We start from the raw sequence: 288358 nt of genomic DNA on the forward strand, positions 1-288358 counted from the left end.
CCTGCAGCAGAATGAGATGGCAGAAGACTGAGGTGGTAGAATGTCCTTTACCACTTCAGGATGTAGGTGAGGGATTGAATATTTCTACATTTTCTTGGCATAATCATTCCCTCTTAAGCGGAAAGCTACCACGGTATGCCTTTGTCTTCCTTCCAACTGTTCTCCTTTAGCATTCCCCAAGCCCACTCCTCAGCACCAAGAATGGGACAATACACAAGCCTCCCAGGTATATACATCTAGGAGAGAGCAGGGGGAAAATGAGTGTGGGGGTTAAAAGGCAACAGCTGGCTTGAAATAATTTATTATGTCAAAAAGAAAGCTGCTGTCAGAGTCCCGGTATATGTGTGCATGTGAATATTATGCATAGATAGAAATAATGGATCACAGGAGAAAAGTCGGAGAGCTAAAAAGTTTTGTAATGTGAAAAAGGTAAGTCATGAGAGATACGATCATAGCTCAGAAACATCTTCAAGGTAACATTTGAAAGGAAAGAAGAAAAATTATGCAGACTCTCTGAGGAGGAAGCAACAAGGAGCAATGGCTTTGAAGCCAAGGAAGGAAAGGTTTCGGCTAAACACGAACACAGAGCTAAGAATAATGAGAAGACTGAAATAGGTTCTGAGGTAGCAGAGGCACCATTAAAGCAAATATCAACAAATGCAGCCTCGTTAACTAGACGCTAATGGGAATGACGGAATGAATAGTCTCATAAAATTCAGGAGCTCTTGACAGTCCTCCCGCATCTCACTTATGGATATATCTTTACTGCAGTGCAGTGGTTACTTAACTTGAGCCATCGTAGGAGAAGATCGGTGGGGCATTCTCATACAAAAAGTATAGAGCTAACAAATCTGCCTCCCAGCAGTTTCTCAGTAAATCCACACACACACACACACACGCCCCCAGTTGCAGGTGGCATAGATTCAGTAGCATGTGTGACTGATAAAACCTCCCATGCTTTTAACTCCCTCTCCCACAGCATGAAATGTGAGAGGCTTTGGATTCCCTTGTAAACCTCAGGTGCTCCCTCAAATGGACCTAAGCAGCTGAAGGACATGAGGGGACAGATCAATCCAAGCCTCAGGGCCAAGCTACACATGACGAATGACACTTGAACAGCAAGTGTATTTCTCCCTGTTCACTTGCCCTCCACTCAATCCACTTGCCGTTCAAGTGTCATTCGTCACGTGTAGCTTGGCCCTCAGTTGCCGTTTGTGCTGGGGAGGTATGGAGTTAAAATGCCTTTAACCCGTTTCTTAGCTTGTGTATCAATTTGGCAGAACCAGCACTGCTAGCCCTTCAACCCTTACTGCGCTGAAAATGTGGCCCAGGTTTTTAAAAATGGCTTTATCTGAATAATCCTTATTACAGTTCTGTAAATTAGGAAAGTATTATTGTCTTATTACAGATTTTGGGAAAGAGTGCTGAGGCTGAGAAAACAATACCTTGTCTTTGGCTACCTGGTAAGGTAACATTTGACTCAATTCATACTGTTTAAAAAAGACAGGCAGACAATGAGTCACACTCAAGTTTCCATTCTGCTAAAGTGGATCCTGGCTGTATCACAAGGACCCAGCACTAAGGAGACTTCTGGCAGAATGCTTCTTGCATCCAGAGGAGAAGTTCATCATTAGCAGAAACCACTTTGAAACCATTTTCTCAGCACTGTGGGCTTGGGAGTGTTGGACTACTGAAGTATATTATGCATTACTGTGCAATGCTTGTTAGTGACCACAGATTGGAGTAACTCTTCATAAGATTGCATTCTGAATATATCATGATTACAAGTTATTTGTTGCTTGAAGAACAGCTGTTACTTTGTCGTTGCTTTATGTGCTGACCGCACAATTACTTGGTACTACCAAGCAGGTAGTTATGTCCCAACCTGGGCTTTCCCACTTCCTTCCTCCTTGGTCTCATTTATCCTCTCTCCCAGGGCCAGATCTAGGGTTGCTGGCGCCCAGGGCAACCCAAGACCGGCCACGTGTGCTCCCGGCGCTGCATGATGACGTCCGTGACATCATCACGCACTGTGGAGCATGCTCCACCCCACGCGGCAAGCCGGCTGCCCTGGCAAACCGCGGAGCTGGCAGCGGCAGCGCGGGTGACTGGGAGGCCGCCCGTGTCATTCGCCTGCCCAGCTGAGGGGGCGGCTGGCTTGCCGCGGGCCCCCTGTCCTGCGGGGCAGGTGAATGGCGCAGGCGGCCTCCAAGCTACCCATGCTGCCGCCACCAGCTTCGCAGCGCACTGGGACAGCCAGCTTGCTGCGCGGGTGGCACACTGATGGGGCGACAGGCTTGCCATGCGCCCCCTGCTCCCGCGGCAGGCAAATGTCACGGGCGGGTTCCCACTGCCCTTTGCTCAGCCGCCCGTGCGCTCCCAGGGGCTGGCAGCTGCACCCGGCGCCCTCTCTTTAATGACACCGGGGACAGACTATCCTCCTTGCCCCCCCCCCGTCGATCCGGCCCTGCCCTCTCCTCAGCTTTGCAGCAAGCTTATAGTTTGTGAGTTCCACCCACCGCACCCTGCTCCTTGTCAGATTTGTAACTTCAAAGACTTAGCAACAGAGCTTGGGAAGGCCCTTTATGATGTTTCCTCACCGTTAAACAGCAGAAATGGCACTAGAGGAATTCCAAAAAAATAACTAACTAGTTAATTTTTTTCTGAGGGGAAAGGTCAGAGGAAATCAGGGGTTGAAAATTTCTGAGGTAATTCAACACAGATAGACATCTGAGGTAAGATCAGAACATGTACAGACTTCAGTTCTTATGCTGTTCACAGACACTTAAAACTTATACTTTGAGGTTTTGATTCCCCTTCCCCCCCCCCCAAGCACTCTAGTATAATTTTTTTTAGTATTCTATTTCTCTTCTGAGGTTAGGAAAACTGGTACGCACTTTCTAGTACCCTTCTCTTTGTACACCAGTGCTTTCCTTCAGTCATTACCTGAATCTGAAGGTCTCCATAGGCAGTCTCTAACCAGATCCAACCAGGGATCTCTTCTCTCTCCAGAGTTACCTCCCTGTTTAACTGGATAGGGAAAATCTCCACTCCTTAGAAGATCTATCCCCTTTCTTTGGCCCATTTGGGAGTCTGAACCTACTACCCAACCTTCCTTGCCAACTTTTCCCCAGTTCTCCTATCAGTGTTAAAAATGCTCTCTGTTCGGACTCTGTCACCCAACTCTTCAAACGCTAGGACTGAAAACAGATCCTCCACATTCAAGCTCATGCTACCCAATCAGATCCCTTGGAGTCACCCGCCACTCAAAGTTCTCTGAGTCTGTGAGGAATTAACCCTTAACAGTCCTGCAGCAGTGTGTGTATAGCCCTTCCAGGCTTTTTAAAATGTGTAATCCATCACACCCTCCAAATACTGAATATTCACAGAGATGACAAGATGTCCACTGCCTTTATTTTTAAACAAAAAGTTTAAAATGAAAATGTTTTTAAAATACGCTTCTCATCTGAGCTGATATAGAATTAGAGGAACCTACACTTCAATGCAGCCTTAACAGCATTTCTTAGGAGTAAGCCAAGATATATCTGAGTATGATTTTGAGCATACCTGCTTAGGGTTTTTTTTAAAAAAACAACCTTCATTTATACTCTGCCTTTCTCTCCAATGGGGACTTAAAGCTGCTTGCATCATTCCCTGCTACTCCTTCTGCTCCCCCACCCTGTGAATAGTGTTGCCAGGTGCCCACTGGTGGCGGGCGGGCAATCTCATGGCAATTTGCCCCTCTGCCTGCCATTTGCCAGTGATCAGTGGAGGAGACAAGCATCCCAGTGATCACCTGCCCTCTGCCACCTCTGTGGTTCAGCATAATGATACCTTCCAGAAAGTGATGTCATTGCCCGGGGGGGGGCACACCAGATTCCTTAAGAATCAGCACAAAATACAGTGTTCTGTGAGTGGCATCATCGTGGTGGGGTGCAGAGGTGGGTCAGGCTAAGAGTATGTGACAGGCTCAAGGTTATCCAGCGAGCTTCCATGGCAGAGCAAGCAATCAAACCTGGCTCACCCAGATCCTAGTCTGCCACTCTAGCCACTACATCACACTGGCTTTCTTTTTCAGTGACATATTTTTGCCTTAATGTCTTGGTCATTAACAACAACAAGCTCTTTGTTTGCTGTTGTAGATCAGGTAATTATTAAATTTCAACTTTGTAATAATTTTTGAGTCCCGTTTCCTTTTTCAACACAGGCCCCCAAAGTTAGCAACTTAGCCCTTCAGCCTTTGGAAAGAAATCTTCCTTGACTTCATACATTTTTGTGTACCTTTAAATCAGTATCTCCAAAGATTTATTTATATATAGGTAAGCTGTTCATTGACTCTGTTTTAGAGCTGCCACCCAGACAGAATTTTACTGACCTGAACCAGAATTTGATCCTTCTAGCAGGGTGCCAGAACAGCAAGATATGAAGCCAGAAAAACCAAAGTGACTTCTATTTTCATTGCTATTATCTTGACTTTCAATGGTGCCTTTTGGAGAGAGAATTGCAGCTTTCAGAAGGGGAAACACTCTTTGCATGTTCAAAGGCATACTGTCCTTCTTTTAATAAAAAGATACTTACTTTGAAAAGTCACTCTGTATCTTTTTTCTTAGACATTTTTAAAAAGCCTAACAGCCACTGCATGCTCAAGGGTAGATATACTGTGTGTGTTTTACCCTCAGCAGATATAAAGCTTTTCAAGCCAAGCAACACGCCAGAAATAATTGCAAGCCAATGCAGCAAGATGCTATCCAAGTTTACACATTGTTTTGTACTCTGCTACTGAATGCTGCACAACTCTGGGTTCTTCTAACCCTCCTTGTCAATCAAAAGATAAAGGGTAGTTGGGTAAATGAGATAAAGGGCAGTTTGGTCAACAAAGGTTTCTCTCCTCAGTCCTAAGAAGTGAAGAAAATTTCCTCAACCTTCTAAGAAGCAAATCCCCAAAGACAAAGATCCGAGCCTTACCACAAGTCAACGCATTAACTACAAAGGTCAGCATCATTAAATGAAATAAACAAACCAATCATAAAAGACAGCGTTGCCCAGGAGGTCAAGAATCCTTGTAAATGCCTGCTTGGACCTTTTCCTGCCCTCCTTCACTCTTGTTTATGGGGTTTCAGTGTGTTGTATCAAACACATACAGATAGAAGATTATAACTTTGTAATGACAAGTGTTTGTATGTACACACAAAAACACACATACATCAGAGAAGATACACTTGGTGTTGCAAATCTGAGTTGTCTAAGCACCCTCTTCCAACACCTGTGTATATAGACAGCTATATAAATAGGCTCTTGCTGCAAAAATATATGGACAAATTATGGGAATGGGACCTATTTGTATAGCCATTTCTGCATGCAAGTTCATGTGAAAGGTTCTGGGTGAAGTGGAGATGGCATGTAAGCCTACAGCTCAATCCTGCTGTTCACCAGGGCTTTTTTTTCAGCGGGACTGCGGGGGAACGGAGTTCTGGCACCTCTTGAAAATGGTAACATGGCCAATGGCCCCGCCCCCTGATCTCCAGACAGAGGGGAGTTTAGATTGCCCTCTGTGCCGCTGGAGGGGGCGGGGAGGGCGGAATACAAATATGATATAAATAAAATAAAAATAAATAAATAAAACAGTCGTAGGCTGCCTTTCCACCCAAATAGTGTCCCCAAGGTAGCAAACACCAAACATTAAAAAATTTTAAAATTAAAAACGTTGAAAATGAAGTATACTGTATGTACAGTAATTCAATAGAAACATAGGCCATTTCCACACAGCCGGTTGTTCTCACCCTTTGCCCACTTTTGTGTGAGTTGCTGAGTTGCTCTGAAAACTCTGCCTCCACACACACTCCCTCAAAGCACTTACTTTGTATACTGATACTTTGTATCAGTATCAGCCCAGCACTTACTGGGCTGATACTGATCATACCTGTATGAGATGCATTTCCAAACACACATCATAGTCACACCTTGCTCTTTTAGAGGTACACTGAGGAAATAAACACATTGGCACTGTTCCTATGGATACTTTGTGCTTTGAGGTCACAGATAGCCTCCACAGTTCTTAGAAGAAGCAATTTGAGAGGGGCGGTTGGGCACTTTCGTCATCATCGCTCGCCTCCCTTTCAATTTTTTTTTTGGCCTGTACATGCATGATTACATGCTGAGAGCATCAAGGGAGGAGCGAGGCTGTGATCAGGCGATTCCTCAGAGCACTTTAACCATTAGCATACCCAGGAATGAAGAAGAAGCGCTCTGTCAGCCCATGGCAAAAGTAAAGACCAGGGAAAGTGCGGTCCCAGAAAAGGTGCACTTCCAACCCCTGGAAACCAAGCAGCCTGCAAGTGTTTTGCAAATGAAGATGTCTGCAATTGTGGGTAAAAGCCACCAGCATTCTGTGAGTGGTCCGTCCCTATAAGGATGTGTGAAAACGGCCATGGCACACATAACACCAAAATCCAGGGAGGAAGTCAATAATTGTTATTGGGGATATGCCAAATAGAACAAAAATGTCTTCACTTTCTGGCAGCAGACAATAGAAGAGGCAGATGACTCCCTGGCGGGAACGTTCCAATGGCCCTTTCTCAGGTTGCTATACATCTAGCTTCTGAAGATCACTGGAGTGGATGGTAGATTCATATGGGAGAAGGCAGTCCTTAAGGTATGCTGGCCCCAAGCTTTATAGGGCTTTAAAGGTCAACAAAACCAGCACCTTGTGTTGGGCCCAGAAGCAAACTGAGAGTCAGTGTAGATGGAGCAAGACTGGGCTGATACTGATCATACCTGTATGAGATGCATTTCCAAACACACATCATAGTCACACCTTGCTCTTTTAGAGGTACACTGAAGGAAATAAACACATTGGCACTGTTCCTATGGATAAAAACATACAAAATAGTATTTTCTCTGAAGTCTGTATGTAACAAGGCATTTTTTAAAAGTCTAAAATAACTTTGCAGTAATTGGACTCTAGATATGTATTAGTTTTACATATCACCCCCCCCAATATAACGAACAGTTAAAGTTATCATTTTACTTTTACTAATAACCAATATTGATTTCATTTAGCTTTTCATTTAAATTTATTTCCCAGTTTTACCTAATATTCAATCTCAACATAAGTGTTTTTCAAACAAGCCATAATTATCTGGAGCAAATGGGCTATAACTGCATTTACAGAAGAAAGAAATGAATTTTCTTTTTATTACTAACATGATAGTTGCTTTTTTGATGATTTTCCATCTCATCTATCAGGGTTTGGAGGAGAACAGCTTCTCTCAAGCATTTCCAGTAACGTTGCTGGCTGTTCCCTGGGTGTCATTTCTGCAGAGAACAAATGCACTTGACTAAATTGTGTGAACTTTCAAACTACAGGTTTAAAGAAAGTACTGGGGGCAAAGTTCTATGAAGACCCAACATAACAAAAACTCCTTACTAACCGATACATTAAAAATGAGAATATAAGTGGGATGCCATTGATTCGGCTGTAAGTCTTGCTCAGCATCCAGAACTATACATTATATGGGTTGGATCCAGCCAACTATTTCATCTAATCTAACCCAATTCTCCTATTTACTACAGCTTCTGCCAATGCATGTCTCATCATCCCCACCATAACTTTTTTTGGTGGTCAAACAATAATCACCCCTCCCTTGTTCAAAGATAGAAATGCTGGTTGGATCCAACCCAATATATTTATATGGTTTAACTCTAAGTTAGGTTTATCTCTAAGGGGAACTGGCCTGATCTTCTAGATATAACTTGCAGACCTCACACAAATTATTTCAGGCAGACATCCACTCACAATTCTAAAAAAAAAAAAAAGGAGAAACAAGGACATAGCCCCTCTGCTAGCTCCTGCCCCTTTCTTGTAAACCTAAAAAACAACAACCCTTTCATTTGTGGAGATATGAGGAAAAGCATGGCTTTCACCAAGAGCTAAACCTGCTTCCTCCCTTCCAGTATTCTAATCAGTTACTCTTTGTGCATCTGATGAAGAAAGCTGTGGTTCTCGAAAGCTTATACCTCGATAAAGTCGGTTAGTCTTAAAGGTGCTACTGGACTTTTTACTATTTTGCAACTACAGACTAACATGGCTAACTCCTCTGGATCTAATCAGTTACTAAATCTGTTCTCTCCCCACACACCCCAATCATGAAACTCAAAGTGATATGTGCAGATTTCACATTTCTCCCATTCAGGCACTAACCAAACCCAGAATAAAAGCCTAGTTATAAAAACTATTTCCCTTATAATAGCTACATGGTAAAACAATCATAAAAAGCCTCTCATGGAGTAAAATTGCTAGCTAGAAAATAAGCCTTGCCTGACATGTCCTAATGTGAAACTTTACCTTATGATGACATGTTCACAAAACTGACTGGGCATCTGTTGAAGGAGGCAAAGACAATATGCTATTCTTTTTTTCCATCTCAGTGCATTCAAAATATGTTTTTCTAATGAATACATGGGAAAATGCAAAAATGGCAAAACAACACAAATTGAAAAGGGGGGAAGGGGAATCTGCGATGGAGACATAATCCAAGTCTTCAGCCGAAGTCCCTTCAGTTCACAATAACGGGATCAAAATCGTAATTTTTTTTCATAATTACAACGAAGTCCAAAGGTTCATGATAACAATTGAAAATCTTTATCAGTCCAGCAACAGATGGCTGATAAGGCAGTTTTGGCTGACCTGTCCAATGAAGTCACTGACTTCTAGAATTTTAATTGGCTTTTCCAGAAACTCTGTAATTGGATATTGGATAACATTAGCATTTTTAATATCCGCTGGATTCAAAATAGCTTTTTGCTGGTTTATATTCCTATACAAACTCTGTTATGACAAGCTGAGTTATAGCTGTGGCTGATATAATCAATGGAAACTGTTTCAGAGAATTTATTTTGCTTCCACGTGGAACCAAAGCTTGGCATGTAGTATTCCAATACATTACTAATTTCTAAAGGCTACCCAAAGACGTATTCACCCCCGTTTCTCACAGAATTCAAAGCATAAACAACAATGAATGTCAGTTTTAATGTGTAAACCCACTAAGGAAGATTACATTCCAAAATATGGCAACGTACTTTACCCTGCATTTGAAAACCTTTAGACAACAGTGACTGACAGTATGTACTATACACAGTAGTCTAGTCCATAGTCCCTTTCCCTTTACCAAAGCATCTTTCTGAAATATTTCATTACAGCTTAGCATTATTGTAAAAAGCCTTCCTGAATAATTCAGCTTTGTGTAATTTGTGGAAATCCGGGAGAGTAGCAGGCTTCCTGACCTTGATGGGTAGGGTGCCAAGGCGGCAGCCATAACAGAGAAACTGTGTGTACAGGCAGTTGTTGATTTTGTTCATTTGAAGAGTGGCACATGCAGAAGGTCCTGCTCAGGTGATTGAAGCTGTTGTGATGGGAGCATAGGGAGGAGGCAGTCCAGCAGATATAATGGACCCATCCCATGGAGGGCTTTGTATGTGATGTCCAGTGCCTTGAACTGAGCCAGTAACTGATGGGTAGCCAATGGAGTGACTGCAGAATGGAAGTGATATGCATGCTCCACCCAGTTCCTGACCAGAACCAAGCTGTGGTGTTGTGCACCAGCTGGACTCTCCAAGTTGACTTCAAAGGGAGTCTTATATGGAGTGCATTGCAGTAGGCTTGCCCTGTCCTTTATTATTATGCTCCTCTGATCAAAGCCTTGAGCAAAGCAATAGAATTATAAAATAAAATACACAACAGTAGGTTAGTCTTGATGTTACTGTGGTATGAATCCAGGTGGTCACATCAGCCATGTCAAGGCACAGGACCATTTTACAGGTTAGGCTGAGTTGGAAGACAGTGGTTTTTTAACATTTGCATTAACTTGTTTCACCAACAACAATGCTTGATCCAATATAACTCCTAGTCTTCTAAATGTCAGTGGGGGGCAACTGAACCCCATCAAAAGTGAAGCACAATGTCTCTGCTTTCCCAAGCAGCATCACTTCGGTCTTGTGTGGATTCAGTTTCAATTTGTTCCCTTTGACCAAAGCAGTCAGGCAGTGGCTGAAGACTTCTACCACATCATCAGGAGATTTAGATGGAGAGCTACAGAGCTGAGCATCTACATACTGATGTCAACCAATTCCAAAGGAATGAATGATTTCTCCTAAAGATTTTATATAAAAGCTGAATAACATGAGGGATAAGAATGCACCCTGTGGAACCCTACAAGATAATCCCCACACTAAAATTAGTTGATCTTCCAAAGCAGCCCTTTGAATCCAATCCATGAGGAATGATTCGAACTAGTTCAAGGCACATCCTGATACCTACGTCTGCCTCCAGATGCCTCAACAAAATAGCATGATCTTCTGTACAGTATCAAAGACTGCAGATAGATCTAGTAGGAGCAACAAAGAAGCATGTCCTCTGTCTGCATTCATGGGTGGCCCATTTTAAACCTTTTGTGGGGTACTGGAGCCATATTCACCCTTGCCTTGAGTACGCAGTGGTACGGTTCGGATCAAATCTCCACCCCTCAAACAAGACCTTCCCTCAAGGGCTCAGTGCAGAAAACTGAGTCCAAGATGTGACCTTTTTTGAGTTTGGTGTAAGCAAAAGTTTCTGAATCCAATCAATCGCATTTCAAATCCTGTCACAACAAATCTACCCCAATAGAACTAGCAACAAAGCAAGTATTCAGCTCAGCCCAAAGTCTTCTCAAACACAAAAGGGGATCTTAGAGACAGGGCCCTAGGACCAAAATGGAAATGGAGCCGCGTCCTTGAGGAGTGATGTGGTACAGGTGGTTGGTGACTTATTTGAACATGTACTCTGTAGGAAACTAGAATTAAATGTCTATAATGAATCTGCCAGAGGAACTAGACACATACTTTTGCTAATAATAAGCAATATTATTTGCGGGGGTTGCTGTGATCTTATGGAGTCTTCATAGTGCCACCCTCATACATTGCTGTTTGCATTTTTAGGCATTAATCTGCTATAGTAAACAAACTACTTAACACAATCTTGTAAATAAATATTCACAAGATTATCTCCCACCTGATCCGCTTGCCCACTCTCCTCCTTTCTCTGATAATATTCAGTGCTGCTTCACCCACTTGCACACACATTTTTTTTCTTATGGCAGAAAGTTCAGATTTTGAGCATCCATAGCAATGTGGTATGTTTCCCAATGACCAAGGCAACTGACACTCATACAGTGAAATCCTAAGAAGTGTTATTCCAGTCTAAGCCCATTGAAATCAACGGGCTTAGATGTTACCCAATGAGGAGGTCTCCTTGCGAGTTGGGGGAATTAGCGTGCACAGAGAAGCAGCGAGAGGCAGGTATCTTGCGAGATCTCCACCTATGTATATGAGGATTGTCTTGGCTAGAAAACTCATTAAAGGGGCAGATGTTTCAAACAAAAGGGGGGGTTATTGTTAATAATAAAGATCAACAGCATTCAAAGACACACACAACACACACTCAGAGCTAACTAGAAAGTAGTGGTGAAAACTGGATAGAGTTTGGGGGATTGGGTGATAGTTACCATCCAGAAGAGGGCATCAAGGAGACAGCGTTGAGCAACCAGAGCATCAATGCGGAAGAGCTCGGATGGAGGTCCGAGGGTGGATGCTGGATCCGAGAGCATGCACATAACTATGGCGGAGGGGTAGTCCAATTATACTGTGCAATGTACCCTGGGGCAAGATTTCGTCTTAACTTAATGGTTGTCCCTGGGGTGGGACAAAGGACTGGAAAGCTGTCTCCTAAGACCCACTGTCTTAGGCTCTTTGCACATCTCTGGGTCATAGGGGCTGAAAGCTGACTTTGCCTGACACCTCACATGCTGGCCAGGATCTGGCTTCCATATTTCTGCCTGCTTGGGCAGTATTTTGTGTTTGAAACACATGCAGAAAAGGGGCTTATGGCACAGCCATATTCATAAGCCTTCATAATATTGTGAGGGCAAGTCTGACCGCTAACATAGACTGGAGTAACTCTTCTTAGGATTGCAGTGTTACTATTTACTCTCTCTTCACCAAAAGGTGTATAAAAAGTTGCTATAATTTTGCATTGTGATTACCTGCATGGAAGCTTAAAAAGACAGGACACATCCAGGTGCAACTCACTAATGTTGACAGGAAAAGGAGGTAAGCAAAGGAGATGAGGACAACAGGGCTGTTGGTAGTGTTACTTGCTCCATGGGTGCAGGCCAGTGGCAAACTGCATGATAGCTAATAGCCTATGACGTTCCTGATTTTTCAGTAGAGTTAACCACATGTACAGAGAAGCACGCAGGCCTTCATTTTTGTTATGACGTAATCCAGACAAATATGACATGCTATAAGGAGGCCTCTGGGCGAAGTTAATGACTGAGTTGTTTCATTCCACCATTTGGGAACTGGATTGTGGATTTCAATAGCTGATTTGGATTTAGTTCGATGATACCTCCACTGCTCTTGGACTAAAAATTATATTTCTTTGCCATTTTTTTAAAAAAGATTTTGCTTATGGATAAAATGGTGCATGGATTACAGAGTTTTGGACCACCTGCTGTACTATACACATAACTTTCCCCTGAGATCTCCGTATTAGACAGTGGCTGTATTCAACCAACTGCCAATGCAATTTGCATGAATTTCCCGTATTCCCCTTCCTTCAGATCGTAAAGCTCCAAGAAGAGAGAGGAAGGGCAATTTTGCATGATTCTAGCTCCTCACTCCACCCGTTTCCCATAGCTTTTGGTCTATGAGGGGTCCTCCAGACATTATTTTTCCAGCAGTCAAAAGGGACTGCTGGGCAGGAGGGTTCCACATCTGCAATGGCTGAATATAGAATGCTCACCTATATCCCTATTCAGGTAGGTATTTCTATAGCAAAACGCCTTCTCATCTTCCAACCCGTTCACAAAATAACCTGTTCCATCCTAGTTATAGAGTAGCATGGATAGATCAGAACAGCACCCCCTCCCTCAAAAAGCAAACACTGTACCATTTATGTATCTTATCATTACCCATGATGCAATAAAAACTTTACTTTTGGGGAAGATTCTGAAATAAAGTATTTTATTGTCTCACAAACACAAGCTGGAAAACAAAAAGCGCAATTCTTGAGGAAGAAAAATTAAAATGTTTTGCTTTTAAAAAAGCCTTATGAATAAAACTTTACAGCTAAAAACAGAATAAAAACTCCACACTAAAAAAAGCAATCAAAAGTAAACATGATCTTGATAACCAACAAGCAGACTTTGCTCATTCATTTGCAAGAATCTCAGGTCTCCATAGGCTGCCATCAACGGCATTATTAACTAAACCAAGACTCCACTGCTTTTGCAGCCACCGCTTATTTCCTTATGTCTTCTGTCTCTTCCAGCTCCCTTTCCTGATGTTCTCTTTCCCACCTCATTTCTTTAAGCTCTTGCCTATACTTCCGTTCAATGAACCGCTTCTGATGGGCCATCTGAGGAAAGTTATCTGAGACAAGAAGAAACATGGTGCGTATTAAACAAAGGCCAGTCAGGGATATAAAAAAAATGATCAAGGTCTTCTTTTATTACAAAAGAAAGGAGGAAAAGCATTTAACAATTATCACATGTGCCTTTCTTCCAGAGAGCTTCGTGCACGTTGTCTTAAGATCAGGGCTTTTTTTCAGCGGGAACGCGGTGGAACAGAGTTCCGGCACCTCTTAAAAATGGTCACATGGCCGGTGGCCCCGCCCCCTGATCTCCAGACAGAGGGGAGTTTAGATTGCCCTCCGCGAAGGGCAATCTAAACTCCCCTCTGTCTGGAGATCAGGGGGCGGGGCCACCGGCCATGTGACCATTTTCGCCAAGGGCAATTTAAACTTTAAAAAACTCCCCCCTTGTTCCAGCTGACCCAAAGTGACATCATTGTGCGGTCTTGAGTTCCACCACCTCTTTTCCCAGAAAAAAGCCCTGTCTCAGATGATTCCATTTTATCCTCTCAGCCACTCTCTAAGGCAGGTCACACAGAGAAAGATTTGCCCCAAAGTCCATGGCTGACCAAGGATCTCCTACACTACCATATTTACCCATGTACTGTAAATGATTTTATTGATGTTTTATTCCGTTCTGCGGTACCTTCTATTGGTGTCTTTTTAATTGCTGGTCATTGACCGTGAAAAATAAACTATCACTACCATATTTAAACAAATAATCAAAGATATCCTTTTACACACTTTTGGAAGGTTTCCATATTAGTTTCTAGTCAGCATGCTTCTTTTCTATGCTTGACACACCTGCTACTTCATCCTAAGAGGTGCTGTGCCAGAACGTTCACAAGAGGATATTTCATCAGTTATTCTTTTTGAGATGAAGATGTTATGCTGACCTTACAGTGACATTATGCCAACAATTCAGAATAATAGATAGTCCAAGAATTTAAAGTCAGTGGGTAAGATATTATAAAAGGCTCCCACTTAACATATGAATAATGGTGGGACAAACCAGAAAATACTACTTATTATTTGAAGACTGACCAAGAACAAGTAATGGTATTTGAAAAAACGCTTAAATGCAAATTGCCACCTAATAAGCTGATCTGGTTAAAAATATTGGCCCAAATCCAACTGGAATCAGTTGTGCTGAAGTCCTACTGAAATAAATCGAGCTTGTTAACCATGACTATCTCGTTCCACTGATTTCAATAAGGCATATGCATAACTACCCTCATTTTGACTTGCATTTTCTTTGTATCTTCATCAGCATTCCTTATAAGGGGGAGCTGACTGGCGTTTCTTTTAAATTTATATACTGAGATCCTCCTTTGGAGATACATCAGCTTATAGTAACAGAGATAATCTTTTCACTGGTACTTGGATTCTTTGGAGCACTGCTGGCAGAAGACTTAAAAAAAAACCTTTAACCTACTCTAAGTATTACTGGAGAATTGGAAATCTTTATTCCCAGTTTGATTAACAGTGCAACCCTAAACACAGTTACACCTATCTAAACCCATGGTCTTCAATGGACTCAGAAGGCTGTAACTCTGTTTAGAATTGCATTGTAAGTACCTTATTCAATAACAGTATTTGAGGTTTAGCAATGGAGTAAATGGTTGCTAATAACTACATTGACTGGCTGGAAACAAATGACCATAATTTTGTTTTTCATTTTTAAAGAAAAGAAGCAACAGGTCTTTGAGCCTGGCTGTTCACAGCCCTCCGATGCGCTACATGAAGTACTTGTTCAGCAATTTGAGACCTTACCACTGAATGTTTCAGTGGGAAGAGGGAGGTCAATATCCTCATGGAAAATTTGTGAAGTATTATATAACAGTGAACAACATTGGGAAGGTCTCGGTTGAAAAGCTATCATTTTTCATCAAGGACAAGAGGGGCTCCATCTGGAGCTAATCAAGATAATCTTCCCCATTACCACCATAATGGGCATTTTAAAAAACCTGTTAGGCTCTTAAACACCAACACACACACACAATCTAGAAGCCAAAGACAGTTAATATGGGCTCAGCAAAAGTGGTGCAAAATAAGGTATACAAACACATCAACAACCATGGCGATGCCAGGTGTAAGGTCACTGCTGAAAGCATTGCCTCTGTTGGATTTGGTGCCAGAAGACAAATTGCTATTTGTGATTGACTCTCTAGTGCTGACACAGAAGCAGCTGGTGTCCTTGGGAGAACGAGGCTCTAGGGTATGGCAGGGGAAACACAGCTGAAGCAAGAAGCAGATCAGGACGTTTGAGCAGAGGGCTCAGCCACTTCCAACTCAGGGTCAACTAAAAAAATCCACGAGTCTTTGAAGGAAGAGTGAGATGGGGCTGGGCGTCACCTTGGCTGCTCTCCTGCTCTTTGAAGAGAGGCTTCCGACAGATAACTAAAAATTCACTCCAACTACGGCATTTCTGTGGGGCTTCTCAACCATTTATATCCAAGAGTACCTTCCCCTTGCGGAGGATGAAGTGCAGTGAAAGAAAACTCTCAGAAACTTCCCCTTTGTGTCCCCTCCCACCCCCAAATTATCCAAAAGTTGCTGAGAGTCTTCATAATGTCTGATTTGTCCATCACAATTCTAACGAACAGAACAGAACCTCTGACAGTTCTAAGAGTAATGTTTGCACCTGGTTGGCCAAACATTATTTTAAAAAAACCCTTTCTTTGGCTATTTTGTGCTGTTTTCCAACTTGTGTCTTAGAACTCGTGCGTACAAAATGTCAGATAATGAAAGAAAGAGTCTAGCTGAAGAGAAGTGGAATTTAGTATCAGACCTCTCCCAGCATCTCTTTTAATTCACTGTTGTGAAAGACAAGGGAAGAAAAACCCTAAATAATCATCTGGAGGAAATTACTGAATAATAGGATCTAGGTATTGTTTATGAAAATAAATAAAATTTATTTTCAATACATTTGACAGTGAGTGAGCAACCTCCGTTTATGCTCCATGTTCACACAACTAAGGAAATAATGCAAATCAGAAAAAGTACAAAACGGACAGAGGAACACACATTTTAAAATATATATGCTTACAAAGAATATCAGAATTTCATCCCTTTAAAGACAGGGTCTTAAGATAACTGACTGACTGGCTGATGTAAGCAGATGATCTCAACCCTGAAAGATAATGCAAAGCTGCCGCTGCCAAAGACTTCAATGAGATGGAGAGTTATCTGAGGTTGCGACACAAAGATTTAAGTTCCTGTTTGGCAGCGGCTGGTAGGTTTTGCAATCAATCCTGCAAGGTGAGCTCTCTGGCCTCCCCTCTAACAAAGCGTCGACTTTATTTTAATCACCATGCCTCGATCATGAATGTCAGTGGGATGACTCGTGTGCCTGAATTTAAGCACAGGCTTAAGTGCTTTGCTGGACCAAGGCCAGAGAGCTTGGCACCTTGCTTGACCAGCGCACTGACAACAGAGCCTGAAATATTGTGAACGTTTCTGAGGGATTATGATGATAAAGAGAGAAAGTTAGATGCAAAAGGAACACCGTTAGTTGAAACGAAAACTTCCTCTCAAAGATACATATAAACTCACCTTTGCACTCCACAGAGGGCAACATGTAGCAAAAAGATGGAGGCTATGCACGTATCCCCTGCCTTCCTACAGAAATGTACACAGTCGTATGTACGCAACTCTTACATGCCCCAAATGGCATATTTTGCACACTCTAGTTCTGTGGTGCACAGATTGTACTGTTCAGTTGTACAAACACTGGGGCACTTGGCAATACAATATCCGACAACTAGACTCCAGGCTTGGGTGCTGGGGTATGCACGTCAGGGTGACTGGATGTGGCCCTCTCACCATGCATAGCTCTAGATTGTCGGCAGAACCAGGGGGCGGAGGAGAGACAGGAACTTCTTTGCAGTCTTGTAATACCTGTTCACATACAGTTTCCTCTACACATTTCCAGTGTAATGCACACTCCATTTTGTCTAAGGAGGGTGTAATATTCAAACAGCTGGATTATTTGGAGTTCACATAAAAAAGCACAGCTAATGACTTATAGGTGCCCCTGTCAAGCAGGGCATTCACTACATACCGAGGACAGCCTGTCTTTTTAATATCTGGTTATAACAGGAGGGAGGTATATCCTGTATGTGTTTTGTTTCACATGGCACTACTTATGAACATCTGCATTTTGATAGGACGCTCTTGCCATTTGGGACTTAATTCTAAAATCTGTTGGTCCTTTATATTTAAAAGGTCTACCAATCAAATAAGTCAACTGGGAAATTCTACATGTGTTTATATGTGGAATCTCCCCACTTCGGTAACAAATAATTTCCTGTTAAGTTTTACATGGTAAGACTAGGGAAATTCAGTGGCAATATTAATGTCAGATCTCTGGTTCCCTTTTACATTCGACCTGCAGTCATGGAGAGAGGAAACTACTGAACCAAGGAAATTTCTGAACAATACAGCGATCAAGACAAAGGCTGAAAGCACATTCCACTGAACCTAGTAAGCATTTGCTCCAGAGTAAGCATGCAAAAGAATGTGCTGGAAAACTGTATGACTGTTCTTCTCCCACACATAACAGAATGCAAAAAAAGTATGTGTTTCATCAAAACAATTCTCAGTTCAAAAGGTTCTGGGAGAAGCAAGCAGGCTATATTAATTCTGGCGCTAATGACCATTTATTCATTTTATCACTACTTTTCTCTCTTGTTCTCACATCCATACGCATTGCCTCCCATGCCTCCCCCGCTCCAACAGAATAAAATAAAATAATTTATAATGGTTTCCAAGAAACTCTCTTACATTTTTCCAGGGCATCCATTGCTGCACACATCTCTGCTTGTTGAATGCTGTGTGAGAGAAAGAAAATAAATAACATAGCAAATGTATTTATGGGGCAAACTACAGCTTCCCAGAAGCAAGTGATCTGATTGCTCTATTGAGACCAATTCTTCAAATAATCATTGGTCAGTTGTTCCCATTAAAAAAACCTCTCTTTCTCTCTCTCTCTCACTCACACACACACACTCTCTCATCTTCCACAGAATTGTTTTAAAAGTTAGTACTATTAATAATCTAAGAAGCTCCCTTTTATAACTCTGAGAATCATTTTCCTGAAAAAAAGAAGGAACTCTACAGCTCTAAAAAATGGATGGCAATATTATACCACACCTTTCTCCTAATATTTTATTAAGGTCTATTTTTAACCTTATTCTTCAAATCAATGTAGGCAGCAGGAACAAAAATGTGGTCAATGAAAAGTGAGAAACCCTTTAAATATACAGTTGGCACTTCCAATGTGTAGAGCTCTGTAGAAAGCTCTTCTCATTTATCTTTGCTATGAAGTTGATTATTATTTGTCCACTGAATGGAAACACAGTTTGGAAGAGAACGATTTTCTAAGGTCGCTCAATAATGCCACAGTTGAACTAGAATTTGAACCCAGAACCGACCCATCTCCAATTCCAGCCATGGAGTTACACTGATTCTATAATGTCTTATAACTTTTCAGCAAACACATTTATCAACTTTAACCTTCTACTACATGCTAACCTTCTAATACATGCTAGCAGTCTCCGTCAAAGAATGTTTAGTGCCCTAACCAAACTACAATTCCCAGGATCCTTGATGAGAGCCACAAGAGTCAAACAGAAACCTATAAAGCTCAATTTTTACATTGCCACAGTATCACAGAAGCTGCTTCTCTGCAGTCTATGCTACCTCAGAAATATGCACATGGAGGAACGATAAGGGAAGAGTGAATGGCATACTCCCTAGGCTACAGGGAAGTGGCTTCCCTGTCCCTGCTGTAATGCACAAAGCAAGCATGCAGTGTGGAAAGATGTTCTCTTTTACTACTCTTTATCCATTCAGAATAAAAACGGCTGGTAAAGGAAAGCTAAGAAAGAACTCTCGTGTCTGCACACACTGACCACTAGAAGCTTCTGCAATGACCTTCCCAGACTCGGTTGATCAACATACTGAGGTTTCTTTAAAAAAAGGTCAAACCAATATGAGAACAAGAACCTCCTTAGAGAATCTATACCTTTTGCAAGAGAAGAATGGTAGGAAATGTCTCTTCTCATTCAAATGTCCGTGCACCTCTACCCCACTTCCTTTGGGCTTCATTTACTAGTCTCATTATTATATACACTCGCTATATATATACATCATTATATACACTATTATATACACTAGTCTCATTATTATATATATTATATACACTCGCCAGTGGGGGGCACTGAAGCCCCTTCCCCATTATCAAGAACACTCTGATGGGTGCAAAGAGAGCAAAAAGGAACATTTAACTGTGGACCAGATTATGTGAGCTTCAGTGTGCGCCCCAGACAGCACACAAGGGCCAGTCTTCTTCCACATTCACAACGCACAGAGGTAAAGGGCAGGGCTCATTTCGAGGGGGAACGCGCAGGAACACAGTTCCGGTAGTTCCCCAAAGAGGTCACATGACAGGTGGCCCCACCCACCTGACTCTTGGCCATTTTGGGTGCATTTAGGCCTAGACTGGGGCCAAAACAGCCCGGATCGGGTCTCTGACGAATGGTGGATCATTCTCCTGCTTAACAGCAGCTCGATCCTGACCATTTTGGGCCCCTTTTTGGCCATTTTCAACCCCTTTTTGCCATTTTGGACCCAATTTCAGCCCGAAAGGCCAGGATTGGGTTCAAAACAGCCAGGATAGGTGATGTCAGGTGGTGTGGCATATGCAAATAGCTATGCCAACGACACATTTCTGGTGATGTCAAGGAGTGTGGCATATGTTAATGAATTGTGCTCTTTTTCTACGAAATGACCCCTGGTAAAGGGTATGGTTAAACACCTGCCTTTTGATCATAGGTGACTACCATCAGATGATGCCAACCTCAAATCTGAAGCTGTGCAGATTAGGCCCTGGCTTTTCAATGTGGTACCCCTTATATAATATGCAATTCTACAGCATTATAACAAGGTTCCTGGGACCTCTCCATGTGCAACCAGACTACTTGTCTTTTAGCTTCCATGTCACCGGTCTGGCCATGGCACTTGCTCATTCTTGGGAACAGAGGCCCAATATGTGCACCGATCAGCCCCACCTGAACTTCCACTGTAAGCATGTGTGAGGAGGAATTCTATCATTCAAGCTTTTCATCTGAAATTCTGTACAACTGTCTATGGTTCCTACATCCCTGTTTGGCCATCCTGGCCATATCTATATAATTCCCCCCACATTCCCAAATCCACCATACCTTGGCCCTTTACCACAGCCTATTCTTTCTCCTTTGAAATAAACAGCTACAGTGTATGTCCGGGCATGAGACGGTCCTACGGTCTGTAGCGTCCTAAATGACAAGAAAGACACAATAAAAGTACAAGCACATAATTCTGAGAACAGGCTTATCAAGGCTCCTTGACAGAAATGCTTCCATGTTTACAAAAAAATGTCACAGGCCTGCAGATGGATAGCTTTATGGATTATTTTACAAGATCTTGCCAATACATCATGGTTTAAAACAGTGAAGTATTTATGTGTGCTGGATGGCGAATTATATACATTTACACTTTTGGGCAAACTCCAGCCCTCTGGATAGAAATGTAAGAACAGCCATGAAAAAAAATGCTCTCAGTCTAAATGGCAAAGCCCAGAAATGGCTCTATCACAAACAGAAAGTTACCCAATCTGTCACTAACTAGGTGGCATTCCCTTTTGACTAAGAGTATGCTATAAATTTGCAGTCACTTTAAGAGGAGACAGTTCCTCAGACACAAAATAAATTTGTTTCTCTCTTCATACACTCCATCTCTACTGTCAAACTTGGTATTAGTTCTTACATACAATGTATTGTCAACAAAGTAAATTTTTTAAAATCCTTAATACCTTTAGGGTACAACTAAGTAGCTAGCCTGATTGCTGGAAATTTAAGTCAGTTGACAGAACCTTTTCCAAATTGCTAAAAAAATAGTTTCCTGTACAAGACAGCTGCAAGAGGGAAAAAAACTAACCAGTAGATAATTTGTGCACAAAGAGCAAATCTTTGAGCTACAGTATATAAATACTATCATCATCCACACTCACTTTCTCTCTCTTCTAATGTTCCCACTCTAATGTGACCATGGACAAACTAGAATGATCTATAAATAGATTCCCCACTATTTTCTTTTAAAAACAACAACACTGAATTGCAACTGAGTGGGATGCAAGTTCCTTGGTTACCATTTTCATGAACAGAATTGTTCCCACCCCGCCATGCTGTTATTTACCCCATGGGGGGAAATATACAGGCACTATATGCTCTACTTGTTGGGTTTTCTCTGCAGAGCTAGTAATAGCCCGGAATTGGGGATTCAAAGTATAAAAATGATATTGGGGCTTCCTGTGAGTTGTGGTCCCAATATGAATGGGGGATCCATGCAGTACCTTTCCCATTCTGGAGGCCCTGAAAGGTAGATAGGCCTGCACTGGTCTGTACTGGTCTGTAAGGAACAAACTTTGCCAGTTCTTGTAAAGCCAACACGTTTTTTTCTAACTGCAGCAACTTTCTCATGTCCACATTTCCACTGATTTAGAACCAAACACAGCTCCTCAAAGTGAAAGACACGCCTCTGTTTAGGAAGCAGACACGAATTCTTGCTTTATACAAAGGGTAGATAATACTTAATCCAAGTTGTATGAAAGTAGAAACATAAAAATAAATGGTAAGAGTAGAGCTGACTGGAGAAATTTGGTCGCAAACTTTGAAGGGGTACTACACAGTAATAATTTAGTTTACACAAGAAAGAAGACTTGAGATCCTTACTTATACAGCGGGATGTCTGGTTCCTTCCCTTCCGTTCTCAGAGTTAAGCAGCATTGCTGCAACTGGGATTTAGGGTCATTCCAGTCCTGGTTTAAGATGAATTCCTAAAATGACACAAAAATATAGCTTCAAAATTAGAAAAGGAGGCAGAGATGGGAAACAGAAATCTACTACAAGACTAAAACAGGGACTTCTTCACACATTTTGCTTTTTGGGTCAACTTAAGTGTATACACAATGATAGAACGTATGAATAGGGATAGAACAGGTGTTTGAAAATATGTGCATCATACAGATATACTTCCCAAAGATCTAGGCTTTGCTGGGGCTTTCTGTAGAGCGCACATATGATGGAAAACCCAAGCGTGTTAAATGTATAATGAAACGGCCCATACTCTTACCTTCAGTCGTGGAAAAAAGCACACATTCATGAAGGTGTGGACATACTCTAAATCCTTATCTATGTACAGAGCAGCAATAAAGGCTGAAAGAAAGCAAAGTGCCAGTCACTATGTTTGCAGGTATAATTCAAGGTGCTTGTTTTGAGAGTGATACGCCTTGAACGTTTGGGACCAGCATATTGAAAGGACTTCATTACTCCATATAAAGCCTCTTGCCTGTTTAGGTCATCGCATCGTTTCCTGCAGGAGGTCTATTCCTTCATATTCTTTTTTTAAAAAAATAATTCATTGGAAAAATTGTATTGTGAAAAACTCACTACAGGTGACAGAATTCCAATATCAAGTTGCATAAAAATATATATCGCGTTATACAAATCTTAATCGTTATCAAAATGACCTCCTAAGTACATCTGCTATTTTGTCAAAGGTTATATAATCCCACAGGCACATGTACCATTCCTTTATCTCTGGTAACTGGGGGGGGGGGCTTCCAATGAGAGGCTATTACTTTTTTAGCTACCAATAGCAGCGTTGCCATTAAATTTTTCTGTACATTAGGGATGTCTGAATCCGGAAACTCATTCAACAATATTGATTGTATCGTGAATGGAATTTGAATGAATATTCATGACAACTTTGAAAGTGGCAAGCTTGCCTAATATTGTTTTGTATTACACTGGCAAGGACATTGTTATGGATTTTATCAACCAAAGAAACTTTAGGAAGAGGAAAAAAAATCCATGGAAATGTAAAGCATTGGGAAATTTCCCATTCCTTATCTCAGCCACTGAGTGCTGAACTCTACTGTTCCCTCAAGTGCACAGTTGGAGAGTTCACCCATGTTGAGCTCATGGTTACATCTTAATTTTATCTTGTGGGCTAGTGATAGCAGTACTGGGTTTGAATTTATATATTTGCGGGCCGTCTTCTTGGACCTAGGCTATTTACTATTTTTGATTTTTTAAAATCATTTTATATACTGTTGTATTTTGAAATAATTTCTGGAAGCTGCTTCAGTCAAAGAAAAAACAAGACGGAAATAATAACAATGATAAAAAAATCACCAATCGATCAATAAACAAATTCTCACTGGATGGGTAAAAATAAGTAATACTTCCAAAGACGTCTTAAATCACAGAGCACTCAAATTTTCCCACAGCAAATATCCCCCAAGTCAAGAAACAAAACGGTTGAGCCTCCACAGTTTAAAAAAAAAAGGAGAGAGCAGAAGGACAGATGGCCTGGCAAGTGGAGTTCTCACCATCTTGGGACCCAGGAATGACAGAACGAAGGAGAGAGGCAGTAAGGCCACGGAGGCCCACAGCATATAGAGAGGGCGCCTGAAAGACAGATTCCCAGAAAGCAAAAAAAAAAAAAAGCTAAAATACTGGGCTGCTTTAGAGATTGTCAAGCAACACAGACGACACAGCACTCAGCCCCTGGAATCAGATTTAATGGGCACTGTGGAAGGGATGTATTTGCTGTCAGTTTTTCAGCCCAATCGACATACAAAAATTGCATGGCGGCAGCTGGAGAGAGGAGCTGGCTTCTTCTAACAACTAACCATCCTCCTGCCACTGGAGAAAGCAGATCCTAAAAGCCCCATTTTCAGCTCGTTAACTTGGTAGCAAACTGACAGACTGAGAGCCACAAACTGATACTGTGGTGTGATTTTTGGTAATCTCATGCCAGCATTATATCTAGGTTCGAGTGCACTGCCAAGCTACGAACACTACTGTCACCATTTATCACAAGAATGGTTGGGGAAACAATCATGAACCAGAGAACCATGTCCATTTAAACCATTAATAAATGCATCTAATCCTAAAGAAAGAGGTGCAGAGAGATATTCTCAAGGACCACCTGTTTACTTCTGAATATATGAAGCTGTCCTGCACAGAGGGTCAGACCAATAATATATTTATTGTACTAAACCACTGGTCTAGTAAGAGGTCATTGAGAAACACATATATATTGTGGCTGGAATGACTCCCTGTTGACAGATATGGGGACCAAGTCGATGAGGTTTCTACATCCTGCGTCCATTAACAAACAAAGCATTTTGCAGAGGCAGAGACAGGTCTTGGACTTCTAAATCCAGTGGTTTAGCCAGCAGACTATAACTTCTTAGGAATAAATCACTGCAAAGTATACAGTCTCATTGCATACCATATAAATCACAATTGTTTGTGAACAACTTCCATTTACTAAAAGGATCTGGCAAGATACATGGGGTTTGCTCAGCTCACAAAATGTATTAAAATGCTTTGGATAGAGATTAACTTCCTTGGTGTGATATTTATTGCCATTTCACTTGGAATGGAACGACAATTATTTAAAAAATACCCCAAACCATCCTTATAAATTAAAAGTGATTCACACTGCTACGTGGGTTTCTTGTACCTTTGAAAACAATGCTATTTATGGAAATCCAAATTAATTATAATTCAAGTAAAATAGAAATACTTATTTTGCCTGTATTCCTTTAGGTCACAGAGGAATATCAGAGAACAGTTTATATGACTTGAGACAAGGTTTGTCCTCTTGTCACAGATTTTAAAGTTTGGCGGAGCCTGTCAGATCCGTAGACTAGTTCCATAGTATTATAATAATTTGCCCAATGGATTTTCTTCTTCCTTCTTCTGCATAAATTCTCTACTCCCATCCCAGTTACTTTATCTATAATTAAAGGGTTTGATACAGTGGATCATACCGTCTTACTGAGATATTTGGAGACAGATGCAGGTATAAGGGATGTGCTTTGAACTGGTTTAAATAATTCTTTATGGACTGGTCTCAAAGAGTTGCTATCAGAGCAGTTGTTATAAGAGCATGAATTGTCCTACAGGGTTCCACAGGGCACAGTCTTATCTTCCTTACTATTCAACTTCTACATAACGCTTTTAGAAGAAATTATTCGTCGTTTGTATGCTTGAGTATGCTGCCAATACCCAGTTCTGTATCTCCCTATCCAAATCTCCTAATAATGCCTGATCACTGTGATTGAATGGCCAAGAAAGAACAAACTGAAACTGAATCTTGATAAGACAGAAGTAATGCTAATTGAGATGGCAGAGTCCTTGAAGGACACTGTGCTTCCCACCTTCAATGGAGTTCAGCTGACCCTTGCTGACTTAGTTAAGAGCTTAGAAGTTATAGCAGATCTGGCCATCACAGCTGCAAAATGAAAAAAATGATTCCTTCAAGCTTGGATGATGACCTCCTAACTTAACTCAGTCCACCTAACCACCTGGATCCATGCCACAGTAAAATTGAGATTTGACTATAATAATGCACTCTACATGGGTCTGCCCATTAAGTCGACCCAGAGATACCAACTGGTACATAATGACACAGCTCAGTTATTATTATTAAGAGAAACAAGGGGATGCACATTACATCCATTCTGTAGTCACCCCACCGGCTGCCCATCAGCTACTGGGTTCAATTCAGGGTACTGACAATCAGATACAAAGCCCTGCATAGCCTTGGACCTTCATGTCTGCAAAAGACATAAAAATGAAACAAATGTACCAACCTTGAATCTAGTTAATGCTAAGCAGGGTTCCCACCTTAACAATCTTAACATGGTTTTCAGACCTGGGTTATAGTGGGAATTCTAGTTAGCTTTAAGGTTGATGTAGATCCCTTCACCATTATTAAGACCATCAGGAGAATTATGATTCTTTGTGATAATGAAGACTATGCACTTCAGGTTCCCAGTTCGAAAAAAAAAAACCAAACCGGACCCGATTCGTAAAGATTCGGTATTTCCAAATCAAGGCCAGTATGATGGCTCTGATTTGGAAATACCGAATCAAAGCTTCCCAAAGCGATTCAGTTCGCTTTGGGAAGCTTCAGGGCCTTTTTAAACGGCTCCCTCCCACCACCACCCCACTTACCTGGGACATCCTGGCGGCATTGGAAGCGGCAGCACAGGCAGCAGAGGTGCCGGCTGCGGCCTTCCCTGCCACCCTGCTGACTGCTGCGGCGGCAGAGGTGCTTCTCTGGCCTTCAGGCAAGGTAAGTGGGGTTGGGGTTGGGGGAAGGGGGGTTCAGGGGGGAGGTGGCGGTCTCACTTCGGTATGCTCTGAATCATTACAAAGCATACTGAAGCAATTCCGATAACCCAAACCCAAAGCGGCTTGCCTCTTCGGGTTTTGGGTTATTCCGAATCTTTCCCGAAGTGGGAAAACTGAATATTTCCCCGATGCACACCCCTAATCATAATTATCACTGATCAGTTGGCTTTTAAATGTTGACTAGATTAAATGTAAAGTATATTTGAATATTACGGGGAAGTCATAAAATAGATATTTTTAATGGAAATATAAAACATAAAATATAAAATTTAACAAAGGAAAAACAGGGTTGCACCTACCTGTAACCGCTGTTCATCAAATGTTCTTCTGTGCAGGCACACATGGGAACTGCACATGCACATGTCTGTGCATGCAGTTCCCATGTGGGACTGCATGGAAGACACTACGATGAACCTACTGTTCGATGTATTGTCGAAGGCTTTCACGGCCGGAGAACGATGGTTGTTGTGGGTTTTCCGGGCTGTATTGCCGTGGTCTTGGCATTGTAGTTCCTGACGTGTCGCCAGCAGCTGTGGCTGGCATCTTCAGAGGTGTAGCACCAAAAGACAGAGATCTCTCAGAGATCTCTGTCTTTTGGTGCTACACCTCTGAAGATGCCAGCCACAGCTGCTGGCGAAACGTCAGGAACTACAATGCCAAGGCCACGGCAATACAGCCCGGAAAACCCACAACAACCAACCTACTGTTCATTTTTAGAAAAAAAGGGTATCTTTAACATGCCAGAATCAAAACAAACAAGAAAAAGACATGAGGCGAACACGCAGCTACCAATTTGAATTTGTCCTCACTATTCAATAAACCCTTAGAAAATTAATCTAATTAGTTAGTATGGTGGGTGGGAAGGTGGCATGGTATAGCCCTATCTTGTCAGATCTCAAAAGCTAAGCAAGTTCAGTACTTGGATGGGAGACCACCAAGGAAGACTCTGCAGAGGAAGGCACTGGCAAACCACCTCTGAATCTCACTTGCCTTGAAAGTCCCAGAGAGGTCTCCATAAATCAGTTGTGACTTTACATGCACAGCTAGTATGATAAAGCAGATAGAGCATTAGACCTGATCTGAGAAGACTTTGAGTTCAGATCTACACTCAAGTTGTTAAGTTTTCTGGATAACAGCAGAGCCAGTCCCTATGCCTCAGGTTAATCTACCTCATAAGTTTGCTAAATAATTGGGACAATTTTCATATATGGCTGGAATGGGGATGGGTATACAAATGTGACAATTAACTTAAATAGTACTGCTGATTAAATCTGCATTACACATCAAACATGAACAAAAAGACTCCTACAATGAACAAATAAAGTTACCAACTTTATAAAATTCAAGGCTTTCATATCCTCAGCAGTACCCAGAGCCCTTGGACCTCTGGAACTAAAAGTCATAATTACAAGAGCTACTCTTTCATTTAATTAAAGTCTCATTTTAACCTCTTCCTCTTATTTTGACAAGCTATTTTTGCTTCCAATTCTTTTTAGAAGAAAAGGAAAGTAATTAAGATGATTAACACTCACATTCCAAGAGATCTGCTAGTGTCTTTGTTCGTAACGCCACAGGCCGCTTCGTCTTGTCATTTGTAATTGCGAACTCCTGCATGCCCAGTTCTTCTGCTACTTTGGCTTGAGTCCTGTTGTTGACCAGAGAGCTTCGTAATAACTGTCAACGCAAGGTATCACAGCAAATTAAACATACTGAGGACACTAAGGTGCAACATTATTTCTGCTCTGGGTGTGAATCATTTCTCTAACCCTTACTTAATAAAGGAAGCCATTGTTAGTCCAGGAGGAAGTGTGGGGAGTGGAGACCGGGAGAAGGTCATGTTGAGGGTCATGTGTTTTTGTTTGCTTCCTGACACAATACTACAACCTTTTTTTAAAAAAAATCCTCTTTGTATTCATACCGCATAGTCAGAGGGGGAGCCAAAGCTTGCTTTCCTGGAAGGGAGAGGGGGGCAGTGTCTTGACCACTGGTGAAAATATTTCTAATTAGCATAAACAATGAGAATAGCCCACAGTCAAAATGCTATTAACTAGACAACATGTGTGTGCAGCAACAGAGACCCAAAGTGGAAGACAGTGGAATTCTGAAATGAAGCCAAAATTAGAATTCATTGCTGAAGGTAGGTTTCCCAATGCAGAAGTGGACCCAAATGGAAGTGTTTCAGTAACCAGCCAATGGAGGGAGGAGCTTTCCACTTTCAATAGGTAGCCCCCAAATGGGAGAAACTGTATAAGGTAGTGATGAACAGCAGCGAGGCAGCTTTTACATGCTGAAAAGAAGCCCCAAATAAGGAAGAAACAAGCAGGGAACCCAAAAGACCTTATAGGGGGTATCTCATTTCCCCTCTCACACTATTTTCTCTTTCCTTTCTCAGAAAGCCCCCTAGTGGCTTTCCTTTTCTCCTTCTTATCCTCCAGCCAACCTACTTTTATCTGTTCCCCTTCCAGCTTTTCTTCCTTTCTTCCCTCTGGAAGTCTTTGAGAAGATTTGAGAAAACTATGGCCCAGTTGCATAGTGGGGAGCCTGCAAGGACTTGCCGTGGGGGCACCTCACTTTCTCCTGTGTCCCCCTTGCCACATTACTTCCTCTTCTCTTGGCAGCTTCCAAATCCTCACCTTTCCCGGCTTCGTTCTCTCCTGCCAACTAACCTACTTTTTATCTGCCCTCCCCATCTTCAGCAATATATTATTCCATTTATAACCCACTTTATCTCCCCCTTGGGAGTCCAAAGTGACTTAAAATATACTCCTATCCTTCATTTTATACTCATAGAATCATAGAGTTGGAAGGGGCCATACAGACCATCTAGTCCAACCCCCTGCCCAGTGCAGGATCAGCCTAAAGCATCTCTGACAAGTATTCATCCAGCCTCTTCTTGAAAACTGCCAGTGAGGGGGAGCTCACCACCTCCCTACTCACAACAACCCTGTTAGGTAGGTTAGGTTGACAGTGTGCAATTGGCCCACAGTTGGCCAATGACCTTTATGGCAAACTGGGGATTCAAACCTGGGTCTTCCGAATTCTAGTCTGAAACTCTATCTAATACACCCCCATTGACATTCGTGGAGTGGCAGATGCTGAACAGTAGCAAACAGGTGGCACTGGGTGAGTCATGCAAATTGTTTGGTTGCTGCTGGATCTGGCCCCAGTGAGTCCTCCCTCAAAGGCCAAAACAGCTCTGGAAATGGCCCTGTCCCCTCCTCCTGCCTTTTACTGACAAAAACCAAGGTTTGAAGATTGGCAATTTTGTTGTATTTGTCTAGCAGCGGCCACTGAGGGCATTTGTTTCTTAAAGCTATAGGCACTCCTATCATTTGGTGGTGATGGTGGTGGCGGTTAATCCTCAATGTATTTTCCACCCTGAAAACCTGGGTCATTTTTCAGGTTTGTAGAAAGATCTGTCTTGTGTGTTCATGGCTCCAGTCTCTGGATTTAAGTATCCACAGATTTAGCCACACTGGGAATATATTGATTCCTAAACCAGATACTTGGGGGGAGGGTTGTTTTCACTGCAGAAACTGTGAACCTATGAAAGAAATGGAAGAAATTCATGAAGGGGGGAGCTTTCCACCATGGAAATGGAGCCCCTAAGTGGGAAGAAATTCACTTGGAGGGGATCACCTTCCACCAAAAAAACAGAGCCTCAAAATGGGAAGAAATTCATACTATAAACTGATACACCTGGCAGGAGAGCTATAATATACTGAAATGGAACCCCAGATTAGGAATAAATCCATAAACAAGGCAGAGGGGATCTTTCCACTACAGGAATGGATCCCCCACAAGGGAAGAAATTAACTGGAGGGGAAAACTCTCCACCACAGAAGCGAAGATCCAAAATGGGAGGGGAATCCTTGATATGAAAGCAGCATAGGAAAGTTCAACCTACACCCTCCTTTGCTAAATCACAAATGCATGGCACATCATGCATGTGAGATGTTAACGCTATATGTGCAGCTGCCCAAATACTGAATAATGGCTCGGTGATCACACAGGGCCAAGCTACACATGACGAATGACACTTGAACGGCAAGTGGATTGAGTGGAGGGCAAGTGAACAGGAGAAATACACTTGCTGTGTCAAGTGTCATTCGTCATGTGTAGCTTGGCCCTCAGTCTGCTCATTCTGGGGAATATTCGTAACTAGTAATTATGATGTGAGTTGAATTAGCAGTTTGGGCATTCCAACAAGTGGTTTCTCTGTTGAGGACCCCCTATGTGTCTGCCTGAAAGCATCTTCTAAATTGATTCTAAATAGATTCTTGGGCATCTGCTAACTCAGCCCATGCACGTTGAATCTCAAGGTCATGATACCAGAACTGCACCCTGGAACATATCCTGCACTCCCTTGCCGCTATGCATTGCATTAGCAGGTGAAACTTGGGAATGGTTAACAAGTTGTCATTCAGGGAAGCTTGTCCACTCTTATTGACCTTCTCATTGAAGAACCATTGAGGAACTCCTGGAACATACTTAGTAAGTTGGATAGAGCACATAAGGTGTTTTCAAGGGCGCAGAAAACTGACAGAGCTATGACTCAGAAGCCAGGAACACTGTTGCCAGAGTGCTAACAAATATCATTAGTCAAGCCAGGAGGGAACCATGCTGTGCTTTCCTTTAATAAGGGTGTCACAAGCAGCAAGAGGAATCAATGCTGGCTGTTTGTTCCCTCACGCTACCACCAGCTACTGCCAGGATCATCTGCTGATAAGCACTGAAGTTCTCCACGTGATGTGGATGATGCACGCAGCAAACTGCTCTGTGCCTGATGCTCACAGAGGCTCTTTCTCCGATTTGCAGAGCACTGGGCTGTCCCACAGAGAGGTACGGGGAGAGAGTCTCCTCCTGATCATGCTTCTGCCAGACATGGTGGCTTTCAACGTGCGGGCTGTGCATCGCACCAGGCTTTTCTTAGGACTTATAACCTCCAGAGACCAAGGTAGGGTTGCAAGCTATGCACAATGTGTACAATCACCTTTAGGAAACTGGCTTAACTGGGAAGTGGTAGGAGAAAAATGAAAGGTGAGAAAGGCATCAGAAAGGGTGACAAGTATGGGAGACTGAAAGGCAAGCCGAGGACGACACCTCACAACTCCTGGTGAGGGGCTGGTACAGAAAGGGCTATGATAAGGATGAGAGGAAGTGCTTTCCTCTCTATTTTGACGCCAAGGGAGCAGGGCCTGACAGCAAACATGCACTTCTCTCCTGTTACCATGGAAGGTGAAGGATAAGAATCACACCCAGTTTCATCTCTGTTGGGTACTTAGTATACTATATTTTTACTAACATGGAGAGCTACTTAATACCAGATAAAAACGGATACTTTTAATGAGGAAAGTGTCTAAGTTACAACCCTCTCTAATTGTCAAAATTATGGTATCATGCTGTAGAATTATTAGTCTCATTCTGGGTCTACGCCTATTATTACAACTTTGGCCAATTTAATTCAAATAAACTTGATGACCTATAATCCATTCTCTGACACTGGGCAAAATGAGTTGGTCCCCAGTGCGCCCATTGTAACAGGACAGCAGTGTTAATTTAACAAAAAGATGCAGCCATCTGTGGCAACTGAGAATTAAGAACTGTGAGAAGTAAGATGTGCTTGACAGGAAGAGGGAGCCGAGTGCTTTAATTAACGGAAGCAACTTTCCAAAAGAATAAGCATGTAACTTATTGTCGGGACAAATTTTGTCGTGAATCAGTGGCTCAGAAAGCAGAACTTAGCAGCGGGTTGAAATTTGCATAGGACACGAAGGCTGGATGAATAGCCGAAGAGGTGAATTTTTTGCAAAAGATGGAAAGATACAGGCAGAGGCTTCAAGAGCACAACTATGCGGTGAATTGTAAAGGTAATGTGCGCCCGTGCAACATCAAAGCAACTTTTTAAGGGTATTTCTGTTTGATTAGATAAAAGAGAACGGAGAGAGGGGCAGGGCTGGTGATAAGAAATTTAACACAGATTATTAATTTGCTGACAAATGGAATGGAGACGTTAATCAAAATTATGCTAAACAGAAGGTGGTGGGCAGGAGGAGCTCGACATGAAAAGCGAAAGATGAAGTTTGATAAAATATAGTTTGCGTTAAATAAGAAAACTTCTTCAGTTACAGGAGGACGGTTTTGAATTTTTTTTAAAAAACTGGCACATACTTTCCCCTAAGCTGTTAAAAAGATCAAGAGAGAGTCAGAACAGGCGGGCCAGGGTAAGGATGTTCTCTGTAATCCCAAGAGGGGAAAAAAGGAAGACCCGACTGAATGGTCCAGAATGATCTGAAGCTGTAGTATTATTAAGCATATGGTGACCTGATTCATTCCAAGGAGAGGAGAGAAGGGGACCCATATAAGAGCTGGGAAATCGTAACCTTTTAAAAAAAGCAGCACTGGATAAAACTGCTTTTGGGAACCAACAAAACCTCCATGTTCACACTCGGTATCTGACAGGGCTTTTTTTCAAGGGGAACGTGGGGGAATGGAGTTCCGGCACCTCTTGAAAATACTTAGCGATAGTGCTTGAAAATAATATGATTTCAAAGAATCCCATGTGTTTCTTCCTCATTTTCCTCTTGAAAGTTCTGCCACCTCTGTTCCCAGAAAAAAAACCCTGGTATCTGCCAACATCAACCACCTCCACATGTCGGCAAATGAACATCCATTCGTTTTCAGGTGGAAAAGTTGAATCATTATCAGCATTTTGTTGTTGTTAAAAAAAAAACGAAAATGGTGCCAGTACTCCTCTATAAGGTTGCATTGATTTCCACCAATTCTCCCCTCCGGACTTGAACCACTCCCCACCCACGGTGCTGATACTTTCTACCAGTTAATGCCCCTATATAAAAAAGCCCTGATCGTTATAATTATTAAAGCTGAAGAGACGATATCCTGTCCAGGCTACGTGAATCAAAAACGTCCTTGGTTGTGGGTCAATTCTAAGCTTCAAATTAACTGAGCATTACTAAGAGCAAGAGACCATGGAGGTTGCTGATATTAATTAAAACCCGGCATAATTCACTCCTCGCTTCCACGGCATTTTGTTTCTCCTCACTGTGCTCCATTGCTAGAGGGGATGATGGATGGCACTCTCACCGTTAGGTGGCCTTCGTGATGATCAGGGAAATGTATGAATAAGTATTCTGTAGCCACCAGCTGCATTATGGAATCGCCCAGAAATTCCATCCTCTGATTATGGCCTCTGAAACGTGAAACAAGAAGACACAGCAATGAAGAAGGGGAATGTGCGGAAGATTACATGTTAAAAACAAGCTGCTGGGACATTTAAATGTCTATTTCTCTTATTTCTGTAAGCTAGGAGAAATAACACCTTTCTTGCTTTCAGAAGATAGCAGATCAAAAGGTATCTCTACACTACAAATTTAATCTTGCTCCCAAGGAATGCTGGGAATTTTACTTCTGTGATGGGACTCTAACCAAGAATTATAATCTCACAGAATGTGAAGGTTTCATTGCGTGAAGCAGTGAAAATGAAGCAGGTGTCATCTCTACAGGCCTTCGGGTCAGGGCTGAACGGATTTCATTCCGGAATGCCTGGAGACCGCAATCATTTGGGGGACTGCTGTCATTTGGTAGGATTCCCAGCAGTACGGGTTTTAGGGTTGTTTTAAGTAGCTCATGATTCGATTTCAGTTAAGTTATACAGTAAAAGCTCTGTTATTGTTATGCGGCACTCATGTGGAATGGAGGCTGTGGGTTAATCAAATCCACCAGATACTCAAGCTTTATTGCTTTGCCCCAACTCCTACTGAGAGGAATCTGCAGTGACTAAACCCCACCCCAAGGGGAATGCCTTGGCATTGGCCCCTAAGCTTTCCACGTCCCCCAAGCTGCCCAATGCAGCAGGCAAACAAGCAGTCCAGAAGCCCTTCAACAAAGCTGGCTCCTGATAGCTCGAGGAACGTTCAGGGCGACCAAGGCACTTGAGAATGACATCATCTGGCTAGCAAAAACTATGGTGTGAATGATAGGTAAGAAAATCCAGTGTATGGTGTTACACATGTGATGGCCATGCAAATCATGATTCTGCAGTCAGTAATCCTTACAACACTCCTATGGGGTAGGCCAGTATTTCTTTTCCCAGACTGCAGATCAGTGAGGCTAAGACATAACAAGATGGAATTTTCAGTGGGGGAGCAGCTCAAGCCCTTAAACACTGATGTTACAATATATTATAAGGCCACTTGTATTTTAATGACACATTTACAGAAATATTGATTTCTCACCTACATCTGCCTATTATGCCTACATCTGTCCACTGGTAATGTGAAAATGAAACAAGAGTTTATAGAACTAACTGGTTTCTTATGGCATAAGCCTTGGTGGCCAACTGCGCTATTTCAACAAATGTCAGATGATTCTTTGCAAAGTTCAAACATTGCATGTGGTGCTCTGCAACAAAACAGAAGCATAAAGGACATGCTCCCTGCCCCCAAGATGCTTGCTCACTATCGGAACATTCATTTTGGCTACATGGACGCTTCCAAGCCAGACAGGACAAAATGAACTTTTTTAAATGAGATGCAAGCACTGTGCCAATTAGCAGAGACAAAATTTGCATGTGACAAATTGCCACATAACCACTTGAGCGGAGTCTACCCTAAGGCAGTTATTGTTAAATCTGAATCGAAAAACAGGGGCCTGTTCAGAACCTAGCATATTTTAGATACTTTCGCAAATAATAAATGAAGATGATAGCATTGGCTCTCTGGCTCTATTACTCTGCAGTTCAGATTTCTGAGCCATTCAGGACTGCGAGAAGGGCATGGGCTTGCGTACTCCTCTCTTCTTACTCCCCTCACCACAAAATGGAATATGAGGGGTTGTGAAATCTTGAGAGGAAATCTCATTTACCCTGGTCCTCTTCTCTGCGTTCTCCATTTTCCTTCCTTCCCTGCCCTTTGAAGTCCTTACCTTCTGCTTTCCTTTCAGCCCTTCTTTTCCCCACTCTAGCCCTCATTTCTCTCCTCTTTTTGCTGTTTTCCTTTTCTCTCCCTCTCCACTCTCCCCATCTTCCTTATCTTTCTTGCCTGCCCATTCCGTCTCCCTGCCCATTCATTCTCCCTGACAACTCACCTCAAGTTTCAAAATGAAACTGCAGCAGCCATTTTGATCACATAGGTAATCACAGATATTAGTAAAATCAAAAAGAGTCCAGTAGCACCTTTAAGACTAACCGATTTTATTGTAGCATAAGCTTTCGAGAACCACAGTTCTCTTTGTCAGATGCACGGAGGGCAAGAAGAAACTGGTCAGATATATAGGTGGAGAGGGGAGGGAGGAGTAGATGCAAACAGTAGCTTCTGATATGGAGATCAGTTTGCTTCTGTTAAGGAAATCAGTTACCTCTGATAACGAGATAACTATTCATAGTCCCTATTCAGTCCCAGCTTGACAGAGTCAAATTTACATATGAATTCCAATTCACCAGCTTCCTGTTGGATTTTGTTTTTGAAAGGTTTCTGTTGAACTACAGTGACCTTTAAGTCTTTGATGGAATGTCCTGGTAGACTGAAGTGAAGATATTAGTGATGCTGACTGCAGGTGCATGAATGTTTTGTTTTAAATTACAATCTTGTGACCCAACCATCTTGTTTCCTGCAATTGCCTAGACAATCCAAATAAGCTGCCAACATCTTGTGAGTTCATACAAAATCTCTGCATTTCAGACTTTTACAAAAATTTTGGCCCTCCCTTTCTGTACCTGACTCCACTGTGGACCATGAATCTGGGAAATCCTGAGTTTATTTCAATGCAGGATCTCCCCTAAGGTGGGGTGAGAACATGAGAGCTAGAGATCTCACAGTGTATAGTTTGCCTGTTAGGAAGGTAACACATGACATTCCGCTTTTTAAAAAACTCACAACGTCAGATGGTTAAATCCAACAGTCCGTAAAGTGAAAGCTCTTGCCAGAAGTCGAACATGAGTAAAAATCACTCCAATAGCATCCTCAAACTCAGTCAATTTCTGGAGAACAGGAGAGGTCTCAATCAGCTGACGGTCCGTATTGGACTCTTGTAGCTGTAAATGAATATGAATGGACAGAAGCATTGACATGAATTTCAGAAGAAAGATTTGAAGCTTGGTTCAGGACATTATTGTGGCAAAATGAGACCAAACCCAGGAAAAGCGGTTTTTCAGAAGTTACTTCCTTGCCTTGAATTGGGCCTGAATCTTTTGAAAGAGATTGAAAAAGTGAGGAAAAACAGGACATCTTCCCTGAATGGCAGCCTTGGGGATCACAAGCCTCTTTCATATACCAACCATATGCAGCAATACTGTTTAACTTAGATAGTATTGTCTTGAAATTAATATTGTGAATGACTGGATATAGTAGCAGTTAGTATGGTATAAAAGTTAGGGCACCTAACTTGAGTTGGGCGAAGAACCAGGTTCAAGTCCCCCACTTTGGTCAGTCACCCCCCCCCATCCTAACTTACCTCACAGGGCTCTTGTGAGAATAAAAAGTGGAGAAGGAGAGAAAAATACATGTCGCCCAGATCTCATTGTGGGGAGGGTAACAGAAAAAAACAAAATATAATAAAATATTTTTTTAAAAATTGACGTAGCCAGAGCCTATATAATCCAAAATATTATGAATATACAATTATTTAAAGACAGTCCAGATTTTCCCCCCCTCCTGCAAAATGGCTTGTGTAAAATAATATAATTCTTATTTAAGAAGGCTTTATTTCATTTCATCATCAACTCTTGTGTCTATTCTCTTTCATTTAATATTTTCAAATCCAACTGCATCCCCTGGAAGCTATAAGGAACACACGCTAAAATACAGGAACTAGGATTCGCTCCTGTTCTTCCAAGAACCGTTTCAGCTTTGTTGAAAACCAGCCTTTCTAAGGATAGAAAAAAACAGAGTGCAGGGAGCATTTCATTCAGCTGTTTGACCTGACAGAACTGTTAGAGACAAAAAATAGTTTAAATATAAGGATAACCAATATGGCATAATGGTTAATGGGTAGGATTAGGAAGATCAGGGATAAAATTCCCAGTCCGGCATGAAGCTGTTGAGTGGTGCCATCCTATGCAGAGTAACACCCTTCTAAGCCCACTAACTTCACTAGATTTAGAAGGGTATAACTGCTTAGGATGGTACTTAAAGGCTGCAACTGAATGCACAAAAAATGTGACCGCTGTCTCCATGTACACTATCCTGAATCCACTGGGTAGGATATAAATCTTAGGAACGGAAGATGTCCATGAGCAGAAAACACCAGGGTTTCTTTTCCTGTGACATTAGCCACTATAATTGAAATCCAAACATACAAATCATTAATCTACCAACATTTCTGTCTACAAATTGTTTTCTGTCTCATCTAACCTTTTCATCTCGGTTATCTTAAAAGATCTTTACTTCATCTGTACTCCTGACAATCCATCTGATAGGAGGAGAAATGGCAAATAGGCTGTGGTCACAGGACGGTGGAATGAATCTGGGACTACACTGTGTGGAAACTCTACAATTTATAGACGAATACTAAATTGGCCCCATCTTAATTAAGGAGGGACACAAGGGTGGGAAGCAGGAGATAATACATGGAAGGGGAAATGGGTAGACAACTGTATTACTGCATCTTGAGAAAGTTGGCTAACAGGAATAATCTTCTTTGAACATCTTCCCCATTTCTATCTCAATTCAGTTTTATCCTCTCTGGGAGTCCCTAGGTCTACAACCAGATGGTAGTATAATGGAACAGCTCAGGAGGATGCTTTTATATAGGACTAAAATAGCAAACTATTTAAATGCTTATGAAAATATAACATTCCATAAATGCTTATGGAAATATAACAGTGCTTTTTTTAAATATATAAATTTTTATTAACAGTGCTTTTACTGCACTGTTTTCTACCTTTTGTAACTCCCTTTCTGCACGGTGGCATGTCACAGATTAGACAGTTTTGTGTTTGCATCGTTTTCTAATTCTGTCATCCCAGTCCTGTTGCATTGTTTAGTGGGTATCTTAGCTGTCTGACTTAACGGTTGTTTATATTTTGTAATCCACCTTGAGACTCAGTGAGAAAGCCAGGCTATAAATGAAGTAATTAAATAAATAAATAAAATTAGGCAACACAGTGTGTCTTAGACTCCTTTAATATGGAGGTACTATGACTGACATACGTTTACAGACTTTTGGTAGGATGACCCTGATATTTAAATACAAAGTATGAAAATATTACCTGAGATGGTAAAAGCCATCCCTTCTCGGGTGGAAAAGAACAAACCCAGCTCCTCTAATAAGACTAAAAGAAGTTCAAACTACGAGTTCCCTACTCCATCAAAATTCTAGGTTGATTTTATAAGCAACTCAGCTGGAATAAGACAGCGTCCTCTTGGCCTAAAGAATCAGGTCACAGTAGAGGGCCAGTCCTGCGGCAAAGTATGATTTAACAACAACAACTGTGCTTATATACCACTCTTCTAGGCAGATTAGTGCTCCCCTCAGAGTGGTGAACAAGGTTGGTGTTGTTATTATCCCCACAATATAGCTGGGGAGCTGGGACTGAGAAGTGTGGCTTACCTAAGGACACTTGCTGAGCTCATGGCAGTTCTTGGATTTGAACCAGCGGAGTGCTGATTCACAACCCAACCACTTAACTACTCTGTGCACTTCCTTAGTCTGGGCAATTGTTGCTGAAGAAGGCCATCAGATAATCACTTGTCCAACTACTTGATAGTTTGGGCTTATCTGTTGTTCAACTGAATTGCTGTTTGTCTGCACGCCTACTCTGTGATGTAAACCCACTCGTGAGCTTAACACCAGCAACAAAAGCCCACAAAGGCTAAGTGTCTGTTAAACGTTTTTAAGATGTCAACACAGCTGAACGCCAATAAATAGCATCCTTAGGAACAACAAGAAACTCTGAAATGTGTTAGCAAAACGGGAGATACTTACTTGGAGAGGGTGTAGAGGATAATTAAGCCATACTTCCCGCAGGTCCTGCAAACACCAAGAGACACTTTCAAAGCTCAAGGGAGCTGTTTAATAAATTCCACATTGCTAAATGAAATGTCATTCTGCAAAACACTTAAATGGTTTCAGATGCTGACTCTGCTCATTGCAAATTCAATAGTGCTCGCAAACTAATTTTTAAGAAGAGGGTATTCTCTGCTCAAACTGCCTTTAGTGCTTCCATTTAGCTCTAGTCAATTAGAAGGGTGAACATGCACAGCTCTTGAACTACACAGCGATTGCTTAAACTACCTCTACCAGAAAACAAGAAGAGCTATCCCAGCCATCAAGGAATCCTCTCCCTGCTTAGAAGAGCAATTCTGAACATGCATTCACCAAATGCAGGAACATCAGATGAATATGTTCTATGGGTATCACAGTGGTATGTACAAAAGAGAACTGTCTGACCATGTACGCGTGAGAGCTTTCTGAAGTGTCCAAATCGTAGCTCTGAGCTGTTGCAAAGCCCCTCAGTGTGAGGTACACAGCATGAAGCGCAAAGGTCAAAACAGAGGAAGAACTAGTTGCAGGAAAAGGTCTGAAATCAAGAGTCCCTCCCAAAGGGCAGGAAGATGATATGCAGAAGCAGCAGACAGCAAGGAAGATGGGAGGATGAGGAGGAAGCAGGGGCCTGGAAGACTGTCAGAGATATCTAAACAGAGATTATGGAGAGGCTAACGCCAATCTACACTTTAGGTAGTGTGGAGAAATGTATTTTATTTGTGGGTTTGTGCCTGACACCTCTCTCCTGGCAGAAGACAAGTGAGAAGGAGGAAGTCAGCTGTTTTCCAAGTACCAACCATCAAAATTTTGGGCTGGAGATAATGAAATGGTCAGCTCACACTTTGGCACCTAGATACGACAACTAGAAGTTGACCTGGAGGAGTGATGTGATAGATTGTATCTTCCTGGATATTTCAGAAAAGGATCTTTTGACCCACAAGAGGGTGGGGAAACAGAAGAGATTAATTCCCTTGGTGTTGAGGAAGAGGAGTCCGTTTTGGTGGGTCTGCTCTACCTGAGTACATCTGGAGGAAGGAGCTCTCACACCTTGATGGCCACCATCTCACACCTTGATGGCCACCATTGCCATGCAGATCAGACAAAGGGCTCACTCCTAGACAAAGTCTCCAAGGTAAGCTTTTACAACTCTGTGACTTCTAAATTAAATAGGCTGCCTTAGAACAAGATCAGCTAATGCATAGGGGAACTGCATGTTTTGCACCATTCTTTTGTATTCCTCAGTCAATCTATTCCTATGCAGACAGTGTGCATGTCCACAGTGCATGTACCTTCTACTTCTTTACTACTTTGAATTCTGGTAGTTGTTCTCCTTACTACATAGATCTCCACCATTCAAACAAACTATTTAAACTGGGCCCCAGAGGAAGGCAGGCAATCAGTTGCTAAATCACTATTTCCCCAGGAGTACCCAAGTGTGGTAAGCTGTCCCCATTGGTAACCAATCCCCGAGTAGCAGAAAATGCAGGCACTAAGCGGAGCCTTGGAACAACAATGCAGGAATGGAAGCTATGAGTATTATTGGCCCTCTAGATAAGCAATTCCTATAATGACCAGTTTGTGGCAGTGTACAAAAGAAGTGAGGGAAACCCCTCCAAGGGTCAGGTGGGGCAGGAAAGTGTCATATTGCCAGATGGAGACCTTGGTATTGTCACTTGATGCCTAGATGTCTTGGAGGACCAAATGGAGCAGGACTTGCTGGTCAGTAGGGCTTTTCTACCACCACAGGCAGCAAACACAAGTCTTGAAACTTTGGCCAGTACTTCACTGCAAAGTAAGGATGTGTGCTTAACCATTCCCTCCACCGATGCTGCCTCCAGGATGTCCAGTCCAAGCCCACTCTGGTCCCATACAGCAACACTCACATTTGGGGATGTCAGCTGTTGTGAAGTGGCAGTTTGTTACAGCTCTCTGACCTAACTAGGTATGTATCTGTTTCCTAAACCCTCTGGTGAAGGGCTCCATTCTAACCCCAGTCTCAGTCTGGCCAATAATTGTCCCTTCTGATCTTTCCATGATTAGTGGCTTACCGTGTCGTTTAGAATACTCATCGTACTTTTCTGTTACTTATGACCACCTCACTCTTATCTCCTTTTCCCCAGCCAACCCCAGATGAGTATTTGTCATGTTAATGTTGCTGAAGGGCTTGAGATAGGGAAGATGTGAAGGAAGGAAGGCGCAAGCATCCCCATGTGCTTGTGCACGCACACTCAGGGAATTAAGCATGCTCTTTATTATAATCACCAAGCCTTTTTGCTAGATAACAGCAATATGTTCTTAATAGGAAGAGGCCTTTCCCTTCAGTTTTGCTTCTAATAACTAGCTTTAATGAACAACTATTTATAAAGCAAAAAAGATGATGCAACACATGGGCGCACCACAAATAAAACCATACCTTGTCATTAAAGAGCAGGCGTCCAAACAGATGCTTGGCTTCTTCCAGACTTCCTTCCAAATAAACTGCCCCTGCGTGACAGAATTTGCCGGAAGAAAGACCTGCATTAATATCGAGGCATTTGAAGGGCAGTAAACATGATGCTGAAAACCAGTGAAGGCACTTCAGAAAAACGGGACTGAGTGTTCTGAAAGGGACGAGACGAGGAAAGAGCGATAGATGTGCTGTATTAAGTTAATGATGCTGTTAGAAAGGCTAACACAGGATGTCCAAGTTTGAGCCCATATCTGGATCCTCCAAAGATTTTAACACAGATATGTGTAGCTGGTCTTATGGAAATGAGCAGAAGGCTCCATAACAGCCCCTAAGCAACTTGTTCTACGGCTTCATGTTTGCATTTGGAAAACGTATCCTAACTTTAATATGTTTTGCTTTAATAAGCCTCTTTGATTCTTCCATACCCTTCAGGGAACCTAATAAACAATTATCATCCTCTTTTTTATGAAAGGCTTTTGAACGCCATTATCTTCCTGCTGAAAACTCTATTTCTCCAAATGAAATGTGTCCAGTACCTTCCCCATCTTTCTTCAGGTACCATGTCATGGGTCCCCAAACCCTTAAATCTAGGATTGTCAACAAATTAAAGAGTGTTTAGTGGATTAATCATCTGCATTTCAACATCTCAGCAAATCATCAGAAACTCAGTATCAGTGGCTTTTTGAGATTAAGAAACAGAAGGAAGTTTACAATTTAAAAATAAATACCCCTTACTATTAGAAACTATATTTCCATTGTCTTGTTCTAAATTGTGAGTTCCTTGGGAGCCTATTTTCTATATGCAACACTGAAAAGTATCAAGTACAGCACCAGTATTGTACGTAAAGACAGGTTGGAAGGAAAGATGATACTCATCCCACTGATTAAACTTGACCTCTAGAAAAAAATGGACTAAAATATTAGAAAAGTCGTCTACTTAATTCATCCTTTGTGACCTTGTGTTTGAATACTCTTCATTTTGTTAATGCTCTCCTCAAGAAAAGGGTACTAAACTGGACACATTACTTGACCCAAATGAGAACCAATGATGACGGCTGCGGCATGACTGCTTCCGATGTTCTGCATTCACATGTTTTTCGTTAGCATAACTTGAACAGGCATTCAGTTTCCTCTGTCTTTCTTTGCAATGGTATCAGACTGCTGATTCATACTTGGAGTCAGAAGCAAGGGCAAAAGGGAATAAATACTTAAAAGATAGGGAAAAAAACATCCAAAGCCTTTGTGCGAGAAGAATTTTGTAGCCAACAATGCAGTATGAACTGGCTTGTGCTTGCAGAATCCTTGGGGCACATTCACCACGTTTATCAAATAAATGAATAACTCTAAGAAGTTATAGAAAAACTGTGAGATGGCCCACAGTGGAAATCCCCGGGACTTAGTTTTTTGTACTAACATCCAGACCCAGAACATTATTCACCTCACCACAATATCCTCTGAATGGTGCGCACAAATCAAGGGACACAGGTGAAAATGCCATCTCAAGGATAGCAATTCCCAAAGCAGCACCTGCCAATGCGTTTCCAGGCCACTCCTTGCTGCCCTACTTCCCCCACCTCTTCCCACACTATACCCTTGTGCCTTTTACCATTCTCTTCTCTCCTCCTCTGTTCACATTCCCTCTTGGCCCCCTGCAAAGACGGAAGTTTTCCATTTCCCACATCAAATGTTTCATTTAAATCAAAATTTTATTTTTTTTTAAAAAAAAATGTATTGGGGAGTTAGAGTCTCTCATGGAGGCCATTTGTGATGGTGCTCATTACCCTTTTTCAAAACACCAAGAGTGCTCACAAGCTGAACAAGGTTGAGGATTTGCACTCTGAGATAGTTTCTTGGGTGCTACGGGCAGTGGGAGCTTATGGCACTCCTATTCAGGAGTGGGATCGCTTTCGGGCCCGATCATCTCAGAGAGTGAGGCCAGTACTTCTGTGCTGCCCTATGACCTCCTTTCCAGCTCCGTAGATCAGAAGCAAAATTGCACCAAAGCATTAGGGAAATGTGTGGGTTGCGGTGTGTGTGTGAGCACTGCACGTATACAAGATGTTCACAGACAACACACACTTGAGCAGCACCATCTTGTCCACTCATGTTGACTGGCGACTCTCTGGCCAAAAACAATTTGTCACCTTTGTTCTAAGAGACATAAAGGCGAGAAAGACAACCACACCGCTAAGTAGCGTCAGGAAATTTCAAACACAAGACAAGCCTTTTATCTATGTACTCTGATGCAGGTGGATGTGCTCGGATTTGCTTTCTGAGGCCAGACATTAGCCCATAAGCAAACAATCAACAGCTACTCTGTCACGAAGAACAGCTCCATCCACCACCTCCTTTGAAAAGCTGGAACATTTGAACCATATAGCAGATATGCATCTCTTGCTCATTTGCCTGGCTTCCTTTAAAATATTAAACATCAAAGTGCTTGTGAAGAGCAAAGCAGAGTTAAAAAAGGATGGTTTTAAAAAAAAAAATCTTGATCTGAGGAAACCGAATATTGCCCAAGGCAGAAACCACAGAGCTGTTACCTTGAAAGAATGCTAGAATATATTTTCCAAGGCAAGACAAAATGCATCAAGGAAGAGGATAAAGAATGGTAAAAAGCTTGTCAAAAAGGTTGAAAAGCAGGATGTTACTTCATGCGCAACCTGATCCTGTTTCTTTTTTCCTTTCTTGCCACCATCAGTCCTGTCTAGCACTGCTCCCCGTTCGAGAAGCTGGACCAACAAACAGCATGACCAGCAGCCAGAGACAGGAGAGAGGGGGATGAAGGAGGTATTTGGTCCTTCCAGACTTCTTCACATTGTTAGATGAAGCCTTTCCCATCATTCTCCACACCCTACCTGGAAGGAAGCTGGATAAAGGAGCGGCATCTGCAGTGTCAGCCAGTCACAATACCAGGACCAGTAGTGGACTGGCCAGAGCCCAGAACACCTGAAGCAGTGAACAGCCTGCGTGACTGCTTAGATGACGGGAGTTGTGCAACCTCTTGACTTAGAAACTGCGGGAAAAAATGGCTTCACTGCTACTGATCTCTAGACTTTGTATGCTCCTGAGTAACCTATTTCAGGACAAGATCAAGACTAGGCCACTTCTCCCCTTCTCTACTTTTTAGACTTCTTGTATTGTTTTAACATCATTGCCTTAGACCTCAGATGTTCTGCTTGATCAGAAATTATGTTCTGGTATTTGATGTGTAATTTATCCCCTATGTTTTTCCTTTTACTTGCTGGTGATACTGCGTTTAATCTCGATCCGACTTCTCGACAATATTGCCATGATAATCTTGTTTCAATTTCTTGAAACACATCTTTATTTTCTTGTACTTTATTAAACTGTCGTTCTACAGCTAATAAGGCTGTTGTACTTAATGATCTTGCTATCTTGTATCATTTTTCTTGTTTTGCTCTTACTGGAACATGGATTTCCCCATTAGATACAGTTACTCCTGCTGTAATTTCACCTTGTTCGTTTTCTTTGTTCCCCAATCCTCTCAGCCAATTATTTGCAGGTTTGTCGGTAGGGTCCCTCTCCTTGGGCAGTTTCCTTCTGTAATTCTTCCGTCTTCTTTTTTTTCTTCTTCTCAAGCATTACCTAATTAGACTTTTTAAAAGATTTTAATCTCTGTGTATTGTAAGGCTCTTACTTGTGTGAGTCACAGCCTGAAACTGACATACCCTCCAGCCTCCCTTTTCGGGCCCAGTCCTGCTTCTGTTCATGACGCTTGTTAAATTGGTTCAGTTGCTTTTGCTTCTTACCTAGCTCTGTTCTTCTCCTTTCTTTCTTTGCCATTGTCAATGTAAGTTTCCTTTTTTATCCTCTTCTTCACTTGGCCAGTTTGCGCCTCCATTCTAGCCCAGTTCACAAGTTACAGTAAATTTGCCTACAATTTGTGTAGAGAATACAGGCCATTTTTCTTGATAGCTGTACAGAAGGATTCTTGTTCAAATATATACATATGAACATGTGATTTAAGCCCCATGTTTGTCCAGGTACTGTTCTCCAGTTTCATTTGTAAAGTAAACATGCACTGGGTCTTCCTTACAAATATGTACGTTCATTTGTTCATTGTAACACATGAACAGGGCTTCTATTTGTGCCCATCATTTGTCTTCCCCTCCCATCTGCAATGATTTTACTCATTATCAGTTTATGTTCTGTATTAAAAACAAATCTATGTTTTGCCTCCAGGTTCTTCTTTACTCTATCTTTTTTCTTCTGTGAACTCAAGTCCCGGTCCTTTGACTTCCCCTGAGGTTTTTGCTTTTCATCTTTGGTTGTAAGATAGCTGCCGTTTATGTGTACAAGTTTCAGACCCTTCCTTCTACTTTGGGTTGATTTTCATCTGGAACTTTTCTGATACCACTTTCCTCCTCCTCCTAAGGCAAGAAATTGCTCTTCTGATGATTATATTACTAAGTCCTGTAGCCTCGAATCCATTGCCTTAAGGGTGGCATTTTTGGGCCTCCACTTTGGTTCTAACATGGGCTTACGGCTAGAAAAATGGAGTCCGCATCCTGCCAAAGTTAAGCTAACAGTGGTGGCAGCAAGCCAAGCTGAGGGCAAGGTGGCGTGTCGTTAAGCAGCAACAGAATGCAGATCTGCTCCTCCCTAAACCCCACCTCAGGCTGATTAAACTGGAGGGCTATTTATCCAAAGGACTTGGGTGCCTACTCCCTGAATAATTTGGCCCTAATGAACGACGCAGTTATCCAAGACAACAAATAATGAACTCATCCCAGCTAGTTCCTCCCCTTATCTTAGTAGTGACTGTCCAGGAAGATTTCTTGTTATTCATCCAGATGTAGGTTTTTCTCCAAATCTCCTCCAGGAAGCATTTTTTACTTTTATGCAAACCAGGAAAACTCCCATTTTCGCTATCAGCCTCCACTCCACTTTGAACTTGGGTGATTCTCCAGAGTTAGTTTTGTGAGAGCCTTAATGCACAGCAGGATCGAGCAGGTGATCAGTCTTATCACAGACCCATCACCTTCCGAGAGACAGAGACAGCCATCTGTCCCTCCTGGTCTTTTGTTCACTTATCATTGCCCCACCTTATGACCAGCACACTCCAGATCATGAACATCTGTACTATAAGTACAGTCCACAAATCCCCAATCCTTTGCAGCAGTTTTTTCAGCTACTGCCCCTGTGTGGCACAGGTTCTTTGGAGACACAAGCTGGTCCCTGTCTCTACTCACTCTTCTGCTCTCCACATCAGGACTCTATAGGATTTCCACCCTCTGCAGGACAGGTTGTATGCTTTCATTTGCCCCTTCCCTTTTGTTTATTGCTTAGGAGATAGGTGTTAAGTTTCGCCTTTTTTCTCTGGTGCCTTTGTGTGTTTGCAGGCGTGTTTGGATTCTTGTGTGCTTCTCGTCATCCCCCTGTTCTGTCAGTTTCATAATAAAGATTTTAATTTTATTCTGTCTTCCACCTGCTTCTTTTTTAGAATCTTCCCAGAAACTTTCGAAAGTTTTCTAAAGGTAAGTCGCAGGGCACGAAAGTGACTGCTGTTTCCTGTTTGTGCCCAGCATTTGGCAATCAGAGGTTCAATTCTTGAACATGGAAGCTCCATTTAATAGTCACGGCTAATAGCCATTCATCTAGCTTTAAATTAATTTGTCCAGTGGCCATCTAGACATCTTAAAGCAGTGCATTTCACTAGTTATTTATGTGTTGTGTGAAAAAAAATCTATTTTGTCAGTGATGAACTTACTGACAATTAACACAATTAACACAAATGGGTTACCCTAGGTTCTAGTATTAAAGGAGAATAAAATTGATTGTGAGCAGATAAACAGCTTTTCTCAATTCTGGCCATTGAACTGTGGCCCCTTGAACTCAGTAGATTAATTCCCATGTACTGGAATATGGGTGAAGAACTATCCATCTGTTTTTACACTAAAAATAAAATTAACTTGAGGATCAAAACCATTTCCTTGCAAACGAGGATGCAGAAGTCACACATACATTTCTATACTTTCTACTTATTTACCCTGTCTGTCCCCTTACTCAGGAGTTTGTCTGCTTTTCCACAGGGCTGTTGGTGGTAAAATTCTGTGCATGTAAGGAATATGCACACACATTCTGCCCTGATCAGGACCACCAAGACGGCAAACAAACTGAAAACATAATAAAAACACATCTTGAAAACCACTGAAGTCAAATTCCTCTTGGAGCTTAGCCTGTGGCTCTCACCTTGAGTATTTGGAGGAACTGTCCCACTGTTATTTTTGTTTGGCTGTTTCATTTAAACTTATTTCTTACATTGTTATGTCACTTTGGGCCCCTTCAGGGAGAAAAGTGGGGAACAGGTATGTAAGGAAGGAAGGTCAGAATGTTTTTTTGATATTTCAAGCTCAACAAACATAATGACAGCCATTAATAAACAACAACAAAATAATAATATTTGATTTATATACTGCCTTTCAGGAGAACTTAATTCCACACTTAGAGCAGTTTACAAAGTGTGTTATTATTATCCTCATGACAATCACCTTGTGAGGTGGGTGGGGTTGAGAAAGCTCTGAGAGAGCTGTGACTGACTCAAGGTCACCCAGCTGGTTTCAAGTGGAGGAGTAAGTAATCAAACCTGGTTATCCAGATTAGAGTCCTGTCGTTCTTAACCACCACTCCAAACTGGCTCTCAGTATATAATGTATAATATCGTCAAGAAGTGACATGTTTTCCTCTGGCAAAACTGCATCTCAATATGACCCATGACTGTCGACAAAATTAGCAAAATACACACAAAATACATTGCAGGAATTTTACCTATCAATGCTTCAAAGCAGTTGGCCATGGCATGGCGCAGGTCCGATTCTCGGCAAAGATCAGGCCCATGAGCATAAAGCATAAATCGATCCAACTCCAGCTTCTACAAAATAACAAGGCATTTCTTGTCAAAAAGAAGTCAGACCCCACCCCCTCTCCAACATACACACATTGCAGAAACACGGGGACATTCTTTAATGACACAGATACCCATTAGGAAAGCTACAGCAACTTGTTTGGCACCGAAGGTCGACTGGAAACACAACACAAGCTGGAGAGCTCTGGCTAACCTGACCTATTTACTTCCACAGTGGTTTGAGGGATCTAAGTGCACAATCAACCACATGGCAAAGGTGCTGTTTGTAGCCACTCTGCAATCTTCAGAAATGAGAGTCAGTTCAGCCACTTAAAACGTCTTTGGATGCGGACAAGGACGTTGGGAGTCAAAATACAATGAGTATAAATGTTTTAAACAGCCAACCTTAGTTCTGATCATTTAAACACCATGCATTTTTCTTAGTCCTGATGGCAGCTGGGGTCACTTTAGCCTGTTCCTCACCCTGTCCTTAGGCCCTGCTGGTGTCCAGGGACGTGGCATGCCTTGTTCTCTGCATGGAGATGTCCAGGGAAGTCTGATCTCCGCATGACTGTCAAAAGAGTCAGGACTGGCAGACTTCAAAGATGAAGTCTAACCTGCAGGGCCAAGATAAGCCACTGTAGTCCCAATCCAATGTGCAAATGGTGAAAGGCATGTTATATTACTCCAGAACTCTCTTTTCCTTTCTCAGCATTTACCAGAGTTTCTGATTTAATGGCACTTAATCATGGTTCCCCCATAAAGAGACGATGGTAACCAAAGTCAGAAATAGGTTTGCAAAGCATGGTTATGAAAGAATCTGGTTTGCAGGAACCATGGCTTGCGTCAGTACACATCACAGGAGATCATGCTTAACACTCAAGATGGAGAGGCAACAGTATCCTCGGAGAGGAACAGGTGCATGGATTCTCAAGTCTGGCTCCTGGTTTACACATCATAGTTTGCAAGGAGCCAGTGTGCTATTGTTTCGGCTGCACTCTGGCTGCTCTGTTGAATAGGTTTTGGGCGAGTGGGGGTTGGAATAAACTGGCTTGTTCTTTAGAAATCTTGGTAAAAAATGTTGTATTGTATACATTTGTTTTGTGTTTTCCATGGAAGGTACGTAAAATGGAAGAAGGAAAACATTTGGGAAATTAACAAAAACCCCAAAGACTCTCCTCTCCTTCCGCAGATAAGTCTTCTCGATTTCCTTCTATATTAACAACGTGCAGCAAAGTTGAGCATGGCTGGTATGTTGCTCTGCAGCTCCACCTAGCTTTTCCTTTGCTCCCAGATATAGACTATTCACATCAGGTTATTTGCTAATCTCCTCCAAGCCTAAAATCAGAGGCATTATGTAATTGCATGCTAATTCTGGGGTAGAAATAGACTCCAGAGTTATTAGAGTTTCCCTGTTATGCATTTATCCTACTTGGCAGAATGTCACTGAAGAGTTTTAAAGGCAAGAAAAAGAGGGAGGCAGAGGGGAAGAGAGAGATTTGCACATTCTGCAGTACATTTTCATACACCAGAACTCTCCCTTCCACAGTAGTGTCGATTACTACCTACTTCATTCCCCTAGAGAGTATTTAATGGGTGAGATTGTAGACATGAAACATATTTGAGATAAATGTTTTAAACAGAATTTTCAATTTAAAAACAGCAGTAAATTGTCAATGGAAAGACATTTGTCCAACAACAACAAAAGAGGGTCGCACTTACCTGTAACTGTTGTTCATCTAGGCTTCGTGCAGGCACACATTGGGACTGCGCTTGCACAGGTCAGCCACTTGGAACAGGGTTTTCTTAGTTATTAGATTACTGAGGGGGCAACCTCTCCACCCCATAACACTTCAGAGCGTTCCCCCCCCCACCAAAATGGTCACGTGGTTTAGAGAGTCTGTCCCCTTTTCCCTCAGTTCTCCTATGCCATCGTAAACCCAACTTACTGCAGAGAGTTCACAGTGGGGCAGAAGGGCGAGAATGTGGGCCTGCATGTAGACCTAGATGAACAAGTTATAAGTGCAACCCTGTTTTTGTCTACAGTCTTCTGTGCAGTCCCACATTGGGAGAATAGCAAGCTACTCACCAGAGATGGGGTGATGCTCTCAGGTAATGAGAGATTGTAGGTCTGCAACATGTTTACTCATCTCTATATTATCTAAGATAACACAGCTTTGCCTTTATTGGGGTCAGAACGGCAACCAAAAAATGCAAAATCTTTCCGAAAGGACTGAGTTCTGTCCATGCAAAATAAAACAGTTCTCTTCATATCCAACATGTGTAGCGTACGTTCTTGAGACGCGTGGGGTTGGGAAAAAACACTGGGAGGGTTATGCTCTGAGACACATGAAAACTGGACACTAACTTGGGTAAGAACTACAAACTAGTATGCACCACCACTTTATCAGGATACACTTGTAGGACGGGAGTGTCTGGAGTTCACTGACTCTCCTGGCTGATGTAACAGCTAGCAAGAAGGCCATCTTAGGGAAAGGAGAGGTCAAGGGTATGTTGTCAATGGCTCAAATGGTTCTAGCACCAGTTTGGCTAAGACCAGGGAGAGGGACCATTGCGGTACTAGAGCCTTCCCACCCACCCCAATGATACATAGAGTAGCAAGCAGAATCCAGATGGACTGAACCAGGTGTATCCTCATAGTTCCATTCTGGCCACAGCAACGCTGGTTCCGCACTCTCAAGTGACTGGCCAATAGGAATTATATTCACTTACCAATGGTATCAGATAGATCAAGATGGGTAGCTGTGTTAGTCTGTCTGTAGCAGTAGAAAAGAGCAAGAATCCAGTAGCACCTATAAAACGAACAAAAATTGTTGGTAGCGTATGAGCTGAGACTCACGAAAGCTCATACCCAACAACAAATTTTAGGGGGTACTGGATTCTTGCTCTTTCCATTGGTACCAGACTTACTTCATTTCAGTCAAATGCTGCATCATGAATTAGGCAGGCTACATCTGACAGCATGAGTCCTCAAACACTAGGGCTGCACTTTTCTGCAAACAGCTTGAGTACTCAAACACTAAGGTTAGCAAATGTCTTACTAAATGCTCGCAGATACTCTACTAGATGATCTTATACCCTTAAGCGGAACAGGTTGGTGCTTTGGGCTGATGCGAAAGGAATAGCCCCTGACACCTGTTCTTTATCTAATGTCTGCGATTATTTAATATCCCTGAAAGCCTCGGGTTTGGCTTCTTTATCTATTAAAATTCACTTAGCTACCATTTCTGCTTTCCATACTGGTAGAGATGGGAAAATGATATTTTCACATTATTTGTCAAAGTTGTTTTTGAAATACAGAGGTAATCACTCTATGGATGTCTAGTCAGAATTGGCTCTTTTGATCTTGGGCAGAGACCTTAGAGCTCTGACCGTGATGGATTGGTTTGGGCTGTCCTCATGACTTTCTTTTTGGCAGGGACTGGCCAGAATAGGGATCCTGGTATGGATACTGTAGCTGACATGGGTAGTATCTGCAAACCCTGTAATCTCACCTAGGCTGATAATCATGTCTCGCAGATTGTCTATATATCGAGACATGTGAAGACTGTGGTAGAATGCCGTAAGATTTAGCAGTCTGCTGATCCTTCTTTTTCAAAAGATATTCATCTATCTTCTCAGAAAATAATGAAGTGCCCTCAAAGGGCATGACCTCTATTTTATGTCGAGTCTCCAACAGAAGTGCAGTGAAGCGCAACCATGCACGTCTGCACAAAACCACAGAGGTATTGAGGCTCCTGGCAGAAACACACATGTCTACTCACACTAATTTGCTGCTTTGAGAGGATTATTGCCTCATCCGGAATGAGCTTGGCTAGAGGTTTCTTGTCCTCCAGTAGGGCATCCATATAGGAAAACGTATTTTTCCAGAGGAAAATTTGACATTCACTCATAATGGCCAAGAAGTTAGCCATCTTTATAAACCCCGAAATTTGAACTATGGATTTACTCTGCGACATACTGGATGTGCCTGTACATGCTTCTCCCGATGCTGTTGTAATTAGCTTGCTTAACACTGTATTAGAATCCTGTTGACTATGTATAATATTTGCACACTTGATTATTGCCGACTATTAGTGTTTTGATGTTTATGTATTATTGTATTGTTGTATCTGAACATTTTTACGTATAATACCACCTTTTTTCTACGCATGTATTGTTGATCTTGTTACTTGTTATACTTTCAATAAAAACTTTATTAAAAAAAAAAAAGAAGAAGTTAGCCATCTTGATATTAAGAGTTCAGACAGAATACATTTTTCTGCCTACGGCATCCAACTTCCCTCCCTCCCTATCTGCAGGAGTGGAGCAACTGCCTTGCCAATGTCTAGCCTGTAATTCCTCTGCAATAAGAGACAAAGCAGGAAAGTGAGTAAACAGATAAGGGCACTGGTCTTGCTTCACTTTGTAAAATACTTCCGCCTTCCTGGTGGTTGCTGGGATAGATGCTGGCTTTTGAAACCAGTTCTCGATCATCTCTACAAAATCACTTAATCATAGGGAAAGTTACTATGTAGTATTGGAATGTATATGCTGCAGAATACTGTCCCTTGGTTTCTGTTGTGAAGCAGTGATGTCTGTGCGGAGTGACTCTGCCATGCAGAGCAGCTGTTCGGCATTCAGTTTATAACTGATTTGGAGGATTCCGCTAAGAGCCTCCTCTAATGAAGGATCCAAAGTGAAGCTCGAACTACGTCTGGAACCAACCAGCTCCACATCCAAATCTGACTTGGATCTGTGCCCTGAAGCACGAGGAAGAGGAAGGGGGATTCAACTCAGATCTGGGGACCAGCATCAGTTCTTCAGATCCAACTGAGTTGGAGTCAGATCTAAATACAGGTAAGTCAGATAAAACTCACCCGTCATGAGTGTAGTTAGTTGGTAGTGGGGATACCACAGAGCCAGAAGGCATGGATACTGTGACTGCCCAGAACAGCATGAGTGAAACTCCTTGGGGAGGCAGCTTCCATCTGTACTTCTTCTCTAGATTCCAGGGAAGCAGAGCTCGATCTCCTGCTAGCGGTAGTAGGCAGTGGTATCTCTACAACTGGATCTGACAGTCAGGTCAGATCCGAATGATCAGTCTGCCAATGAAACTTACGCCGAGGATTGTGCATGTTTCGATTTGTCGCTGCGCTTGTGTGATGGAAGGTCATACAAAGTCTCCCTGGGAACACGTGGTGCCGGAGATCTGGAAGCCCCGTTCTGAGACCTGGGAGGAGCGTCTTCTAGACTTATAATGTTGGCAGCCAACCGAGATGAAGTCAAGGTGTCTCAGGACCGAGAATGTGGTTTATGTCAGCTCTGAGGAGAAGCCATAAGAATCGACAATACTACAGCAGGCTTCAGATCTGAGGCTGGCATTAACTCTGAGAAGAGTTTGGTTGTTGACATATTTGAGTGCTCTACCAGGGCAGATTTCTTTGCTGCTGGGTTTGTGGTGCTAGACATGGCTTTCTCCTAAAGTATAGCCTTTAATCGGGAAGCCCGATCTCCTCTTGCCTTCGGTGTAAACACTTGGCAATGTTTGCACCGGTCAACCACATAGCCTTTGCTCAAGCATGCAAGCCATAGAGAATTTCTGTCAGTCTTGGCCATCTTGGTCCTACCACCTTGCATTTCTTGAACAATGACTTGTCTCCCATAACACTGAGAGAAGACTTGTCAATCAGGCAAAGACTAAGCTGTACAAAAAAACCAACACAACTCACCAACTCCGCAGTAGATTGAATGAACTGCAGAGAATAAACTTTGAACACTAACTGTAACTACAATCTACTACTCTAACTACCAACAACTAACACTAACTATAAACACAATCCAGCAGAAAGTGTAGCCACTAAGAGGGAAAAAAAATCTGTTCCTTGCGGCAGCAAGAAACAAACTGAGGGAAAAGAGGGCAACCTCTCAAAAAATGTGACCATTTTGGCAGGAAAAACTGCTCTGGAGTGATGCAGGGGGCATCACCCCCTCAGTAACCTAAAAGCTAAAAAAAATCCTGTTCCAAGCCTGTGCAAGTGCGGTCCCAATGTGTGCCTGCACTGAAGACTATAGATGAACATAAAGAATATCACCTATTAAACTCCATGGCAATTCTATCTGGAGTCAAGCTACCTCTGAGAATCAACAGTGTTCAGAATTCTGTGAGCTTCAAACTGAATTTCCTATGGGTTATTTTTGGCTTTGATAGAAGACTGCTCACTCCAATCCCACCCCACCCCTTTTGACACTGCTCAAGACAGCTTCACGTTTTCCAGGGTCGATATAAAGTCCTAGAGTCAAATCAACAAATGCGATCCATTAGAACCAGTGTGCTCTTGTTTACAAACGTATAAAATCTGGATTGATCAAATGAAAGAGATGAATTTCATGCACAGCTTTAGGCGGATTCACTAAATTTTGTTTAAAAAAGGAATTAAACACCTGCATTGATGCAGAGGAAAAAGGACTGAGTGGCATTATGAGAGTCTATTCACACCGAAGCTTCTTAAGTGAGATTGAACAATGTTCTAGCTCAGAGAAAACGGTTGTCTGGAGACTGAGGCTCATCACTTGGACTTACCAAGAAGCGGGGGTGGGAGACGGAGGACCACTACCCAGCCACCCCAACAGACACCCTGGGCCAGCACGGACCAACAATAGAGGGGGAGAAAGAGGCAACCTAGCCACAGGAAGGTGGAGCAGCTCCCAAGCCCCAGAGGATCAGAAGGAGCTGGTAGAAGCCAGCCACCCCTACCCTCCAGTGGGAGACTAAGAGCCCTGACAGGGGAAGTAAGGACAGCCAGGAGGGGGCCAGGGCAGAGGGAGAAGGCACAAGAAATCGGGACAGCCAGCCATCAGCCACCTTACTGGCAGGTCAGCAGAAGCAGCACAGGGCCACGCCCCAAGCTGCAAACAGGGAGGAAGGGAATAGCCGAGGCTTGGCAGCCAGCCAAGAGAGCACAGCTGTAGCTGTCCAATGCAGCCAAATTAGCTACTCCAAGTGCAACTGCTTAAGGCAGCCAAGGCCAATTCTAGGAGGCAAAAGAGGGGTGTGGCCAGGCAGGTGGAGCCTGGAATGAGGGACAGGATATAAGAGAAGTCCACTCACAGGGCACGATGGGTTGTGTAGCAGTGTGACGGAGTGGAGGAGAGAGGAAGAAGGAATGAAAGAACAGCAGAGAGGAGGTGGAGGAAGGGAGAGGAGGAGGAGGAGGAATAAGACCGACAGCTAGGTGGGGACAGCTGTCATGCAAGGCAGCCAGGACAATGTCAGGTTGAAGGGACCTGCGAATGGACTGAGAGGGTGTGAGGGTGAGGTATACCCCCTTCCTTCCACAGAGCGGGCTCCCACAGATTCCCTGAAGGTCCTTTAAGGCTGAAGTCAGGCAGGTTGGCGCCTCACCGGGCGACGGCCAAGGCACAACCTGACAACGGTGACATCTAAAGACCTGGGAAAGCCAAAGTCAAGTCCCCACTCCACCATGGGCAACATCACTTTCTTTCTCTCAGCTGAATGTTTTCATAGGGCTACCTTAGAAGCATCCCTGAAGAGGGCTGTTGAGAAGATAAAGTGGGGAGCCATATATGCAGCAAAGGGTTCCCAGGAGAAGGGTGGGATAAAAATATACTAGCTAGCACCCTTTACCATCTTTGCAGGTATAAGCCTCCCAAAGAAAGAAAGGCATCTTCCTTTCCTCAGAGACTAAAACTCCGCCACATTGCTTGAAATGGCATCCTCACTCTCTTTCCTCACCCTGCCATGCCTGTATTTATGGGTTTCATTGCAACTGCTGCAGCAGAGAGTCCTAGCATGTTTGCGTGGCTCACTGATTCAGAGGACATCTGCCGTTTCTTTTTTTTTTTAAAAAAAGAGATTTTATTTAAAAAAGAAAACATATGAAAGTGAAAAATAGAAAGTGCATAATAAAAGATTATACAAATACTAGGTTGGCAATTGAATCGAGGCTTATCCAATCTATATAAACAATACACATAGAGTTATTTTGAGACTTACACAAGCGCTGCATTTAAACTTAAATTGAACTAAGACAGGGATACATTCCTAGCATGTCTGCATGGCTCACTGATTCAGAGGGCATCTGCTTTCTCTTGACAGCTTTCGGAGGATAATAGATATCACCAGAGAGGAGGAAAAAGGCTGATGATTACAGCCAAAGGATGCTAGACCTTAGCTGTGCATGGTAGCAGCTCCCAGGTGAAGTATGGATATCTTTCTGGAACTGTCCTTGTTCCTGGATACTCAAGTAGCAGCTTTACCCACATCTAATATGCCAGCTCAGATTCCTCCTGGAGAAATCTGATCTAGCCACGGCTATGAATGTGTTGTCAACTTCTAGTCTGGACTATTGTAACATTATCAACATAGGGCTGCCTGTGAAGTGTCCTTGAAGATCTCAATGGGGCCAAAATGCAGTTGCCTGGTGGTTAACAAAGATCAGCCTTACATTTACTCTTTTAAAGCTTCATTTGTTTGCAGTTTTTTTCTAGGCCACATTCAAAATGCTGGCATTGACTGTTAAAGCCCTAAACCATTTGGTAACATGGTTGTCATGTCCCCTGGAGCCCTCTAGTGGCGACGGCGGGTCCAACCCCGGCAGCGGCAGGAGTGGCGGGTCCGTCCTGGGCTCCTCGGCGTGCTGTCTGGTGGGTCAGGGCCTGCCCGCATCCCAACACCCCTTTGGGGCTCCTCCTCAGGCCTCAGAATGGGGTGCCTTGGTGCTTGAGCTGACTTGGCTCCCTTGCACCTTGCTTCCCTCAACTGGCTGCCCCTTCCACAGCAGGGACAGATGCAGTGTTCTCTTCCTCCCCGGCCGAGCTCCACCCCCTCTCTCCTGAACCTGCCCCCAAAGCAACGCTTGCCACCTGGGCCAGGTGTGGCAACACCTTCCTGGCCTAACTACTCCCCTGTGATTGGCTCCCTTGCCTCAAGTCCCCCCCTGGGTCCCCTTTGTCCTGCCTCCTTCCTGATGGGCAGGCAAGCCTGCCTCTTTCCCTCAAGGTTGGGCCCGCCCCCTCCCGAGCATCCGGCCCGCCTGCCTGCCCCACCCCCCTGAAGGGCCTGCGACCAGGCCGGGCCTGGCTGGCCTCGAGGCGCTCGCACCATTGCCAGAACGGGCTGCTGCCTCCCCGGCCGCGCCCGCCCGGCCCTTCCTGTGCCCGCGGCCTCCTGCTGCGGGCCCATCCGTCCCACCCGCCTTCATCACTGCGGCTGTGCCGTCGCGCCGCCACCTCCCCCAGCTCCAGGCGCCTGCCGAGAGGCCGCGGAGGTGGCCACAGCGAGCATCAGCTGCGCCGAGCCACCTGCTGTGCCCACGGCTTCCCTGGACTCTGCGTCTGTTATTGCCGGCGCAGGTAAGGGCTCCTGTGTCGGGGTGCCGGGGGCCACGGGCTGGCCAGACCGAGGGTCGCTGGCGCTGGCCCTCGGACACCCCCCCTCTTGGAGTAGTGTTGGCGTCGGGATCCTCGGTGAACATTCTGGACAAGAAGTCGGCATTTGCGTGGAGCCGCTCCAGGCGATGGCGTATCGAAAAACTGAAAGGCAAGAGGGATCATCAGTACCATCTTAGTACCTGGGCGTTGTGGTCCTTCAGCCAGGACATCCAGAGAAGGGGGGCGTGGTCGGTCATGAGGGTGAAGGGGTGTTGGTAAGATAATATTGGAGGGCTCCGACGGCCCACTTCACAGCCAAAGCCTCCTTCTTGACCACGGCGTACTTCCGCTCGGCCGGCTGTAGCTTGCGGCTAATAAAGAGGACCGGGTGTTCTGTGCCCTCGTATTCCTGGGAGAATGCCGCTCCGAGGCCTGTGTCAGAGGCGTCTGTCTGCAGTACGAAGGGCCGGTCGAAGTCGGGGTTGCGGAGGACTGGGGCCTTTGACAAAGCCGCTTTCAGGTCGGAGAAGACGTGCTGGCGTTGGGGGGTCCATTGTATCTGGTTTGGCTGGTCCTTCCGCAGAGTCAGTGAGTGGGCTGGCCCGGCTGGCGTACTGAGTGATGAATTTGCTATAATACCTCACCAGCCCCAGGAAACCATGCAGCTGCTACTTAGTTGCTGGTTGTGGGCATGCTTCCAAGGTGGTCACCTTGTTGGGCAGGGGCCGTAGCTGGCCGCACCCCACCAAGAAGCCGAGGTATTTCAGCTCTTGGAAGCCGAGCCGGCTCTTCGTCGGGTTGACCTTCAGCCCGGCGTCCCGCAGGGCCTGGAAGACTTGTCGGAGGTGCCGGAGGTGGGTGGGCCAGTCTGGGCTGTAGATGAGAATATCATCTATGTATGCTGTAGCGAAGCCCTGGCAGTGGGCCAGGGCCCGATCGACCAACCTCTGGAATGTGGCCGCCACTTCATGGAGTCTGAAGGGCATTACTTGGAACTCGAACAGGCCCTGGGGGGTGGCAAATGCGGTCTTTTCCTGATCCCTCGGGGCCATAGGTACCTGCCAATACCCTTTCGTGAGGTCGAGAACCGAGAGATAGCGGGCGGTGCTCAGCTGGTAAATCAACATATCGGCCCGGGGCATGGGTAAGCATCGAATTTCGCGATTCTATTCACCTCCCGGTAATCGACGCAGAACCGAATGGACCCGTCGGGCTTCAGGACCAGCACGATGGGGCTGCGCTACTCACTGTTGGATGGCCGGATCACCCCCAGGCGCAGCATTTTGGCCACCTCCCTGTCTACGGTCTCCCATTGCTTTTGCGGGAGTGGCCGCCAGGCCGCTCGTGCTACCTGGCCGGGTGCGGTGGGGATGATGTGTTCAGTCAGCGTGGTGCGCCTGGGGCGGGTGGAGAAGCAACCGGGCAGTAAGCGTAGGAGGGCCTGTAGCTGGTCTTGTTGGTGGGCGTCCAGTGCTTCATAGATCCTGGGGATCTCCTCTTCTGGGTGCTGGTCCATCCAGGGGAGGTCCCCCGCCGAGGGCTCCCCCGGGTCCTCGGCCAGCTGGCATCCTGCAGTGGGGCGCTCCCTCCACTCCTTCAAGTCGTTGACGTGCAGGCATTTGACTTGCCGCGGCGCGTCCCCACACTGGACTTCATAGGAGTGGGTCCCCAAGACTCGCCACACCAGGAAGGGGCCTTGAAAGGGGTCCCCTTGTTTTGTAGGGCTGAAGACTCGGCGGTTGACCAGGACGGCGTCGCCAATCTGGAAGGTTCGTAGCTGAGTCCCGCGGTCATAGCGAGTCTTGGGCCGCCTGGGCTGTGGAGAGGTTCCGTCTGGCAAAGGATTGAGCCTCCTCCAGCCGTTCCTGGAGAGCCCGGACATACTCAGACGCCGGCTGCCCCGGTGTGGGCTGCTGGGGGGTCCAGTGCCCCTCCATGATCTCGAGGATCCCTCGGGGGTTGCGACCGTAGACCAGTTTGAACGGGGTGAAGCCTGTTGACGCCTGCGGGGTCTCACTCACCGCAAAGAGCAGGGGGTCGACGAACAGATCCCATTGGGTGGGCCTGTCATGGGCCAACTTCCGCAGCATCTGCTTCAAGGTTTGGTTAAACCGCTCAATCAGCCCGTCCGTCTGGGGATGATAGATGGACGTAAATATTTGGCAGATCCCCAGGGTGCAGCACAGGTGGCGGGTCACGGTGGCCGTGAAAGGGGTCCCACAGTCGGTGATTAATTCCCAGGGAAGCCCCACTTGTGCGAAGAACCTGATGAGCGCCAGTGATACCCTGGGGGCCTGGATGGTCCGGAGGGGTATGGCCTCCGGATATCGGGAGGCATAATCCATTAGCACGAGCAGGAAACGGCATCCTCGGGCGGTTCAAGGTAGTGGCCCCACGAAGTCCATGGGCACCCTCTCAAATGATGTGTGGATGATGGGCAGCGGTGCCAGTGGGGCTCGTGGAGGGGCTCGCCCCGTGGTCCGCTGACAGGTCTCGCAGGTACGGCAATGAACCTTCACATCCCGGGCCGATGGCCAGAAGAACCGAGCCAACACCCGGGCCAGAGTGTTGTTGGGGTCCTGGTGTCCGGCCCAGCTGTGATCGTGGGCGTAGGTGAGGACCTCCTTCCGGTAGCCCTGTGGGACCAGGAGCTGCCGGGCCTCCTTCCCCCTCACGGACGTGACCCGGTACCACACGACCCCTTCCTGGATCACCCGGGGTGTCCTTCCAGCCCTCCTCGTGTCCCTCACAGCGCCGTCACTCACCACCACTGCGTCCCGGAGACCTCCTAGCGTGGGGTCGGAGTTCTGCTGTGCGGTGAACTCTGGGTCTGCTGGCCAATTCGGCAGGTCGGCGGGTGAGTCGGCAGATGATGACGGGACCACATCCCGTCTTTCACAGGTAGGGCATCCGCTGGAGCCTGGGCAGCCTGCAGGTGGTGCTGGAAATGGGGGGCATCCCTGCCCAGGAGGACCAGGTAGGGGAGGGCGTTGACCCGAGCTAGCTCCACCTCCCAGGTCTGCCCCTGGCACCGCAGGGGGACCTTGATGACTGGATAAGACTGGGAGTGCCCATGGAAACAGGCCACTGTGGCCATGCATATGACAGTCAAGCCTGGAGGCAACAACCGGGTGCGAATCATGGACACCGAGCTGCCGCTGTCCAGGAGGGCCGACAGGCACCGCCCTGCCACTTCCACCACAACCAACAGGGGTGGAGGACGCATGGGCTGGGACGTCACCAGGATCGCCTCTTCCCATCTGGCGTCGCACTCCATCAGGGGGCAGTCGCGGACGAAGTGGCCCCGCTGACCACACCGAAAACAGGGACCCCAATCTTCGGCCTCATGGCTGGTCCTCGGGCCTGGGTCGCGATTCGGGGCCGGTGGAGGCCTGCCCCAAGACCCTTCGCGGGTCAGCACGGGAGCCAGCACTCGGGGCCCCGAGGGCCGGGGGTCTGACCCGCCTCGTTGTCCTTGGCAGCCCTCCCAGACTTCGGTCCTTCGGTGGGCTGCTGAGGTGGTCCTCCCGGGCACCCGCCCGCCCCAGCATCGCGGGTGGGCTCTCGGGAGTCGGCGGCTGCCGTGAAGTTCTCCAGCAAGGCGGTGGCATCTTTCAGGGTAGTGGGCTGGCTACAGGCCACCCAGTGACAGGCTTTGGGGGGGAGGATGTTGAGCAGCTTCTCTAAGACCAACTGGTCCGCTATCCTCTTTCCTTTCTCGGTCGTAAGCTGTAGCCACTGATAGGCCGCATCCCATAGGGCGTTGATCAGAGCCCTGGGTCGGTCGATCTTTAGATACACAATAGCCCGGAATTTTTGCCGGTAGGTGTAGGGAGTCATCTCGTACTGGTCCAATATGGCTGCCTTCAAGAGGCGGTAATCAGCGCTTTCTTCCCGAGGCAAGGCTCGCAGGGCTGCCTGTGCCTCTCCCGTGAGGTAGGGTCCCAGTATAAACGCCCAGTGATGCTGGGGCCACTGGGCCGCCTCTGCCATCCTCTCAAAGGTCTCCAGATAGGCATCGATTTCATCACTTTCTCCTAATTTTGTCAGCTGGAACGGGGCTCCTTGCAAGGGCCTGGGGTTGGGGTTGCCCGGGTTGCCCCCCAAGGCTCGGGCCAGGCCCCGGAGGAGCGTGGCTTGGGACTCCTGCTGCTGGGCGGTCAAGTCGTGAAGGAGGCGTACTTGCTGCTCGGCCATCCACTGGCTGAGTTGGCTTAAGTCCACCACCTGGGTGGCGGCGGTACCCTGGGAGGCGGCACCAGCCGCTTGGGCCGCGGCTTGATCCGGGGCCGGAGGGGCCAGCTGCTGGGCCGGGTCCAGAAAAGCAGGCCTAAAGATGGCCAGGCGTAGGAGGGACCGGGTCCTTGTCCAACCCGGACGTGTCGGTAGGCGGGGTAAAGGGCACCTCACAGCGGGATCAGTGCCTGCATTCTCCACCACGTTGTCACGCCCCCTGGCACCCTCTAGCAGCGACAGCGGGTCCAGCCCCGGCGGCGGCAGGAGTGGCGGGTCAGGGCCTGCCCGCATCCCAACACTCCTTTGGGGCGCCTCCTCAGGCCTCAGAATGGGGTGCCTTGGTGCTTGAGCTGACTTGGCTCCCTTGCACCTTGCTTCCCTCAACTGGCTGCCCCTTCCACAGCAGGGAGAGAGACAGCATTCTCTTCCTCCCCGGCCGAGGTTCAGAGCCCACCTTAAGTACCCTCACCCTAAGGCCAGCTCCACCCCCTCTCTCCTGAACCTGCCCCCAAAGCAACGCTTGCCACCTGGGCCAGGTGTGGCAACACCTTCCTGGCCCAACTACTCCCCTGTGATTGGCTCCCTTGCCTCAAGTCCCCTCCCCGGGTCCCCTTTGTTCTGCCTCCTTCCTGACGGGCAGGCAAGCCTGCCTCTCTCCCTCAAGGTTGGGCCCGCCCCCTCCCGAGCGTCCGGCCTGCCTGCCTGCCCTGCCCCCCTGTAGGGCCTGCGACCAGGCCGGGCCTGGCTGGCCTCGAGGCACTCGCACCGGCGCCAGACCAGGTCGCTGCCTCCCTGGTCACACCTGCCCGGCCCTTCCTGTGCCCATGGCCTCCTGCTGCGGGCCCTTCTGTCCCACCCAGCTTCATCACCGTGGCTGCACCGCTGCGCTGCCACCTCCCCCGGCCCCGACCACCTGCCGAGAGGCCGCGGAGGCAGCCACAGCGAGCGTTGGCCGTGCCGAGCTGTCCCCCGCCACGCCGCCTCCTCTCCCGGCCGCGGGTGCCTGCCAAGGGGCCGTGGAGGCAGCCGCCACGAGCTCCGGCCGCACCGAGCCGCCTGCTGTGCCCACGGCTTCCCTGGACTCTGCAGGGCTCCTGCATCGGGGTGCCGGGGGGGCGGGGGCCATGGGCCGGCCAGGCCGAGGGTCGCTGGCGCCAGCCCTCGGACAATGGTAGACCTTCCCCACACATGCCTGCACATTGATATCATCTGGAGAGACTCGGATCTGTGTCACATTGCCTGTGCAGCACATAATAGGGCTTTCTTGGTGGCGGCACTGAGATGGGGTGCACCATTCCAAGTTCAGACCGTCTTTGCTAACCTTTTGTAAAATAACCAAGACTCTTTGTTTAGAAGGAAGCTTAATTTGTTAATCAGGATGTGGGAAGAAAATCCAGAATGGTGGTGCATGGAATTGTGATTTAAAAAAAAACAAAAAAAAAATCCCCAACAGATGACTAAGTAGCAAGAGAATACAATGCTACCTACACTGTAGTAATTACTTGCAAAATGTCCAGAGAACTATGGCCCCAATGCAAACATTTGTTGGGAGTTACTGGATAAAAACTGTGAAATGTGGCACTGTTGGATAAAAGAGAGGGGTTTAAAGGTTCCAAAGAATGCAAGAAGGAAACAGTGAGGTATGTCTCTGCTGAAGGGTAAGTGGCACTGGTTACAGAAATATAAATTGAAAGATCAATCGTAAACCCTCAGGGCTGCAAGCAAGTCACTTCTATGTTTTCAGCAGCATCTACTTCATCAATTAATCCTTCAGTAGTTAAATAAAGGAAGGCTTTGCTTTATGGTTGCAGTTTGCAGAAATGCTGGTAAGAAGCCGTTTTTAAACATAGTAAACTACAGACTATGCACAAATGCCAGACTCCAAAGCGATTGTGTTTGTCCAGCTTCTTCTGCGGCATTGAAGAGCTTGACTTGTGGGGCTTTAGGAATCATTGAACCACCAGCAGCCCCCAATTTCTGCAGGAGTCACTGGTGAACATGAGGGAAAGTAAACCCTCGCCCTCCACTCTGACCACCGTTTCACTCAGTCTCTGCAGAGGGTGCAGATTCTGCTCACGGCACTTAAAGATGGTGCTGTAAGCATCAAAACTGCTTCTTTGTGCCAAGAAGTGTGTGCTTCTCAGAAGCGATCCAAGCACCACCTAATGGTTCTCTCTCAGAACCCAGTTTCAGAATCCAGAAGTACATACTTGTGGGTTCAGAGAAGTCATCCGGCTGCTTGAGAGAATCCAGGAGCTCTGAACTTGGGGTTGGACTGCTCCTCCAAAGTCCCTCAGGTTGGGATCTGATCCAATGGGGACTCAAATCTATCTGAAAAATCTGATCTAACTGGACTTCATAATCATCCCTGATGGAAAAAAACCCAGGATATATGCTGCATTTTAGGGTTTTCTTTAATTATCCTTGACCAGCAGGCTGGTATGCAGAGGTTTAACAGGTGAAGGTTTTCTTAGAATGGAGATAAAGTGATGAAAAAACCTCACCTATATCCCCAATAAATTACACAGAATAATTTTAAGGGGTGGGAAAAGAATGATTTCCACAAGGCACAATAGAAATAAGATGGACAAAATAGGGAAAGAATACATACTAAGTTAACAATGTTGCTTGATGTATAAAGGAGAAGAACAGACACTTATGTTACAGGTAACTGATAAAAGGACCTATTGAGTTTTAAGGATGGTAGATGTACTTTTCCCTTGGAACCATGTAGTTGCTTACAGAAGCTGGCCAATTTTAGCCACTGAACGGGGAGTTTCTACAAGCTTCCTCTAAAGCTTGAAATATTAGTCACTGTCATCAATAGCTCAGTTGCTGAAACCCATTATGACAGTTCTGACCTTCTCAATTTCATCTAGTTAGAATAGATCTCTATTCTACTGTATTTCACTATTGCAAGGTTTCATAAGTATCTTTAACCCCATTATGTACTGTTATTAGTCTATTATGAAAGTAGACTACTTATGCAGAAAAATCTATGGCCTGCTTTTCAACAGACATTCCCAACATAAACCGCATACCATGATAAAACAATACAGCCAATAACACAACTTGCAATTTAAAGGAGAATAAAGTGCAACAAACCATAAATCGACTAGCCCAACACATCTAAGCATCAAATGGTTTCTTAAAAACGAAGAGTTGTATCCGCCAAACGTGAGCGGAGCTTTGCTCATACTATCGAAGTATCCTTCTTCTCCCCTCCCATTTCAGCTCACTGCGTCCCACCAGAAACATTGTCTCTGGAGTTCTGGAGACCCCCAGGAATACCACTGGCCATTATTGTGGAGGAGCTAAGGTAGGAGGGCAGAAGCAAGCAAAACTCTCTCTCTCTCTCTCTCTCTCTCTCTCTCACACACACACACACACACACACACACAGAGGGAGAGGAGAGGAGAGGAGAGGAAGAGGAAGAAGACAAGCTTCGGATACAACTCAGGAATGATCCTGAATCCCCCCAAATCTCACCAGGCCATTGGTCTCATGAACTTAGGCCCGTGATACCATTTTCGAGATGGAATGATCAGAATTGTACACATTATGCCAAATGCAGCCATACTACAGATCCATACAAGGGTATCATGATACCAGACATTTCATTTACAGTCTCTTTTAAATAACCCCTAACATGAAATTTGCTTTTTGCACAACTGCTGCACACTGAGTTGGTTTTTTTTGTTGAACTATCCACTATACTCTCAGCAACTTTCCCCCCTGGCCATTCACTATCAATTTGGTCTCCATGACAGCATATTTTAAACTAGTATTTTTTTAGAGCACATCTTGCAGTGAACCTCATTTGCCACACTGTCACCTGTTCACCCCATTTGGAGAGACCCTCTCTGAGCTCTTCACAATCTGCTCTAACCTTCATCATCCAATCCTAAATAATTCGGCATTATTTGCAAACATGGTCACATCACTGCTCACCCCCAATTTAAGATAAGTTATGAACAAATGAAATAGTTCTAATGCAGTCCCATTGGTGGACCCCACAGTTTACTTCCCTCCACTGTGAGAACAGTCAATTTATTCCTGTTTCCTGCTTTCCTAGTATGTTACACATTCTCTCATACCACGACTTCTATATTTACTCAGAAACCTTTGGTGGGGGTGTCTGTCATCACTTTTCTGAAGTCTAATTACACAAGGTCTGAAAGATCACCCACAACTGCACACTTGAATAACACTTTCAGCAGGTTGGTGAGGCCGAGTTTCTCTTTGCAGAAGCCCTGCTGATTCTTCTTTGGTAGGGCTTGTTCCTCTACATGCTTCAGTCTCTCTCTAAAGAATGTTTTCCAAAATAACGCTTTGTTTGCATTATGGAGCACAAACGGACATTCTTACTGAATATATCTTCCATTAAATTCTTAATGATCCAGCTAAAATTCATGATCTATTGCTCTCCAGCCAGAAAGCACTTCTTGGCATGTACAAGAGTTTAGGAGCATGAAAACGTTTTTTTCCCCTTCTCTCCTTATCCCCAACCAGTAAATCCTTGAACTAACATTAAGACTGTTTTCAAGTTCTCTTGAGCATGAAGGCAGATCCTGCTTCTAGAACAAGAAAACTCAAAAAGCCTATTGAGTATGAGAAACCTGCTGCCTTTCCATAATAAAGATATCAATGTGCAGTGTTCAGCCTCACTGGCAATGTATTTGTCACACAGCCAGAGGTCTACTTATTTGTTCAAGGAGTAGTAAGTAATATTTAAGGAGTTGCACCTACCTTAGCCAGCATGGCAAGATGCTGATTCTGAACAATGGCAGTGCGATATGTTGCCAATCCTCCTTCCTCCAAACTTGGAAACAGGTAGTACAAATGGACGCTGGAAACGAATAATAAAATAGCATTTACCTGCAAAAGGACTCAACAGCTGATACCTAGGCATTTTCACCAACTGGATGACTCTCCGAACTTTGCTCATGAACAATATTGCCCTCCATCAATGAGGCCGTAAGCTATCCAGACCTCATATGGGAACCTCCTTTCCCATGGCGTCGTACCCCACAGCTCTCGTAACTTTTAGATGCAGGAATGACATAAGCAGAACCAACAACGTAGTTCCCTCCCAAGTGATGGATGATCCTGGGTGATGCTTGTATGGGAAAAAGCCATTTCTTTGGTTTCCCCCATGCATATCAAGCAACCAACCATCCTTGGAGCAGTCTAGGAAGAAACTATGGGGAAGTAGTTCTCATGCTACTGCAATAACTTATGAACTTGCATAAGAACTTCTGTTTTGACAAGTTTCACATATAGGAACGTTTCTTACTCTGTATACTAAACAGAAGGTTGAAATTAACCAGCCAGGCTAAATAGCTGTCGATACAAAGCCAGCAAGATGGCATATTAAAGGCTCAAGGCACAGGTTCCATAATTTGTTGCTTTCACATCTCTAAGTTCCTCCTATGAACATGGGGAGGTGGTTTGGCTTTGCAATATCCCTTCAAGGTAGGTGCAGCCGAATGATCTGGGCAAGCCCAAGGGAGCCCTCTGAACTTGAGGAAGAGGAAGAGTTAAAATAAATGGTACAATAAAGCTTATAACTCAAATAACTCATGAATTATTAGCTGAAAAGGCCTCAGGCATTTTAAGTACTTGAATTTTCTAGCTCTTTAATCTCTAATTAGGGTAGAACCAAATATAATAGAAGCCGAAAACTCTGAAGGGGTGAATTAATGTAAACCGACAGGGATTCACAGCCATTAGCTAACCATACTTACTTGGAACCAAATCTCCTCAAACTCACAGTGCAAGTCTATGAGTGCTTACTCAGAAATAGGTCGTACTGAGGTCAGTGGGTCTTATTCCCAGCATAAGTTTGCGGAGAGTTACAGCGCCAAGTGGCACTTCCTTCTAATCTAAGTCCCCTTGTAGGATCTCGTTGTTAGACTGTCAGAGGTGTTCATCGCAATTCACACAAACCGCACTAGGAAGACAAGGTGTTCACGGTTGCCCACTTTCAAGCCATAAAAAGACTGCATGTAAAAAGAACGCACCATAGACGTTTGCTGTACATATAAATACGAAGAGAGTCTGTTTTTGAGCATTAAATAAATCTGCTGTCCTTCAGCACCTGTTATTTCTAAAGGGTAAAAGCCCACAGATATATTTTAATGCAAAACAAAACAAGAAGCCACTCATCTGAAAAAGAGACAGGAAGGCAAAGGATACACTGATGCTATTTTTCTTTTCTTTATCTGTAACATCGTAACAGTTTTAGAGCCTTTCTTCAAATGAGCCAGCTATTTTTCCCATTAGAACTGGACATACCTGAGATCTCGAAATGGGTTTCAAATCTGTCATCCAGATCTTTTTTTTTTAAATATTGCTTTCTGTCACAAATGACTCTTATCAAGAAAATGGCTGCTGTTTGCACTAAGCTATAAAAAGTCAATTTTATGTTATTTTTGTAGCGCCCCCCCCCCTCCAATATTTTTATAGACACGTCTGCACAAGAAAAATTGAAGCAATTTTCCATTAACTGGGAATATTTTAGTGATTTATTTTTTAAATTGCTTATACACATGTTTGGCTGTGTAATTACCTAAAGAAAGGTAGAACGCCTGGAGTACCTTTATGAAGTCAGGTTTAAGGACTAATAACCCCATACTTGGAAGGGGAAAAAAATATTCAAGTGTACTCGTAAACACACTTCTCACTCGAGATTATAGGCAGAAAGCTCAAGGAACTCCATGACAAGAAGATGACACATTCTGAAATGATGTATTCTTTTTATTTGCCAGATATAAACTTTGAAACTCTATACTCTAGCCATTTTCTAGAGCAGTTATGAGCAACTTTAAATTACATCTGACGGGACAGAGACATCAGCTTTTCATCTTGTAATATTACACTTTACTTTTGTGGTATGAAACTCAGAAAGTACAAGGATCAGACGTGCAACTTCTCAAGCCTTAACTCGGAGGCCAGATTGCAAAGAAATAGCCATTTGGATGCTCTTCCTTTTAAACATCTAGTAGAACTTCATATAGCTGAAACTCATTAAGTGGCATAATTGACCAATTAACAGATGATGCGAGTGCTTCGCTTGATCAGAGTTGGAAGTCTAAGGCTGGACTTATGGAGGAGGAAGTTATGGTTGCCACTGAAAGAAGCATCTCACACATTTCTCTTCTCCTCCCTTGGCATTATCTATGATTATAAAATAAGAGCAGGAGTCAAGTCCAGTAGCACCTTAAAAACCAACAAGATTTCCAGAGTATAAGCTTTCGAGGCAAAGCTCTCTTCATAAGATATCTGGGTATCTGGCAAAGGGAACTACGACTCTTGAAAGCTTATATCCTGGAAACCTTGTCGGTCTTTACGATGCTACGGGACTCGAATCTTGCTCTTCTACTTCAGACCAACACAACTACCCACTTGAAGCTATTACAAAATAAGCATCATGGCCATCAGAGTTTCATGAACTCAGCCCAGTAATGAAAGGGTTGAGGCAACGGAAAGGAGGCAAGAAGAGGAATTCACAAATTTTGGCTGGGCTTGAGTCAACCATTATTTTCTATTCGCCAGCTGTAAAGATAAATCCCACATATTCCCTGTAAGAGTGAGATAACTGGACCTTGTAATGATAACGCTACTCTTCAAACTTTGTTTAAAGTTGGTTTTCTGTAAACTTGACAAGAGTTTTAGTTTATGATGTTCTGTGCCATCTGGCTTGGATTTACTTGTCAGGATGAAAAACATCCTTGGCGTTGGTGTAGGCAAGTCGTTTTGTGGAAGAGCAGGCAGGAAAGACCCACAAATCCAAGGGAAACTTTGCAACTACTCACCCTAGAGTTTGTTAGCAGGAAACAGAAGCCTCGATCACATGAAATACAGGATCAGACCCTTGGGCTAAGTCTGCTCTGACAGGCAGTGACTCTCCAAGATCTCAGGACTTTCGTATCACCTACCACCTGATCCTTTGAACTGGAGGTGCCAGGAATTGAACTGAAGACATTCTCAGATGTTCTACCACCGAGCCATGTCCCCAACTCACCCTTCTTAGAAAACTACCTCTCTCAGCTTTGTACCAAGCAAAGCCCTGCTGAGCCAGTCACTTATCCTGTTACCAGAAATATTAAGACAGAGTGAAAGGGAGAAGAGATGTATCAAATAAAGGAGACAAAGAACTATGGGGGGCACCATGAAATTAAGCTGGGAGGATAAGAAGCCTTGACTCACGTGTACTTCCTTAGCAACCAGGGAAGACAGCAGCAGGGCCCAAAGGCAAGGCAGCAAGAGAGAAAGATGCAGCAGAAGCCCTGCCAAGGTATGACTGCTACAACTGGAGGAGATTTCTCCACAGCAGGGGTGGTGATTATTGTCAGATCAGAATTGGGGACATCCAGACTTGAATCCATATGCGGGCCAAGAAACTCACTCTTGTGGAATTCCTGGTCCCTCAGGCTGACTTACCTTGCAGGACTGCAATGGAGGCAAGGGGAACTATGTACACAGCCCTGAGCTACTTGGAAAAAGGGCAGGATAAACATACAATAGCCAGACACACAGAACACTAGAAACCCAAAACAGCCTTCAATATATTATGTTGGCCCTTACACTCTCCCTACAAGTAACCTTATTCCAACGTGTAAGCTCCATGGGTTGGGTGAGTGAGACATGAACATGGTGACGTCATGTCAGCCATTTTGAAGCAATACCTGAGACTGGAGGGAGAAGGGAAAGCTGCCTTTGATGACAGCCATGCATCTTGCGCACTGTGTCTGATTATGCCCTAGGATATATGCTTGGTACAAAGCATAATCCCTGCTGGGCATAATAACCCCCCCCCCCACATCCATATGGACATGGTTGCAACCAAGGAAAAGCCTTCATGAGGTCTTAAGGTATGAGAAGCCCTATATAAACAAACACAGATAAGAGTGAAGTAGTCAACCTTGCATTTGGTAGTGTGATGCGATGAATACACTGGGCTCAAGGTCTGTCACATGACAAGCTTCCTTCCTTTCCCACTGAAATCAGTGAGTCGAGGAACGGGTCCGGGGCACTTTCTTCCTCATTCCCCTCAGATATGATTAGCACTTGGGTCAAAAGCCCCGAGGCTTTCAGGCCCCCTCTGGCACTTCAATCTTTCACCCCATCAGGAAGCGTGTTAAGCATTCACTCCATACCTACCTGGTCAAAAATTCAACAACGGCATCTCCCAAAAATTCCAACCGCTCATTGTGATTAATCCTGAAAATAAAATTTAAAAAATTGCTATGAGTTGCTGTTACACACATTTATTTATGTATTTACTTGTTTGATTTTTAGCCCTTGGTCCCCACAGACGGGCTCAAGGTGGGGTACAATAAAATGCTCAGTAACTTTTAAAAACATATAAATACATTTAAAAATCCAAAAACATGAATACATAGAACAGCATCTCAAAACGGCGCCACCCTCCAATTCCCCCAATCATAATGTAAACGTAAAGGGGTGGCTGGGGCCACAGTTAATAATATTTTAGTGACTACATTCATGGGGGGGCGGTGATGATTTCACTGCCCCCCCTTGCAGGAGACCGGTAGGGAGGCTCCTAAAACGATCAAAAGCTGGCCTCAACCATATGCCTGGTGGAACAGCTCCGTCTTAGAGGCCCGCCAAAAAGATATAAGGTCTTGGCGGACCCAGGTGTCCTCTGACAGAGAATTCCACCAGGTTGGGACCAGAACTGAAAATGCCCTGGCCCTGGCTGAGGCCAGCTGAGCCTCCCTGGGGCCAGGGGCCACCAGCAAGTTCTTATTTGCTGATCTTAATGCTCACCAGGGTACATATTAGTAATGAATGATGGAAAAACAAGGATCAATCCATTCTTTGGGCAATACACAGAAAGAGTTGTGTTCCTGCTTCTTTTTAAACACTATGTTCTCCAATATACAAAACTCAATACTTGGGTCTCCTGTGCGTCACGCCAAATCTGCAGGTAGTCTGATAGGTGATACTGCTAATCATAATATATTGTCAACTTCTTAACAAAAAGGGAAAAATAGCAATTGTGTAATGGTGTGCCAAGACATCCAGCTCTCTGTGAGCTGCCATCAACACGGATAATTTAAAGAGAGATCCTTTCCTAGGCTGTCTATTGGCTCTTGGCGCATTCCCACAAGGAAAAAGCATAAGCAAAATATTTCTTCCAACCTCGTAGCGATGCTCCACCCATGTCAGCAGATCCCGTTTTGGCCATTTGTGTGGATGACTGCCTTTCCCTCAGAAACCAGAAGCTCCTTCAGAGAAAGAGGGTCTTCTTCCTGACACTCCAACTGCCCTGTGTGTGAATTTGGGCTGAACTGGAAAGCAGGAAGTACTGACACAGATGCCTAGACAAGCTACTGGAGCTCTTTGGCAGCTGAGAGGATGTAAACAACATCCATCCTCCTTAACTACCTAGGCAAAGAACCGAATGAAGCAGGTTCGGCCTTTATGGCTGGAAGGCTGAACTCTGTCTGCTGCTGGTTGTTGTGGGTTTTCCGGGCTGTATTGCCGTGGTCTTGGCATTGTAGTTCCTGACGTTTCGCCAGCAGCTGTGGCTGGCATCTTCAGAGGTGTAGCACCAAAAGACGGAGATCCCTCAGTGTCTCAGAGATCTCTGTCTTTTGGTGCTACACCTCTGAAGATGCCAGCCACAGCTGCTGGCGAAACGTCAGGAACTACAATGCCAAGACCACGGCAATACAGCCCGGAAAACCCACAACAACCATCGTTCTCCAGCCGTGAAAGCCTTCGACAATACATCTGTCTGCTGCTACTGAAGGATACGGAAAACAGAGTTTCACATCAAAAAAATCAGAGGAAAACCCCAACACTCTCTTAAATTAAACTGGCAGAAAGCAATCTGACAATTGGCTTGGGCCCAGAGATCAATCACTGACACCCCCCACATCCTGTTTCTGGCACCATCTCAAAAGATAGTCAAGGCTTCCCGATCTGCAAGTGTTCAGGGCTCTTTTACGTCTTGCTGCCGGTGAACTGGCACTGAAGAAAAAAATATCTTGGCTGGCAGGCCGCTTCGGCTGCAATCAGATGAAAAAGGATTTCAAATTAAAAAGGCCTCCCAATAAACATGAGCAGACACTGAGAACTGCTCAGGAATGTGCATGATTTTGAAAAGTCGAGAGGCCCCCTCTTACGGACATTCAAGACTGAATTGGGTAAACGTTTATGCATGCAACTGAATTGTGTGTATTATTTTCTTTATCTGTACTTTACAATGGGTTGCCTGATCCGACCAGCTTTTCCATAATACTGGGACTTCACATGGACAAAAGACATGTGGGACGAGGGCTGCAATAAGGAAGGGGGATTCACTGAGTGAAACAGCTGGCTGGAACCGATCCAACAGCTACACTAATGCTCCCAGCATAAGATAATCGTTTCTTTTCTTGAAGAAGATTTGGTGTGTATGACTAGTATGTAAGCCCATTATAACTCAGCATACAGAACTAGTGACCAGACGAGAAACACAGTTGCTCCTGAGGAATAATCATATGTAATCTGAAGAAGACACCCTTCTGCCCCCAGCCTTCAATAAATGAGACCCCTGAAACCTCTAGAAATCTTAACACTTTTTCAAAACAAGGCAGACACATCTGTTTTGATGCCCAGGGTGACCCATACACTTCAAGAACAGACCCAAAATGTTAGGAACTGTTGTTTCGAGAATGTTTTTTGTTCCCGATTTGCTTAACCTAATTTGATAAGGATTTTTTTTTGTTCTCCGCCCTCCCTCCCTCCCTATGTCTTCCCATTTAAAAAAATCCACCCTTTTGAAAAGGATAAAAAGATTCACCAGATGGTTCTATCTATACCATAGAAATGCAGAATCTCTCTCTGTAGAAGTGCAGATACAGACGAACCCCAGAAGTATGACTTTCCCAGTCAAATTAATTAAGAGCAGGTGGAGAGGCGGAGAGAATGCCTAATTGATTAGAACACATTGTTTCCCACACACCCCTGGGAAGAAGGGTTAAGAGGTTTTTTTACTCCATAGTTTTATATCTAAAAGAACAACAAGAAAATACTGAGCTGCAATCACACAACTTCTCAAAATAAAGCCCGAAAGCAGAACAGAACCACTGAACCTCTAAGGCTCAGTCCTCTACATGAAACAGCACGAAGAAAGTAGATGAAGTTGAGGAGTCAGCTTAACCCTACTGCTTCAAAAACAAGGCATTACACTGCCTTTTCCAGGATTCCAACAGTCTCCTCAAATGTGCAGTCAGCTATATTTCAACAGAACGGCACGTGTTCTGCATGCAGAAAATCTCAGCCGCTATTCTTGACATTGCCAGTCCAGATCTCTGCAGCTGGGACAGGAAAGGTGGTTTCCTGGGACCCCTGAGAGCTGCTGCCAGTGACTACATTTAATATATGGCTGTAGGATTTTAGTCCAGTGGCACCTTAGAAATTAAGTGATGTATGGAGGGGGGAGTATATGTGTGATGGACTGTACTTTTTAAAAGCTTAGAAGTGCGATACAAACAACTGAAGCACTGTGAAGGGTTAATGCTTCACAGAAACAGAGAGCTCTGAGTGACAGGCTACTGCAAGGAATCTGATTGGGTAACATGAGCTGAACAGAGGAAGACTTATGAACTGGTTGCTGGGGAGAGGGGAGTCCGATTTCAGCCCTAGCTGAGAGGTGTCCAGTACTGACAGTTTCAAGATTCATCCCTAACTGAGAGCAGTTTAACACAGACAGGAGAACTGGGGGAAAGATGGCAAGGAAGTTTGGAAAGTAGGCAAGGACTCCCATTTGGGCCAAAGAAAGGGGATAGTTCTTCTAAGAAGAGAAGACTTTCCCTAACCAGTCAAACTGGGAGGCAGCTCTGGAGAGATCCCTGGTTGGGTGTGGTTGGAAACTGCCTTTAGAAACATTAAGATTCAGTTAAAAATTCAAGATGAGTACTGGTATTTCAAGAGAAGTGGTTGGGGTACTGGAAAGAGGGCACCAGCCTTCTGGCAATCAAAATGAGTAAGAGAATACTCAAAGAAAGTGCCTTGACAATGAAGTGTCAGTTCTAACACAGAATTTCCCATTAGCAACTGAATCCACACCCTAAAATGTTATGTGGTGCCACATATAAATGGCCCAGCCTGCCCCCGCCCCGATTAACCCTACTTCAGTAGCTAAACACTGTCATATCAGACAACATATGGAAATCCATTTCCTTGCTGGTAAAGGAAGGAGATTAGGAGATATACTAGAGGTCCCTGGTCCCAGGGAGGCCTGCTTGGCCTCGACCAGAGCCAGGGCCTTTTTGGTCCTGGCTCCGACCTGGTGGCTCGCTCTGTCAAATGAGACAAGGGCCCAGCAGGATCTGTTTCCTTCCACCGGGCCTGTAAGACGGAGCTGTTCCACCATACGTATGGTTGGGGCTGAGTAGGGCCCCCATAGGCTGAATAGAGTCCCTCCCTGTATAGAACCATCCACCACCTAACGGCTGCTCTGCTCAATGTGAGCTATTGATTGATGGGTAACAGTGATGGATTGTTTTGGTGCTGCCTTATATAGATTTTTTAAATACTTAAATATTGTATTATTGTTTTAAGTGATTTTAAAAGTATGTAATGTAAATTATTATTGTGTTTTATACATGTATGTGATCCACCCTGAGCCTGCAGGCTGTGGGAAGGGCAGAATACAAACAGAATTAATTAAATAAATAAATATATAAATATATTCAAATTATTGCAGCTGTTACAAGAGATCCAGATGGCTTCTCTCTCCAAATGCTTCTGTTACTAAGATTCAGTGCAGAGGTGGCACCCCATAAACCATGGTTAGTAAACCTGGGGTTTCCCTCTAGGGTACATAATGTAACTCAGCTTAGTTATCATGCAAAACCATGGTTTAATTGAACAAAGTGTGGTCAATGCAATTGTCTGAACGCAGGCTGTTTCATGAGCTACAGTCAATCAGGATATGTCAAAGCAAGAACTAAAACCATGATTGGAAGTTGGTTTAGTAATCCGTTGTCAAGAGATTTGCATGATGTGTAAACGCAAATACCCAGGCTTAATTCCTCCATCACCCTCTCTAGCTAGGGACCAAAGCTGAGGAAATCAGTACCTGGAGAAGCAGACCACTTTGAGTGATCATCTGCAAGCTAAACCTTTGTTTCACAAACAAACCACAGTTTTGTGTTATGCCTGATCAGAGCCATATGAAAATCTGATACAAATCTGCCTTCTTTTTTCTTGTCAGCCTTATTAGAGACCTTAATCTGGCTCCTTTTTGCCTAGGGTTAGCAAATCCACTTCCCCCTTGTTTAAGATGCTGGTGAAGATAGTAATTTCAGTTAACATTGGCAGTAGAGATGGGCATGAACTGCAAGATGAACTAATGTTCGTCACGAACCGGGCCAGTTCGTGCTTCGTGAACCAGTGGTTCGTGGACTCCTGTTTTCCATGAATTGGTCTGCCAGTTCATTTGGTTCACCCCTGGATCAGCTGCTTGTAGAGGATCTCCCCAACAAGCAGCTGATCCAAGCCTGCGGGCGCTTTGCAGCAGCAGAGAAAGGGGCATTTCCATCCCCGGATCAGCTGCTTGTCGGGGATCTCCCCACCAAGCAGCTGATCCAAGCTGGTGGGGATGAAATGCCCCTTTCCCTGCCGCTTTGTGGGGCATTTAAACCTCACGAACCACAAACTGGTTCGCAAACTGGGGCAAGTTCGTGAAACAGGATGAACCACAAACCACATGGTTCATTTTTCTCCTGGTTCGTGCCCGCCTCTAATTAACAGAGATGTCATGTTAAACCATGACTATGGCTGAAAAGGAAAGGAGTGGAGACAATGTGCCTTCTTGGGATTTGCAAACCATGCTGCACACCAGAAACACTTTTACTTCTGCATCAGGGAGACATCCCATAACAGTACTGTGACTGACAGGCCCTGTTTGAGTGACAGGTCCTGAATAGAATGTTGAGAGAGAGTGGCAGTGAAGAGCAGTTAAGACCGTTTAGAATAGTTAGTTGGGAGTTTTGGTAGTTAAGGGAGACTCTGAAAAAGTGAGTGGAGGGCTAGCAACCAGAAAAGGCAGATGTGTTTAGAGAGTTCTCTGAGGAGGACTAGTTAATGAGGTATCTGGAATGTTTAACCGTTTAAGGCTGTGCAGGAGGAAGATAAAATGTGCTTCAGTAAAGTTAATTTGTTCTGTTAACCATCTGAGTCCGGTTTGATAATTCCTGCCTATCTTATACGCCCTGAGGGGAACCAGCTCTCAGCCTGTCAGACTAAGTGGCAGAGTTTGAGGAGGTGCTGGTGCAATGAAGTGATATTCTAGTTCCAGTTTGTGTCTGTGAGAGCTGAGGAGGATTCCATTCTGTCCAGAGAGTGAACCCGCTTCCAGCCAGAGTATTAGCCTCATGAGAAGAGGTCTACAACGCACCAACTGAGCCAGAGTGTAAGTGGTCCCTATTTCTATTCCCTGTCAGAAGGGTCCCTCGACGGGTCCCTCGACCAGTGAATACTTCACAAGTGGTGACAGTAGCTGTGAGATCCCAAATCAGAACTGCCTTAAGCTAGTAGAATCATTCACAAGGGGTGGCATCGAAGGGTGTCAGCCAGATAAGGCTGGGGGATCCGTCACAAGTACCATCACCCCCACTCCTACCCACCACTTCAAATTATTGGTGTACCTGGAAGGAGCTGGATCATCTTGTCCAAGCCGAGACATTATATTGATCAAGGTATTTATGCCTGTGAAATACAAACAGGGTTGTATTTAAAAGATGACTCATATGGATAGATCTGCGCAAGAAACTTCCACTCCGTATTGAGATATTCTTCCATTCTGGTCAGCAATGCCTCGTCTCTCTCTGAAAAGTAACTGATCAGGCCCCAGAGGGATCTAGCTTTACATCACTGATGCTTCTCAGCACTGCTGCTGTTCGCCACATCTGGAGAGAGCAGAAAGGAAAACCCATTTCCTCTTTTTCCTGATTTTCTGCATCTGCCATAAATATATCCTGTACCAGCACCACTGCCCCAGGAGTGAGACAGCTGCCAAAGGAGAACTTCTGGAATTAAGGTATCAGTGCCTCCTACAAGATACTCTCACGGAAGCCTCACTGGTCTCCCTTCTCCCTATTACCTTCTGTCAGCACCACCTACAACTCTCCAGGCTTTGCAGAAGAACATGGCAGTGGTAAGGAGGACTTGCACCACTTCAGATGGGGGCAATCACATTTTTCAAAGAAATGCTCCCATACATTACAACAGTTCCCCACAAACAGAAAATCAGCACAGGTCCGTTTCAAAGCTTTTATCTCTGCTGTCCAAGTGTTCTATCTGCAGGGAGATTTGTGGAGGACGAGGAGGAAACACACAAAAGTGTAAGCCTCCACCTACTCACCTTCCGAGCACTCAAGCAATGCATTCTTCTGCAAGTATAAACTTAACCCCTGAAGTTTTAGCTCCATCTACCTGCATTGAAGGTCAGTGGTGGTGCTGGATGGGGGAAGCTCAGCCATAATGGCAGCCATACCTCTTCACTGTACCTGCACAGTGGCACAAAGACCCTGTTTTATCCTCCCTGCTCAATGCATCTTAATTTGGACAATAATGCAGTTTATCAGCATCCCACCGGAGCTAATTTTTCATTCTCCAATATCCCCTTTTCCCCAGTTGCTTGCCCACAGGCATCAGCATCTGGTCTCCTAAAGTCCATCTCAGAAATACATATAATAAGCAGGGCTATTATATGCACATCAATGGGCATGGCACTTTACAACACAAATGCAAAAAAAGAGATCTCCATGCCCCAGGGCACTTACAATCTGTGTGAACCTCTGTTTGTCTTTATTATGGCTTTTGTTAACACAGTAATCCACCTTGAGACATTTCTTGGAGAAAGGCAGATTTATAGTAAACAAGTAGGTGAGATAACAAAGGGAGAGCAGGGTAGAAAGAAAAAACCTGCATTTAACAAAGTATTAGGGAATGAGCTATGTCAAAACCTTGACGTGCTAGCTTTCTACATGCAGGGAGATTTTCTGGGAAAGCATTACACATGCATTAGCCTCTTCCTCCTCCTCACTGTAGTGGTACAAAAATTCAGCCAATTCACTCTACTTTCTTGTTGTAGAATGGCTGTCTGGGAAGCAGAAAACTGTATGTGAAAGCAGTTCAGAGTTCTCTATAAAAATGGTGACATGAAGCATAATCGAGTGCAGCCTACCTTTTTTCCTCATATGCATATGATGGACTTTTCTGTCTCCATATTTGGGTTGCCGGATGCCACAGTTTGACAAGGAATTTCTGGCATGGTCTGGATTCATCCCAAAGTTTAAGTGATGGCTTGGATGAGTCATGGCAAGCTGGAGTGTAGAATCCCCCGAAACAAAATGGAAACAGAAACAGAAACATTTGGTGCTCAGATAAACACTGCAAAGCTTTTTGCAATAAGAGATGCCAGGAAATTTTATCTGTTTCTCACATGTGGAAGATGCTAAGTGAGGGACGTAAGGGACAGACTTCTAGTAACTGACAAAGGGTGACCAAAATTTTCTAGATGGGAGTCTTACAGCACCTGTTGAGTTTCTGGGTCAGAGCATGCTGACAGATCTGCTTTTGGGTGCATTATCAACAGAAAGCTACGAAGTCCGCAAATACTACCAGCTCACCAAATCCATACTAATTTACTTGCCCCCATGTGCTGATAATAGTAATTACCTAAAAGAAAGAGAACTAACTTATGCAAAGCTCTCTTTGGTCACGTGAGGAAAATTCTAACTCACCCCAGAAGACCGTGTGTGAGTGGCGATTCACAAACCGGTCATAAATGTTGAGGCCAGGGGTGGGCACAGCCAATGGGAAAAAAGGGCAGCTGCCCTGGCCCCTAATTTTGCGGGGGGGGGGGCTGATTGACTACAGCCTGCCCTCCAAAAAGGAGGGGGAAAAGAAGAGCAGGCACCTTGAGTCTTTTGCACCTGCCCCATCTGGGACTCAGGCAGCCGGCTTTCAGCCTCAGCGCAATGTGAGGGTCACTCCTTGCTTGACCCCAGCAGGGGGTGGCAGTGATACTGGGGGTCCATCAAGGACTTTTACCCAGGGCTCCAGAATCTCTAAGACCACCCCTAGCTGAGGGGCATCCCATTTACCCCTCAAAACCAAGAATTAGTATTGGAGATTCTGATGATACAAATACGACAAGATGAGGAAATACGAGGAATGAAAATAAAGGACTATTCATACAAGGTTAGAGCATTTGCTGATGACATAATGTTAATTGTAGAAGATCCATTGGAGAACATGCCAAAAGTGATAGATAAGATCAAGGAGTTTGGTGACTTGGCAGGTTTCTTCATTAACAAAAAGAAGTCAAAGATATTATGCAAAAACATGACTAAGCAGAAACAACAATTGTTAATGGAAACAACGGACTGTGAAGTAACTAGCAAGGTGAAATATTTGGGAGTTGAGCTGACTGCAAAAAATATAGATTTGTTCAAGAATAATTATGAAAAATTATGGACTCAGATAGAGAGAGACTTGATCAAATGGAATAGATTGAATCTGTCGTGGTTGGGCAGGATTGCAGCAGTTAAGATGAATGTGTTACCAAGAGTAATGTTTTTGCTACAGACAATACCAATCATCAGAGACTCTAAACAATTTGAAAAATGGCAGAGGAAAATATCAGATTTTGTTTGGGCAGGCAAGAAGCCTCGAGTGAAAGTAAAAGTTCTACAAGATGCAAAGGAAAGAGGCGGAATGCAACTGCCCAACTTGAGACTTTATCATGATGCAATCTGCCTAGTTTGGTTAAAAGAGTGGATGACGTTAAAGAATAAGAAACTATTAGCCCTAGAGGGATATAAAAAATTTTTTGGATGGCACGCATACCTATGGCATGACAAAGTAAAGGTCAACTCGATGTTCCTGCATCATTTTGTAAGGAGAAGTTTATATACAATCTGGAAGAAGTACAGAATTTACCTACAAGAAGGAACCCCCTTGTGGGTGGTTCCATATGAGGTGATAGATCCGAGAGCTGTTGATAATGAACAACAATGTTTAACGTACAAAGAAATAACTAAAACTGAAGTATCTAAACTTAGAATAAAGACGCAGGAGGAACTATCACCTAACTATGATTGGTTCCAGTACAGACAGATTAGAGACTTATACAATTCGGACTCTGCAAAAGGGGGCATACGAACAGAGAACTCGGAACTAGAGCAGACCCTTCTTAAAGAAGACAAGAAAAGAATATCCAAGGTATACCAAGTACTGTTGAAATGGTACACTGAGGATGAGATAGTTAAAACACAGATGGTGAAATGGGCTATAAATTTCAACAAAGAAATAACAACGGAGGCATGGGAATACTTGTGGAAAACTACAATGAAGATAACGACATGTATTAATATTAAAGAGAACATTTTCAAAATGATTTATCGTTGGTACATGACACCAAAGAAGATTGCGCTAGGGAACTTGAACACTTCTAATAAATGCTGGAAATGTAGGAAGCATGAGGGCTCCCTCTATCATATGTGGTGGTCGTGTGAGGTAGCTAGGCAGTTCTGGGGGGAAATAATAAGAGAAATGAGTGAAATTTTACAGTTTCAAATAAATAAGAACCCAGAACTCCTGCTGCTAAACTTGGGAATGGAGGGAATTCCAGCCCATCATAGGACGTTGATATTTTATATGACTGCAGCAGCTAGACTTTTGTATGCGCAGAAATGGAAAGTACAAGAAGTGCCAACTATTGAAGATTGGATCTACAAATTGCTGTATATGGCTGAAATGGACAAGATGACAAGAAAACTGAGAGATCTGGACTCAGGGCAGTTTAACACAGACTGGGAGAAGCTGAAACAATATCTGGAGAAGAAATGGGAGGTGGGAGGAAAACTGTGGCAGTTTGAGAACTACTGAAGTATAATAAAAGTATAAAAGAGAGGGGTGACTTTACCGGGGGAGGAAGAGAAATGTGAATTTATAAGCAGTTAGATTAATTGATTGAGATATATATAGATATGTATAGGTTAACTGATAGAGAATAATTAATGATAAGGTTTAAACATGAGGATTGACTAACTAACAATATTTTCTTTCTTTGACAAGATTTATATGCACCAAACTGAATGTATAGAAGAGTTAAATTGATTGAGTATCTGAGGAGTTATATAGAATTACCATAAAAAGATGAAATGAGTAATACATAGAGAACAAATCAAATTGTTTGATTTAAATGTGGGAAATTTTTATGGTTTATGATATATAGGTTTATATAGAAATATTCAAAACTGGAAAATGGGATAAATTGTTTATCTAAAGACGTATAGTTTGGGTGTATAATAAGTAAGGGAGTTAAAGATGTACTGCTTAATATAATGGAGAATGTATATCTGTTTTAGATAGAGGAATTTAATAGAAGTAAGGGAAAAGGGACAGAGGGTGGGAAAGCTGTTGGAAGTCAACAAAAGGGGGGGAAAGGGAGGGGGTTAGAAACGAAAAATTAGGGGAAAATTGATTGTAATGCAAAAATAATAATGTTCTAACCCAATAAAAAACTTTTCAAAAAAAAAAATAAATGTTGAGGCCAGGGGTGGGCACAGCCAATGGGAAAAAAGGGCAGCTGCCCTGGCCCCTAATTTTGCGGGGGGGGGGGGGCTGATTGACTACAGCCTGCCCTCCAAAAAGGAGGGGGAAAAGAAGAGCAGGCACCTTGAGTCTTTTGCACCTGCCCCATCTGGGACTCAGGCAGCCGGCTTTCAGCCTCAGCGCAATGTGAGGGTCACTCCTTGCTTGACCCCAGCAGGGGGTGGCAGTGATACTGGGGGTCCATCAAGGACTTTTACCCAGGGCTCCAGAATCTCTAAGACCACCCCTAGCTGAGGGGCATCCCATTTACCCCTCAAAACCAAGAATTCATGTTCAAAATGAAAGAAAATAAAAGCGCTTCTATGTGGCTGAAATCTATCTGGTTCTGGAATAATTAGGAAAAGAAGATTATGCATAACAAAAGTTTTCTTTCCGTATATTTGTTCTGTGACAGTATTTAATATACAATTTGATACTTTTTGTTTTGTTTATCCCAGACAGAGGAATATAAAGATAATGGGTGGGATCCTATGACTCCCTTCCACTAACTTTTCCGCCCACAGTAAAATACTTCCTTCAACAAAGAAAGCCTTCCCTGGTCAATCAGAAAAAAATTGTTCTTCATTGGAAGAAGTTCTAGTGGAAGAGTCACAGAAGAGAGATGCAACTTAGCAGAAGGGAGTCAAAGAGGTCAACCCAATGAGTGACAAGAAACTGATCTATAATACTACGGTCTTCTGCACTGCACAAACAGTACTAAAAAGGAGAGGGCAAGAAAGCTATTATTTAAAGAAAAAATAAACAGGTACTTGCGCAAGCCTCTCGGAGATACAGTAAATAGTATAAATTTAATATGTAAATAACTGCAAAATGCAAAAAGTAAAGTTTACAAGGAGGGTGGAAAACTAGCACTCCACAGACCACGTCTGTCACCCCCCGCCCCCTACCTTTTCCTCGCTGGTTTTACCAAATCTGTACACTAAAAAGTATAGGAACACTTTCTCTCCTAAGGACAATAAATGCTGTCAAGTTTGGAGTGAGATTTTATCACTCTTAGATATCAGATGCCTGTTTTGGATTATGCACATAGTATGCAAATAACGTATCGATGTTTTTTATTTCACACACATACTTCACAGCTGCAACAGCAATGTTTTATCCAACAACTCCTAAGGAGGCTGGTTTGTGCAAAATACACTTCTACACTCTAATAATAACAACAACATTCGATTTATATACCACCCTACAACAAACACCCTGTGAGGTGGGTGGGGCTGAGAGAGCTCCAGAGAGCTGTGAGTAGCCCAAGGTCACCCAGCTGGCTTCAAGTGGAGGAGCGGGGAATCAAACCTGGTTCTCCAGATTAGAGTCCCGTGCTCTTAACCACTACACCAAACTGGCTCTGTCGAAAACATGGAAGATGCCTACTCCACAGAGAAGGAAGGAATGATCCTAGTGAGGCATATGCATCAGAATCAGCTGGGATCTGCGGTCCAAACAGTTAGGAGATCCTTCTTCCTGGGTCCAGGACTTTTCTAAAAACAATACATCAATGCATCCGTCTGTTTCTCTTTTGTACCATAATTGCCATCAAATGGTTTTAACAGGGATACTGACAAAATTCCAAGCGTGCAACATTCATTCGTCGCTCACCTGCAATAAACACCGGTCTGTAAAGGTATAGCCTATCAGTTTATCCAAATGCATCAGGCACTGATGGTAGCGAATGTGATGGGTCAGGACAGGAAGCATCATGGCATGCTAAGAAAAGAAACATAATTATTCATTTTTCCCCTGAAGTACACAGCATGCCAAACAACAACAACAAATACTTAGCAACTATGCAAGTTTTCAAAGCAATTCACAAGTGTTATCTCACCAAAGCCCAGATGTGGCGTAGGAGATGGCTGGGATGATGGTTTGTCAGAAGTTGAGCTTGTGGCTGAGGAGCGACTTAAACAGGCAAATTCTTACCTCATACTCTTAGCTGTTTTGCTACACCAGTGTCTTGTCAAACCAAACATCCACGGGGAGATCAGCGTTAAAATTTAATTCCTGGGTAGGTGAGGGTTTTATTTTGACTGGGACTGCTGTGTGGAGAAAGGACTTAAGCCTCCCCCACACCATTTTCTTGACCCTGAACAGTTTTGCCTCACATATAACCCAAAAAACGTAAGATTCCCTAGTGAGGCAAACAGCAACTTCCTAGGGCTGTTCCACGTAGGACAAATACAGCAGGGGGCCAAGAGGAGGCTGAACTCCTCTCTCCTCAAGGTCTCAATTCAAATTGGGCTCCTGAGGATTATGTTTCAACACAGAACTCCCAGCACACATTATTTTTGACAGGGCCCAAGGCAGACCAGTAACCACTATGATGTGTTGTTAGAACTGTAGAGAAGTTGCTTTAACTCTTTTTTAAAAAATTCACATGGCTCATGATTTCATACCATTGTTCTTTAAGAGAAATCCAGTCAGGAAACATCCAGACCAGTCATCAATGTCATGAAAACATGGTTCATTCTAGGTATCCTGAGTAGGGATGCGTGCTTCGGGTTTCTGATTCGGGGGAAAATACCCGACTCGGACCCAATCCGTAAAGATTCGGGATATCTGAATCAGGCCAGCATTCGTAAATCCCGAATCAAAGCTTTCCGAAGCATTCGTAATGCTTCGGAAGGCTTCAGGACTGAGTTTAAAGGGCCCCGCCAGTGCCTGTAAGCAGCGGGGGGGGGGGGTTACTGATGGAGTGAGTGTAAATAATGCAGCGGAATTACGCTGTGCTGATTAGAGAGGCAAAAAGTTTTATTTGAGGAAGTTACATACTTGATAGTAAAGAGGAGAGAGAGAGATCCTTGCTATCTGACTACATCTTGCAGAGAGAGAGAAGAAATGTGGCAGGAGAGAGAAGAAGCAGGATATTGCCCTTTTTAGCCCAAAAGGAGACAAGACAAGGAAATGATCCCCAGGAAACAAGAGAGGTGCTACTCTCACTGTCCTAACTAAGTGATCCTTGCTGCCCCCTGCATGGTAGGCTCTTCTTCCTTCTTGCTGCTGTTGTACACCAGACATTGCTATTTCCAACAGCTACACCTCCACTTACCTTGCAGTCGGCAGCAGCGGTGACTCCGGCCCTCCCCGCCGCCCTGTAGGGCCGCGGAGCAGTGGCGGAGGTGGAGAAAGCCCTTCCTGCCCCTCAAATGGCCGCCGTGGTGGCCATTTGAGGAGCAGGAAGGACCAGAAGAGGTGGCTCCAGTCCTTCCTGTCGCCCTGCAGTGCTGCGGAGCGGCGGCAGAGCTGGAGCCAGCTCCAGGCCGTTGCAGCCGACTTGCTGCTGCCATGCCACTGTTGTGCTGCTGCCGCCGCCGCAGCAGCACGACAGCAGCCCACTGCCCAGCTGATCACCCTCCCTGACAGCCAGGTAAGTGGGTGGGGGTGGGGGGTGGAGGGGTTGCCCAGGGGTAGGGGGGTTGGGACGTGGGGGTGGGGGAGTTGCTCTCTCTCACTTAGGTATGCTCTGAATATTTACGGAGCATACCAAAGCAAGTAAAAATACCATAATTATGGTATTATGGTATTTCCGAATTTTTTTCCCGTTTCGGGAAAACCCAAAGCGGGAAACTCAGATCTTTTCGGGCTGCACACCCCTAATCCTGAGAGGTTTCTCCACCATGAGTGAAGCGGAAGGGGCCTTCAAGTCATAGCTGATTTATGGTAACCACTGGCAGGATTTTCATGGCAAGAGACTAACAGAAGTGGTTTGCCATTGGACAATGAACACCTTATGAATCCTCATGAGATCCTCAGTCAGGACATCTATGCTGTATCTCACACACCTGGGACATGACAGCATTAGTAAGCTTCCGCGCTCTGTCTGGAAATGGCCATTTTAGCATCTCCAGTGTTTCCCCCTGCACAATGGATAATGAGCATCCAAGCCATCTTGTGGTCTCAAGCGTGCATGATTTTGAAAGGAAGCAACTGGTGGGCGGGGGGGGGGGGGGCACACACTCCAAAATCACAATCCTAAGAAGAAGTACAATTTTTAATCCACTGAAGTCAATGGGCTTACAAGGGTGTGACTCTGTTTAGGATTGAGCTGCAAGTGCTCTAGCGTAACAGTTGATACTTCCTGGTTTTCCCTACATTTTTAACCAGGAAATATATCAGCCAATTTGGGGGGGGGGGCTGGGGGGGAGCCACAGCGCCACTCATTCTGACTGCTAAAAAATTCTGGCTTTTCCCCCTTTTAAACACAGAACACACATGAATGATTCATTTACCCTCCACTGGGCAGGATTAACGTTATTTTATTTCACATTTCATTAGACAAATGAGAGGATATTAATAAAACATTGGCCTCCACTTTGGGCAAAGTATGTGGACACAGAAAGCAAAAAAAAAAAAAAAAAAGGAGCAGCAGCAGCAGCACTACACATTAACCAACTAAAACTTTGTATGCATGAAAAAGCGATTTGTTGATGGTAACAAATGCATACCCCGGGCCTGTTCCATAATTCTGAGCCACTGACTAAAGCTTCCTTCATCTTAAACAGTCTGAATTTGTCTTACTCATGAAAAGCCTCTCTTGTGAAAGACCCTGCTTGGAGGGATTGTAGCTCGGCGGTAGAGCATCTACTCGGCATGCAGACTGTCCCAGGTTAAATTCCTGGCTTCTTCAGTTAAAAAGGATTAGGAGGTGACGTGAAAGGCCTCAACCTCAGAGAGCAGTTGCCAGTCAGAATAGGGATCTAACTCTGTAGAAAGTGGCTTTGTGTATTCATAATTCATTTGCAACATGGACACAGCCTCTACTGACAGATTTGCAACACAGACAGTGCAATCCTAAGGAGAGTTACTCCAGTCTAAGCCCATTGATCCCAATGGGCTTAGACTGGAGTAACTCTTCTTAGGATTGCACTGAGAGAGAGGGGGGGGGGCTGGGGAGGCCCAGAGGAGGGGGCCTCCCCAGCCCTGGAGCTCCATTTCCCCATAAATTCCTTGCCAGTCGAATTGTGCCCCAGCAATCTTGCTCGTTCTTTATGAATGCTGAACAATTTAAACCCATTAGATGGCTTTCAGTCTTCCAAATCGTTTCCATCTATTCCACTGGGCATTAGAGAAAAATAGCAAACCAATAATTTTAAAATCACTCTGCATTAAAGCTGCCCATAGGCTTGATTCACACTCATCCTGTGTTACCACTCTTTAATCTGATGGAAAGCAAAGTTAAAAAGCTCCACTTAGCAAGCTCTGTCTCTCTCTCTCTTATACAATACACTTTCTCCTCCTGACCTAATTGGGAATTATACATCTCAAAACAATTGATTCAGTAAATATAGAAGACCCGTTGCTCTTTGGTTCTCCGCTGCAGTGAAAGGAAATCAAGACCATGTAACAACACCAGCTGCAAAGGCTTTCAAGCCAGAGAACAAGCCTCTTTCTCACTGTCAGAAGGGCTGGAATTTGTTGTTCAGTTTGGATTCTCCATTATGATGCTTATTTTACATCGCATTACATTAGCATTGTGATGTTTATTTTACAAACACAAAAGATACAAGGGAAACATATCCAGGGAGTTTAAGCAAAAGTCAAACTAATTGGTTTGTTTTGTGACCAAAACAGAGAATTAGAAAGTAACAAGATAAAAGTACTGTAGTTTTGTATGCTTTTATAAATGAAAAATTCTTCCAACTTGTTGCAGGGCAGCACTGAAGACTCTAAATGTTCTTTGCTACATTTACAAAGAGGCGAGTATTTTTGGAGAACTAAAAAAACAGGGGAAAAAAACAGGCTAGAGCAGGACAGAAAAGCATCTCTCAATTTCTCCTTCAGACCAATTTGTCCAACCTTCATAAGAAAAGGATGCAGGTTTTAGCACCAGTCCAGAGAAGGTTATGCCCCAATGAAATCAACAGGCCGTATTAGTGAGAATTCATTTAATATAGCTGTCCTAAGCTAAGTTACACACATCTAAGCCCACTGAAGTCAATGGCCTTAGATGGGTGTAACACTGCTTAGGATTGCACCGTCTCTTGTTTCAAAAGGAGTTCAATGGGACGAAGGCTTCCCCAAGCGTGCGAGATCTGGGGACAAGCATCCGCGTCACACACACGCATGAGGAAGCCAGGGTTGGTTACAGACTCATGGCGAAAAAGAGAGTTTTGCCACTGCTTAATGTATGAGGTGTGATGAATGGCACACTGCTTTCCTTTAAGTTACGTAAATCAGGCTGAAATCTGCCAGGTGCCGATTGCTGCGAGGCAGAGGGTTCATCTGCTCACTGCTCAAGTGCTGCGGTCTGGCCAAAGATATTTTCAGAGCTGCTTTCCTTCCCCACCCCATCCCACTTTCTTCTCAAAACAGAAGGGCCAGAGGAAGAACAAACGAATACCTTTGGGTCCTACTTGGGATGAAATCCCTGGCGGCCCTCATGGATTAGCCCTAGCTCATGATCTCCCCTTTCCCCCAAGATCTAAACAGCCCCCAATGAATAAAACAATCATTTCCACCCATCTCCTAGGAATACAGAGAGAATGTTTAGTCACCTGACAGACATCAGAACGAATGCCAGTTTTCCAGAATCCTTGGCTGCTCAGCTCAACGGTGACTTCACGTCGCATGGTATTTTTCTGCCTAATCTTCTGAAGTGCTTCCTTCAAAGAAAAAAGAGCACACTTTTGCTGAGCAACTAGAATCTACACAGAAAAGGATTTGCAAATGTTCAGTTCTCACTTGGTCGGGAAGAACACAGGAACCACCTCAGGCCAGTCACTGAGTTGGATGCCACAGAAGATTTCTACTTATGCCACAATCCCTACACAAGTAGAAGCACAAAAATTACCCCTCGCTGACTGCTTACGCTAAATGAAAGCAGCTGTATCCCCCACTATCTTTTCCGTGTGAGCAAGACACAGCAAACTAAGGCATTTCTTCTGATACAACTTCAAAATTACATTAAAATGAAGTCATTCATTGCACATCCCTTGGCTCCGCAGGCATACTGTTATTTCGTTAAGAATTATATTAAACCACTATGTTTTGCTGCTGCCATTGCACTACATCTTGCACAAGTGGAACTATGCAAAGTGCATTTTCCTTTCTGCTTGCACGTCACTGGATCCAAACCAATGTCGCTCAGCCAAGCCTATCTCACAGGAGAATAAAAGTATTGCGCATGCATGAGGGGAAATCATGTACGGGGAGGGGGCCCATTTCTAGCTCACCTTAAGTTCCGATGTGTGTGGGGGGAGGTGGTGTACAAATTCAATTAATTAATAATGCTCATAAAAGTAGAGAGCTAAAACTAAGCTGGGGAACCAGTTCCAAACCACAACAATATTTTGAACGTCTCCATCTTCACACACATAACTGTGTTTTCCCCCTTACAACTACTATGTAAGGTAGGCCGATATTTTTATCACCACAAACCAGGGAACATGGGGGGGGGCGGGGGGAGGAGGAGGCTGAACCAGTGATTTGCCTAAAATCACCTAGAACATTTATGGCAGAGACAAGATTCAAACTAGGGACAGTTACCTCAGAAACCTCATCAGCCTAAGCAATACAGTCTGGAAACACAGGCCCATGCAGTGGCAAATGATAAATGTCAAAGCAGCTTTCCCATTTGCTGTAACAGACTGTAATTGCTCGCAAGCCCAATCTGCTATAATTTTACCAATAACTCATCCATTATTCCCTACAGAGAATTTAAAAAAAATAAAAACATCTCATCTGCCATTTATTTTCTACTGCAGCAATGAAAGGCTTCAGTAAAGTTGAAAATGGTCTATTGTGAGGGGTGGGGGAGCATCCCTCTTCAAAATTACAATGGCACAGAGTTTTTAGCATCATGGCAGCCCTTCCTTTCTTGTGTACAGAGAGAATTCCAGAGCTGATTTACTGGGTTTAATGTTATTAGAAATAAGGTGTGAATTAAGCTGCCCACTTATCTACCACATTCATATCCTGCCCTTTCTCCAAAGAGTTCGGGTGATATATATGTCTCTGTGAGGAAGACAAGGTTAAGAGATCGTGACTGGCCCAAGATCACACAGTGAGGATCCGAAGTCACCATTATTCATGTTTACGAGACTGGAAAAATGCAACCATGTAAACAACAAAAGAAACACAGCTTATTCACAAATATAGATTCTCGGCATACCTCTCTTTGTACTAATTTCTGTTTATCGGCCTGTTTCACTTTGGGGCTGTTAGCCAGCAGGTGGCGCAATTTTACATAGCTTTTCCACAGTTTTTGGTACCTGAGAAGAAAAATGGGGGAAAGTTCTTTGCTAACAACATAGTTATGATTCCTTCCTGGACTGTCCCCCGCCCCAATACAGAAATGCCCAACAGATTTTTAAAAAAATGATACAATGGAAACATCTTTATATACACTGACCACAATCCAGACAGAAAGAGAGCAGAACACATGAAATTGCCATATACTTAATCAGAGCACTGGTCTACAACAGTCATAATTATATATCTCCTCTGACTGGCAGCTTCAGTATAGCCATGGATTCCCTGCTACCAGTTACATGAAAGCATATACAATTGGCTTTCTGTTTCAAAATAGCTTAGAAAAGGAGCACATGGTTCTTTGGACCTCAACTAATTCCCAATACCAGACTCTTCTCCGGGTGAAAAGTTCTTTTTAGAAAAGAAAGGAAATTGCTTGCAACTTTTAAAATGTCCTATTCCAGGTTAAGCAGTGTCTAGGAAGGTATTGGCTAGATGAGGAAGGTAACAAATGGAAGGGAAGGGCCCGCAAAACTTCTACTCCCCTCCATAAACACATTTACTGTAACAAAATGGGATCTCAATACAGGGATGTGGATCCCAAACAGAATGCGTAAATGGGTGCGTATTAAAATATCTAAGCTATTTTGAAACAGAAAGCCAATTGTATATGCTTTCATGTAACTAATAGCAGGGAATCCTTGGCTGTGCTGGAGCTGGTGGAGTACCGGATCAGATTCAAGGTTCTGGTATTAACCTATGAAGCCCTATGCGGACTGGGACCGGCATATCTGCGGAACCGCCTCTCCCTATATTAGCCCCCGAGGATGCTTTAATCCTGCGACCAACAGCTGTTAATGGTCCCTGGCCACAGGGAGGCCCGCCTAGCATCAACCAGAGCCAGGGCCTTCTCGGTCCTGGCTCCAACCTGGTGGAACGCTCTGTACAAAGAGACCAGGGCCCGGCCGAATTTGTTATCCTTCCGTTGGGCCTGCAAGATAGAGCTGTTCTACCAGGCATACGGTTGACGACGCTGGGTCCTTTTGGGCCTCCCTGCTGGCCGCCTAGAAAAAACCGTGCCCCCTAAAAAAGTATCTACCACCTAGCCTTGTTAAATACTTTTGGAGATGGTTGGGTGGTGGTTTTCTGAAGAAATCTGCTGCTGCATGTTCTTAAAATCTGCTGCTATATTGTTTTGCTGTATGTTTTTAAAATATTTATGTGGTTTATTGGTTTTAAAGTTATATGTATTTAAATTATTACACTAATTGTAATCTGCCCTGAGCCTGCTGATGCAGGGAGGGCAGAATATAAATTGAGTTAAATAAATAAGTAACACTTCCCAGATGGACTCCTAAAAGAGACTGTCAAATATCTGTTGGGAACTATACCCGGATCCTGCTCCGAAAAACATCATATCGACGACCACTCAAACATAACACTGGAGGCTACGAAATTCTCATAAATGAATTGTATCAAGTCAGAACAGGTTAGAGTACACTGGCTTGAGAAGTCTGGAGGACTCCAGCGACAACATTTTTCAAAAAGTAAAGAAATATGTAAGTTTTTGAAACAAAATACTAAAATGGTGAAACTGAAAGTTCTTGCTAAGTGGAGGGAAAAGGAAGTGCTTTGAACTGCCAAAAAAGTTATTGTGAAAATAATCACTGGATGCTGGGGGAGGAAAATCCCTCTGCAATACCAAATTAAAACAGCAAGCAAGTTTAGACAAATCTAAAATGCTCAAAAGAAGCTCACGAGCATGGGGGAAAGTGCATTTTCATAATTTTAGCAGAAGCAGGAGCTCTGACACCTGCCAACTGACACCAAGGGTCTCCAGGCCAGACTTGGTGATAATAGCTTACTGTGGGTCTCCAGCATAACTGAGCTGCGCAGGCCGTATCCCAAAGTGGACTATAATGGGGAAGGTAATCACATCAGGGTTGAACTGCTCACGATCCAACTGATCGATACGAACTGAGCTGGGTTTCTAAAGTAAACGGAAAGAAAAGATTAAAGAGTTAAACCTAAATAATAACAGCTGTACTGAAGATGTTGTCAGCAACATACCTACAGAGATACTGCACTTTCTGAAATAATCAGATACCCCTATGTGGAAGATGGTAGTACTGAACACAGTCTAGCTAGGTTCCCTTGACCTGGATAATTATTATTACATTCTTGAGATGGCACCAACAATGATGATGGCTCTTTACAGGGTACAAAAACACAGCTCTCCTGCTCAGAATAGATAGAAGGGAGACTAATTTGTGGACAGAGGGGAATCACAGTTCAAGGGACAGCTTGTCAAGGAGGGAACCAACAGCATGTTTTAATACATATCCTACTACATAAAAGGCTAAGCGTATTCAAGCCAACTCACTTCCTACCCTGGGGTGCCTCCAGAGGTTGCTGCTGTGGAGGGAAGCCCCAATGAGGCAGCCAGACCTCTAGAGAGCATGCCACGGTGGGAAGCCCACATCAGGATCAGGCACAGAGCAGGTGGCAATGCCCGCTCCCCTGCCATCACCCAGCTGGGGACAGGAGCGGAGCAGGTGCAAATGCCCATCCCCTTTTTACCCAGCTCGGATCAGGAGCAAATCAGATGGCCATGCCCGCTCCCCCTTTCACTCTGCCAAGATGAGGAGTACAGCAGGTGGCAAGGCCCGTCCCTTGCCCTCACCCAGCTGGTATCAGGAGCGGAGAAGGTGGCAATGCCCGCCCCCTTCATCTGGCCGGGATCAGGCGAGGAGTAGGTGACAATGCCCACTGCCTCCCTTCACTAAACTGGGATCAGGAGCAGAGCAGGTGGCAATGCCCACCCCCTTTCACCCACCCCCCTTTCACTTGGCCGAGATCAGGTGGCAAGGCCCGCCCCTTGCCTTCACCCAGCTGGTATCAGGAGTGGAGCAGGTGGCAATGCCCGTGTCAGGTCCGTTGCCCACAGTCCCTCCATATTGTTATCCAGCATAGATATATGTTGCAATAGCCTTGTGCACCAATTCCCTTGTTGCTTTCCAGATTCCAGCATGGAGGAGCCCTTGTCTCGGATGGCTCGCCGCAGCGGCCTTGGGACAGCTCCTTCCATCCCACTACTGATTAGTTTCTACTGGACTATGCGGGGGCGGGGGGACATGTAGAGGGATAGATATAATGTATCATGTACTCAATGCATCATTCCTAACAAGGAGCCTGTGTACAGCCAGATGCCTTTATTTTGCTTCTGTGTATCCTATGGACATATGTATGGCGAAGCCTGATTATCTAAATAAAACCCATTTACTCAAGAGCCTGGATTTCTTGCTGCAAGGGGTTAGAGTCAGCTTCAACGTATCCTGTCTTCCATAGACTGACAGCCCGCCCCCTTCATCTGGTTGGGATCAGGCGAGGAGTAGGTGACAACGCGCGCTGCCTCCCTTCACTAAACTGGGATCAGGAGCAGAGCAGGTGGCAATGCCCACCCCCCTTCACCCAGCCGGCATCAAGTGAGGAGTAGGTGACAATGCCCACCCCCTTCACCCGGCTGGGATCAGGAGCAGAGAATAAGGCAATGCCCACCCCCCTTTACCCAAGGATCAAGCACAGAGCAGGATGTAATGCTTGCCCATAACTTCACCCAGCCGGGATCAAGCGAGGAGAAGATGACAATGCCCACCCCCTTCACTCGGCCAGGATCAGGCAAGGAGCAGGAGGCAATGCCCACCCTTCATTCAACCTGCCAGAATCAGGCACGGAGTAGGAGGCAATGTCCGTCCCTTCTTCCCCCAGCCAAAATCAGGAGTACTGAAAAAAGCAGCTGGCTGCCCCCGTATATACAAGTGGACAGAGAGGGAACAAGCCCACGGGAAGCACACATAAAACTAATCAAAGAATTTACAAAATTGTATTCAAAGTGCAAGTGCTATAAATAGTGGTAATTTATACATATATCAATTTCATTCACATTATCTCATTCCATATCGATAACAAACTGTACAGGGAACACCTTCACAATTGTACATCAGGAGCACAGCTAGCGGCAATGCCCACCCTGCTTCACCCAGCCGGGACCAGGTGCGGGGCAGGCAGCAAGGCCCGCCCTTTCATCTAGCCAGGATCAGGAGTGGAATAGGTAGCAATGCCCCCCTTTCACCCAGCTGGGATCAGGTGTGGAGCAGGAGACAATGCCCGTCCCCCATTCAGGCACAGAGCACGTGGCCATGCCCGCGCCTTCTGCCTTCATCCAGCTGGGATCAGTGATGGAGGAAGTGGGAATGCCCGCCTGCTCACCCTCCTCTTTCTAGAGCCCCTTGTATTTTTTCCCACAATGGGCTTTGTTACTAGTGTATTAAAAAAGAGCTAAGGGATCCAGCTCGTCAAATGATACAGGGTGGGAGGAAGAAGAAAGGATTGGACATGGAGGGACAACTGGAAGAGATCAAATGAACCAGAGACCCACTTCAAACCACAGTTCCGAATCCTGGCCAAATGAGAACCGTGATTAAAGTGGGTGCTGATGAATCATATAGCCATGGAGAGAGGAGGTGGGGCCATGTGTTCCCAAAGCTGTACCTCATTTACTCATCGTAGTTAACAGATACTCGCACTATCCTGTGATGGATCAGCAAAGATCTGGAAGGGAAATTAGTACACACACTTTTCGATCAAATTATTTCCACTTAGCACAGCAAGATACGAAGCAAAAGGAGCTTTAATGGCCTGTTTTGTGCATGTAATTGTTCAAAGCACGAGAGCCTACTTATGGCTGAAAAAAAGGACTATAAATCAAATAAAAATGTTGCGCTCAACTGAATTTTTCAGGTTTTCCCCATGCTATTTATCTACACTTAAGAGTGACAACACTCCTGAAGAAGCAGGAAAGGGGACAGAAGCAACATATAAATGAGTTCTAAAAGCTACCAAGTTATAAAAAATAAGGTAGCACTACTCTAAAAACCATTTAGAAGCTAATGCACTGCAAGAAGGTACTTCTCTGTGCACTGTTCATATAGACTTCACATTTAGCAAAAGGGGGGGCCATACAAATTTCCTTCCGTTATTTGATTGTGTCAGAAAATTAAAAAAACCTGCTATTGAACATACATGAAACTGCTTTATACTGAATCAGACCTTTGGTGCATCAGATCACTACTGAATTCAGACCGGCAGCAGCTCTCCAGGCTCTCATCAAGAGGTCTATCACATAACCTACTACTTGGTCCTTTAAACTGGGGATGCTGAGGATTTAACCTGGGGTCCTCTGCATGCACAGCGGAGGCTTTTCCACTGAGCTACAGCCCCTTCCTACGTCACTGAAGAAATCAACAGGGACAAAAGAAATACATCTACGGCTACTTAAGGACAGGAGCCCCATGGCGCAGAGTAGTAAGCTGCAGTGCTGCAGCCCAAGCTCTGCTCATGACCTGAGTTTGATCCTGGTGGAGCCTGCAGGGAAGTGAGTCTGCAGGGTGGGGGGAGGGCCGGAGCAGCCTCCTCCAGCCCCTCAAATGAACACCACGGTGGCCATTTGAGGGGCAGAAAGGGCTTTCTCTGCCTCCTCCACTGCTCCATGGCCCCACAGGGAGGCGGGGAGGGCCGTAGCCACCGCTGCTGCCACCGCTGCCAAGGTAAGTGGGGGTGGGTGGGGGCTAGGGTGATGTTTAAAGGGCCCCGCCGCTTGCAAGCGGCAGGAAAGGGGCCCTTTAAACTCAACCCCGAAGCTTTCCGAAGCATTACGAATGCTTCGGAAAGCTTTGATTCGGGATGTCCGAATCGGGGCCAGCATGCTAGCCATCCCAAATCTTTACAGATCGGGTCCGATCCAGGTACTTTACCCGAATCGTAAACCCGAAGCACACATCCCTAGTAATGACTCGGCCCTTGCACAGGGGACTACCTTTACCTTTACTTATGGCTACTTAAGAACAGAAAAACAGCCCTGCTGAATCAGAACAACAGTCCATCTAGTTCGACATCTGATTTCACACAGTGGTCAACAAGATGCTCCGGAAGGACTACGAACAGCGCATAGGAACTAAAGACTTCCCAGTTGCTACATGCCCCCAACCCCAATTAGTAGGTTCCAATTAGTCATAAGGATAACAACCACTGAGGGATTTGAGTCCAGTGGCACCTTAGAGATGGACAAGATTTTCAGAGCATATGTTTTCGAGTCAGAGCTCCCTTCTTAAGATATGAAGACACACTGACGGAGCTGTCTTCCATGGATTTGTCTAATGCCCTTTTAAAGCCATTTAAATTGGCCACCGTCATCATATCCTGTGGCAGCAAATTCCACTTTATTGAATTCCTCTCTTTTTTCTTTAAAAACAAATTGCAATCACTTATACAACCAACTCCCCCCCCCTGCCCAAAAAACTCCTCTTTACAGTCTCTTGACATTCAACCGTTAAAAGTCAATTCATCACTAACTTCAATGAGGAGGTAATGTTCAGTACCGAGACCTATGTAAGTAACCTGGTCAATTAGAGAAAGGATACATCTTCTGAGCAACACAATGCATTCAGTGCAAACAAGAACAGTGTTTACCAGTTTCCCTTAATTGCAAGAAACGATAGTAATGTAATGAAAAAGTACATAGCTGGGAACAGATGGAAAACACGGTACAATTCCATTTTAGCAACTTCTAATGTAGCCTGAGGCATGATGGCCATGTAGCTACTCAACAACACCCCAGTTAGACTGGAAGAACAAAATCAGTTTGGCCATGGAAGGCAAACATTTGGAGGCCCAGCACCATGTAAGCTGAGCCAACGATGAGGATCCTTCCCACCTGACAGCCAGGTGATCAAGAGAGAAGGTCCTGCTTTTTGCCCCGTCAAGTGGATCCATATTTGGGTCTAATTCAGCCTCTCAGTCTACAGTGATATAAAAATAATCTCCATCGCTGCTAATTCAAGAAATGCCAAAGTTCCTGTACTTCTACTGCTCTCTGCCTGACCAGAGACCTCTGCGTTCTGTTTAGTGCCAGAGACTGACCTGAACTACATCAGCATTTTCAGTGACCTTTACATTTGGCCTGAAGAAGAGTTCTGGTGAACTTGAAACTTTTCTCGCCACTTTCTGATTCTTTAGTTAGCTCCAATGAAGGTATTAATCTGCTGCTGCTGTTTATATTGGTTTCCAGAAAACTAAAATGGTTGCCTGCAATTTTTGTTTCTGTCAGCCTTGCAAATGTCACCACAACAACGTGACGTTTACACAGAACAGCTCCTGACCAACCAGGACCCCAGGGCAAAAAAAGCAATAGGAACTCTATAGTATTTCTATGCAGGATGGGGTTTAGAGGAAAGATACGTAGTGTAACCAATGCCACATAATCTTTTCTTTTGGGCAGGCGTTTGCAGTACCATGCCAGGGCTGGTAACTATCATCCCTTTGCATTCTTCAGCATACTTCTGCCACTCAAGCTCCTCCCACTGAAGCATATTGGCAATCTCCTCTTCCAGCACCAACGGCTTATTGCATCTCAACAAGTACAGTAGAATCTGATGCATAGATAGCACCTCCTTCCCTCCATCTGAAAAAAACAAATAAAATAATACATGCTGCTTACAAAACACTTTCAAAGGAAGGGAAATTATGAACAGAGGATTAATAGGGGTCAGAGCACTGAACTGCTCAAACAACTTGCACAGGGCCCCCAGAAAGCGCAGCACATGACAGGAATTGTGTGGATGCTCTGGACTGTATGAACCATATATTTATTTACTTACAAAATATGTATGACCCACTGCTTCAGTAAAAGTTCTTGAGGTGGCTTTTATACTTAGAATTCCTTAACTAAAAATCCTCCTTAACACAAGGCTGTTACAGTTAGGGCAAACGTTTTCCTTTCCCTCACTTCAGAGGGGTACCCAACCCTCCTTGTCAGACTCTCTCACACACTCAACTGAACTCCCGACTGAACTCAAAATCCTGTCAGCACCAACTGTCATCCTGAAGGCTGGTTCTGACTAGTTGATTAGAGAGAGGAGGGAGCAGCCTATCAATCAACCTCTCATTCCAGACAGTTGTTAATTCCTTCCATCTCTCCAAGTGTTGCACATAGGAAACCTTCTTGAAAGTGTATTTCGTCACAAGGTAGTTTCCAAAAAGAGTTGAAAATAGAGTGGGGACGCTATGGTTGTGCGAGTGGAAAGCAATCAAGTAGGAAGATCTTCCCTATCTTCCAAAACTTGTCTTCTGAGATCCTAACAACAGTTGTGGGGATTGTAAACCTTGTAAGCCAAAAGCCATCTGGTATAGGGGCGCTGCAGTAAGAAGGGGAAGTCAAGCAAAAATAGCTTCCACTTCACTCTTCTGCTGGCAAGGGAGCATAACTGAGCAAGCTTTCTATTACGGAATGTGTTTAAGCCTGTTGGGGAAGACTTTTTGCCTAGCGCCAAAAATTCAGCAAGCTTACAGCAGGTCAACAGGACAGTTCTGTGGCCAGGGCAGATCTCTTGCTAATGGTTGCATGGGAAAAGGCGATACTTTAGGAACCCTGGCCACAGACTATGTAGAGGTTTGCAGCTAAGAACCAGCACTCTGAATTGTTCCACAAAGTGAATCAGCAGCCAGAATAGATCTTTAAGCACCATTAACATCTGTCCTCTTTAATTCACACCATGTAAAATGTGCTGTAGACATCCAACCTGGATATGATCAAAATCACGCTTTCTGCCTCCATGCAATCACTGAAGGGTTCAAGGCTCAACAGCTACTGTACTCTCAATATTAAAAGACTGGCTTAATATGACTTCTCACATACAGAAGGTGCAACTAGGAATCACTGTAGATGGATACCCTAAGTTTTACCACTGGTGTTTTACACTTAAAACCCGAATAGAAACATACAGGCTGCTGGTAGAACAATCTGTGACACCACAACAGTTAGTTAGGTTTGTTTATTACACATGCTCCAAAATTATGGGAACTGCCCTATAATCGGGCCATTTTAAAGAAAAATATTGACTTCCACAAGTGAGACCTTTAAACTATGCCACTGAGAGGGAAACCAAAAACAAAAGAATAATGTGAGCTCAAGGAAGTGGAAATTTTAAGTCAAAAGAGTCTATGCAATGTCTGAAGATATCAATTATCCCTTACTTGTAAAATAATCTCATAAAAAATCATATAGTTCACAGCTACATACCACTGTTACAACGAACAGGAAGTCAGCATCCAATTTCTATACACGTATCTCAAAAATTTGCTCCAAAGGCATTCTGGTGGATAGGGAAGTCAAAGGCTCCAGACTAAACCTCAAGAGTATAAAATATCAGGGAAGGTCAAATGAATACTCTCTCAACAGCTATTGCCAAATTTCACTGAACAATAAGCTGATCCAACAGGAGGCCAGTCCAAATTCCCATTTCAGTGCCTCATAGTACATAAAACCCATTTTCAGCTTTTGCGTGTCTATGTTCATAAAACCTCTTCTTCTTTCAAGGCATATAAACTATTTTCATGTTTATTTTGAAAGTACTCATTTTCTGGTTATTGACACTTTTTAATGGAATAGAGTTATCCACTGAGATGGAAGCATGCATTTGTCAGAAAACATGCCAGAATGTAAGTGTTGCGATACTTGCTTACTTAAAGAAATGCTTAACAACAGAGTACAGTTGACTAAATGCTGCTCTATACGTGTGTGTATATATATATATATATATATATTCCTTACACACATAAAACTAGGGTATCAGTAAAGAACTTTTTATATGTGAAGGAAATTCTTCTGGACAGACAAGTATTTTGTCATGAGAGTCCACCCTTCCAATCTGAAGTAGTCCTCTGAAGATACAGGTCTAGCACATCAGACAGAATCAGCATAAAGTCTAGTTTTCACACCAAACAAGTCTTACCTGGAAGAAACCTGACAAAACGTGGCATGAAATGAAATCGGGGACACGAAGCATCACTGTTTTCTGACGAAGGACCTTAAATAAAGAAAACGACCAGCAATTCAAATACAGGAGTTTATTCATGACAAATCCCAGCCATGTTAGTCTTCTGTAGGCCAAACAACAAAGATTCCTGTGGTACCTTAGACACATAACAAATCTGTTCTGGCATGAACTCTGGCAAGCCAAAACTTCCTTACAATGATAACGTGGGCTTTCATATCTGAAAGTTTATGCCACAAGAAATATATTGGTTTTAAAAGAGGAGGTTAAACATGCAGCGCTTATTAAAACCCAACATGGAGGATATTTACGAAAAGCATGTGACCTTTCAGAGGCGTTTGTATGATATCTCAGAAGTCCACATAAAATAGAATCCTTACACAGAAGTGACAGAGTATTTAAATAACCTGAGGGTTCCATGAATCTTCAATGAGATCAATTAAATTCATCAATTTCTCCTTTAGAAATTAGACAAGTCATAAAAAAGCAAAAGCTTACTAAGACCCATGGAATGGACAGCTTGGCTAATGAATTGTAGGGATTCTTTTTTTTTTTTGTAGAAGAGCATATTTCTATATTTTGAAAATGGTTGGTTTACATAATTAGTAGCAGGTCTATTCCTGAGACATGAATGGATGCCAATGCCGCTACGATTTATAAAGTAGAGAATGATCCACGAAAAAAAAATGGCTTTGTATCATCTTTATTGAATATCGGCATCCACACCAGCTGGGTTGAACATTTTGATTATATTATATTGATTATGTTGTATTTTCCTTTTAAAGGCACAATTTGGTGTATAAATGAAGGGATAAATTATATTCTCTCTCTCAACCAAATGTACCGTGCTGAGCGGCACGGAGGTCCATCTAAACTCCTCTCTGTCTGGAGATCAGGGGGCAGGGCCACCAGCCATGTGACCATTTTCAAGAGGTTCTGGAACTCCATTCCCCCGTGTTCCCCCTGAAAAAAAGCCCTGACTGTATCCATTTTGCAAATATAGAGAAGCATTTGACAGAACTGAATGGAGTATGCATTAGCTAGTGAATGGAGCATCCTTTAGGTGGATGGATCTGATTTACAGCGCTCCTACTAGTAGGATTGCAGTGGCTGGTTTTACTACTTGACAAAAACTGCTTTGCAGCACAGGGTTGAGCCAAGGTTGTCTTACATTTCTTCTACTCTAATTAGCAAGAAGGTGAGATCTAAGAGAAATACACAAGATAATTACTCTTTAGAATAAAATAAATACGATTATGTTATGGTTAGAGACTCCTGAATCTCATTTCTAAACAGAAGAAGTGGTAAAGGGTTGTTGGGTAAAGTCAGGTTACAAAGTAACTTTAGGAAAAAATCGAGCTCTTAGGAATGAATATGCTTCACGAGATAATTAAGAAATGAAATAAAGACTTGGAGGGATTCAAAGTGAAAAGGGATTATTTATTTAAACCATTTATAAGCCACCTTTCAACCTTGCATGAACTCACCAGTAAATAAATAAACTACCATAAAATGAATTTTAAAAGTTTGTTAGGGGTTATACTCTCGAACAAAGTACAGTATGTGGGATTTTTGCAGCTGCCAATGTAAAAAAAAAAAAAATTGTGCAGATTTACAATGTGGTTTACGATGATTCTTCACAGGCAACTGACCAGAATGGGTTAGCGGAAGGAACTCTTTTCTGCTTGGATTTTGGTGAGCATTCTGCATTAGATATATATTTTTTAAAACATATAATATTTTAAGGTTTGGGAAAACCTCAGAGGAAGCCTAGCACTTGTTATCTCACTATAAGATATCTCATCTAATCCCACCTTTCAAATAAGTTACTTAATTTGTTTTTAGTAATGAAATTCATGAGGTCAGAATCCTAAGTAATTTCGATATATGGATTAAAGGGAACCCAACCAGACTTAGTAAAAGATACATAGGTATTGTCATATTTTAGAGGGCAAACAAAAATAATTATAAGCCATTCTCCCTATTTCGCTACTAACAAATACAAAGGCTTTATTCATCATGAGTAATTTGAAAGAAACGCACCCGAGCTCTAAACATACATGGGAACTGGAGCTGCAGGTTAATATTTCAAAATATTAATATTCAAAATATTAATATTAATATTTCAAAATATCCTCTGCTTAGGATTGCACTGTTAGTATCCTAAGTATGTTATAACTAGGGTTAAGGGAATGGGATATATCTGAATAGAAGATACTGTAGACTTAAATACTTTCTCACCTTTTTATAATGCTAACAGAGATTAATAAAAGCCCCCAATTCGCTATAACTCACATTCCTATTCATTTTCTACAATCTTTGTGGAGTATCATATCATCTGTACAAAATTTTATTAAAAAATTTCTCTCATTCCAACTTCCAATAAGTTATCTATCTAATTGTTTCTCTGCAAATATAATGCCATGAAAAGTCCACTGAAGTCAGTTGACTTGGTAAGGTGTCTAGACTTGCTCTGTTGAATTGGGTGGGAAAAACTGAACAGTGTGTCTAGTGAAAAAATTGAGAGATTGTGCATTTCACAATGGAAACATCCAAGCCAGACATCTAGTATCGGGCCCAGAATTAAGTATCCAAAGGAATTAGGGGAGAGAGGTGGTATGTGTGTGTGAATGAATGAGAGACAGAGAGAGAGAGAAAGACACACACACACACAAATTATAATTAAGATTCAGAACTAACTGTTGATCTCATTCAACTGTTTTATATTATTTTTGTTCTTTTTCTTCTGTACTATCTTGTTTTGTTCGTTATATTCCAATAAAGGCTGATCGAATCAAATTAAGAGTCTAGCCTGACAGCTGTGGAGATGAGTTTCATTTCAAAGCACATGGACCATACCTGTAAAATTCTCAAACCATAATACTGGGCTGACAAGATTTCGAAATTGCAGGGTTGTGCCATGCAGAAGGGTTCTGCTTCTTCCCATGACTGATGCAGAGTAAACTAGGCAAAAATATTTGCAAAGAAGCAAATATGCAAATATATTTAAGGCCAACAATTGCCACAGGCCACAGAATTTGGGAGGTTTTTTCTATCATAATATGGACTGTCCTGGTGAGGTTGCCCTCAGAAGAATTTCTTTTAAAATGCTCTATAGCCTTGAGTGCACATTAAAAACATGCTTTTTTTTCTTTACTACTATTTTAATTAAAACCATTAGGCAAAAAAGGGAGGGAGAAGAAAAAGAAAAGGCACTTAGAGTCTGTCAGGTTGCGCTGGAGAAAAATTAAGCAAAATCTCACCATAATGAATCCAAAACTTGGAGCAAGGGAACATATTTGTTAACAAAACAAAGGGAAGTGCGGACAACAGAATCCTCAAACTCGTCAGCATTACAAAAGGAAGCATTTGCTTAAAGTAAATCTTCAGAGACAAATCAACCTCCAGGAGAAAAACTATAGACCTCAGCTCAACATTTCTCTGGAAAAAAAAACTTTGTTTTTGTGAAAGCCTGAATGAAAAACAGCCCACATGATTTGCACATTTTTATTGTGCCACAATCCAAGGAATGTTTCCAGGCCACACGACAGCTTGCCAACTGTGACTGGTTACATGACACACACACAATTGATTGTATTGTACAACAGCCACACGCTCCTGTCTGCAAGCACCACAGTGGTAATGGTTTTGTCTGGCCTGATAACAATTCATTGTGCGCACCCCTTATGAGCTGTGTCACCTTATAATAATTAATTATTCTGGTTGGAGTTTCTCCACCCCCCACAGGAAAATGATGAAGAATTACAAAAGGCTGTGGCAGGTTGCTCTTTAAGGCCAAATTCTAAGAACGTTCCCATTAACAGCAAAGAAACATATCAAGGTAATGTCCTGACATACCTTTGAGTACATGTATATAGTGCAGACAGCCATACAGAAAGCTACACACCTGCTCGACGGGGCAAATATCCCCAGCCTTCCAAATGAGGACATCTAGCAATTCACCAAATTCCACCTAATTCCTCACTCGTACTCTGATTTGGAGAAAATAAAGGAACAACAGGAGTATTGCATCGAGGCTGTGTATATTCTCCATCCCATGGGGCAAATGAGACACACTCCTGCCTCTCTCCCTCAAGCATGGAGGGAGCGACAGGAATTCCCATCATTCATCCTGAGGGATGAAGAAGAGACGAAATAATCTTGGAGGCTCCTGCTGTTTCTTAGCTTCTACAGATCACAGTTCAAGCGAGAAATCACATACATGACACACATACACACTTCTCCTCAAGCAACACATAATAACGCAACACACACATACTTCTCCTCAAGCCCTCAGGGAAGTGCAAAGGGCTGGGATGCAGGATTTTGTCAGCTGCACTGAGGTTTGGAGGAAAAGCGCAAATCTCACCCTCTCTCATTTCCAAATGAGCTCTCATGTGGAAAATGGAGAGAGAGACTCTTGCTTCTCTCTCCTCCAAACTCTCCATGCTTGCCAGATAATTTTCAGTGAGAGAAGCATATTTGTGGTGAGAACACACAGAGGCTGACAAACAAGTCAAACCCACCCCCACAATATACTTCACTAGCGTAATACCTTTCTGATTAATAACTGGAGGCTCCAGGTGGGGCTTTATTGAGCCTGGCAGCCACTGCTTGCCCCTGAGAAAACAGTAACAAGAGCCCGAAGGAGCAAGCCTAAGTCTTGCACACTCCATGGTGGCAGCCAAGTGAGGCAGCATCATGACAGTTCTCCCACAGTCCCTCCTGCCTCTCAGCTTCACCATCCCTAGGAGAAGGGCAAAATGGAGGTGTACAAAGGAAAGGAGATAAATATTTTTACCCTTGTCACAGCCAGGCTGAACAAACTCAGCCACAAAGGGCCAACTTAAATGCAATTCATTCATTCTGTTTGCTGTTCTCAATGTTTGCTCTTATATCCAGAGGAGTTGGCCGTGTTAGCCTGTAGTAGCAAAATAGTAAAGAGTCCAGCAGCACCTTTAAGACTAACCAAATTTATTGCAGCATAAGCTTTTGAGAACCACAGCTCTCTTCATCTACTGGACTCTTTACAATGTTTGCTCTGACAAACATGGAAAACATGATGGGGAAATGCACATATCCAAAAATTTGAGGATCTGCAATGAACCATAGCTCTCCTGGTGCACATGCACTACAGGTTTACCTCTTCCACGTAAGGCATAAATAAACCCCATAACTAGGAGTTTATTTATTTACATCATCGATACCCTGTCTTTCTCCCCAATGGGGACCCAAAGTGGCTTAATATCATTCTCATCTCCTCCATTTTATCCTCACAACAACCCTGTGAGGTAGGTTAGGCTGAGAGCATGTGACTGGCCCAAAGTCGCCCAGCAAGGTTCCATGGCAGAGCAGGGATTCGAACCTTGGTCTCCCAGATCCTCTAACCACAACGCTACACTGGCTCTGACTAATAATATTTGTTTTCCTCACTCCACATTTCAAAAAACTCTGGTATATTTTCCCCTCATGACTTGAGGGTAACTGCATATCCAAGGCCTACAAAAGAGATGGATCTTTCATCCATGTTTCAAGATACAAATCTAAGTATACTTTCTTAAAATAGGTCCCACAGAAACCAATGAAGCTTCCTTCCAATTAAATGTGTCTAGGAACACTATTTTTATTCCAACACTGTTTACAAGAACAATAGTTTTTTTTAAAAAAAACCTCCAACTACAAGATGTATTTGATCCTTACTTTATTAACTGTCAATTCACCTCTAAATATATATTCAAACCAAATAGTTACCTATAAGATTCCAGTCGTATAGTTCTAGTATATCTTTGAACAGATATGAAGAGAACAACTCCAGCCCTCTAACACAAAAATTCTGGAAAACAAAAGACAGCCAATGTAATTGCCATACAATACTACCAAGAAATAAGCAAGAGCCCAAAATCATAACTATATTCATCGCCAGGAGTACAGCCGTTTCCCGTTCTAAAGAACAAGCTCACATCTTGTGATTCAATCCTGGGTACCAGACCGAGGCTGGCCTTAGTTCTTTAAGTTTTGAAATGGCCCCTCGTCCTCTTTTGGGTTTCCCTCCCCACCACAACTTATGAAGCATTAATTCTGCTGTCTTTTACAGTCACTTGAAGAATTAAGCAGTGGCCTTACATTAACTGCAGGTGTATCTCACTCATTGGTGGGAAGCAGTTCTTCAAGGTCTCGGGCAGATTTCTTATTCACAGTTCCAATACAAGAAATCAATGCTGGGATCTGCTGCACACGAAGGCATGCGCTCCTCCACTGAGGCCCAAATCCCTTGCATCACAGAGCTGGCTACACTCAGGCACAGTAATATTTTATCTCTTGCCCCTCGTGTTTCAGTCCAAGAACATATAATGCTCCCATTCTACTCTCTGTCACCCCACATACAAAGATATCCTTGTGACACTGCATGTGTTTGAACTGGCACAAACAGGGGAGATGCTCAAGCACTATTCCCCAGGCATGGGGTGCACATCTGAATCAGACCAAAGCAAGTCCTCTTTAAAAGCATTCGGCACATCGGGGAAGTGCTATGGCTCTGTGACAGAGCATCTTCTTTGCGTGTCGCAATGTCCCAGGTTCAATCCCCAGATAAAAGGATCAGCTAAGAGGTGACACAAAAGACTTCGCCTAATACCCCGAAGAGCCGCTGCCAGTCACAGCAGACAATGATGACCTTGATAGACCAATGGCTTGACTCGAGTCTAAGGCAGCTTCATGCATATCATGAAGAAATATCCTTACGAAAAGCCTAAACTCAGACTGGAGGTAAAAATTATGAGTTCAGGACTAGGCTGTAACTTATAGTATGCCAACAGCCTTTCACCAGAATAAGCAGAAAGGATGATATGTGTGGGGGGGGAAGTCCTCTCTCGTATTTCTCCTAGTCCGGTGTGTCCTAGCTAAAGGCTGATAAATTACCACGGGTACTGTAACAAGACACTTTCTGAGACACAAATCAGTAAATCACAAATTGGGGATTATTGTCCTTTAGAACAAGCAAGGAGGAAAAGTCATAAAAATCTATGCACTGGTTTAGAAAGGAACTATTCCAATTAAACTGTATATTCTCCAACTAGATGTGACAAGACTAAAACGCAAAACAATGTAACTCTGGGTGATTACAGTCAAATATATTTATTTCCCTGTAATATTTCTCCATGTATACATAATATACACACACTCAGTCACAGCCCAGTAAGACAGATGGACACTAATGCATAGTAAAGCCATTTAAGGTGCTGCAGCCTGGAATCTACTGGGAAAGGAGATCAATGGCAGAGCCTATGATGTAGCTATGTAAGGAACAGCCATATACTGAATCAAACCATTGGTCTCCATAAGCCAGGGCTCCCCAACCTATTTGAGCCTGCAGGCACCTTGAAATTCTGACACAGGGTGGTGTGCCCAGGCGCAAAATGGCTGCCTCAGGTGATGCCAACCACAAAATGGCTGCCTCAGGAAGTGAAGCCACACACAGAGGAACCCCAAGTGCAGGGGAGAAGAGGTATAATTTAAAATATGCATCAGAGAAGAGGAATAAGGTAGAATAAAGCCAACGCTGTGGTGGCAGCTGCTGCTGAAACAATGTTGTTTTAATCAAAATCTCCAATGGCCAATTGGAAGTATCACTAGGCAAGAGCCCCATGTGACCTCACTCACTTTCTAAAAACACTAGGTGGACACCAAGAAAGTTATCAGTGGGCACCATGGCACTAGGCCATTATCACTTCTGCAGCTACTATCCAACGGCTCAGGATTAAGTTAATATTTCGTAGCAAATGCAACATTCCCAATCAAATGTTAGGGTTAAATGTACTAAATGGGGACGAGGTACAGCGATGAATGGGGGGCTGGTTAACCTTTCCCCACTCATCACAACTTAAGCTCTCCCCTTACATTCTTCTCGCCTAAGATACACAACTGGGGACCTGGGAGAAAGTGGCACAGGTCTAAATCCAGGAAGGATTTGGTGGTGGCCGGTGGGGGGGGGGGAGGGAATGATATCTACAAGCCAGTTACTAGCATACCTGATGCTCTAGTGAGTCATATTTCTTCAAGGAGTAATTAACTTGGGGAGTTCACTGTCACAGTATGTAGAGAAAGCTACTAGTTCAGTTGACTTTAAAATCAAAGTTGACAAATTAAGGGAGAACAGGTCTATTGACGGCTACTATGTGCACAATGATTCAGTGGAACCTCCATCTTCCGAGGCAGCAATAATCTGCATACCAGTGCTGTGGGGCAGTAACAGAAGGAGGCATGGTGCTCTGTTTTTAGGCCTTCCAGAGGCATCTGGTTGGCCGCAGGGTGGAACAGGAGGCCAGACTAGATGGGCCATCCGTCTGCCCCCCCACAAACGTCTGCTCCAATGAGGAGAATGCCCAACAGCAGTCTAGAGGAAGTCAGAACCAGCAGGAATTTCTCCTCCTGTTTCTTATTCACGTCACACTCCAGCCCATTTGAGAGAAATCTTGCATCTCTCCCCCGCCCCACTTCAGCCCTTTGTACAAGGCAGTGGATGTGGCGAGTGGGTTGGTGGTGAACACAAAGGAATCTGCTTAGCAAACCAAGCCAATTTTTGGGCACCCCTGGGTGCACCTCCTCCTGTCAGCCATTTTTCCTTACACACACACTGCCTATTAAACAGCAAACGCAAGTGTGGAAATGTCACAGGTTGGATCCCACAGATCAGTTCAGCCAGTGGTGGGCCTCTTCTCCTCCCCAATGGAGGAGGCTCTTGTGTCAGTGGAAGGCTCCTTGCATTAGAGGGAAGGGCCACTGCTAGCGGAACTGAGCTCAAGGTACAGCCCTATAAAGCCCTATTCGGGCCCCTGCCGGCCGAATAGAACGGAGCCCGCCCTATCAGAACATCCACCTCCAAGGAAATTTCAAATGCTTAGCTATCTTTAATGACGGTGGAAATGGTTTAATCTGAATTATTTTAGTGCTGCTTTGTATATTGTATTTTTAAATATTTATATTGCATTTATTGTGTTTTAACCGAAATTTTAATGTGTATAAATGTAATCTGCCCTGAGCCTGACAATGTGGGGAGGGCGGAATAGAAATCGAAATAAATGTTTCCCACCAACTGTGTAGTTCCATTCTCAAGCAGAGGCTGGAAATCTACCTCAGGGGGAGCCATCTCCAATACGACAGCTGAGCTGCGCTGAGGCCTAGCGGCAGAACAGGCACAGGGCTGGATTGGGCAAAAGGACCCTGTGAGGTCCATGTGAGGTTTTCCTGGGTCTCTCCCCTTCTCCAGCAGCCAGCTCCGATTCCAGGAAACCCGTGTGGAGTAACAGGGCCAAGCTACACATGACGAATGACACTTGAACGGCAAGTGGATTGAGTGGAGGGCAAGTGAACAGGGAGAAATACACTTGCTGTTCAAGTGTCATTCGTCATGTGTAGCTTGGCCCACAGACACACCGACTGAGAAGGGGGGGAAAGCGCTACCTTCTGCCTCTTCCGTTAGCGGAACTCCACTCATGCATAAGAGACAGAAAGGAGTGATTTTCACCCCTCCCCCTCCCAATGGCAGCCTCCCAACCAGCATGGCTGTTTCTCCAGGTGGTCCAGAAACTCCAGGAAAGTTCCCAGAATGGTTGCTGGGAACCATGGTGGGAAGACAAACAGCTGTCTGTGCTTACTGCTGACCAATCAAGGAATCCAACCACAAGAAGGTCTGCCCTTTGATTTTGTGTTTTCTTGCTGTTTCATAAGATTTTGCTCTTCCGAGTTCACATTCTGTTTCTAGTACAGAATAAACTTAGTAACATGCTGTGAGGGTGGGGGTGGGGGGTAGCTCTGCCTATTTTTTATTCTTCAGAAGAACCTCTCACTTAAGAAAAGGTTGGTGACTCCCAAGGTCCGTGATATATTTTATTCCACTTTTCCTCCAAGGAGATCAGGGTCACATACATAGATCTTCCTTCCCATTTTTATTCTCACAGCAACCTTGTGAGGTAGGACAGACCGAGAGAAAGTGCCTGGCCAAGGCCACCCAACAAGCTTCCACGGCAGAGCGAGGCTTGGAACTTGGGTCTCCCAGATCCTAGTCTGGCACTCAAAGCACTACACCATACCGGAAATGCAGTGGAATTAACAAGCAACTGAAACTCAAGGCCGGCCCTCATGAGGGTATTCGCTTAGCTTGCATTACTCTGTCCTGTATTATATTTTCATATTGGCATTGCAAGACCGTACACTTTTTAATCACAACTCTCATCCAGCCACTCAATATGAGTGGAATTATGCATGGGACCGAGTCTAAAATATCAGAATGCCGCACAACATGAACAGATGTCTTGAATAATCTTTCCCATAACTTACTTCAGGCATCATCTCCTCAATGAAATGAATTGTATAATCGATGTTAAACCTGATGACTTTACACAGAGGAATCTGGAGAAGGAAAACAGAAACAGCATAGAACAGAGGTTCAGTTTTAAGGGAGATGCACTTAGCACCCTCACGGTATGTTCTACTGTCTTCTGATACATTATCAAAGAGATTTAATTTTTTTTGAAAAACAATTGTGGCTACTAGTTGGTGAAATAGAGATAATGAACACAAAACATAAGCAAATGCTGCCCTCTACTGGAGACCGAAGGCACAATTTGCAGCAATAGAGGTGCTTACAAAAACCATACTTCAGGCGGAAGAGGTTGTGTGTGTCTCATAAGACTCCATGCAATTGTTCAGCATAGCATCTCTGTTATTGACAATGGGGAACGATATGCTTGGATGCTTATTACCATCATCCTAATCAATAATCAATTTTAAAGTTTTCAGAGTATATCACATATATGATGCTTATCATGGTCCATTACAAATAAATAAATAAATATTGTTATCCCAATATCAACTAATCTGCCAAAGGACCACCATCTGCTGCAGAAGATTATGGATCATGCTTGTTGCCATGAGTTTATGCAGCAGTGGGAAAGCTCAACAGGAAACTGAGACTGTGATCTAGAACATTCTCCTCATGCAGGGGAAGTTATAAGTGGTAGATGAGATGTCATTCAGGGAAATTTATCCACACTGACTTTCTTCTTGAGAAACCCCCTGGTAAGTTTCTCAGGATTCCCAAATCGAAAGCTAAGTACTATTACAATCTCTGCAAAGTGTTATCAAAGTATTTACTTGATTGTTAAATGGCTATTCCTTCTTTTTCCCCAAGCAGTTCATGGCAGTGTGCATTGCATCATATGGACCTTCCCCCTAATTATCTTCCTAAATACCCTGTGAGACAGCAACTGGCTGAAGGTCAACCAACAGTTATTTGAATTTGGGTCTCTACAGGCCTCAACTGACACCTGGACTGTCTACTGTACACTGACTGTCTAAAGAAGAGGAGATACCTTGTGTGAGGAAGAAATGGTCAGAGCCCTAAGGAATTATGAGGGGAGGAGGGAGCAGTGAAATAGGGGATGGGTACCAGACATTTCTGTGCTATAAATTTAAAAAGAAGAACGTTGAGCAGGGCCAGTGTAGTTGGCAGAAAATCCCATACACATTTAAAACAGAAAACTTGCTTACATTGGTGAGCGGAGCATGAGCAAACATGGAGAAGCCCTCAAAGATGTATTCGTGGTCATCATACTCTATGACAGTTGGCCTGTCTGTCTAAAGAAACAAGATCAAAAGTTGGAGCATTCTCTCCCGGGGCTTCAAAAGAAAAGTAAGATAAGTCCACTGGCTACTGCTGTTCCATTCAGTACTTACCAAGAAGTTTGTAGGAGGCGACACCGTAATGCGGTAGTGGTACAACCTTCCAGCATTGTTGGTCATTGGCCGACAGGGTTTAATTGGCTTTTATGGAAAATAACGACAACAATATTAATGATGATGGAACAGTGCAGATAGCCAGGGCTAACGCCAATAACAGGAGACTGAGAGAATGGCCATCTAAAAAGCATCTTATAAGAGTAGTACAATTAAAAAAGGAAACAAGCAGTAATATATAATAATAATAAAGGTTGTAAAGTAGCCTGCACAACTTCAATATGCCGCTGGCAGGAAGCCATTTTTAAATGTTCTCCCCCATACACCCTCCAAGTAAAAAAAAACTAGCAGATCAAAAAGAAAAGGTTCTATAACAACAACAACAACAACAACATTCAATTTCTATACTGCCCTTCAAGATGACTTAACACCCACTCAGAGGGGTTTACAAAGTATGTCATTATTATCCCCACAACAAAACACCCTGTGAGGTGGGTGGGGCTGAGAGAGCTAGAAGCTGTGACTGTCCCAAGGTCACCCAGCTGGCTTCAAGAGGAGGAGTGGGGGAATCAAACCCGGTTCTCCAGATTAGAATCCCGCACTCTTAACCACAACCCCAAACTGGCTCTCAGGGAGTTCTGCTCCCCGCTTTGTCATCACTCTTCATGTAAGACAAGGAGGCATTCAAAAAATGTGATCTGCCCAACGGCAGACTAAAATGGTACCATTCATACTACTGCCTCAGGACTCTACAACTCATTCAACTGCATGGAACACTGGGCCTAGGTTCTTGAAGGAGGGAAGAAATGCTGCCAAAATTTCACCCCCCACCCCTCACACTATTCTTTCAAACACCTGCAAGGCTCTTAAGATAAAAACAAGCTCAATCCCTCCTCCTTGCAGCTCATACATCTACCTATATAGAACAGCACAAGGCTGCATGCTTCAGCATCTGTCTTGGAGAGAGAAGTTTGCTCTTGGAAAACAGAGGCCTTGGACTGGACTCCGCAACGAGCAAGATCTTGCGTAACACCCAGTGCTTTCCAACCCATATATTACAGAATCCAGAAACTGGCTGCCCAAGGTACTTAAGACAGACAGATCTAAGGATCTAAATAAAGAACTAAGGAGAAGAGAAGCCTTTTGGACCTTTGAGTTGAATTGTTTAGGGCCATTAGGGCTCAATTCAGGTATTGATTACTCGGGCTTTGTTTGAATTGTTTGCACATGCTAATGGGATAAGGACTATATGGTTATTGTGACTGAGGAGTTGGGGAGCTTTAAGATTTCATAGCATAGGATCCTTAAATACTCTGTAATTAGGATACTTGTTAACAGCTGTTGACCAAGCAGGGAACTTTTGTCAAGCTGTAAAGGAGTGAGTATCTTGGGGGGCAAGAATGCAATAGTTTATGAGAATTTAGAGATTGCCATATCATGTATGTGATTTTTTGCAGTTAATTCCCGTGATCAAGAAACTTTGAAACAGGAGGATACCCGGAATCCTGTTGGGAAAATTACTGGCTATTCACGTCTTTGGCAACATATCACCATCATCATATGGACTCTTTTCATATTCATGACCAGGAGTCACAGTGTATTTTAAAGCTCCGGTCTGGACTTCTTTAGCAATTACAATAGGAATCATTGTGTAGGCTCCAGTGTATTGTGAGGAGCCAATTATTTTGTTCAGCTCCTTTGTTCCTTTTTGGAAATATTTTTTGTTATATAATTATTGACGCCTAATTTCTTAGGCAGATAAATGGTGTATAAGTTGTGAACTTGCGCTATTGGTTCAATATACGGGGACGTTGGTCTGTTTTTTCTTGTCATACCCATATCAGCCCTTTGCTGGTTGCAAGATCTTGCATCAGCAGAAATGCAACTGGGGATTCAGTTTCGTTTTCTTGGCCATGTCGGACGCTCCTCTCCGCAGGTCCGAGAGGAAGCGCCCGAGCAGCCTGACCGGGCAGCTGATCTGCGAAGATTAGCCCCCAGGACTCCCAGTGAGGGAGGCAGGGTCCGGGACGCGGCGGGAAGAGCCCCCTGAAATCGATGCAGGGGGGGTAAGTTGCCCGTTTGTCCCTATGGAGGCCGGCAGACGTGCGCGGCACCTCGAATGCTGCCGGGCCATGGAAAACGGCAAAGAGCAGAACTAGGCGGAAGCCTGTAAGTAAGCGAATCCCTTCTGTTATTACAAGCGCACGCGAAGGAGTGGTGGGATCTGAAGCTAAGAAGGCTCGTTCTTCCCCCTCGCTGAGTTTCAGAATTTGGTCGGCGGTCCCCCCCCCTAAAATGGCAGCGAAAAAGCAGAGTCCCGCTTTGGGCAAGTCAATCTCGGCTGCCCTGCAGGGGAAAGGAGAGTCGCTCGAGGACTTGGTGAAGAGGTCGGTTATCGAAGCCATAAAGCCCTTTGTTGACAAGCTGAATGAAACAGATCAAAGGGTGGGCTTAATTGAGAGCGAAGTGAAAACCATTAAGGAAGCAGCGGGGGGGGGGGGGGCAGAGAAGTCTGCTCGAGAAAATGCGTCACTCGTGAAGGCAACGAATAAAGAGTTAAAGCTGGTGGAGAACCAGCTGATTGGGCTACAAGTGGAACGAACACAGACAATTTTGCGTCTCCAGAATGTGAAAGAGGAGGAAAATGAGGATTTATGGGGTCTGGCCTCGGAACTATTGGCGACACCCGCGAGGGCAACTAAAGAAGAGGTAAAAAGTGCCATTTTGGAAGTCCGTCGGGCTTCTTCAAAATATGCAACGAAGCGTCAGCTGCCTCGCGAGATCATCATCGATTTTTCATCTAAGAGGATCCAAGACACTATCCTATACAACTCATACAATGCGGATCTGGACTTTCTGGGTAATAAAGTTAAGATACTGAAGGACGTCCCATTTTTAGTTCGGAAAAGAAGATTTAAGTATAAAAAGCTTGCAGCTCTTCTGAGGGAACGTGGAATAAAGTATAAATGGCTATTTCCGGAACGTATCTGGTTTAGTTACAAAGATCAAGCTTACAAGATAATATCAGAAGATCAACTAAGGGATTTTGAGGACAAAAATCAAGAATTTCAGCAAGACACCAAGCAAGAAGAAAAGGATTTGAAGTCTGAAGTGGGGGGGGGGGAGGGAACGAGCACTGCGGTTGCAGTTGCTCAGAGAGAACTGTGTCCGAGGCCCAGGGCGGGGAGGAAGACTTAATTTGGATTGTAATCTGTATTTTGCAAGGTCAACCACTCCATCAATATCTTACAAAGTTTTAATTTTTTAATAATGGCAGTATGAAGGGAAAGCATTATTTGTAGTGTAGTGTTGTTATATGTTGCTGGTTTTTTTTCTTTCCTTCCCCTGCCCCCCTTCTTTCCCTCTGTATTGTTAGTTAATGTAGGTAATAAAAAAATAAAAATTAAAAAAAAGCAGAAATACAACTGGGGAATACAATAAATCTTTGTGCAAAAAGCTACCATGGTCTTTTTCTTGTGTTTCTGCTTGCACAAGAGCTCTAGCACAAGTGGAAGTTTTGCACGGGATCCAACCCCTAATCTACACGGACAGGAGAATCAGGCAGTGAAGACCTGAGTGGTAAAATGTCCTGTACCAGTTTAAATTGTAGGGGTGAAGAGCCACATGCTTGATGCTCCACAGGTAAAAACATGCAAATTTGAAGTAGTACAACAGGGACAAAGCTTCCTAGCCTTCTGCAAGTGGTGCTTGTTTTCTGCTTGCAGGGAACTATTCATCCTAGAGGAACATCATTTCAAATCCCACCTCCAAAAGAACAAGAACCTCCTACTAAGGGTTGTTAGATGCCTCTTATTTTAAGCGGCATACACTCCTCCAGACACACTGGTGTGTATCCCAGAATCCATGACCCTTCCAAAGAAAATACTCTTTTCTTTACTTGTCTTGCTGCAGCCCACTAAAACTTTGTTCAGGAACAGCCTAGGGGGCAAAGCGTGAACCGATGGGGGGAGATCAGCAGTAATCATCGCTCTCTCTTCCAAAGACTGTGGAATTGCACCTTTGGATACATGCCAACCATTCTCTCATATTCTTGCTTCCACAAGAGACATAATGGAAGCATCACTCATCTGTAGATTCTTTGTCACTTATAATGTGCAAACCTAGTTACCTCTTCCCCAGGATAGATTCCATGTCTTATCCCAGTTCGTCTGGCTTTAGCACTGCATTTGCACAGAGGTCCATCATTCATCTGTCAGGGGGGAAAAACAGCATATCGAATTGAACAATTGAGACAATTCTTTTTCCAGGTCAAGATAACAACCCCCCAAATCCAACTAATTCAGAAGGAGTACTGCATGTTTGAATGCTCTCCCATGCCGAAAATCTCCTTTTGTGAAAAGGAAGCAAAGTTCTAGCTGAGCTTACTTGAGATTCAAGGAATTTTTGACACAGGTGGGCATTTAAACTTAATTACTGCTCTTCATTAGAACAGTAAGAGATCTAATGAATTCCATTTGATCTAAGTTCCTGACCTTTGCAACATTATCAACACCAAGATCACATATCTAGTATTTGCAAAGCCTGGTTTGGACACATACGTGGACTGCATTCAGATGACACGTTAAACCATGGTTTAATGAAAATCCAGTTTAGGGTGACAGCTGACTGCTGGCCATCCCACCAACTCCCATCTGTTTAGCGGGAGGGGCACAGACCAGGATTCTTAACTAGAGTTGCATCCTGCCCTGTAATAATTCTAGTTAGACATCACATCTCAAATGCAGGAACTGTTGCTTAATCCAGGCTTTTTAGTAGTGCTGCCCGCCAGCTGCAGAGTGTTGGTACTTCTTAGCAAATTCTGGTTAGTTAATCACTGGCTGCACCGACACAATAAACTGCAATTTCAACAAACTGTGGTTGATTGTGACATCTGACATTTTTTGGCTCTAGTTATCTCAATAACTGAATTCCAAATTAAGCAAAAGCAGTAAGCTTAATATGAATAACACTGGAATTTCTTGGCGGTGTTGATCCAATGAAATAAAAAACACAGAGGGAAGAAATGCAGTTTATCGGATTCTGACTGCAAATAAATGTTGCCTTCAGGTGAACTAAGGCAGCAATCCCATCAGGTCGCTCCTCAGAGGATGATCAACATCTCATTGAAGATGTCTGTGGCAGGCAGAAGAGGATACAGATTCACAGATATGATCAGAGTCGTTTACAACTTGAGAAACAGGTCTGAGAGTAATCAACTTGTCCTTTTTAGTTACTAAAAAACTAGTCCAATCCTTTTCTGTGGCACTGAATGCCACAAACTTATTAGGCACTGAGTGTAAAATCCTTTGGGAAGCGATCTGTTCTGACCTAATAGTCGATATGACTGGGAAATCTCTAACTTTCGTTGTCATGAAAAACCTCTTTCTCTATGCAATTGATCATTTTATAAACATCAATCGTGTCACGCTCCCCCCTTGAGGCAATAGTTTCAGGTGGGACTGCAGTAGAAGAGCGAGATTTGGATCCAGTAGCACCTTAAAGACCAACTAATTTTCCAGGATATGAGCTTTCAAGAGCATGCCCAGGAAATCTAGTTGGTCTTTGAGGTGCTACTGGGCCTGAATCTTGCTCCCCTCGTGGCAACAGTTTTTTCTGCTAAACTAAGAAGTTCCGTTCTAACTTATCCTTTCTGAATAAGGAACATGCTCCAACCCAGCATAACTTTCAAGAGTTAGATGCAAAGTTTGCTTTTAGCACAGAAGCCAGGTTGCTTTTTGCATCATACTATTTATTTGGTGTTGAGTTTTTAAAAGGCTCGCTAGGAAATCATAGCCCATAGGCATTTCTTAGACTGGCAACCTGTGAAGACATTATCCTAAACTTCCACACTTAAAAGAAATGAACGTATTCAGGAAGGTAATCGAGAGCCTATGCCTGGAAAATACAGCAGAGTTGAGAGTTAATTATCATATATGATGTAAATAAGCTTTTGACTTGCAAATGAGGGCCGTCTCACCCTGCACGAATCTGGGCGCCGATGCTGTTCTTCACACCAGGAGTGAAGTGAGGTCCACTCCGTGGTACCCAGTTTCAGGGCTTTTTCAGTGGTTGCCCTGGTCCTTCTGAATGGGGTGCCAATAAAGAGCGAGGAGCATTTCCTCCTCATCCACGTTTAAGAGAGCTTGCGAAATAATTGAGAGGGGACGACTTGGCCCAAAATCACAAGCTCAGTGGGGACTTGAACTCGGGTCTTCCTAGTCTGAGTCTGACCCTCTTTCCTCTCCATCAGCCTGTAAGTCACACGACCTTCAGAGAAGGACTTAAAAAAACCAAATGCTTCAGCCTTTCCACACACAGAATATGCTTAGTGACAACTAGGCTTAAGTCCTGCTGAAGGTAACTAGGTAACTTCATCACGAGTGCAGCTATCTGAAGGACCACTGAAGCCCACCTTCAACAGGACTTGGCCATGACCAGATACAGAGAGATACAGCAAGGATCCAAAGCCCAAACCAGGTTGCACAACCTGTGGACTGCATTCAGCCAAGTCCTCTCTACCCAACAAATATGGTGACCAGCTAGCGAGGTATCTTACTACTGCTTTCCAGCCAGGGCAAAAACAAAAGGGCTGTCGAGTATCCGGCAGACGATCTGTGGCTTTGCGTCCAGTTTACTGGGTCTGCAGCTAGGCAGGCCTAGTGTAAACATTGCTGCTCCCTTTTGGAACGCAGTACCTGTCCAGGGTCGTTGTACCAAAGTTCTTCATGGAGACGATCCGGGTGAGCCTTCTTGCGCTTGATTTCAGCGATGACGTCAAAAACCTCGGAATCCGAACTGCTGGAACAGCTGTCATCATCCGAGTCACAATCAGAATCGCTGGAAGTTCCTAAGCCCCCCAAAGCCAACAAAATGTTACTTAGGGAAAAGGCCTTATAGCCAAAATATATAATATCATATTACTAACTGAAAAATCAAGGATTTCCAAACAAAATGGCAGCAAGACGGTAATGAGCTTTTTACAAGAAAACAATGGAATCAGATTCGGTCATCTAAACTGTTTAATACTCGGGAAATCATTACGAAACTACAAACATATAAAATAATCACAAGATGGTATCACACCCCAAAGAAACTATCCGCAATAATCCCAACTTATCCACCACTCTGTTGGAGGAATTGCTGGCAAATCGGTACGTATGCTCATTGCTGGTGGCTATGTCCACTAATAAGCAAATATTGGGAAGATATCATGCAACATATTTTCATAATAACCAACTATAAGATCCCATTTACCCCACAATTAGTCTTTTTAGATATATGGCAAACCATTGAAATCCCTACAATTAAATGAGAATTGATATTGACGCTTTTAACTGTTGCAAAAACTTTAATAGTGTTAATTTGGAACAAACCGACAGCCTTTAATTAATCAATGGCACTTGAAAATATGGAACTATCTTATCATTGAAAAGATAACAATTTACATAGATCAAATACATCTTCCAAAAACTCACACTTCTATGAAAAATGGCTACCTTTCTATGAATTCATTACAGAGGAAGAATTACAAGCTCCTAATCACTTATTTCAAAGTATTTTTGATACATAATCCAACTCAAAACAAGAGTTCACATGGTCAAACTATAGCTAGAATTAATATTATTGACTTAAAAACTATTTAAAGTTGATCGTATATCTTAATTCATAACCCTTAGTATTTTTTGTATTTTTTTCTCTTCTTCTTGTATTACAAGTTAATGTATTCATTGTTATCCTGCTCTCCTTGTATAATTGATGATCTTATAATACAGTTAAAAGTTGAAAAAAAATGTTACTTAGGGACACTAACAATTCACTGCTCCCCCTAAGACTTATACAGAGGCCAGACACCGGAGACAGAAGAAAGGTAATACAGGAGAGGAAGTGAGAGGGGCCTTCTTGGCCACTCCACCCTTCTTTGAGACTGCATGAGTCCGAGCAGCTAGACCAGAGTCTGAACCAATGCATCATCTGCAACGAAAAGGGAGCATGGAGTTTCTCCGGTTTAACCTGGTCAGCAACCAATTTTTAGTAGTAGCTGTATATTTAACTGAGCACGGGGCAGCAACATTGGCTATACACAAAACCCTTCTTGCAGTTCATTCAGTATCAGAGGACTTAAAGAAACTTTTGCTTGCATCTCAGCATGGAATAAAGTAGTTGAGGTGCATAATGGCGGGTGGGGCGGGGGGAATAAAAGGCCAGATTGAGTCGCTGGGACTCCTGGCTGCCTATCCCTACTACAAAGTGACAAGAATATGTTCTGGGTCCTGAGGCCTTTATCAGTGCAGTACCTACCCACATCTTCATCTAGCTTGGTCTTAGGTGGCTCCCATGGTGGCCTGGCAGCTTTGGCCTTCGCCTGACGCTTCCCAAGCTCTTCTTCAAACTTTTCATATAAATCTCTCAATCGGCTCGTTCCGACCACAGTGGAGTCTCCCTTGCAAGCGCAGCAGACAGAAAACAAAAAGTTGAGGGCATTCAGAAACATCTATACCATGTCTTGCAGACCATCAGTGTAAGCAATCAGTTCCAGCCTCCGCCATATTTAATACACAGGCCTATGATATAAAATCATAGGGCCCCAGGATTAAATGCAGTTTGATCTGCAGCAAGGGGAATTCCAGCCGGCTGGGCAAAGAGAGTCGCTGAGACCTGCCCGAGAAATCAGGCATGAAAGGAATATTCATGCAAAATGCAGAGGACTGAGGTGATTGATTTACTGCCTCTCCAGTCACAGGCATGAGCTATGATAAGACAGGGTCTTGCTGTGTCATCCCACTTAGCACATTTCAATACCTTCCATGATGAAATCCCCACCATAAGATCAAGGATCAATCAACCAGCACTGATAAGTTTGATTTGGCTCTGGGAACCTGCATCTTCATATCTAAATTCATCAACTCAGCTCCGTGGAGATTCATTAGTAAACTGCCCCTTTTGTGAGGCGGCAGGAGAGACCGGACCTTTGGACACTTACCGTGAAGGGTCCTTCTCCTCTGAGTGCAGGAGGACATCTTGGGTTGTTTCCTTTTGCCCAATCAGGGAGGCAGGAAGTCAAAAAAATAGCTCTTCCTCTTCCTCTTGGAGCCTAGGAACGCCCCCTTGTTCCAGTTCTGGTGACTCCACAAAGCAGTAGAAGAAAAAACTATCAAATACTAGAACTTTCAAGAAGAAAATACTTGCACCCGACCCGAAAAAGGAAAAACTTAGTCGGTGTGCAGAACTATGTTAAGTAAAAAACAGTGAGAAAAAAACGACTGCGGCATGTTGAGAGCGGAAGGAGAGACAGGAAATTCCAGCCGGAAAGGTGTTGTTTATAAGGAAGTATCAGAGAGGAGTAACAGGAGACGGGGGAGCCTGGGAGGGGCAAGATGTCCTCCTGCACTCAGAGGAGAAGGACCCTTCACGGTAAGTGTCCAAAGGTCCGTTCTCCCTCTGAGGCGGAGGACATCTTGGGTACTCCCAAAGCAGTTAGTCTTCTCCGGGTGGGAGAGGCTCCCCGTCGAACATCACGTGCTGGAGAACTCTCCTTCCGAAGGCAGCGTCCGCTGAATTGAAAATGTTCATTTTGTAGTGTCTGACAAATGTGGAAATTGATGACCAGGTGGCTGCCTTGCAAACCTCTTCCACGGAGGCGTCCTTGAGGAATGCTGCGTTAGTTGCCGCGCTTCTCGCCGAATGAGCAGTAATTCCCTGAGGCACGTCTCTGTTGCACGCCTTGTACGCTTCCATGATGCAGGACTGAATGTTCCTCCCAATGGCTGCCGAGGACATCTTCTTCCCTTGGTTGGGAGGAGAAATATTGATGAAGAGCGAGTCGGAACACCTGATAGATTCAGTCCTAGATAGGTACGACTTGAGGACTCTACGAACGTCGAGGGTATGCCAGTCCCTTTCCTTAGGATGAGAAGGGTTAGGGCAGAAGGATGGCAGATTGATCTCCTGAGCCCTATGGAATCTGGAACAGGATTTGGGAACAAAGGTGGGGTCAGTCCTGAGAACCACTTTATCCCGGTGAAAAATGCACAGGTTGGGCTTGATTGACAGAGCCCCCAGTTCCGAGATCCGCCTCGCTGACGTGACAGCTACCAGGAAAATAGTCTTGATGGTTAGCCATCTCAAGGAAATTGAATGGAGAGGTTCAAACGGGGGCCTGGTTAAGGCCGATAAGACAACGTGAAGCCTCCAAGTAGGGAAACGATGAACAACTGGGGGGCTTAGCAAGGTCGCACCCCTGAGGAAGCGTTGGATGTGAGGATGCCGGGAGAGTCGACAACCTTCCAGGACAGGAAAGACCGAAGACAGAGCCGCTACCTGCTTGCGGAGAGTGGCCGGCTTGAGTCCAGCTTCCAGGCCCTGCTGGAGAAAGTCCAGAATCATAACGATGGACGGGCGCAGAGGATTAACCTTCTTCCTCCTAGCCCAGCGAGCGAAGGCCTTCCAGGTGGTGTTATATAGCCTAATAGTTGATTTCTTCCTAGACGCCAGGAGGGTAAGGATCACCTGCGGAGGGTACCTCAATCTGGTAAGGTACTGCCTCTCAATCTCCACGCGGTCAGACACATCCATTCTGGATGGGGATGCCACACCGGGCCCTGATGCAGAAGATCTGGTATCGTTGGTAGCTGCATCGGAGGGGAAATCGTCAGTGCCTGTATCGTGGAGAACCAGGGTCTCCGAGGCCACCATGGAGCCACTAGGATTACCTCCGCTTGACGTTCCGCTATCCGCCGTAGAAGTTTGGGAAGAACCGGGATCGGTGGAAAGGCGTACAGTAGCCCGTTGGGCCACCGAGTAGAGAGAGCGTCTATCCCTTCTGCCTGGGGGTACAGGAACCTGGAGAGAAACCTCGGAACTTGACAGTTCGCAGGAGTGGCAAACAGGTCCATGATCGGTGTCCCGAAACGTTCCGCAATCATATGGAAAACCTCCTTCTTGAGTGCCCACTCTCCTGGGTGGATGGACTGCCTGCTGAGCCAGTCCGCTTGAATGTTGGTCACGCCCCTGATGTGTTCGGCTTGCAGAGAGAGGAGATTGGCTTCCGCCCAGTGTAAGATCTTCATGGCCTCTCTGTGCAGCTTGGGGGACCGAGTGCCCCCCTGATGGTTGATATATGCCTTGGCTGAGACGTTGTCGGTCCGTACCAGAACATCCTTGCCGACGAGGTCTTGGCTGAAGAAAGCGAGAGCAAGGCGAATGGCTCTGACTTCCAGGAGATTGATTGGCAGGACAGTCTCTTCCGGAGACCACGTACCCTGAGCAGGTCGGTTTTCCAGAACTGCCCCCCAGCCGGTGAGACTGGCATCGGTGAATAGTTGCAGCCTGGGAGGATTGAGGAACGACTTCCCCCGCCGCAGGTTGGGTGCTGAGGTCCACCATCTGAGGCTGGACTTGACCTTCAAGGGCACTGTGAGTTGTCGATCGCATCTTAGTGCAATAAGAGATTGGAACGGTCTGAGGAAGGACACGAGTTCCCGTGTGTGCAGACGGCCCCAGTCCAGGGCCTCGCAGTTCGCTACGAGGGTTCCCATCAGCTTGGAGAGCGACATCAGAGAAACGGAGCTGCGGCTCAGCACCAGAGCGGTCATCTCCTTGGTTTTCTGGATCTTCTCCGGTGGTAGGTAAAAACGACCCTTCCTGGTGTCGACCAACATTCCTAGATGAAGCAGTCTTTGAGAAGGCTGAAGAGAACATTTTGATAAGTTGATCAAGAAACCGTGCGCTTGCAGGAAGAGAACAGTGGTCTGTGTGTCGGCCGCCACCTTTTCCCTGGAGCTTGCTCTGAGTAGCAGGTCGTCTAAGTAGGGATGGATATGAATCCCCCTCTCCCGCAGTCGAACGATGGGGTTGATCAGGATCTTGGAAAACAACCTGGGAGCTGTGGCAAGTCCGAATGGGAGGGCTTTGAACTGAAGGTGGAGACCATTCACATGAAACCTCAGGAATCTGCGATGGGCCTGATGAACCGGAATGTGTAAGTATGCCTCTGTGAGGTCTATGGAGGTGAGGAATTCTTTGGGTCGTAGTGACTCCGCGATAGATCTTAGAGTCTCCATGCGAAAGTGCCTCAGCTTTATGAAACGGTTTACGAACTTTAAGTCCAAAATGGCCCTCCAGTCTCCGTTTCTTTTTGGCACGGTGAAGAATAGGGAGTAAACACCGGAGCCTTGCTCTTGACGAGGTACAGGTTCGACTGCTTGGATGTTCAGGAGATGTTGTACCGCGTTTAAGGTGATGGATCTCCTTTGAGGGTTTCGGCGTAGGGGGGATGACAGAAAGCGATCCGGTGGGTGCGACTTGAACTCTATGGAGTAACCCTTTGAGATTACTTCCAGTGTCCAGGCATCCGCCTTTGAGTCCACCCAGGATTGGAGAAAGAACTGTAGTCTTCCCCCCACCGGAAGCGGCCGTGAGTCAGGACTTCTGAGTTTTGGAGTCGAAGTCCTGCCTTTCCCCTCGTTGTTGGTGTTGTCTGTTAGACCTGAAACCGAAGTTAGCTCTCTTGAACGATTGTTTGTTGGCACTCCAGGAGGACCGTTTGGTATCTGGACGTGGTCTCGCCAAGGAATGGTGTGTACGAAAGGACTGGTTATTGAAGGGTCGTTTGTCATACCGTCTCACCGACTTGTGTAAGGCTTTTTTCTTGTCTTTGGTCTCGATGAGAACCTTTTCCAGGGCATCTCCAAACAGTTTATCCCCCTGGAAGGGGTACGCCATCAGGATAAATTTGGATCTGATGTCAGCTGGCCATGCGCGCAACCAGAGAAGCCTTCTAGCCACTGCCGCAGAGGCAATGGCTCTGGACGAGAAGGTGAGAGCATCCAGAGTAGCATCTGCCGTGAAGGTGGTTGCTTTTAAGACTCTACTAGCCCCTTCTAACAGACGCTTTTGATTTTCAGGTAGCAGCTGGATTAACTTGCGCAGCCAGACTACCGCCGCCCGGGACACGATGGACGCGGTGGAAGATGCTCTAATCGCCATGGCTGCTGCTTCATGCGCTCTCTTGAGTGCCGCTTCCGCCTTCCTATCCAGATTGTCTCTGACTGAGCCTTGGCCATCTTCCGACAACAGCCCAGGTGACTGAAGCGCCGCCACCGGGGCATCAATTCGAGGAACCTGTAAAAGCTCAGATGCATAAGAAGGTAATGCATACAGTTTTTTAAGAGCGCTTGAGCATTGTTTGCTAGAGGCAGGGGAGACCCATTCTGCTTTTAATTGTCTTTCAAAATATTCCGGAAAAGGGAAGACCTTCTCCTGGGTATCACCCCTTGGGAAAAATTCTTTACACCCTCTGGGTCTTGAAGAACCCCTACTGGTACCACTAGATGCCTCTTCCCCTCCTTGTTTCTCCTGAAGCTCTAGGGCAGCCAGAGCCTTACTCAGAAGGTATGGATAGTCCTCTGATTTAAACAGCCTGTTTGACTGGTCAGGCATAATGACTTCTTCCTCCTCCTCTTCTTCTGAAAGGAACTCCCTTTCTTCACCCTCCTCGCTATCAGAGTAGGCTCCCCCCCCTACAACAATATCCCCATCTCTGGCCGGGATTGGGTGTGCTTTTTGGGCTGCCTTGGTAGGCCACTGGCAGGATGTACGCCGCACTTTACTGGGGGGGGAAGGAGGCAGGGAGGAAGACTGGCTTGTTGCCTCGGGAGGGGGCTGGCACCAATGAAAAATCTCTTCCCGCATGGTCTGTAGGAAGGACATGAACTCGCCTCTCAGGAGGGAACCGAGGTCGCCCTGTACATTACCCGTCCCATGGGCTCCGGTGCCGATCGACTGCGGAGGCCACGTCACTGTAGAAGGGCCTGCAGGGCACTCTCCCGGCTGGAGGTTGGCGACCGCGGCACTGGGAGCCGCGCGGGAATCGGCGCGGGCGCCATCTTGGTTTCCCGCCAAAACCGCGGCTGCATCTAACGGGCTGCTGGTGGCCTGCTCGACTGGCCCTGATGCCTGGGAATCCTTCTGCTTGCGTCGCGATTTTTTTGAAGAAGTACGCGGCTTTGCAGCCGGAAAGGTGCCGGGATGCCGTTCAAGCCTGGGCGGCAAGACGGTACCGGGTACAGCAGCCGATTCTGCCGCCGATGCGGCCGTTGGTGAGCTTCCCTCCTCACCCTCCATAAAGCTATCTTCGGAGTCCCTGGACTCCATCGTCTTGATAGACTTGGGCCCAGAGAAAAAAAAGAGTTGAAGGGGGGGGGGAGGGATAGAGATAAGAAAGGTAGAGTAGAGAAGAATAAGAGAGGAAGAGGGAAGGAAAAAAAACTAGAGCTAGGACAAAGAAGACAAAAAAGACAGGACTGTGGGCTGACAGAGAAAACTGTAGCCACAACTGCTCTCCCTGGAGGCAGGAAAGAACTGGAACAAGGGGGCGTTCCTAGGCTCCAAGAGGAAGAGGAAGAGCTATTTTTTTGACTTCCTGCCTCCCTGATTGGGCAAAAGGAAACAACCCAAGATGTCCTCCGCCTCAGAGGGAGAATTTGCATTTCCTTTCACACACCCCGGCAGCAAGTAATCAAAGTAATCAAACCTTTGTAATTCCCAGAGACTGACCTTTACAGTCTTTGCTCCAACGGCTGAGGGGACTCCTCAGCCTCAGGACACGTTTTGATCCAGGGAACCATAAGAACCAGGACTCTGGTGGCTCCATTCAAACTGTGCATGCTGCGACTTCAGATCTGAGCGTTGTACCCTTGGGGTCACTTTCCTAAGCCTCTCTCTCCTGGCTGAGAATGCGGGACATTTGAAGCTGCTCTCTTCCTCTGTGGACCACACTGCACCTCTGATCGATAAATATACTTCCCCCTCTATTCCAACTTCTGCCTAGCCCTCTGTGTGTGTGTGAAACCGTTTTATTATTGCTCCTGTATATGTGTGCATTTTCCTCTTCTAATAAAACATTAATCTTTGAACCCCAAAGCACCAGTCTCATCTGCTACCTTGGGGAAAGGACCCCGTAAACATTGGTGGAGTTTATGCTGCAATTCCCCCTCTCACATAGCCGTCTTCCTTGCTGCTAATTCCCCCTCACTCTCTTACTCGCAAAAAGACCAATTCAAGTAACACCAGAAGATGAGAAAACATCACACAGAAACCCCATGCAAAAACCAGTCATAAAGGGTAACTACAGACCACCATTTGACAAGTTGCAATGAACCACTGAGGTCATTCATGCATTTAGGAAGAAGGTTAACTTCCACCATCCACCCACATGCTGAAGGAAGCATGACTGTAGTTGTCCAGGAATACGAGGTAGTTAGAAAGTGATAATATTCTCCTCTCCGCTTTCACAGACATTATGGATGACCAGAGCTCCATGTTTTTGCATGTCTAAATTACTCTTGGCATTTTTTCTACCATAGAAAGCATTCCTGTGAATAAATTAGCATTCACTCTGAATACAGATCTTAACGTGTGGCATAATTGATGGTGGAAAGTAACAGCCAACTTATGGCAATTCTGTAATATTTTCAAGGCAAGAGACATTCAGAGGTGGTTTGCTTTTGCCTGCTTCCAATAATAATTACACAGGTCTAATTTGTTGGATATAAGCAGGCTAGGCTGCTGTACCCTCCCACAGCGAGGCATATACATGATCAATCATCATATACAGTGATCTACATGAATGGTTGCAGGCTATGTACAGAAGGGCTTTCCATATGGGAAAAGCATGATGCATGAAGCAGCTCTGATTAGCTATGCTGTCTCTGCATCTGTGCACTTCACGATGCAAACAGGCAAAGAGTTTGGGTCCATGTTAATTAAACTTTAACTTTGAACTTTTTGTTAATTTAAACTTTTTAAAAAAATAATCAAGTTTCAAAAATTTATAATGTAAACATGTTGTCAGGTTCTGAGTTGAGGTCGTCGCCGCCTGCGGGAGGGTGTGTGTGTCTGACCTCTAGTGTGGTCTATTCTCGGCAAGTGTCGCAGGAATAGCCTCTGAACTGGAGGGAGAAGTGGGGTTCAGAACACCCTCGCTCCCTCTGTGGGGTTGGTGCTGTGAGTTCACAGTGGTCTCTTTGCCTTGTCACACTTCTGCTGTGCTCTCTCTCTCTGCTTCTCTTAGTCACCATCCACTCTTGGCCATTCTGACAACCACCCTTAAATAGCCTTTCCCTTCTGAAGGTGTCCCCCACTCATTCCCCCAGGCTTCACCCTGTCTGATCCAATCCTTCCCCTTCTACCCTGATGGCCAGGTTAGCTGGCCTCTCTCTGCCCCAGTGGGGCATCTGCTGGCCCTTGGTGCTGTCTCTGCCCTCCTCCGCTGGCCTGCAGGGCAGAGCTGGCTGGCCCACTCCAGTGGGCATGGCAGGGCCGTTGGGCCACTCCGAGGAGCCCATCCGCTGGTTGGCCCAGCTGTTGCTTGCCACCGGGATTCCTCCTGCAGCAGCCCCAGCGTCACTCCTGGCTGCTTGTGCTGGCCTGCAGACTGAAGCGCTGGCATGGGCTGCTCCTCCTGGCTCTGCTGTAGCTCCACTGAGCCCAGCTGCGTCTCTGGAGCCTTCTGCCACCTCAGGGTTGCTCCCTGGCCCCTCAGAGACTTACAGGGTGTTCCACGATCTCGGCTTGAGCCCCACCCTGTAGGCGACTTGGCCCTTGGCTCCCTCATGGATCGCCTCCCTGCACTGGCAGCCGCCCAATGTCCCAGGCTGCTACGGCTGCCGTCCTACTACCCTCCAATGTTGGGGACCCTGTGCCATCACTGCCATGTAGGGGCAGGGGGGTCGAGGACGGGGGGGGCTGGCCTCCCTTCCCCCCCCCTGAACACGTTAAATCTAATACATTACCAGGTTTAAAAATTCTGACACGCATGTTGATGTCTATGCACCTAATTTCTCAGAACTTAATCTATTATTTTTTATCACTGATACTGAGTTTAGACCTGTTGTTCCATTTAAAAAACAAACCATGCAAGTTTTACATTAACCACTATAAATATGGCATAGTAGCAGTGTTATCCTAAATAGAGTTACGTTCAACTCAGACCACTGACTTGACCAGTCACAGAAAGGCATAACTCAGTTTAAGATGGCACTACTGGTCACCTATTTGTATTCATTATTTATTAAGAATATTTGGGATATGCCTAACAAACAGCATAGATGTTCACTTATATCATGGTGGGGGGAATAATTGTTCAGTCCAGTATCTACCAGCACGTACTTCTGGAAACCTCAAGTAAATGAACTTACTTGAGATGTTCAGGTTTACACAAAATCTAAGAGAAATATGAAATTTAACAATTGCTGCTCCCTAGTAGATAGAGAGAGCCAGTTTGGTGTAGTGTTTGTAGTTGTAGTAGAAAGTCAGTTTGGTGTAGTGGTTACAAGCAGAAGGACTCTACTCTGGAGAAGCACGTTTGATTCCCCACTCCTCCGCTTGAAGCTGGCTGGGTGACTCTGGGTCGGTTACAGCTTCTAGGAGCTCCCTCAGCCCCACCCACCTCACAGGATGATTGTTGTGGGGATAAAAATAACATACTTTGTAAACTGCTCTGAGTGGGCGTTAAGCTGTCCTTAAGGGCGGTATATAAATCAAATGTTATTATTATATGTCTTTTGTAACACAAATCCCTGCATGATTACAAGTTTGGGATTATGCTCCTGGGTAATATAAATTATTGCAAACAGGTACTTTTTTCCTAGCAAGTGATTAATACAAAATCTATCTTACAAGAAAGACGGAAAAGAATTTAAATTAATTGATTTAAACTGGCCCTTTTCTGTGGTGACCGATTCCCCCCCACCAAGCGGATTGATTTTAAAATGTACTGTCGAAGGCTTTCACGGCCGGAGAACGATGGTTGTTGTGGGTTTTCCGGGCTGTATTGCCGTGGTCTTGGCATTGTAGTTCCTGATGTTTCGCCAGCAGCTGTGGCTGGCATCTTCAGAGGTGTAGCACCAAAAGACAGAGATCTCTGACTGTGACACTCAGAGATCTTTGTCTTTTGGTGCTACACCTCTGAAGATGCCAGCCACAGCTGCTGGCGAAACGTCAGGAACTACAATGCCAAGACCACGGCAATACAGCCCGGAAAACCCACAACAACCATGATTTTAAAATGTTTATTGTCTGAAGTGACAGAATGATTGTTTTTGGACACTACAGGATGTTTTGCATCTTTGAATTAACCCTAATGCAGTTCCTAAAAGGAAGGAACAGGACGTTTGCTGCAGTCGTTCAAAATGCATACCACTTGGTCCATTGGGTCGTTCGAATAGTAGCTTTCTGAATGGGTACAGCGAACCCACACTGGCTTCAGGAGGTCCTCATCCTCTTCCTCATTCTTTTCGGCAACAGCCTCTTCTGGCTCCTTGTCTTTGATGGAGGTATAGCTCTTCTCTCTGCTGGTGTTTTCCAACCACCGATCCCTATCCTCTTCCCACCGAGGTCTCTTTCGGTCTTGGCTGGGGGACCGACTGCATAGGAATGGAAGGGAATAACCATTCACCCGTTTGCAGCAGAATTAAGCACAATTCATTCGTGCACGTAAACCACTCAGTCAGCTGGTTCATATACCCCTGGTTCACAAAACTGGCTCATACACACAGTGTTATCTTCAATGCTGTATTAAACACAGTGTTTATCAAAACCATACATCTGGAAAAGGGAGCTTTGACTCTCAAAAGCTTACACCACTGAAAAATAAGGTGCCACTAGACTCAAATCCTGCTGTTCTACTGCAGATCAACACAGTTACCCACCTGACACTATGCACAAGAAGCTTTAATATCTGTACTTCCTGCTCAACTTACAGCTGTCAGCTCTCTCCCTTCAGGACCTTCAGTATACTGTAATATTTAAAGACGTACTATCATAGCACTCATTGCTTGATGCTAACTAGAGATAGGCACGAACCGAAATACGAACCAAAGTTCTTCACGAACCAGGCCAGTTCGTCAGATCCCATTTCCAATGAACCGCCACGAACTTTAGGGTGGTTTGTTTGGTTCGGTTTTTGGTTTGTCACCGCAGACAGCCTGGTGCCAATCAATCAGTTTCCTAGGCAACGGGGGTTGGGCTTTCTGCAGACCTTATGCTGACCCAAAAGTGAACTTCTGACCTGGAAGCGGTGATTTGCTAGCCCAGAAGTGACATTTTCATAAACCAAAAACAAATTGGTTTGTGAAACAGGGCAGGTTTGTGAAAGTTCGTGGTTCGTGAAACATGGTTCATTTTTTTTCTGGTTCGTGCCCATCTCTATTGCTAACGCTTGGGGGAAAAAAATCATACAGTTGAACAGAGAAGCCTGCCGAAATTGGGAATTATTATGTCAAGGGTAAAGTATGATATGCAGGAGTTTCTGCACATACACAAGTCAATACTGCATTCATCGAGAGATGTAAATTTATGTGAAGCTGTCCCAAGCCCTCAGTGATTTTTATTCTAAAAAGCCATACAACAGAATCCAAAATGGCTGATGGCCAAATTCTATAGTTTTCAACACTGAACATACAAGTGAGAACAAGCTTATTTTAGGTGATCAGAAGCTCCAATGTGTTGTCTGCCATTCAAAAGAAAACTGTGAAGGAGTGGGGGAAAGACACCAATTGTGGTAACAGGACTAGAGAAGAGGATTTTTTACAATTCCCCCCTCCCCAGTGCTGATTACCTTACTCTACACCTCCCCACCGCCATTCACCATTGTGATTTTTTGTAGAAGAAATAAGTACTGGTTAATATACAGAATAAAGACTAGTTAATATACAGCCTTAAAGCTGAGAACTTGAAAATGTCAAATGGGATGAACACGTTGGTGCAATCTCATGTTTGTAGACACGCATATTCTATCCAAGTTTGCCGTTGATTAATATGTGAAAAAGCCCTCTAAGGTATACATTCCTAAGCACGAAATGGAAGAAACAGAAATCAAGGCAGTACAAGAAATTTAATACACCAACTGACCTAATTAGATTTCCCAAGTCAGAGAACAGGGTTCAAAGAAGTTAAAATGCAGAAACATATGAAGGGTAACCACCTTCTTTGGCCCGAGTGCCAAAAATATGCAAAATCTGTATGTGAAACGCTAGAGAGCTGGCAAATAAAATTGGGGGGTGTATTTGACCAGATACACTTGGAGCAAGCCAAGTCCCTGTGGTGCCACAAGTATCTGAGGGATCCATTTTGGACTCAACTGGTGGCCGTACAGGTCTGGGGGGGCAATGATGTGGATCTGAGAGCCAGTCTGATGTAGTGGTTAAGAGCGACGGGACTCTAATCTAGAGAACTGGGTTTCATTCCCCACCCCTCCGTTTGAAGCCAGCTGGGTGATCTTGGGTCAGTCACAGCTCTCTTAGAGCTCTCTCATCCCCACCCACCTCATATGGTGATTGTTGTAGGAATAATAACATACTTTGTAAACCACTCTGAGTGAGTGTTAAGTTGTCCTGAAGGGTGGTATATAAATCAAATGTTGTTTTGTAGTAGTGGTTGTTGTTATAAACCCTGCCTGTTGCCTTCTCCCACATCGCCGGCCTCAGCAGTGCTGTCAGCGTTTCAATGGCCTGGGCAGCATTCTGGCCCTGAGTATCAAGCCAAATGGTCTGACGAGCTGCTGTGCCAGAAGGTGCCTAACCCTGGACTATCCCATGAATTAGCAGAGCATACGTGTATCACTTTCAGGTCAAGAGACGCTACCAGAATGGAAGTGTTGTGAAACATACGTTCTTCTGCCTAAACCAAATAACCAACACCTACCCAACAGCACCTCTGAGGCAAATAACCCATCTTACCTTCCAGTTCTCTTGTGATCTTTTCTGTAGGGCCTCTCTGCAGAAGGCGATCGTCGGCTGTCACGGTGACGGTATCTTTCCCTCTGACGTTCTCTTTAAGAGTTAAATTAAGAAACATTAAAATCCTAGTTCTCAATTTTGGTAAATTCCAGTGTGAAATAACAAGGGGAGAACCAAATATGTGACCAGTCTAATAATTCTGGAGATAAAATATCATAACCTTTTCATCATGCTGTTTTTTTTAAAAAAAAAAACTCTGGGCCAACATGCTCTGTGGCGAGACTCTAGCAAGGGACTTCTCTTTGCCTTTTGTATTTTTAGCCTCCACTCCTGTAAGGTGCCAGGGTTTCAAACCAAGAACCATAGTATAACAGGACTCAAGAGATTTCTATGTGCTACAGAGAACAGATTTTATGGCTTAGTCATAAGCAGAACTACCCCTACAGAGAGAGTGATACTTGAGCAAACACTTGAGAATGCTTCTCTCGACACAAGGCCACTAAGTAAGAGCCAATGTGTTCTAGTGGTTAGAGTGTTGTCTAGGATCTGGGAAACCCGGGTTCGAATCCCCTCTCTGCCATGGAAGCTTGCAGAGTGACTTTGGGCCAGTCACGTACCGTCAACCTCATCTACCTCACAGAGCTGTGAGGATAAAATGAAGGAATGGAGAATGATGTAAGCTGCTGCAGGTCCCCACTGGGAAGAAAGGCAAATTACAAGTGAAATTAAAAAACACGAAAGTAAAGTTCCATCTGCTCCTATAACACTGCCCGCCCCCCTCTAACCTTGGTCCTCAGACTCAAGTTAGGCATAGGGAGAAGCGCCTGGTCTGCTTTGAACACCTGCTTGCTTCCAAGCCACTAGCTCTGGCACCTAACCACAGCTGATTCCGCACACGTTGGATAATGCACTTTCAATGCACTTTAGCAATCGTTTGGAAGTGGATTTTTTGTTTCACACATGAAAAATTCAGTTCCAAATTATCTCTAAAGAGGATTGGAAGTGCATTATCCAACGCGTGCGGAATCCGCACACCTCAGGCTACTAGTATTTTCAACGATCAGCTCAAAGAAAATATAGAGGCTTTATTGTTTAGGATGACTCTGGGTTAATGACAAAATGGAGGACAGCAGCATAGGAAAGGATCTCAACAAATGCTAGGCAACTTTTTGGGATCTCACACCCTCCTATGGTTTTTTACATTTTCTCTACAAAGCATCGTTGCTCCCTATTTTTCCTGCGATCATCTTTACTAGGGAAAAAAAACACTGAAATAATTCAGGAACATCATATATCCTCTGATACAAGCCTACCCAGGAGTCCTGCTCATCAGGCCCTGTTGCGCATGCTTCTACTGCATGACAGAGATGTGGCAGAACACCATCTTCCATGAGGATTGCGTGGCCCCTTCTCTAACCGTGAAATCCTAATCAGAGTTACTCCAGTCTAAGCCCACTGAAATCAATGGGCTTAGACTAGTGTAATTCTGTTTAGGATTTCCCTGTAAATCTTTTACCACAGTAAACAATTTTATTGTCCAGACTGGATGATCCATCTTGGCGCTTTCAAGGCAGAAATGTATAGACCACATCTTTATGGTTAATAACATCCTGGAATTTTTGCTAAGGAAAATGGTTAAAAACTGCTTTTGATATTTTTTCTATGTAATGGTTTTTGATAATTAAAAATACAATGTCATTTTCTGGCACTCATTTGGTTAAGCTGATTAGTGAACTGTTGGACAATGGGGATTAAATCTTCTCTTATATATAGATGTTATAATTGGACTCCTGTGGGGTTTTAAGTGCTGCTGGTCAAAACTTGTTTGTTTTTTGGTGTGATTCTTATTTTTTTAGTGGTGCTATGATCTTGTAAGATGCTTTGGAGATTCTTTTGGTGTTGAAAAGGAGCATGTAAATGTTTCAAACAAATTAATAAGTATAATGTAAGGTGGTGGCAGAATAGGTAAGTTTGGCATAGATCTTGCTTCAAAAAAAAGCAGACAGGTACCAGTATTTCTCAGTCCATTTATAGTGACTAGCCAGCAATTTCCGCTACTATGTAAGATGAGCACTTCACAGCTTGAATAATGCTTACTGCAAACATGTGACATAAGCCATTAATTCTTAAAAATCTGTAATTTAGCTCCATGCTATTAAATCTAAAACACAATGAAGTCCTGTTAACTGCTTCCATGTCCAACACCCACAACCATGAGGGCAAGAAAAATACAACAGTTTTAGGACGTCAACCTCCAGACAAGATATGAGATGATATGGACTCTATGCTACATACATGCCTAGAGGGTACGAGGGTACACATCTTTGAGCAACTCTGCCTCTCTATGCAAAAACAAATAGGAGTCTTGAGGAACTTTAAAAATTAACAAAAATTTATTCCAGCATACGCTCCCCTCTGGAATTCTCTCTCTCTCTGTTCTATAGATGAAAACTGGCAGAAAGAGTACTGAGGTTTGATGGGACACATCAGGTGTCAAATCTCTCTTTAGTTGTGAACTTCACTGTTTCACTTTGGGGCAGTCCTTTTTTGTTATCCTAATACACTTCATAATGTTTTGAGACAATAAAATAGTTTACCCAATATTTCTGGCACCTGGAGTTTACCTGGCCGTAAATTGGGACATCAAGCTGATTTCTAAAAAGATGTACACCATCTCACCTATAACATTCATAACTTCTGTGGCGAGGCGGAGTCCTTCCCCTGACGTAATCTGACCTATGCCGACTACTTTCTTGCCGCCTTCGGTCCGGGCTTCTCCCTCGATCTCGCCGGTCAGCGTGGTTGGTGGACCGATGCCGATCTCCATGCCCATGGCCGTGGTCCCGGTGTCGATGCTCTTCGTAGTGTTTACCTCTCTCGGGTGACCGTCGTTCATTTGGGGGCTTTTCTACCGGATACTGACTTGAGTGCCGGAAATTAGCATTGCTGTTGCCGCCACTGTTTGTGTTGCTGTTGCCACCACTTTGGTAAGAGTTTGCATTATGCTGATAGCTGTTAAAATTAGGAGGTGGAAAGGTCTGTTGTGAATAAGCTGGAGAGTACACAGGCTGGTAATTGACCTGTTGTGGAATGATTGGCGGTGGCAGGTGATGCGGCATGGATGGAGGTGGCATCATATAAGGAAACGTGTTCTGTCCAGTTGCATTTGTTGGTACAGGGGGGTTGCCAGGGTTCGGGACAGGTGGGGGAGCTGGAGGGAAGCAAGGAGGGAGTGGGAAATTCTGTCTCACTTGGTGGCCAGCAAAAGGTGGCCTTGGGGGACATTGGCTGATGGCACTCTGAGGTGAGGGGGGGATAGGTGGCGGGTATGGCACAAAATCCGGCCGAGGAGGTGCATAGTTTGCAGCAGGTGGGTTCGAGTAGGCAGATGGAGTCACAGATTGCTGGTCGTATTGATACGCAACTGAAGGCTGCTGCTGAGGGTGCAACTGTCTCAGGTTCTGGGGACGAAAAGTTTGCGTCGAAGTCCTTACTGGAGTCCCTCCTCGGCCCCGGGGACAGCCTCGCCCAGCATGGAAAGACATCGTACATCTTTTTAAAAAAATGAAAAATCACATGTTATGCAGCCCAACTGTAATGAATAAAGTCCCCTAGATGCATCCTGGGTATCCCATTATTATCAAACTATTATTACTGACAAACGCAACATATTGCTGGCAAACAGCAATTTCTTTAAGAACCATTTTATGCAATAATCATACCTGAACCAAGGTGACACTCATGTAACACACTGAAAGCTGACACAGCACAGTGGCTAAGAACAGGAGCAGGGAAATTCTGGGTTCAAGTCTCACCTCAGTCATAAAACCACCTTTCAACAAGATTTTTTCCCTAAATCTGTAATACAAGGGAAATAGTAACTTGCCTTAAGAGGTCATCTTAAAAGATTACAGAGATAATATACATGAAGGGAACATTCCCAGCAGACACCGCCCTGCAGGGCAGCCAGCAGACCAGGGACCCAGTAGCTCTGCCAAAACCTGAAGGGCCGTTCAGTTCAGATCTGGCCACAGGTTTGCCAACTCCTGGAGATTTCGGAGGTGGAGCCCGAGGACATCGGGGGTTAGAGAGGGGAGGGGACTTTAGCCAGGTATGTCATACAGCCCGCCCAACAAAGCTGCCATTTTCTCCAGGGGAACTGAACTCTGTGACCTGGAGATCAATTGTAATTTTGGGAGATCTCCAGTCACCACCTGGAGATGGCAACCCTGCCTGGCCAGCCGTTGAGGCACCGGCTGAGCCAACAGAGGCTCCTGAACCATTTCAACTTCCCAAGTCTCCCCCTGTACACTGTAAAAGAGGGCAGGCACTGAAATACTGTGGCTTATGGAATAGCTTTCAGACACTGTTGTCTTATGTTTTAAAGAGGGTGATTCGTGTTTCATGATTATAGGAACTCCAGCTCTACATATACAAACAGAAACGCACGTACGGGTGTTCCTTTAAGTCTGGATGAAAGCCTACTAAATGAAATGGGAACGTGTACAGGAAAATATAATTTCTGTCCTGAGTACTTGGTGCCTCGCCATTGAATCATTTAAAGAACAAAACAAGAACGCGAAAGCCCCATCCGTCCCGATTCGAAGAACAACGTCATCATGGCGGGTCATGCTGACTCAAGAGTAAGCCCCACGGACTTCAGTGGTTACTCCCAAGTAAACCTTCTAAAAGGAAAGTAAACGGAAATTCTGGGAGGGGTGGGGCTACCTGGTGCGCACATCTGGACACGCTTTTAGGCTTCTCTATTCTAACTTCTCAGCAGCGCGGATGAACGGGGAAGATGTGCGAATTGGGACGGGGACCCCGGATCCAAGACTGCCCAGAGGCACATTCCCGCCGCCCCCGCGATGTTTCTCCGCGGAAAAAGCGCTTCCCTCTTCTCCCCGCCCCATAGGAGAAGAGGGCAGGCAACTCGCTTGCTCGAATGCACAGCTGCGATCCAGCCGCTTTCACCTTACCTGCCAAGGGTTCATCCAGCCCCAGCAAGCAGCCGAGCAAGGCAAACGTGCAAACAAAACACTGCCGGCGGAAGGGAATCGCAGAAAGGAGGCGCGCGTCCCCGGCAAAGCGGAAGCGCCGCGGTTTTTCACGGCGGGAGAGGAAAGCGCCACCCGCGCTCCGGGCCAGGCTATACGATGATTTCACCCATCAGCTGCGGAATCTCAGAGGCCCCCTGCCAGCGCTCCGTCACCTTGCACTGGCGACTGCGCCCCGGCGATGCACGTGGAATTGGGGGCTCCCCCCCCCTCTCCCCGCTTTGCTTTCCCACCATGCCCGCTTGTGTGTCGCCTCTAGATGCGTCCGCCCGCGCTTTCCGGCGCGCTGGCCGTTCTGGCCTTGGAACGCTGCGTGCGTCGGCATTCCATAGCTTAGGAACGCTGGGGCGGCTGGCGTTCGGATTTGGAACGTTGCGGGCCTGAACGCTCCACGGGGCCTCGAGCAGCTGAACATGAGCGACTCCGGCGGCGGCGGCGGCAGAGAACAGAGGGTGCAGGAGGCAGGCAGCGGGACTAGCCCTCTCCGGGCTTACCCAACGTTGCCTGTCTGGGTCGTGGAGAATCACCACGAGGTCAGTTAAGTGATTCCACGCGCGCCCGTACACACAAACAAACGCGCGCACGCTTTTCAGCCCTGTTAAACTTTCTTCTCGTACTTCAATATGCATGCTTCATATTGCTTGCTCGAAAGCGAGCCTTACAAAACTGGTTTATTTCCTAGTAAGTATGCGGTTACAGTTTAGGCTTGCCATCTCCAAGTTGGGAAATTAGTGGCTATTGGGGGGATGGAACCTGGGAACTGCAGGGTTTGGGGAGGGGAGGGCCCTCACTGGGGTATAATACCATAGAGTCCACCCTCCAAAGCAGCCGTTTTCTCCAGGGGATCTGATCTCTGTGGCCTGGAGATCAGTTGTAATTCTGGGAATTCTCCAGCCCCCACCTGGAGATTGGCGACCTTGCTTAAGAACCTTACAGTGAGATTGGCTGCCAGGATCCTGCCATTATAGTGTTGAGACCACTAAACGCTATTTTGATTTCTTTAGTTGTCTTTTATCCCGACCTTTCCGCTCCTCCTGCATTTTATCCTCACAACAACCTTGTGATGTAGGCTAGGCTGAGAGAATAACTTTCCCAAGGTCACCCAGTAAATGAATTGGTCACTTTCATGTTCCTCCAGCTGTTCCTATTGGTCAGTAAGAGTTATTGTTTGGGGTTACCTGCTCCTGGAACCTGTTCATCGGCCATTATCTTGCCCCAATTGTGACTTTACACCCTAGTTGAAATGAGTATAATTCCTTGATGTTCCAGGTACTTCCTTTCATTTATCGAGCCATTGGTTCAAAACATCTCCCTGCCAGCAACATCAGTTTTGTTCACTTGGATTCCCACCCTGATCTTCTGATACCAGTGAACATGCCTGCAGATACTGTATTTGACAAAGAAACTCTATTCAGGTGAGATCACATGCTGGGGGTTGGATGATGTCTGTTTACACTGTCAAATACCTTCTTGAACCCTGGCATTCTCATGTCTTCAATGAACTGGTCTCACATCACACAAGTGCAACAAGAAGCAGTTGTTCCCCGGGAAGAGAAATCAGTAATAAAATCAGTATGTGTGTTTTGTTTTGGTCAGCTATCTCTGGGTTTTCTATATTCCCATGGGCTACATTAACGGCACTAGTTAACTCTCCATCTGAGGACAAAATTTGTACTGACTATATCCCAATACTGTAAATTGCTGGTACAGGGGGCAAACTGGCTGCACAACTCCTTAATCACAGGCAGAAAGATTCCTGGTGGCATTGTTAGACACTTCGCTTCCTAAGTTTTCTTACCATGTTCGTTTGTTTAAAATATTTGTATGCTGCCTTTCTACCCAAGTTGGGATCTCCAAGGTAGCAAACAATCAAAACACTGAAACAGGTAAATATATATGAAGTGTTTAAAATGATTAAACAAAACATATACATGCACAAACAGGGAGAAGAGGACCAATGAGAGCACTTTTTCTTCCTGTGATGGCTCTTGTGGAGTCATAGGTTGCAGGCTGATCTAATGCCAAACTGTGCTTTTCATGTCCTGCCATTGTTGTAATGCTTGAATGCCCAAACCACATGGTCAGTTCAGACTGTCTTCTCTTTGTGCTTGGTGGAGGGTTAAGATTGCCCTACCCACTGGAGATACCTGCCTGCACTCCCAAGACCACTTCCACACACGGGTGGAATATGGGAGCAGGCTATGGCGTGTCAAATCCAGCATGCATAGGCCCCAATACTACTATTGATTCCAAGATTGGGTGTGGCTTATCAGTGGCAGTGTTCAGGCCTATGGCACTCTGGTTTTTTTACACGTACACACACCCATCTGTAATGTACAGCCAGAAAGGTGTACGTACAGGACAGGAGGGCGCAGTTTCATTCCCTCATCATGTTATATGTAGAGTGGGATATAATCAACCCCCTCTTAAGGATTTGTTTGCAAATTAGGATGCAAAACCATGCTTTGAAGTAGATTTTTAAACCATAGGTGGATCAGCATGTTCTTACAATATTGCACTATTGTAATCATTCTCTTCTTGGATTTTCCCGTTTAGAAAATCCAGGAGGTGCTTAATTGCTCTATAATATCCTATGTGCTGTAATATCCAGTAGTGTATAGGTTCAGTTCATAATTGCAGCAACCAAAGCACGTTTAAGAGGATTTCTCTGCTGCTTGGTAATAACAACAACCTTCGATTTATATACCGCCTTTCAGGATGACTTAACACCCACTCAGAGCGGTTTACAAAGTATGTCATTAATATCCTCACAACAACAATTATCACCCTGTGAGGTGGGTGGGGCTGAGAGAGCTAGAAGCTGTGACTGACTCAAGGTCACCCAGCTGGCTTCAGGTGGAGGCGTGGGGAATCAAACCTGGTTCTCCAGATTAGAGTCCTGCGCTCTTAACCACCACACCAAACTGGTTGCAGGATGAAGTCTTCACCAGGGCAGACGAATCACGGATATCAGTAAATAGGTTTTTTCTTTCATTTCCCATCCAATCAATGACTATAGTGCACATATCCAATATGGTGAGCAAATGACACAGTTAAATATTATGCTGGCATCAAGGTCTGTACAGAAGGGTCACTTTTCTACTTCTTTGTGAATACGGGAATTGCAAGTACATCGGATGGACAATTTTTATGACTGGGTGTTCAAAGGCTTTGTATCATTTCCCTCCCTCAATTCCATCCTACCTTTTCTGTTTCCTCAATTTATTTAAAACTGATTTACGAAACCAGAATCAAATCTGTAAAACTGAGCGACCGTGCAGAAATATATTTAATTTTAATGCGTTATTCTATGTGCAGAATTTGAGTTTATCAAAGAAGTTAGATAGTTCGAAGCAAGATTAGGCTTATACATACTGCCTCAATTAATTCCAGTTTAAAACATTCTGAGTGTATCAGCGTGCAATATCTTTATTATGATGAAATTTGAGCTCTACGTTCTGAAACAGCGATATCCATCTCAATCCCATTCTCTGTGTGTGTGTGTTTTTTTAAAGCGAGATAAGCATTGAAAACTGGATTATGCCTGCTGTTTATGCCGGTCACTTTTCACAAGTTATATGGCTTCATCCTTCTTGGGCTCAGCAGATTGAAGAAGGAACCCATCACTTTTTAGTGGGCAAAGACACCTCAACTACTACAATAAGGTAACTATAAGGCCTATGCTTTCTTTTAAACATATTTCACATAAATGGAGTGGTGGATTTAGTGTTTTACTGAGTTTGTGCTGCTTCTGCCTGAGTAGTTGCCCATAAATGGTTTCTGGCCAACTATTTTTGGCTCAACACGTTATTTATTTATTTGAAACAAAACTTTAAAACCATTTTAATTTAAAACATTTAAAATAATGTTAAAGCAATTCAATAAACAAGCAACACAAGGAACAGGGAGGAGGGCCAATAACAGTTACTGGGGGTATGCCAGACAAAACAAAAAGTCTTCACCCAGTGGCAGAAGACAGCAGTACAGAGGGAGAGATGAACCTCTTTGGGGAGGGAGTTTGAAAGTTTTGGAGCCAAGACTTAGGGCCAAACTACAAGTGACGCCTGACACTAGTTGGATACTTGTCAGCTTCCCTCAAGTTTTGATGGGAAATGTAGGCAGCTTGGCGGAATGTTGGACAAGTGACAGTTGAAAAGTCCATTGGACAGCAGTCGGAGAGCCAAGCTGCAAGACCAGGATGCCTATATTTCCCATCAAAATTTGAGGGAAGCTGACAAGTGTCCAACCTGTGTCATTCGTCACTGTAGTTCGGCCCTGAGAAGGCTCTTTCTCAGGTTGCCACCTGTCTAGCATCATATGGAGGGGGCACCTGAAGCAAGGCCTCCGAAGATGTCCTGTGTCTACTCACTGGCATGGACTTGGTAAGTGCCCTAGTTTTTCTGAGCTTACTTTTTAAAGTGGGATTTGTGGTATGATCAGTCAAGCAAATCAGTTCTTTTCAAAGGACTGTTTGTATTGTTTTGCTGTATGGGATATTTGACTGGTTGCTACTTGAAATTGACATTACCGATTGACTGTTTGTACGGTGGATGTTCTTTCGCCCCTGATGAGGTCACCTGATGAAACACCAGAGTCAAGCCGGTGCTGTGTGTAGGGTGACTTGACGTGCCTTTGGCTTTCATCTGCTCCACCTGAAAAATTATTAAAAGGGACTTTTTTACAACTTACCTTGTAACCTTTTATGGAAGCTTACCTGTGGGGTGTTCTTCCTGACTGTATTTGTGCTGCACCATCATGATACTAGTATTGTTTTAAATTTACCTTGCATTATTATATTGACTATGTGAGAAACTGACTGTATATGAAGATGATATTCTGTATTTAATATATGCCTTTGACTTCTTGAATGTGCTCATTAGCAATTGCTTCCTACTCGTGTGTTTTCGCTTTCTAGCTGTTGATTTTGAGTAGGTACCTCCCTTTGTTGCTGCCGGGCTGTTTGGTCAGGTAGAACAAAGCAGTGCTGCTACTCTTCCTTGAAATGTGCTATAAGTATACTAAAAAGTGTTGTTATTCCAGGGTTACGAGCACTGAAGGCTACTTCCTTTCCGATGGTCTGTATGTTCCTGCTGACCAGTTAGAGAACGAGAAGCCTTTGCATCTCAGTGTCCACCTCGTGAATCCCACCAAACCCTCGGACAACTGGGAGGAAAGCAGAGCTCTGTCTTCCACTAAGAGGCTCAAGTTAAGCGATGATACGACAGACTCTGTAGCTGCCTCTTCATCAAAGGACACGGATGTTCGTCCCTCTAGCTGTGCAGACACACAAGCTGAAGGTTTAGAAAAGAACACCCGAACACAAGAGACGGCAGACGGCTCCCAGGGCACCTCGGCCTCCTGTTCCTTTGGCAACCACACGTGTCAAACCACAGAGCTTATTAAAGACATTCTTCAGGTGTTGCAGAAAGATGCCGCTTACGTTTTAGATATTGACTTGGATTTTTTTTCAGTTAAGAACCCTTTCAAAGAAATATACACGCAGGTAACTAGCAGGGATGTTATGTTGTCAGTTGACTCTTTGATTAATCATTTTTGAAACCTTTACATCCGTTAAAAAGTTGTCCCCACTTCCAGTACTGGAATTTAGAAAAACTCTGGGTGACCAACGGCCACTTATGAGATGTGTTTCTTTTTTATTAGATGGGAACTGTTGCTACAGCTGTGTCGTTAGGAAACTAAGAAAAATGCCTTTTTCTCAACCATTGGGTTATTCACATGCAGATTCAGTCTATTAAGCTCATACAAATAACCAAGATTTCTTTAACCAGATGACAGCCCTGGTGACTGTGTAATAATTTTATTTATTTTAATTAATCACTTCATTCACAATCTGCTTTTCTCATAAAGACTCAAGTAGATGACAAGTTTGAAAAGAAGCAGTACAATAAACACTACAACACAATAAAAGTAATCTAGAAAATTAATTTTTTCCCCAGACATTAAAATGAATATACTTACCCATTTATAGAAGTAGTCTCCTAAATAAATCTATGTTATGTATTCTGCGGAATGATAGAAACGAAGGAGCCTTCCTCACCTTTTCAGACAGGCCATTCCACCAGGTGATGACCACAACAGAGACTGCTCAGGTACAGGTAGCTATTGCTCTAACCTGTTTGCAAGACAGCACCTTTCAAAAGCCTTGGTCCGATTAAGAAGGATGAAGTGATGCCATGATCACATTATGAAAAATACTGTATATCATCGTTAGGCTCTGGTTTTTCACATTGATCTAAAAAGGGCACCAAGTCACAGAGACAGTGGTAGAACTTAATTCTAATTCGACAAGCGATGACGCAGGTTAGAAAACTATTTAAGCTATAGAAAATTCTTGTGTCTTGTGCATAGATTTTGAAGAAAGCGGCAGGTGCAATATAATACCCAAAGACTAAAATAATCCTGAAGCTTGGTTAGTGTTGCTGTCCCCATACCATTCCAGTAAAGGATGTTCCGTAGTCACCTGAGACATGACAAACAGCGTAGACCCATCTGCACGCAAAAGACTATTCCTCAGCTTCCTCTATTAACTATGACCATCCATGCATTACGTGGGCCATGTGTATGTGGAGGTCATGTTGGTTCCCTTCCTCCAGCTTCACCGACATCCATACATTGTTGGATGTTGCGCTACAGTGATCGTTAACAACTCCGTTCTGTTGTCCATGCAGTCACAAATGACGGCTGTAGCACAGTGTTCAGTGATGCCTGGATGCAGCCGTATACCTCAGTGCTCTTCCAAAGACGAGTTCAAACATACAGAGGAACGCAAGGGCTCAGCCCATTGAAGGGGTTACCATCAAGCATGAATCACCCTTCATTTTCAGTTCCATTTGTTTAGAATTAGGAACACAGCAAGGCGACTCTGACCTGCATATAGGAGACAGACATCTCCAAAACTTGGGTGCCAACCCAGCAATGGCTCTGCCTAGAGACCCAGCAGCATATAGGTCTTTCTCCTTGCAGTAGCTGGAGTGCTCTCTGTTAACCTCTCTGCAACAAGGTACCCGGAATCTATCCAGTCCTGATCAGTAAGTTAAGAAAAAGCAAGGGCACATCAGATAAATAACTGCATAAAGCAATTAAATTGGGTCACAGTTAAAGTATTAAAATGCTCTGTTCTTCTGGCATCTCACTTGTTCCTCTTGGTTGTTTTTGCTGTGAGCTTCCTGAATATCACGTTGAGGGGAGAGGGATATGGTCCAGCTCTGCTGGGACTGCAGCATTCAAATCCAGTAGCTCCTTAAACAAGATTTCCGGGGTATGAACTTTCAAGAGTCGGGCTCCCTTTGTCAGGTATCTGACAAAGCTTTGGCTGTTGAAAGCTCATGCACTGGAATTCTAGTTGGTCTTTAAGCTACATAACTGTGTGTGAATCACTCCAAAGATAGTGAAGATGAGATTTAAGTGAAAGAGATCGTTCTAATGCCGCGTGTTTTTCTTCATTTCAAATAGGAGGAGTACAAGCTCTTAAAAGAACTTTATAATTTTAAGAAGCCTAACAGCAATGCCTCAGAGGTATGTGATTTCCCTGCACTGGAGAATGTTAGGTAGTTAATCTTGTTTACCGGAGGGGGGAGTGAGGATAGAAAGCGAGGGCAGAGCTGTGAGCTGATGTTTCATAAACTGATCTGCAATTACGCTAAGATGGTTAGGATATCCCAGCACCTTAGTTGTTTTCTGGAGAAAAAAATGTCGGTGCAATTTGCATGGAAATCTACTCTTGAGTGCGAAATGAATTTGACCTAACGAAGCATTCATTTGCAAAAATGAAAGAGAATGTTGCTGTAATGCTTTTAGTTCCCTCATTAATGTCACTTGCTTTGAGGTAATTTTTTTGGGAAGAATAGCAATATGTTATCTTTTTGCACCTGCTTCTGCAATTACAGCATTTCAGACATCACTCAAGGAAATAATCTAACTCATGGCCAGGAAACTTCTGGCACATCTGCCAGACAGCAGCATGTGAGCCTGTTTGGCTGGGCCTTCTGGGCCGGTGCCCAAGGGACGAAGGTGAACCCTTGGGACTCTGCTTGCTCCAGGGATGTCTGGCCAAGTAAAAAAATCTCATTTCTTCTTTCTTCCCATTAGTTTGCTGCTGCACCAGCATCTATACAGGGGTCATTTCGTAGAAAAAGAGCTGGAGGAACTCATTAGCATAACTCATTAGCATATGCCATGCCCCTTGACAACACTGGCAGTGTGTCATTAGCATAACTGATTTGCATATGTCACACTCCCTGACATCACCTATCCAGACTGTTTTGGACCAAATCCTGGTCATTCAGGGTCGAAATTGGGCCCAGCATGGCAAAAGAGGGCTGAAAATGGCCAAAAAGGGGCCCGAAATGGTCAGGATTGGGCCGCTGCTGAGTGGGAGAGTGATCCACCATCCATCAGAGGCCCGATCTGGGCTGTTTCGGCCCCGATCCGGGCTGAAAGGGGCCCAAAATGGCTGAGAGTCAGGTGAGCGGGGCCACCTGACGTGACCTCTTTGGGGAACTGCCAGAGCTGCGTTCCTGTGCGTTCTCCCTCGAAATGAGCCCTGCCTGCGAGGCAAAAAGGTTACTTGCCTTCTTCTGACTTCTTCACCATGGAAAGTAGTCATGCCCCGCCTCTAGTTGGTGACCTGCCAAATCTGAGCGTGCCGCTAATCTTTCAGATAGGGTGGGTTCTTTGTGCCCCAGATCAGGGCTTGAGGTGTGATTCTGAGAAAAACAACACCCAGCGCTATTTCACTGTAAGAAGCTCAGTGATGTTTATTTCTGTTTCGCTGTAAATTCATCGAGATACAGATGCACGTAATTTTTATTGTGCCCTCTTGAATGGACTACCTTTACTTGCTGAACAGTGCTGATGGAAGTCCAGTTGGCTACTTCTGTTTAAGTGTTTTCTGTGTGCATGTTTAAAGGAGGACTTGCTAGACTGCGTCGAGAATCGCATCCGCCAGTTAGAAGATCTCGAAGCGGTGTTTGCAGATTTATGCGATGATGACTCTGAAGAGATTCTGGAAAGATGGGCTTTAAATCCTGGGTATGGACCTTAAAGTGATGCCTGAATGCCGCCCTTTAGCTTAACCAGTTTGGAAGAAATCACACACGCCTCAGGCACAATCTGAAAGGTTAGGATTCTGCATGGATATACAGGCAGGAGGTGCCTTCCAGCAGTAGCCTCTGATGAGGTGTTGTTCTGGAAAACCCTTTCACTCGAGTTGCCTGAATGAGCAGTAAAACAAAAGACTGTCTATACAGCAACTTTTAGGTAGGTCCATTCCTCTTGAATGTCTTAGCGGAGTGGGTATGGAGGGCACCCTTACCTACGGTCTCCAGGGAAGCTTGTAAGACTAGCTTGAAGGATAAACTGGTTTGGTGTATTTAACCTGTGCATTGGTTTTACCTTGTTAATGAACTGTTGTTTTGTTTTCGTGTCCTTGCAACTTGTAGTGGGTCCAAGGAGACCTTGGAGCCCACTTGAGATGAGGGGATATAAGTAACTGAAGAACCAGCACACAAAAGCTCTGTCAAGTACCAGTTTGACCCAAGGCCTTTTGAAATGGAAACAAAGGTCTTAACTAAACTTTGAAATTCCCTCCACAGGGAGAGTCATCTCTCCCTCACTGTTGTTGTCTTCTGCCAGCAGGCAAAGACCTTTTTGTTTTGCCTGACATTCCCCCAGTGACTGTTACCGACCCTCCCCCCTGTTCTTTCTGTTTGTGAGGCTGTATTTACGGAATTGTTTTCATATTATTTTAAAGGCTGTTTTAAATTTGTTTGTTTCTTTTGTTGGATTTGTATCCCGCCCTCCCCGCCAGGGGGCTCAGGGCAGGTCACAACATCATAAAATCATAAAAACCGCAATTTAAAATACAATAAATGGTTAAAATCATTTAAAAAAAAAACAGCGAGTGGCGCAACTCCAGTGGATAGATGCCATCGACAAAGAAGGCCTTGTACTTGGCATCCTCTCAAACACGGGTTTTTTTCCCAATAGAGGCAGATCACACAATCAGCAGCAAGACATCAAACGGTGCACTGTGAATCAGTCCCAAGTCACAACTCTGCACCCACTTGAATTTGTTGAAACGTCTGGTTTCTTGAGTCTGTGATAGTTTTAGATGCTAAGACCTACTTCTTGAAGACTAACTTCCATTGGATTCTTCTGGAAGATATCTTTATTTACTACATTTTTATTCTGCTGTTCCCCCAAGGAGCCAACAGCACTGTACATCAGTCTCCCCTCCTCTGTTTTACCCTCACAGCAACACAGTGAGGTGTGTTAGGCTGAAAGAGAGGGACTGGTTCAGGATCTCTGAGTGTCAGAGCAGAAGGGATTTGAACATGGGCCTCCCAGATTCTGCTCTCGCATGCTAACCACTGTTTCCAGCTATCTGCAGTAGCTGTCCAAATCAGCAAAAAGAAAACAAAACACTCTCAGTTTGCAGAAAGAGGTCCTGGCTTTAATGTCTGAGTGTTCTTGGCCTCAGCCGTAACATTTTGTGTTGGATTTTGAAATTAATTTTAGAACGGTCTTTGTCTGATCACAGGATGGCGCCTCTCATTCCACTTGTGCACAGTTTGAAAAACGGAGTGGTGATCCCTAACTATGAATTGGTAAGTTCTCTTCATTTTCATTTTGTTAAAATTTCCCAGGAAAACAAATGCGGGTGTCACTTCCTGGTGGAAACTCATATTTTTATAATTGCCTCACAAATCTCTAATGCAAGATATATGCTGAGTATTAGGTAGCCCAGTATCAAGAAGCTGGAAAATGGCACTTAGAATGTTAAAAGAAAACTGTCCAGTATAACATTTTTATCTTCCGTGTGGCCTTGGAAGCGTCTCCATGGTAACTATTCATGACACTGGCTAAGAAAAGAATGTTGCTGGATCAGATCTAGGGCCATCTTGTGCCAGTGAAGACAGAACAGTCCTGTGCTCTTAACATGGTTAAAAAGATGGGGAGAAGGCCAGGGCGAACCTCCCTCGTGTCAATCTTGGTAAGGGCTCTGTTGGCATTGTCAAAACAGTAATGGCTAACCAGGTTCTCCCAGATAACTAGTACTCTTTGTACCCTGTCTTCTGTGAATGCCCTGAACTCCTTGGTGGGATAAAAAAAGTATAGAGATAGATACACCTCTGCAGTTCCTTGGTTTCTGTCTGAACCATTTTGCATATGTGTTTGATTCTCTGATCTTGGAAGAAAAAAATGAATTTGAGAAACATCTGATGGTGCTGGGTGGGAAAGGGCAGGGCTCCTGTTGAATTTTTGAACCATGCTGTTCCATGTAGTCGTGAACTGCTTTACGTAACCCATTTTCAGGTTCATCAAGCTGGGCTTACCTGCGATTACTCGGAAATCCCTCACCATGTCAGCACTGAAGAAGAAATAGAGGGTCTCGTTCAGTCTGTAAAACATCTCCTGAAGAATCTGCCAAAGCCCACTCTTGTGACAATATCCCGGTAAGGTCTGGTGGAGATGTGTCATGTCGCTCCTCACTCAAGGTGTCCTCGCAGCTGTCTCAGTGAAAGTCCAGTTGAGCATTGTTGCAACTCTGCATATTTTTAAAGACTGGTACATTCCTTTGATTCAGTTCAATTTCAGGGCTCAGGGCGGGTTACATTCAAGTATAAATACAATTAAAATCACAATGAGATCATAACAGTCATAAAATACAATTTAAATTTACAGTTTACAGTTTCCAAGATGGCAGTCCATATCCATATAATCCACTCCTGCTGATAACTGTAATTTTGAGTCAGAAGTGTACAAATGCTGTAGCTTTAAGAATCCAGACTGGGAGATACATGCTTTTTTAAAAAACAAGTTAATTGTTTTAAAAGAAATTTACTTGGATTGGAATTCTTTTTAATACCTAGAAGTGTTTCTTATACCTTGCCTTACCATGATGAAATGATGATGTTGGGACACACAGATGCCGTCCTGAGCAGAATTGCACCTTTCCAAGCCTATTGGTTTTAATGGACTTAAAGGGATGTAACTCTGCTTAGGATGGCACCATAAGACATTTATTTACTTATTATTTATTTATTTAAAATATTTGTATGTTGCCTTCCCACCCAAAACAGGATTCCCAAGATGGCGAACATTAAAACACTAACAAACAGTTTAAAACAAATGTTAAAACAACTTAAATTTAAAATAACATTTACAATCATGTTGAAACAATTCAAGAAATATGGCAACACAAAACACACAACATGTAGAACAGGGAGGAGGACCAGTAACAGTTATTAGGGTATGCCAGACAAAACAAAAAAGTATTTATCCGCTGGCAGAAGATAGCAGTGGAGGGGAAGAGGAGAATCTCTCTGGGGAGGGAGTTCTGAAGTTTTGGTGCTGTGACTGAACAGGCCTTTTCTCAGGTTGCTACCCATCTAGCCTCATATGGAAGGGGCAACTGAAGCAGGACTTCTGAAGAGGACTGGCGCGAATGTACAAGCTGTATAAGGCTTTAAAAGTCAATACCAGCACCTTGAATTGGGCCCCGAGAACAAATTGGAAGCCGTTGTAGATGGAACAAGACTGAAGTGACATGGTCCCTACAACCCAGTCCAGTCAGCATTCTGGCTGCAACAATTATTACCAACTGAAGTTTTTGGACAGTCTTCAGGGGCAGCCCCACATAGAGCACATTGCAGTAGTCTAATCTGGATGTTATCAGGGTATGTGCTATAGTGGAAAGCTCTTTCCTGCCTAGGAAAGGCCACAGCTGAAGCAGGTGAAAGGCAACCCTGGCAACTGCTGCCACCTGTTTATCCAGCAAAAGACCTGGGCCCACCATTACCCCCAATTATGAACCTGCTCCTTTAGGGGAGAGTGAAACCCATCTGCCCATCTAGAACAGGAGATAACCAGTTTCTTGAGTCAGAACTTTCCCCCAGATATTGAAGGCTTTCAGTTTCCTGAGGAACTAGTTAACCATGATCCTTGAATCACATGGAACAATATACTGCAGTTTGTTCTTTTGCCTACAAAGTGTGATTTATAACCCAAAGTAAACTGTAGTTTGGAATTGTGGGTTGTTGGTGTAAGAGAAAAAGCCACAGTTTGTAATACCTCAGAATTTTAAACTCTTGTTCTCGAGAAAACTGTGACACAAACCAAGTATCTTCTAGGTCAGTGGTTTTCATCCTTCTGTATCTCACATCCCACCAATCACTCTGTCGAAGTGCTGTTCCTGCTGTGGTGCAAACAAAGCATCCACCTTTTCCCAGAAGGTTTTTTATTTGTCTCCAGGCATTTCGTTATTATTTTTATCATTTACAGTAAGCTTTAAGAACATACAAAATTGCAGAAGCACAACTGATAACCTGTGGCAGGTGGAGTCAGTAGGAAGCAGCACATCAGGGGCACTTGCTGGTGGGCAGGGGGAATGGAGGATTAGGAGAAGACCAAGTGTCCCTAGTCGCCACTAGCATGCTCAAAAGTACAGATGGATAACCCATGGTAGGTTGAGTTGGCAGGAGATGGCACATCACACAGGTGGGCATGGAGATTGAGGAAGGGTGAATCAGTAATTGTTATGAAAACCCTACATCTCACCTGAACTGTTTCTGTATCCCACTTGTGGGATGCATCACATCAGTTGAGAATTACTATTATAGAGCATATTTCATAGATCATATTCTATATTAGGAGTGTCCGATTTGGGTTTTGGATTCAGGTTTCGGATTCGGGTAAAGTACCTGAATCGGATCCGATTCGCAATGATTCGGGATTTCTGAATCGAGCCCAGCATGTTGGGCCCAATTCGGAAACCCCGAATCAAAGCTTCCCGAAGCAATTTGTATCACTTTGGGAAGTTTCGGGTCAAGGGTATGGAAAGGGGCATTTAAACCCGCAGATCAGCTGTTTAGTGGGTTTGCTGACCCTTGCTTCAGTATGCTCCGAATCTTTACAGAGCATACTGAAGCGAGCTAAATACCAGAATCCTGAAATGGGTTGCCGGAAACCCGAATTTGGGGGGGGCGGTGTTCACCCCTATTCTATATCATATATTGCTGTAAGACCGGGACGCCTACACTTCCCATCAAAACTTGAGGGAAACTGACACATGTCCAACTCGTGTCAGGCATCACTTGTCACTTGGCTCTCAGAGCACAACCCTCTGAGATAGGTTAGGCTGAGAGAGTGTAACTGGCAGAAGTCCCCCCAGCAAAGCTTCCATGGCAGTGTGGAGGTTTGAATTTAGGTTGTCGAGATCCTAGCTGATGCTCTAACCGCTAAACAATACAGGCTTGGTCAAGAAAAACCAGAGTATGTGATAAAATTTGTAATTATCAGCTTTCAGCATTGCACTTTATGAAAACACATCCTTAAAGAAATATCATTTACAGGTCCAGTTTGGATGATTACTGCCCTGCAAACCAAGTTGAGCTCATTCAAGAAAAGGTTCTGAATGGGCTGCGTTCTGTATATGGCACGCTGGATGTTCATTTAGAATATCTGGAAGATTTGAACCCTGCTGGAGCAGATTCTTTTTCCACCGAGTGATTTTCTTTTTCTCTGTATGCAAGAGCATCTTCACAGAATCAAAGGCTTCTCTAGGAGTTTGAGTTGCATTTGTAACAGTGTTCTAGATGCTGTTGATCTGAACTTTGTGTTTTAACTAAAACTCTCTGCTGCTATTTTGTGTTTGCCTGGAAGAAGAGAGAAGACTGGGAAATGGCTTGCTCTCTCGCTTTTAGCAGAGGAAATCAACAGAGCTTTTGAGAAAGGAATGTCAGGTTTTCTGTTATTGAATCAATTTCTCGAGCAGTTAGTCTTGGCTGGAAGTATCAGTTCAGGATTTACATTTTGCTTTAAACAAATCGATCTTTTTGCAGTTCCATGTCATTAAAATAACTGGTATACTTTATCACATTTTTGCCATGGGGTTTATCCCACCAGGTTAGGCTGAAGGATAAAGACTTGCTCAAGGCCAACCACTAAGTGCAGATTTGAACTCAGGTCTCCCTAGCCTATTCTACCCTTACCTAACACTGGCTGTCATCTTAATTTGGAATTTAATTATTCATCCAGCATTCAACCTGGGCTGCATCAACCTACTGCTTAAGAAGCCTAAAGTAGTGGGAGCAATCTTATTTTATAAAGACACAGTTTTTTGTTATTCTTTCATTTAGAGAAATGCCTTGTACCTTAATCACATAAAAATAGTGCCATTAAAATACACACTTGGCAATCTTTGCTTAACAGCCTCATTTTTAACCATGCAGCAGTGCTTAGGAATCTAGGAGAAAAATGTCAAAAGGTTTAAAGCTGTTATGTGCCAATTTTTAAAAAAAGCCTCAGATGAAGCTTAGAGCCACTACATGGCCATGGATAAATGTTTAGCAGGGGAAGCAGAGTCCAGAGCCTTGCTTACTAATACCTTTTCTAGCATGGGGAAAATAGAGCTTTGAAAAGCGTCAGCTGCTTTACAGGGTAAAACACTAGTGTTTTTGCTGGTTTTATTTTCAAACAGCACTTTATTAAAGGGGAAAAGGTGTTTTTTCTTCAGGGAATTGGCAACCCTAGTAAATGCTGTGTTGAATCATGTTAAATATCTCCAAAGAAGTCAAATGGATCTATTGGCAATCTTTCATCGACCCCCATTTCTTCAAGTGTTAATAAACAATTTGTCCTTTGAAGTTGTATACATATTTTTTTTTATTTTAGAGCTTTAGATACCAAACTATTTATTAAATTTAAATGTCATCTGTGACAGAACACCATTTACAGAGAGGTTTCCAGTTTCGACCCTACCTTTACCTTCCACCATGCACACTCAGAAGGCTGGAGGAGGAGCTGACAGTGACCTGAAATAAAAATGGGATTGGCCGGCTTCCCCCACTGAAACTTGGCTGCAAGCAAACTATTTTCCCTTTTACTTTTAAAGAATTCTGTTCTACCAGACAGTTTTACCTCAGCCCTTTCATTCCCTGGCTTCCTATATTCCATCCCTGCCTGTTCAATAAAGTTTCTGTTCCTTCTGATAGTTACTCAGCCTCCATTGCCATTTCATATCCAGAAGGAAGAGGGCTCCTGCTCTTCCCCCTATCAAGTCCTGGGCTGGGCTAAAAAACCTAAAATATAACCACTGATCAGGATGGGGACATAAAGAACTTTAAACTATAAACAGAGACACGCTACTTGAGGCTGTTCAGCCACAGTGAGCAAACTAGTTTTGGTGAGAATATCTGCCTCACAGTGGAGGGAGTGAAGGGGGGTCCGTCATACCATTTTTCTCCAAAGACTCAAGGTTTCAAAGAGACATAAACACCATTTGCAAATAAAACGGTACTGTTCATTCCAGAAACATAGGCAGGAAAGCATAAGCCAATCTTAAACTATAATCCTAGGAATACTGTCCTGGAAGTAAGCCAAAAATACAATGTGACTTACTTCTAAGTAGACCAACTTAGGATTGATCCCATAGACACTTAGTAACTACCTCCCATCTCACAAGAATATCAGCCAAATTTCAGCCAGTTCCCTCTACATACATGCACGTACTCATATTTTAAAATGATCAACTGCATTTTCTTAGCTGTTCACTAGGTGGGGTAGTTGTGCAATTTTGATTGTTTCTGTGCCTTTAAAAACAATGTTCTGGTGTTGGGGGGAGACACAATTGTCTCATCTTGTGTGATTAAAAGTAAGTGTGGGAGCTACTTTCCCTGTTGTGGAAACAGAACCTATGCAAGGCTGATCTTAATTAAAAACACCTGTGTGCCACCAAATCAAACGTTTTGAGGCAGCCTGAAAGTTGTTTTGATTACTATGTTTAAGCCTATTTGGGCCTTTTTAAGTTTTAAGTTTGACTGTACAGACAATGCAAAAGACTGGTGAGAAAAATAGATGGCTCCAGAAAAACCAAATGGGCAAATTGAAGCAATGAGAAAGAGCAATTGAATTTTGCAATGAAGTCTTTGTGGTCAAATTAGGAATGCATACGTTGCATAGCAATTTTTAGATGTGAAACCCAATTTGACAAGCTACTAAACATTTTACACCCATGATCTCATTCGGAATACTGTGTGCAGTTCTGGTCTAGAGATGGGCACGAGCCACACACACAAAAACGAACCATGAGTTTGTGAGTTTTCACAAACCAGGAACCACGAACTGGGGCAAGTTTACAAACCAGTTCATGGTTCATGGGGTTTAAATGCCCCTTTCCAGCTGCTTAGCAGCAGCAGGGAAAGGGACCTTTGACAGTTTAAAGGGCCCTTTCCTGCCTTGCAAGTGGCAGGTTCCTTTAAACTGTCAGCTGGCAGGAGGTAGGGGGGATCCTGCCAGCTGATAGTTTAAAGGAACCTGCCACTTGCAAGTGGCAGGGCCCTTTAAACTACCCAAATCCCAGCCCCAGCCCCACACTTACCTTGCCCTGAAGGCCCACAGCGTCCTCCCCCTCCTCCCATGAGGAGCAGGAAGGCCATTTTGGGCTTCTGCCACTGCGTGGGCCCACAGGGCAGCGGAGGAGGCCAAAAATGGCCTTCCTGCCCCTCAAATGGCTCCACAGGAAGGCCGGATCCCCCCCCCCCCCGCCACCTGCCAGCTGATAGTTTAAACAGACCTGCTGCTTGCAAGCCACAGGAAAAGTTTATATGCCCTTTTATGACCCAAATGAACAAGTAGACCATTCTGGGGAAGTTCGGGGAAACTGCCCTTTTATGACCCAAATGAACAAGTAGAGCAGTTCGGGGAAGTTCAGGGAAACGAGCTTCCACGAACCACTGGTTCATGCGTTTTTGGGGGTCGTCATTCAATTCATGCCTATCTCTCTTCTCGTCACCGTCTTGCCAAAAAGGCATTGCAGAGCTGGAAAAAGTACAGAAGAGGAAAACCAAAAAAAGAAAGGCTGAAGAGTCTGGGACTTTTCACTTTAGAGAAGAGACAACTGAGCTGGGACATGATAGTAGTTTATATAATTATGCACAGGGTAGAGAGGATGGACAAAGATAGCTTTCTCCCCCTCTCCCATAATACAACTCAAGAGCATTCAAGGAAGCTGATGAGCAGTAGATTCAGGAGGACAGACGAAAGGAAATACTTCTTTACTTAATAAGTGATTAAGATGTGGAATTCACTGCCAGAGGCACAGACAACTAAAAGGGGATTAGACGGATCCACGGAGGACAGGACTATCAGCACCGGCTACCTACGGTGAATAAAGGGAATCTCCAGAGGCAACAAACCTCTGAATACCAGTGCCAGGAGGCAGCTTCAGCCTCTGTGCCCTGTTGTTGAGCTTCCAGAGTTACTGGTTGACCGCTGTGTGAGACAGGATGCTGGACTAGATGGACCATTGATCTGGACCGGCAGGGGTCTTCTTAGCTTCTTATATATGAAGTGATGTGTTTGCAATCTGCCTTAGAAAAAATAGGCATAGGAATGGCCAGGTGTGCTGAGAAAAGGATGGGAAGGTGACCCTCAAGGGGCAAGCATGAGCAATGCCAAGTGAGGCTAGAGGGGTCAGGAAGGGTTTTAATACAAAAAGCTGAGCTGGAGAAGAAAGATACCTTGAGAAGGACAAAGCAACATTTACTCATTGCCCATTTCAAAAACCCAAATTCTCAATGGCTGTTCCGATGATACAGTTCAAACCATCTAATAAAATCACTTTACAGAGCATGCTCCAGAGAGAATGGCAGCAACCATCTTCAAGAGCCCAACTGCCAAACCTGCCTCAAGAAGTTTAGCCCTCCCAGAACTGAAAAGACCCTATGAAATAATACTGAATCTGCCACAGACTTGGAGCTGTTCTAATATTTCAGGGGACCCTGTGGGGGGACTGACTGTGATGCTCTGATCATGTTTGTATATTTGATGATATATACATTGTTGTATTTTCATTTGGTGTGTGCGACCATTATTAATCACCTAGGGAAATAACAATGAATTGAAAACATGGAATGTTCTTTGCTTTCCTATTTTATATTGTATTGTTATTTTGCAAATGAGAGTGGCAGGAAGAACAACATTTTGGGGCACTTGTTTTCTGCTCAGAGTTGTGCAGAGAGGTACTAAGCACCCTCCCTCCATTTTGTACAGCAGCTAGGGTTCATCTGAATGCAGCCCAGCACTAAGGGATCGCCTTCCTTGTGCCCCTCCCCAGCTATCCAGCCAATAAGCAGCTCTCTTAAATGAACGTTCTTCATTAGTAGATGCCCCAAGGTGCTTACCAAAGTTTCCTACCCATCTCATTTTTTTTTTCAAAAATTCAGTTTATTCTCATCATCCATTATTTATAATGGCTGTTTCTGTTTTAGACATACAGAGAAGTCCCACTTTGAGGTTTTTATGACAGGATTCACTCCTCTACCGCTTTCTTCCCCTCACAGCAAATCTACACTTGGAAGAAGATTCAGGATGGAACTAACCCTTTGCCCCGCCCCCTGTAACCTGCCCATTAGGAAGGATTCTCAGTTTGATTTCCCTACATAATAATAATAACGTTCAATTTATATACCACCCTTCAGGACGACTTTACACCCACTCGGGTTTGTCAGGGCTTGCCGCGGCCACCGCTGGGCAGGGCACCGGGCGGTCTGCTCCTGATGTCAGAGGGGTGCCAGGGATGCTGCAGGACCCTGCTCTGTGAAAGGAGGGGCAGTATACATTACCCAGACTCCCACTCAATCCACTCGCTGGTCTGCTCAACCTGTGCCACTCACCCCCTTTGGCCTCTGGCCTCTCCCCCTCCATCCACTCTCTTCCTGGTCTTTGCTCTTGCTCCGCATCACTCCTACTCAAACCCACCACCCCAGAGCTCTTCCCAGCCATCCTTTATAGGGCTTCCTTTCTCTGCCCCACCCTCCTTCCAGCCTGGTCTTGGGCTGCCCCAAGTAGTTGCAGCTGGGGTAGCTGATCTGGCTCCACTGACTGGCACCAGCTGTGCCTTGTTCTCTCGCTGCCAAGCCTCCCTGCCTCTGCTGATGGCCGAAGGCAGGTCCAGCTGCAGCCCCCTGGCTGGCTGCCAGGCCTCCCTGGCTGAGCTGATTGCTGAAGGCAGGCCCAGCTGTGGCTCCTTGGCTGGCTGCCCAGCTCCTCCAGGAGAGTGCCTCCAGTAGCTCCACCTGGAGAGGCTTGGCTCTTGGCATCTCCTGGGCCAGGCTACTATCCTCTAGCTGGGATGTGGCTCTGGGCTGGTGGGGCTGCTGCTCCTTCTCTTCAAGTAAGGACTCTGTGTTGGCGACTGCTGGGTCCCCAATCCCGCTGTCCTGGCCCGCTTCCTCTGCTCTGCTTAGCCCCCTTTCCTTCCCCAGGGGGGTGGGACTAGCTGGGCTCCCTTTGTCTCCTCTTGCCTTCTGAGGCATTGGGGCCTCGCCCCTTCCCCCTGGCACAGGCAGGTTCTGGCTCTGTTTGCCAGTCAGAGCGGTTGAACTGCTGTCTCCTGGCTGCCCCCCGCCGCTGCCTCCCGGCAAGTCCGGGGACTGGGCTGCTGACCCCGGACAGGGTTTACAAAGTATGTTGCTATTATCCCCACAACAAAACACCCTGTGAGGTAGGTGGGGCTGAGAGAGCTGTGACTGATCCAAGGTCACCCAGCTGGCTTCAAGTAGAGGAGTGGGGGAATCAAACCCGGTTCTCCAGATTAGAGTCCCGTGCTCTTAACCACTATACCAAACTGGCTCTCCACACCAAACTGGTTCTCCACACCAAACTGGCTCTCCATACCCAAGGAAGTGAGCAATGACAAGTGTTATTCATCTTTTGAGATGCCATGGGACTTCTGCTTTATTTTGCTTCAAATAAATCCGCAAATTCAGACCAAATGTCATGGTATTTCACGTTGGTTTCTTGCCTATTAAAGGCAACTCTTTCTTTGACTGCACGGTCTAACATTGCTTCAGTCTGTATTTCAATATGTAGCGTTATTGTTGCCTTCCACTTTTGTAGAATTACTTGTTTACCCATTGCCAAGGCTCATCTTCTGAGAGATTCCAGAAATGGAATATTAATATTTAAATAAATAAACATCATAACCATTTTTTCAGGAATCGGTAGACAAACCTTTCCATGGCTTAGAAATAAACATCTGCAAATGTCTGCATACTGAACTACTTATAAAGGCACAGTTACTGAGACAGTTGAAAAGTCGGTAACCGCCATGTAGAAACAGATTAGTCCAGATTTCTTGGTTATGTTATCCTTTTTTAAAGGTGCATGTATTGAGTGTACATCGTTGTCAAAAACAAATCATTAGTTAGCATTAATAAAAGCTTGCATCATTTCATTCTCCTCAAATCCCACCCCCATTCCTCTCTGACAGTGGTTGATCAGTTCCTTCTATCGTAATGGATTATTAAACCTCTGATGTTCTCATAGCTCAAAGTTTAATTAAGCCTACACTTAATATTCAGCCAAACTTAGACTACTCATCCTTTTAAAAATCTCTCTCTAATTTTGTTGATTTTCTGAAGTGCAACAAAAACCTATAATAACCGATGACCAGAAATGCATATCCGCCAGAGATAGCAATGTCTTTATAAACAATTTTCCAAAAGCCTCCTGCCTTCAGTCTCTAGCTTAATATAATTTCAGAATACTTAGAGGGCAACATATTGCTATTTTTCCAAGAAGTTAATATATTCCATAGCATTGCAAATAGACTCCAACCCCAACACACACACTAATCTTCCTTCCCAGCATATACAACATAACTCCTTCTGACCCTTTGGTCTTTTTTAAAACAAAGGGCATTTATACAGCTTTTGTGAGCTCTGAGGAGCTGGAGCAGTCTTAGTCCATCTAAACAGCCAGATCAGTCGCAATGTTGTTTCCAATACAAAAATTGGAATAATGGGGACAGATGCTCATGAATCACAACTTTTTGCAATGTGTGAAGGTCATGGTGTTTTGTTAGCTGCCAGTCTCATCCAGTGCCTTATCCTTTTCCTATTGTTTCATTTCCACTTCAACTTTGTTCTGACTCTGCAGCATCTTTTAGGAACTCACAGATGGATAAAAGATGGTTCGGTGCCTGATATAGATACTGATTGAACCCTACAGTTCTTCAGATGAGAAAACTATTCAAGCATAGTCTTGATCTTGAATAGGGGGAAAAATATTTTCACTTGTCATCACAAATTCTTCCTTTGTAAAAACATTCTTCAGTTGCCATGCAGTCTTGAGCGGTGCTTCACTTTGAAATATAGTCTCTATGGTAACCTGGTCTAGGGTTGAAGGACAGAGAGACCACAATATCCTTGGTTAGCTGTGCTGGCACTGGCCAACTCCTAGTACTTTTAACAGTGAAATCCTAAGCAGAGTTACTCCAGTCTAAGCCCATTGAAACGAAAGATCTTAGACTGGAGTAACTCTGCTTAGGATATTACTGTAAATTTTCCCAGTGGGAGTAAAAGCAGTATAAATGAGAAAACAGCAAAGGAGGAGATTGTTAAAAGTTGCTGTCTTTCCCCATACCTGCAGTTGCAAAATAAAAGAACATTAACACAAAAGAAACCAGGAGTAGCTGAGCCATAGAGGATGTGTGAAAAAGAAGAGGAGAGGGTATAGTTTCAGTCCACTGGATTCACCCCAAAGGACGATACCTGAAATCTGACATATTTGCTCTGCTTTTGGACAAGCAGTGGTGAAAAGTGCTGTCAAGTTGCAGCTGAGTTATGATGACCCAACAGGATTTTCAAGGCAAGAGAAGAAAAGAGGTGGTTTTCCATTGTCCGCCTCTGTGTAGCAACCCTGGCCTTCCTTAGTGATCTCCCATCAAGTCCTAACCAGAGCTGACCCTGCTTAACTTCCAAGATCAGGCTAGCCTGGGTCATCTTAGTCAGGGGCCTTGCGCAGGTACAGACCCAAAAGTAACAAATAGGTTTTCTAAATGGGGAACCAGTATTTTTTAACATTTATTTTAAACATAGAAGCTGCTCCCTTCCGTTTTCTGATATATATATATATATATATATATATATATATATATATAAAGTCAATAATTTGAAGGATGGAGAAACCAAAGAACAGTGAATTGCAATGCTATTATTTGCAGAGCACTTGAAATAATTTCTTATCTGTCTCTTGACCAAGTATTTTAAGTTTTTACAAAGTAATATTCTTCTTCCCATGGTTTTTAAATATACTTTTAAAAACATTCTTTCCTCAACCAACCCATGTCTAGTTATTAAGATATTTCTTTAGCAAGGGTGAGCCTGATTTTTTTAAAATGTGCTTTCTCTCTTCACTTGGTTATTAATACCCTTAACATTTCAGAAGATTAATTTAAGAAATTCCCATGGCTAAAAATAACCATCTATCAGTGTACACTCATCTAATTACTTTGATCCATACCGTCAACATGATGTACAGCACTGTCTATTCTAAAGCTAGAGGCAATAGATCGGTTTCTCTGACATAAATAAGCCATTTGTTTCATGAGAAAAGTCAACAAACACACCTCTAGAAGAAAACTAATGTGGAGAGGCAGGCAAAAAAACCAGCCTGAAATCAATAAATCTCCTAAAGAAATGCATTCATAAATTGAAGGGTGTGGTGAGGAAGCAACTAATAAAACCATTAAAAAAACCAAAGCAGTATCAGCCATCTGATTTTTCTTAAAAGGCATGGGGGGGAGGCCACCTTTTTCTGATTTGCATCTACTCAGGCTTGCACAGGGTCTTATCCGTTTGAAACAAGATTCCTATCTCCCAGCCAGTGCCAGGAAAACCTTCAACAGTATGCCACTGTTTTTAAAGGACTTCTCAGAGCAAAAAAGAGAACGTGTACACACCTCTAGGCTCAGAATTCAGACAGCAAGTATGATGGGTGCAAAGCTTATTTATAACCAATGTTGACATTCAAGAAAGAGGGAGGCCAAAATTCAGACATGTATGAAAACATCACTCTCTCATCTGTTAGTAAGTTTGCTAACAGACCCCAGGGAAAATGCCCCTTCAACAGAGGTTGAATGTGCAGAAATGAAGAGCTGAAGCTTTTGATGACACGGAGGCAAATAACATACCATTAAACTTCTATTAAAGGGAAAGCAAATTTTTCTCCAGGCCAGTTCAGCCTTTGATCCCACGCATGTTAGGGCTGTTTAATAACCAAGGAAGCAAATACACTCTTTGCCAGCTCAGGGGCATTGAAAACAGGTGCTGGAGTTGATGAGAACGGGTACAAATTAAACATTCAAACACTTAGGGTTGCCAGTTGCCTGGAGCAAAAATATCCTGTCCCTTTAACCGATGCTTAATGGGTTACTGTTTACCTCCATGCCATGAAATGTTTCACCTGCCTATTTCCATGTATGAAGCTTCAATTAAAAGAATAGGGCCGTTTTCTCCAGGCTTGTGGACAACCCCAAATACATGGTACCAGGGCTTTTTTTCTGGATAAAGAGGTGGTGGAACTCAGTGGTGGAACTCAGGACTGCACAATGACGTCACTTCGGATCAGCTGGAACAAGGGGGGAGTTTTTAAGTTTAAATCACCCTCGGTGAAAATGGTCACATAGCTGGTGGCCCCGCCCCCTGATCTCGCGCGGAGGGCAATCTAAACTCCCCTCTGTCTGGAGATCAGGGGGCGGGGCCACTGGCCATGTGACCATTTTCAAGAGGCGCCGGAACTCCGTTCCACCACATTCCAGCTGAAAAAAAGCCCTGCATGGCACAGTTTTTTTCGTGTTTATTTTAAGCTAAATCTTTGCAAATAAAGCTGCCAGGTTTCCTTTTATCAAAGAGAAGAGATGTCGGGGGGTAGTGGTGGTTAATACTTTCTTCTCTGACTATTTTCTCACTGGTAAAAACCCTCTATATGTTGTCTTGATTTCTGCAGGGGAAAATTTACATGTACCCATATTTTGTCCAGCGGGTTGGATGGGGGAGTAAAGAAAACTAGATTGTGCCTTCTTCCAGTGAAGGGAGTTAAAGTTTCCCTCTTTCCCCATGCCCTTCTTCTCTTTGATAAAGCAATCCATCATCTAAAATTGCAAAAGAAAAAAATCATCTAAAATAAAGTCGGATTCAAATACATACTAAGGTTTCTTCTAAGCCCTGCTTAGCCTCTAGCTGTCTAACCTAGTAGATGGTAGGTAAAAATTAATCCCTAGTTTAAATCCTATACTCCATCCAGACCACAATACCCTATGTTAATGTTCTAGTATTCTTTATCTCCTTCCAATTATCTCTTTATAATCAACAGACTAAGCACAGAGACAAGAAACATGATTTCTGCATAAATAGCAAGTTATTGAAACATACATAAAAATGTCTAGACACATCATGATAAGAAAATGGAGCATCTGTCTACAGTGGAAGCTTGTATCTTCTGATTAAACTTCCTCTGCAAGAAATGTCCTTGCAGTTAAACAGAATTCCTTCACTTAATTGCCACTTTTGTTATTCAAGTCTTCTGAAGAAATTCTTGACAGTTACTCCTTTTAAATAAAGTTATCCACCACAGTTCTTCAACTTTAAAAGCAATAGTGCACTGAAAGAGGATGCTCTTGAATTGCGCACAAATTAAATATGCCCTTTGGGTTCTCCTAATATTTTAGTTACTATGGTAATCCTAAAGCTTGTGAGACGTGCAGTTTTGGTATGACAGCTGCATATCATAGGACATACAAGTAGGAGAACACATTTTAAAATACAATTTGACATATAGTTGGTTATGCGAAGGACTCTTATGAAATATTCAGTTGCATTTATCACTGAGTACTTAGTTACCCTTTCAACAGAGACATTCTGAAACCTAAGCTGCTTCTTATATTTTAACAGCTATCCAGACAACTTCTAAGTATTCCAAACTTTTGGAACTCTGCTTGCTCTTCTGAACTCGGTCTTATCTATCATATACTCACAGAAACATTTGTACTGCAGCTGAGCAGAAGAAGATGCTGGCCCACAATCACAGGTACAGATCTTACCTTGTACCTGTGAAATAGTAGGCTCCAAAATTGAAAATTTACTCAAAATACCAGCAGCACAAAATCCCATAAAATAACAGATTAGACACTCTTCACACACCTGGTGGAAAATGCCAGTTCCACCAGAAGAGACATCTCCTACCATGTCCTACAGCCCTCCAAAACAGAGACCCCGAGCATGCAGCCTTCCCTTCTTTGGCACTCCATAAACTCTCACCCTTAGAAACAAAACAGGATTGCAAATGTACTTCACCAGAGTGACAGAAAGCAAGCACAATCGGAACACTCACCCATAATCACTGCAGAAGGTTAGCTTAACTCACTAAGAGAAAAATAAAACAGCTAGGTTGGTAGCAATTCACTTGGAACAGTCTAAAAAAAATTCCGTGGCAACTATTTTGCAGGAACATAGTTTCCCAAGACCTGATAGGCAAAAACTCATCAAGTGACATATAGGACAGCTCTGAATCACACTGTAGTATCTGATGGGCCCAAATCTAGGCAGTGTAAAGAGAAACTGCTCAGAATCCTAGTAAACTACCTTCAATGGGGCTTACTCCCTCACCCGTATGATGTCATTCCTGGTTCTCAACTTCTATCTTCAAGGTGAAGCCAGTGAATGACAACAGCAACTGTGATTGAATGGGGTGGGGTAAGCAGAGGGGTAGTGGGTGTCATTGGTAATGAGAGAGGAAGTCTATGTTTCGATTCAGTCCAGGCGGATGCATTGATAACGAAGCTCAAGACAATGCACACCCACCACCCCTCTGCATATCGCACCCTATCATGCCTGCCATTGTCATTCATCAGCTATTATCATTCAGCTTCTGTAATCATTCCTCTCTCCAAGATATAAGGACAGATGGACTCACATTCTAGCAGTATCTGAAGGAGTGAACTGCGGCTCAAAAAATCTCATACTCTACCACAAATGTTATTGGTCTTATAGGTGCTACGGGACTCTCGCGCTTTTCTACCGCTACAGACAAACTAACATGGCTGCCTATCTTGAAACAAAAATCAGTTAATGAATATATTGCTGTAACATTGTAACACTATTATATTGTTGCTGATATAGAGGTGGGAATGGGAGACATGGGGAACTGATTCAAGGGAAGTGTATAGAAACGGGGATGTTCCTCTGGTGCTATGGATGATTCTGAATTTGCAGCAGAAATAAGCGGTATGGAGAAATCATCGCTATGTAGAAACAGCCTTATATGAGAGAAAGCCTACTGAATAGTGGAGAACTTATTTCTGACACAAGTTTGGGCTGCAACGGGCATATTGTCTGTGTCAAGTCGTACGACCCTCACCATGGGCTCGTTGCAGAGACCGTTCTCTGCAGTGCTGCACGTTCCTCTGACACGAGACACTTTTCAGCTCATTAAAAAACGCTGGCCTTGCATCCACAGCAGAGGACTACCCTCACAACGGAAAAGGCTCCGTGGGAGCAAGGCTTAGAAGCCAAACTAGGGTGGCACCTCTTTCTGTGGCTCTGATCCTGTGCCTTGAACAAAAATTAGATCTACTGATCTTAAGCAAACTAAGCTTTCCACAACAGTTTTCTCAATGCCAGGAAAAGCTTGATTCGTTCTATTTCTGTACTTCGTTTCTGCTAAAGATCCAGGAGCGGTGCCAGCAAAAAAGGTGGCGCTGGGGGATGAATATTATTTGGTTATTAAACCTCTATACAGGGCTGCAATTTCTTTCCCAGTGGAGGTTCCATGTCCTTAACCGCTGCTGTGTGACTGTCAGAAATAGCGCCTGTCAGTTTCAAAAGACGGTGGCCCAGTGGTCTCATAAATGTCAAAATGAAATGCTGAATAATAAGGAAGCTACTCTCTTTGTGCATGGGGACAGAATCTGTATGAACATCTTGCTCTCTTTTAACCTGCTCCAAACCACATTTATCTGGAAACAAATTCCACTAATTGTAATGGACCTTGTTTCCCAGTAAGCTTGCTCAAGGACTGCAGGCATAAACACTTAGTTGTAATGAAGCCAGCTGAGAATACAGCCAGATCTTAGAAGTAAGCCCCAAGGACCAGTCCATATTAACTAGAGACATTAAACAAAACACTGGTTTGAATCGGGAAGTAGGAAAGCTGCATTAAGCTTGCTAATGAACAGCCCTGAAGCATTTTCCAAGGGAACCATTATGATGGCTGTCAATTGTAATTTTATTCTAGCAAATGTCTTTGTTGTTAAACTTCTTTGGCCAAAACGGAAAAAAATTAATTTGTTTTAAAAATTCATTTGGTAGACTTGCTTGCAAACTCCATATTGCATTTTACCAAATTCTGTTAAAAGATATAACTACACATTTTAAAAAATATTTATGTTATGATGAGATGAAGAGGCTTTGGGAAGTGCCTGTTCTTGTTGGGGGACCCCCCCCCCATCACCAGCAGGAACCTGGCAGTCTTATGGGAACCCCCAAAATGTTTTTAATTTGGATTTTTCTTTAAAACTGGGGGTTCTTTGGATTTGCAGAACCCTATACTCAAGCCCTATCTGGTCCCGTTATGGTGATTCTTTTTTTATCTACATGTAGACCACCCACAGCTATTAAATATAATGATAAATTTAAAATTTATTTATTTATGTATTTGTTTTATTTTATCTGTTTGTTTATTTACTTCATTTATAATCTCTTTTCCCCCCAGTGGAGATCCAAAGCCTCTTCTCCCCTCTTCCATTTTTATTCTCACAACATTCTATTGATTGCTAAGGATGTATTGCCATTGTTATGGACTCTGACTGCAAATAAATTCATTCATTCGTTCATTCTCACAACAACAAGAACCTTGTTCTGGTGTCCCAATATCAAGCATGTGGAAACTTATTACAGATCAGATACTGAGATGATTTTAGAACTGCATGAGCTCTTCAGATGTAGAGCGGGCAGATGTGCAAATAGTCAAATTTATAGATGCAAAGAAATGACAATTTGTCTTTTTAAATAGTCACGGTCGCCATTTTGACCCCTTCTGTGAGAGCAGTTTTAATCAAGATTTTTTTATTCTCCCGGCAAAAAGGTCCAGTGTGAACCAAAGCTAGTTGTTGACAATGCATCCCAAAAGCATTTCTCAGCCCTTATTTAATTTGCTTTATATGTTTTAGAGATAATTCCATTGAGTAGCCATGTTAGCCTGTGGCAGCAAAAATAAACAGAAGTCTTGTGATAATTTAAAGACTAGAGATGCTATGAGTGAGTTCTCACTATGCAGACTTCTTATCTAGAAGATACAAAAAGTAAAGACATAAATAAACAGCGAGGTTGAGGTGCCATGAAATGCAGCAAGTACAGGGTGGAATATCTTCAAATCTAATCAAGAAAAATACAGAGACCATTCAATAGTTAATCTAAGCGAGTTAACACTTTTAACAGATAGGAGTCAGTAAGAAATCTTAATTAATTAATTAATTAATTAATTATAATAACATTTGGGCCCAATTCAACCCGTTTGGGACCCAAATCAGCCCACTGCAAAGCGTGGGAATGTTCTCGGGGCGGTGTGCTGACATCGCTCCTGTGAGTGATGTTATCTCGCCACCCTGGGAGCGCATCTGGGAGGCCTGTTCCCCTGCCTTCTTCCACCCCCTGATGGCCAGGTAAGTGGTGGGGGAGGGCAGAGGGTGGGAGTGAGGAATCCCCCGCACCCACTGAGGGAACAGCAATCCTAAGGCAGAACCATCCACAAAATGGCTGCTATAGCTTACCTTCAGTCACACAGTGACGATTAGAGGTGAGCATGAATTGGGAAAATACTGAACCATGCGGTTTGTGGTTTGTCACGTTTCATGAACCATAAACTTTCACGAACTTGCCCTGGTTTGCGAACTGGTTTGTTTGGCTTGTGAAAATGTTACTTCTGGGGTAGCAGAAGGTCATTTCTGGGGCTGCAGAAAGCCCATCCCCCCTGTTGCCTAGGAAATATTGATCAGCGCCAGACTGTCTGCAGTGACGAACCGAAAAACAAACCAAACGAACCAGCTGAAAGTTCGTGGCGGTTTGTCAGAAATGGGCTCTGATGAACTGCCAATTCGCAAACCACAAAATGGCCCAGTTCATGACAAACTTTGGTTCATATTTTGGTTCATGCCCACCTCTAGCGAAGATCCTTGTGCTGTGGTGGCAGCTGCTGCTCAAAAAACATTTTTAAAAATCTGTAAAGTCAATTGCCATCGTCCAATCTGAAGTTTACTGGGCAAAAGCTCCATCTGGCCCTGCCCACTTTCTCAAAAGCTCCAGAAAAGGTACTGACAGGTGCCATGGCACTCATGGGCACGATGTTGGTGACTGCTCTTCTGGACTATAGCTCACACTTTTAGCCACTAATCTACATCAGACATCACCCCCTTTGCAATGTAGTTTAATTATAGTTTCTGTATTATGTACAATTCAGTTATTTCTAATTCAACAACTGGTTATGGGGAGGTAAGCTACTGGGCAAGTTTGAATTCAGGATGGAATATATTCACCGAGTAAAGCTGGGGAAAGTACAGGAAATGATAAAATGACCAAGGAATTGGAGCACCTTCTCTGTGTGGAACAGCTAAAGCACATGGGTAGACAGAGTGAACAGAGATACATATTTTGCCCTCCCACCTTCTCTCATAACACTAGATCTCAGAGTTACTCGATAAAATTGACTGCTTAAGATTCAAGACAGACATAAGAAGTTAACCTATGGAATTTGTTGCCATGAGATACGTTTTTTAAAGAAGATGAGACTATTTGCGAAAGATATGTATTACAACATCCTTGAAAGCTAAATGGTATATTCATGTTGTGAGACAGAGCTTGGAGACTCTGACTGGCCATTTTTGGAAACAGGATTGTAAACTAGATGGAACTTTGTTCTGATTCAGCTGAGTTCCTATTTTTTCTTTGGTTCTGTTGCAATAGTCTTCTTGCTGCCTTCTCTCCATCTTTTTACACCCCTTTGAATACAGTGTCCCCATCCATTCTCTCTGCACAGTGAAAAAAGGCACAAAAATGGAGTGGGTTTTTTTTCTGGAATGGCTTTTTTAAAAATACCCAAATCTAGTAACTGCAAATGAAAGTCATCCTTCCAGAATATCTGTCTAGTGAGGCACTCACCTGCCCTGCTGATCACTTTGAAGAGGAAAATGAGCCTACCTGTTCAAACATAAGCAATGAAAAATGCAATGTTACTCCAAATCTGTAATTAATCTACAAAAAGGTGGGAAACAAGTTACCTGCTATCTTAAAGCAACCAGAAAAGCCAACAAATTGAAACAAAAACCCCAGAATGAACAAGAAAAAATATTCTCAGAAGTGCAAAAAAGGAAAGACAGAAACCAAAACACAATCAAATATTAAACCACATACAGCCCCCCCAAATGAAAATAATACCTCTCCTGAACTCCCCCTCACATCAGTTAAATGTTACCCCCACAATAACCTTCCCATGGGAAGAAAAGAATGGAGGAAAGCCTAGCTAGTAGTAATAATAAATTAATCGGACCTATCTCTCAAGAAGCACCAATGAGAAAGGATCCAGCTGGCCAGGTCTAGCATGATCCAAGCATGGTGTCTCTTTCAAGATGAGAGGAGGAGTAAATAGCACACACATTGCACACATGCAATAAAAAAACAGCCAATGTAACAGACAGATGCAGTTTAAAATTTCTCCTCCAAGAAAGACTGTGTGACTGGTCAAGGCAACATGCCTGACTGGTCACAGGGCTAAGATTGGGTGGGAGAAATGCTGTTTTCAGGGAATTAGGAGAATATTTTTTTAAAAGAAGGGGGACATGCAGGCTCTGTTAATTCTCAGTGCTGAGAGATCTGGGAGTCCTTCCAGAAATCTTTTGGACTACCTCAGATATAGCCTACCCAATCCAATGCCAGGCAAGTCTGGTGAATGACTTTTAGGACCAGCAATATCCAACTGCAACCCTCATCTGTAGTGAGACCCCCTCAAATGCTCTGGCTTACTAAGTATACTGGGCAGCATAAAATACATCCTGTTCAGCCACTGTTCTTGTCACTATTGATTTATTCACAATCTCGTGTTTGCCTCATGCTTGACCTCCTTGTCATTACAGCTCAGGATGGTTCATTAGCTGGACTTAGTGAGATTATAACCCCTGGGACACCTTGTACTTGTTTGTGTGGCAGGTCAGTATTTTCTCTTCCTCTCCACACTCCGCAGCTATGACCTCAAACATAGTACCATAAAGGTGCCTAGGAACTATGCTGGTTATCCTTGGGTTCATTTCTGATACAACCTTGAACTAAAGAAAATTAAGAGATAGCTCATTGCAATTCTTGGCTGCCGATAACTGGTTTAACAGTAGACTTTATATTTAAAAATCTGGAGTTCATCTAATCAAAATGAGCATTGTTGACAACCATGATATCATTTCAGGGTATGCAACCACAAGTAGCATCATGGCATCACGTGATGCCCATTTTAGGAGTCTTCCTTCCAGCACATAAGTTTCTTGCCCATTGTGCTTTTTCACATGGATGTGGAATGCATGTGCTAGTCATGCAAACGGCTCACATACACGCTGAATAACGTACTTTCAATTCAATTTCAATGCACTTTGCAACTGGATTTTATTTGGTGAAATGGGAAAATGCACTTGCAAATGATCACGAAAGTGTATTGAAAATGGCTTGAAAGTGCATTATTCAGTGTGTGTGAAAGCAGCACCAGCATCATCCACAATACCTTCACATTCCACATCAGTCCCGCAGCAAAGGCATATCTACTGTAGCTTATTGTTATTTGAAAGGTGTCCAAGTATGCCCTTGCTTTCTCTCTGTCTGGCACAACAAAAGAATGATGGATTCGGCATCTGGTATTTACACAAGATCCATGCAAGATGGTGTCTGCACTGACTGATGCACACCTTGTCATATAGAACCTATGTGCTAGCACACACAGGTCCTCAGCTGCTTGCAGATGTCAGAATAAGCTGAGATTTGGGCCGAATCCACACCTCCTTACTGTTCGCTTGTTATCCGCCTTTCTTCCGCTTGCTTTTCTCGCGCATTTCCTCTGCTCATGTTCACACCCCCTTTCGGATAACGGATGCAGCGCGCAGAAGTCTGTTCACATCTCTGTTTTCAAATCCGTACTTCAGGGCGTGTCCATGTAACACGTCGCCGATGACACCATCACGCAAGTTTTTTAAAAATTTATTTTTACATTTCTGATATATCGATAAATTGCACCCCTGTAATTGCGCCGCCACGCCCACAATGACATCCGATTGGTTACTTCCATTTAGCGCCCAAACTCTGAAAATCCATAGGTCCTTTGGTGGTGCACGTCAATTTGAATCATCATAAAACCGGTGTACAGAGTGTGTGAACTTTGTGGGGTGTTAGAGGAGGATGCGGATGACCACCATGGCTCCGAGGGAGACCTTGCTGTTCCTTGTTGGGCAAGTGGTGTCCATACTTTTGCGTTGCACATCTGACTTCTATGAGTCGTACCTACGGTACATCGCAAGGAGGAATCGAGCGGCTGTCCGATATCTTTCTAGAAGAGGACGCGTCCGCCATCATCTCTTGGCTGTCCTTGCATCCCGCAGGCGTCGACGGATCCAGGCGGGAGGCAGTGATCTTTCGAGCCAGTGGTGCGCTCTGGTTGAGATGGAGGACCCCAGAGATTGCTGGGTCTATCCGAGAAGCAGTCACTGGTGGGACCGGATTGTCCTCCGAGTATGGGATGACCAGGAGTGGATCTGCAGGTTCCGCATGTCCCGGAGAACCTTACGGGATCTTGTTGATGCGCTTCGACCCCATTTGGAAAGGCAACGGACCTCAATGCGGGAGCCAATCTCGGTTGACAAGCGGGTGGCTGTCGCTGTTTGGTTTTTGGCCAGCGGTGCAAGTTATCAAGTCGCAAGCGACATTTTTGGCATGGGACGCTCAACGGTGGCTGCCTTGGTAGTCGAGTTTTGCTTGGCAGTTGAGCTGGAGCTCCTCTCCAGGACCGTGTGTCTTGGACCCAATGTTGGAGAGGTGAATTTTTTTTTCTATTATTTTTCAAAATAACGTTATTTCGGTGAAAAAAAATTGTGTTGCATGTGTTTCTATTGATGCCCAGTATGCTGCGGTTGAAACGTTAGATGTGGCATTGTAGACTGCGGGAACATCACCGCTTCAGAAGTGTGACTGTGCGTGTGATTGCCAGAAATAGTGATGTGAATAGAAGCATTACTGTTATTTTTTTTTAAAAGTGTCTAGGGGCTTGTAAAATGTTATCTCCGTTTTTTGGTGTATGCCATGACAGGCATTGTATTTCTGGCTAGAGTTATACACACTGGACAAATAGAGCTATTCACTTGAGCAACCATTGATTCCTCGTGGAGGGGTGCCCGTGAGTAGAACTGTCCCTTTGGAAACTATTCTTTCAAACATGATGCTTCTCTAATCTCCTTGCAACATTACCTTGACAATAATTTGTCCATCGAAATAGCGGAAAGCTATGCTCTCCGTCTTTGGAGTGAATTCCCACACCGGCAGTGACAGTGTCGTTAAATTTTTCAAGACATCACATAGCAGTGAGTGTGCAAAGTTGATATAACACTTTTTGCTTTGATTGACAGATTATGGATGGTTTCCTTCGTCTTGGAATCCCAAACTGTATCGGGGCGATCGATGGGACGCACATCCCAATATGTTCCCCAGGCGGCAAACCGGACCAGTATGGAAATAGAAAGAGTTTCTCATCAATACTGCTCCAGGGAACTGTAGATCACAGAGGAAGGTTCATAGACGCGGAGATAGGGTGGAGTGGACGCAATCACGACGCTTTTGTCTTCACCCACTCCGCGTTTTGTGTGGCGATGGACTCGGGATCATTTGTGCCTGGGAACCCCACAATTGAAATCAACGGTGTTCGCGTGCCACCTTTGGTTCTGGCTGATGGAGCCTACCCGATGCGTCGTTGGCTCATGAAGCCATATGGCAAGTTTGCGGAGACAGAGGTGCACAGAGGGTTTGACAGGTGCCTGTCACGTGCGCGCAACAAAGTTGAATGTGCTTTCGGACGTTTGAAGGCAAGATTCAGGTGCCTCTCCCATCGACTGCAGGCCAGGGAGCAGAATGTGGTCACAATTGTCACCGCCTGTGTCATTCTGCATAATCTCTGTGAGGATCGGGGGCACGCGATTGTGGGGGATGGAGGATCTGACGACCCGTTGCTCATCTCGCGTGCAGTTGAGCAAGAAGATTCACAGCAACAAAGCCACCTGGACCAGGGGAAGGCAGTGAGAGAGGCAGTTGCCACTTATATTGCTTGCGGATTAGAGAGTCGCATAAACAGATAAAAGTCAACGTCCAGTCAGAAAATCGCTGTACCATTGTTTATTATCTGTTCAAGCGGTGCTCTCAATCAGTAATTTTTTTAACATGTTTGCTTGTGAATAAAAAGTACTTTGTTTTTATAGGAAAAAATGTGTTGTTGTGCTCATTTGTGCATTTTTTTGGGGAACAAAGATAAGAGGGATTGCTAAGGTTTTTAACTTTAGGGACTCCTCGACGTGAGAGAACATATCCATGGCTAATTCAGTGGGCTTTTTCAAAGTGAATTGTCCACAGTGGAACCAAGAGCATGCTGTGCTTACCGTACTCAACAATAGCAAAATCAACAATTCATTTAGGTGTGCACTGTAAAGCGGGATGGATGCAGAGATGGGCACACACCACCAGTTGGCAGGTCCCTAACAATTTTGGTTGTTGTTCAGCCGCCATGTCAGGAACAGAGTGGAGGTGGCATAATTTGGTTGAAAAAAAACTTAGTGAAAGGATGGATTAATGAATGGAAAATGGAAACCCTTGTGATTTTTGGTTCCAACCTAAGGGGAAAAAAACCTGCCCCGCAAAGGTGCATTCTCTGAAAATGGATTATTTTCTTTTGTTACCGAGGTTTTCGCGGCAATTTGTGTGAGCTTAATCTCATTTTAACGCAAAGACGAATGGTGGGTATTCTCCTCTTCTCTAGCAACCTAAACCATTTATTGAGATACGGTTCCTGTAAATGGTAAAAATAATTTTCACACATGGATGGGTCTGCAACCACATTAATCAGGATTTGAATTTAATAAGTTTTTATAGATATATCCTAGTATGTTCGATTTGTTTTTTCACTTTCCCGTGCGCTCAATTTTTAAAATTGGCGCCTTTTATTTCTAACGTGTGCGTGCGATCATGAGCGGGAGTGGAGAACCACTTTTTCGATAGAACAGTATTCAATTAACAAAATGGCGCCGAGCGGGAAGGGTGTTTTCTGGCGGGACGAGGAGGTCGAGGCCATGCTTGAAATCCTCCAAAGGAGCGGCAAAGCGGACCGGGTGATGAAAAGCACCCATCTGCCAACCAGGCTTATTTTCCATAAGCTTGCCCGGCAGATGAGTGCTAGGGGCTTCACCCGGTCCGCCGAGCAATGCCGCTCGAAATTCAAGCGTGTGAAGGGATCGTTCTTCGATGCTCTCGAAGCATGGCAGGGGATACCCCGTCAAAGTGGGCGCCCGGCGCATTTTTCATCCATGCTTCGCCTTTGGGAGGCAGCCGGGCGCCCGAGCTGGATAACCCGCCGACACGCAGGTAAGTGAGAAATTTTTTTAAAATAAAAAAACACCCATAGTCTGGACACCCACTCCTCGCATTTCTCTGTGCACTGCACAGTTTCAAAGTCCCCTCCTGTTTTGGGATGACAATAAATTCTCCCCCACCGTGAGAATGATAATTCGTTATACCAAAAAAAAATTCATAACAGAAATAAAATTATAGGGCGGCCAAATGTGGCCTGAGAACATCACCCAGCCATTTGTTTAGTGGTGTTTTTTGGGGGGGTTGGGGGGGTTGGGGGGGGGCTTGAAGTAATTTGTTGAGTCAACTCAGTGGTCAGCTTGAACAATGGTTATTGTGATACCATGGCCCCAAAGAATTAGACTGGGTTGTGTGAGCCACCATGGCAAGAGAATCTACATCCATTGAAGACTGTTTTCCTCATTAAAAAAAAAAAAGCCTGATCACGGTAGCAGATGAATAAGGGTCAATGTATGTACAGAATAAAACTTGTGATGGTAATAGTCATCGTTTGAATTCCCTTCCCTTACAGCGGTGCGAAGGAGCCAAGATGTGCAACCAGCATCACAGGGGACAATGAACCCGGGTGGAGAGGAAGGGGACAGCGCTGCAGAGGAGGAGCCTGGTCCAAGCGGTGCTTTGTCCCTCCCCGCATCCACCGCTGGTAAGGGCCCAAGGCATTCCATTTGAAGGAATTGATATTTTTTGTTTTCAGAAATCAGAACAGATCATCCCCTGGAAATTTGGAACGCCATGTGCTCATGATCAAGATTTTTGTTCTTGTTTGTCGTCATCTCTCATTTAAAAATTGAGAATACAACCGCAATTATTTGTCATTATTGTGAAATGTCAATTGAATGTGTTACATGAGAGTGCACTTTTCTGTAACGGGGGAAGTCCGGGGTCCCAAAGAATTGGTTGATTTGTGTTTGCCGTACTGGTTGTATTCCTTGTTTTTTTTATTCCTGCAATGGATGAAAGCATTATTTCGTCGCAAAACAGCGACTTATATTGGGGTGCTGACATCTACCTTGACAAATGGACCAAATGTTAATATAAATGGGTGCAGGATATGTAATATTTTTTCCTGAGGAGGCCCAGTTGGTGGGGTGGAAGGGGGAGAAAACCTCTCAATGATTGATTTTTTTTCTTTTTGGAGATGCTTTGGAGAATCACCATCCTACACAGTTTGAGTATCAAACCAAAATAGGCAATGTGAAAATGTCGTGGTGGATTTTGAGAAGCGTGCGGAAGTGCATGACAATATCCAATTACCATAACCTGCCGTGCCAACCATTACTGTTGTGTTTGCGTTCACATTTCAGCTGTGACGTTGGAGGATGAGCCTGTTTCTGGGACACAGGCCCAAACCAGCCCTGGGCAGCACTCAATAGATGATGTGTACAACCGTGTCTCGGGAATGGAGGGGCGCATTGGGAGCACCAGTGAGTTTGAAAACAATTCATTATTAATTGGAGAGGTTTGCAATGGGCATCTGAGTGTCACATTGAATCATCCATTAATAGAAATGTAAACACGGTCCATATTTGAGAAAAGGTGCCACTCAAAGTAATCAACACTTCTTTCCATTGAGTGCACTATTTGGGACCGTCTCCTCATGGCAATGCTGCACCACAACGGTCAGTCTACCATTGCTATTAATGGGGCATATGACAACCCTCACACCACTATTGACAACATCATGATCTGTCAATTGAACTGTAACTTGTGTCCAGATATGTTTTTAATCCTTTGGGGCCCCCCCCAAAAAGATGTCATTCAATCACTCCTACAAATGTTTGTTAAGAGAAGAAAATCAATGTTTGATTTGAAAATGCTGGCTCGAATATTTGCGACATTCTGCACTGGCTGAGATGTCTTTGTTTTTTTAAAGGATCATCAATTGTTACTGTACCACCGGTGCAAACTATCAATGGTTTTTGAAAATTCATTATTAAAAGGAGAGAGACAGATGGCTACAAAGAATGTTTTAATGCCAAATTCACCAATTGTAAGAGACTTAATTATTTGACTCCTTCCTTTCAGTATCCAAGGTGATGGAACGTGTGACCTCCATAGAGGGTAGGCTGACACGCCTAGGAAGGAGGGTGTCACGACTGGAGCGACGCGATCAACAGAGGAAAAGCGCCTCCACGGGCCCCACCACTGCCAGTGGTGAACACTCCCAGTAACGGTTTAAAATGTTTGTTTTGGAACTGTTTTGATTGCTCTTTGTGGAAGTTTTCAACCCCCCCCCCCAGTTAACCTGTCTGTTTATCTCGCCCTCATTTTGAACTCTCAAGCATTTTGAACAGATAAGTTTATTCTGAAAGAAAAAAGAATATATTGAAATACGTCTAACTGTTAACATGTACATAGTTTTTATTGTGTGACAACAAAGACCTTTTTCCAGACTTCAACTTTGTCTGACTTGTTATTCCAATTTGTAATCGAAAAAATGAACTGACAAAGCCACAAAGAGGGCTCATTTTCCAAAAAACCATCCCTTCATCATCTCATCTCAAAGTGGGAAAGAAAACTATCGGGATGTAACCTGACCACCAATCAATAACTATTTTTATTTTTCATTTTGCCGATGCTACAAAGTTAACCTGTCCCTTGCCCTACCAACACAAGCACGCCTCACATTAACATTTCTTGTTGCTGTGGTCTGGGATTCCTGTTGAGTGTTTCCCAATTCAGAGGGAGCGTTACTCAGCCTTTGCTGTACCATTATCTCACCCAGTGTCTGTAATGTGCTGACCGCTGTTTTCATAACTTCGAGATTCTCCCTCCAGGAAGCCCTAAGATCACTCCTCTCCTGCCGAGTCTCCTCTAGAAATTCCCTCTGCACCCTCTTGTCCTCCTCGAGCCACTTAACAGTCTCTTTCCTTTCAATTCTCCATTCGTCAAGCTGCTCACGGTGAACCTCCTTTGCCTGGCTCAGCATTCTGTCTGCGACTCCGAACAAGGCTGCATTTTTTCGTTTTCTATTTCTTATTTTGGAGAGACGTGTCCCCGGAGACAGCTCAGCAAGATCCATAGGATATCCACCTGTGAGACAGGGATAATGGAGAGTGTGGTTTTAAGCCTTTTTTTCCCCCTCCAAAACACAGTTGCATTTTTGGAAACAAAAGCATGAACTAAATCCACACGACACTTTGCACATTGTCAGAAAACAAGCATGGTGTCCACATCATAAGCTATGTCTGAAAAACGAACATCCATGAGTTGCCATGTCAGGTCATCTGCGCAATCTTCATGATTTGATGGATTGATGCAATAGTCAATGTCTGTTTGAGAGACTGTGATGAGTGCGTGGTGTCGATGACTGAAAGTGTGGTGCGTGCCGTTGGCCTTTTGTGTTTAGTGGAAAGAAAGAAATGGCAAAGGAGACAGAAAAAGTCTGGCTTGCAGTGTGAAGCATGGGTATGTCTGAGCGGTCATGAGTGTTAAACCACCCAAGTAAAATCTGTCATGTGCATGGTAGGGAAAGAACATTCACAATGCAGCCATAAGATGATCCGCTCCATTCCTGACCCATTCCTTTCAAAGGGCAGTGTCCGGAGCAATCATGTGTAGGATTGCAATGTCAATAAGGGATAGACAGAGACCGAACGATTACTACTTAAGTTGTGCATTCATCTCTGTGAGCCAAGTTTTGAGTCCAAGAAAGAGGCCAACAGTTTGTGAAGGCTTGGCACATATTTTTGTGCTTTGTCTTAATTATGTGGAGTGTAAGAAATAACGTTCAACATTATATAACCAATGGTTGTTGTGGGTTTTTCAGGGCTGTATTGCCGTGGTCTTGGCATTGTAGTTCATACACATACACATACACATACACATACACATACACATACACATACACATACACATACACAAATACAAAAACATACATACATACATACATACATACATACATACATACATACATGTATGTATGTGTGTATGTATGTGTTTGTGTGTGTGTGTGTGTGTGTACATACACACACACATGTATGTATGTATGTATGTATGTATGTGTATACATACATACAAATACATACATATATATATATACACACACACACACACACATACATATAGATATACATAAACATATACAAATACATAGATACATATCTATATCTATATCTATATCTATATCTATATCTATATCTATATCTATATCTATGTATACACACACATACATACATATATATCTATATCAATATCTATGTATAAACATATATGTGTGTGTGTGTATGCATGTATGTGTGTGTGTATATATGTGTATATATGTGTGTATATATACACGTGTGTGTGTATATATACATATATGCATATCTATGCATATGTCTCTATCTATCTATCTATCTATCTATCTATCTATCTATCTATCTATCTATCTATCTATCTATCTATCTATCTATCTATCTATCTACATATAAATATATGTATGAATGTTTGTGTGTGTGTATGTGTATATATACGTTCATATAAATGTTGATTTTTTTGACAGTCACCTGGACATGATTCCTTGGGAGATGAAGGGACAACCGGATCTGATGTCCAGTCTTCCTGGGCATCATTGCAAGGCTCCATGTTCTCTGCAAGGAAACACATTGATGTTGATCAAAAGCAAACTATGCACTCCGCATCCTTTAATGCTCCGCTTTATATTTGAATGATTGTCCAGATTTCTTTCAACTCTGTTTGGTCTATCCCCAAGTGAATAAGACAAACCCCGCCATGAACAAGTATGTCAAGCATTTTATAAATCCCATCTAACCACGTGTTTGATCGAACAGGCGCAAGAAATTCCGCCATACATGATTTTTCTCTAAAATAAAACAGTTAAAATAAATTTTTTTTGCATGAAATGACTAGTGTCACACAATAATTGTCAATCTTTCCCATGATCACCAAGTCCGGTTGTCGTAGACTGTGGCCATGGAAGCACCAGTCCATACCTATCATTTTCCCCACAAAATAACAAAACAAAAATCTCATGATTTGGATGACCAACATTGCAAAAGGGATTGTCACAACTTATGAATTGTCAAGGGCACACATCACCCTGCCTTTCTGCTGTTGTCGACAACTCGACATTGTGACTTGACTTGATGTGGCCACCGACACAATGGAACGTTGTGAATGGCCACACATCGCTTTCAGGCAAGCATGGATCAGCTGTTCCAATGCATCGTCCATGACAAGTCCATGTGCTGATGTGCGCTTGTAATTGTGTCTGACTATGGGTTTTTCCTCTCAAATAGCTCAAGTGAAAGTGTTTCATTTGGTGAACACCATAGATTGTTAACTTGATTCCGGAAACAGAATCCTACAGCACATCCCGCTGTCCAGGAATGCATCCAGGACATCAATCTATGAGGGAAATAAGTGCTGTCCCATGTCACCTCAAGGTTTTTGGAGCATTGCGAAGGTACTTTGCATCACTCACCTTTGTCTGCCAGGCCATCTATTGTGTGATCCAGGTCACAGTCTGTTTCCTCTTCTGTGGACATGGAGCTGTGTGCTTTTAACAGAAAGAGAAAAACACAACAAAACAAATGAACATTGAGCTTACTTGTTCTTGCCCGGCAAGCATCAACAAAGAGTTAATCAACCATGTGCAAGCAATGGACAACCCATGTTACCTCTAGGTGCAGGCGTCGAGCTCCGAATCTGTTCGTAGTCAACAGTGACAAGATCATGACTGAAGAGCTCTTCCGAGCCGTCTGCAGGTGTAACATCTGGATGTTTGGAACTTTCCTGCACTGCAAGATTTAGGCTACGAGCGATGCGCTTTGGCTTCACACTTGCGTCCCCTCTTAGTATGCTGTGTAGCTCTCTGAAGTAAGCGCAAGTTGTGGGCGCATTCCCAGATGTGCCGTTATGGGCAATCACCCTCTTGTATTCAAGTCTCATACTCTTGGTCTTGTTCCGGCACTCAAGAGCAGATCTTTTGTGACCACGAGCAGCCATTTGGTTGGCAATTTTTCGAAAACAGTCAATGTTCCTATGCGATCTGCGTAAGGCCTCCTGGATCTTGTCCTCCCCCCACAAGTCCAAGAGATCAATAATTTCTCTTTCACGCCATGTCGCGGTCCGGACATTGATTGAGTTTTCCATGGCCTCCAGTAGAATCGGTGACCAGAGGAAAAAAAACCCACCTTGAGACAGTAGTGATCAGATTTTCTTTCTGCCTACTTAAGACTCTTCAGCGATGGCGGCTCCACGCCCGGAATCAGCCCACTCAATCATCCAGAGCATGCGCAAAAGGTCCTTTGTGACCGTTAGATTTGGCGCAGAATGTTGACCCAAAAATTAAAATTTCGATATACCACATTATCGAATTCACATAACACAACCACCCCGAATTTAAAAGCATCGCATTAAATCGCTCCAAAAAAAAGGTGAATACTTCAAGGAAAACAAAAACCACGATTGTTAACGCTGGATAAGAACACAAATTATGGTGGGATTGTTTTTCGATAATCACTGTTCTCTACATCAGATTGATAGATGGAAAAATCACGTTTTTATTCCGAAAATCCACAAATGTCAATGAGGCGAATAGTGGCAGCATAATGGAAAACTCATCTCACCACCGCTTCACTGGCGCTGTGATGAGGCGATTTTTAGATCAATGGCTCTTTCAAAAGTAAACCTGGAAGTAGCCGAGTTAGTATGTTGTTTCAAATTCAAAATGAGTTCAGTGGCACCTCCGAGAGTCACCTATTTTATTGTGGCACAGGCTTTCTAGTATGAATGTGCTCCTCATCAGATGCGTACATCTGTCAAAGAAGACTGTGAATCCCGAAACAGTACACTACAAGAAATTAACTTTGGCAATATAGGGGCTTCTTGCCTTTTTTCTGTTCCGTCCAACTATAGGTCGCATTACCAGACTAACAGCAGGATTTTTCTGGAAAAAAAGGGAACTGAAGACAACAAGAACATGCGTTCAGGGCATGATCGACAATATTAGCCCCACCACATCCAACTTTAAGTCGATTATGCAATAACGCACATAACCGTTTCCTAGAAACAGCGAAAGACTTATAAATTTTTTTTTTAAAAAAAAACATGGTGTTGGCCGCGCACGGCGCAGGGAGTGGTTTTCAGGAAAAAAAAATAACAAAGGGGGACAATGGGAGTGGTTTTTACTGGGAGGAGTCCTTAGAAAACGCTAGTTTTTGTTCTCACCCATGGTGAAAACGGCGCGAGAAAAACGCTTGAAATGGGTGAAATATCCGTGGGGAGAAAACCGCGGGAACTGCGGAATCACGGTAGGAGTGTGTGGACGGCCAGAAAACATGCGTTTTACATGCGAGAGAAAACCGGAGGAAAGGAGAGGTGTGGATTCGGCCTTGGTGAAACCACAGTTTGTTGCATAAACCTTGGTTAGCCTAGACCATAACAGATCACACTTCAATGGTAAATGTGCTGCAGCTTGCTTCCTTCTCTGCTTCCAGGCTGGATAGTGATATCCTGAGTTCCCTTGCCTTGCTAGGCTACTGGCAAAGCCTCATTACACATGTAGCCTGCTTGCTTTTGGTTAGCTGCAATGAGGTGTGTGTGTGTGTAAAGCCCAGATCAAACCAAGCAATCTCATTTTCACTCTTGGCTAAAGATCCTCAGTCTTCCTCCTCATTTCTATTTATTTCACTGAATTACTGACCTTGTTTACAGCCTCCACTTTTTCTTCTTGCCATCTCACTGCCTTCAAACTTCCCTCTCCATCTGCAGGAAGGTGTGCGTGTTTGTTTACATACTTACTTCATTCATACCCCACATTTCTTCTCCATGGGAATTTAAAGCATCATTCTCTTCTCTTCCACTTTATCCTCATAGCAACCCTGTGAGGCACGTGAGGCTGAATATGTGTGACTGGTCCAAGCAAGTTCCCATGGCAGAGAGGGATGAACCTGCGTCTCCTAGTTCCTATTCTAACACACTAACCACTGTGCAATGCTGGCTCTCACACTGAGTTTTGCTATAGTACAAACAGGGTGGGGTTTTGTTTTGTTTGCTTTCAGATATCAAAACAAGCCAGAACAAAGCTGAGTTTAACAAACCAGGTACAAACCATGGTTTAGAATCCCAGTTTAACAAATCACAGATTCAGGCATCACTCTAAATCATACGCTGTGATTTATCATGATGTCTGAATGCAGTCTAATTGTTAATGTTGTGACTGAATACGGGGCAGAATCATTAGCATATACAGAAGCACATTTGTTATTCTAATTTCACATCTCCTTTCTTCCCATGGGAGATTCCTTGCCATATTGTTCAACTCAGACACGTTTAAGGCACTTCTCCAAAGTCAGCTACATCCCTGTGTGACCCTGTTTGTTCTTCTGGTTTAAAAGAACATCCACATACACTCGTTTCAGCGCCACTGATTTGGCAGTACAGGATCCCAGGGGCGCTAGAGTTCACAAGCAAATGGAGAGAAGCTCAGTCTTGGTTAAATAATTGAACAATCGGAGCTTGGCTGAGAGTAGCTACGTGTACACATTATTAATGCAAGCATGCTGTCTGCACTTCACACTGCCCCATACCATAGGCCTCTTGGGGGCATCCAACCGGGCTCAGCCCAATTCTCTTGCATCTGTCAAAGTCATAGGGCGAGTGTGTAGTCTAGAGACATGTAGTAACTTGTATACTTATGGAATGATGAATGAATCATTTGAGCTGTTTGATTAGCATGGCACGGGAAATAGTTATTGCAGTAAAAGCTCCTATATCAAGGGATGATATAAATGAAAGGGAAAAGAAGTTGGCCCAGCACTACGATCTCAATCCAAATCAGCTCTCTTCTCTCCTCTACCCAGCTGTTACTAGGGGCCAAGCTCCAAGTGACGAATGACACTTGAACGGCAAGTGGATCGAGTGGAGAGCAAGTGAACAGGGAGGAATACATTTGCCGTTCAAGTGTCATTCGTCACTTGTAGTTTGGCCCTGAGATAAACTTAATGCGAAGGAAAATCTGACCACAAGTCTCTCTCAGCAATTTGTGCTCTGTCAGAGTATAGTACCTCATAGAACCTGCCCCAGAACAGAAGTGAATCCTTCTATAATGTTTGCAAATGGCCCTCAAAACTGAGTAACTTGCACGGCAATCTTAAGCATATATACTCAAAAGTAATTCCCTTTATTTCAGTGGCATTTAATACCTATTAAGTATGTTGTAATCCAAGGCTGTGAACAGAGGAAAGCTTGTCAGAGATTTGGAGGTAGGACTGTGTAGTATTCAGAAATAGGCTCCATGTTTTATTACAGCTCCAAGGGTTCCAGAATCTGGAGGTGTTCCAGGCCATGTTTGCTTCTGGTTCTACATAAGCTGGACCTAGGCAAGCCTTTATGAAGGGCTCTGGTAGACTTCATTCACCTCTCTTAGGTGTTTTTTGGGACTATTATGTGTGTCTCTTAGGTGTGATTGGGACTATTATGTGTGTAGAGGAGGCCAGGATGAAGGGAAACCGAAACGAGCAACTCTAAGCTGGCAGGCTCGTTGCCACCTACCTGGAGATCCAGAGGGATCCTATTAGGCTCTTCTGATATTGCTGTTTTGGACACTTACCTTTACATTGACCATCCTGATGTGAACACAAGAGGAAGAATCATTCCAAGGACTACTCCAGCATATTTAGATTATAGAATTGTCATTGACTCTTTGCAGCAACTATGGGACAGATGTGTGTACTTGTTGTATTTATAGATGAATGCATTGTAAATATTTGACTGATTGTACATTTTTTGTATTCACTTGGTGAGTAAGACACAAATAACAAAATATTTTGATATAATAATCATAGATTTATTGGGTTCCTAGGGCTTGTGCCCTTGTTGTAGTCTGTTTGGGTTGGGACCCCTCTCTTTTTTGTTACTGGTGTTAGAAGAGCCCTGACAACAAAACTCAAGCAGCCAAGCATCCCTCCTTTTTAAATTAGGGGAGAGTCACAACGTTGTGACATTCATGCATTCTACCCCATTAAACAATGTCTGTCCCATTCCTTGATAGTGATCTACATTCCCCACTGGTTGATTCCTGGATTTATTTTTGTATTTCCTTTCTTTATAACTAGGGCTCATGTTCACAGTAATTTGGAAACCTGGGGGGGGGGGTGCACACGTGCACCTCAAGAATCCACTCTCCCCATCCCAGAACACAGCCTCGTGGTGTGAGGAGGCCAATGAGGATGCTGTTTTGTTTGGGCAGCAACATTTGAACATTTTGCTCTGGCAGAGAGGCATCATTTTGTGCCAAGCAGACAATTCAAACCACACCAGAGCAGCCATGAAGAACTGCAATGACTGCAATCTGCTAGTGGAACAAGCACAAAAAGTGCTTTGTAGGTTTCCCTCAGAACTCTGCTGCCAATTGTCTCTCCAGAATTCTAAAAAGAAAAAAAAATGGTGGGCACAGGACCGTCCAATGAGCAAATACGGGGACAGGGAGAGGGAGGGAGGCCTGTTATGTGATGTCACTTCCAGGTTTTCCTGGAGAAGTCTGATGTCACTTCCAGAGAAAACCCAGAAAAGATGCCAATGCTCTCTAGGAATTACTGATTTTTTTTTACTGTAGACTTTTACTATAGCATTTCTGGGGATTCCTGTAGAAACATGACATCACTTCTGGGTTTCTCTAGAGCTGACATCATGCTGTTGTTGATGGCCATGCCTCATGTCCACCCTTCTGGGTCTCCCGCAGATTGCCAGGCCTGGCAACCTTATCCAAGAGTTTTCTGCACTGAATGAGACTGAATCCCCAGCCTTTCCCTTCTTCTTTTGTGCAGTTCTCAAAGAGTTAGAAGCATGAGAATGTGTGAGAGGGTAGAAGGGTACAGATGTTTCACTCTTAGCACATACAAATCTGGAGTTGGCCCTGCAGGTAACAGTGGGGGAAAGCTGGTTCTAGGTTTAGGGAACCCTGACAAGAGGCCATCCGGCAGGCTTTCTCCCAGGTTCAGCCATGAAACAGAAAGGGAAGAAAAGTTAAGAGTATAGTAGACCCTCACCATTCATGGGGTGATCCATTCCTGGAATCACTGCAAAAGGAGAATCCATCGATACTTGGAGGCACCGGTATGCTGTCTTCCAGTACAAAAACAACTAAACTTCCCACAAAATTTAATGATGATTAATCATGATTATAATGATGACAGGGTGGGAGGAAAAACTGGCCACATTACATGATCAGAGTGCAAATAAGTGAAATCGCAATTTATGAATCTGTGAATAACAAGGGTTTACAGTAACTGCTGCTATAATCTGACCAAGTGTCAAATTCTCTTGCCTCCAAGAGATTCCAGGTGGATGGAGAAACCAGTTGGAGTTATCTTCTAGAAAATGCCTCCACACCATGGATATTGATTATTATTTTCAGTTGTTTTAAATGGTATCTTTGAGGAGGGACTGGCTGGGTTGGAGTATGCTAGTGGTTCTGCTCTTACTTGACCAGCAGATTCCAGGACATGGTGCTGGGATATTGCTGCTGTCAAACAGTAGCAAACAGCCAGGCCAGGATGAGTCGTGAAAGTCACCTGGTAGTAAGTCACCTGGTGGTAACTGCTAACCCTGGCCCTGATGAGTCCTCTCTCAAAGGCAAAAACAGCCCTGGAAACGGCCCTGTCTTTTACTGACAGGAACCATGCCTTGAAGTTTGGCAATACCATTGTGGTTGCCTAGCAACGCCCACTGAAGGCATTGACTTCTTAAAGCTACAGCTGCTGCTTCTATTGCTTGGGGTTTTTTTGACCCCTCAGTGAGTGTGGTGGGTTTTTTGTTTTTTGTTTTAGAGAAGATTTTTCTGCAAACCTAGGGTGTTTTTCAGGTTTGTGGGAGAAAAAAATTCTGGCTCCAGTTTCCAGATTTAAGTATCCACAGATGTCGTAATGTTGAGAATTAGACATACTGATGATATATTTATACTCCACTTTCTTCCTAATAGGGCCACCCAAAGCAGCATGGTAGAACAGGGATTCAAACAGGGAACATGGTAGAACAGGGATTCAAATCTGGATATTTCAGATCCTAGTCCAACATCCTGACCACTGGTTCTGATTAGGCTATTAGATTACATTTCAAGGTTACCTGGGAAGGGAGATACATACCAAGACAGGTTCAAGATGGTATCCTCTTTATACTTCTAGTAGGACTGTCTGTTCAACTTTATAGCAACATGCATTCTCTATGGTGCAAGTGCTTAAATAAATCAATTATGAATCTGCTGTGAAGGTTTATGATAGGAACAGGAATATTAAGGGTCTCATTACTATGAAAGAAGGCCCTAGAAATGATGCCATCTTTCAGCAGGACATCTACTGTTTTCAGGACAAACTAATATGTATAAATTTGTGGCAGGGGAGAAGGGCTTGAAGACAAATAGTGACAAGGTGGGAAAGCTGAATACACACATTTTAGCAGAATTTATCTGGGCTGTGTCAAATGGCACCCTGGAAAACAGAATGAAGTACTACAGAAATACCCAATTAGAATAAGAAACAAAAATGGATGGCAACATGGGTCAAGGTAATTAAGCAACCATCAGTTAGATTAAACTTGAACATAAATACATAAAAGCAACAGGTCAACAAGAAAAAACAACAGCTAGTATTAAATACTTTGATCTGAAAATAATATTCCAATTAAGTTGTATGTTCTTGTTGTCAGTCTTGAACAGTATATGGGATGTAATTTTCCATATAACACAAAAGGTTTTCTGTTTATTTACTTTTACCTGAAGGACATGTTCACACACAGATTTTAAGTGGATCTTGCCCAAAATCACTTTGAAATGCAAATGAAAAACTGATATGGGACAAGGGGTTTAGGGGTAGGGTTAGGGGGCTGCAACATTGCTCTAGGAATTGCTGGAAACTCTGGTTTTACCATAAAGATCCCAGTGATTCCTACAGCTAATCTCTGTTACTTCTGGGTTTTCTCTGGAAGTGATGTAACAATGCATGTGATGTTGCTGGGTTTCTAAAAAAAATTCTTACACCACTGCTTGGAATTGTGGTGGGTAATGGGATCTGGGGGCACAAAATTCCCCACCTCAACTGAGGGACTGGCAAGGCTAGTCAGAATGCTCCACATTACAAATGCCTCCTTTCTGCTTTCTTTTCTGCATGAGGAACAATTAGATATTATCATAAATTTTGAAGGAGAGAAAGGTTGCAAATGATTTAATCAGAACTGGCTCTTTCATTGAGGTGACCTGAGGTAGTTACTTCAGATTTGTGGTGTATCTGTCTCCTGTCCCTCCCACCTCCAGTAAACCAGCTTCCTTGTTCCTCTGGCCATTTTAAGAGCATCTTAACAGGCTGTTGTCACATTCTTGTGAGATTTCTTCCTTTTGTTAAAACCATTTCTGGTTTCCGGTTGCTAGGAGAATCAAAATGGTGGTCAGACTCTTGCAAGAGCAAGTAATTCCACAGGAGTTCAGGAAGACTTATAGGGCATATGAGACTTACAGTGAAATCCTAAGCAGAGTTACTCCAGTCTAAAACCATTGATTTCAATGGGTTTAGACTAGAGTAACTTTGCTTAGGATTTCACTATTAGTTAAGTTGTGTTTGTTTTAAGGAGAACTGGGGTTAAAAAGAGATAAGGAAGGCTTACCTGTTTTTAGGTGATAGCAACAGCTATGAGGCTGGGCAAAAGAGGATGGGGAGCAAAACACTTTTATTTGCCATTGTATTTATTTCTCATGTGGGAAAAATCATAGAGTTGGAAGGGACCTCCAGGGTGATCTAGTCCAAACCTCTGCACAATGCAGGAAATTCACAACAACTCCCCCCTCCCCCCACACACACACACAACCAGTGAACCTTGTTCCATGTCCAGAAGATGGCAAAACACCATCAGGATCCCTAGCCAAACTGACCTGGGGGAAATCGCTTCCTGACCCCAAAGTGGCAACCGGCATTACCCTAGGCATGTAAGAAGGGGCCACAAGAACTAAGTACTGATGTAACCCTTCCTGCCCTCCCTCTCATGATCTGCCCAGGTTCACAGAATCAGCATTATGGCCATCTAGCCTCTGCTTAAAAACCTCCAAAGAAGGAGAGCCCACCACCTCCCGAGGAAACCTCTTCCACTGAAGGATTGTTCTAACTGTCAGGAAGTTCTTCCTAACGTTTAGCCAAAAACTCTTTTAATTTAATTTCAAGCCGTTGGTTCTGGTCCAACCTTCTGGGTCAAGGGAAAACAACTCTGTACCATCCTCTATATGACAGCCCTTCAAGTGCTTGAAGATGGTTATCATATTACCTCTCAGTCATCTCCTTTCCAGCTCCTTCAACCTTTCCTCATAGGACTTGTTCTCAAAACCCCTCACCATCTTCGTTACCCTCGTCAGGAGGACACGTTCCAGCTTATCTATATCCTTCTGAAATTTTAGTGCCCCAAACTGAACTCAATACTCTAGGTGAGGTAAAACCAGAACAGAGTAGAGTGATATCATCACTTTGCATTATCTGGACACTATACTTCTGTTGATACAGCCCCAAATCATATTTGCCTTTTCAGCTAGACTTCTTATTGTCTAGCAAAATGGTAAGAGAAAAAGCGAGTCATTGCTATAACACTAGAAACTGGATTACAGGTAATGTGTTAATTCTGTTATACTGAACATCCTACAAAAGCCACATGGAACTTCAACTAAGATGGCTGCCACATATTGATCAAAGTTCCATTGAGATTCTGTGTAATGTTTACAATAATGTTATGGGTAATTTTTCCTGACTTACGTGCACACATTTTCAGCTTTGTAATTATTACTTGTATCTGTTTCTCCAGAACAAGAGAATTCTGTTGAACTACTAAGGAAAAAAACTAAAACGTGTATTATAGCTAGCTTCCATCCTGACACTCTAATTTATCATACCCTCCCTCCCTCTGCCAGGCTTGGAGTCTGTTAAGGGCAGGCAACTGTTAGCTATTCAAATTATTATTGTTATTTTACCATGAAGAAGAGGCCGTCTTTGGATTCTCTGCCAAAAGCTCTCAAATACCATTGGATAGACCTGAAGGCGGCAGCACCAAATGTGCTTTAGGCCGAATCCACACTCCCTTTTTGTTTCCGCGTCTTTTTTGCAAGCGGTGTGCTGTTCACACAGATACTCACACACTCATCCATTCAGCGTGTTCCCCGCCATCACCGCGCCACAATTGTGCTGTCCCTCAAAACCACGTGATAGTGGCGGAAATCCGTTTTCTCCCCACCCTTTTTTTTAACAGTGCATAACGGTTGGTATACTGGTAAACCAGCCGCAGTGAGCAGTGGTTTGCGTGGGAAAAGGAAATGGTCACCGGAGCATGCGTATGTCACACAGGGACCATTTCCCTATTGTGTCCAGCCATTCTAACAAGTGCGAGGAGCCAAGCTGAGCAATCCAAAAGCATAAAACCACACTGAGCATCAGAATTTCCTAACAATGGTTTAAATGTGAAAATCTAGTTTCAAATTTGCCCGCCATACCAACCAGCCAATGGTTAGAAAGCATTCTGTGACGAGCAAAAAATGAGCCAATCAAAGACGAGGGGGGTGGTACATTGCCATTTCTAGAAATTCAAAATATCGGTATACCAGATAATTGAGCTTTTTTAAAAAAGGGGGGGGGGAGTGACGTGCGCCGTCAATTCTGACGGCAGAGGATGGAACTGCCCACGGTAACACTTTACTCGGTGGTGTGTGGAGAACTGATTGTGCCATGAAGACGCACCGGAAGGGTGGATGTGAGGATGCACATCCTGGTAGCGGAATGAAGCCAATTGCCACGACAGCGCAAGAAAAGCAGAAGATGAGTGAGTGTGGATTTGCCCTTAGTATCTTGTGTAAATTCTCTGTCACTCATTACAGGATAATGTAAAAGAAAAGGAGGAGAGGTGTCTGGTGTGAATCTTAATTGCACAGATTCAGAACCACATATCCCTGTATCCAAAGTACCAGAAGCAGCATGGAGATAGGAATTTCATCAGCTATGATATTTCACTTCTGATGTTTTCCTGTTTGGCGCTTTATTTGAAATTCAGAGCTTCAGAAGTAGCAGAGATTTTCATTTGAAATGAGAGTATTGTTTCATAATTTATATTCTGCCTTTCCCACGCTCAAGATCTGAGGGACAAGCTGACCTTGTAGCAAATGTGTGCCAAAATTTAGCATTTCAGAATTTAGCATTTTAGAATTGTAGATGGGGACTGAATGTTCAGACAGTGAGTCCCACATAGAATAGAATTCCATGTGAACAGAAAACTAGCATGAGAAAGTCCTTATTCTTGTTAATTTTTTTATACTGCGTAAAAACTTTTATATTTTTTAGGCCTTTACTGATCTATGGTTTGATTATGAATCCTTACTATAATTTGGTATTGTTGATTGGTTTGTTACATAGTTTTTAATGTTGCTTATTTTTTTAACTTTTCAGAAAGGTGGCCTAAAAAGTTTAGATAAGACAATGTCAAACAGTGATTCTGCACACGTTGGATAATGCACTTCCAATCCTCTTTAGAGATCATTTGGAACCAAATTTTTCAAGTGTGAAACTAAAAACCCACTTCCAAACGATAGCTAAAGCACATTTAAAGTGCATTATCCAATGTATGCGGAATCAGCATTCTATTTTTTTATACAGCAAGAGTATAAAAGTATTTTTATTTTTTCCTGGGGGAGCAGTCAAGTATGCTCCCTCTAAACTGACACCACCCTTGCAGTTCTGTAGCTAAGAAAGCATTTTGCCAGATGATTGATTGCTAGAGTTACCCAGGCATTGTAGGTTAGTCTATTGAATGGGAAGTACCTACATCCAACCTAGGTAGCCAGCAGAAATGCCTTCTGCTAGGTGTTTTTTTTTTTAAATTATGGAAGTACTATGTTTCCAAGTCCATTACATTTATTTCAAAAATCTATTTCACCTAATTTGTGCTCTGCCTTTCCCAGCGCAGCTTACACCATTCTCCTTGCCTTTATTTTATCCAGACAACAACTCTGTGAGGTAGATTAGGCTGAGAATGTATGACTGGTGCAAGGTCTCTTGGTGAGCTTTCATGGAAGAGTGGGGATTTCAACCTGGGTCTCCCAGGTCCTAATCTGACAATTTAACCATTACATCATACTGGCTCTGTGTCATCTTCTCCATTTGAAAAGGCTGGGAGAAAGATAAAATGAATCTGCCGTGTCTTAGATAAACTAGATGAGCTTCATGAAGAAAAAAAGAGATCTCTTTTATTTATTTAAACTTTTTTAAATCCCATCTTTCCTTGTGGTTCAAAGTGGATTACAGTAGTAGATTAAAAACACAGTTAACACCAAACAAAACCGAAAAGTGTTCATAAAATACCTTTACGACTAACCAACTTTACTGTAGCATAAGCTTTCGAGAATCACACTTCTCTTCGTCAGATGCGTGGAGGGTAAGAAGAAACTGGTCCACCTGGTTCTTACCCTCCACACATCTGACAAAGAGAACTGTGATTCTCAAAAGCTTATGCTACAGTAAAGTTGGTTATTCTTAAAGGTGCTACTGGACTCTTTTCGATTTTGCTACTACAGACTAACACGGCTAACTCCTCTGGATCTATCACCAAACAAAACAACTCCCGTATCCCTCCCTCCCTCCCTCCCTCCCTCTGCCCTTAAAAGATGCCTGCCATTCAAACCTCCTCAAAAGCTCTGGCAAACAGACAGTCCTTGAGGGCCTCAGAGGTATTGTGTGATGCACACCTTCAAGATCAAAGACAGGGATAAGTGTTGCACTTGAGGCAGAAATAGTCATCCTTATTCCAATGGAAAAGATCAAGACGAACAGAGGGCAAGAAGTATTTCTGGTTGCAAATATATCAGGTGTGCTTTAAGAGTCAGAGAAACTCTTATATATATATATGAAAAGAGTTGCCTCTGTTTGAGGGAAATGGAAGCACCATTGTACAATATTACTGAGCAGTCCTACTTTATGTCTGTACATCAGCTCTTCATTTCAGTCAAAGATTTTCTACCAAATATATAGTTTATTGTGCAGCCCAGTCCTATGTGTGTTGAGTGAGAAATCATTCTTACTTAATTCACTGGGTCATTCTGTCATAGAATCATAGAGTTGGAAGGGGCCATACAGACCATCTAGTCCAACCCCCTGCCCAGTGCAGGATCAGCCTAAAGCATCTCTGACAAGTATTCATCCAGCCTCTTCTTGAAAACTGCCAGTGAAGGGGAGCTCACCACCTCCCTAGGCAGCTGATTCCACTTTTGAACTACTCTGACCGAGAACAAGTTTTTCCTAATATCCAGCCGGTACCTTTGTGCATGTAGCCCATTGTGCACGAAGCCCATTGCTTCGCGTCCTACCCTCTGCTACCAACTGGAACAGCTCTTTGCCCTCCTCCAAATGACAGCCTTTCAAATATTTAAAGAGAGCAATCATGTCCCCCCTCAACCTCCTCTTCTCCAAACTAAACATTCCCAAGGCCCTCAGCCTTTCCTTGTAGGGCTCAGTCTCCAGACCCCTGATCATTCTTGTCGCTCTCCTCTGCACCCTCTCGATTTTGTCCACATCCTTTTTGAAGTGAGGCCTCCAGAACTGCACACAATACTCCAGGTGTGGCCTGACCAAGGCAGTATAGAGAGGGGCTATGGCCTCCTGCGATTTCGATGCTATGGCTCCTTTGATACAACCCAGGATTGAATTAGCCTTTTTTGCCACTGCATCACACTGACTGCTCATATTCAGTTTACAGTCCACTCTTACCCCAAGATCCCTTTCACATATACTACTGCCCAGAAATATATCCCCCATCCAGTATTTGTGCTTCTCATTTTTGTGGGCCCAGATGTAATACTGTGCACTTGTCTTTGTTGAATTGCATCCTATTCACAGCTGCCCACTTCTCCAGAGTATTCAGGTCTTGTTGAATTTTAATTCTATCTTCTTGGGTATTTGCTACCGCTATTGATGTCAAAGCCGGACAATGAAGAAAGCTGATAGGAGGAAAATTGACCCATTTGAAATGTGGTGTTGGAGGAGAGTTTTATGGTTACCATGGACAGCCAAAAAGACAAATAAGTGGATTCTGGATCACATCAAGCCTGAATTCTCCCTAGAAGCTAAAATGACAAAACTGAGGCTATTGTACTTTGGTCACAAGCCTCAGTAGAAAAGTCAATAATGCTTGGAAAGGTGAGAGTAGAAAAAGAGGAAGACCCAAATGAGATGGCCGGACTCAATAAAGGAAGCCACAGCCTCCCATTTGCAAGATATGAGCACGGCTGCTAATAATAGGATGTTTTTGAGGTTGTTAATTCACAGTGTTGCTGCAAGTTGGAAACAACTTGACAATGCATAACCCAAAGACATGCTTAAAACGCTACACACAAAAATTGAAGCAGAGATCTCACCACACGAGAAGTACATCCATACACTGAAAATCTGAGTCAGTTCCCAAGTGCCCCTTTTAATAGCAAGGTTGATGGGGAAGCGCCTGTCAGGGGAGGAACAAAACAGGCCCCATTACAGCCAAGGTAGGTGGTTTCATGTGTGTGTGTGGGGGGGGGATATGCAATAAAGCACTCATCTGTAAACTGAAATAGAGAAGCAGTACTGGGGAAGGCAATGGCAAACCACCCCATAACAAAAAGTCTGCCAAGAAAACGTTGTGATGTGATGTCCCCCCATGAGTCATTAATGACTTGGTGCTTGCACAGGGGACTACCTTTACCTTTACTTTCCTCCCTCTGTAATAGCCTGATAAGGGCTAAGTATGCTTTAGGAAGCACAGATGTCAAGCAAGTGTACTCAAGATTGTAGCCCACATGTGATTCTCATCAGTGTCATTGGTGAAATGTTCCCCACCTCCAACATAACCTGCCTTCATTAGGATGTCTGTAGTTGCAGCATAATGTTGCATTCTTTATCACTGGAATAGTGCTCCATTGCATGCATCTGTGGACTTACTCAGGAAACTCTTGAGGTGTGATCTTTATCCATGAAGGAAGTCCTATTGAGTCCATCAGGGCACATGTCCCTGCAATGTTGGGCAAACTTTGCAGGCAATTTGTGGGGGTGGCTATGCCTTATGATAGCCTTATGGAAGGCATTTCAAATGTTCTTGGTATGAAGATGGGTCTTCCATGAAACACCAGCAGTAGGTATCATTTCACCTTGTAGATCACCCTCATTCTATGAAAAGCATCCATGCCAACAAGGTCCATACCTGTCACTAATGGATGATGTCTCCATAGAGTTGCTAGGCTCCACATGATATCCCACACTCGTATAATTGAGTGTGGGATATCACACTAACCATGCCATACTAAGCAGAGTCATGTCCTTCTCAGTCCATTGAAGTCAATGGGTTTAGAAAGGTATAACTCTGTTTAGGGTTGCACTGTAAGGCTTTCAAGTAGCTTCTGTGTGTCTAACATGTAAACCAATCTGTATATGGTGAGCCTTTTGCTCTTTATATTGTATTTTGGTCATGGTTTGCCCATTTGAACTTGAGCTGGCAACTGATTAATCAGCATTTTTTTAATGATTAACTTTATATATTTTACATATAATCAGTAATAAAATGTAGGTATCTTTTTCATCACATGGCAAGTAGCCAGATTTTGTACATTAAGTTTTAAACAGCGTGAAATGTATTTTAAAAGTTTTTTTAAAAAACTGATGGTTTTTCTTTTTATTGATAAGTGGTTTGGTAACATAATTTTTGTATATTGGTCTTGGTACTGTAATTAAAATGATGATGATAGTAAAAATCTGAGTGACAACTGAAAATCAACAACAGGTATGACTCATTTTATGCTATATTTAATATTGCTCCCCCAGTCAAAATAAGAGGCAGACAAGTTGCTTGGGTATAAAATATAGGCCACTTTATTAACACAACATAAACTTGGAATTGGCAAGGGATCTAGCTAGCGGTACAGGTCAAGCTCTGGGGTCTCACAGGACCTCCATCTTGACCTGCCTGGGTGATCCCCCACTGCCCTGGGGTGAGCCCTCCACAGGATGGCTAGTATCCAGCGGCCAGGCAAGTGGTTCCCCTGTAAAGCTCCGACCCCTACTGCTGTAAAGCCCATAGGGGTGGACTTTTCCAGGATACCCATGGGCAGTCTGCCCTTGCAATTGGCTGCTGTGAAACCCACCAGCTGCTCCTGACAGACCCTCAATTCCCCTAAGGGAATACGCCAAGGGGGTCACCGACCTGCTCAAATCCCATCCTATCCTGCCAGTGACCAACTATTCACAGCACCACCATATGATTAATTAACCCCTGGCAGTGCAAGGTAGGCAAAAAAACTCCCAGCCAATGGTGCCAATAAGGATAGGAGCAAAAAAATCCTACCTAGCCCTGATAAACAGCGACCGGCTAATCCTGCACTGTAATGGGGAGGGTGGGTGGGCCAACAAACGCTGAATGCTAAGGACTGGGCTTAGACTGGAGTAATTCTGCAGAAGGCTGTACTGTCAGTTTCCCACCCCCTACTTTATCATTCAGTTACATGTAGTAACTTCATATCCCTGCTAAAATGTTTACAGCTGCACCAATATTTTCTTTCAGAGGAGATAAGGCTAATCAAAGGTTTAACTTCACCTTCCTAAGTCAAGTCAGTGGTTGACCCTGGGTCATTTTTCATAAAGGCCTGGCTCGTGCTGATAGGGGCCCAAACTAAATATGACGGCGATTCCTCTTTAAATGTGGGTCTGAACTAGTCATATATAAAATGGGGGTTAGGGAGTTCTACTTATGCATGGACAGAGAGGGTTAAACTATCACTGCTGACCTATTGACGCTTCATCATGGAACGGCACCTTTTTAAATATCCCTTCCTCTGTGGTTGGCTCTTCACTGTTGTCATGCTGGTCACTATCAGCGTGGTCCTGTAGCCTGTTAGAGATCACCATAGCTAGTAAACAGTTAAGTAACACAGCAAAATGTAAGCTTCTCAGCTGGAAGGGATGGAGTTGAACTTTGGCTCGGAGAAAATGCTACGGTGGAAGGATTTGAGAGGGGCAACCTTTTACTCGTAAGGAGCAGCTGGCACCAGCCAACCTCGCAGCCCTGCCATTCAAGATGGGCTCTCTAGCGAAGGCCCTTTTCACACTCAGCCTGCTTTGGGGAGCTCTGCTATGCAGAGTGCTTCCGGTCTGATTATCTTTATGCCCAGGATGAAGTGAGTCTTTTTTACTCACGAAACGGGTTAATAACAATTTGCCTGCAAACTCCCGTCGGCGTTTTTTCAAGTATTTATTCTATTTCTGGACCGTGAATGAACAACACCTTGCACAGTTTCCCCACCCACCGGCTTCTCTTATTGCATCCAGCATTTGCACTTTAAAGTTTTAAATGGATTCCGGACGGTGAAGATTCATGTTCTAAACGGATGGACTTTGTGATTTTGGAATTGTGATGATTTGATGTTCTAAACGGATGGACTTTGTATTTTGTAATTGTATTTATGATGCATGTTAAATTTATTGTAGCACTTTTGCACCTTGCACTTTGGAAGAATATATAATTAATTTCTAGATTTGTGTATCCCCGGTTTGTTGGTTTTCCTCAGTTTGTTTCTGGGGCTGCCCATTGTTTCCTTTCCGGGCCATGGAGAATGGCAACAAGCAGATTTAAGGTGAAAACCTGTACGTAGCGAATCCCTTCTGTTATTTCAAGCGTATGCGAAGGATTGGTGGGAGTTGAAGCTAAGAAGGTTCGGATATCTTCCCCTTCATTGAGTTTTGGAACTTAGTTGGTGGACTCCCCCCCCCTAAGATGGCGACGAAAAAGCAGAGCCCTGCTGTGGGCAAATCTGTTTCGGCTGCTTTGCAGGGGAAAGGAGACTCTCTTGAAGAGGTGGTTAAACGGTCGGTCGTCGAAGCTATGAAGCCCTTTGTTGATAAGCTAAATGAAATCGGTCAAAGGGTTGGCTCAGTTGAGAACGAAGTGAAAACCATTAAAGATGCAGCGTCTGGGGCAGAGCAGTCTGCTCGGGAAAACGCAGTACTCATGAAAGCAACAAACAAAGAAGTAAAGCTTTTGGAGAATCAATTGATAGGGTTACAAGTGGATCGTGCTCAGACAGTATTGCGTCTTCAGAATGTGAAGGAGGAGGAAAGTGAAAACTTAAAGGATTTGGTGTCGGAACTTTTGGCGTCATCCGCAAAGGCAACTAAAGAAGAGTTAACAAGCGATATTCTGGAAGTCCGCCGGACATCTTCAAAATATGCAATGAAGCATCAGCTGCCTCGCGAGATTATTATCGATTTTTCATCTAAGAAGACCCGGGACACCATCTTATATAATTTGTATAATGTGGACTTGGACTTTCTGGGTAACAAGGTTAAGATATTGAAGGACGTTCCATTTTTAGCTCGGAAAAGAAGATTCAAATATAAAAGGTTTGCAGCTCTTCTGAGGAAGCGTGAAATAAAATACAAATGGTTATTTCCGGAAGGTATCTGGTTCAGTTATAAAGACCAAGCCTACAAGATAACATTGGAAGTACAGCTGAGGGACTTTGTGTTTAATGATCAAGAGTTTCAGCAAGGAGAGGATTTAGAATCTGAAGGGGGGAATGGGGAGGAGGGAGTGAGCACAGCTACTGTAGCTGTTCAGAGAGAGCTGCGACCGAGATGCAGGGGGGGAAGAAGACCTGATCCTGACTGTAGTTTGTATTTTATAAGATCTACCAATCTAATAGCATATTAGAAAGTTTAACTTTAAAAAATTGTAGTATGAAGGGAATGCAATACTTGTAGATGTAGTGTGTGTTTTTTTATATGTTGTTTCTTCCCTTTCCCCCTGTTCCCTTTTCCCCTTTTTTGTAGTGTTAGTAATTAAAATTTTTAAAAAATTATATATAAAAAAAAAACTTGAGGGAAGCTGACAAGTGTCCAACCTGTGTCATTCGTCACTTGTAGCTTGGCCCCCAGATTCAAATCCTTTTCTGCCATGGAAGCTTGCTGGGTGACCTTGGGCCATTCATACCCTCTCAGCCTAACCTTCCTTACAGGGTTTTTGTGAAGATAAAATGAAGGAGAGGAGAATGATGTAAGCCACTTTGAGTCCCCACTGAGGAGAAAGGTGGAGTATAAATGAAATAAATAAATAAGTAAACTTTATGTATTTCTTTTCCTCATTTATACCCCACCTTTCCAAGATTCAAGGCAGATTACAAAATATAGAAAACATTTCAACCAGACGTACAAAATAATAATGCAAAAGAGACTAGGATTAGAGAAATTAGGGAACAATGCAAACAGAAAACTGCCTAAAGCAGGGGTCTCTAACTTTTTGAGCCTGTGGGCACCTTTGGCATTCTGACACAGGGTGATGAGTGCAATAGCAAAGTAGCTACAACATGAGGCCAAACCGCAGACACACAACAAGGAGAAAGTTCAAGTGCAGAGAAGAAGAAGGGTAATTTGAACAATACATTGGGAAAGATGAATCAGAGACTCGGGAAAACCATCACTGTGGTGGTAGCTAGCACAAAGCAATGGTATTTTAATCTGCACAGCCAATCAGATCTTCAATGGCTAATTAGAAGCTGTGCTGAACAAGAGCCCCACCTGGTCCCATGCACTTTCTGAAAACACTTGGCTGGTGCCAGGTAAGGTGTTGGTGGACACCACATTGGGAACCCCTAGCCTAAGGTATGACATACTATAAATGATGCTGAGAGGGGATTACAAGGTACAAGACAATGCTCTAAAAGCAAGATGATACTTGTGCTATGTAAGAGACACATCTCACATATTGGTGGTGGCTGGCAGAAAAGGTTCGGTAATTTTAAAATATAGCTAGCAATGGATACTCTTCTGCATTTTTTGAGACCATGCAAGAGGGAGCCTCGAGGAGAGATTCCCAGGGGTATGCTTCTGTACTTTAAAAGAACGGATGTTTCTCTGAAAGTTCTGTCTGGATGGCTGCATAATTGGATTGTATATTTGTTAGGCTTGCTACACATCTGCTAGTAGTGGGCAAATTTTCAGCAATTTGCCTCTCTGCATGCCAATCAGAATGCCCCTGTGTGTCCACTCCTGTGCATGCACAATGAGGTCTATTCCAGTATAACAGCATCATGCAAGGACTTATTCTTTAAGAATAAGCCCAAAATTATTCTTAACGACTCAACTCTGGCATGCAGCATAAACGTGCTCCTGAGCTCCATGCATTTACATCACTTCCAGAAGCGAAGTCGTTGCGCAGGAGGACGTGCAGGCAAAGTGCTTGTGTAAGGCTTATAATTGTAAGTACCCATATCCCCCCCCTGCTCCCCACCCTTCTGACAGTTTCCAGGGGCCTAGCAATCCTAATATTTGTGAATAAACAGAGTGAAAGAAACTGTAGTCTCTCTTCATGAGGCTGTCCTGGACATTTTCTATTACTTGGGGGAGTATGTGGTGTCAGTGATAAATAGTGGCCTTTAACTTGCAGCCTCTGGTTTTTAAAATTCACCTTAACCAATTAAATGTCTAAAATCAGCTGGCCTACTGATTTGTCATGCCATTATAAGTAGAGTTCCAGCACCCTGCCATGGAAGTCCACTGGATGACACTGGGCCAGTCACACACACTTATCGCACCGAGTTGTTGTGAGGATAAAATGGAGGAGAGGAGAATTATTTAAGCCACTTTGGGTCCCTGTAGGGGAAAAAGGAGTCATGTAAGTGAAGAAAAACAAATTAAACCTATAGTTTAGAAGGGTGTAACTCAATTTAGGACTGCACTTTAAAGCATGCAGTTCTAGTTAAGTTTGTTTACACTAGTTAAGTTGCACTTACTTTTGAAGCCAAATATTTTCAACATTACAATAAATCCAGAATACATCCAATTAGAGATGGGCACAAACCGAAATACGAACCAAATTTCATCACAAACTGGGCTGTTTTTCGGTTTGTGAACTGGTGGTTTGTTGGAGGGCATTTCTGACAACCTGTGACGAATTGCTATGATTTTTAGCCTGGTTAGTTTGGTTCATTTTTTGACTGCAGACAGCCTGGCACCGATCAATCAGTTTCCTAGGCAATGAGGGGGCTTTCTTCAGACCTTCTGCTTCCCTGGTAGTGATGCTTTCATGAACCAAACAAACCAGTTCGCAAACCGGGCAATTACATGACAAACTATGAACAACAATGAATTGCCGTTTTCCTGGTACATGCCCATCTCCATATTCAAAACAAGCTGAGACCTGAGAGACTTATGAGGTGGGAGGAGTAAGGAAGATAGATGTTGTGGGGCTGGCAGAAGAGGGTTGTCTGCATAAGCTCAAACAACACTCCTCTGTTTGAGGGGCATTCCCTCTTATCATTTTTTTTAAAAAATCATATTTTCCTGCAAAGTTCGGAGGTCCCCCAGCAGAAAAATCTCCCTTTGTCTCCACATGTCCCCATCTGTAGATTTAAATATCCATAGATGAGGCCATGTTGAGAACTCAATATATTGGTTTACCCAAAAGAGAATCATTGTCAATGCTCTTTTCACTTTGGGAACCACAATTACAACTACATGGTTTTAAAACTAAACATCAGCAGCCAGAAAGGGGATTTGGATTGTTTTCTCTTGTTTCCGCTTGGATTTTGCAGTTCACCTTTGCTCTCACACCCTTAAAGTATCTTCACAAGTAGTCTGTTTTAATAAAAAGATTATACTTCAACTGTTCTTTCCTGCAAGCTCTAAGATTTATTTTTAACTTGGAAGGGCAACTGCCCTCCCCCCATTTAAACATGTCTGCAAGATGAAAAACAGTTTATGTGGGTCAGAGTTGCAGAACTAGCAAAAAAGTAAGAGTTTTTTTAAAGTCATACCAATGTCTAGTCTTTCCAAGATGGTGTCTGTAAAGCATACAAATGTGTAAGCCACCATTTATATTGTTAAGATGTTTTTGGAAAGTCTAATTGAGCCTGCAGTGAGGTGCGTGGCAGAACAGCCCTTTAGTTCCCAGCTGTCCCTCTTTCAAATTAAAAGTTGAAACAACACTTTACCTCAGCCAACAGAGTGCATGACAGTGCAATGCTAAACAGTTTAGTATGAAGTAACTTTGCATAGGATTGCATTGTTAGGGATGTAATGATCTTTTATCAGTCAGTACCAGTGGTCCCTCTAGTCCAGTATCCTCTCTCACACAGTGGCCAACCAGTTATTCTGGAGGGCCAAAAACAGGACCGAGACTGAGGCCTTCCTCTAATGCTGCCTCTGGCTCTGGTGTACTGAACGTGGAAGTTCTCTTAAGTCACCATGGCTAGTAGTCACTGCTGGTATACCTATCCTCCATAAATCTGTCTAATCTTTTTTTTAAGCTGTCTGTGCCCTTGGCCATCACTACATCCTCTTGCAGTGAATTCCACATCTTAATCACTCATTGAGTAGGGAGAAAAACTACCTGAGAATGAATTGCAGGGGAAGACCAGTTGATGACGAAGCTGAAGTTGGTTCCCAGTTCCCAGTTCCTTATTCGCATTTCCTTATTCCTTATTCGTTATTCGCAAAGCGGCAAAGCCAAAGAAAAATATTGTGGGAAACTGAAAAGCTACAACTCCAAAATGAAGTTTGCAGGGGCACATATTATACACCTCCATATTAATAACACTCAGCACTCTAAGGGGACCTATACTGGGTCATCCTACAAAACCCAGACCTTCAGTAAACAGCTTAAAAATAGGATGTCCCCAGAACAATTCAATAAGAAGAAAGGGGCGGCAGCTGCAGCAGAAAAAAACTTTTAATCACCCCAAATCACACAGATCTGAACTCCAGAGACTGTCCCCTACAAGAGGACATGTGCTGGTGCTGATCCAGTCTCTGGTTCTGGACCTAAACCCTACTATGTGGCCTGTCTCCAAGCACCCTGTATTAGACATGGCTTTGAATAAGCAAGTGGTGAAAATATAAGCCCTCTGTAGCCCAAAACAATCTTTGGATCACCCCAAAATAATACACCCCTGAACTCCAGAGACTGTCCCCTACAAGAGGACATGTGCTGGTGCTGATCCAGTCTCTGGTTCTGGACCTAAGTCCTCGAATGTGGCCTCTCTCCAAACAGCCTGTATTAGACATGGCTTTGAATAAGGAAGTGGTGAAAATATGAGCCCTCTGAAACCCAAAACAATCTTTGGATCACCCCAAATCACACACTCCCGAACTCCAGAGACTGTCCCCTACAAGAGGACATGTGCTGGTGCTGATCCATTCTCTGGTTCTGGACCTAATTCCTCAAATGTGGTCCCCCTCCAAGCACCCTGTATTAGACATGGCTTTGAATAAGCAAGTGGTGAAAATAAAAGCCCTCTGAAACCCAAAACCCCAAATCACACAGCCCTGAACTCCAGAGACTGTCCCCTACAAGAGGACATGTGCTGGTGCTGATCCAGTCTCTGGTTCTGGACCTAAGTCCTCGAATGAGGCCTCTCTCCAAGCACCCAGTATTAGACATGGCTTTTGACGGAATAGCCGTCTGTAATTAGTGCTTCCAAGCGACCCGCATAGCCCAACAACAAAAACACTGGAGCCAAGACGTTGTGATAAAGTGCAGATGGTGTATTTACAAGTCCACAGGTGCAAAAAAGTGCTCAGCATACATACAGACAGAATGAGAGAGCAAAAAACCAGAGTCCAGTCCATAGGTCAATATCCAGAGGTATCCAAGTTCGTACAGAGCGACAAAGGTTTGCACCAGGCACCAAGCTGAGCAGATCAGCAAAGTACAGACCTTTGGCTGGACCTTTAATTGTCCACTAGCCTATAGGGTGAAGTGGAGTCAGCCAATCAGCACAAGGCTGATGCAATCTTGCTGCAACACCAGCTTAATTGATCAGGTGTGAACCTGTCAGAAAAACTGCTGACTCACCCTATGTTAAAGGGCACAACAGCCTTTACACATGTGCCAGTGAGTTTATATTCTGACAGCTTTGAATAAGGAAATGGGGAAAATATAAGCCCTCTGAAACCCAAAACGATAGTTGGATCACTCCAAATCACACACCCCTGAACTCCAGAGACTGTCCCCTACAAGTGGACATGTGCTGGTGCTGATCCAGTCTCTGGTTCTGGACCTAAGGCCGCGAATGTGGCCTCTCTCCAAGCACCCAGTATTAGACATGGCTTTGAATAAGTAAGTGGTGAAAATATAAGCCCTCTGAAACCCAAAACAATCTTTGGATCACCCCAAATCACACACCCCTGAACTGCAGAGACTGTCCACTACAAGAGGACATGTGCTGGTGCTGATCCAGTCTCTGGTTCTGGACCTAAGTCCTCGAATGAGGCCTCTCTCCAAGCACCCAGTATTAGACATGGCTTTGAATAAGGAAGTGGTGAAAATATGAGCCCTCTGAAACCCAAAACAATCTTTGGATCACCCCGAATCACACACCCCTGAACTCCAGAGACTGTCCCCTACAAGAGGACATGTGCTAGTACTGATCCAGTCTCTGGTTCTGGACCTAAGTCCTCGAATGTGGCCCCCCTCGAAGCACCCTGTATTAGATATGGCTTTGAATAAGGAAGTGGTGAAAATATAAGCCCCCCGTAACCCCAAGTTGGCAACTACTGTAAGGAGGTGCTTCAGACACCCCAGTTGCCAATACCCAATACCACCATTGTCTCCAATTTAGGTAAAATAGGACATATGAAGTTCAGCTGAAATGGAGGGAGATCTCCAGGTACGGCAATCATAATATGGAGGGTCCTCAGTGGGGTATAATTCCACAGAAGCTACACTCCAAAGCCACCATTCTGTTTGAGATAATTTAAACTTGTCATTTGAAAGTCATTTGTAACTCTCAGAGTTCTCTAGGTTGGTTGACATCAATTGTCAGGTAGTACCTATGTGGGGTATAATTCCACATAGGCCAGCCTAAGAAGCCTCCATGTCTTGGAGAATGTTAAAATCTGTCATTTGGAGATCAGTTGTAATTTGTGGGGATCTCCAGGAGGGTTGGCAACCACAGTGTCATCAAGACAGGTGGCCTTAGCATGGACCTGCCTGCTGCCAGACCTGCCACTGTCTCCCAAAGAACCCCAGGAGCAGCGAAGGCTGAGGGTAAGGGCAGAGGCATGGACCAAGCACAGGAGCACATGCCTGGCAGCCCATGGCCTTCCCCCTGCTGAGGAAATGTCAGGAGAGCCAGTACAGGATCTGATCTACTCCTCCTGAGTAGCAGAGATGAGCCAGCTTGGAGAAAGAAGCTTAATGAACCCAGCCTCACCTGTAGGAGAAACTTCCTTTATAAGGCCGCAGCTAGCATGGGATTAGCTAGTCACAGTTGTGGTATTCTAGACTTGGCTGTTGGTGAGTTCTTAGGTTCTGGCTGCCTGAGCCTTGGTGGGTCACAGTCTTTGATTTTGGCATCTGTTACTTGACCATGGAGTTTGACCTGAGAATCTTTGTTGTTGGCCCTGTTGTTGTCAGAACTTGCCTCCAACCTAGTGAGCAGGCTACCTTTAATCCTTCTGTTTCTATTTGTTGCTCTTCATTATACTCTTAGATTATGTTGCTGCTGTTTCTGTGGGTTTGTCATGAAAATATGGTTTAGAGCACATTATACTAAGTGATACATGTGTATTCTAATGAACTTTGTTTTAGAATTTCATTAGGCTGTCTTGGCTTGGGGCATAAATTTAGCCAAATGTGTAAGTTTGGTTTTCTGTAGTGCCTTTAATAAATATGAATCTGCATTTTGGATCTCTTAGTGTATCTTTACGTTGGAAGGGTAAATTTTTGCCCTTCCAACATAAATCTTAAATTTCAGGCATGGGAGAGACGGAGCTCTTTCAATGTGCTATCATTCTCTTCAACACCGACACCACACCCTCCGCTTTTCTCCATTTCTCAGCTTCTTCTGGTGGTAGCTAGGATAATTCACCCCATGAAGTAGGTTCAGGTATTTCTGCTGTTCTTAGTGCAGAGGTAGTCAAGTCAAGTTTATTATTACAGTCTGTGACCAGTACATATAAAACCATTTGCAAATCAGTTTAAAAACAGTTGAGACTGGATACAGGGGAAGAACGATGAATAAATATAAGAGTAAAAAAATAAGATCATCATAAATTAGTTGTTTAAAAGGTTAAAATACATTCAGTCTGCCTTATGCAATTTATGTTGCTTGTAGACCTGGCCACAGAATCTTGCTACTTGATGTGTTGTCTGGTGATTCCGATCAGACAAAAGATAATCACGTTTGATTTTATTTGAACTTCCAGAGCATCTTTCTACTAATGGACTGATGGTTTCCGCTCTAATTTTACTATGACTTGGGCAGTTAAAGAAGATGTGCTCCATTGAGTCAATTTCTCTTAGGGGATAGGAGCAAAGCCTAAGAGAGTAATGGACAGCTTTAAACCTTCTTTCCAGAACGGCAGAGGGTAGAGTTGAACTTCTAGCCCTTCTGAAGTTACTGGATTCAAGAAAGTAAAAGTAGGCTGCAATATATTTAGTAGTATCTGAAGAAATAAAACCTGCTGCTCTAAGTAAATCTGTTTGTCTTTCAATGTCTGTCGCTCTCTGCTTAATGAGAGATTTTGCTCGGTCTAACCCCATGACTAGCAAACTTTGAGGGGAAAGACCCAATTTTCCCAGGGATTTCAGAGTCGCCTTTTGCCAATTAGATTGAAATTTGTCTTGGAATAACAGAGGGAGCAGACCTTGTGGGTTTAGACATCCTGATAGCCATTTGAAAATGGAAAGGATGGTGATTCTGGCCTCTACCCTTATCATTCCTGTTTCCAGTCTAACCCATGAGTTAGGCATGCATTTGGGCACTTGTAATAGGGCTCTAAGGAATTTGGACTGCACTCTCTCAAGTTGAGAGAAAGAGGAGGATGGCAGCCCTAAGAATGATCCGTATACTAATTGGGCCAATGGTTTGGCTTTAAACAATCTGAGTGCAGCCGGTACATACTGCCCCCCTTGTGATCGATAGAATTTCAGTATACTGTGTGCTGTTTTTTCTCCCACATCAGCAATGAAGCTGCTATGTGTTATTTTGGTACCTGAGGCGTGCAAAACTACACCCAAATATTTGAAGCTGGTAAGTTGTTCTAACTGATGCCTCTGAAGCTCCCATCGTCTGATCTTTGGATTTTTATCGAAAGCCAGGATCTTAGTTTTTTGGTAATTAGTTAGAAGGTGTTCAGTATCAGAGAATTGGGAGAATTTTTTTAGGGCTCGTTTCAGCCCTATGGGGGTCCTAGAAAGTAATACAGCATCATTTGCATAGAGCAGTACGTGAATGTGCCTATTTGATAATTTGGGAGGGTGCAATCCAGGGTCATTCAAAAGGTTTACCAAATTGTTGATGTAGAAGATAAACAGAAAGGGGGCTAGAAGGCACACCTGCCTGTAAGTTTGAATGGGGTCAGTCAAATGCCCAATTCGGCTGCACCTTACTCAGGGCAGTTTGCTTGTGCATAGCCCCAAAAAGGAACAGCAGTCGCCTATCAATAGAGGAGGCCTGCAATTTCCTCCAAAGTCTATTTCTAGAGACTGTGTCAAAAGCTGCTTTTAAATCAACAAATGCCCGGTAAAGTGATGCTTGGTCTCCTGTAGCATATTTCTCTACAAGGTGTTGCATTACTAGGCAGTGATCTATTGTTGACCTGCCAGCTCTAAACCCAGCTTGCTCATCAGCAATTATATCCTCCTGTTCTAGCCAGTCTGAAAATTTCTCTAGCAGATGTTTTGTGGACAATTTGCTTACAATGCTTAGTAAGCTGATGGGCCTATAACTGGATGGATCCTCCTTCTTTCCCTTCTTATGGAAGGGGACTACTATAGCCATTCCCCAATCATTGGGGATGTAGCCGGTTTCATCAATATAAGTAAATAGGGAGGCTAGGAAAGTTGCCCACCAGTCCTTATTTGTTTTTAGTAATTCTGGAGATATTCCATCAAGCCCAGGGGCTTTTGCATTCTTTAACTGGCTAATATAAGCTTTTACCTCTTCGGCTTCAATTATATTGGCCCACAGTTTTCTGGTATGTTGTATTGTCGAAGGCTTTCACGGCCGGAGAACGATGGTTGTTGTGGATTTTCCGGGCTGTATTGCCGTGGTCTTGGCATTGTAGTTCCTGACGTTTCGCCAGCAGCTGTGGCTGGCATCTTCAGAGGTGTAGCACCAAAATATAGATATCTCTCAGTGTCACAGTGTGGAAAAGATGTGGCAGGTCATATATCTACTCAGGAGGGGTGGGACTGAGCTGAGTCATCCTGTAGGAGTTTCCCAGTGTGTGGAATGCTAATGGCGGGAGGCTTCACTGTATCCTGAGGAGGTTCTTTTGCATATGGATTGGTGCTTGATGTGCTAATCTTCTCTGCAGGGCTATTGTCGGGTGTGAAGTGTTTTGTTAGCCTGGTGTTTTTCAGAACTGGAAACCATGCTCTGTTCATTCTTAAGGTTTCTTCGTTCCTGTTGAAGTTTTCCTTATGCTTGCGAATTTCAATGGCTTCCCTGTGCAGTCTGACAAAGTAGTTGGAAGTGTTGTCCAGTATTTTTTTTTTTTGAAAATTTTTTTATTGGGTTAGAATCCATTATTTTTACATTTACATTCAATTTTCCCCAATTTTTTCATCTCTAACCCCCTCCCTTTCCCCCCCTTTTGTTGACTTCCAACAGCTTTCCGACCCTTTGTCCCCTTTCCCTTACTTCTATTAGATTCCTCTATCTAAAACAAATATATATTCTCCCCTTCACTAATCTCATCTCTGTTTGTTGCGTGTCTGCTAAATTCTCCATCGCGTCTTCTACTGTTTTAACTCTCTGCTGCGTTCCTTGTAATTCACTTCGTATTGTTTCCATACCTTTTTTCACTTCTGACAGCTCCGATTTTACTGTCTGTGTAACCTCTTTAACCTCTTTTATCAGCTCCAATTTTGTGTCCTTAAGTTCTTTAATCATATCTAAAAGTTTTTTGTCCAGGTTTTTATCCAGGTTTTCTATTGCCGATTGCCACTCTTTTTTTGACATCGTGGGGCTTGCTTTAGCTCGCTCCCACGAATCCGCTCTCTTCCTTAACTCCGTGGCGTAAAATTTAACGTTTTTCTGTTTTAAATGTCCCGGTCTTCTCGCAAAAATTAAATTTTAAAGAGTCCAAAATGTCGGGCGTCTTTTCTCTATGGTTTCTCTATGATTTTGTAATCCAAGATGACCTACTTCCTTTTCCGCTGAAGCCGCGACCCTTCCCCTTTCAAAAATGGCGATTCCCTACTTCCTGCCCTCCAGCAAGGGCCGCTTCTCTCCAGCCGCTCTATTGTTATTACGCACTTCCTGTCTCCCGTCTTCCCACAGCAGATCTCGCGATGGTGTCTTTTTCTCACAGCTCCAAAGCCACAGGTATTCAAAACAATAGTCCGATTTCTTTAATAACTTCTTTAAACTTAGTCTCTTTTCAAATACAATTCCTGCCGAGTCTTCCCCTCCTTTTCGCTAGTCTGTTGCAGTTTAAAAATCTACTTTTTTTCCTCTCTGTTTTTATCAATCTGTCCCGTATCAGAAGATAATGATCTTTACCTTCTCTTCACTTTTCTCGGGTTGTAATCGCTGTTTCGATTTTAAGTTCTCCTCTCAGCTTCTTCCCCCAATCGAAGCTTGGGTATGTAGGTCTTATGCCAGCCGAATTGGCCCCAAAACTGCCGCAGAGATTGTAGCCGACCCGTCGCAAGGTGGGACCTCAAGGATCGGGAGGGGACCCGTTGTGTAGAGCCCCCCCTCGTCCGAGATCTAGCTCACCCTAGGGTCTTGAGCGTTCTTTGCCTGCTCCCCGCCTGAGAGCAGTCGGCCGCGGGCTATTTTCACCCCACCGGCCGGTTAAAACGGCAGTCCGGTCAGCTCCGCAAATGGAGCTGCGTTAGACCTCCATGAATCCCAAACCGGAAGTCCGGAAGTGTTGTCCAGTATTTTGGTGTCCTGGAATAAGATACTGTGCCCTGTTTGAGTTAGGCTATGTTCAGCCACTGCTGATTTTTCCGGTTGTCCAAGTCTGCAGTGTCTTTCATGTTCTTTTATTCTTGTCTGGATGCTACGATTTGTGGTCCCAATGTAAACTTGTCCACAGCTGCAGGGTATACGGTATACTCCTGCAGAGGTGAGGGGGTCTCTACTGTCTTTTGCTGATCGTAGCATCTGTTGTATTTTTCGGGTGGGTCTGAATACTGCTTGGAGGTTATGCTTTTTCATAAGCTTTCCCATCTGATCAGTAATTCCTTTGATATATGGCAAAAACACTTTTCCTGTAGGAGACTGTTTTTCCTTGGTTGTTTGATTCATCCTGGGTTTGATTGCTCTTCGGATTTCATTTCTGGAGTAGCCATTTGCCTGAAGTGCGTGGTTTAGATGATTAATTTCCTCATTGAGAAAGCGCGGCTCACATATCCGTCTTGCACGATCCACTAATGTTTTCATTATGCCTCTTTTCTGTCGGGGGTGGTGATTGGAGTTTTTGTGTAAGTACCGATCAGTGTGAGTTGGTTTCCTGTAGACCTTGTGACCTAACTGAAAGTTTGCTTTGCGGATGACCAAGGTATCCAGAAATGAGAGTTTTCCCTCGATTTCTTTCTCCATTGTGAATTGTATGTTCAGGTGGATGTTGTTGAGATGATTCAAAAACCCCATCAATTCTTCCTCCCCATGGCTCCAAATGATAAATGTATCATCCACAAACCGGAACCATACACTAGGTTTGTAGGGTGCTGATTCTAGAGCTGTTTTTTCAAAATGTTCCATGTAGAAGTTTGCTATAACTGGGCTGAGAGGGCTCCCCATGGCCACCCCATCCATCTGTTCATAGAATTCGTTATCCCAATGGAAGTAACTGGTTGTCAGACAATGATGGAATAAGGCTGTTACATCCTCTGGGAAAATCTGATTAATCAGTGCAATAGTGTCTTTTACTGGAACCTTGGTAAACAGGGATACAACATCAAAACTGACAAGTATGTCTTGTGGATTGAGTTTCAGAGAACTGATTTTGTTGATGAAATCTGCTGAATCTTTGATGTAAGACGAGGTTTTCCCAATGTGGTCCTGCAGGAGATCGGCCAGATGTCTAGCTAATTCGTATGTCGGTGAAACTATGCAAGACAGAAGCACAGCCACCCAGACTATATCGACTCCCTAAAATACATAAGGATTCAGTCCCACTCCGACCCATCGTGAGTGCCATTGGTTCACCGACATATGACCTGCCACATCTTTTCCACACTGTGACACTGAGAGATATCTATCTTTTGGTGCTACACCTCTGAAGATGCCAGCCACAGCTGCTGGCGAAACGTCAGGAACTACAATGCCAAGACCATGGCAATACAGCCCGGAAAACCCACAACAACCATTTCTGGTATGTTCTTTCTTACAGCGGGCAACCAGTGATTTATATTTCTTTTTTAAAAATGAAAGAGAACGATATGCATCCTGTCTGGTCTTTTCATCAGCTCTCAGTGCTAGCTTATAGGCATAGATTAAAGCATTTTTAGCACAAATACAGCTTTGATCAAACCAAGGTTTAGATGACAAATTGGTCTTGACCAGTTTTCCCTCTCGAGCACCTACCGAAAGTGGCCTTAAGGATTGGACGAGGTCATCATAACTCTTTAAAGGATTTTCAGATTTTGAGGAAACCTTAAAAGCTTGACTATATAGTTGTAGGTTCTAGTGCAGAGGTATTTTTCCCTGCACTTGTTCCTCTGCAGCAAGTATGCTCTGCGCATTGCTACAGTAGAATTTCCCTACTTTCCTCCCTTTTATTGCAGCCATGAAGCTGACTTTCTGCCCATTTCTTTCCAGACACAGCAGAATAGCTGTGAAGATTTAGTGTTTTCCACTCTGTCGCTTCTCTTGGTGTTGCTGGGATACAGTTTGCTCTATGAAGTGGGGTTTTTTCTTAGCTCTGGAGGCAGTTTCCCACCTTTTCCCTTTTGTTTTCCTTCTCACTTCTTGCTTGGCTTCCTCAAGTTGCTGAAAAGTTTCTTTTTGTAGCATTGGAAGCTATTTCCCCACCTTTTTCCTGGCTGGCACAACAGAGTGTCTTCTACTCCCACCCCCTTCTCATGTTTGCTTTGAGACAATGAGAGAGAGAATTATGTTGTACTTGAAAAGGAGATACTTTTGTCTGCAGTTACTTTGTTTGTTTGCTTTCTTCTTTTTAGCTGGCTCTCTGGAGAGCTAAAAAGGAGTAGTTTCAGTAAGGATTATTCCTCTCAAGTTGACTGAGACTTCTGAGATAACTTTGAGTCTCCTAGACTATTTTGAGATGCAGCAATGACTGGCAGTATTATCTGAAAGCAGGATGATATAACTCATAAGGTTTGCCTTTTTTGAGAGTTAATGATCTCATATTGCCTATCCAAAGCCATACCATACTGCTGTTATTCAAAGAACAATATACACGAATCGCTAGCATCTTTTTCACCTTAATAATTACTTCAACTGGTCCATTTGGTTGGGGGAAAAGGTTAAAAAATAGCTTTTCTTCAGAGGTGCAATGGATCTTGAATCAATAGAGAGTCAGCACACGAGTTTAGCTTTTAAAATCATTTACTTCTAAAGGAAAAAGGTTAACAGGATTGCCTACAAAATAACAAATGCCTGGAGCTACATTCTCACTACTGGTTACAAACAAAGAGCTGGGATAACTGAATGGAGAATCTTCTTATTCCTCTGTCTTCTTGACCCTGAAAGAAAATCACCTGACCTGTTGACCAATAACAGTTTACAAACACTCTCAAGTTTTCCGGGCTTGCAGATTATTGGCTTTGAGCCAGGTTCCCCTTCCAGGTCAATCTAAACGATAGCATGGTAGGTAAACACATTAACCCCATAATGACTGAATCTCAGACCTTGCAACACACATATATTCCAACACATTTATGGTACAGGTTTCTCATATTTGTTTTACATATTGGAAAATGTCTTGTTGGGGTAGAGGTGCTCATTCGAGAGTCTTTCTCCATCAGGCTGCTCCCCTTGTCAAAGATTGCTGGCATTGATTGTGTGGGCCTGGTGTGGGATGCCGAGGAGAGTATAGCCATCTGTCTGGCGTACCGATCGCCCAACGCACCAGCAGATGCTGTGCCAGGCCTGTTAGAGGCGGTGGCTGGCTGGGCCTTGGAGTACCCCAGGCTTCTGGTCTTAGGGGACATCAGTGTCTATGCTGATGATGCTACCTTCTCACAGACCATGGACATGATAGCCTCCATGGCAGCATTAGGACTCTCCCAGTTTGTATCAATGCCCACACATCGAGCAGGACACACATTGGATTTGATCTTTGGGTTCAGGATACAGGTGGATCTGGATGAAGCTATAGCAGTGCCATGGTCAGACCATTTCATCCTGAGGGCTTGTCTGGGCACCATGACCCCCTCCTGCTTGGGCAACAAGCTGATTTATGCTTGCCCGTGGAGTCAAATGGATCCAATTGAATTGCAGAACGCTCTGCAGGATCTGATGCCCCCTGGTGGCTCATTGGATGAGCTGATAGAGGACTGGAATGCCCATTTCTCTGAAGCTATTGATGAGATAGCTCCCCGTCGCTCTCTCCGCCCCCGAACTAGAGTAGCTCCTTGGTATACTGATGAGGTACAACAAATCAAATGGGAGCTGAGATGGCTAGAGCGAGTGTGGTGGTGACTTCATGATGAAATGACAAGAACATTTTATAGGACGTTTATGAAGGCCTATGAGATGGCACTGAAAGCTGCAAAGAGAGACTACTATGCAGGTTCCACTTCGTCCACTTGTTCTTGCCTGGCACAACTCTTCAGAGTGATTTGGTCTTTAACGTCCCTCACGCATGGGACAAATAAAAATGTAAATTCGGTAATAAGCTGTGAGGCTTTTGGAGACTATTTTGCGGATAAGATCTTGTCACTCCGCTGGGATCTGTCCACCACAGTTGATGCAGTATATGTACTGGGGGCCCCTTGGTTGTCCTCAGGGTTGATATTAGATCAATTCAGGCCACTCTTCCAGGAGGAGGTGGGCAGGGTCCTGCATGCTGTGAAACCTACCATGTACCCACTGGACCCATGCCCATCATGGCTGGTGAAAAGTGGTGGTGATGGGATTTGGGCACCATTAGCTGACACCATTAATCTTTCTCTGAGTTCTGGGTTTTTTTCCAGACTCACTGAAAGAGGCAGTGGTGCAGTCCTTATTAAAGAACCCATCACTGGATCCTGCTGATCCAGCTAATTATCACCCAGTTTCGAATATTCCATTCCTGGGTAAGGTAATTGAGAGGGCAGTAGCGGAACAGCTGCAGGTATACCTGGGTGATGCCCCAATCCTGGATCCATTCCAGTCCAGCTTCAGGCCTGGCCATGGTACAGAGATGGCTCTGGTTGCCCTCACAGATGATCTGCGGCGACACCTGGACCGGAGTGGGTCAGCACTGCTGATACTTTTAGATCTTACAGCAGCATTTGACATGGTCAATCATAATCTTCTGACCCACTGCCTTGCCGATGTGGGGATTCGTGGAACAGCCCTGCAATGGCTGAACTCCTTCCGTCACAATCTAGGACAGAGGGTGGCACTCGGGAAACAGATGTCTGCTTACCATTCTTTGGTATGTGGCATCCCTCAGGGGGCGATTCTTTCCCCGATGCTATTTAACATCTATATGTGCCCCCTTGCCCGGTTAGCCCGCAGCTTTGGGCTAGGTTGTCACCGGTATGTGGATGACACTCAGCTCTATCTGCTGATGGATGGTGTTATGACTTTTACTTTCTTTAGGGTAGATTTTTCTTTTAATCTATCCCTTAACCCTCTGGGTAGTCTGCTGCCACCAGGAATATTTTATTCCAAGATATTTTATTTAAATTTTCCCTTTGGTAACATTCCTAAGTGTCAGGCTCCTTCGTGGTTCTATGTGGCCCTGAAGATAGGAATGGGATATAGCAATAACAGCTACACTGGGATATAACAAAACAAAAATAAACTTTTATTTAGTCAAGAAGCGTATCGGTTTCATAAACGTAGTTCTCGGTTCTTAAAGTTACTTCATTTACTCTCATTCACACAGCTGGCCTCTCTTTCCCTGACTGAGTGTCCTTTCACAAACATGCTCAGTTCAGGTTCCACACAGGTTATATTTCTCTCATAAACACTTCAATATATTCAGGCAGCACACAGCTAGCCTGTTTTCTTCTGACTAAAAATTTTCTCTCTACTCTCAGTCTCAAACTGCATTCACTCCGCCCACCCTCTCAGTCCTCAACCAATCATATCACTCACTCATCCGTCTCCTTCACCCCCCACTCTTCACCTATCTCATCAAGCATTTAAAGATACATTTACTTGGAATCATTACAGATGGCCAGTCCGATCTTGCTTTGGATTCCTTGGTCAAGGGTCTTGAGGCTGTGACGGTATGGTTACATCAGAGTCGCCTGAAATTGAATCCCCTGAAGACAGAGGTTTTGTGTCTGGATCATGGGGCAATCGAGCTGGGAACCGGCTCCCAGCCATTGATGGGGTACAATTGAAACCTTCGCTGATGGTGAGGAGTCTGGGTGTGACCTTGGATGCTACACTTTCAATGGAGGTCCAGGTCATGACTGTTGCCAGGTCTGCCTTTTTCCATCTTTGACAGGGCAGGCAACTGGCGCCCTATTTTTCACCACAGGACCTGGCCACAGTAATCCATGCAACGGTCACCTCCAGGCTAGACTACTGCAACTCACTCTATCCTGGACTGCCCTTGGGCCTGACCTGGAAGTTACAGCTGATCCAGAATGCAGCGGCACGCATCCTTACCAGAACGCCCATCCAAGCGCACATTCATCATGTGCTGTGCCAGCTGCACTGGCTTCCAGTGGAGTTCCAGATCTGGTTCAAGGTGTTAACCTTGGTATTTAAAGCCCTTCATGGACTGGGACCTCCATACCTGCGGGACCGCCTCTTCCATTACGTCCCCTGCAGGGTGTTGTGCTCTGCAGACAAGCAACTCCTGGTGGTCCCTGGCCCAGAGGACATCCATCTGGCCTCAACCAGGGCGAGTGCTTTTTCTGCCCTGGCCCTGGCTTGGTGGAATGCTCTCCCGCTGGAGATCTGGACCCTGTGGGACCTGTTACAGTTTTGCAGGACTTGTAAAACGGAGATGTTCTGCTGGGCCTTTGGCTGAGTGCCAGTGAGTGTCCTTCTTCTTCCATCTAAGACCACCATTTCTTCCGGAGCTGCCCTCAGCCATCTGCCATGCCTGTATACAGACTCCCAATATTTGTTTAAATAGCCTGCTCCTGGGCTATTTTAATCATTTTAAAAAAATATTATTGATTTTATGTTTCTGTGATTTTAATGTATTTTTTAATGTTGTTAGCAACCCTTAGCCCATCTGTGGGGAGGGCAGGGTATACATAAAATAAATAAATAAATAAATAAAGTTACGGTAAGCTTTTGAGCTGCTTGATGTCTGTGGACAGGACCATTTAGGGGGTGCTCAATAGGTTTTCTCAGTTGCATTTTTTTCAAGAAAGTAATCTGTATAAAACTATGCCCCTGTTGAGGTCTGTGCCTAAGGCGGCTGCCTAGTTGGTCTAATGGTAGCACCGGCCCTGTCTATAGTTATGGCAAACAGAAATGGGGAAAGGGGACAGCCTTGTCTAGTTCCCCTTGCTATATGGATATCTATCGAATGTACATTGTTAGTCCTAACTGTAGCTTTTGGAGAAAGATAAAGAGCATTAATGGCATTTTAGAATTGGTCGCCAAAACCCATTTTTTGAAGTAAAAGTTTTAGATATGGTATTTCCACTTAATCAAATGCCTTCTCTATATCAAAGGTCAGAAGTAATGCAGGGGTTTTGTATGCTACACAGAAATTAATTATAGTTAAAGTGTTACGTGTATTGTCAAAAAGATTCCTTATTGGCATAAAGCCAGTCTGGTCAAGGTGAATGTAGTTGGTTATTTAAATTTAGACAATGTTTTGGCAAATATGCTTGTAAAGATCTTTTGGTCTTGATTCAGTAAGGGTATTGGTTGAGAAGATTTAGTATTTGTAATATCGTTGTCCTTTTTTGGAGTAACTACTATTTCAGCCTCTGACCAAGATAGAGGGATGCTATCTCCTATCATAACAGAACTGCATGTGGCAGTTAGTGGAGTTGAAAGTAGGTGAATGTATTTTTTTGTAAAAATTTGGCAGGGAATCCATCCCTGTCTGAAGCTTTGTTATTTTTTTCAAGGATCTGATAGTGACTGTAACATCTTCTGTTGTGACTGGCTGGTCCAGATATTGTTTATGTTCTTGTGAGTTTTTTTCCAAATTTCCTGTGATGATAAAAAAATTAAAATATAATTAGTGTCAGGATTGTCTGATGTACAAATGGTTTGGTAGTATTCAGCAAATACATCGGCTAATTTTACAGAATTAGTTTGGGTTTTTCCTGGGTGCCTTTAAGAGCTTGTATAGAATGTGAGGAGGTTTTTCCCTCTAATTTTATGCAAGTAAGTTTATAGATTGGGTGGCCTTTTTTGTGTTCATATTCTAGTTTTCTTATTCTAGATATCATTTCATTTCTAATGTTTTCTTTTTGCTCTTCATGACAGGAGGCAACGGAGATTAATTTCCCTCTAAGTACCACTTCCATAGCATCCTACACATGGATTTGAGGAATGCCACATAGTTTGTTTCTATTGTTTAATTTCTAAAGAGACTTCAGAAGAAATTTATTTGTTAAATAAAAGTGATTTATTTAGTTTCCAATTTGTTTGATGTCATTTATTCTCAGTGTACATTCTGTCCAAGCATAGTCTGTCCACAACTTGTCACCAATCCTTGATGTAAGAGTTTGACTAATTAATTTAGGAGATAAGAATATGTCATTTAAATATGTAATTTAGAAGATAAGAATATGTAATCAATCCTTGTGTATATATTGTGGATAGAAGAGAAGTATGTATAGTCTGTTACCAGTGGGTTTTGAAGATGTCACTAGATCAATAAATAAAGCCTAAGAGCCATTAATTGATCTTAGCAGCTTAGTAATTGTATTGTTAATTTTAATTGCTTTGACACGATAGGTAGTAAAATTTAAAAGGTCATTCAGAGAGGAGTGATACAAATGTTTACTGCTGACACATTGATTTACCCATGCTGAACGAAAGCAGAATTGAAAGCCAAGAGAATCAAGTGCACTCTACATGAAGACAGCTCGCCAGGTTGTTTTGATCTACAAGCAGCTCTCCACACTGAAAGCAGTGAAAGCAGCTTTCTCAGTAATCATGCTTTGCGGTATTATCCAATACAATTTTTAAAGTTTGTATATGTACACTCACACATTATGCAATGCATTTATATTTTGTATCATTTTCATATTTATCAAAATACTTAATTTCACAGGTCAAGGGATGGTGTCATGGAAATATAAATAATAATAATAACTGTGCTTATATACCGCTCTTTTACACATATTAGCGCCTCACCCAGAGCAGTGAACAAGTTAGTGTTATTCTTATCCCCACAATGGAGCTGGGGCTGAGAGGAGTGGCTGACCCAAGGCCACCTACTGAGCTCATGTCAGTAGTGGGATTCAAACCAGTAGACTGCTGATTATGGTTTAGAACACATACTTAGTGAAACATATGCATTCTAAATAACGCTGTATTAACTTCACTGTAGTTCTTTTTCTAGTATGGTGTATAACTGGTGCTTCTTTATCTTTGACAGCCAATTAAAAATAGTGAACAGTATCAAATACATGTTCTTTAATTGTAAGCAGAGACCAAGGATGATCTGGTCATGTAACTTTTCCTGTCATTTTTACTATCCATATCTCTTATCTTGCAGCTGGGCATAGTGGTACTTTTGGCTAGGTAGAATGTCACATGATTGGAAATAGTAAATAGTGGTTTGATATTTATCTATGTTATCATATGAAAAGATGTTAGATTTCTGCATAAGATAATATATAAAAATGGTAATCCAAATAGCAGATCAGGGTTTTGGCCAAAAGAAATCTCATGAAAATCTAGGCAGGAAACTTACTCTTGTAATATGTGCCACGGTAACTTGAATGCATTTCATCGTTAATCTGACTGAGTTAGATTTCATTAAGAAATGTTAGGAAACTTAATTCTTGTTGTGTTCATCTGTTCTATTTTTCTGTTTCATTTAAATGAACATTTATATTTTGATACCTCACTTAATGAAAACAACTAGTGTTTGTTAATGAAAGAAGCCATTAAACTCTTAGGAGCAGTCTGTCTCCTGGTTGGAAGAGTGCAACAAAAACATACATCCCATATATTTAGTACTGAAAAACAGTTTCTCTGAAACAGAGAAACGTGTTTTCAGTTCTCACTTGAAGGTTTCAAGCTGTTCAGGATTTAAGATAAAACCTTCAACCCATCTCTACCGAGTATTTAATACTTTTTACTTAATGTTTAAAAGTTATGTTTAATATTTATGCCTAATATGATTATAGAAGCAATACTGTTTGAATTATCTATATACTTATTTCAGATGGATTGTTAGTAAATTTACAATTTTATGAAGTTTTTACCATTTTATAACATTACAACTTTGTACCACAAGTTTTGCTTGTAGAAGAGGTTGCCAAAAATAAAATCCCCCATCCCCCTGGCGAGGGGCGAGGGGCGAGGGGCGAGGGGCGAGGGGCGAGGGGCATGAAGACGAAGACGAAGACGAAGACGAAGACGAAGACGAAGACGAAGACGAAGACGAAGACGAAGACGAAGACGAAGACGAAGACGAAGACGAAGACGAAGACGAAGACGAAGACGAAGACGAAGACGAAGACGAAGACGAAGACGAAGACGAAGACGAAGACGAAGACGAAGACGAAGACGAAGACGAAGACGAAGACGAAGACGAAGACGAAGACGAAGACGAAGACGAAGACGAAGACGAAGACGAAGACGAAGACGAAGACGAAGACGAAGACGAAGACGAAGACGAAGACGAAGACGAAGACGAAGACGAAGACGAAGACGAAGACGAAGACGAAGACGAAGACGAAGACGAAGACGAAGACGAAGACGAAGACGAAGACGAAGACGAAGACGAAGACGAAGACGAAGACGAAGACGAAGACGAAGACGAAGACGAAGACGAAGACGAAGACGAAGACGAAGACGAAGACGAAGACGAAGACGAAGACGAAGACGAAGACGAAGACGAAGACGAAGACGAAGACGAAGACGAAGACGAAGACGAAGACGAAGACGAAGACGAAGACAAAGACAAAGACAAAGACAAAGACAAAGACAAAGACAAAGACAAAGACAAAGACAAAGACAAAGACAAAGACAAAGACAAAGACAAAGACAAAGACAAAGACAAAGACAAAGACAAAGACAAAGACAAAGACAAAGACAAAGACAAAGACAAAGACAAAGACAAAGACAAAGACAAAGACAAAGACAAAGACAAAGACAAAGACAAAGACAAAGACAAAGACAAAGACAAAGACAAAGACAAAGACAAAGACAAAGACAAAGACAAAGACAAAGACAAAGACAAAGACAAAGACAAAGACAAAGACAAAGACAAAGACAAAGACAAAGACAAAGACAAAGACAAAGACAAAGACAAAGACAAAGACAAAGACAAAGACAAAGACAAAGACAAAGACAAAGACAAAGACAAAGACAAAGACAAAGACAAAGACAAAGACAAAGACAAAGACAAAGACAAAGACAAAGACAAAGACAACCGGGCCCCCGGGGGTCGCGGCTGCGCCGCTCCCCCCGACGCCCCCCGCCCCGCCTTCGGCGGGCCGGGGGCCCCCGGGGGTCGCGGCTGCGCCGCTCCCCCCGACGCCCCCCGCCCCGCCTTCGGCGGGCCGGGGGCCCCCGGGGGTCGCGGCTGCGCCGCTCCCCCCGACGCCCCCCGCCCCGCCTTCGGCGGGCCGGGGGCCCCCGGGGGTCGCGGCTGCGCCGCTCCCCCCGACGCCCCCCGCCCCGCCTTCGGCGGGCCGGGGGCCCCCGGGGGTCGCGGCTGCGCCGCTCCCCCCGACGCCCCCCGCCCCGCCTTCGGCGGGCCGGGGGCCCCCGGGGGTCGCGGCTGCGCCGCTCCCCCCGACGCCCCCCGCCCCGCCTTCGGCGGGCCGGGGGCCCCCGGGGGTCGCGGCTGCGCCGCTCCCCCCGACGCCCCCCGCCCCGCCTTCGGCGGGCCGGGGGCCCCCGGGGGTCGCGGCTGCGCCGCTCCCCCCGACGCCCCCCGCCCCGCCTTCGGCGGGCCGGGGGCCCCCGGGGGTCGCGGCTGCGCCGCTCCCCCCGACGCCCCCCGCCCCGCCTTCGGCGGGCCGGGGGCCCCCGGGGGTCGCGGCTGCGCCGCTCCCCCCGACGCCCCCCGCCCCGCCTTCGGCGGGCCGGGGGCCCCCGGGGGTCGCGGCTGCGCCGCTCCCCCCGACGCCCCCCGCCCCGCCTTCGGCGGGCCGGGGGCCCCCGGGGGTCGCGGCTGCGCCGCTCCCCCCGACGCCCCCCGCCCCGCCTTCGGCGGGCCGGGGGCCCCCGGGGGTCGCGGCTGCGCCGCTCCCCCCGACGCCCCCCCGCCCCGCCTTCGGCGGGCCGGGGGCCCCCGGGGGTCGCGGCTGCGCCGCTCCCCCCGACGCCCCCCCGCCCCGCCTTCGGCGGGCCGGGGGCCCCCGGGGGTCGCGGCTGCGCCGCTCCCCCCGACGCCCCCCGCCCCGCCTTCGGCGGGCCGGGGGCCCCCGGGGGTCGCGGCTGCGCCGCTCCCCCCAACGCCCCCCGCCCCGCCGCACGCACCCCCCAGTCTCTGCAGTTCAGGGGTGTGTGATTTGGGGTCATCCAAAGATTGTTTGGGGGTCAGAGAGCTTATATTTTCACCACTTCCTTATTCACAGCAATGCCTCAAACAATATTTTTCTGGGCAGGCCACATAGGAGGCCTTATATTATTCACAAGATTCCAGTCTCTGGTTCTGGACCTCAGGCCATAAGGAAATGGTGAAATTATAAGCCCCCTTCAACCCCAAATAATCCTGTGGGGGACAGTCTCTCCAGTTCAGGGGTGTGTGATTTGGAGTGATCCAAAGATTGTTTGGGGTTTCAGAGGGCTTATAGTTCCCAGTTCCCAGTTCCCAGTCCCAGGACCTAAGGCCTCCTATGTGGCCTGCCCGGAAAAATATTGTTTTAGGCATTGCTATGAATAAGGAAGTGGGGAACTATAAGCCAAATCACACACCCCTGAACTGGAGAGACAGTCTCTGGAGTTCAGGGGTATGTGATTCAGGGTGATCCAAAGATTATTTGGGGTTGCAGGGGGCTTATAATTTCACCATTTCCTTATTCAAAAAAAGTCTAATACTGGGTGCTTGGTGGCAGGCCACATGCAATGCCTGAGATCCAGAACCAGAGACTGGATCAGCACCAGCTCATGTCCTCTTGTGGGGGACAGTCTCTGGAGTTCGGATCTGTGTGATTTGGGGTGATCCAAAGTTTTTTCCTGCTGCAGCTGCTGCCCCTTTCTTCTTATTGAATTGTTCTGGGGGATCCTATTTTGAAGCTGTTTACTCAAGATCTGGGTTTTGTAGGATGACCCAGCATAGGTCCACTTAGAATGCTGAGTCTTGTGAATATGAAGGTGTATAATATGTGCCCCTGCAAACTTCATTTTGGAGTGTAGAGCTTTTCAGTTTTCCCACAATATTTTTCTTTGGCTTTGCGAATAACGAATAAGGAATGAGGAAGTGCGAATAAGGAACTGGGAATAAGTAACCAACTTCAGCTTCGTCAGTGGATGACAGAAGATTTAAGCACCTGCCTCTTTCCACATTATTCTCTTCTACAAATCTCTTCTGCTGGTGAAAAATGAAGGAAGGATTCCTTCGATGATCAAAAGGTTTCATGGGATCTACATGGACAAAATCCATTTTGGGTGAGGGAGAGTAAGGACTGAAATGGGATGAGAATGAACGGGAAAGCTGGCCAGATAATTTGCCCTAACCCTTAAGCTAGTAATCTGTACAAGCAATCCCTTGGCATCAGGAATGTGTTTTTTTAATATAATCATTGTACGAAGACTTGCACACTTAAGATTCTTGGTTCTTAAAGTACTGGTTTTGAGGTCTCTCTACACATAAGTAATTAAGGAAGGAAGGATGTCTTTGGAGGCTGGAGCTAGTTCCCGCATTACTCAACTGTCATTAACTAACAGCTCAATGTGCGGATTGACTCTGTTGTGATGTGTTGCTTTCGATGGCATGAGAAACCTTGCTGTGATGTTTTGATCTGCGATTGACCATCAATTTGATGAACTGATTTTTTTGGAGCAGAGACCTGAAGACGTCGTATTACATCTTTTCTTGTGCTCCCAATTTCATTTTTTTTAATCAACTTTCTATCCTGCCTTTAATGTTCCAGGTGCAGCAGGGAGCATTAGACTTGTTATGGCCCATCTATACTGGGTGATTCTGGGCCTGATTCAAGGTATGAGGGATGAATACTGGAAAAAAAGAGTATACATCCCCTGAATAAATACATCTCTGTAAATGTGGTGTTTGTGGTTACCTTTCAAGCCACTTGTCATCACTTTAGAATTTCAAAATGTGCCCAAAATGTCCTATTGATTTCCATTGTCCTGAAAATATGAAAGGTGTAGCTCATTCACTGACAGACACATTCTGCTGAAGTAAATATCTCATAGGAAGATACCAGCAGGTGGGATTCCTCCTAATGTTTTGTACCATTTTAGTGCCAGAAATAACGGATTCCACCTGCTTTGGAAGAACTGAAAAGTGCATTCCGTTTATAGCACCAAATAGGTCAGGGCAATCTAACTCTTGTGGAGCTTTTTACTGTTTTTCAGTTATTGACAGGACAAATGCACATTTTACTTGCAAAATGAATATAACAGACTTGCAAAATGAATATAATGGGAAAATCTTGCATGCTTTCATCTCTGGCATTTTAATAGAAATACTACTCTGGTTAAGGAACCATCAGTTATGAGGGCCATTATTTTAAGATCTAAATCATTCCCTGATTTTTCTCTTCATCTTTTCAAAACAAAAATCCCTTTTGTTGTTGTTCTTTCTTTCAACAAATCAGATCTCACTATTTATTTATTAATTTGATTAATTTGATTTGATTTATACCCCGCTCTCCCCACAGATGGGCTCAGGGCGGTTAACAACATTCAAAAATACATTAAAAGTCATAAAAACATAACATCGATAATAATTTTTTAAAAGTCATTGAAATAGTCCAGGAATAGGCTATTTAAACAAATATTGGGAGTCTGTATACGGGCATAGCAGATGACCGAGGGCAGCCCCAGAAAAAATGGTGGTCTTAGATGGAAGAAGGAGGAAAACCGCTGGCTCTCAGGCAAAGGCCCAGCAGAACATCTCCATTTTACAGGCCCTGTGGAACTGTAACAGGTCCCACAGGTCCTGGATCTCCAGCAGGAGAGCATTCCACCAGGCCGGGGCCAGGGCAGAAAAAGCCCTCGCCCTGGCTGAGGCCAGATGGATGTCCCTTGGGCCGAGGACCACCAGGAGTTGCCAGTACATTTCCAGTACATTTCCCAGAGACTAGCACCTGAAACCCAAATCCTGAAACCTATACTAACAGGACAGGATCTCAATGAAATATGACTTGATTGTGTTCAATACATTGTGTTTTACGCATTGTGCTGTTTATGTGAATAAATCTACATATGTACGGTGCAATTTTTTCCCCACATGCAGTTTTGCCATACACACATAATATACAATTTACATGTAGGTCATTCTCTTGCCTGAATGACATGTCCTCAAGACATTGTTTTGTATGTCAAGAGAAACTGTGGAATGCAATGAGACCAAAGCCCACCTTACGGTCTCTGCATCATCATTACTGTGCAGTATATTTGTTGTGAAAATTTTGACAGACACTATTTGCTCTGAATATTTTGACAGCCACTCTTGTAGAATTAATGGAGGATTTAAGTATCATCAGATTTGGCTATGTTGAGAATGAGATATATGGAGGAGGAGAAGGAGGTAATTAGTGAATTAGTAGTCATTTATTGTATCTGTTTGCTCCCAAATTTGGGAGACCCATGCAGGGAATGGCAGAATGCAGCAGAGAGCAGGCCAGTCAGGTGAGTCTGCCACATTATCTTTGCATTAAATAGCTTTCAGGTATTCGTGCAGTTGGGATACACTAGGGATTGTACTTGCTAGTCTCAAAAGCAGCACAGTATCTTCAAAGCATGTCTTCTAAATAGCCTTCCCTGCAAAGGGAAGACTGCTCAAATTACAATCGCATCAGTATTTATAGTCCTCTTTTCTCACTGAAACTTAAGGCTGATTATACAGTGCATTATGATCATCTGCTGGGGGCATTCAATAAACAATACAATAGGGTATAGACTGCAGAAATTTGAAAACAAGCCAAAATCTCTTATGGAGCTAGAAAACAATGCTGAACAAAGCATAAGCAATTTGACATAACATAATAAATGATAGTAACAGACAGTGCATAGTAGTGTGATCTACAGTTCTTATTCCTTTATCCAAGCATCTCTTTGAACCACTTCTTACAGCACCTTTGTAAGAAAGCCATCCTGAATAAATCCATTTTGTATAGGTTGGGAAAGCCAGGAGACTGACCTCTTCAGGGGGCTGTTCCATAAGGTAGGGGCCACTACAGAGAATGTGCATGTACGAGCAATTGTTGATTATGCCCATTTGCAGGGTGGCGCCTGCAGAAGGCCCTATACTGATGAGCAAAGCTTCCATGGCAGAAGGAATTTTACCAAATTCTGTGAACACAGAATTTCATTTGAATTCCATGTTTCCATTTGGAAGTATCTTTTTCTGCCATGGGTTCTCTCTTCTTAGAATGAAACTACTGCAGAGAGAGCTGTGGGTGGGAAAACGGGGGGGGGGGGCAATGTCCCATGCATCCTTATGTCACTTCTGGGGAAAGCTCCAGTTTTCCACTGAAAGTGGTGTATCAGCACAGAAGATGGCGACAGATTTTTAAAAATACTTTTCTCCCCGTTAAGGGTGGGGAATGATAAGCCTAAACTCCTGTCATCTCCCCCCCCCAAATACTATTGATATTGATATTGTCAAATCTGATGCCCATTTTTTTTTTGGTAAAATGAGTTGGGAATGAAAATGAGTGAAGTGGAAAATTTTACAGCACAACAAAATAGATGAAAAGGGCTTCTCCCTGTCCCAGGATATACCTGATGGGTTGGATCCAACCAGCTTTTACCCTGGCTATGCTGGGGATCATGGGATTTGTGTGGACAAAAGCAATGTGAGATGGGGTGCTGTATTGAAGGAGAGATTGAGAGAAAAAGCTGACTAGGTCCAGCCCAATCAACCTCAAACAAACTGACAAAAGAACATTTAGATCTTTTCCAACAGTAGAATGTGATAGCGGGTGGCTTGCTGAGTGTGAAAGTTTGCAGAGTGTGAAATCAATACACGCCTGCATGTTTTCAGATTGCTTTGTTGCCTTTATGACGAAATGGATAAGGGTAAAACTATCTGATCTGAGCAAGTTAGCAAGACTGTTCTCTCTATGTGTGAATCCTTTTAGCCACATGAATCATTGTTCATTTTTTGCTGAGTGAAACTTTCCTAGTTCCTTCCTGTCAAAACTGAAAATGTGTTTTTCACTGGGAAGAGATATCATTGCATTTCATCACAGTGGAATGTGATAGAAGACGCCTTGCAGAGTGTGAAAGCTTAAGAAAAGGTGGCAAAGGAGGGGTCATTCTCGAAGACAGAAGCATCTAAAAGTTTTAAATTTTAGCTCCGGCACTTGAAAGCTTGCTAAAATTCTGACAATTTCTAAATTACTCATCAAGAAATATATTTCAACTGAACACTAAACCCTGTTTGCTTGTAATGTGTGTTTCATCAACATGTGTAGAAATTTTCAGTCATGTGTCCATTTCTATCACTTTCTGTTTGTAAATGATTCTGCACACATACAGAATTCAATACATGCCACATTCATCGTTGCAGGCGGCTTGCGTTGGACCCTGGATGTTATCTCACCACACAGTGCAGTGTCAAATCCCCACCCATGGTTATGTTTCACTAAGATATCTGTTTGGTGCTGGGTGGGAAATTGCTTTGCAAGTCAGAAAAAAAACCCACTTCCAACTATCCACAGTAAGAGGGGATTGCATCTTGTTTGCTACCACATTCTAAATCAAGAAAACATCCTCTGTCCAAAATTGCATCGACACACATGCATGGACTAGCTTACACACATGCATGGACTAGAATAGCCTGTCCCTGGACTTTGGCATTGCTCAGTTTATCACCCAAAGCAAGATTACACTGTAGCCACAAACAGGTTGACAAACCATTCAACCAATCATCAAAAAATAAGTTCACTGTCTGCAACCAGTGAACAGGACACGAGCTGAACTGATGGGTGTTCAAGCATCCCTGTGCAGGTGTGAGGAGGTGGTAGTGTGAAGGGAAGGCTGTTCAACTATCTGATTGGCAGGTCCTCCAGCCCACAGCCAAGAAGAACACAGTTGGGGGCTGCTCATCTCTGCATGGAGCTAGCTCAGAAAGAACAGAGTGCAAGTAGAGCCTTAATGGGATACGGTGGAGTAGAGCGGAGAGTCAATCCCCTCCCAGACTAAAGCCTCTGCAGGCTTCTGGGGGACTCATTTCTGAGGAGGCAGACATACAACATCTTTGCTCAATGACCTGCCCTGCCTCATGGCTCTTGCAAGGCCCTCCCCCTTTCTCCAGTCCATGGGAAAATAGCCAATTCCAGATGTTTCCTTCCATCTCTGCAAAAGGCTTGGGAATGGTCTGCACCCCCTCATAGCCAACTATGCTCTGGCCTCCTCCTTGGCCTGACCCCATCAGGCTGCCGTGGCTTTGATTTCTGGCCTGTCAGGACTTGAAGCCATGGCATTTCCAGCTTGCCCCTCACTTCTGCTGCCCTGAGGAGGCCTAACCCCCCAGCCATGCTGAATACAGGCCTTGTCCCTGGAGCTGCAGGAAAGCCCCATGTCCTCTTGTCCTCACTGAGGTGTTGTGTCCCCACTCTCCTGTCCCACTTTTGTGGTGTTTACAGGACTGGCGTCAGAGCCGTCACCTGGCTCCGGCTTCAGACAACAAGTGAACAAGGCTCACCAGTTATAAATAATGACGAAAGCAAAAGTTACAATAATAAAAAGTGATTGTGCCAATCTAGGCAAGGGATTTTTTTGGACACTTACATATGGGCACACTTTTGGGGGAAGAGATTGTAGTCTGCATTGCTGCTCAATACCCCACAATTTTGTGTGACTAGTATCAGATTTAATGTAAGCAACTGTCATTTTTTGATGTGTATGTGTGTGTGTGTGTTATGTGCCATCAAGTCGCCTCTGACCTATGGTGACCCTATGAATGAAAGACCTCAAAACATCCTATCATTAACAGACTTGCTCAGATCTTGCAAATTGGAGGACTTTGCTTCTTTTATTGAGTCCCATCTCGTTTTTGGTTTTCCTCTTTTCCTACTGTTGACAATTCTGCAGATACTATGGACAGCCAAAAAGACAAATAAGTGGGTAGTAGATCAAATCAAGCCTGAATTCTCTCTCTCTCTCTCTCTCTCTCTCTCTCTCTCTCTCTCTCTCTCTCATTTTTTGATAGCAGTTAGGATTTAAAGGGTCCCCCCCCCCCTTGGTGGGAACCATTCCGTCTGGATTACCTACAGATATAAATAACACAAATAGCACCCCAAACTTGTTTTTAAAAAACATTTCAATATTTGAGTTCATTGTTGGTAGTACTTAGGATGTCTGTTTTATTTGATAGTTTGTCTTTGTTGTTGTTCATAGAAAAATGTTACAGCCACAGCATTAATTCCTTTTCACAAAGGTGCTGAAGGAACAGCAGAAAGCATGGATGATGGAAGAAGGGAAGATTGCTAAATTCTCCTCATTCCCATTTGTGTACATTCATGGTACTCTTCAATGCATTCAGTGAAGTTCTGACCTTCTGAGACCGCAGTCTTTAACAAATCATGATGAACAGTGTTATTTGTGCTTGGAACAAATTAATTTGTGCACAATTGCACTATGAATTCAGGCACTCTATTATGTTTTATGTTTGGAAATGAGTACGTGTAAGTAATGAACTGTTTTGATTAAAAGGGTTTCTAGGCACTAATTGTTAATAGAGTTGTTAAAGGTAGCGGTTGCTATGTAAAGACAGTTTTAAATATATACAAAATTCAACTTTAATATGTTTTTAGAAAACTAAATTTCAATAACAGTTTTCATGGAATATGTTAAATACAAGGTGCATTATAACCACATAAAGGAAAGTGCGCATGACTGAAACAAAGAGGAAGAACAAGTAAGGAAAGGAGCAAAGCAGCAGTCCCTTCCTCCAGCATCCCTCCACTCTGATTTGCACTATGCCAGGAGGGAAAAAATGACTCCAGACAGACATCTGCAAACAGGAATTTGGTGCAATAACTGGTGGCTAGGCCTTCATGAGAGCAGCAAACCACAGCCTTGCCATTAAGGCTACACAGGTCACAGTAGATTTGTCCGGTACTAACAAACATGATTGGCTTGCTAGTGATGTGTCATAGAGATTGCAGCACTGACCTTATCATCTATAGTGTCAAATTTTGTGAGCACGATCCCATCAATGAGGCGTGGGGTCTGAGCCATCGAGTGATCAGTCAGGGCCTTGTTAAATTTGACCAGCTGATCCACAGCCTCGTTTCCCATCAAGGCCTCTCCCACAAACAAGATGAGGGCAGGGGTGTTGACTGTAATAAGTTTGGCCAGAGCTGTCATCAAGGGAGCGTTGTCTTGCATGTGGCCTGCGGTATCCACCAAGACGACATCAAAGCCTTGGTTATGTGCACATGAAGTAGCCTCCACGGCAATCCCAGCAGCATCCTTTCCAAGAAAAAACGTAATGCAGAAATTCAAATGCATCTTCAACAAAGTAACGTTTGAGCAGAAGAGTTTGACTGTAGAATAGAGCTCAGTAGAAGTCCTGAGGGAAGGAGATAGGACGAACAAGTCCTTATGCCTCCTCCTTCTTTGATTTGGGCTCTGTTAGTTATTTTTATTCACTTCAGGAAGACCCAGCCAAAGAGGGTACACTCTCCCGGGTGGGGGGGGCGGTGTTCACTGCCACAGCTTTGTGCTTCCTCTTTTCCAGGATCCTTTCTCTGCCAACACAACATGAACTTGTTTAGGCTGGAATCCTCTTTGCCCCTTTTCCTGTTTCCCCGCCAAAGACAAATAAGTTGGCTTGCTAAAGGCTTTCCTTTTGCCTTAAAGGCTTGCTGGCTAGCTTCCCAGAAAATGATGGCTTGTGAAGAAAGTGTGGCTGGGCCTGATGTGAATAAAGTCACTTACCAAACAGAGTCCTCCTCTTTTCTGATATCCAAAACAGAGATGGGGAGGCTCAAAGGACTTGTTTATCCCACAATGGTAAAAAATGCAGAGGTGGGGCCCTCCTTCTAGAATGTACCAAAGCATGGATAACAAAGCAACAGAAGTTAAAGCAGCACTTGGTCCCGAACGAGTACCAGCTGCTTGGGGAATATTTATTGCAAGGTAATAGTTCCAGAATGACTAAAGAAGTCAGATAACCCACTTGTGGATGGTTCAGCTGCTAGAGGAAAAATGATGTCCCGAGTGTGACTAATAACATTACCTTACAAAGTGCACCTATCTCATTTAGTACCCTTGTGTCTGTGGTATTTATAACACCTACGTCTTGTACAGTGTGTGTGTGAGACAGGGAAATGGGGAAGAACAATACAAGCGGCCATTTACATTAGTTTTATGATTTTGCTTTCCAGCTTTTATTGTGATCTGAATTAATAATGATTGCAGTTCCCAAGAACATCATTCTTTAATGTGCACACACCTTCATATTTATGAAATAAAGTGGAAAAAAGATTAAGTAGAAAACTCCTTGGGTTGTTTCGAAAAGTCAGTAAGGATAAGTAGTTGACATTTTGACCACCACTGATAATCTTCCCTCGGCCAACCCATATATTCTTCTGACTCGCAGCAACTGCCTATTGTGCTTCAAGTTAGAAGCTACTCTGGAGGATAAAACTTGCCTGAATTGGAGGGTGGGAGAGGGAGATCTGTGGAGATACATTGCAGGAGTGAAAGCTAATGGAAATGCAATAATATGGCACATAAATGTTTTACAACTTAAATGGAGTTGGTGTGCAAAATGGGTGGTTTTATTGGGGTGCTGTTCTATCCTGCTGTTAGAAATATATTGCAATGAAAATGAAAGCTCTTGGGGAAGATTAGGAGAAACATTTATGTCTTCAGATCTATAAATTAAAGGAATGAGGGGGACCTTCTAACATAGTAGCCACATTGCAAAAATGACCAGAGAACTGAACACTTCTGTAAAAAGAATATATAAGGCGTCTACTTATTTTTCTTTTATGCAGCATTGCAGTTCCCAGTAAACCATGAAGACTGCAGGATAGTACAGTTCATTCAATGTAATAGTGAGAAAAAATAGCATTTAAATAGAGTTATTATGAGTATCCAAAGTACATATATTACTTTAGTAATACTTAACAGCAGGGCTTATTTTGAGGGGGAATGTGCAGAAATGCAGTTCTGGTAGTGCTCCAAAGAGGTCACATGCCAGGTGGCCCCACCCACCTGCTTTTTGGCCATTTTGGGCCCATTTTGGCCAGGATTGGGCCTAAAACAGCCAGGATTGGTCCCAAAACAGCCAGGATTGGGCCTCTTACGGGTGGTGGATCACTGTCCTGCTCAGCAGCGGCCCAATTCTGACCATTTTGGACCCCTTTTCAGCCATTTTCAGCCCCCTTTTGCCATTTTGGGCCCAATTTAGCCCTGAATGGCCTGGATTGGATCCAAAACAGCCAGGATAGGTGAGGTCAGGGGGTATGGCGCATGCAAATCAGTTATGCTAATGACACACTTCCAGCAAGGGGGCATGGCATATGCTAATGAGTTCCTGCAGCTCTTTTTCTACGAAATGACCCCTGCTTAACAGCAACTCCAAAGGGAGTGGCTTTGGCTTATCTCAAATGGATGCCTTGTCTATGGCCATCTAGTGATTTTGCACATCTTCTCATGAGGATGACTTTACTTATCTGTATAATGCTTGTGGCAGAGAAGTTCTTGAGTGTCTATGAGCCAACCTACATTTAAGTCATTTAAGTGCCACAAATATTCTGAAGCAAAGCTGGTATGTAAACAAGACGATGTTGCCATTTGTTCTGCTCTTTACGTTATTCAATTCACTGCATGCTAATTCAGTCATACATCTGGGGCAATTATGCTCTAAGAGTTGAATCCATTCCACTAGCAATGGTGCCTCTGCAGGAAGCCTTTTCCATCAGGCGAAGGCTCCTTGGACTGAAGGAGAGCCCCAGTACTCGGGAAACAGACCTGCAGAATCCACCCCCAATGATTTTTGGTGTCCTAGGTGAATTACTTTGCCACTGCCCCCCTGCACCATAGGAAAGCCACCATCATCCCCCTCAAGGGGAAATTGCTGCCACCCTTCTCCTCCTACCTGCACCTTAGGCAAGATACTATCACCCTCCCTTTAAACTATCAGCTTGCAGGTGGCAAGGGGGGGATCCCCCCCTGCCACCTGCCAGCTGATAGTTTAAAGAGCCCTACCGCTTGCAAGTTGCAGGAAAAGTTTATATGGCCAGGGAAATGGCCATTTAAATTGCCCCTTTATGACCCAAACGAACCAGTAGACCAGTTCGTGGAAGTTCATGGAAATGAGCTTCCACGAACCACTGGTTTGCAAACCATGAACCGGCCTGGTTTGTGCGTTTTTTGAGTAGTAATTCGATTCGTGCCCATCTCTAATTAGGACCACTGCTGTGACTTGCTGCGATGTGGTGCTGAATCTCCCAACAGGGGTGGATTGGGAGGCAAAAATGGCCTTGCAGAAGAGACCTGTCCCCTCCTCCTCAGTAGAGGGGGAAGTAAGGTTGCCAACCTGGAGATTTCCCAGAATTACAAGTAATCTCCTGGCTACAGATATCAGTTCCCCTGAAGATAACCACCCTGGAACAGATGCCATTATGATGTCAATTACAATGCTGAACAATTGTTTAACCAACAATCAAAATAATATTTCTGTGCACCTCCATCTCCAGCAACATTTCTGGCTTCAGATCTTTCATGTATTTGACATCAATCAGCATAAAATCAGAATTGTTATGTGTCAACATGCTCTGCTTGGAAGAAAATTATACACGGCAGCTCTCTGCCCTTAGTGTTTGCATAAAGATTTTAAAATATCTGGGTGTGATTATTAGGAAACAATTATCCCAGTAAAAAAAAAAGATTTACTTTTAAAAAGTAAACCAAGACTTAAATGGATGGAAAATTCATTTATTAACATGACTTGTAAGTAACAACTGACACTGATATTGTGACAATTCTCCAAAGCTTGCAATGTCTTTTATAACACTCACAGTAAGGTTATCTCTAGAAAATTGGTTTAAAATGGACAAGCATTAATTCAATATTTTATCCCTGAGGGCAAAATGTAATAGATTAATTACAGAAATTGCAGAAATGGAGTTTGCAAATTCTAAAATTTCACTTTATTATGATTCTTACAAATCTGATAGTTTTTGCATATTATATGAAATAATAATAATTAATTCTCAATATTTCTCAGTTCTGCGCTTCCTAAAACAACATCCTTCATTTAGAGAATTCCTTTTGTTCCCTTTTTACTCCAAGTTGGCTCATAATATATCTGATCCTGCAAAGGAACATCATTTACAGTCTGGAAGACTGGCTAACAAACACGATCCATTGGTATTTCTAATTTTAACAGTGTGATAAGTTTAAACCATTTCAGCGATGTGGACAATACAATATTTACTGTATTTAAATATAATAGGCAATGGGTTCAGATTGCACTATCTGTATAAGATGGTATTGTAGGTGGTTTATGGACAGCCTATGAATGGTATCAGAAATGGGTGAACCCATGATATATGTGACATGGGCTTCTCTCAGCCAAAAGTTTCCTTTTAATTCAATTTTTTTCAAAAATAAAGGAAATTATGAAAAATAGATGCATAAGAGATTTTATTGTAGCAAACAGAAATTTGCCAGTTGATTAAACATCAGTGATTAAAACAATGTTATAAAATACGAAAAAGGTTCTCGTTTATTTCATACGTGTATGATAATTGTGATATGCATAGGCCCCTCCATTCAACACAATTCCTTTGGGTTAAATTTAATTATTTTATATAAAGTGTATGTTTTGTACTCATTATAATGGTTATTTATTGTTAAACTTACATTGCTAAATGTATATGTTGTTATAATCCATGTTCTGCTTTGTCTTAGGGCCAAGCTACACATGACGAATGACACTTGAATGGCAAGTGTATTTCTCCCTGTTCACTTGCCCTCCACTCAATCCACTTGCCGTTCAAGTGTCATTCGTCATGTGTAGTTTGGCCCTTAATTGTCATTGATTTATTTTTATTTTTTTGGCATATACGTTTTTTGCATTCCATCATTTTGGAAAAAAATGCAAATATTATTTTAAAATTATATGCTTGTCCAGTCTGAGGATTAGAAACTTTTATCTCCTTTTTGAATGTAAAGTTTGAGATTCCCAGGAAGCAGAATTCTGTGTACCATTTTACTCTGTGCTTGCACAGAATTGTGGACACGATCTTTTCCTATCCTTTGGAATTCTGCTATGGGGCAGTAGGTTGGGTGTTCTGAGTAATTCATGCTTCCTCTTAAACCAGGGCAACAGTGACATGTGGAACAAACTTGTCAGTGGAAGTGAAACTCAAATATCTGAATGTCAAGACTCCAATTCCAGGTGCGCATTCTAGTGACATTTCTGCAGCGCAGTTTTCAAAGGCAGATGGGAGGACATGGCAATTTCTTTCCCAATAATGTAATTTTTTAAATAGAAATGATGTTCTTCAAACTGACATAATTCAGTTTTACCATCTGCTCTAGCTCCAGAGAGAAATAAAGCACTCTTGTTACACACATTGTAACTAGTTAACTATAATAAATGGCATCTTTGAAATCACATTTATATGTCTAGTTCTGGCTCTTCTGGTTTCGAGAGAGAAGCTTTTAGAGAACAAAATGTGCTGTTCTTAACACCAGTGCCAGCACATTAAGCCGTAAAGCATCTTTCCTTGAACCAGTAGCGCATTGTGATCTGCAATGCACCAATCTGGGGTAAGGTATAAGAAAATGCTTTCTTTCATTTTTGTCTGAGAAATTTTCTTCTACCATATCAAAAGGAGTGGCGGTGGTGGTTGGGAGAACACTGAATAAACATGTGTTCATTCTTTTTAATAAACAGCTTTCTGGCTGAATTACTTATAGCCATCTAGTTTGTGAAGAAAGGCAGGAAAGGGGCTGGCATTTGCCAACTCATTTACAGTCAGTTGTTCAGCAGAGAGAAAAAAATACAATCTGGTATTTTGTCACACCGACTGCAACCAAAGGGAACTTTCATAATGTGTACTGTACTGTGTACATATTTGACCAGGTGCCGTTTCAAAAAGGATATCGTAAAAATGCAGAAAAGGGGCATCCAAAAGGATTAACCTTATGAGAAGTTAAAGAGTTGACGTGGATGTCAAAAAAGAGAACTTGCTGGATGGCTTGTACATAGTGTGGAGGAAGGGATTGAAAATCCACCCCATCGCATAATACTAGAACTCATAGATAACCGACAAAGTTGATGGAAGTAGATTCAGGACAGACAAAAGGCAGCTCTTCTTCACAGAATGCACAACTGAACTATGGAACTAAATGCCAAAGGAGACAGCAGTGGCAGCTAGTATAGATGGCTTTAAAAGGAGATAGGTCAGTTCATAGATATGAGCTAGGATGGAGCCTGCTCAGAGGCAGTGCAGTGTACTCTGAATACTTGTGTGTGTGTGGTGTGTGTGTGTGGCACAACAAAGGAAAGAATTGATCTGGGAGCATCTAGTTGGCCACTTTGGGGAACAGGTTGCTGTTCTAGATGGATCTTTGCAGCTGGGTTTTACTAGAGCTCTAATGTGGGACAAAGGAAGCTGTTTATCCAAATTTTGAATTAAAATGTTTTAAATGTTTCTGCCAGGGTTTCCAAAGTTCTAGAGTTTCGTTAATAAGATGAGTGAAACACACGCTGTGTTTATCAAAACCATGTCAGATGACAGTGTTTCTTTTAGTGTGGTGCTTATTTAGATGCTTCCAGAAGCCAGAATGAACTCTTTCTGAGCGGGCTAAGGTATATGAAAAGGGCCATACCTTGGACTTAATCTTTTGCTCTGAGCCTTTGAGGAAGGATAGTTAGGTGGGTAGCTGTGTTGGTCTGCAGTAGAACGGCAGGATTTTCATCCAGTGTCACCTTACAGACCAACAAGATTTTCAGAGTGTAAGCTTTTGAGAGTCAGAGTTCCCTTCCTCAGACACTAGTGAGGATCTTCTTTCAGAATTGGAGATTCGGCCTAAACCATGGACCATTATCTGATTAAGTCAAGTGTGAATATGGCCCTGATATCCCACAAAATGGGGGACCCATCTAAAATGGTCTGCCAAAGAAGGCTCGTGGATTCTTCTGGAATCCAAAAATGTGCTGGGGGATTTTAGAATTCCAAACTCAGGCTTTATTGAGGCTGTGGTGGAAATATAGAATCTGAAGCTCTTTGAAGCGATTGACAAGATTGCTCCTTACCAATCCCTGTCTCCCTTGCAGTGGAAATCTGCCCTGTGGTTCACTGCAGAGCTAGATGATCTAAAAAGGACTGGAAGATGTCTGGAAAGATGCTGGCAGAAAACTTGTGCTGAATCTGATAGAGCATGCTACAGAGCCCATTAGAAGTCTTATGAAGCAGCAATTACAGCAGCAAGGAAACTTTTCTGCTACCATTGCATCGCCTAATTCACATCCATCCCAACTATTTAAGACATCTCAACATCATTTGACCCCTAAAGCTGAACCTTCACTCATTCAAGAACAATTAGCTGCAACACCTTTGCAAAGTTTTTTTGCTGATAAAATGGCTCAAATATGCTCTCATCTGGATGCCACCTGTAATATAGGTGAGCCAGAAGAAATGCTTAATACATCATCTGGTCCATTTCTGAATAATCTTGACCCAATGACAGTGATGGATATTGATGGAATTCTAGCATCTGTAAAAGCCACTACTTGTACACTGGAACCTTGCCAATCCTAGCTACTAAAATCTTGCAAAACCATATAAAGGAGTCCTTGATGTCCATCATAAATCAGTCATTAACCCAAGGCACCTTCCGTCAGCCTCTCAAAGAGGCAGTCAACTACCTACTACTTAAAAAAAATCCTTAGACAAAAATGACATAGTCAATTATTGCTCAGTCTCTAATCTGCCCTTTCTGGGCAAAGTGGTTGAGCAAGCAATAGCTGACCAACTCCAGGCCTCCTTGGACAACTTTGGTGCTTTGAACTCTTTTCAGGCTGGTTTTAGGCCAGGCTATGGGGCAGAGATGACTCTAGTGGCTCTAGTTGATAACCTCTGCCTAAATGTGGACAAAGGACATGCTTCATCATCGTTCCTCCTAGATCTATCTGCAGCCTTTGGCAGCAGACCATGCCAGCCTGTTGAGGTGATTGGAGGCAGAAGTAGGCATCAGAGGATGTGCCTCAGACTGGTTTAAATTGTTCCTCATGGGATGGACTCAAAGTATTGGAGACCAGCTATCCTCAGAGTGGGAATGATCTTGTGGGGTTCCACAAGGTACAACCTTATCCACCATATTACTCAACCTCTATGTAAAGCCTTTAGAACTCATTCATAGCTATGGAACTGGATGCTATCAATATGCAGATGATACCCAGTTCTGAATCTTGTTATCCAAATCCCCTGGTAGAGGTACTGAGTCACTGCTTGACAACTATTGTCAATTTCCTGAATGCCAACAAATTTAAACTAAATCCAGACAGGATGGAAGTGATGCTGGTTGGAATAACATAGATCTTGAAGGACATTGTGCTTTTGACCTTTGATGGGATTCAGTAGACCCTAGCTGACTCAGTTAGGGATTATACTGGATCCAGCACTGCTGCTAGAAAAGCAAGTACATACAGCAGCAAAAAAGGCCTTCTCACAGTTCAGACTCGTCTGGAAGATGGCCCCCTACCTTGACATGGATGATCTGGTGACTTGGATTCATAGCATAGTAATATCAAGACTAGACTACTGTAATGTAGTCTACAGAGGTCTCCCCTCAAAGTCAACTCAGAGACTTGAGTTGTTGCAGAACGCTGCTGCTCATTTACTCTCAGGAGCTAGATGGAGCATGCATACCACTCCCATTCTGCAGTCACTTCATTGGCTTCCCATCAGTTAGAGGGCTCAATTCAAGGTTTTGGCTATTCATGGCCTTGGCCCCTCATATTTGTGTGACCACCTGTCCCCCTATGTTCCCCCACAGCAGCTTCCCTCATCAGAACAGAGCTTTCTGCAGATACTGCACTGCCATTTGGCAAAATAACAGCTGCCTGCACATGTGCTTTCTGTGTGGTAGCCCCTGCTTTATGGAATGGCCTGCCTGAGGTGGTCAGGAAAGCCCCCACTCTCCTGGCTTTCTACAAACTATGCAAAATGGAATTATTCAGGAGGGCTTTCTATCCAGCTTAGAGGACTGTGTCATAAGAAATGGCTCAGAGAGATGTCTTGGGAGGGATGGGAACTAAACGTTACGCTATTCGGTACTGTCTGCTGATGCAGATATGTGCCTACTAGCGAGTTTCCTCACTGCTAAACATGCCATGGAAATTAGTTACGATTCATTTCAGACAGATTTCATCTCTGTGCTCAGCTTTATGCTTGTTTAAAATTTTTCTGCTACTATTCCCTATTGTATCTGTTTCTCTGAAAGTCCATGTTGTTTGTTATTGTACTTTGCTTAGTGAATGTCCTCGCTATTGATTCTATTGTGATTTGCAATTTGCATTGGATCTCAGTGAGAAAGGTGAACAATAAATTGATGAACAAACAAACAACTAATCTCCTTATTTATATTTTTTATCCAACCCTTCTCTGCAATGATTCTCTACTCCTCCATTTTATCCAAACAAATCCCTTGAAAGGAGTGCTCAACTGAGAGAGATAGAGAATGTCGCTGCCAAAGCTTAATTGGTGGAGGGGAAATGCCTGTGAAATAATGAGTGTCCCTTTCACCCTTACAACTCTATGGACCTCTGGATGATGGCTTTCATATAAACAACAATTTTCCAATGTGTTTTTCACAGTTGTAGAAATAAACTTCTAGTCAAGAATATATTTTCAGTTTATATTCACTAAGCATTACATTTTTTTTAAAAAAAAGCTCTTCTCATCCTAGTTATTATAATCAGTGATAGACAAATATTATTTTGTTCAAATAGCAATTTGATCATTAAATATGAAGAACATCCACCCAAAAAACCCATGTTCACTCTTAGAATTGCTCTAAACGGTCTTGCAAATGTTTTCTGCTTCCATGATGTATAGGAGCTTTCCCTTCTCTGTCCATGGCTCTTTCCCCATCCAGTTTCCCTCACCAAACTGACTGAAAAATTATGTTACAAACAACAGGATTTGAGTCCAGTGGCACCTTAGGCACCGACAGGATTTTCAAGGTATAAGAACTGTTGAAAACAAGGTTCTTTCCCTGGATGGCTTTCTAATGTTCCAAACCTCCTGTTTGTGCCTGCCTGAAAATGAGGAAAGAGACTGTGAGCAGACCTGTGAAAGATGGGTTTCCCCAATAACAAGAGAAGAAAACCATAAAGGAGTCTTTCACAATTGCCTAGAGCAGTTCTCAGTGGGACGGACTGTGCTGCTGTAGCCATAGCCCCTCAGGTGGCTGTGTGTTTCACTTATGCACAAAACCGATCTTGTGATCTTATCAAGAACGATACTGGTAGTGGATTTGTTCAGCCAGTTCCTTGAGCCAGATCCTATGAACAGTCAGTGCAAGGAGTGAATGAATCCACTAAATGTAAATTATACACTAACACAAATACACACTGGTGATGTTACAATTCTGTACAAGAAGTAAACTTAATGAAAACAATACAGATATCTGTAGAAAACCACACTATTCACAATATAGATAATGTAATGGCAGTAATACAAAAAATACCACTGGTTGGGGCTACATTGAATTAATAGCCTCCAACCTCACACAAGGAACTAAATCATGAGTAGGGCTGAACAGTAATAGAATTTGGTAAACAGACTAGTACAATAAGCTACTGGCTTCATTTTGAGTAAAGCTAAGCTGTAAATAAAGCTAATAAGTTATATTCCAAAGTGAGGTGCTAACAAGATGCCTAGGTCTGCTCCCATTTCCATCAGATCTTCCTCAGAGAGTCTGTCAATAATACTCTTAAGTCTCTTCAGAACTGGAACCAAATTACTTGCATCTCAGCCAATTCAATAACTTGCAAGGATGAGAAACCTTCCCCACACTATCCATAGCTGGCACAAAGTTCTCAATTAGGTTACCTAATTTTGATTTTTCTTTTTTAGTGCACTCTGTTGTTGACACACAACTGTGAACATAACCGACATGACAACCTGCAGCTCTTCATCTGCCACCTTTCTTCCTACTTCTCACAGTTTTCTCTGCCTTGCTGTGTTGAATCATCCAACTTTTTCATGCTATGCCCAGGTCACTGATTTCAGGACTCCACTGAATTTTAATAAGTTTTCGTCTAGACTATTAATGATGCTGTTCAATAGTTAGTACTGGCTTGTATGATAAAATGCCAGTAGTTTTTTTACAAAACCCACAGGGCACATTCAGCACTTTTTGATGTAAGTTAGAAAAGCTAGCAAATAAGCCTTAAAATATCTTTAGTCTCCATTGGGACCTGTTAGTAAATTAGTATGGCCTAAACAGGAAATTGTCATGGAACAAACATGATGACTAATATGCCGGTGATTTGTTTATTAGATGATTCTGAGAACAGCATGCTGAAAATCATGTGGTTCATTCTAAAGCTAGGCCGACAAGGCAGTGGGTCAGATAAGAACAGCTCATCCCTGTGTTAGCTGTGATAACACCTTGGGCTATTGCTACTTCCAGCATGGTAAAGCTGTACGAAGTTTTAAAGGGATGTGCTAACTTCTGTCATTGGTAAGGGCCAGTCCATACGATACAAAGTCCTTGAGGATATCATGAGGACTTCATATCACATATATGTTGGGAATTCCTTGCCTTCATGGCACATGTAGTTTCTAAGGTTGCAATTAGGATTATCAGGTTTCCCACCCTCCCTGCCACAAACCCTGCTGCCTGCTGCTGGTGTCAGCTGATGAGATGAAAACAAACTAAAAAATTGGCATTGGCATGATACTTTTACATCACTTCTGTAGAAAACCTGAAAGTGATATCATGCTTCTCTAGGAATCAACCGAATTTCTATGGTAAAACCATAGAGTTTCTGGTGATTCTTAGAGATGTATCATGCCACTTCTGAGTTTTCCCCAGAAGTGACATAATGCTACCAAGCTGATGGAGCCCTCCCTAGACTCCCACTGGCTGCCAGCCTCAGGCAACCTGAAATGCAATCTTAAGGAATTTTTCTGGGCCAATGGAATCACATAGGATTTAATTCTGAGTGAGCCTGCTTTGGATTGCTCCCCCAATGGAACAAATGGCAGCTCCTCTGGGTATTCCAGCTGGCAAAAAGAGCATGGGATGGGGAAAGGCCATTCTTCACGTGCAGTCTGGTTGTGATCAGTATATTGCTCCTACACTTCTGGGAAGCATGGATGTCCTGATATACATACATGTAATTTAAAGTCCTTGTGGTGGCCTCAAGGACTTTGTATTTTGTAGCTAAGCCCTTAGAATGAGAAAACAATACATTTTCTTGTTTACCTCTCATGCAATCTTTTTATTCTTTTTAAAAATGTTTTCTATACAAAGATGCTTTCCAATTTTTGACATAATTTCTTCTAAACACAACTATAGTATAAGTTAAATGTAGACACAGAGAACAAAAGCTACAATAATAAGTGCCATAGCTATAAATGAAACCATTTATGGTTCATGACAACATACCAAGCACTTAAAAAAACTAAGCAAGACAACATGATTGAGGGGAATGAAACTTTAAAATATGTTTAGTGTTTTGCTAAACATTGCTGAGCTATGATTTTGATTGACAGGGCTCATTGATTAAGCATGTGCCTAACTTTAGCATCTCTAGTTCATAAGGGGTAGTAGGTTTGGGGCAGAATCCTTCTTCACCTTAGACCCTGGAGATCCACTGCCAGTCAGAGTAGACAATATTGACCTAGATGAACCAACAGTCTGACTTGGTAGAAGACCTCTCTTTCTCAGCTTTAGAAGATATTTACCGCCATATGCAGTAAATAGACATCAGCTAAGTAGAAAAGGGAGGGAAGGCATTATGGTATAACCCAATCTTGTCAGTTCTTGGAAGCTAAGCAGGGTCGGTAGTGGATGGGGGACCACCAGGTAAGACTCAGAAAAGGAAGGCAATGGCAAACCACCTCTGCTTGTCACGTGCCTTAAAAGCTGCCTGCAGAGACAACTACAAGTCAATTATGACTTGACAGCACATATGTACGTAAATAGAAAAGTCTCTGGCTTATATGATTTCTTGTATGAACTTCTCAGCGATGAGAGGGAGAGAAAACATTTTCCAAATCACTGAAAAATGGACATAGGAGTTTCCCCTCAACTTCAGCTCGAGCGCTAGCAATAAATACAAAACAAGGGTAATGTATTGCCCTGTCGACAGTCAAATGCAGCCCAATGTAGGCTGCCTCAGAAAGGAAGGAATGTGCTGGAAAACACATTTAAGCATGTAAGCTGCTGATAAGTGGCAATTTTTAGAACAATTACCAGAGGCAATAATTTTCCCTGGGAGTAATTTGTATAATATTTTATTTTCCAGTCAGAAAAATCTGTGTGCTAATCATCCACGTCTCATAAAGATCTTTGAAGTGTGCAAGCCCACTCATATTTTGAAGTAATTGTCAAGAGTTCTGTTGTGGAAGCTGAGTTGTTAATAGTAAAAAACACAGCATTTTTCTCAGCAATTGGCCTGTTTCTGTGGAATGACCTCCCCCCAAGAAATTCATTGGTAATCTTCCCTCCCAGCTTTTAAATACTGTAAGGCCTAGTTGTTCCAAAAGGGCTGATGGAGGGATGTATGGGCTCTTTCTTAGTTGACTGGCTTTTATTTGACTGATTTATTTATGTTTTACAGTGCAATCCTAAGTAGAGTTGCTCCAGTCTAAGCCCATTGATTTCTAAGTCCTTCTAAAGACTTCCATTGTAAGGAAGTGCAGTAACTTCAGTGTACTTAGAAAGGTGTAACTTTTGCATTGTTGATGTGTCAACTTGAGTAATTATGAAAAATGAGGTATAAAATCACAAATAGTTTGCATATTTTAAACCACAGTATATATAATAATGTTTTATATTAACATTGAGAGAAGTCACATAGGGATAATGGGGTAGGATCCTGACTAAATATGCCAGTGCTGAAATGGAACTTCCCTGCCTATCCCCTTCCCAATTTATCTCCACAAAATGCTGCTCCTGGAGGCAAGAGGTTCCTGGAAAATGGGCATTGTCTGATTTCTAATCCACAATGCCCTGCTCTTTTGCTACTCTACAGAGTGGAAACCATGGGCAACTAATTCCTCGGGAACAGTAGCTCAGCTGGATGAGTGTCAGTCAGAGGACTCCACTGGGAGGCAGGGTGGAACTTATTATTATTATCAATGCTTCTTTAGAAACACAGAAACATAGAACTTGAAGCGATCTCAAGAGTCATCTAGTCTAATCCCCTGTACAATGCAGGAAAGTCACAGCTATCTTGTCCCTTCACCTCTAGGGTTATCAGATTCTCTGGGCTTGAAACTGGGAGTTGTAGGGGGTGTAGGTGCAACAAGAGGACTTACCTTGCCTGTGCCCTTTGGAGCACTTCCTTGTTTCTCTGGAGATGACTTCATTCCTGGTATGATGAGGTAGCAGTGGGTTGCACACAGGGCCAGTTTGATAAAAATTGGCCCCAAACACTAGATTTGAGGCCAATTTTTATCAAGTTGGTCCCACTCATGACCCATATTTTTCTTGTGGCACCGGGAAAGTGAAGAGAAAGTACTCCAGAGCATGCAGGAGTGCTCTGCAAAGCTCCCAGGCCTGTTCCTGCACCTTTCCTCTCCTCCAGCCAGGTAAGAGGTAGAGGGAGGCAGGGGTGAGGGAATGCGATATCTATTTACCTGCCCCAGTGACCCCTGCTCTATGCCCAGAGTAAGGGAAATAACCTCCAAGATCCCCAGCCAATCATGCCTGGAGGAAAATTCCTTCCGACCCCAAAGTGGCTTTCGACATTACCCGTGGCATGTAAGAAAAGGCCACAAAACCCTAGCACTGGCTCATCCCTTCATGCTTTCCCTCTCCCAATCTGTGTACATTCATTTATTTAAATTACAAAAAATAATAATTCTACAGTCCTAAGTAGAGATGGGCACGAACTGGAAAAAACCGAACCATGTGGTTCGTGGTCTATCAAATTTCACGAACCATGGACCACAAACTTTCACGAACCTGTCCTTGGTTCGTGAACCAGTTCGTTTGGTTCGTGAAAATGTCACACCCAGGTCAGAAAATCATCACTTCCGGGTCAGCAGAAGGTCACTTCCAGGCCAGCAGAAGTTCACTTCCGGGTCAGCAGACGGTCTGCAGGAAGTTCATGCCCTGTTGCCTAGGAAACTGATTGATTGGCAACAGGATGTCTGCAGTGATGAACCAAAAAACCGAACCAAACAAACCAGCTTAAAGTTCATGGCAGTTCATCAGAAATGGTATTTGACAAATTGTGGTTCACAAACCACGAACTGGCCTAGTTCGTGCTTAATTTTGGTCCATATTTTGGTTTGTGCCCATCTCTAGTCCTAAACAGAGATACTCCATTTGAAAGGAACGGGCTTAGACAGGAGTAATTTTGTTTAGGATTACACTGTAAAACAGTCCTCTCACTGTCACTCAGACTGCTGGCAGATTGGGGTGGAAACCAATTATTATGCTGTCTCCCTAAATCCCCGTTGTGACCATCTGTGGGGTATTTATTATTTGCTGTCCCTTGCTGGGGTTACACCTGTTTCCAGTAACCTCCCCAGAGGAATCAGTTACCCAAGGATCAGTAGCATGTAGTGAACAGTAAATAAAATAAAATGGAGGATAGGGGAACCTGGGAAATGCAAGGCACATACTTTAGTGCAAGCTACGGGACAGTCTAACATGCAGTATAATAAAATAAATTGGTAAGCTGGCTTGATGCAAGCTTCCCGACTGTTCTTTCTGATAATTCAATTAATAATTATGCTCTCCACAGACTTTAATCTTGGTTGAGTTATTATCTCTCTTCTCCTCTTGATAGTTTCAATTAATTCTTCACCATCAGCCTTTATGCTTCAAGAGCCTGTTATGGAAATAGGTAGTAGTATCTGTGGCAGGCAACTTGATTAAGACTGTGACATCATTCTGTTTTGGAAAAGGTTTTCTATATTGTTTCTGTTTGCATCCTAAAGTTAGTGTTCTTCTTTGGGAAACCTGTCGGTGAAGCTCCAGCCACAGCGACAGCAGAAGAATCTGCTGGGCTCTAACATGCCCTCGTTCCAGTTTTTCTCCAGCTCAGGAGCAGGGGAAGGGCATATTAGAGTAGCAGCTGATTCTTCCACTGTCGCTGCGGCTGGAGCTTCACCAACATGGCGGCCTTCTCCAGAGCAGCTCCCCGGGAGCAGGACACCCAGGGAGAAAGTAGCAGCTGCCCGCCCCCAAACGATCATTGAGAGCCCTCTTGTCCAGCAGGCTTGTGACTGGAGGAATGATTTGCAACAGCTGCTGCTGCCACCGGCTTTCTCTGGCTCTTCAGGCAGCGATTCTAACAGAGAGGAGAAGGACACTTGGACTTCATTTCCCAGGAAAACTTGCGAAAACAATCAAGTGAGTCCATTGGCACCTTAGAAACCAATAATATTTTCAGAGTGTACGCTTTTGAGAGTCAGAGCTCCCTTCCTCAGATACGAAAAGGAAGCAAGACTGCCAACTGAGACGGCTGAGGGAGATGGCTGGTGGGTCCCACCCTTGTTGGGAGGCAAGCCAAGGAGAGCTATAGGATAAACACTTGTTGACAGAAAACACAGCAGAGATGTTACTTGTGAATAAGGATGAAAACCTCTCAGCTCACACCCCCAACAGACTAAGGGCCAAGCTACAAGTGATGAATGACACTTGCCTGGCAAGTGAACAGACTCCATCAAGTGGAGCGCTTGATCAAGTAGAGTGCAAGTGAATGGCAAGTGAACAGGGAGGAATACAAGTGAGTCTGTTCACTTGCCAGGCACGTGTCATTCAACACTTGTAGCTTGGCCCTAACTTTACTAGCTGGTCACAGGGAAACCAAGAAGGAAAAAGAATGAGAGGGACCAAACATCCTTTCAGAGGTTGTTACTCCTAAATCCACTCTGGGTAGAGTTATCAACTCCAGGTTGGGAAATTCCTGGAGATTTGGGAGTGGAGCCTGGGGAAGGGGTTATAGAAGGGAGGGATCTCTGTAGGGTATGCCATAGAGTCCAACCTTCAATGCAGCCATTTTCTCCAAGAGAACAGATCTCTGTTGTCTGGAGATCAGTTGAAATTCTGGGAGAGAATAATAATAATAAGATTCGATTTATATACTTCCCTTCAGGACAACTTAATGCCCACTCAGAGTGGTTTACAAAGTGTGTTATTATTATCCTCACAACAATCACCTTGTGAGGGGGGTGGGGCTGGGAGAGCTCTGAGAAACTGTAACTGACCCAAGGTCACCCAGCTGGCTTCAAGTGGAGGAGTGGGGAATCAAACCCGGTTCTCTAGATTACCGTCCTGCTGTTCTTAACCACTACACCAAACTGGCTTCAGATCTTCAGACTCCACCTGAAGGTTGACAACCATCCTCCAGGTAACATGCTTTTTATATTAGTAAACATTGCCAGGAAGAAAGGAAAAGGAAATATGAAGAGCTGCCACTTTGGGAAGAACTCAACCATGTGCCATAGTGTTTACTTCTAGACTCTGTTAATGTATTAATCTCACAACCCAAAATGTACAGATTTGCATACCATGATGTTCTGGGGGTTTAGCTGTGTATTCTCTTTAAAAGGCCCAGTAAACAAATTATACTTTAATACAAGATACAAGCCTAACAGAAATCACATTACTGTTTCTTTGTCTTTTAAATGGAGCATCAGGTGTTCTAAGAAACAACAGGTTGCAAAGTCTAGACTTCCTTGTCACATCTAAAAATTCATGTGTAGGGTGTTAGTACAGCCTTAGGCTTAAGAGTTTGGCTACCCTCTACGTGTGCAGACTAGAGATGGACATGAACAGCAATACGAACTTTAAAAACCCACGAACAGCTCAATCTGCTGTTCACGAACAAGCTGTTCGTGAAGCCCCATTCTAAACAAACAGGTGGTCATTGCAAGCCTCATTCATTGCTGTTGCTGTTTATCAAGCCAGATAGTCTGGCACCTGCAATCAATTCCCTTGGCAACTCAGGCAGGGATTGTCTGAACTCTGTCTGAACTCCTGCTGTTGCCCTGGAAACCTCAATCTAAGACCAATTTAGTTCCAGGGCTGCTGCCAGGCTCTGGGGCCAAGCTATTAATTATTATTGCTACATTTCCTGCTGCCTGCTCAGGTAGGGTTTCTGGGAGTGGTGCGGTAGGGATCTTGATGGCTGGAGGACAGCCTGCTGGCCCCCACGAACAACGAACATGTTCATGACAGGATCATGTTTGTCAGTGTTCGTTGTTTGTTGTTCGTGGATGGCAACGAACACCAAACACCATGTTTGGTTTTTTCTGTTTGTGCTCATGTCTAGTGCAGACTTCCAGTATTATCTCAGTGATAAGAGTTGGTTGTGGCTCATGCTTCTAATCTTCTCTCACTAAGAGATCTGCTGTACAATAGCACTGTCCTTCACCTGCAGTTTTTAATTCTGAGATTTTTTTGAAAAAGTTTCCTTTTTATCTTGTTAGTTTTAGAACTGCAAATTTTGGAGGCAGAAGTTAAAAGTCTTTCCAAATGCTGCATAAAATCCTTCAGCTGGCTCTAAAGTGCACTTCGGTACACTCAAGAGAGAGAACATGAAATACTTACCCGTTAAATATATTTTCTCTGATGGTTTTGTGTAGAGATGTTCACAGGCTTGTTTCAGATGCTGAATTTTATTGATAATACAAGGAAACACAAAAGTGAATGTGTTGGGATGGATCCAACCAGCTTTTCTACTGCTGAAAATGGAGGAGGATCCCCTTTGATGGCCAGATAAGCTTGTGGAACCTGCCTGGGCAAAAGTCACGTGGGATGGCGGCTGTAGCAAGGAGGATGATTAGATAATATTGGGTGGGGAAAACTGGCTAACTCCAACTCATTTTCCAGCATACTTTGCTTATAGAAGCTCATATGCTCAAGGTTTTATGAAAGGGAAAAACTAGGAAAACCTTTGCAGTATCCACTCTGATGCTGAACTGCAGCCGGAGCTTGGTTTTAAGACTTGGACCTATTTTCTGTAGGCCTTGCATTGGAATCCCCAGTTGATATGCCACAGAATTCTAAAGCATGCCAACAGAAGTAAATCTTATTTTGGATTGATTTGTATGTTAATTAATTTGCAGAACTGACCCCTCAGGCAGAGGTCTTTCACATCACCTACCACTTGATACTTTTATCTGGAGATGCTAGGGATTGAAACTGAGTCCCAGCCTTTCCCCCAGTTCTTATCCTTTATTTTCCAATAGCTTAAAAAACAACTTTTAACGGTAACAACAGCAGCAAAAGACTGTTGAACTTGTTCTCTGTTTCCTGCCGATCCAGCCAGCCTCATAAAGTCAACAGTTCAGTTGTTGCACCTGTCAACTTCCTTTCGGCAAGAGTCTTTGCAATGAAATTATTCTGAGATTGCTCAAGACAAACTGTTTGTATTCCAGATTGCCAAATAACAAACTTACATTTTTGAAAGAGATGCCAGGAAGAGGCCAAAAATTTAGGATGCCCTTTTTCTGATCATTCAGTCACAGTGCTCTTACACTTCTTAACCTGTGGGGTTATCCTTTTTATGGCATTTTAACAGAGTAGTGGAGAACTGCACTACAGCTCAGTTATGCAACATTTTAATGTCACATCAAGCAGCAAAACCGTGTGCATTATTTAAGCAGCAACAGTAGAAACAATGTCTTATGCTTTTGATGTAGTGGTTGAAGTGCTGGGCTAGGATCTCAGAAACCTAAGTTGAAATCCCTAATCTGCCAAGAAAGCTTGCTCAGTGACCTTGGGACAGTCTCACCTTCTGAGCCTAACCTACTTCACAGGGTTGATGTGAGGACAAAATGGGGGAGGTGAGTGATACAAACTGCTTTGGGTTCCATTGAGGAGAAAAATCAAAATGAGTCCAGTAGCACCTTTAAGACTAACCAACTTTATTGTAGCATAAGCTTTCGAGAATCACAGTTCTCTTTGTCAGATGCATGGAGGGCAAGAAGAAACTGGTCAGATATAGAGGAGGGGAGGGGAGGGGAGGGGAGGGAGGAGTAGATGCAAACAGCTCTCAAACAGCTCCTTCTGATATGGAGATCAGTTTGCTTCTGTAAAGGAAATCAGTGTCAGAACTGTGGCTAGATAATGTCCTTACTCCAGACTACCTCCTGCAATCAGACAACAGTCCATTGTTTCCAAAAGGCTTTTACTGAAGAAATAGTTCATTATAGTCCACTAGCCTGAATGCAATATTCAGGATGGTACATATGCATTGTTACCAATGACCGGCAAAGCATGAGGTACAAAGTAACAGATCACAGTAGGCCCAACCTCCCCCCATAGTTCTCAAAACAACCCCTTTGAAGTCAGGATAGCAAAAGTTTCCCAAGGCCGGTTCTTGGTGGAACGTCGGTAGCCAAAACAATCCTCTTCTGTGAGATAGCTGCCTGGGAACCTTGGCACCTGTGAAGAGAGCACTTAAACACTGAAAGGATTAAAAATGGAGTCGGTTAAGCAAAGCAGTACAATACAGCATTCTGGACCTGACATTCTGCCCCCTCTAAGATGCTCCCCCCCCAGGTTTATGCGGGTAACGAGAGTGGAATGCTTTAACTAATCTAGGAGCATGAACATGTACAGAATTCACCCACTCATCGAACCCAGAGTCAAAGTCCTTCCATCTGATGAGATAAAACAACTGATTTCGTTTTATTTTAGAGTCCAATATTTGTTGAACTTCATAGTGGGTTTGATCATCAATTAACGTAGGGATGGGAGGGGCACGGGTGTGCCACTGGTCTGCAGAAGGGGCTTTTTTCAATAAACTAACATGGAAGGTATCATGTACGTGGCATAAATTCTTTGGTAAATCCAAGGCAACAGTCACTTTGTTGATTACTTTGCGAACAGGAAAAGGTCCTAGGTACATTAACGCTAGCTTGCGGCTGGTTTGAGTTACTTTCAGATTCTTTGTAGAAAGGTAAACGAGATCACCAGGTTGTAATTCCCATTCTGCTGCACGGTGGCGGTCGGCGTACTTTTTGTAATCCTGTTTGGCTTTGATGAGGTGTTTTCTAATTTGAGTCCATTGCTGGGCTGCTTCCCCCCACCACTCGGTGACGTCTTTGGAAACTGTAGTAGGAGGGGGGAGCGCTTCAAACGGGAATGGCTTGAAGTGAAAGCCATAGACGACTTTGAAGGGAGTTTCCCCCGTGGAAGCGTGTACACTGTTATTATACGAGAACTCTGCCAAGGGGAGCAAGTCAAACCAATTATCCTGTTGGAAATTAATGTAACAGCGTAGAAATTGTTCTAATATCTGATTAGTTTTTTCCGACTGTCCGTCTGTTTCCGGGTGATGGCTTGAACTTAAACCTTGTTCAATGCCCAGCAGTTGTAAAAGCTCCCGCCAGAAGTTGGCAATGAATTGTCCACCGCGATCCGAGATCACCTTTGATGGAAAAGAATGTATTTTTACAATGTTTTTTATGAAAATGTCGGCTAGTTTTCTAGCAGAGGGAATTGTGGTGCAAGGTATAAAATGAGCTTGCTTGGAGAACAAATCAACCACGACTAAAATACAGTTGTGCCCCTTTGAGGGGGGTAAGTCAGTGATAAAGTCCATAGAGATTATTTCCCACGGTCTACTTGGCGTTTCTAAAGGCTGTAATAGTCCTGGAGGTTTGCCTTTTCGGGATTTGGCGCTGAGACAAATGGGGCAAGACGCTACATATTGGGAGATGTCTTTGCGCATGCCCGGCCACCAAAATTGGCGTTGCACTAAGTGAAGCGTCTTTAAGTACCCGTAGTGCCCCGCCGTGGGAGCATCATGACAGCGTTGTAAAACTTCTTTTCTTAAACTCTTGGGTACATAGAAGCGATCTCCCCAAAGCCATTCCCCTTGATCGGAACGCTGCAGTTTGTCTTTGGGCACATCCCCCCCCTCCTTCTCCACTTCAGCTTTCAGTTTTTGTCTCCACCCTTGATCGGGTTGAGGGGATAGGGTTGTGCGGCTGCGTGTAGTTACTACGCCCCCTAATTGCGTAGGCGAAAAGACTGTGTTAATTGTCTCCTCCCTTTTGCTTTTGTGCTGGGGCATGCGTGATAGAGCGTCAGCCAAAAAGTTGGTTTTGCCTGGGAGAAAGTTTAAAGTGAAATCGAACTTGGAGAATTATTCTGCCCATCTCAATTGCTTGGCGTTTAACCTGCGAGGGCTGCGTAGGGCCTCTAAATTTTTATGGTCCGTCCAGACCTCGAACGGATGACGGGCTCCTTCTAACCAATGTCTCCAGGTAGTGAGAGCCGCTTTTACAGCAAATGCCTCTTTTCCCCAAACATTCCAATTCCTTTCCGCTTCTGAAAACTTTCTGGAGAGGAAGGCGCAGGGTTTGAGTTTTTCATCCGCCCCCCGCTGTAGCAACACCCCCCCAATTGCAGCGTTGCTGGCGTCGACCTGCACTATGAAGGGGCGGTTTTCGTCGGGGTGTTGTAGAACGGGCTCTGAAACAAACTGCGTTTTAAGGTGATTGAACGCTGTTTGGCATTCTGGTGTCCAAGACAATTTTGCATTTGGTTTTTTGGCTTGGTCCCCCTTGTCTTTGGTTTTTAACAGTTCGGTTAGGGGGAGAGTGATTTGAGCGAAATTCGCAATGAACTCTCTATAGAAGTTGGCAAAGCCCAAGAAGGATTGTAATTCTTTGCGGGTCGCGGGGGTTTGCCAATTTAATACTGCTTGTATTTTGCCTGGATCCATTTTCAAGCCCTCTTGGGAAATGCAGTAGCCAAAGTAAGTGAGTTCTGTTTTTTGGAACTCACACTTAGAGAGCTTAATGGGCAGTTTGTTATTCATGAGAGTGGTTAAGACTCTTTTTACAAGGTCCACGTGTTCCTCCTCAGTCTCCGAATAGATTAACACGTCATCTAGGTACACTACAACGCCTTTGTATAGGAATTCATGCAGCACTTCATTGATCATGGACATGAAAACCGAGGGGGCCCCGGCCAGGCCAAATGGCATAACCACATATTCATATTGGCCGAGGGGCGTGTTAAAAGCGGTTTTCCATTCATCCCCCTCTCGGATACGGACATGGAAGTAAGCGTCTTTTAAGTCTAATTTCGTAAAGACCTTACCTTGAGCCACGACGTTGAGTAGATCTCTGATGAGCGGAATGGGGTAGGCGTTGCTGGAGGAGACCGCGTTGAGTCCCCGAAAGTCCGTGCACAGTCTTAGGCCCCCGTCCTTCTTTTTGACGAAAAGCACTGGCGCTGCGTGGGGGCTGTTAGCTGGGCGAATGAATCCTCTTTGAAGATTCAGGTCTATGAACTTGCGGAGCTCTTCTCTTTCGTTAGGACTCATGGGATATAGACGGCCCTTGGGCAGCGAGGCGCCCGGTAAAATTTCCACGGCACAGTCCGTCCTCCTGTGAGGAGGTAAAGTATTAGCTTCTTCCTCTGTGAAGGCTTGGGTGTACGCTCTGTATTGCTTGGGTATTTGGTTAAGTTCTTCCTGGGTGAGGAGAGCAGGCTCAGTTATAGTAGGGTTAATACCCCAGTTTTGATTCCAACGATGATTTTTGCACGATTCATGGGTGAACGTGATGCTTCCCTCTGCCCAGTTGATATAAGGGTTATGATCGCATAACCACCGGCTTCCCAGGATCAAGGGGTATTTCGCCGTGGCACTAATGACGAATGATCTTACTTCCCAATGTTGCCCCATGCCGGTTATGACCGGAGTGGTTTCGGTAGTAACTGGATTCATGTTAGTGCCATCCATTTGCTCGAAAATTACAGGTATTTCCAGATCTTTCACAGGAAGTACTAGTCCGTTTACTAGAGCTGGTGCGATAATGTCTCTGGAGCAGCCCGAGTCAATTAGGGCTTGTATGCGGATGTGCATTTTCTTGTCAGGATTCACCAAAGTTACTGGTATGAAGAGTATGGACCCATGGGGTCGGCTCGGAACCGGAACTGACTGAGGTTTGATCTGCCGTTTGGGTCCTTTTACGACAGATCCATTTCGTTTCCCGAGGCGGGGCTCTCTGGATTCTCCCCCCCCCGTTAGGGCTGTTGGATCGTATTCCATAACTTCTTCCAATTCTAGTCCTCTTTCGGGGGGGTTCCTCCTCGACGCTCCCCTACCTCTTGCAGTTCTCGGAGCTGGAGTAGGGCACGGTGGCGCCGGGTAGACTGTGGGGGCTGGGCGTCTTAGTTGGAGCAGAGGTCTTTGCACAGGCCAATATGGGCATTGCACCGCAAAATGACCACCTTGGCCACACTGCAAACACAGCCCTTGTTGCCATCTAGCATCTCTTGCTCCACGAGTAGCATATCCAGCCCCCCGGCTCCCTCGGATAGGAGTGGAGGAGCGTCTTTGGCCCGGAGGTTGTTGGTGTTGTTCCACTAGACGAACTTCTAGCAGGCGGTTTTCTACTTCGCAGGTCAATTGTATCCACCCTAACAGCGTAGGAGGGTTGTCCTGCATGAGGGCTCTGTCCAACAATTTAGGATTTAAGCCCTGTTTGTATAAAATAATCTTGGTGGACTCTTCGCACCTTGGGCATTTGGCAGCGAGTTGTCGGAATTTTGTGGCATAGTCTCTAGCCGACATGCTGCCTTGCCTAATAGCCTGCAATTCCGTTCGGGCTCCAGTTTCTTCTAGGGGGTCTTCATATTGGGCTCGGATTGCATCCACTAGCCCTTGGAGTGTATCTAACTCAGGGGCCCCCACGTTATAGAGTCCCACATACCAGTCGGCTGCTTTACCTTGGAGACGTGATCCCAGATGCTCTATTTGACTGGCCTCACTCCCGAAAAGATGCCCCCATCGATTGAAAAATTGTACTACTTGTACCAGGAAGAATCCCAATTTGGAAGGGTCTCCATCAAACGTAGCGTCCAGTTTGACCCATCCCATGGGAAGATCTTGTCTGGGAGCTGGTGCTGGCATTGGGTAGATATCGAGCGGAGCGAGTAGTAAAGGAGGCTGTCGTGGCGTTGGCGGTAGCTGTGGCGGAGGTTGCTGAGGGTAGGGTTGAGGTTGGTGCGGTGAAGGCACTCCCGGAATCGGCTGGGGAGGTCCTCTCGGTGCCGGATGCACTGGTGCTGGCCGGAAAGGTGTCGGCCGCCCCCGCGGTAGGCCTCCTGGCACTGGTTGAAGGGGAGTGGGAGCCGGCCGCAACGGAGGTGGGTGAGGAGAGATGGGTTGGAGAGGAACCGTATCCCCTCACGGCCCCGGCGTCTGTAGAGGCCTACCCGCTCCTGGGACGATCGGTGGTGTGGTTCCTCCCGGTAGGCTTGGCTGGTTCGCTTGTGTCGTGGGTGGTGGGACTATCGGGGAAGCCGGCTCCAGCGGTCATCCTGGTTCTCCCCCTCCTCCTCCAGTCCCACTGCCAGCAGGAGTGATGGGGCGATCGGGACGAGGGTCTTCCGGACACGGTTCTCCACCTCCCCCGTCGGCGCCGTCATCACCTGGTGTAACCGGTTGCTCGGGACGGGGTTCATCTGGACATGGATCTTCTGGGCAGGGTCCTTCCCCGGTGACAGAATCCTCGTCTCCCGTTTCTGGTGGCTGTTGCGGCCACAGTTGGATAGGACCCCCTGGACGGGGCAGAAGATTTTGCAGGTTGGACAAACTTTTGCTGATGTCTGGTAGACCAGCTGGCGGATCACGACCTCTATCCCCCGCCACTAGCACTGAAAGCAGGTGGACGGCATTTGCCAAACTTTCTTCCATATTTACGAGTCTGTTCTCCAACAGTTGCACTCTATCCGTGGTTTCCTCCTCCTGTAGTTCCGTGTACCCCACAGCTCCAGCAGTCTGTGAGGTCTGCATAGTTTCGGTCGGCAGTCCCGTGGTTAGCGTCTGTTGCCACGGCAAGGGTGCTTCTACCCCTTGTTCCTCTTGAGATCTCGCGGCTAAAACTCCTTTTGTCAGACCAGTGATTGCTGATATTCCTGAATCAATGGCAATCGTTCGGGTTTGGAGCTGCACCCATTGGTGCTCACTTACATCTTGCTGCCCCGACCACGGGGTGACTTCCGCATAATCCCAACTCAGGGCGCCACGGCGGGACGTTTCCCATTCCGTTTGTTCGGTCGTCCTGTTCCAGAACAGCCACGGTCGGCCACTGGTTTGCTCGGGTATGGATTCCAAACTGCGTCGACTATCCAACTGCAGTTGCGTGAACATCGTGCTGGCCCTCCGGTCCCTCATTTCTCTTGGTATCGTGCCCCACTGCGTCGGGGTGGGCAAGGAGAAAAGTGGTGCGGCTGTGGCTCTAGGCCGAGTATCAGCGCTGCTGGGAGCGAGGGTATAAATCGTTGTAACCGAGGAGCCGTCTCCTCGCGGTACAGGTTCTTGGGATTCCAAACCTTGAGAGCCGGGAGAGGCATACGGGTCAAACAAAGGATCTCTGACTGGGACAGCTTTGGAGTCCGTTTGATCCGGCTTAGGCATTGGAAAAGGTGATTGGTAACAAAATGTCAGAACTGTGGCTAGATAATGTCCTTACTCCAGACTACCTCCTGCAATCAGACAACAGTCCATTGTTTCCAAAAGGCTTTTACTGAAGAAATAGTTCATTATAGTCCACTAGCCTGAATGCAATATTCAGGATGGTTCATATGCATTGTTACCAATGACCGGCAAAGCATGAGGTACAAAGTAACAGATCACAGTAGGCCCTAACCTCCCCCCATAGTTCTCAAAACAACCCCTTTGAAGTCAGGATAGCGAAAGTTTCCCAAGGCCGGTTCTTGGTGGAACGTCGGTAGCCAAAACAATCCTCTTCTGTGAGATAGCTGCCTGGGAACCTTGGCACCTGTGAAGAGAGCACTTAAACACTGAAAGGATTAAAAATGGAGTCGGTTAAGCAAAGCAATACGAGACAGCATTCTGGACCTGACAATCAGTTACTTTTGATAATGAGATAACCATTCATAGTCCCTATTCAGTCCCAGCTTGACAGAGTCAAATTTACATATGAATTCCAATTCAGCAGCTTCCTGTTGGATTTTGTTTTTGAAAGGTTTCTGTTGAACTACAGTGACCTTTAAGTCTTTGATGGAATGTCCTGGTAGATTGAAGTGTTCTCCTACTGGTTTCTGGATGTTGCCATTTCTAATGTCAGATTTGTGTCCATTTATTCTTTTGCGTAGAGGTTGGCTGGTTTGTCCAATGTACAGAGCAGATGGACATTGTTGGCACATAAGGGCATATATCACATTGGAGGATGAGCAGCTGTAAGAGCCAGAGACAGTGTAGTTGATGCCATTGGGTCTTGTAATTGTATTCCCTGGGTAGATATAAGGGCAGAGCTGGCATCTGGGTCTGTTGCAGGGCCTGGTACCTGTGCCGGTGACTCTGCTAGCCGATTCATGATTGTGAGAATTCGTTTAAGGTTGGGGGGCTGTTTGAGAGCTGTTTGCATCTTCCTCCCTCCCCTCCCCTCCTCTATATCTGACCAGTTTCTTCTTGCCCTCCATGCATCTGACGAAGAGAACTGTGATTCTCTCTCTCTCTCTCTTTTTTTAAACAATTTTTATTGGATGGGTTGACATACAATTTATTCATATCTTACAAATACATTTCCCCCTTTGTCCCTAAGTGTATCCCAACCCCTACCCCTACCCCCTTTTCTGTGCAGACTCCCGACAGCACTACGGTCCCGTATTTTCTTATCATTTGTTCTATATTACTTATCCTTTATCCCTACTAACTAGAGGTAAAATCCTAACTTACCATTACTTAATACAATTCTATAACTATTAATAAGCTATTAAAAAGCCATCAGAACATATTTCTTTTGCTCATATACATTTCTTCAAACCATTCATTTATAATTCCCATTTTTTTTATCTAAATACATTTAGCTTAATATTTTCCCAAATAACACTATAGATTAAAATTAACAATTTAACCTTTCTCTTATTTCCTTCTACAGTTATATGTAGATTTACTTAGTATCAATTTGCATAGTTAACTTTCCATTACATTTCCCAATTTTTCCATTTGTCTTAATTTGCTAATTTCTTCATTTAGCTCACGACATTTCATTTGCATCATACATCCCAATTCTACAAATAGACAAACAAACAATAAAAAAAACTATTAACAATTTTGCCTTCCTCTTAATTCCTTCTACCGTTTTATATATAAATTTATTTAATATCAATTACCTAGTTAACTATACATTATATTTCCCTTATTCACTTTAACCTAATTTACTAATTCTTCAATCGACTTTTAACCTTAAAACCCCCATACATCCCACTTCTAAGAAATGAAAAATAAACTCTTCAGACTTTAAACTGTGGCCTTAGTCTTTTAAGTAACTCCCACTTGTAACTTGATTCTTGTATTCGTATTGCTTTTCTCGGCTTTCTTCTTCACTTGAATTCTTCTATCACTTGGTAGCTTCTTCCACTTGAAGTAACTGGGGATGGCTCTCTCTTTCATGCTTGTTGTTAATCCTTGCACTTGATTCTTTAGAAATGCTGATACATCTTCATTCAGATCTTCTTGCAAGTACTGCTCCGTTTCTCCTCGCCCATCGCGTTTTTATTGTTTACATCCTGCTGTTTTGTAATCAGTTTCTGCCGCCTGCTCGTCTCCTTGAGTTGTCTGCCTAGTTGCTTGCTCTTCATCTTTCAATTCCACAACTGTTTTAAATATATCCTTAGTGCTTTTAATTAAACTTTCGTTCATTTCCCGAATAAGTTGTATCAACGCTTTATGTCCCTCTGCAACTTTTTCTCCCAACTGTGCTGGAATGCAGGCAGGGAGTCTGCCACGAGCCTCTCTGAACGTCCGGGGTTCAACCAAGCCGACAGGGGAGCAGGCAGGTGGCGTAGTCCAAGGAGCCGAATGCAAGGGTCAGAGCCAAAGAGCAGTCAGAGCAGAACTAAGTTGCAGTAGAACCGGGCGGGTCTGTGCACAGGTGCTTCTGCAACGAGGGAAAGGGCTCTCACCTGCAGGGCAGTGGCGCACCCTGTTACAACTCAAGGTCGTTACGTCGTTGTTTGAGTACCTGAAGCCTTGTACTTCGCCTCCTTTCCTGTGCAGCAAGACGCTGTCTCCCTCTGCGCTGCCTATCAGGTTCAGGGGAGCTGGGTGGAGATTCTGCCCTGGACTCAGGAGCTGGTGCAGGTAAGGGAACAGCCTCTGTCCCTGAGTCTGCCCTGGATTCCTCAACCAGCTCTGGCAAGGATTCCTGCTGCTCCATTCCCTGCTGGTCTTCCAAGCAGCTGCCTCTGGAGGGGCTTGGAATATTCCCACTCCTGTCGTCTTCCCCGAGGTCTTCATCCTCTGAGGACTCAGAGGCCACAACACCAACGATTTTATAGCTGATCGCATAGCAGCCTGCTGTTTCTTCTCCACTCTCTTCAAATTTACACTAGATTTCTCCCCCCCTGACATCTTCTTTATCTTTTGCTTTAAATATTTGTATTATTTTAATCTCACCAGATATCGGGCGGAGAGTCTCTATGGCAACTTTAAGGTAGTTCAAAGTGATGAATATCCCCTTCCTCTTGCCTTCTCGCTGCTATATCTCGCATTGCTTCTTCAGGGACTTCTTTGCTGCTTTGCTTCCTTCTTCCTGTTTTCCAAATCAAGCCTCTCTAGGCAGTTCCGCTCGGTGTTCTTCTTGCTCCGTTCTCTCGCAATGTTTACTCAGCTGTTCCTCCACCTCCTCCCCTTTTCTCACAGCCAGCTATCTCTCTCCAAACCGCAAGTATGCATAAACAAAAGTTATTTTCTCTTCTTTTACGCTTTATAATCTTTCAAATTTCAAATCTTCCTTCAAGATGTCTTGCTCCTGTCTTATTTTATCATCTCAGTCCACAATTTTCATTTTTAGTAAAGATTTTCCTTCTCTTTTTAAATCCGAAAGCCAAATAAAATTCTTTTACCTCGATTTGTTCCATTTGGGTCTTTTGTGCTGCCTCATTCGTTACCCATTAGCCAAATCTGGTTCTGAAGCTTGGGTCCTGGCTGGCTTATGCCGAACAACGACTCAAAGAGTGCTGCAGAGATGTTAGCTCGTCCTTCTTCGAGAGTACCTCAAAGCGGTGTGGGAGATCCATCGTCCTGGACCCTCCCCCCGCTGAGATCTCGCTCTCTCTGGAACTTGTAGTGTTCTGGCTCCTCTCCTGCCTGGAGAGAAGTGGCAGCCGGTGATCTGAGCACCTGGCCTGCCCAAAACAGTCACTCTTGACGGTCCAGCTCCCTGGACCACTTCAGCCTGCCATTAGCCAAACCGGAAGTCCAGAACTGTGATTCTCAAAAGCTTATGCTACAATAAAGTTGGTTAGTCTTAAAGGTGCTACTGGACTCATTTTGATTTTGCTACTACAGACTAACACAGCTAACTCCTCTGGATCTATGATGATTGAGGACAAAGGCAGGGTAAATGAAATAAATAAATAATTCACATCCTGAAAATCTCAGTGGTTCCTAGGTAGCTGATGTTCTCGCTGGTGTGGCCTGATGCCCCTTGACTTCTTGAGCACCATTATTTTAAGAGAAATACCCTTGCGTGGGGACCTTTCCTTAGTTGTGGTGCTGTGAATGACATCATTCCTGGTATGACAATGAAAGTTCTGGAGTGCATGGGAATGCACTCTAGAGCTTCCAAGCCTGTTCCCCTTACCTAGGTAAGAGGCTGTAGGAGGCAGAGGCTGGGAGTGGGGCATTCCTCCACTCCCACCGGGGGACTGGGAATCCTCTCTGGGCCTGGCCTCAATGAATCCTCCCTCAGAGGCCCAAACAGCCATAGAAAGGGCCCTACCCCCTGCTTTTCCTGAAAGAAACCAAGCCTGGAATACTGATCTGTTCCTTGGTTGCCTAGCCACTGAGGGCATCTGGTTAAAGCTACAGAAGTTCCTTTAATCATGTTGAGATTTTTAAAACATCCCTGATGTATTTTTTTTTAGATTTCAGATTTTTCTGCAAACCTGGGGCACTGTTCAGGTGCATAGGAAGATCTGTCTTATTTGTTCATGGCTCCAGTCTTTGGATTTAAGTATCCTCAGACCATGGCTATTAGTATATAAGATGTGACCCCCAAACACATTACCATTGACTATAAACTTCCCTTTATAGATTTTCGGCTATGGCAGTTCAAAATTTGTGACTTATCTAGCCTCTGTTTATCAGGTAGAGATCCATGACCCTAAAATTCTCGTCCTGGAGAATTTACCAGACTGGGCAGCCAGTTCCCTCCATTCACTCCTCACCACCCAGCTAATGCATAGGTTTATTGGAGTAGGGAACTCAATAGTCTTCCACCCTTTTTGCTGCCACCATGGAGTTCATTATATATATTGACTGTGACCGGAACAACTTTTCTGGGGTGTGTAGTTTTCCTTGATGCAATACAGAAAGGGTTTTAAACATGGGGGCAAAGTCATTATCTACAACTTGATCGTTACTGGAGCAAATTTCACATTGAGATATATTGTGGTTAAATAAGTGAACTATTGTTCCCATACCGTTCCTGCTGTGAAAGGTTACAAAGTAATATTTCACAGAAGCCAGCCCGCTAACCCAGACTGCTTGCTCACAGACTAAAAATCCATTACTTCAGACATACAGCTAAGAGCTCTCTCCCTACCAGAATTTAACAGGTCTCAGCTGCCCGACTCTCCTAACTTTCGATCCTCTCCCATTGGCTGTTCAGAGGTAAAATTGGATCCGTCTGTGCCAGTCTGAGTAGGCAATATTGAATTTGATGGATCAATGGCCTGAGTCAGTAAAGGACGGTATATAGCTAAAGGATACCATGGAAGTCTTTTGGCAGGCAGTCTAAAAGTGGTAATTGGCTCCAACTCTGAAGGATAAGGGCTATAGATTCATGAACATCAGTGAGCAATAGGATTTATTAATTCTATTTGAAAATTACAGAAGAGTCCTTATGATCACCAAGCCCAAGGGAGATGATGCTTTGCAGTTATAATTGGCTTCTTCATGCGTTGCTGCAGTTTTTAACCCTAAAGAGTAATATTTTTTAAAAAAAAAATTCTGATGTGGAAAAGCATACTGGTGGATGTACTTTAAGGGGTGGTCTTAGTCAAGCTCTCAGATACCATTAATTAGGGTTGCCAGCCTCCAGGTGGTGGCTGGAGATCTCCCAGAATTACAATTGATCTCCAGGTGACAAAGAACCGTTCCCCTGCTGCACTTCTTGCTCTGGCTAGGTGAATGGAAGAAGGGAATTGCCTCCTGCTCTGTGCCTAATCCCGCCCAGGTGAAGGCGCTGGGTGGGCATTGGCACCTGCTCCACTCCTGATCCCAGCTGGGTGAAGGGGGCAGGCAATGCCATCTGTTCTGCTCCTGAACCACTTGGGTGAATGGGGGTGGGCATTGCCACCTGATCCACTCCAAATATGAGCTCAGTTTAGGTGGAGAGTGGGCATAGCCACCTGCTCCTCTCTTGATCTCAGCTGGGTGAAGATGGGGTGGCCATTGACGCCTGCTCAGTGCCTTATTTCAGTAGGTTGAATGGGGCAGGCATTTCCACCTGCTTCACTTCTTGTCCCAGCTGGGTGAATGGAAGAAGGGAATTGCCTCCTGCTCTGTGCCTAATCCCGCCCAGGTGAAGGCGCTGGGCGGGCATTGGCACCTGCTCCACTCCTGATCCCAGCTGGATGAAGAGGGCATGCATTGCCATCTGCTCTGTTCTTGATAACACCTGGGTGAAGGGGGTGGGCATTGCCACCTTCTCTGCTCCTGATCCCAGCTGGGTTAAAGTGGAGAGTGGGCATTGCCACCTGCTCTGCTCCTAATACCAACTGGGTTAAGGTGGGGGTGGGCATTGCTACCTTTTACAGTCCTAATGTCCTCTGTGTTAATGTGGGTGATGGGCATTGCCATCTGCTCCATTCCTAATACCACCTGGGTTAAGGAGGGGGTGGGCATTGCCATCTGCTCCACTCCAAATACCACAACAACTACAGAGCAACGCTCACAAGAACTGAACCTAACAATATAATACAAAGGCAAGCAATATAACAACCAATATAACAAAATTTAACAAAATTTAATGTATCAGTAATGAATTAAAGTCCAAGGAATGAACCAGACATAAAAGTAAGCCCCCCTACGCCACAAGGGAGACACAGGCAGCAATAATCAGTGCAACACAGCAGCGTAGTAAGGTGCGAAGTAAGTGCAGTAAGGATCTTAAAACATCTTGTTTGAAGACAAAGCCTTTAATTCTTAATGTTGATTGACTTGTGTGTTTTCTCTACAGGTGTCCACGACAAAACAAGGGGTACGAAGACCCCAATGACTCTACAAGGAGCCAACAAAGAACTTGTTTCAATTTCTCTTCCTCAGAAGTCAAAAAAACAGAGGACCACTTTGACTAAAAATAAAAGCACAATGATAGTAATAAACAGTTACCAGTATTCTTAGTATGTAGCATTCACATAGCAAGAACGTTTTAACAAGGTACTGTAATTCACAAAAAGCAGTTCAAAGTTAATTCTTGGTTCAATCCACAAGGTATTAAACTATTTAAACAGTGTATCCATCTGGCTTCCTTACTCAATAAAGTATTATGTGGTGTATTTTTCTTGGCAGCAAAGAGGACTGCAACCCGGAACTCATGTTCCTTATGCTGGTATTGCACGAAATGCTCTACCAGAGGGGCCTCCAAAAATTTATTCCGAATCCTGGATTGATGTTCCAAAATGCGTGTCCTAAGTGGTCTGATGGTACTACTCACATATAATTTATCACATGGGCAAATGATTAAACAGACAACCCCTGGCGTCTGACAAGTAGCGAAGTGATTATAAGTTATTGTTTTGTTTGAAACAGGTAAGTTAATGTGGTCCCCTACTAGCATCAGGGAGCACATCCTGCAGTGGCCACATCTGTAATTACCCTTCGGGCCATCCTGTCGTCCTGAACCACTCCTCATATCTGAATGTACTACCATGTCTCTGATGCTCCTAGTTCTTCTATATCCCATGGATGGGGGGACGGCACATCCCTCTATCTCCATCAGAACGGACTAAAGGCGGCAAATGATCTTCTTAATTGAATTTGCCAATGGGGTGTAATCTATAGCCCACCTAATCCTGTCCAAATCTATTCTAGTTTTGGGTTCAAATAATGCTGCCCTAGGAACCAATTGGGTCCTGTCTTTTGCTTGCTCCAAAACTTGCAAAGGATAGCCTCTCTGTTTAAATGCTCTCTCCATCCAATCATACTCCCTATGGAAATCCTCCTCCCTGGAGGAGTTACGTTTTATTCTCAAAAATTGCCCATAAGGGATGTTGTATCTAAGGTGTCTAGGATGAAAGGAGGTGAAATCTAAGTAAGAGTCCCTGTCAGTACTTTTCCTATAGGGACACACCTGTATAGTATTATCTAAGTCCCCGAAGACAACCACATCTAAAAAATTAACTCTATCAGGATTAGAATGCCAGGTGAATTGGATGTTCACGTCAACCATGTTGAGCCATTCCCAAAAGCTATTGACTAGATGGGGGCCTTTATATATGAAAAAGAGGTCATCAATATAGCATCTGAATAAGCAAATATTACTCAGAAAAGGGTTAGACTGATCATAAATATGACACCCCTCCCAGCGGGCCATAAAGAGATTCGCGATTCTATAACAAAACTTGTTATAGAAATGAACAGACGACCTGACAAAGGAAGTAACAAATACATTTCTTCACAAGACTCCTACAGCTCAGACATTTCTCAATTTTCATCAGACTGGGAAGTCACTATGATCACCTCAACCCAAAACTGGAGGGGGAAGGGAGGACACATCATCCCGAAAAACTGAAGTGAAAAAAAATATAAGGCAGTCTCAGAGAGCCTTGTGTGGGGCACCCTCCTGAGGCAAGTAAATTTTCCATGCAAGCCAGAAATACCACTCAAATTGCTTTGCAATACTTAAATATTTGATACTTATCTTCAAGGTGGTATACAACGTCAAATAGAAGGGATTCAGTGGAACAGAGAAGTGATGGAAAGCACATAACCCCATTTCCCACATGATTCATTTACCTCATGTTTGTGCAGATGTGTATAGAAATAAATAGACGTGGGATTATATGGTTCAACAGAAGTTATACTATACTGCACCATGCACTATAGTAGTAGCTAGAAATCAGGCCTCACAGAGTCACATAAATACCTCAAATCATTATGCCCTTCTAAGCCCACTGATTTTAACAGGTTTAGAACAGTATAACATTGCTTAGGATATCACTGGTAGCTACCTAATAGTGTAGATTTCTTTACATCACAACTGTGTAATTGCCCTTCTAAGCCCACTGATTTTAACAGGTTTAGAACAGTATAACATTGCTTAGGATATCACTGGTAGCTACCTAATAGTGTAGATTTCTTTACATCACAACTGTGTAATTGTTAGAAAGCACTGACAGCATTCAGGTGTCATATGTGGAAAAATAGGCATGAACTCAGCTTGCTACTGCAGGGCTTCTGCATGCGACTTGCTTCCTCCTCTCCAGGTTGCCAGCTGCAGATAGGGACGTTCCTGGAGATCTTGGCGTGGAACCTGGGGATGGAAGGGTTTGGGGAGGGGCCTAAGCAAGGTATAGTGCCATAGCGTCCACCCTCTGAAGCAGCTATTTTCTCCAAGGGAACTGATTTCTGTAGTCTGGAGATCAGTTGTAGTTCCAGGCCCCACCTAGAAGCTGGCAAATCCAAGTGCATTATCATGTCTACAGGGCTAGAAATTTGTTTTCTTTTTAATGAAAATTTGAGGGGGTTTGGATGTGACATCTGCAGGTATTACTATGTTCTGCAGCTTTTCCGCTTTTCTGTGAAACTGGAACATAGTCATGAAGCCTCGACTGTTGTGTTCTCTCTTCACTTTTTTTATTCTCACCAATGTTATACATTTGTGCTTAGCCGTTTCATAACATATTCCTCCAAGGAAGGCTTGCTTGGGGACGTTTCCAAAGGATTGTAGCAATGGTCTTCAAACTCAAAATAAAAGAAACCTTAGACCACAGTTGGTATGAATGTGTATTTAAACCATTACTTCTAAGACCTAGTTAATGAATTGTGGAAAAGAAAGTGATTTCCACATAATTTGGAAAAATTTCAGCTGATCAATTAAGACAATATTAGCTTTGGTTAATAAAGCTTTCCAAGATCATGCCAGAAAAAGTACATGAATGAGGAGCCCCTTTAACAAGAAAAACATGCTAGGAGTACTTCAAGGCAGAATTAAGCTTTTAGCTATACAAATGGTGTTACATTTGAGCTCTTATATATTGAATAATTAGCATAAAAGCTTCAACTTTGCAGCAGCTCTCTTTCTGAGCAGCTAACGCTTTTATAAGTCACTGTGCACCTGTTGGCAGTGAGTAACTACGTTCTTATTTTAGGCACACTCTGAATTATGCAGTTCTTCTGCTTTTAGATTAAACCGAATTGGCCCCAAACATTTGATCAGTGATAGGAACTGGCTCCAAATATTTGATCAGTGATAGGATATGTCAGACATTGTTCAAAGGAAAGCATCTTTTAAGAGGACCATGTGTTGCAGAGTGCCCTCAAGTCATAGCTGACTTATGATGATCCTACCCCACAGTGAAGTTTTCATGGCAACAGACTAACAGAGGTGGTTTGCCATTGCCTGCCTCCTCAACCCTGGTCTTCTTTGGAGGTTGCCCAAGGCTGACCCTGCTTAGCTTCTGAGATCTGATGAGATCAGGCTTTCCTAGGCTATCCAGGTCAGGGCCATCTTTTGGAGCAAATAGAAATTGTCTTTAAATGCAGGGGCTCTTCAAGGCAAGGTTCATCCATCCCATCCTGGGCTCATATGCCACCAAACAGATTTCAGTTCATATGGTCAGTGGTAGCATGAGCACAGGAGATAGGGTTGCCAGGCCGAACCTGGCAACCGGTAGGAGAGCTGAAGATGGGAACATACAGGTGTGTGGCATTGGCAACATTGCTATGTCACTTCTGGTTACAACTGAGAAGTGACAAAGGATAGCTTTAGGAATTGTCAGAAACTCTATAGTAAATCTGTAGCGTTTCTGGCAATTCATAGAGATCCTTTGTCACCAGGGTTCCTGCGAATGTGAGTTGTCACAACTCAGCACAGAGCTGAGAAGCCCCAGCGCACGGAAGGTGCTGGAGGAGGAGCCGCGGCTCTGTGGGAAGAGCTGCGGCAGGCGCCGGTGTAGCCTTTCCCTCGCTGGGCTCTGGAGGAGGCACCGCAGCAGCTGCCCGCATGGCCTTTCTCCAGACCCTCGCCAGGCTGGGGGTGGGGGAGAGCCGCAGCAGGCACCCAGGCAGCCTTTCCCCCGGGCTCTGGAGGAGGCACCGCAGCAGGCACCTGCGTGGCCTTTCCCCAGCCCCTTGCCACGCTCAGGGGAAAGAGCCATGGCAGGCTCCCGCATGGCCTTTCCCTGGCCCCTCGCTGGGCTCTGGAAGAGGAGCCACGGCAGGCGCCTGCGCAGCCTTTCCCCAGCCCATCGCCAGGCTCTGTGGGAAGAGCTGCGGCAGGCGCCAGTGTGGCCTTTCCCCAGCCCCTTGCTGGGCTCTGGAGGAGGCACTGCAGCAGCCGCCCTCACGGCCTTTCTCTGGCCCCCCACCAGGCTCGGGGGGGGGGGAGCCGCAGCAGGCACCCAGGCAGCCTTTCCCCCGGGCTCTGGAGGAGGCACCGCAGCAGGCGCCCGCACAGCCTTTCCCCAGCCCCTCGCCAGGCTCGGGGGGGAAAGAGCCGCAGCAGGCACCCGCGTGGCCTTTCCCCCCTCGCCAGGCTCAGAGGAAAGAGCCGTGGCAGGTGCCTGTGCAGCCTTTCCCTGGCCCCTCGCTGGGCTCTGGAAGAGGAGCCATGGCAGGCACCTGCGCGGCCTTTCCCCAGCCCCTTGTCGGGCTCTAGGGGAAGAGCCAAGGCAGGCACCCACGCAGCCTTTCCCAGGCCCCTCGTTGGGCTCTGGAGGAGGTGCTGCGGCAGCCGCCCACACGGCCTTTCCCCGGCCCCTCGGAGGAAAGAGCTGCGGCAGGCATCCACGTGGCCTTACCCAGGCCTGTTGCCGGGTGTGGAAGAGGAGCCACGGTGGGCATCCGTGGGCATCCCCAAGGCCTTTCGCCAGCCCGCCAAGCATCCTCTCTGGCCCAGTGCTGGAGGAAAAGGCGGCAGCGGCAGGCACCCATGCTATTTCTCACCAGCCCACCAAGCAGCCTCTCTGGCCCAGCGCGGGTGCTGGAGGAGGAGGAGGAGATGGCGGTGGTGATTCACACTCCTAGGGTTGCCAGCTCCAGGTAGGGAAATACTCTTTTTGTGTGTGTGTAAAGTCATGACTAAGGAAATCTATTTTACATGCACACAAAAAATTGACTTCCTAGTCACAAGGACTTGCATGGCAAGGAAAATTCATGACAGAGCTAGGGTCTGAATCTGGAAATTTTACACATGCTGGTAAGACAGGCTGTTCTCTAGTTAAATTACTCCATGGGGAGTGGGCAGATGCGGCCTCAGTTTTACCAGTATTTTTGTACATCAATGGCATTCTGCTTATATCTTCAGGGGAGAATAGATCATTGCAATACAGTGTAATAAAACAGAATGGCAAGCAAGGAGAAAGCAGGACTTCAATGCTGACTTTACGCTTTATGACTTAATTTCATTTCAAAGATTCCATGACCATAACTCACAAAGAGAAAAGGAAAGAGTTTTAAAGCCATGAAGCCTCTAGGGTGACTAAAGGCCAGTTCTAGGCTGTTCCAATGAGCAGCTCTCAGCTGGAAGCTAAATAGGTGCTCCCCCTGCAACTTCAGCCAGCTTCCTTCATCTTTCCGCAGACCTGGTCACAGAAGAGACAGGAAATGCCAATTGACAGAGCAGAGGTAGAGGGAGGAATGACTGCACATCACATTCTGTTTAGGATTTGCTTGTGGGCAAAGAGGAACCCTTACTGAAGCTCATCTGCCTGATGTTGCCCAAAATGCAAAGAAAACTCTGGCAATACACTGATGCCTGTGGAAAGAAATGGTGTCTGAGCCATTTGCAGGCATGCTTCACAACACCTTTTTATATAAAACATAGAAGGGAATAGCCAGAGAGTGAGTGCATTGCGGGGATGGATGATGCACAATTCTTCTTCTCTGTAGATCCAGAGGAGTTAGCCATGTTAGTCTGTAGTTGCAAAATAGTAAAGAGTCCAGTAGCATCTTTAAGACTAACCAACTTTATTGAGGCATAAGCTTCTGAGAACCACATGCCTAAGTGGGTGTCATCAACATATTGATGGCACCCAATACCAATGCCTCAGACAACCTAAATCAAAAGTCTTTTAATCAAATGGATTCTGGTTTTCGAAAAGGCGCGCTCACAACTTGCAAGTTGCTGCTCACAAATTGGATTTCTGGCTCACAACACTGCACCACTTAGAGGGAACATTGTTTGTTACTTTCAGTTTGTAACCCAGAAGTGAAGCAACAACATCAGCAATGCTGCTGTTTTTTAAAAAATTTCTCCCACCACTGATTAGAGTGGCAGCGGGCAACAAAATTTACCAGAAGGAGAGCTCCACCCTCCATAGCAGCCTATTAGGAGGCCTGGTAAACCTAACTGGAGTGGAGGTCAGTCCCTGCCTGTATCACTGTTGGCTGGGAGCAAGCCAAACTCCAGTGGTTGTCCCAAACAGTCAATTCCATGACTTGGCCAGAGAACCATCTCTAAAAATGTATCTGACATTTCTGAGTATCTGTGGAAATATACTCATAGGAAAAAAGGAAGACACAACATGAGATGGCTGGACTCAATAAAAGAAGCCACAACCTCCAGTTTGCAAGATCTGAGCATGTTAATGATAGAAAGTTTTGGAGGTCTTTCATTCATAGGTTCGCCATAGGTTGGAGACAAAGAGGCACTAATGGATGTTCAGGGCTCTCCCCCACCCCGGCTCCTGCCCTATTGCAGATGAAAAGCCTGCTTTGATAAAATGAAAATCCAGTGCCCAGAGACATAAAACTATGAATTTTGAACCCTTGGAAAACAACCTGTTTGTTTGTTTGTTTGTTTGTTTGTTTGTTTGTTTGTTTGTTTGTTTGTTTGTTTGTTTGGGGGTGGATTTTTTTTCACTGAACTTGTTTCCTTTTGCCCCAACGTACTAACATGGCTTCCTCTCGAGAATTATTAGGTTGGTAAGAGTCTTATTTTGGCTTCAGTGTAGGCATTGATAAGCTCAATCAAATGGATCATTTCTCTCTTTTGCTTGAAAAAAAATTCTGAATTAGATTAATCATAAATTTTATATTTTTCATTTTATACATCTGATTATTATATATTTCTCCGTGTCTTATATTGTGCAGCGTTTATGAAGGTGACTCCTTACCAAGAGGTGGAGGAGAGAGAGTCAGGAACTGGTTAGAGAGAAGATAGCATGGCCATAAAACAGGCCGAAAGACAATACTTGGAGTAGTTGGCAGACAGAAAGGCTATTAAATTCCTGGGGTGGTGGTTAGAATTGTGGGGGGAAAGAACAATTAATTGGGAGGGATTGTGGGGAACAGCAATTAATTCTTGGAAGTCTTGGAAGTCAGGAAAAAGAGCAGTAGAGTAAGGGGAGAAAGTGAAATTCATTCCAGAGGGAAAGAGAAAGAGTAATGAATTGTGAGTAGGCTGCTGAGGTGAAGTTTCAGTGAATTTGAAATTGGATTTGCAATGGATGAGTTCAACAGCCAGAACATACATGTGTGTGCGTGCCCATGCACACACATGTATATGCATCTATACATATATGGCTCAATGCCAGAGTTAACCTCTAACAACCATATTGTACATGGAGTATTTTTCTACTCCAAGTCAAATAGCAATGTATCTTGTGGTGGGAACATTCCCACAAAAATGATTGTGGATGCAGATACCATTGTATTTCACAGTACTAAAACATCCAGAGTTTGAAAGCACATCTTAAATCAATAATTTCTAATGGTTGTATCTTGAGGTATTTTTCGACCCATGCATGTCTCTCTCTGAGGTGAGGTAAATAGGCTCCAAGTTATCAGGACGAGTCCTCAGTTTGTCATGAAGTAGTCTATCTTTCCAGAGTACTTTAAAATGGTTCTCTGGATTACTGCTTTAATTAACTCACGGCTCCTTTTGTTTTGTTTTTACTCCAATGGCAAAATGCCATTTCTGGGGTTATTTTGTACCCAGGATGCTTCTTCGTTTACAGAAAGTAAACTTCAAGTATTTGGGGGACACTGTTTACTTCAGTACAGATGAAAATGTCATAAGAGAGAAAAGTTCTAAAGCCTCTCTAGAAGCATTCTCCCCACCCCCCCGCCCAAAGCTGTAGAGTTATTCTGCCAAAAGAAGTACAGCCATGGTAGCAAATCACCTTAGGGGACTTATAAGGTTTTAAAGTGAGGAAGGCAGGGACTTAATTTTGAAAGTCCCTTTTGCAACTGGATTCTGTGCATGTCATCTAGGATATAAATCCTACTATTTTCAGTGGAACTGTTCTTGCGTAAGCATCCACAGGACTGAAGCCTTCATCTTTTTCAAGGACTTTTCTTCACAAGGTGGCTGGGAGAGGGGGGAGCAGCCAAGCCTCCGTAAAATTTCTGCAGTTAAAAACAATCTGTGCTGAAGCAACAAGGACTTGAAGCTCAAATTGAAGCTAGTTGGTTTGTTTTCTTTGCTAAGAATAAAGTGAAACAGTACTTCACAGAATCTTAAATGAGACAATAAGGAAAGTTATTTTGGAAGGAGGTTCCTTGGCTTCATCTAATGCCAGAAAGAAAAACAATATCGGAAATCCATAAATGCCTCAACATTTTTTTAAGTGCTTCCAACTGCCAGAAGCTGGTCTTTTCTATTTTTCTTCACCCATTAAAATATTCATCTCTGTTTTGCATGCAGAAAATTATGTTTGCTTTGACAGCACTCAGAGTTTTGACAGTTCACTTTCATACCTTTGTGTGAGACTGGCAGAGATAAACTTCCTCTGCCGAGATCTGAGTAAGCTGATTTTGGAAACAAGCACATTTATCTTATTCCACAACTTATTCCACAATTCTGAAATCCATGGACTGGCCTCAGTTAGGAAATGGAATTGTTTGTAAGTAATTGTGAACTGACAAATATGAAAAAGCACTGTTGAACACACATGGGGTGCCATCCTTTAACCTCTAACATTTAAGTTAGTTAGTGTTACTATCTCTTGAAATTATACCTGATCTCCAGACTACCAAGATCAGGTCCCTTAGAGTGAAATGGTCAGCTTCAGAGGGAGGGCTGTATAGTATACCATAAAGTCTGGGAGAAACAGAAGTCCTAGGAGTGACATCACATTTCCTCTGAGCTCCTTTTTCTCACCAACATCCACCCTCCCCAGGCGCTGTCCCCAAATCTCCAGGAATATCTCAAGTAACAATTAGTAACCCGAATTTGAGTAATCTCACAGCAGTCACATTATACATGCAGTAACTTTCTCCTATAATTTCATCAACATAGATATCTTCTAAGTCAACTTGTTATTTTTCACTTAATCAACTCTAGTGTTGCCTCATTACAGGTAGGGTTGCCAAGTCCCCGGGAGCCTAAAGAAGGGACCTAGGGAGGATTGAGGGGTCCAATTTTTATCAACCTAGCCCAGTGTGGGGGCCTTCACTTCCTTGTTGCTCTGGGAATGATGTCATTCCTGGCGCGACAAGGACGTGCTCCACAGTGCACTAGAGCATGCTGCGGGGTTCCTGGGCCCATTCCCCGTGCCTTTCCCCCCACTGGCCAGGTGATTAGTGATAGGGGGTGAAGGCTGGGAGGGAATGGGATCCATGTTTACCTCCACAGGGGGAATGACATTCCTATTTACAGGGAAAGAAAAACAGACATTAAGTGTCCGTTCTCAGTATTGAAAACAAATCTATATATTTTTATCTTGCCTTTGTTTTAAGGAGCTCAGGGCAGCATACAAGCCACACCTCCCATTTTATCCCCACATCTACCTCATGAGGTAGGGCAAATGGAATGATAGTAGCTAGCCCAAGGTCACTCAGTGAATTTCATGGCAGAGTGGAGATTTGAACCTGGGTCTCCCAGATTCTAATCCAACATTCTGTCCACTGCACTGGTATGTCATGGAATGCATGGAATCAGCTCTTCCTTTAGAATTAGGATTCCCAACCTCCAGGGCTGAGTTTTCCCAGACTTACAACTGATCTCTAGACAAGAAAGATCAGTTCGTCTAGAAGAAATTGTAGCTTCAGAGGTGGTCTCTATGGCATCACATCTCCGCTGAGGTCCCTCCCCAAACTTCATCCTCCCCTGGCACTGTTCCTAAATCTTCAGGAATTTCTCAAGATGTTGTTAGCAGCCCTATTTAGAATGTATGCATCCTTATTTCAGCATTCTGTTGTCCACAGAAGACATCTGGAGTTTTCTGGAAGGCATACTGAGGATAGCCATTGACTGTTACTTGTTAGAGGCATCTGATTTTTTTAGGTATAATGCCTCTGAACTTGGAGGGTCTACTAGCCACCAACAGATCAACTCCCTTCAATGGGAGCTACAAAAAGGGGCAAAGGTGTTCAGTCATTCAGGATGAGAACAGAAAGCATTCTTTGCATTCTGAATTGGTTTTCTGATGCCATCAAGTAACCAATATGATTGGTTATGTATTTCTTATTCAGAGTAAGAGGAGCTCACTCTGAATTGGCTTTGTGATGTCAACATGGAGACAAATTTGATTGTCATGTATTGACATCTCATACATTACATTATCAGTGAAGGAAAAAGAAGGAACAGAAAAAAGAAAGAGGATCTGTAAAAGTGGGAAAAACTGCTTTATTTTCAGTGGATATTTCTGCTCCCCTGAAAGTCTAACTTTCATGAAAATGCTTATAGGCTAAAATTCACTAGATCCTCTTTTCAGGTAAAAATTCTACAAGTAGGTGCCTTTTAAGTGATTCTGTTGTGTTTATTATCCTATGACCCTCAGGGTTGCCAGGTCCCCTAGGGGCCAAACTGAAAGACGGGGCCAAGGTAGAGGGATGGCATGTGCTTACCTTGTCATTTCTGGAATGATGTTAAAGTGTTTCATTGTGCCAGGGGATCAATTATATAAATATATGTCCAAAACATAGTTTTGAGGGGCTGATTTTTAGAGAATCAGTCTTCACACAACCTATTGCTTCTGCATTGCACTGGAAATGATGTCGTTTTCCAGCGACATGAGGGTACATCCGCCCATTTCAGCTGTGTCTCCCCCAATAGCAATGCATGTGGCCAGCTGGTTCTCCATGCCTGTTCCCCCTGCTGGTCAGATTAACTATGTGTGTGTGGAGGGAGGCAATGGCTGGGGGCAGGGGATTCCCCCACCTCCAGCTGGTGATTGGCAACTTTAACAGACCCTTATTTTCCTGCAGATGGAAGAGGGGTTTGGTTGACTAGGAAAGAAAAGGGTGAGCTGCAGCTGGAAAGGCACAAGTTAGTAGCAAGAAAAATTAGATCCTTTGCCATAAATTTGCATCCCGTCGAGAATCTGGGATTGTTTTGAGTTCCCCTCCCTGAAATATGAAATAATGATTGATAGGACTAATGAACCCGTACAGACCCTTGGGGTCAAGGGAGGCCCAGAACAATTTAGGGACCCAATTTCCTGCTTTGTCTATAAATACTTAGTAAATCTTGATTGAACAAGTGCTGGAGCAAGTCACGCAGGCAGTAATTGTGCTGTTAAATGAACCTCACTGGTTTACAACATTGATCTCCACGTTGCATTTCCATCAGAAATACCTGCATTGGCCCCAAATGGGGTCCTCATGTGGAAGTGTCTTCCATTCACAAAAGGGTTGGTTAATGCCCTCTGCTAGAACATCACATAAAAAAAAAATCTTCTTCCTGTGTAAAGCTTTCTATCATCCTTTTTGTAAGCTGTTGTATAACCCGAAGTCTGTAGAATCAACTATAGCACTACAAATGCACTAGCATTTGTAAAACAGAGACCCGGTATGGTGCAGGCACAAAGTGCTGAGAGCAGTCACCCCTTCCGAATTAAATGGCCTCCTCCCATGGAGATAATATAGTCTCAAAAGTACCTGAAGAAAAATAAACACTGGCAGTTCTAAGTGGGTGGCTATCCAAGTAACTAGAGCCACAGAGCAGGTCACATTGGAAGGTCACGTGCACTACTGAACTGATCGGCTTCAGTACCAACAGAACTGCTTCAGTTCTAATATGTTCTCACATGGTCCCTCCTGCCCCCATGCAATGTGTGGTATTTTGTTTTTCCATTGTAGTATTCCTTCAGCCTCTTCCTGCTCAGGCCTCTCCTTGTGTATTGATTTTTGGAGGTAGCACAAGAAAACAGATGCAGTGGAATAGTGAGTGCTCCATTCAGCCCCTACAATTATGGGCTTCAGTGCACTCTTTTGTACCCCCTTTCCCACTCCCCAACGAAAGCAGTTTATTTTCATTTAATTTTATTGAAGTTTATTTTGAAAGATTCCTTAACCTCCCGCTGCCCTTTCCGCACTTAGTGGATTGAATAGAGCACTTTCAGCGGAGAAAGAAATTCCACTTGAGTTACAAAAGAGTAAGTGGCAGCTTACAGGGCCGCTGAAGGCCAATGAGAAAGAACCATCTACCACATTTTGATCCCTTGGAGATTGCGCTCCCCACCCTTGATGATGCCCTCTGATTCATTTAAGAGCCTAGGGGTTCAGCACTATTAATTGAGAAGCAAGCCAATGCAGCTGCAAAAAGGCATTCTACCAGCTTCTTGTAGCCCGGCAGATGGTCTGCTCCTGGCCATATGGCTTCATGCTATGGTTACCTCAGGACTAAACAACTGTAATACAGTCTACATGGGGTTGCCCTTAAAGATAACTCAGAAACTCTAGCAGTAGTAAAAAGCAAAAGTCCAATAGCACCTATAAAACTAACAAAATTTGTGGTAGGGTATGAGCTTTCGTGAGTCGCAGCTCACTTCCTCAGATACCAGATACATATCTGAAGAATTAAGCTGTGACTCACGAAAGCACATAACCTACCACAAATTTTTGTTAAGTCTTACAGGTGCTACCTGACTCTTGCTCTTTTCTACTGCTATAGACAAACACGGCTACCCATCTTGATTGATCTCAGAAACTTTAATTAGTTCAGAATGCTGCAGCTCAGGGCCAAGCTACACATGACGAATGACACTTGAACGGCATGTGGATTGAGTGGAGGGCAAGTGAACAGGGAGAAATACACTTGCCGTTCAAGTGTCATTCGTCATGTGTAGCTTGGCCCTCAGTTTCTATCAGGCACCTAGTGGAACATGCATGCCACATCTATTCTGCAGACACTCCTTTGGTTACCAATCAGTTACTGAGTTCAATTCGAGGTTCTGGTTATTACCCACAAAACCCTGAATACCTGCAGGACCACCTCTCCTGCTATGCTCCACTGCTACAGCTCCATTTGTCTGAGCAAAGGCTTCTTAAGGTGCCACCCTGCAAGGGGGTAAGATTGGCAGCTCCCCTTTCACATGTGTTCTCACTTGTAACTCCCTTCTTGTGCCTGAGGTCAGAAAGATTCCTACCTTCCTGTCATTCCACAGAATGCACAAAACTAATGTTCAAGATCACCATTTTAAAAAGAGACTAGAACTATAGTTAAATGCAGGGGTCATTTCCTAGAAAAAGAACTGCAGGAACTCATTAGCATATCTCATTAACATATGCCACACCCCCTGACATCACCGCAAGTGTGTCTCCAAGTATTTCCTTAAAGCAGAATGAACTCAAAGCAGCTTAACCTCCTCTGGAAAGCCAGCCCTGCTTGCTTGCATGCACGCATACACTCTCTCATGTCACAAATGAAAATAAAGCAGCAGAATGAATTCAAAGCAGCTAACCCTCCTTTGGAGTCCAGCCCTACCCAGCTTGCACTCACTCACTCATTTTCTCTCTCTCCCCCTCTCTCCCGCAAGTCACAAATGAAAACAAAGCAAGCAGCAGAGCAGAATGAATTCAAAGCAGCTTACGTTCCTTTGGAGCACAGCCCCACTCAGCTTGCACTCACTCACTCATTTTCTCTGTCTCTCCCTCTCTCCCACAAGTCACAAATGAAAACAAAGCAAGCAGCAGAGCAGAATGAATTCAAAGCAATTTACATTCCTTTGGAGCCCAGCCCCACTAGGCTTGCACTCACTCATTTATTTCTCTCTCTCTCTCTCTCTCTCTCTCTCTCCCTCTCACGAGTCACAAATGAAAATAAAGCATCAGAGCCTGCTGCTAAAGATGAGGACAGCCAGGAGGAAAAGGAATCACATGGGCAGGGTGAAAACCCACGTGACCACTTTTCAGATCTACCGGAAAGCCGTTCCGGTGCGTTCCGCCTCGAAATGAGCCCTGGTTAAATGAACAGCTCAGAAAGGCACTTTTATAATAGAACAGGATGCTGCCATGATTTTTGTGGACGTCACATGCTTTTATTACATGATCTTTACCTTGTATTCCAGTTTCTGTATTGCTTGTATAGTTTGTTCACATTGCTCTCTAATTCTGCAATCCTAGTCTAATTTCTTTGTTCATTGTTTGCCTTATGCTATCTGATTTCATGGTTTATATCCTGTTATTTCCCATTTCACCCACTCATTGTGAAAGATGGACTATAAATAAAGTATATAAAATAAGATCGCACTTACGCTTCTTCCATTTTCTATTTGATTATCACAACTCTATGAGATAGGTTAGGCAGAAAAAGTATGACTGGCACATAGTCACCCAATATGTTTCCCAGGAAAGGGGGGATTTTAATTCAGATCTCCCCAATCTTAGACGACTACATGACTACATGACAAGGCATGACAAGGCATTAGTTGGCTAAACATTCTAGATTGTTCCTTTCTTTCAAGGAAAACTGTTATTGCAGAAAGAACTCTGGATGAGTGAACTGAATGAACCAAACCACAGGCTAGAGGGGAACTGAAAAAAGCTTCAGGAAATCAGTCTCTGAACATTCTCCCAGTTCTGGTTATCACCCATGTATTGATTTTTGGGAGTAGCCCAAGAGAGCAGATAACGGATGGAACAGAGAAATCTGATCTTGCAGAAAGTTTCATTTCCCCTCATTGTACAAACTGGCCATCAGCTAACACAGACTTATTTACTATCTGTCCAGTACTAGCTCCACAGGTACCCTTGTATTCCATCACTGTTCCCCTAAGCTGTTCAGAACAATCTATTACTAGATTAGAGTTCTTTGCACAGGAGGCATAGAGGCCTTGCGGAGAGGCCTATGTGAGAGGCTTCCATTTAAAAAAAAAAATCCCCAAATTTTATAATTTTGACAGATGTTAACAGGGAGCACATGGAGGAGAGATCACCGAAGGCAAATTTAACTTCTTCAAAAAATCAATGTATTTGTGCACAGACAGTGGTAATGCTTATGAAGAATCCTCAAGAGGAGCTGAAATGTATTTTCCAGTTACCACACTATTTTCTATTGTACGTTTTGTTAAATCTTCCTGGAAATGTCTTTGGGCAAATATATGTTGGGAATTATTTCTTTGGGTTCCTCTCAACAAACTGCTTTCTTTCTCACTGTCTTTCTCTCCCTCTGAAATATATTTTTTATCCCACTTGTCCTCCAAGGAGTTCAGGAAAGCATCCATGAAGCTGGAGCCAACCTGCTTTTTCATTGGTGAAAAAGAGTGGAGCAGCAGTTCTCTTTGATCGGCAAAAAGGCTATGCTAGGGATCATGGGATCTGTAGGGACCAAAGTTATGTGGGATGGGAGCTGTAGCAAGTAGGGGAATGAAGCAAGGGGAAGCAAAAAAGGTGGCAGGATCCAATCCACAGTTTTCTCTTTTTCCATTTTATTCTCAAAATCTCTGTGACATAGGTTAGGGTGAGAGAAAAGCTTGCTACCCTGTGAGCTTTTCAGCAGTGTTGGGATTTGACGCCAGAAGTCCCTGTTGTAGGTCAAGTGTTGCAGGCAAAAATTTCTTTTCCATCTTGTGATGAGCTCTATCAGCCTTTGCTTCTCTTTAATTCAGATTATGAATTTAGAAGGCATTCATCATGTCAGTTCTCGAGCAGCGGATGTTGTGTATTTGGCTGCCAAAATTTAGTTGAAATCAATAAAGTCTAAAGCTGCTTGTTGTCAGAGAGAGAGAGAGAGAGAGAGAGAGAGAGAGAGAGGAGAGAGAGAGAGAGAGAGAGAGAGAGAGAGAGCTGATGTTCTTTAATGAAGTCTAGTTTTTTCTATCCTACTGCTACAGTTTGTATGTTGATAAGCTGACCTCTAAAATAACAATAAGGCTGTAATCCTAAAACACTTTCTATGACCCTAAGAACACTTTCCAGAGATCCAGTTTGGTGTAGTAGTAAAGAGTAGCAGGACTCTAATCTGGAGAGCCAGGTTTGATTCCCCATTCCTCCGCTTGAAGCCAGCTGGGTGACATGGGGTCAGTCACAGCTTCTTGGAGCTCTCTCAGCCTCACCCACTTCACAGGGTGATTGCTGTGAGGATTATAATAATAAAACACTTTGTAAGCCACTCTGAGTGGGTGTTGTCTTGAAGGGAAGTATATAAATCAAATGTTGTTGTTGTTGTTGTTTCCTGGGAGTAAGCCTAGTTAAATAAAATGTGACTTGCTTCCAAGTAGACCTGTTTATGATTGCTCCCTGAGACTCCTCAGAATTGCAAGGTGGGATGAGTGCTTGCCATATACGTGCACAAGCTCGGATCTGGCCTCAGCCCATTCTGGTCTTGAAGATGCCAATTTTATGAAGTGGGAATCAATTTTGTTCCATATGTAGAACGGTGCAGTCAGAAGTTGTATCCAGAGAGATAATAGACAGGAAGACTGTGTGCAGGCATTCAAGAATGCGTATTGTTTACACACATAGAAAGAAGCAACACTGCAACCACTGGCCCACTTTTGACATTGGCACATTTAACTGAACATCTGCACAGAACTCTCAGCACATCCCAGTATACAGCACATAGTCTCTTCTGTGCTGCACATAGGGTCTTCTATGCTTCCCTGATGCTGCAACCCCAGTCACACCTACAGAATTTTTGTACCTACACTTCTGTGCACGGCTTTCTGCAGACGGTCAGCTGAACCCACACAAATGGGAAGCAAAGCCAACTCTACAAGCACATATTATGTGCATGCAGAACAACTGCATGGCCCTAAGGTCACAATGATGTAAGAAAATGGATCCACAAACAAACAGAGGCCAAGTTTCCAAAACCATAATGGAAGCAATCACAGGATCCGGCTATCTATATGCACTATGTGGCATCTCAACTGAGACCTAACCAAATTAGGAGTCAAGTTAGGAAAACTGTCCAAATATGATTGCTTGCTTGCTGTCACTGGGAGATTGTCTAGGAGATTAGTCATTCTCCAGCTACCAAGGTCATAAATATAGGCTCAGCAATCTCTGGCATTCATCCACCTTCTTGGCAGGCACTGTGATAATAAAGGAAAGAATTCCTCTAGATTTCCTCTTTCACTTGGCCAGTGGAGAAGATTTCTGGAAGACTCACTAACTGCATCTTAATAAATTAGTGCCATTAATCTAACTGTAGGCAACTATGCTTGTCTTTTGAGTTAATTACCACTTTCCTTCATCTTTCGTTGACTACAGCTAGGTTGCCAGGGTGCCATGCGGGTATTTACCCTGTTTCTTTAAAATCACTGCCAAAGCAACAACTACAAAACTGCCAAGAGCACTTCCTTCCCTGATCCCATCACTCACTTCCACCTCCTTTCTGGACTCTTCCTTGTTACAGCAGAAAGGAGATGAGGCAGATGAAGGGACAGAGGCATACGTGACAGAAGTTCTTGCATGGTCTCCTGTTTATCAGTGATTTTTCTATAGATAACAACGTGCAACTTAGCAACTGAAAGCTCAGTGTTTGCTGCATAAATGTTGCAAATGTAGAATCCTGCCTTAAACCCAGAGGATGTTAGGGCCAAATGATACATGACAGGTTTTAAAGACTCACTTTCCCTGCAGCCACACAGCTGCAATGGGGAATGTCACTTTAAAAATTGATGGGAGTCCAATTCAACTTAGAACTGTGGTGTAGGGAGGAAGAAAAGTCTGTTGTCTTCCCCTTCTGCCATTTTCCCAAGCTGAAACAACTCTGGGAGGAGTAATTTGCCCAAAAGGAAATAACTCCCTTGGGGCTGTTTCGGTTCAAGAAAATGGCACTAGGGGGAAGGGTAGGAACATCTCCCCCCATACCACAGTTTCAAGCATCACCACAGTTGTGTCAAAGTTCACTCCTGCCTAAACTTTCCCTTGCCTTTCGAAGGGACTTAGTCATGATAAATGTCTTGTGGTTTGGAGCGCTTTCTGTGGGTTGGGAGATAAAATGAATATGGCTGGTAATTGTCATCATATTTTAAGAATCTTGTCTTTGGGTGAAGATCATGCCTTTTAAAAAGCAGTAAATATGTAGTTTCTGTTTTTAATACATGTCACTGTGCTGCGCATCACATTCTTTGGTAAATGTGTCATTACAACTAGCTATGAAAACTCTTAATGAGTTGTTAATTAAGCTTTCACTTTCTCAAATGAATGTTTGTGTATATGCAGCTGGAGGGTGCTGGTAACAGAATGATCCTACTCAATTGCAAGTGCTTTGTTTGTTTCCGAAACGATCCATTCTATCGCTAGGCCCTTGCAGCTGCATAGAGGCATGCGTGTTTTCAAAAGGGAAAGCTTAATTAATAATCCATTAAGCGCTTTCAATGCTGATTGTTTAAGTCAGCTGCCAAAATTTAGAGGACACTCAGCAGAAAAGGGGAAAGAACCCCTTGAAGAAAATGTGTTTGTCAGAACAACATGAAAAATAGAGCAGCTCAGACCCATCAGGAGAGTTCACACATGCATATTTAACACATGGCATTAAAAAAATCAAGCATTGTTTCAGGGGTACGGCAACCACCAAAGAACTAACCAAAAGCAAGATTTTCATGGTATAAGGCCTTCTTGTCATGAACACATGAAATATACTGACTCAAACCATTGGTTCAAGGTTGACGTTGGTGTTGTCTACTCTACTCTGACTGGCAATGGCTCCCTAGAGTCTCAGGTAAAGGACTTCCACATGTAGGGTTCCCAGGTGCCCACTAGTGGCAGGCAAACTCCTGGGAGTTTCCCACCTTGCCTGTTGACCCACCATTTGTTGGTGGGAGGTGGCAAACTCCCGGAGGTTGCCCACTACCGGCAGGCACCTCAGGAATGCACACCACATGCGCACTCCCAACAGGCACAGTGACATCACTCCTAGAAGTGACGTTGTTGCACCAGCCACGGGAGCGTTCCTGTGCTTTGTTTGGGGCCAATTTTGGGGCCAAATGGGCCCAATCGGCCCTGCACAGAGCACAGGAGCACTCACATGGCCGGTGTGATGACGTCACTTCCAGCGGTTGACATCATCACACAGGCTCCAGAGTGCTTGCACGAAGAGGAACTTGCTGTCAGCATGAGGTAAGATCCAGATCCCCCCCCCACCTCCCAGCAGGAGGGTATAGGGACCTGGCAACCCTATCCACATCACCTGTGACCTGATCTTTTTTTAACTGGAGGGGCTGGAGATTGAACTTGGGATCTTCTGTGAGGCAAGCAGATGCTGTACCACTGAACCATGGTCCCACCCAGAGACTTCGTGTCAGAGGATAGCTGGGAACTCTAAGGTGGAGGGAGCCTGGTACCATGTATTGATTTTTAAAATGGCAACCTAGGGATGAGGGTGAGTAGGGGGGAAGAGGCATGGCAACAAACTCAGACCCACACAGTAGCTGGAATGAAAATTGCAACTTTATTGAACACAGCAGAAAGGAGCATTGGCGATGCATGTGGATCAACACATAGGCTGCCAACCGATGACCCTCACCCCCCCAGACCACAGCTGAGAGGGGGAAACCAAGGAGTGACCGTAAGGGGAAGATCATATGAGTGTACACCCCTGCGTGATTCCCCTGCCACCTGGAAATAAGTATGCCCCGGCAGCCCCCGAGCTGGGCATGCACCTCCATAACTCACTCCCAAGATTCCTTATGGGAATCCCCTTAATGGGGAGACTGAGCACGCAGGCCTTGCCTCCCCCCAAAAGGGATCTGATCCAATGCAAAACCTCCAACAAAGTTGTGACAGAATAACAAACAAAACAAGTAGAATCAAGCAAAAGGGGAGAGGTGGGTGGGGTTTCGCTGCTTAGAGCCAAAGTGAAGAGCAGCAGGGCTGGCAGCTACTTATATACCCAGCTGCCCAACCTGAGTAAAAACTGCTCCCTTCTGGAGCCAGCCCCCCCCCCCCGGCCGCTTCTGACAGGGCAGTCAGAGATTTGAAGCTATTGGCCCAGGGAAAGCTGGTCGGGCCCTCTAACATGGCGGCTACCATGCTCCACTCCTCTCCTCCTCCCCATGGCAGCAACCATGGCAAACTTTGAATGAGTGAGGGACTGCTGCTATCAATGCCAACAGGTCCTTAAAGAGTGTTGCTATATTGCTGTGTTAAAATTACTGCACCAGCTGTATCAGAGGTCTTTGCAAGGATCCTTTTGCTTTTCACTTTAATTGGATACTTCTAGGATTCCTCTTTGACCCTGATTTTGAGATTCCAGATGGAAAAGAAAGGTTTCTGTACCTGAATCTTACTGGAATCTGGTAGATCCTGATCTGGAGACTTCCAAGTCCTACTTGATGTTTCTGTACACACACAGGGAACGCCTTTGTGCCTTCATGACAATATGGCATTATTGTGCAATGAACAGTAGCTTGTAACACAAGGCTGTCCATGTTAAGCCTGCACACTTTCTAACAGTGGACAAGGTGTGATCCATTTCGGCTTGGGCTGAATTGCACAGTGAAATGAATCAAGGAGTGAATGAATAGCTAAATAAATATTCAGCATTTTAAAGAGTTAAAAATGTTCCATATGCATATTTCACTAATATTGCAATCCTCAGCAGAGTTACACCCTTCTAAATTCATTAAAGTTAACGGGCTTAGAAGGGTGTTACTTTACTCAATAGCACCATAAATCTTGTAACCCCCCAATAAGACCAGTTCTTATCCTTTTATCACAGAAGGACTGAGGTGAGAGTACTGTTGCCAATTCTGGGTTGGGAAATTTCTGAAGTCTTGGGGGTGGAGGCTCAGGAGGGTGGGGTTTGGGATGGGAGGGATCCCAATGGGGAATAATGATGTAGGGGAACTCTCCAAAGCTGCCAGTTTTTCCAGGAGAATTGCTCTCTGTTGTCTGGAGATCAGCTGAATTCTAGGAGAAATCCAGGCTTCACCTGAAGTTTGGCAATGCTAGGTGAGAGAAAGGCTCGTCAAAAGTCACCCAGTGATTTCCTGCTATTTTTTGTTTCTACTTAATTACAATGACTAAAACTAACAAGAAAATATTACTCCCTTTCATATCTGTACCAGCAGATTTAATGTTATACATAAATAGTGTTATGGCTTAAAGAATGAATATGACCTTAAATGTGTGCCCGGTAATTTTGGTTTGACTTTATTGCCTTTTTTTAACCTTTGTTACAGGTTTGAAAATAGATAACACATTAGCACTATACAGATATTGCAAATGTATAGAGTGAATGTGTGTAGAGGGGAGTAGGATCATACTCTCTGGCCCCACCCCCATGTAGAGTTGCCAGTTCCCTGCTGATTGTGGGGATCTTCTGCTCCCACCCTCCACCCCCACCCCTGCTTACCTGGCTGGTGGGGGAGGAACACATCTCTGGGGCATGCTCCTGGGCGGAAAATTGGCCTGGCAGTAGTCCCGTGCTATGCAGCAGCCTGATTTGGGCCTGATTGCCCCCCTGCAGATTGTGGGCGTGCTCCTGGAGGGGCAGCGACCTGCAAGATGATGTCAATTCCCGGAAGTGATGTCATCATATGGGCCAGGAGCTCACACGCACAAGGAAGAAGGGGGGAAGATAAGTGCTGGGTCCCCCACCTCCTGCTGGGAGGATAGGAGGACCTGGCAACCCTACCCCCATGAGTGTTTGACATAAACTTTTGAACAAACTGTCTACTTAAAGGCTTTGGCCACACAATTGGGAACTATCTCCCCTTTTGATTTGTATGTGCACAGGATCTGTTCAGATGCTGTGCTGAACACATGGGATGGAGGTGGTTGCCAGTCCTCCTCATCTCACTCCCTACACTCACTCTCCAGACTTGTCATGTCTGCACAGCCTTAATACAATTCCCACGTTCTCATCAAGGACAGCTGAAATCCATTCCATTCATTTCAATGTAATTCATATTTAAAAGGAAACCATTTTAGATCTGTTTCCTAAGTCAGGTGATAGAGATATGACAATTTGTAGCCATTTTTAAAGAAGATAAAACAAAATGAAACAGCCTTGAACAGAATACATCCGTCATAAAATAACAGTGTGAGTTTCACAATAATGATCTGAGCAATAGAGATGGCATCTCTTCTTGGCTATTTCCTATGAATGAGAATGGACTTGCATCATTTTACCTAATTCGTTGTCTGTCATTTGTGATAGTCAAAGACAAGGAGTCAAATAAAGACAAAAATGTACAAGAAAAGATTGTTTCTTTATCACGTATAAAATATTCGAAGCAAGCATGAATTAAAGGTGTATGCATGCTTATGTATATACATGCATACACATACACACACACACATGTACATACACACAAATACAGATAGAGAGACAGGGTGGGGGAGAAAAACTAGTCCCCTTTAATAGCCATCCAAGATGTTATTCATAGGAACGTGCAAAATGAAAATAATGAGCTGTAAAATCATGAAATAACTGTTTCTGGGTCATACTTGTGATACTCCGGAATTGTAACACTAACCCAGGCCGCTTGGGAAACAAAACCACCACTCTAAAAAAAATCTTTTTTTTTTAAGTTCCAGCACTTACCAGCCATTCAGCATGAGCATGTATTTCACTTTGAATCTCTGCTGATTTCTTGGAGAATTTCTTTCTTTCAATCAGATGTTGCAAGAGAAGATCCAAGAGCACTCCCAGCCAATTCCAAGCTGCAGAGAGCTGCCATTCTCCTCCCCCTTCCCCCCTCCTTTACCTTCACTCCTCCTTGAGGGCCCATAGAAACTTTTTTTCCTTGTGAAAGTAGAAAAGCCTGGGCTTGTCCAGGGGCCCATAAAATTCTAACACTCGACCCAATTTGCTTGAAATATGGAGGTTCTTTGGAAGACAGGCAGAAGACATGCCACTGCAATTTGAGTGACATTTTGTTGAAAAACAACAACTCTAGCCCCCATCCCAGCAGTCCTTCCATAGTGAATAATGGAAGTGCAACAATGGAAGGGAGGGTCTGCTATGGAAGACTTCCTCACTTTCTGAAAGGAAACAAACAACAAACAACAACAAAAGGGGAAGGGAAATGCAAATTTCAGTGGAAAGATACAATTTTTTTTTCATTGTCAGTCACTGTAAGAGTAGGGGAATGAAATGAATGCAGAGTAGGCTTTGATTTTTAAGTGCTGGTGGCCCGCTGGAGCTCTCCTGCTGGCTGCTGCTTGATGGACATTTTAGGAAATAGTAGAGAAAGCTTAGTGCAGCTGCACCTACTTTGGGGATCTGTAAAATCATCTCCCCATTGTTCAATCCGCTTGAAACTTCTGGGTTCTTTAGATTAGAGGGAGGACTCTTCTGTCCAATTTTGGCACCATTAAGTCCAAAACAGCTGCCCCAGAGCCTTCAGTTGCCCCCCCCCCCGTTCCCCTTTCCTATTGAAAATAATGGCCACAAAAATCATGAGAAGAACTATAACAAACTAACAAATTTCAACCCTGGCTCAGCAATGCCCCATCAGAAAAATTGCCAATCATGTTAAACATTTAATTCAACATACCTGGATCTGAAATCACAATGAAAATTTTCTAGCAACGTGCCCCTAGTTGTTATTCTCGTTGTCGCCTGTATAGGAGTCATTCAGTATCCAACTTTCCAGCCACAGATTTATTGATAAGATAAAGCTACCAACAACAAAAATATATCTGAGAAGCACACACCAGGAATATATTCTCCCCTTCAGTCTATTTTTTGCCTTTTCAAGTTACTGTGTGTAATGGTTATATATTACTGGAATGTGTGGTCTCCTATGTAAAAAGTTAATGTTTGAAACCGGTGAATCAATTATTGTACCAAGCATGTTACTTTATATTTTATTTTAAGCCACTTTCATACCACGCATGCTACTTTTCATTTTAAGCCGTTTGTGCTACTATTTCGTTGAAAGATGGGATTTAAAAGTCAGTCCAATAAAAATGAAATTAATAAAGGCTAGCATATCAAGTTACAGAAAAAAGGGGCCAAGCAAATCCTGAGCAATGCTTTTTTTCAAGGAATGTGTATTCTGATTTGCCAAGGAGCAAATAAGGCATATCCTAGCAAACTTTTAACATGAATCTCCAGTTTGGAGGAAAGCTGGGCTAAAAATGCTCCAAATAAATAAATGGGCTTAATAAATCTTATTTTGTCCTCATTTTAAAACTAAAATATTGATATGAAATCCAAAAATGGTAGCAAATTTTCTCAGTAGAGATTTTGTGTTTGAAGTATTAAAATTTAAAATATGTATATCTTTGTGGTTTGGCATATTCAGCCCTAATTTGAGGCTTGCCTTTGTATCTTCTGTTTTGAACTAGTGCTCCTATTCCCCCACCCCCCATTTGAGCTAGCAAACAGCTAGAGCACAGGGGTGAATAAAGTAGAGGCTAGTGCAATTTGAGGAATTGCTCTCACTTCGACATAGCACAACTCATTGTGTGATCTTGGCACTCTGAATTAAAACAAAGAATGAAAGAAAGAGTAAAAGAGTAAAAGCTGTACATTTGTAACATTTGTATACTTTAAGGATTTATTTTGCTATGCACTATCGGCATGTTTGAAGAAGAGAAAGTGATCTTGATAATGTTACAAAATCTCTGGACCAAAGAAATCTAAGGTAGCAAATACAACCTCATGATATGCCTATTGAATCTTACTTAGCTTTCATGTGCTGTGCAGCATCTGAAGCCGTTTTGCCAAGCTGTGTAGAATTCCGAAATGCATTCAGTGTCTGACACTCATACATCCCTATTGGCTGATCATCAGATTGGAGGTGGGGCATGCCTCTGACTACCTTTTCTTCCTAACACAGTGTGAGAATCAGTAGCAAGCAGGCACTGCCTGGGAGACCGAATATATATTTATAGTCTGAAATTATCTTCTACTCAGCAGCAGAGACTAGGACATTTTAGTCTCGTGGATTTACTCTCACAGAGAATAGCGGAAAAGTTCTTTTTGTATCATTTGCAACTCCAGGCTCTGTTGAGAAGGAAACAGCATACAGCTATATCATCAAGTAGGTTCAAGTGATTGATGAATTGGATAAGCGATCAATGACTACAAAACATCGTGCTCAGTAGATGCTGATTTTCTGCTGTTTTGTAC

At 43.9% G+C, this 288358-nt stretch overlaps 3 protein-coding genes across 3 annotated transcripts; 1 reads left to right on the top strand and 2 right to left on the bottom strand.

Moving 5' to 3' along the window:
- Positions 1-13035: 13035 nt before the first annotated feature.
- On the bottom strand, positions 13036-138899 carry DROSHA (drosha ribonuclease III). Its single transcript, XM_054984877.1, has 32 exons — positions 138816-138899; positions 136516-137388; positions 133837-133929; positions 131298-131523; positions 121400-121541; positions 119797-119948; positions 117231-117311; positions 113102-113188; positions 112916-113002; positions 111704-111775; positions 107120-107201; positions 101327-101401; positions 98828-98997; positions 93344-93468; positions 91399-91498; positions 89783-89890; positions 84891-84998; positions 79861-79999; positions 78320-78380; positions 71814-71873; positions 67398-67497; positions 48944-49046; positions 42116-42186; positions 39643-39687; positions 36594-36751; positions 33805-33910; positions 28233-28374; positions 22619-22701; positions 22219-22322; positions 20671-20763; positions 18230-18276; positions 13036-13464 (listed from the first exon to the last, which is right to left on the bottom strand). Exons 2-32 carry the CDS (start codon positions 137379-137381, stop codon positions 13334-13336), a joined length of 4017 nt encoding a protein of 1338 aa, XP_054840852.1. The 5' UTR covers positions 137382-137388; positions 138816-138899; the 3' UTR covers positions 13036-13333.
- Positions 138900-139178: 279 nt separating this feature from the next.
- C7H5orf22 (chromosome 7 C5orf22 homolog) lies at positions 139179-154565 on the top strand. Its single transcript, XM_054986039.1, has 9 exons — positions 139179-139426; positions 140163-140308; positions 142409-142558; positions 143934-144396; positions 146367-146429; positions 147823-147944; positions 149455-149521; positions 150231-150370; positions 153269-154565. Exons 1-9 carry the CDS (start codon positions 139307-139309, stop codon positions 153423-153425), a joined length of 1428 nt encoding a protein of 475 aa, XP_054842014.1. The 5' UTR covers positions 139179-139306; the 3' UTR covers positions 153426-154565.
- Positions 154566-177705: 23140 nt separating this feature from the next.
- Positions 177706-181501, bottom strand: LOC129333901 (uncharacterized). The gene is made up of 5 exons (XM_054985841.1): positions 181027-181501; positions 180831-180905; positions 179893-179976; positions 178013-178438; positions 177706-177710 (listed from the first exon to the last, which is right to left on the bottom strand). Exons 1-5 carry the CDS (start codon positions 181499-181501, stop codon positions 177706-177708), a joined length of 1065 nt encoding a protein of 354 aa, XP_054841816.1.
- Between the last annotated feature and the right edge of the window lie 106857 nt (positions 181502-288358).

This window comes from Eublepharis macularius, chromosome 7 (genome assembly GCF_028583425.1).
Source record: "Eublepharis macularius isolate TG4126 chromosome 7, MPM_Emac_v1.0, whole genome shotgun sequence".
NCBI lineage: Eukaryota > Metazoa > Chordata > Lepidosauria > Squamata > Eublepharidae > Eublepharis > Eublepharis macularius.

Coding starts and splice junctions, on each gene's coding strand:
- C7H5orf22 (XM_054986039.1), top strand. CDS start 139,307: ATGAGCGACTCCGGCGGCGGCGGCGGCAGAGAACAGAGGGTGCAGGAG. Junction 139,427..140,162: donor TCGTGGAGAATCACCACGAG/GTCAGTTAAGTG, acceptor TTGATGTTCCAG/GTACTTCCTTTCATTTATCG. Junction 144,397..146,366: donor TCAAAGAAATATACACGCAG/GTAACTAGCAGG, acceptor CATTTCAAATAG/GAGGAGTACAAGCTCTTAAA.
- LOC129333901 (XM_054985841.1), bottom strand. CDS start 181,501: ATGGAAAACTCAATCAATGTCCGGACCGCGACATGGCGTGAAAGAGAA. Junction 180,906..181,026: donor CTCGACGCCTGCACCTAGAG/GTAACATGGGTT, acceptor TTCTGTTAAAAG/CACACAGCTCCATGTCCACA. Junction 179,977..180,830: donor AGATGGCCTGGCAGACAAAG/GTGAGTGATGCA, acceptor GTTTCCTTGCAG/AGAACATGGAGCCTTGCAAT.
- DROSHA (XM_054984877.1), bottom strand. CDS start 137,381: ATGTCTTTCCATGCTGGGCGAGGCTGTCCCCGGGGCCGAGGAGGGACT. Junction 121,542..131,297: donor ACGACCCAATGGACCAAGTG/GTATGCATTTTG, acceptor TGCGCTTGCAAG/GGAGACTCCACTGTGGTCGG. Junction 93,469..98,827: donor TAGTTACCAGCCCTGGCATG/GTACTGCAAACG, acceptor CGTTTACTTTAG/AAACCCAGCTCAGTTCGTAT.